This window comes from Stenella coeruleoalba (assembly GCF_951394435.1).
Source record: "Stenella coeruleoalba genome assembly, chromosome: 17".
NCBI lineage: Eukaryota > Metazoa > Chordata > Mammalia > Artiodactyla > Delphinidae > Stenella > Stenella coeruleoalba.
The window spans coordinates 9,222,875-9,446,988 of NC_137163.1; the positions used below are offsets into that span (position 1 = coordinate 9,222,875).

The 224,114-nt window shown below is 43.5% G+C and overlaps 1 protein-coding gene across 2 annotated transcripts; it reads left to right on the top strand.

Annotated features, from left to right (window-relative positions):
- The first annotated feature begins 3,196 nt into the window (after positions 1-3,196).
- ADCY8 (adenylate cyclase 8) lies at positions 3,197-221,765 on the top strand. 2 transcript variants are annotated; one of them, XM_079901571.1, is made up of 18 exons: positions 3,197-4,699; positions 51,000-51,149; positions 78,067-78,197; positions 86,608-86,719; positions 95,314-95,441; positions 106,778-106,936; positions 111,342-111,612; positions 130,489-130,686; positions 145,085-145,185; positions 160,106-160,307; positions 162,369-162,458; positions 175,980-176,152; positions 184,009-184,087; positions 192,668-192,826; positions 202,777-202,923; positions 209,224-209,316; positions 218,274-218,388; positions 221,266-221,765. In XM_079901571.1, the coding sequence occupies exons 1-18, from the start codon at positions 3,743-3,745 to the stop codon at positions 221,751-221,753; spliced, it is 3,753 nt and encodes a 1,250-aa protein (XP_079757697.1). In that variant the 5' UTR covers positions 3,197-3,742; the 3' UTR covers positions 221,754-221,765. The 2 variants fall into 2 exon arrangements, with proteins under 2 accessions (XP_079757697.1, XP_079757698.1); XM_079901572.1 differs by lacking the exon at positions 130,489-130,686.
- Positions 221,766-224,114: the final 2,349 nt, after the last annotated feature.

The window sequence follows — 224,114 nt, forward strand, 5'->3', positions numbered from 1 at the left end:
GGGAACTGTGTACAAAAAGACATTGAGTTGGCAAAATACTGTCTCTGGAACGTAGTCAAGATCCAGCCATAATAAATATGCAAGGAATTGAGTGAACTTAATTCACTTAATTAAGGTCCATGAGAGGACCGTGAATGAGAGGTCCATTATAGCCTCAAAGCAGTGTGTTGACTTCGCTTGTTTTACGTGATAATCATTTGGTGGTTTGCAGATTCCCAAAAGCCTCTTGATATGTGTACTGAGCCAATGCTGTCATTCAAAAACAGAACTTGGGGGTGTCTGAACGGCACTGTGTCATCTCAACAAGAAGAATAACATTTGAATCTAATTGTGTCATCTATGCTCTTACTTTCAAACAACATGCCCTAACGGCCCTGCAGCAAAGGAACTTTCAGAGGAGTCAGTACACCAGATGCAATGTTTTCTCCCTGATATGTTAGTTTCAACCTCTGAGTTCAGGAAATTCTTTGAGCGTCTTTCTGTAGCATGCTATGCTCATTCATCAGCCTGAGTCATTTTATCTGATTGGGTCCGATCTCCCCCTCCTTGGCAAGCCTCCTTTTGCTGCTGAATAAATCATCCTGGGATATGTCCAGGAGGAAGATTTTCATAGGAAAGTTCCATCTGCATTCAACCCCTCATTTATTCAGGCTGAGCTCTCAGGCTCCCAAGGAGAAAGAATTGAGAAAAAAAAAAGAGGTGTGTCTTCCACTGCCAAGTTTACTAATATGCTCATTAGCACAGATGACTTGGGGCTATGCCTGCAGATCAGGACACAGCTCCCCACACACATCCTGGCATAGGGTCTGCAGGAACCCGCCTCCCTCTCCCACCCAGCCCTCTGCCCTATTTGGACTCCCTGCCTCAAGTCAAGATATTGATTACCCACCCTAGAGTTTCAGGAGAGCTGGCCAGGCAGAGTCCAAGGAATTTAGGAAGGGAGAAGCAAGTGGCATTTCTTTCTCAAGGATGTAATACCTGGGATTATTTCATTAAGGTCCAGATAACTGCAAAACCGAGTTTTGGGGGAAGCGCTTTGCCCTTAAGTTCCAGCCCCATGGAATAGTCCAGCTATTCCGGGATACCTTTACTTTGTTAACAAGTTAATTCATCTACAAACTGGGTTAAAGATAGAATCGACCTTCTTTCAATTCAAAATTGAGCACTTAATTTTGTTTCCTTTCTTGAGCGGTGTAGTTGTAGAGTGCAACTCTAAGGGATTAGGATTAAAGGAGTCTTTTCCAGGGTGTGTATGACATCCCAGAAATCTACTGTTAAGGGAGATCGGGGAAAATGTTGAGTCTTCTTTCTACTTTTGGGGGGATTCTATGTGCAAGGTAGTTGACCAGTTCTGGGTTTAAACTGAAACCCGTGTGTGTGGAAAAGAAAGACTTAAAAAGGAAATAATGCAATCTCGTGTTTCTGGGACACGGTGGACACAAATAACCCTGGAGATGGTGTGTGCCTCTGAGGAGGGAGATCGGGAAAGATATTCTTGCCCAGGGCAAGCAAAGGGAGGGGAGTTTCTCCTAGGGAAAGCAGGGGAAATCGTCCGCCCAGGGGGGCCTGAGGGAACAGCGTGGAGGTCTTTGGTGCTTTCAAGGGAAGCCATGGGGAGCCGCGAAAGCGCCCAGGGTCTGACGTCATTGGCCATCAGCTGACTGTGCTCAGGGCCAGGGCTCCACCGGCTGAAGCCGCAGTTCCACCGTGGCTCCGCCACATGCAGCCGGGCTCGGGACTAAGGCGCTTCCGGCGGACCCGGCGCCCGGAGCCCCCGCTCGGCCCGGCGCGGGCGCAGACACCACGTGCCCACCGTGTTGCGCCTGGATCTGCCCCGAGCTCCGCCAGGGGCTTTGTCCGCAACTGCTCGCCGGAGCTCGGCGGGCGGGAAACCGGGCTCGAGAGGGCGGCTGGAAATGCCTTCCCCACGCCCTCCGTTCTCGACCCCTACTGTAAGCGGGGAGAAACTTGGCCCTCCGAGGGCCCTCGCATTCTAATGCCTCGCGCTCTCCATCCCTCCGGATTGGTGTAGTAAAGAGACTCCCTCAGGAAGCTGCCGGCCTCTGCAATTGCGGCTTCTTGGGGGTATTTTGCTTTTAGCCCGAAAGTTGGCTTTGCCAAAAGACGCCCCAGTGGGGAGAGCGTAAAGGAAACCCTCTATGCCTTCGCGCTGGGCTCTCCGTGTCCGTGGGCAAAGCGGCTTACGAGTCCTGGCTCCGCACCTGCACAGGACCAAAGCCAGTGCCTAAAAAAGAACAGCGTTGGAACCGGCCAGCTCGGCCAGCTGGAGCGCTGCATCTCCACGCCGGGGGCTGGTCGGGGGCGCCCGCCCCGCCCGACCCCCCCAACCCCATCGTCCTCTCCCACGCGGGTCTGCCCGTGCCGCTGCCTTGAAGACCTGGGGCGTCCTGGCCAGATCTGGGCGCCAGGTCCACGCCACCACCGCCACTCCGCCCCCGCCCCGTTCCGGGGGCGTGGCTTGGCGTGGGGGCGGGTCTAAGTCTCCTCCGGTGTCCAACAGCTCAGACAGGTCTCCAAATTCTTGCCTGTCGCCCGGCGCCCGCAGCGCGCTTCAGAGCGCCAGGGTGGCACGCGGCGCTCCCCTGGATCCGGCGGCGACTCAGGCGACTTCCCCGCGGCCTCGGGCCTCCCTTCTCGCCCAAACCTCACACCCACCGCACCCACCAAGCTACGGTTCTTAGCCTCAGCGACCTGCACCAGTGGCTTCTCCTCGCCCTCGGAGCTGTTGGTTTTGGAGCCCTCCCCACTTTTTTCCTGCCCTCGCCTCCTGCACCTCTCAGCTCCGGGCCAAAGGGATTCCAACGAGCGAAGTGAAGGGGGTGAGAATCTTGTGCTGCGACCCCTCAGAAACACAGCTGGAAAGGCTGACTTCGTCTTGTAGCCGCGACTGGGACCCTGAGGCCCTCCCCCTTCCCCGAGGGATGCGTCGGGCCAGAGCCAGCGCTGCGCTGTCAGTCTTCGCTCAGGAAGTGGAGACAGCCAGAAATGAACGCGGGAGGGAGCCTCAGCACACCCGCACTTCCAAATTAACTGTTTGGTGACTTGTTAGCGCTGAGGCTACCACCTCGCCAATCCTCCCGCTGGGCACCCGCCACCTCACTGTCCCCCACTCCTCCCCCCTTCATTACCCCCGCCCCCAGCTCCGCCCCGGCTCCCCATCCCGGCGCAATGGAGTTCTCCGAAGGACTCTGTTCCAGCCAGAGCTGCTAACTTCGCACCCATCTGCGCTGCCGGTCACCCCCGACCAGCCCCCCCTGCAGCCGCCGAGTCGTGGGCGTCCCGAGCCCAGTGCCGCAGCCAGGACCCGCCCGGCGCGCAGCTGAAGCACGGAGCCCAGGCGCCTGGGCGCCTCTTGGAGAGCAAAGGCAACGCCAAGACGCTGAGTCGAGACCCAGCCAGGAAGCCAGAGGCCGGGAAGGGGGCTGCGTGGCTCAGAGCGCCGCGGCTTCTGCGGACAAATAGCCCCCGCTGCCACGCACCCAAGCTGCGCGGGCTGGCGGGAGGGCGACGCGCGAGGACGCAGGGGTCTGCGGCGGTCTTCCAGACGCCCTTTGGCCCGGGGCGCACTATGACCTGACGTGCGGGGACCTCCTGCCCAGGGCGGCTGGGGATAGAAGGGCTCGCCGCCAAGCTCCCACCAGGCCGCCTTTGGGTCTTTCGGGACCCCTTCCCGCCGCGGCCTCCCGCAGGTTCTGCGCCTCCCTCCCAGCGGCCCGGCGCCATGGAGCTCTCCGATGTGCGCTGCCTTAGCGGCAGCGAGGAGCTCTACACCATCCACCCGACGCCCCCGGCCGGCGACGGCGGGAGCGGCTCCCGGCCGCAGCGGCTGCTGTGGCAAACGGCGGTGCGGCACATCACCGAACAGCGCTTCGTTCACGGGCACCGGGGCAGCGGCGGCGGGAGCGGAAGCTCCAGCAAAGCCTCGGACCCTGTAGGCGGCGGCCCCAACCACCACGCGTCGCAGCTGGCCGGCGACTCGGCGCTTCCCCTCTACGCGCTGGGCCCCGGGGAGAGAGCGCACAGCCCCGGCTGCACCAAAGTCTTCCCGGAGCGCAGCGGCAGCGGCGGCGGCGGCGGCAGCGGGGGCGCGGGCGACCTGGGCTTCCTGCACCTCGACTGCGCCCCGAGCAACTCGGATTTCTTCCTCAAGGGGGGCTATAGCTACCGAGGGGTCATTTTCCCCACCCTACGCAACTCCTTCAAGTCCCGGGATCTGGAGCGCCTCTACCAGCGCTATTTCCTGGGCCAGAGGCGCAAATCGGAGGTGGTGATGAACGTGCTGGACGTGCTGACCAAACTCACCCTCTTGGTTCTCCACTTGAGCCTGGCCTCGGCCCCCATGGACCCGCTCAAGGGCATCCTGCTGGGCTTCTTCACGGGCATAGAGGTGGTGATCTGCGCCTTGGTGGTGGTCAGGAAGGACACCACCTCGCACACCTACCTGCAGTACAGCGGCGTGGTCACCTGGGTGGCCATGACCACCCAGATCTTAGCAGCAGGTCTGGGCTATGGGCTCCTGGGAGACGGCATTGGCTACGTGCTCTTCACACTCTTCGCCACCTACAGCATGCTGCCGCTGCCGCTCACCTGGGCCATCCTGGCTGGCCTGGGCACGTCGTTACTGCAGGTGGTCCTCCAAGGGGTCATCCCCAGGCTGGCGGTCATTTCCATCAACCAGGTAACTCCCGCCTGCCTTGCTCGTCCCCTGACTCCCCGGGGTTCTTTCGAAATCGCTTTTCTAAGAGGCAGGTTTGCCTCTCTCCCTTTGAGTCCCCTCCCCCAGCCCGACACAGTGCCTTGCACCTAGGAGGTCCTGGGTGTTCGTGGGATGCCATTGCTCTAGAGGAACTGAAACTAAATGATCTCTAAAGTTTCTATCATCTCTACTCTTCTACTCTGATTCTGTGAGTAATTCTTTGACATCAGCTAAGAAGTAGTCTTCCTTTTGCCCCTCATACATCCCCCAGGAGCTGCCCTCAGTCTCTGGAGCAAAACACAGAAAGGGAGGGGAGCATCCCGATTTAGAAGGCGACCCACTCCTTAGCAGCTTTACTCATGAGAGTTACAGCAGGGTGTCCTAAGGGACTCTGAGATTCTGAGTTAGGTTTCTCTGTGTCTTTGCGCCACAAATCCTCAGTTCTCGAAGGAATCAACATTTGTTAAACGCATACTAAATAGCTGGTGCTGGGTACCTTACTTAAGCTATCTCACTAAGTCCTTCAGACAAGCCTGTGACGCTCGTTTTTTTTCTTTATTGCCTTGGGGATCTAAGGTGCTATCTTCTCTTGCTACAGGATCCAACCCCAATGCTTTGAATAAATCAACCTCAGGACTTTTGGGGCTGGTGGAGAGGGGGAGCAAGCATGTCATTGGCAGAGAATGCAAGTTTTGCTTGATGGCAGGGGGTGTTTTGATGTAGATGGTTTGAAATATTCAGGTGGAACCTGACTCTTTAGGTCGCTTTCTCCTTTCTCCCCCTTTCTTCCTATCTTTCCCCATTAAAAATGGATGTGTTTCTGTGAACAAAGTTCTCATTGTCTGTGAATGAGGAGCTAGATGATGACTCTATTGTTTAAATTCCTTGAAATCAATTGATAATTAATGATCTGGCACTTTCTTGGCCAAATGTCTGGTAGGTAACAAGAGAGTGAATGGGGGTAACAGGAGAGTTTTATGGGAACTTCTCCATAAAAATGAGGGAAATGTATCAGCTGGAGTGTTTTCAAGTAAAAAGCTGATGAGAGGTGCTTGGACATCAGAGGCTCCTCTTGCAGTCTGGTTTGAATAGATGGTTCTTAGGATAAACAGGTACAACACCTATGAAAACTGCTCATGACTTTTAGGGCGCTGGTACCGTCAGAGTGCTTTACCCATCATTGACCTGCTGGACTCCTAGTTGATTTGGGATTCTCTCTCTTCTCGGATGGCTCTATATCCATTTGCTTAGGTTACTTATCTGGTTGGCTGCTCTTACGGTGCTTTTTGAAGTCTCCCTGGGTAGAGCAAAGAGCATATGAAGTACATGGCTATGATCATCAGGCATGAAATGGGGGGATGAGAGCCTCTGTAAGTAAGGTCTGACCCGTTCAATTTTTCTTATTAAAAACAATAATGAGGGATTTCCCTGGTGGTGTAGTGGTTAAGAATCTGCCTGCCAATGCAGGGGACACGAGTTCGATCCCTGGTCCAGGAAGATCCCACATGCTGCCGCAGAGCAAATAAGCCTGTGCGCCACAACTACTGAGTCTGCGCTCTAGAGCCTGCGAGCCACAACTTTGGAAGCCCACACACCTAGAGCCCGTGCTCCTCAAGGAGAGAAGCCACCGCAGTGAGAAGCCCGGGCATGGCAACAAAGAGTTAGCCCCCTGCTGGCCGCAACTAGAGAAAGCCCGCGCGCACAGCGAAGACCCAATGCAGCCAAAAATAAATAAATAAATTTATAAAAGAAAAAAAGGATTACAAAAAAACATAATGTTTTCTCAGAATCATCATGAACCTTTAATACCCATATATGATAAAGTCTCAATTTGGGATTATATAAAATTATATTTCAACTGTGTTTCTGAATCTTGTTTACACGTGGATTTGAACCCGAGTGTCCTCTGAATCTCTCCCTTTCTTCCAATTTCTCTCCTTCTGTTTTGCATTTTCTTTATTATGTACCTAGACGTCAGCTGACCTCTCCTTGCTCCTGTTCCCTTTTTTCCCTTTCTCATCTTTTCTGTCTCCTCCTTCTTCCTTCCCCTTCTCTTCTCTCACTATAAGTCGTTTTCATAATGCATCATAGCTATCTGACCATTTGCAGAAAATTCCATTTGTCATAACCCACTGCTTCTCATGCAGTAGCCTTCCTTGGTACACATTACTAAAAGACTTTGTCAAGTAACTTTGGAATAGTATTTAGAATAACATCCTAAGTAGCAAATTATGAATATTTTCAAAGTCCTAAGTATAGAGACACTTTTCTTGCCAAATGAATCCAGAAAGTAAATTTTGGCTCCATATTTGTTTTATGCTCCACTCAAATACTACCAGATGGGAGAAGATTAAAAATAACCCTCAAATGTCTTCCTACTCCCACCCCATCATAAACAATCCTTTAGCGTGAAAACCAGCGTCCTGGTGTATGTATACCAAGCTCATTCAACTTTCTGTTTGGGTAGCAAATGTAGATGAACAATCTTTTCATAAGGTGTCACCTTTTGCCAGACTCTGAAGGAACGAGCAGAGCGCTCTCCTCTGATTTTAGGTGCTGAAAGAACCTTTGTGGCTTTGGCCACAAAAGGTTTTCATTTGGCGCCCTCTAGAGGTTTAAGTGTCTTTCCTAGACCTTGTAGGTGGATAAAGTAGAGAATTAATCGCTTTAAAAAAAAAAGAATCTGTGATTTTTTTTTTTAATCAGTATTGTTTGGTTTTCCCTGTTTGGTGACATACAAGACATACTTAACACCTGCTAACGACCTCGGTTAGAAACTGGAATAAAATCCTAACTCCTTACCATGGCCTACTGGATCCTCTGTAAGTTGGTGCTACTTCTCTCGCTAATTATATTTCTGTCTCTTCTACTCCTCAGCCTCCAAATATACTCTCTATTTTCTTGTCTTTCAAATATCCCAAGCTCTTTCCCACTTCTTCACTTCTTAGGCTTTGTGACTGCTGCCTAGGACAATTTTTGCCAGGTCTTCACATGACTGACGCATTCTCAATATTCCAGACTCAGTTCAAATGCCACTCCCTAGTAGTGACATGTCTTATTTTCTCCAGAACACATATACCATCTGAAATTATCTGACTGGTCTATATTTATTGTGTTTTTTTCCCCCAGCCCCACACCCTCACAAGAATGTAAACACCGTGTAAGAGCAAAGACATTGTCTATGTGTTTATCCTTTTATCCTCAGCACCTAGAAAAATGCCAGGCATGTGGTAGGCACTTAATCACTGAATGAACAAGAGTACTCACTGCATAAACAATATTAGAAAATAGCCAAGTCCCCTGACATTGTGTTGGTGAAAGCTTTCTACACACACACACACGTAAATGTGTGTAAAGCAGTCTTTTACACGTAAACACCTTTGGAGAAATCAAAGCACAGTCAAAATTCTTTACATTTGTACAATATTCTACATGTAACCAAGAGCCTTTACATACACGATCACATAGTGATAACAAACTGATGTTATCATCCTTCACTTTTATTTCAGAGAAGAAATGACAGATTCTTAGAAACTTTAAAGGCACATACCAATGATGATGAGCCTGACAAGTGGTGAGGTCAGGATTCAAATCCTAGCTCAGAGCCAGTCATTCTTCAGAAACCTTTCAGAGGGTATCCTTCTAAAAACATAAGCATTTGAAATGACTCAAGAGCAGCGAGAGGTACCTGTTTCACTACTCAAGAGAGTAATACCCCGTATAGCCCACGAATTAACATTTAATGAAAAAGCCAAAGGGCAATCCTAAGGGGAAAGTGATTGAATTGCTGGGAACAGGCTCTGTGTAGCTAGCTCATCGTCTTGCTCAGTGGGATATAAATTTATCAACTGAAAGCCATAAACACTGGCGTATCTTCTTTCTCTACATTAATCTTGATTCCCATTAAGAGGATGGCTCATGTTTAACTTAACATTTTCAAGAAGCAGGAAGCTAGAATGAGGATACAGTAAACACACCTCGGCAGGCTGTTTCACTTCACTGAAAATGCCATTTTCAAAAGGAACAAATGAGCTGATAATTGCCTTCTCTAACCCAACCTTGAGAATCGGCTTCTCCTCTTTCCCTCTGGAAGAAAATTATATCTGTGGCTTGACAGGGTAACGACCAAGCTGCAGGTCTCTGCAGATGCCCTATATGAAGAGAGAACGCCCCGTATTCATTTATCTATCGCGTACTTTCCACTGTGGTTACGAGGTAGAACCTTAAAAGGGCCAACCAGGAGGTCCCTTGCTATCAGCAAAGAAATAGTTTCTGTTTTCTCCACTCAGTGAACAGTTAGACGAAAGTCGTGAACTTCCCACCCAAAGAGGTTCTTGTCCAGGGCAGATGTGATCCCCGTGTATTTTCTAGGTCTAAGTGGCACTGGAAATACTGAGGAACCCTGAGAAGGTTCAAAGCCCAATTCAAAGGATTCCTTTTCCTTTCCCCCTGAGAAAGTTCAGCTACAGGTAGCACTAGGGCTGTAGGTATTCCTTCCTTGGGGAGCCTCACTCATTTCAAGTTAAATCAGCTTCATTATGTGATTCAGGCTACAGACAGTAGTGCCTTTGTCCAGATTCTCTCTACGACACAGAATTTTCCACTTCTTAAACAAATTGTTTCTCTTGCCAGTTCAATTTACCCATCTAAAAATTCATTACTAAATGACATTATGTGTATAAAGAAAATATTAATGATAAGGTTGTATTTGGTAGGTTCTCTCACCAGGGAGATACATTCTAAGCTCTGTTGCTGTAGTTAGCATTTGATTCTGTCTTAACTGCTGGTGACAATAATACGAGCTACCTAACTTTTGAAATTCATCTCATTCTCATTCTTCAGCTCATTAGTGATAAGATGATGAAGATCATTTAGTTATTGGAAAACTGAGAGGCAGCAATATTTAACTACAAAGACTGCTGCATGATGCTTCCCTCTTGGGATTCTCAAATGTCACAGCTAGTGGCTAATTAGCCCTCTGTACCTCTTGGTGAGGCATAGAAGCAGAAGTGTCAGAATGGAGGTGATTTCTCCAAGGTAGCTCTACGAGCAAAGGCAGCCAGGTATACAAATCCAGGTGAGTTAGTGCTCAAGGTCATGCTGTCAGATTTGAATTTCTCAAGCAGCAGCCTTTTCTTCCTTGTCTTACACACATCCAAACGAAACAGAAAAGACTAGAGCCAGAAGAATGCTAATTAAATCATGATCTTTAAACTTGATTAATAACGAGGGATTTTTAGCTTGCCATTTGGCCTTTAAAAAATCCTTTTGGGGAAAATGCATCGTTTATACCAGGTAAGAGAGTGGTGTATGGTATGAGCAGGTGGGGGTCAGGAGAGAAGTAGGCTTTGCATGTGCTTTAACATGCGTTTCTGATCATTTAAAGGAAGGGTTAACTTCACAGTAAAGTCAAAGTGAGTATAATGGAATTACCAAATCTCTCTCCCCATGTGTAAATTTAAACATATGCGTGTATTATATGTCCTTTGTCTATGTCTGCTAACTCGAATCAAATAAAAGGAATCTTACGACTATTTAATGTACAGCAAATGACATGTAATTTAAATCATCTCAATTTGGTATTTGATATCAAGGTAGATACTTCAGGAAACACAAATGTCCATTAAATGGGTGTAACTGGGGTCCTGTTTAACGCGCCTCACTAGTTACGATGTGCATTTTTTAAAACGACAAATACCTCCATTTCTGTACATTTCCCTTTGGCAAATTCATATAGGCTTTAAAAAAAAATAATTGCAACATCCCAGCCTGTCAGAAAATGACTTTCCAAAGCAGATTTGTGTGTCAACATTCCCAAGGGGTTCCTCTGAATGCCCAGAAATGGAAATATTATTCTCTCTTACTTGTGAAAAATACCGAGAGACTGTCCTTTTTGGTTCTCTTTTCCTTCCTTCCTTTCCTTTCCCTTTTTTTTTTTTGTTTTTTTGTGATGGAGAGTAGGCTTTGCAAAGAATATTTTTAATGACATCTGAAATGACAAACTAAATCCCTTCAGCCCTGATCTGTAGACACCTTTGCCCTGGAGTTGCCAATAGGCTTGGCGTCTGTGTATTCAGAGGGAGTTGTAAAACGACGTGTGGTGTGGCCTTTGCAAGACTGCATAATGAATTTGTTTTTCTTCCTACCCGGTAATGTCACCTGACTGGTTTCAGCGGGTCGGAGCATAATTAGGTTGGAACTGGGAAGACTGGGAGGACTTTATTTCTGGAGCAGCTGTTGCTGTGTCATGCTAAGTAGGACAAATACATTAGTCACATTTACACCTCGATGACTGATGGCATTTTAAGAGCTCATCAAAAATAAGTGAAACCAAGCATTAAAAGGAAAGATTAAAAAAAAAAAAAGTTGATCCCAAATTCAGTGCTGCTGGCAACGTATAATCAAAGGACACTACTACAGTCACGCTGCTGTGACACTTCACTGTTGTCTAAATATTTCTTAGGATGCTAATTTATTCATTTCGCAAGTGTGTCTATTTGAGTTGATGCTACGTGTGTTTGTTTTCAGAACATAGGAGACACTTGCAACATTCATCTCAAACCTTTCCTCTCACCGACGAATGGGCACTATATTGATGCTCTGAGAGACCAGGAGGTCTAGAATATGCAGTTGGATGGCGTATCAGTTCCCTAGGCCTATTGCTTTGTAGCATGTTCTTTGCTTTCTGTGGAATGCAAGGTACCCAAAGCAGAATGTAGGCAAATTTCTGGGATATTTAGGTCTGACCCTCAGTTAGCAAGAGAATCAGTTCTGTAAATGATTTCTCCCGCAGCATTTTCTTGGGGCTGGAGTAGAAGAACGTTGGTCTACCCAGCCAGATAATCTTCCCTGTGCTTTCCCAGGAAACATAATTGGATTTATACACGCAAATTAGATCATGTGAGTTTGTTTATGAAGGACTATTTTAAGAAGTCAGGTCACTTAAGCAGTTACTTCAGAAGCCAGCTTTTCTCACTCCCAGATTTTTCACAGTCAGCTCTGCAGGGTACAGAAGAATGCAGGGTAGATTAATTAACCGTTGCTGTCCCAGACATTCCAGGGGAGGCCTGGCCATCTCCCAAGGGGAATAAAACCATTCTACCAGTGAATGCAACTGTGTGACCACCTTCTCAACCAATGAACTGGGATTATAGCTCCATGTGTTGTCAGATAAACCGCATTTCCTTGTTTCTTTGATATCTCTGCACTGGACTCTGACTGGGCACGTTTGTGATTTAGTATTTGAATTGCATTCTCAGCTAGATCACGTCTTTTAATCTGTGTAATACCTTTTGCACATTCATTAGTCACTGGGGTTTTCTTTCCCTTCCACTCCACTTCCTGACTTATATGCCTAACTCAGATGTTATGAATTGCAAAATACCTTTGAAACACAAAATTCTCCTAAATCAGAAAATGATAAAAATGGACATGGTGAAGACGTGAGCTAAGTATGAAATTAAATCGTATTAATGTTTGGGGTTTTTTTAATGAGTAAATTTTTAAAACTGTCATCTTTATATAAAGAGCATACCAGTATAAAATGTTCACATGTAACAAGAATTATTTTGTTGAGCTGTCTTATAAACTACATCCTTGTCCTGTGTCAGCTGGTTTTCCAGTTGACTGGAGTAAACCATTTCAGAATCTTTTCTCCTTTTTCCTGTGTGATTATGTGCTGAATACACATGATTGCTTATAAAATAGAGATGACTAAGGATTAGGGAATGCATCGTCAAAATATATGTATTCCTTTAACTCAGAACATGGGAATAAGAAATGCAGCAAAACAGAACAGGACCAAAAAAAGAAAAAGAAAAACCCTGCAAGGCCTAAGGCTAGAAGAGATATGGTTGGTGTCCTCAAATATTTGGGATACTGCCATGACAAAGAGAAACTATTTATTTTATGTGTCCTCTAAGACAGAATAATGATCAATGGGTGGTCGTTATACCATGAGAGATTTGGTTCACCTAAAGCTAAGGCTTTGTAACAGATGGACCTGCCCAGGGAGCTGCTTTTTGAAGTGATGAGCTCCCTGGCATGGGGATTTTTCAAGGGAAAGCTGTACAGAAATCTATCAGGGACGGCCTAAAGGAGAATTCCATACAGGGAGGTCTTTTCCTCAAGGTCCTATGGAAACCACCGGTTGCATCTCTAAGCCATCACAGCCACTTTGCAGGCAGGAAAAAAAAAAAAGGACAAGGAGCAAAGGGCAAGAAGCCAAGATGCCTAAAAGGCATTTGCCCGCTGAGTCGGCCACCCTTTCAGGAGCTCCTCTGGGACCCCTGCCCAGTGATGTCTGCCTCTATTTTGGGGAGCAGAATTCCGATCCAAGGCCCCTCCATCAGCAAGAAAGGATGGCAAAAGTAGACTTGATTTTCCTGCTTCTCAGAAAATCAGGATTGCATTAGGAAGAACGGGAGAATGAGGATTGAGTAGGAAGATTATTCAACAAATACTTGTTGACTGACTGTTGGGTTCTGGATTGAGACACGGCTGTGTACTCCACAGTCAGTGTTGTTGCTGTAATGAGGCTGGTACTTGAATGGATTTGGGGAGGGAGTTTGTGACTCTGATGCAGAGGTAGGAAGGTTTGTATTCTCAGATTCTCAGAACACGTCTGAAACACAGCATTCGGGGAATATTTTACACAAATGCAGGTCTTGGGCTCTTTTTACTACAAACCTCTAAAGCGTGAAAAATCGAAGCTGCAGTGGATTTCTTTTAAGAGTTGCGTGAAAGGAAAGGTCAGACTTTAGAAAAAATTGTAAATGGGTGTGGATCTTCCTAGGGAGAATGTAAAGGGACCCTGGGGAAGAGTCAGGAGGTCAGTTATGTAAGTATCACCTTATCACAGACTGAAGGCATCCCGAGCCTGGTAACCAGAAGACATGGCACAAGAGAGCATCTGCCTCATGTTGAGAAGGTCGGGCTTGTCTGCAGCTCCAGGCTCTCCTAGTTGCTCTGTGTTCACAGTAACCCCAGCTAAAAACTGAGCAGCTGCCTTGGAGCCCCAGGCAGCCCATTCCCACACAAGGTGGGCAGACAAAGAGCTTAAGCAAGGCTCAATTCCCTCTCCTTGGTACATTGCTACACTCTGCATTTTCAACTATCAGAGCAACGTCGTAACATGTCATGTGCCTACCAGGCTGTGAGCCCCTTGAGGTAAAGGATTGTGCCCTTCTCGTCGTTGTGTTCTTAGCGCCTAGCATAGTACCCGGCACGTGGGCAGTTCTAAATATCGTACTCATAAATGAATGGAATGAATGAATATTACGTGGCCCCCTCCTCCCCCTCCACCCCGCGCCAACACGCACGGTCAAACAGTCAGTGAAAAGCCAGTGAGAGAAAAGAAATCAGTTTCTCTGGTCAATACAGGCAAAAGCACACCAAATGTCATCCCAGGAAGTGCTTTGGGCAGAAAGCCCCAAGCTGAGTGTTGCTAGACCTGTGTTAAGGAAGTTATAGTAGATAACATGAAGAAAAATTCAAATCATTATCCAGATCATTTCCGTCAAAAAAGATAGAGAAGGAAAAAGGAAGTTAAAAAGTCATGGACCTAAATTATCCATACTTATTTGTCCATTCCTGAAACTTTTAAGTGGTCCGGTCCATCCATGCAAAATAGAGTTCAAGCGTTAATGAGGGTCTCAGCCCCTCGTTGGCTTCCTTATTGGTCCTTTAGCGCCCTGGCCCTGAATCCCAGCACCGGCACCTCACTCAGGCCGTCTTTGCTTTGTGGTGTACTACCCCAAATCATTTCTTTGGCCTGACCTCTCAGTGGCACCCCCTTCTGGTCACCTGTGGATGTTCACCCTCTGGCTTCATACTGGGGCAGTTGTGGGCAAGAGGTGCTCCCACCTTCCTACCTGCCTCCGGCACTCCTTGCCAGCCAGGCTGGTCTGCCTCACTCCTAGGAGAACCAGTTGTCCTTGCTGAGCGTAGTAACTGGACAATTGCTTAGTCTGCCATTTCCCACAGCTTAAAACCTACCACCTAGAGACCAGTTTGTACCCTAACTGGACCAGTTTATCTGTAGACCGCCTAAAGGCAAAAATAAAGCCTGATTTTCCATGTTGGAACCCAGTGCAAGTAACTAAAACAGTCTTCATGACACCCAAAAAGGTTACGAGTAAGTCGCCTGTTTTCAGTTCTGTGACGCATTATCCCCCTTAGTTCACTTTCCTGCTGCTGATTAGTTCAAGAAACAAAATCAAAATCAATCAGAGCCGGCTTATTTTCTTCTAAGTGCAGCCTCAAACGTCCCCCATTACTTAATGAGTCTTCCTAGCCTACTGGTGACGGTCAGCTCATTTGCGGGTGGGATCATGGGACCAGACAGTCAGTGCCCAATGAACAGAGGGCCCCCTTCCCTATTTATGAGAGAGATATAGCCTTCGTCTCTTACCAAGTGAATAATGACATCATGTGTAGCTCTTGGGGCCCTGCCCAAGCCATTTCAGCCAGAGAGGAACTGAACTGTGCCAATGGACAGTGAGAGATATTTTTGAAACTATGTAAGTACGTTTCCTTAAAAACATAGAAACTACAAATTGTCATCATGTTTTTGCCATGAATTTTTCCCAGTGACATTGGCCAGATGGCTTTGGCTTCTCCAGGCACAAGTATCTTGATACCTAAAAGGGTTTTGTGAGTAGGGGGAAAATGCAGAATTATGAAGTTTTTCCTAGTACCCAGACCTAGTTAGATATTCCTCCTTCTTTGACCGCATTACCCCTACCTGCCTGTCCATCCTGCCACAGGCCGTACTGCTGTTTGTCTCCACGTCTCTCTCTCTCACCAGCCAGGCTGTGAGTTTCACAAAGGCAGGGGTTGTACCTGAGTCACGGGTGTGTCTCTACAACTGAGTCTAGTGCTGGTTACATACACTCTTCCTTCTCAAGTGCTTTCAGGGCTTGCCCTTCAACTCTTAAATGTTGAGGCTTCTTAAATTCCCATCCCGTACATCTCCCCATCACCCTGGGCAATCACGTCCTCCTTTAGTTGACGACCATGCACCCATGTCCTACATCTGTATCTCCAACCCTGTTCTGTCTGCTGTGCTGAAGACCAGGGTATTTCGTGACCTGCTGGACACCTCCAGGCAGCTCAGTCTCAACAAGTCAAAAATCAACTCCCAGTCTCCCAGCATCTCTGTGAAATCCTGATGGTTTCATCTCCCATCGCTGGGATCTGTCCAAATCTCTCCATCCTACTCATTTCATTCTAGGGCAGCATGCCCTCCCCAACGATTTCTCAATTTTTTCATCCCTTGTGCTCCTCCAAGCCGTCCCCACCCCGCAAGGGTGAGCTTCTCTCAAATGCTAGTATTCTCACCACCTCACACCACCGGGTAAGTTCCACAGTGGAATCCCATCACCGGTTTTCCTGGGTACTTCATGCTGGCTTATGCCTGAATGTTTTTCTGGAACAATTCTTCTGGCTCCTTCCTTCCTTGTCTGCCAGCTCAGGTGTCACCAGCTCCAGGAAACCTCCCCTGTGCCCCTTCTTCAAGACACATGCCAGCTTAGGAACAAATGGTCTGGGTGTAATTGTCTGTCTGTTTGAGAATCTGAACTCAGATTAGGTGTTTAATGGAGGAGGGGCAGGCAGATGTTACCAGATTTGACAAAAAGACAAGCAGGTCCTCGAGCAAGATGTTTTCAGTGGGAGAGTGTCCGTGTTGAGCATTGCCCTGCCCCAGACCTACACATCTCACGGGAGGAGCATCAGCGTGTGGAGATCACAGTGCAGGATGTGGATTCAGACCACCTGGGCTAGATTTGCCATTTATTAATTTCAGGACACCCTCAAGGGCCTTAATCTTTCTGTACCTCACTTTCTTTAGCTGTAAAATGGGAAGAATCATAGCAAGCCAGAAGATCATTGAAGAGATGAAATAATACGCACAATTTAGTATGTAGAGTATTTAGTTCCGGGCCTGGTACAAAGAATCACACAATACCTTTTATGTTTTATTATAACTTAATTTTCAAAACAGTCCCCCTTTTTCCTGGAGTCCTCTGCCCTGAGTGGTCCTTTCCTGGGCTTCACTTGGCAAAACCCACAAACTTTAACGTGCTTTGGGATCACATGGAGGTCTTGGTGAAACCTTTGGATTTAGGGGGAACCCAAGATTCTGCATTTCCAACAAGTGCCCGGGTGCTGGATACTGCTAGCCTGCCAATGACAATTCGAGGAGAAAGGCTCTGGAATTCAGCACAGACCCCACCTTCTCTGCAGTGGGTTTTCTGACGCTTTACCAGGTGGGTTTAAGTCCCTTAGCTTGCCTCATGCCCTTTACATCTCTCTGTTATTCATTAACTTATTCTTTCATTCAGTCCTTCACGCATAAATATTTATGGAGTACCGCCGCGTGCTGGGTGCAAACAGTAAGGATACTGTGGTGAGGAAAAGAATCCAGAATCCTACTATTAAAGGGATTATAATCTAGAGTAAGAGACACCTATCGATCAAATAGTGACCTAAACACGTGAAAAATTTCAAACTGAGTTAAGTGCTTTTAAGTCAGGTGACCTGGTTTAGTGCCAGGCAGTGACCAGGTTGAGGCTAGTAAGACACCCAGGGTGCAAAGCGTAAGAGGCACTCACTTCAGGTGCCGACTCTGCACTTGTACAACCCTGACAGGAAGTGCTTTCTTAAACGGTACACCCTAGGAACCCAGCTGGCCTTACCCTTGTCCTGGTTTCTATTTAAAAGAAAAAAACCTGACTTGAACTGAGAGGAGGAAAGTATTCTTAATTAAGACCTGGAGGAGGAATAGGGGTTGGTAGGTGAGACTGGAATTATAGTTTCCTTATTTGTTTCTATTAGTAAACCATATACACTTTGAGGACAGGCGCTGTCCTTTTGTCTGTCCCTGGAACGGACATTGGCACATCATGGGAAAAGCTTGTAGCGGAGGCTTCTTGAGTCAGGGCCTGGAGAATCATCTTAGCATCAGTATTTCTGCTTCCCTTTTTATAGCTGAGGATGCTAAGCTCAAGAGTATTACATCATTTTCCTTTGGTCAGTCAGCTAATAAAGGATTTTAACCACATCTGTCTCATTTCAAAGCTGCCCCTCGATTTGATGTTTTTTTAAGGCCATTTTATCTCAGTGAACTCTGCTAGTTTCAGAGGCAATGAGTTAAAAGTAATAAAGGGAAAGAAAAATGAAATTTGTATTCCAAATCGTAGCACTGCGTATAACGATGTTATCGTTCTGTGGAGCCAGGGGGCTGGTACCTGGTATTGAAAGTAGCACCTAAGAGTCATCAAAAGATTGACCTCGGACTTTACATCCAAGACAGAGCAACTTTGTACAGACCACGCCACCTGTCTTGGCCTTGGAATGAATTCCTCGCAGCTCTAAAATTCTGTCACTAGGAAATGACTTTTGAGATGGCTCCGCACTCTACAGTTTGTATTCCTGTGAGTTACAGTGAATGTGTATGTGAAGAATTGTATGCTTTCCTGGTTTATTTTGCTCCCAAGATCAGATAATGACACAGCCCATATAGAAAATATAGCTGGCTGAGGTCTGTAACCCCTGAGAAGGAAGAGAAATCTGAGTAAGGGTATAGCAGACGCTGAGAGAATTACTTATTAGATGGTATTTAATTTCTCCTAGTGGTTTAGTTACATTGACACCGTGCATTGTAAAATTGTATGTGATTTTAGTCATTCAATTTGTTTCCAAGGGAATCGTAACTGAGATATTTAATTGACAGACAGTTGTTTCCTTTGAATATTTAATTAGTGATTTTGTGGAGCTTGTCAGAATTGCCCATCTAGCTTCTACAAAATGCGCATGTCAGCTGTGATCAACAAGCCGTTTTATGTCAGTGTTACCCGGGAGTGATGGAGCTGGGCATCCGTGCAGCCTGAACACCTACAACCTGGGGTCTGGCTTCTGTGGTTTCCTATTCTTTGTCTGCAGACCCCAGGAAACAGACCCCAGGACCTCGAGGAACTAACTTCATCCTGCTGTACGTTAGTCACATCACCTGTAACAAGATGAGGATGTAAGATACCTGCTGTCAAAACTTCACAGTTTATAGATATGAAAGGACTTGATGAATATGAACGATTGTTGAGATGATAAACAGGAGTAACCAAGCACTGGAAACCAGTAAAGCACTGGATAGCAGCAGCAGCAGCAGCAGTAGTAGTAATAGTAGTAGTATTTCTGTAACACAGATGGGCCTGATGTGGTTGGTTACACATTGCCAGGCTGCCTAGCTCTGAGATGGGGCTGGAACTGGCCAAACACAGGACAGCAGTCCACAGGCTGAGTGCCTGATGGCTTACATGTGGAATCTTTAAAAGAAAATGATACAGGGGCTTCCCTGGAGGTCCAGTGGTTAAGATTCCATGCTTCCACTGCAGGGGACGTGGGTTCAATCCCTGGTCGGGGAACTAAGATCCCACATGTCTCTGAGGTGCAGCCAAAAAGAAAGAAAAAAAAAAGGAAAATAAAATGATACAAATGAACTTATTTACAAAACAGAAACAGACTCACAGACTTAGAAAACAAATTTATGGTTACCAAAGGGGAAAGGTGGGGGGAGAGGAATAAATTGGGAGTTTGGGATTGACATATACACACGACTATATTTAATCAACGAGGACCTACTGTATAGCACAGGGAACTCTGCTCAATATTCTGTAATAACCTATAAGGGAAAAGAATCTGAAAAAGAATAGATAGGCGTATATGTATAACTGAATCACTTTGCTGTACACCTGAAACTAACATAACATCGTAAATCAACTATAGTCCAATATAAAATGAAAATTAAAACGAAAACAGTGGGTGAAATGGCAATTCTGCCCTGGCCGTTTCCAGCAATAATAGTCATTTCCCACTAGAAGCAAAAACTGCACCTCAGGATGAGCGCATGTCCACTCAGTTTCAAGCTACACATTACTTAAGTGTTTCATGTACAAAAGTATCAGTCATCAGGAATCACCCCTTTGCCATGTACTTAGAACATTCTTGCAGGGAAGCAAAACCATTTTTTCACTTAAATGCTGTTATGTCTCCACATAGATTACCACACTGATGTTTTTCCTCATGAAAAGTCCTTCCTAATTTTGTGGAAGGTGGAAACAAATTTTCACTTGATATTCTGCCCAAAATACCTTGGTTTGAGGTAATGTGGGTGTAAAAAAAGGCTGAAAAGATCATTTTAAAATCTAGTTGATAAACTTAATTTTTTTTCAGTCCTATCTCAGGCACGAGCACATAATTCAAACTGCAAACCTATCCCAATACTAAACAACCATTAAAGGGCAGCAAAATGAATCCATTGTCAATAAAATTAGCAGGGAAACTCATAGTGGGGTAAATATCAACTTCCCGCCAACAAAGAGGATAAACAGAAGAGGATTTAGAAGAGCAGCAGTGTTTTTTTCAAACTAGACTAAGCACTCAAATATAAAACTAATGAAAATGACACTGCAGGGTGGTAAGAGTGGAGGGAGACCCACTCTGCCTCTCTTTGTGCTGCATTACCATTCATCCTCTCTTACCGCTTTGCCGTTCTTCTGCCCAACCCGCCGAGGCACCCCCAAGGTTCCACTGAACACTGTTTGAGAACCACTTCTTTAAAAGACCCCCCCCCTTCCAGACACCTGAGGAGGAATTTTATTGGACTTGCTTTGCTACCACCTATTCCCTGTTGTCTTACTGGTTTACAACCTTCTAACCAGCAGTGTAGATATCTGATAGCATCTAGGCTCTGGGATCGGTCAGTGGAACAATTTCTAATTTCCAGGATGCTCCGTGTACAACACATTCTTTGTACTGAAGTGCTTTCTTCAAATACTCCAAAATGCTGTCCTTTCCCTATCAGGTACAGTAAAATTCGTGTGACAACCTGATTCTCCAGTAAGTTATAAGGTCCCTAAGAGCAGAGACTATGTCATATATGTTGAATAAATGAACAAATAAACCATAAAAAATAAATAAATACAAGACCCCCTTCCAAATCTTTGGGCTTTGAGACCTTAACTTAGATGTTCCAAAGGGAGAACCAGGTAGAAGAGCTGAGCACACTCACATTTGGCAACGCCTCGCCGGTGTGTGTTTTGTGTGGTTCACATGAATCCTGTCCACTCTGAATGGTGTATCTGTGCAGTAGAATTGCAACCCTCATTTCAAAATGAAGAAATTGAAGATCAGAGATGAATTTGGCTACAGTCGCTCCAATTGGGTGTAGCCAAGTGAGGATTTAAACTCAAGTCTGTTTGGTACCAAACATACATGAGTTCCTGCTGCCTCCCCCCCATGCCCCTGCACATGCCAGACCGACATTTAAGTAAATGTATATTCACATTTAATAATGCATGTTCCTTTCACTTATCAGCTGTCTACAATATGCTGAACTTGAGGAAGGCAAAGTCAAATAAATATTTCCTGCCCTCAAGGCATTTATATTACCAGAGGCAAGAAAGAAAATTTATCCATCAATGCCTGGGCCGCCTCCTATCGAGGCTCTAGGGAGAGCTGCAGTGGGTTTCATGCCGTGATGCTCTAAAGGTCTGAGACACAGTCTGCTCCTTTACCTGGCTTTCTGTGTGTGCCGCCCGCGCTCAAAGTAGAATTAACACTTAGACAAGAAACTGAGACTGAGAAAAGTCTAAAGTTCTGATGACTTCCTGGTTCCCCAGTCTTCTCCAAAACCAGATTAACGGATACACCAGAAGGAAACGGGAAAAGAATCATTACATAATTTATTAAAATATGCACACCAAGCCCTTATTTTAACCCACATACCTACTAGAAAAAATAAATCTCTTTCTTTCCTGCCTATGTTTTGAGAGTAATCTAGACCTAGTTGCCCACAGGATTCTGAGTTACCCTAAATTGCTTCATATGCGTTAAAACGTTAAGCCATTTGAGGACATGCCTGTTTACCTGGGGCAAGTTTCTGCGCACAGACTGTGCTGCAGACACTGCTGGGTGGCTGCCGACAGGCACTCTTCTTTCTTTCTTGCATATAGAACCAGCCTTGGGGAGGTAATGTGACCAGACGTGTGTGTGTGTGTGTGTGTGTGTGTATCTATCTCAGGGGTGTGTGTGTGTGAGTTCATATATATATATATCAGGTGTGTGTGAGTGTGTGTGTGTGCCTGTGTGCCTTCTTTGTAGCTTGGGGTAGCCAATAAGGTATAAGTGGTACTCATCACTGGAAGGTTTTGGATAGCTTTGAAAAGATGCCTGATTCTTCTGGGAAGTCTGCTTTTTTTACACCCACCCCACTCTAGTCATCTTTCTGCCTGGTAAGCAGATGTAATGGCACCTCCACCAGTCACCTCAGGCCATGAAAAGACCTTGAGGATGGAAGCCACACAGTGGGATGGTGGATCACAAAGAAATAAGGATTCTAATAAGAAGGAAGGAAGGAAAGAAAATGATAATTATGTGAGGTGATGGATATGTAAATTAGCTTGATGGTGGTAATCATTTCACAATGCATGTGTGCATCAAAATATCAAGTTGTAAATCTTAAATATATGCAGTTTTTATTTGTCAATTATACCTCAATAAAGCTGAATAAAAAACTTAAAAAAAGAAATAAGAATTTTAGGACACTGATAATACTATTGAGGTCACCGTACCAGCCCTGGACGGCTCATCCCTAGAAATTTTTTTATAACACAAAATAGACTCCAAGTTTGTTTAATCCACTATTATTTTACTTCTTCATTACCAACATCCAAATGAAAGTTCTAATCAATACTGGCTGCAAAACATATTCATGGTGTATTGACCGATAAATAAACATTGACTACTTCTTGAGATAACATTGCTACTCTTCTCTTGATGACCTGATCATCTAAGACAAACAGAGCCGTTTTCATTTTGTGATTTTTTTTTTTTGCTCCATATTTGAGGTTTGGGGAACATAAAGAAAGACCCAGATCAGATGTTGTGTCATCTGATATGTTATTTATAGCCCTGGAATAAATGCCAGGCAATAATTATGGCTGGAGAAGACTTGTAGGGTTATGTCCCAAGGGAAGAAACTGATGCCTTCCTATTTATAACTCTTTGAAATTGCACTGGGCTTTGTGAGATTAAAAGGCATCCCTGGAGGTGTTTAGCAGAAGCCAGATGCCCATTGTCAGGGATTTGGGGCAAAAGGTAAAGGGTTGAACTAAATGATTTTTAAGATCCCTTCTAATTCGAAGCTTATGACTCTGTGACTCTCGGTGTTATAAATAATTGGTTACATGTAGAATAATTGGACTCTAAAAAGAAGTCCAAGAAACCTCCTAAATCTCATAGAGGAAGGGGGGGACATTTACATCCTGCAGTTCCCCTAACTTTGTCCTCTTCCCGGATCTTGATCTCAGTGAATCCAGGGTTCTCTGGTCCATCCTTGGAGTTGCCCAAACCAGAAAGCCCAAGGCATGCCTGTCACTTCTCCATCTCTCAGTCCCCATGGCCAATCTATTGCAAGTTCCTGACAAGTTTCCCTCCTGAATATGCTCACATCCATCCACTTTATCTCTGCCCCTTTCACTTCAGTGCAGGAGACCCTGTTCCTCATCTGAATCACAGTCGCTGCCCTACACCCAATTTAGATCCTTTCCGATCTACTGTCCACAATGTCACCAGGGTGGAGTTTTTCTTATGGGGATGATTGCTGAGAACCCTTCAGTAGATATCAGTAGCTTCCCATTGCTCTTAAGGCAAAGGCAGAACTCCCTCTTGAGACCCACGTTTTAGATCTGGCCTCTGTCTTCCTCAGGTAATTCCATTCTTCATCTCATTCTCACTCCTGAAGTCATGATGACTTTGGTTCAGTTTCTTGAAAGACCCATGTCTCTTTTTGCCTCTGAGCTGTCTGAGTTTCTGTTCCTCCTTTTCCTGAGAAACTCTTCCCTCATTCTCTGCACAAGGAGCCTTTATCAGGGAGGCTTCCTCTGCCCTTTCTTAGGTCACAACTTAATCACATTTTACATGCCCCCATACTTTTCTTAGATAACACATACCACTGTGCCTGTGTGTGTGTGTGTGTGTGTGTGAGAGAGAGAGAGAGAGAGAGAGAGAGAGAGAGAGAGAGACAGAAAGACAGAGAGAGAGAGTATTTGTTCCATGTCTGTTTTTCCACCAGAGAGTAGGTATGATGTAATAGGGAATGGGTAAGATTTGCTAGCATACCTGAATACTCTCAGCCTCCCATGTTTGACGAATATTTATATAAGAATGAATAAATGAATGGGAATACCCAGGGCTGATGTTCAGGGCCAGATGGTAGTTCTGGCTTCTCTAGAGGATGTATTACAATAGATTTTAAGGTCCAAGATGGTGAACTAATTGTGGATTAGACCAGCGTTCAGATTTGTGCTTCTAGTGGGCTCTGGTCTCTTTCTTTCTGGTTCTAGTCCTGGGTTAGGCTAAAAATTGCAAATAAAATATTTTTGGTACTAGGAGATGAATAGGAATCATACCAAGGGAAGAGGACCTAATGAATTTGCCAAATTGTAACTCCAGTGATCCTACACAAAACCATCATGCAAGGGTGATGCTTTTCTTTTAAAAGTCCATGTTCTGGTAAAAAATACTCATGTCCTCCACAGTCTTTAAATAGATAGTATCATTAAAGAGGCAAACACCAATTTTACTAAACATAATTATTCTTATCTTATCGCTTTTTTCTTATGATGGATTTCAATAATGTTGAGTTATCAAATAAACATATAAGATCTGTTGACCTCATGAAGAGGAAGTTGACACAAATACTGGATCGGATGGCTAATTAGCTAGCTAGATACATAGATAAATAGGTAGGTAGATGAAAAGAAAACGTACATACTACTGGGGTTGATTTTTGAGTAATACAGGCATTTATTTGTCCTCCCAATTTTGGGAATGAGTCTGGGAAGAGTAATGAACATTATAAGTAGGATATAGATTACTACACTTAATCTGTACATTTTCCACTGAATATTTATACCAATTCTGCTGGAATACCCCAATGACAGAGAACTCATTCCATCCCAAGAAGGTCTTTGCATTGTGTGACAACCTACTTGTAGAAAATACTGTTTGTTGTTGACATGGTATAGGCAGCTACCGTATTTTTTGTGTTGCAAAGGGCCAGGACCACCTAAGATATCTCAGATCATTATTTTCATTAATCCCAACATTACCTTTATCTCCATCACCACCATCATCGTTCCTTTTCTCCTCCCTTTTCATCATCTCCACAAGAGCCCCTGACATTTCTGTCGTATTTTGAGCCAGAAGAAATTGTCATTAATTCTGACTGGGGACACAGGAAAATTTCACTGTGGTGGCAGGTGAACTAGGAATTCAAGGGTAAGATTTAGAGATACCAACAAAATGGCATGGTTATAAGGCGAGACCTCCACTGCTGGAAGATGAGATGCCCATATCCACGTCCTCCGCTACATTCTAGTTTTCAGGAAATGTACACTTCTGTATTTCCTCTCAAACAGAAGAAGGTGTTTTGGCAAAATGAGTGAGAAGAGATGCTCTGGAGCTAGAGTGCTTGGGTTTGAATCCTGACACCACCACTCATCAGCTTGTGACCTGGCAAGTTATTTAACCTCTTTAAGCCTCAGTTCCCTCATCTGTAAAATGGGGATAGTTATAGTATGTATCTTATAAGGGAGGTGTGTGCATTAACAGAGGTGATGTGGGTAAAGTCTTGGGACAGTGCTTAGGCCAAATGTGTTACCTGTTACTACGCGGTTTGCAGTGAAAGCCTAGTGAGGGCAGAGACCTTGATTCTTAATTCACCATCATATCTCCAGCAGCTAGAACAGCGCCTAGCACATAACTGATGCTCTGTAAGTAATTATTGAGTGACTGAACAGAGCAACTGGGGAGAGTGACATGGCCAAAATGAAACAGTTGGCAGAAGGCTCAGGCCAAAGCACTAGCGAATAGCCTGGTTAATGAAAATGTATGCCTCTGATATTTTTAACTGTTGTTTCCAAACCATTTGATGGAAGGCTGAAAGAATATATTTAATACAAACATCACTTCTCCAAGATGGTGTGTTTTACCAAAAGGAAAAAAAAAGAACTGCCTCTCTTCCTTTGAGTGTTCTCTGTGACCTTTAAAAAATAATAATAGCTAAAGGATTCAGTACTGGAACTCTCTTGAGTCACTATTTTGATTAAATATTGAAGGAGAACATGTATTTCAAAGCCCACTTCTTTCCCATGAACCAGCTACTTCAAATGATCCACTCACTCATACCAAAAAAGTACTTGGCATTTGTAATACAATTTATATTTTAAAGTTTTCTGATATTTAATGTAGCAGATGGTATAATATCTTGGTTATAGAGTTACTAGCAAGTTACTAGCCCTGCTGCTTATCAGGCTTGGAAACTTGGGCTTGAAAGGTTTCTTAATATCCAGACACGGGGCAGGCTACCATCCTGGGGTGTTCATCTCCTAGTGGGATTTTTTTTCTCTGACTTGGTATACTTATCTGTCACCATTTCTAAAATTCTGATGGGCAGAGGAAATTAACTGCTAATAGGCTGTGATTGCTAATTGGCTCCGATGCCTGCTCCCAGTGGAGAGTGAGGTCAGAATTGCTGGGGGTCAAAAGTGAGAGCAGTGCCCTCCGGCAGCTGCCTCCAGAAGTTTCCAGGAGATGGTGTGTCTCTTCTAGCACCTGCTGCTTCCTGGTTTCCCATCCCAAACCCTAAAGAGCAATTATGCAAACATATGTCCTGTACTTCAATTCAAAAGCCTAGGCGGGGACTCCCCTGGTGGCTCAGTGGTTGGGAATCCTCCTGCCAATGCAGGGGACACGAGTTCAAGCCCTGGTCCGGGAGGATCCCACATGCCGTGGAGCAATCAATTAAGCCTGTGCGCCACAACTACTGAGCCTGCACTCTAGACCTGCGAACCACAACTACTGAAGCTTGAGAGCCACAACTACTGAGCCCACCTGCCACAACTACTGAAGCCCGCGCACCCAGAGCCCGTGCTCCACAACAAGAGAAGCCACTGCAATGAGAAGCCCGCGAACTGCAACGAAGAGTGGCCCCCTCTCTCTGCAACTAGAGAAAGCTCACACACAGCAATGAAGACCCAACACAGCCAAAAATAAATAAATTAAATAAATTTATTTAAAAAAAAAAAGCCAAGGTGATTGTCTACAGAAGGACTTGGAGTGGGAGCAAGGAATTCCAGTCTGAATTCTTCCAGTCATCTAGCTTGGATTTCTACTGCACTTTATAATCACGGGCATTCCAAGTGTGAGGGGGTGCTCAGGACAACAAAGGTCCCTTCTAATCAAAGGAGGAGTCCTTTCTCCAATGTCCTGGATGGGTTGGGAGGATGACTCAGAGCTGAAGAAACTTTAGGAGAGCTCAGGAGGCCATTTTGTATTCTGTAGGTTCCAGCAGATGGACCAGTGGCTTTTCAGAGGATAACGCCTGGACCGAATGTGTCATCAACGCAGCCCCTCCTCTGCTGCAAACCTAGCATGCCTCCCCATTTCATGCTGGTCAAGCCGGTGTCCCTCAAGTGGTCCACACCACCCACTCTGACCGTCCACCTTCTGCCCTGGGTCCTACTACTCTCCCCCTTGCTCACCCTGCTCCAGCCTCAATCTCTCCTAGAAATTCTTTGAGTATACCCTCCTGGCCTTACCACTGGCTCTTCCTCTGCCTGGGATGTCCTTTGCCCAGAGATCCCTGTGATTCGCTCAACCTCCTCTTTCAAGTTTTGGCAGGAAAGCCACCTTCTTGGGATGAGAGCATCTACCCTGATGCTCTCATTTAAATTTGTAAAACTCTCTCCCACACGGCATCCCCACCCTCACCCCACATTCCTCTCCTTTTTACGATGCTCTATTTTAAAAACACATTTTTTATACCTTCTACCTCTCCAGATAATTTACTTAATTGTATTATTTACCTCTGCCAGTAAGGCAGGCGTACAGATTTTTTAAAAATGATGTCCATCTTTCACTAATGTATCCCCAGAGTCTAAAACTGTGCCTGGCACGTAGTAGGCCCTCAGGAAATATTTGTTGAACGATGAAGGAAGGGATAGATTTCCGTTATTAACTGTGTCTTCTTGTTTGCCCTTGTTCTCAGATGGACACAGGCTTCTTAATCTAGGTGTTAGGATTGAAAGCAAAGTCTTCAGGAAAGAGGCCGGACGGTTGAAATCTGCAGACTTGGATCTGCATTTCGGGCCCAGTCCCCACTACCTTGCCATGTACACGGACAAGCGTTTTCACCTCTCTGAGCCTCATGTCTCTCATCGAAAAATAGGTGTCTTAACCCCCATGCCGACCTATTGTGGTAAAGGAAAAAATATTTTTTATAAAGCACCACGCATCTCGGAGATCCTCAATAAATTTAACTATTATTTTTATAACGGTGACAGCTGGATAAAGCTATATGTTATGAATTATTTAAAGATCAAATAACCAAAATTATAGAGAAGGCAATAGGCATATATGAAATGAGTTTTTAAAGTCTCTGTAAAATGGATTAGCTTATATCTTGTCTGTCATCCTCTATTTTTTGCCTTTTGCATTTATCAAGGCAATTGCTGTGAATGTTTGTTGATAATGGAATATATACTCCACATTATTGCTTTGGATATCTGCATGGTTTGCTTACCTTTTGGGTGGGGGTAGGGTGTTCTGCTCCAATACAACTTAATCAGAGAAATCTTTATTTTTCTCCGTAGAGCTTTTCACCGATGCACAGGAAATGCTATGAACAATGTCCTTTGTTTATTGTCTGTGCCCCATAGGTTGATGAAGGGAGTTGGTCTATTTTGTTGACTGACGTATCCCCAGATCCTAGAGCTGTGCCTACACTTACTGAATTGAAGACACTACTCTTTATTAAGCAATTTCCCAGGAATATAGCTCGAAGGTTTATATAATTGGCCTGTGCCACACGTAGGATGACCATACGTCATAGTGTGCCCAGGACACTCCAGATTTGTGGCTACCCCCTTTCACTCTCAGAAATATCCCAGTTTGCAAAATAAATGATGTTGTCCTGGTAGCTATGGCATCCAAAAGAATTAAGCACGACAATAATCCTTCATTAAAAGAGCACATAGTCTAGATGAGAAAAGGAAAGAAGTTACTATTGATAGTAACAACCGACATGTAGTGACTGGTCATCATATATCAAGGGATCCATGTAATCACCTCTCTCAATCACAACAACCTATGAAGTATGTACAGTTATTATCCCCATTTAACGCATGAGGATGCCTGAAACTTAGAGAGATTAAGTAAAAGTCCCATCTCCCCACAGTTAGTAAAAGGCAGAGCTGGGATTCAAATCCCAGAAGCATATCTTTGCCCTACTTGGCTAGAGTAGCAGATACCACGGTGGGGCTTGTCCATACATGAGCTCTTTTTCTCTTGAGGCAATCCTGGAAATTAATTGTCCCACTTTTTAAAGCTGGCAAAATAGGCTTAGTTGTGTTCAGTGGCAGAATTAAGAGCCAGACATAGGATAAGCGTAGTTATGAAAAATAATTGCGAACAGGATGGTGTTAGGTATGAGTCAGCATGGGCTGAAGGCATTTGATGTTCTTGGCTTCCATAGTACTTTTACTATGTACTGTGTCACAAGGTATGTAACTCAGCCTTATAGACCAAAACACTTGGCACTCACTCATAACCACCATGGACTTAAATGTCAGAAGAACGTTTTATTTGATTCAAACATTAAATAAGTAAACTTGAAAAAGTAAGGGTAAACTAAACCCTTGGTAACAGACTAGCCAATGTCTATTCCCTACTGCAGAGGTTGACCCATGTTTGTCCTTCGATAGATTGCCATTTTTCAGCTGCTCTCTTCTCTATACTCATCTGAGAAAAGAAATGCTGGGAGACTGCTTTATCCCCCGACCCTGTAAAAATTGTATAGTTGAGAAACTTTATAAAGTTATTCCCTGTAAAGTTACCTTCTCTATGCATTGGACTCCTCAACTTGGATGTAATAAACCAGTTTTTTCATCTCTCCAAGTCTACGTGATACTCCTTTGTAACAAGAAACACACTTTTTTTGTAAAGTAAAGCAGACGATAATTTGACCTTCTTTGCAGGAGTCAGGATCAAGGTTTAGGTGACTTGAGAAAATACTCCAATTTTTGGTGCATACTGTACTCTATCAGAACAGCAGAGACATTTTAAGACAAAACAGGCTCTTAGTGAGGTACTAATTTTAGCTCAGTAACTAATGATGAATCAAAATGTTTCTTCAAACCCAATTACCCAATAAAAATTTCCATAGTAACCAGCACATTACACAACACATCCTTCATGCTCACACCAAAAACTTCCTTAGGAACTGCTGCTACCACCTCCTTGACTCCGCCATCTGCTGTGTAGCGGGAAGGAGGAGGAGATGGTGGGGGAAGCTGGCGAGGAAAAGGTAGTTCTGATCTGTGCAAATCGTAGGGAAGAGAGAGTCTCGGGGCAGAGGTATACTGGATAGAAGAACCATCTTCTGTGGAACTCTGTACTGGTTTTCACCGTGATCTAGAAGTGGCTCAACCCAAGAGCGCCAGGCTGAAGCAAGATGAGAGCTTCAACAAGAAGCCCTCTCCCCTTTCCCTCCCCCTACCCCACATACTGTAGGGTCACCCTCTCTGCTTTTCCTCTGCCTGGAATAATTGTTGCCTGCCTCTTTTATTGGCCAACTCTTCCTCATTCTTCAGGTTTCATTTAAATATTCCATCCTCAGAGAGGTTTTCCCTGAACTACTTGATCTAAGTTAAGGTCCTCACAGAATGTCCCACAAGGAAGGGACCTTGGTTGTCTTATTTGCCATGGGAATCTAAAACAGACATGGAGGCAACCTAGATGTCCATCAACGGAGGAATGGATGGAGAAGATGTAGTACGCATATATGATGGAATGTTACTCAGCCATAGAAAAGAGTGAAATGATGCCATTTACAGCAACGTGGATGGACCTAGAGATTTTCATGCTGGGTAAAGTGCGTCAGATAGAGAGGGACAGATATCACGTGATGTCACTTATATGTGGAATCTAATTTAAAAAAACGATACAGATGAACTTGTTTATAGGACGGAAACAGACTCACAAGTCTCGAAATCAAGCTTGTGGTTACCGGAGGGGAAACACGGGGGGAAATGACAGATTGGAATTTTGAGACTGGCATATGCACACTACTATATATAGAGTGGATAACTAATAAGGACCTACTATATAGCACAGGGAACTCTACTCAATATTCTGTGGTGGCCTATATGGGGAAAGAATCTGAAAAAAGAATGGATGTGTGTGTGTGTGTGTGTGTGTGTGTGTGTGCGCGTGTGCGTGTGCGTGTGTGTGTGTGGTTCACTTTGCTGTACACCTGAGGCTAATAGCATTGTGAATCAACTATACTCCAAAAAATTTTTTAATAAACTAAAATAAAACAGTGCCTAGGTCATTCTTTTGAGGCTCAATATATATTTATAAAATGAATGAAGAAAGAAGTGAAGTATCTAAGAGACTGTCATCATCATCCTCCATCTAATGGATGGTACAAATTATATTCATTAATTAAATCATTCATTCAACAAATCTTGGAGGCTGACAACATCAGTGAGGGTTGAGAATGCATCTTGGTTATTGCAGTTTGGGTCTTCTGAGAAGCAGACTCTGAGAGGGAAGTTAGTGTGTCGGAAGTTTCTTAGGGGATGCTTTGGGGATCAGCAGCCTTGGTAGGGAAGAGGAGGAAGTAAAACTAGACAAAGGGACACACTGAGCTGTGATGCAGTTTCAACAGCAACCTCGGTAATCCCGTGGGGAGTTCTGAAGCTGGGATGATGTTTCTGAGCTGGAGTTATGAGCGTTTATACCTCCATGTGGATTAGTCTTGGAGAATGACCTTGGGTGAGGAGTCCCTCTCAGCTGAGTTGATCCTCAAAGGATGATAACAGCCAAGGGCTGTCTGCCAGCAGTAATCCTAGGAGAATGCATCCCTGATTCCTGAAGGGAGACCTAATGGCTCATCCCAAGATACACCACAACTCACCCCTGGGCCACTAGGATCCACGTGTGCACACAAGTTCTGAGAGTTGTTTTTCTATGACCCTGGTGAGCCTCTCTTCTTTGGACGAGTTTAGAAGAGGACAGTAAATGAGATAAACTACAGTCCCCTTTGCTGAAGCTGGTCTTGGGGCCCCAACTGATATATATGGTCTCCCTCCTCTTCTCTTTGTTCCAGATTCCCCTCACCCCCAGCTAGCATCTCTGCTGGTTTTGGTGGTTTACCTGATGGCACGATGCAGATTCTAAGCCCTCAGGCATTTGGGCCTCTGATCATGCCTTTCCTAGGCCAGGGTATAACCCCTGCCTGAATGGTGACTCTTCTTGTCTCCGGCCCCTTGGCATAAGGAGCCCAACATGCCACATTTTTACAGTTCAGTGGGACTATTACTGTGTCGCTTGGTGGAAGTAGTCAACCTGTGGAAAGCTGGAACTCTGAACCTATAGAATCCAGGGTTTCAGGCTCCCCGAGTGGGTCACTGGGAGTGATGGCAAGTAGGGCCACTCCTGCTTCCCCCCGCTTGTTTCCCAGACTCATGCATCCCACCTACCAGGGCGTAACATCATACCTTTGATTTGTAGTGTCCCCTGCATCCTGGAGGGTGGTGTCCCATCTTTAGACAGTATTGATTTCAAAATGACACCAAGGTGCTCCCTTATTCTATCCTGGCCTCAGCTTCTAGGAGTGGGACAAGTGATGCAACCACTGGATCCTGCAGTCTTGTGCCCATTCCCACACCCTCTCTGCCACAGAGGACTTCCCCAGGTCTGACACGACACTACTGGAGACACCTATAGTATTCTCCCCAAGCCAGACTCCCTCGCCCCACACACACATTTATCTCCAAAGCTAGAGCAAAGCTACCCCAGGCTCATACCGTCACCTCCATTTTCAGATTTTTGAAACTAACCCTGGAAGAAGAAGCAATCTTAAAGTTAGCTAAAGCAGGCTCTCAGCTCTCCCGTGCCCTGGGTGTCAGGAACGGAGAATGTGGCAAAGGTGGAAATTTCATCAGTGACCTGCCAGTGACCCGACCAGGAGGGTCCATCCAGCAGGGGAGCAATTCACATGAGTCTCAGAGGCCCCGACTGGCCCTTTGCCTCCTTCCAGCCACATCCATAAGGCACTTTAGATGCAATGCTTGACAGGCCCTCGATGGAGAGGGAAGAGAATTGAATCACTGTCCGCTTTGGTCTTCAAAACATATCTGATTTGCCTGCCTGTGAATATTTATAGACTTCATTTCCAACACAGCGTTGCCAAATGCCTGTGCCTTTTGCATCAAGAGCCTTTTCCGAAAGGACACCTGATTCTTTCCTGACAGCCAGCAGCAGATGGGTCATTAGTTCCTTTTCTCATTCAAAAAACATTTATTATTCACCTGCCAGTGTTTCCTATACTGCGAGGGGTTGTGGCCATGAGACTGTGGCTTTTGCAATGTCTGCTTTCTTTTGTTGACTTCTTTATTTTCTGTTATACGTGTCATAATGCAACACTTATGCTACTTAGGGGAAACCTACACTACTTTGGCATCACAACTTATACTGAGGTTAGGTTTTAAAAGCTAACAACTTAGTCAAAAGTCAGGTTGTAAAATAAATCTCTTAAATGCCAAAAAAAAAGTCAGCAAATGGTTGTATCATATCTCAATAACCCAACACAGCCAAGTTTTCCCCCGGAATGGTTGAGCTCCAGATGAAGTATTTGGCTTGTGTTTAGAGATCATGATGTGTGACGAAGATGTAACTTTAAACCTAGTGGCACATCCAGTTCGATGGGGATGGGCACCCTGCTGGAGGCCACAGGCTGAAGCAGGCTGTAAATCCTCAACTTCTCACTCCACGTGCCCATGAACCGACAGCATTGCTCAAACCATTTAGAGTGCTTTACCTCCCCTTCCTGCCCCTTCTTTATTTCTCTTCCCTTCTCTTCCCTTCCCCCACCTCTCTCCCTGTCTCCATCTTTCTCTTTCTTCCTCTTTCTCACCCCCAACTTGTTATTGCAATACACATAAACTAAATGCACAAATGAGAAAACTCCACTGTGCTATAATTTGTCACGCTGTCGAACTCAGGGTCAAATAGAGAAGCTTCCTCCGATACTCTGGGCACATTTGACAAAACTCTGAACCTGGACCTGGCTCTTGGTTTTCTTTGCAAAGGAACAGTCAAGTTGACCTATGTGGTAAAGCCTCTAGAAGAAGCACCTCTTCCTAAAACAAAATCCATTAATACTGATGTTAATAAGAATTCCTTGATGATGCTGTCTCTAGCTGGAATGTTTAAGGAAGTGTTTTGTGAGTCCTAAAATAAAGAGGGCCAAATATTCTGCAGGTAAGGATTGGACACAGTGACATGGAATGGATTTTGGCATCAGACATACTCCCAGTTCCACTGTCAAATATTGATTCTGGGGGCAAGTTAGAGGAGCTAAGATTCTGTTTTCTTTTTCATATAAAATGATGAAAGTCCTGCTTTGCAGGATGCGGATGAGGATTTGATGACATAGTGGTGCTAGTATGGAAAACATTCAGCATATAGTAAACGCCTTACTCTCTTGGTCCTCTCCCTGCTTTTGCTTCCACGTCTCTCCCCTCCAACCTTACCACCTGCTTTCCAGCTTTTCTGGGCATTTTTCAGTTCCCCAAAGGTTCCCTGCTTTTTCTTACCACTAGGCTTTTCCACATAACTACTTCTTCAAAACCCTTTCCCCATTCTTTCCTTGTCTAACTTCCAGTCATTCTTCAAGGTTTGGCTTAAATGTCACCTCCTCCAGGGAGTATTCCCAGACCCCCTACCCTCTATTAGACTCTACTGTGATGCACTGTCTTTACTGCACAGTGTCGTCAGTGCTCAAAAGCGTAGGTTCTGAGGACTGACTGGCTGGATTCCAAGAGAGTATCCTGTCAACAAACACTTACTGAGTGACAGCTATGTTTTAGGTACAGGATACAGCCATGGGTGACAGTAGCCACGGCCTTCAAGGAACACAGGGACAAGTCCCAGGAACTGACAGGATGTGCAAGGCAGTATACAGCCAGAGTCTGCTGGCGGGTGACATGAATGAGGGACTGCCTGAAAGATAGGGGACTTTCACGGCAGAGTCCCAAAGAGAAGATGCTGCCACTGCATCTTGAAGGATGCCAGGGAGGTAGGGGTGTGTGTGTGTGTGTGTGTTGGGAGAGGGGAGGGGGCAGGGAGACATTGTAGGAAATGGGAACCAATTATGCAATGACCTGGAGATGTAAGAGGCTTGGTTCATGTATCATTCAGGTCTCAGCAGGAAACAGATAAAGTCTCCTAGGGGTAAGTGAAGTGAGCTCAAGCAAAGGTTTGGGACAGGATTGAGGGAACGAGAAGGCTTGATGAGGCACAGAGGAAGCTGTTTCCACCCGCAGGGGCCTGATGGAGCAAGGAGAGGGATGGTATTACCAGAACCTGGCAAGAGCTGTCATGTTATAGAGGAACAACAGCCATGGCCCAGACTGCTGCGGGATGAGGGATTGCCCCAGTCTCTCGCTCTTCCCATCTTCCTGTCTCCTTCTTGAACTAGCCATGGCAGAACCCAAATGGAAGTTGAAGACATTGAGACCCGATGCAGTTCCAGAGACATCAGGCTTTCGGAGCACTGAGCGGGGCACAGAAGGGCAGCTCTTTAGGGGCAAGAAGAGAGTAACCAGCAAAGTTGATCCAGATAACCCCAAAGTATCCTATGTGACTAGAAGCCAGGGAGCACGTACAGGGGAAATAGTTAGAAGAGCAAGACAGAGAGAGAGAACCAAATCCCAAAGGCTCTTCCTTAGTCTCTGCCCACTGCCTTATTCTGGAGACAGCCTGTGTGAAGACCTCAGTAGTGGCTGCCGCGTTGGGGCGTTTACTGTGTATCGGGTGAATGCTAAGTGCTTTATATGTAGCAGTTATATCTCCTTTAATCCTTGTAACCACCCATGAAGGATCATCACCTATTGACCGCTAAGTTATAATAACTTCGATAGTGACTTTTGTGTGTTGTTTTATTTTATTCTTGCAATAACCCTAGGTCATAGGGATTTCTTCCTTTTGCATGTGAAGAAATAGTTCACTAGAATATAAGCTTCAGGAGGAGGAGACTTGTCCTGTATCCCTGGAGCCAGGTATAGTGCCTGGCACATGTATAATAGGCCATCAATAATCCTTTCTATTAAAAACCAAAATAGACTGAGAGGCTTTCATAGGTAGAGTGCTGGGGTTAAATTCAGACTCCCAAATTCTAAAATCCTAAACCACAGAACCTTCCTAGAATACTTAAGGGGGAACCACCGCGGACATACACTTTCCTTCTTCCCTTGCGTGTCCGTGAGACTCTGCTTTAGGCGGTCCAGTGGTTAGGACTCTGCGCTTCCACTGCAGGGGGCACGGGTTCTGCTGGGGGCGTAGCTTCAGTCCCTGGTCGGGGAACTAAGATCCCACAGGCCGCACGGCACAGCCTAAAAAAAAAAAGTCCTGAGAATCTGCTTTCGCTGAGGCCTCCCCTAAGGGAAGGCAGCAAGCTGAAGAGCTCACATCCCTACCGTCTCTCCATCCGCAAGCTCGCTCATTCATTCAACAGATAGATCCCGAAGGCCTGCAGTATTACTGGTCTGTCTGTTTGATGAGGGCAGGACCTGTGTTTGTTTGGTCCACCTCCACATAGGCTAGCATGCTGCCTGACCTGTTGGAGGCACTCAGTAAATAACTGTTGACGCCAAGGATGAATGAGGAACAGGATAAGTGTAGGTGCTGTGCAAGGCCCTGGGGAGGTAGAGCTGACAGTGGATGAGATCTGTCACCAACATATAAGGGCAATGATAGATGACCATATGAGATACAGTCCAAGAGAGAAGGAAGAAAAAGGGGGGTTGCTTCTACATGGGGAGGGGACCAAGCTGAGTCTTGAGCTCCATGAGTGGAGTAGATGATTGCCAGACAGATGGCGAGGAAGCTTTGGAAAGGGCACACTAAGAAAACGTCCTCCTGGTTTTCCTGGGACCATCCAGCCTTTAAAAACAAAGTTCTCTGTTCCAGGCAAACCAGGACAGTTGGTTATCCTAGTACCACTTACTAGCACTGTGGCCTTGGGTAATTTCTTAGGCTCTCTGAGTCTCATTTTTCTTTTCTATGAAATGGAGCCAATAAGACCAAGAAGGGTTGCTATTGGATTGCTATAGAATAGCATATGTAAAGGCCAAAGCCAGGTACACAACTGGAGTGTACACACAACAGAAGCTCTCCTCACATCGCCTTGCAAAGAGGCAGGCGATTCTAAGTGGTAGAGTTCCCTCAGCCTGGAAAACAGCCTTGGAGCAATTATTGGCTACTTGGTTTGTCCTGCTCTCTGAATAAAGTGGAATAGACATTATAAATGTGTTAATATCTTAAGCCACTTTGCGTTAGCATAGTTTATCCTTAAATTTTGAGCTACCACCTGTTATACTTCTCATATTTTTTTAAAATTTAACTTCATCATCTTACCTCATCTATTTTTAAAGGGTTTAATCATTTATTTTTCCTCACCTCCAGTCCTTCCTATTTTTAGTCTTTAACATTTTTACTTTCTTCTTAATGTCAGAGTTTTTTTCAATCCATTTTTAAAAAATCTTACGCTCCTGTTCTCTTATTCTTTTCATTCTATTTTTCAAAATTCTCTCTTCTTGTTTTCTTCTGAAAAGACTGCCTTTTCCCCTCATTACTTTGTCATTTCTCAAGATATTATTCATTGAACCCAGGGTTTTTTATGTAGGTTTTCCATCATTGAGTTTTACTTATTATCATATGCCCTCTGAGTTCAGCATGCCTGCATCATTTTTGTTTCCTTAGATATGCACTTAAGTCTACTACTTTAATGCTCTGTTACTTTTGTAAACTTCATTACGTACTACCTATAATTTCTTCTTCTGATTCAGCATGTACTATTTATAAAGGGCAAGCAAGAAGCAAGGTCACAGGCTGACAGCTGTGGGAAGAGCCCACGACCCTGGCAGAGATGCTGGCGGTACCTTGGTTCCTCCAGTTGCCCCTACTGAGCCTACGGATCCTCCTTATCGCCCCCACCCCAGTCTTACCTGAGTCCCTGAAGAGTGAGTTTAACCTGGGTGATAAATCTTCCTCGTGCTGTATTACTAGACATCTTTCTCAAACACCACCCTCACCAGGTTGCTTACTGCTCAGACCCTCCGGAGTCACTCTTAGGACATAAAAGACAACAAAAGCAGTAATAACAGTCATAACCGTGACCACAGTCAATACATATTGAGCAATGATTGTCTTACAGGCCTTTTGCTAATTACTTTTGTCAATTACCCAACAGCACTTTTAGGAAGGTATTCCTATTTGACAGGTGAGGAAATTTGAGGGCCAGAAAAATTAACTAACTGGGCCAAGTTCACATAGCATATAACTGACATTATTGGGTTTAATGGCTCCCTGCCAGCATCACCCTACTACCTTCTCTATGGAGTAAACTATGAACATAACCATTCTTCGTAAATCTGCATAAAATACAAAAGGCGTTAATACTTCACGGTCCTCTGAGTTATTTCTCAACCTGGAGGAAGAAACTCTGTAATGCATCATTTATTCTAAAATAAAAAAATATATACTACACCAAAATATATATGTATTGGAAAAAAAGACGGCCTCATATTTAAATATATATCCAACATTTATTGGTTACCTGTTATCTGCTAGGCACATTCATATATATATTGTATCTATACATTATATAAATCTAGAGATCTAGATATGTAGAGAGATATACATACATGTAGTTCTATGAGGCAAAGCTTTATTCCCATTGTTCCGACGGGAAAGTTGAGGTTCAAAAAGGCACAAAGTGACTTGCTTAAGGTTGTATGCCTAGTAAGTGGAGGAGCCGAGGAATGCAGACCCAGGTCTCTGGTTACCAAGCTCCAGCACTAAGTAGGTGTGAAGGGCTTTGGTTGGTGTCTGCCCCACTCACTTTGTCAGGACCCCCAGTGCCCGAACGCCTCCTGGGGGTTGTGGAGAGTATCACAACCTCCCTATATAATTTTTCTAATTCTCCCCTGGGTTCGCGCTCCCCTCCTTCTGCAGTCCCTCCCTCTGCTCCATGTGCAGCCCTAAGGCCTAAGTCCAAACGCAGAGAGGCCTACACATGGGCACATTTCTGCAATTGTAAGAATGCCTTATGAAAACACACGGCAGCTTGCCAAGAGCACGGGCTTTGGTGTTAAAGAGCCTGGTGTCAGTCAGCCCAGGCTGTTTAGCTTTGGGCAAGTTACTCTCAGGGTCTTGGTTTTACTATTTGTAGACAGAGGTGCACAGCCCTCCCAAAGCTCCTTTCCCTTTACCAGGCTCAAGAACTGAGCCATCCAGGGGCCACATCCTGTAGTCTGTCATGCATGTGCTGAATCCACATTTACTGCTTGAGTGAACTTTCATTGCACTAGTACATCAGGGTACATCGGAGTACATCGGGGGTGAGGTTGGAGAGCACAGTAGTTCTCAGTTCAGGCTCTGGCTCCCATGACCAGGGTTCAAACCCAGCTCTACCACTCACTCCATTAGTTATCTTGAGCAAATGGTCAAACTTTGAGCTTCAGCCCCCTCCTCTAGACAATGCCCATCTTAGTAGTACCTACTTCATTGGGTTATTGTGAGGACTAAATGAATTAGCACATGCCAGGCCCTTAGAATGAGTCCTGGCATATATTAAGTGCTCAATAAATGCTAGCTGTCTCCTAGAGGATGACACCAGACCCTCTCCAGCTGGATTCATTCACCTAGAGATACGAGTGCTTTACCCACATCTTTCATATATTTCATATACCCATTACATGCTGGCAAAATATTCAACCTTCCTAATGCATTGTCCTGTGTTTATTTACTCAATATACCCTTGTCTCCTGACTGGGTTCCATTTCCTCTGCATCAAAGGTCTCCTTCAGGTCTTGGCCAGCTTCCGCTTGGATCCTGCAAAGTCATACTTCCTGTGTTCAAATCCTTGCCCTCCCACAGTGAGGGCTGTTTAACCTTAGACAAGTTACTTAACCTCTCTGAACCTCAGCTTCCTCGTATGGATATGATAATTTTTCCTGCCTCATTGAGATTATATGAGAACACCCATGGAAATCACTTAGTAAGATGCCCTGCACTTAACGTGAGCTTTAAAAAGTAAGTTATAATTGCTACTGTTTAGTCTCCCAATTTCAGTTTGAGCATCCTCCAAAATTTATGTTGGGTCCTAAAGAAAAATCAGGGTACAAATCCTTAAGAAAATAGTTTTCAACATTTTATATAAATTAAGCTTGATGGTATTACCTTTCAAATTCCTGGTTTCCATTAAAATACTGGAAAATACCCAAATGCAAAGTGATCGTATGGATTGCAACAGATCTTTTCTTTATTTTCTTACTAAATTTAAAAAATAAAACTATCTTCAGGGACAGGTCCAATAGTCACTTTCCCAGAGCTAGTCTTTCCATACACACAATAGCACTTGAGTGGATGCTTCCAGAGACCCAGAAATCAATGGAAGGAGAGTCTTTTCCTGCTCTTAATAAAGCAGGGCTCTTCTAGCCTTCAACAGCTTCGACTGTAGACTGTGGAGATGTTCCCTGTACAAAGCCAGCTGCAGAGTAAATGTGCACATCCCTGTGGCATATACTTTGAGTGCAGAGGGGAGGGGAGGTCCCCAGGGAGCCAGTCCTCTCTCCCACCTCCAGTCTGGCCGGTTGGCAATGAACAGCAGAGGCTCTTGATGCAATGACAGAAATGCAAATCCTGTGTCAAATAGGGGAGCTGACTGTGCGAGCCTTTCCCGCTCCAAATAGGGGAGCTGACTGTGCGAGCCTTTCCTGCTCTGAACTCCCTGGCTTTGGCCACAGTGTGGGCACTGTGGCCACTGTCCCGGGAAAGAAAGGGGCAGCCTGGCCCACGTAGAGAACCTTCCATCTCCAGGGCTTGGAGGAAGAGATGGGGGAAGGTGAGGAGGGACTCACCCTGCCCTGGATGACTTTGTGGAGGTCTTCCCACGCAGAGGGACAACTTCCCTCTTCCCAGTCATCACAAAACTACACCAAAGAGGTGGGTCACTGGAATTCACTCATGTGACTGTCAGGTTAATTAGATTTGACAAGTGTTTGTTGAGAATTACAATGCCAGGCCCTGTGCTAAGAGACGAGATACAATGGATGTGGTGTCTGCCCTGCGCCAGCTCAGAATTTAGTAATGTTAGCGAACACGAGTTCCTGTGGCCGGGGCACAGAGAGGCTGAACAATACCGAAGCGTCCGAGTTGGGAGCAGAGAAAGGTTTACTGCAGGGCCATGCGAGGAGATGGGTGGCTTCCGCCCCAGAAAAACCCCAAACTCCCTGAAGGGTTTCAGCAAAGCATTTCTGAGGTAGGGAGGGGCAATGTTGGGTGTTGCAGACTTCTTGGTGCAGGAATCCTTTGTCCACTTAGGTCAGGTCACAATGTTACTGTAAAACTCCAACCAAACAAACGTTATTTTCTGTTCTGCAACTTTTTATCTCTATATGAATGGAAAAGCGTTACACTCTTAAAGGTCAGAGCCTTGAGAATGGGCTGTCCTGTACATTTCAGGCTATAGGCAACATTCTTACCTCCAAGCAAAAGCAACAGAATACAAAGGTTAAAGTAAAAGAAACAGACCTAATATGGGGTCGGCTTTGTTCTTCCCTATTACAGTACAGGCCGATGCACACATATAAAGGAGGTCAAAAGGTGGTGTTATCTGTGATCTTCAGACCATTTTCATGAACGTGTGATTCCCTGTGGCAGCCCATGGACCCACTGCAGTAGATGACTCTGGCAGCTTTCTAGAAATAAAGATTCCCAGGCGGCCTCATCCCTGGGTATTTTTATTCAGAAGGTCTGAATAGGGCCCGGGGAAATCTGCATCTTTTTAACTCTCCCAGATGATTGGCCTGTGGAGTCAGAATGATTAATTTTCTGGAGGTCACACTCAACTCCTCTCTTTTATCATCTACACAAAATTTATCAGTGAATCTTGTCTTTACCTTTGAAATATATTCAGGGTCTGACCAGATCTCACCAGCTGCACAGTTGCCACCCAGGTCCAAGCCCACAATCTCTTTCCAACGGTATTTTCCTAAAAACCTTCTAGCTTTTCTCCCTGACTCCATCCTGGCACCCCCTAGCGTCTGTTCTCATAGCCGCCAGTGCATGACCCTTAAAACAGAAGGTGGGGCATGCCTCCCGGTACCCAGGATTCTCCCATGCCTTAAAAGCCAATATTCTTATCATGTGCAAGACCATACACAGTCTGACTGCTTGTTACCTTTCAGGGCTCATCTCCTAAAGGTGCCTGCATCCTCCAGTATCCCTCTCTGCTCCAGCCATGGTGGACTTTGAGTGGGCTTCTTGCTTCTCCTGCCTCAGAGCCTTTGCACTTTCTGTTCTCTCTGCCAGAACTGCTCTTCCCAAATATCCCATGACTCACTCCCTCACTTTCTTCAGGTCTTGTTCAAGTATCTTCTTATCAGAGGGTCCTTCTCTGAACTCCCTATAAAGGAGCAGCCCCATCCCTACTGTATCACTTTCTATCCTCCTTATGCTGCTATATTTGTCTTCTTAGTATTTATCACACACACCGCCACCATGTGTTAAATAGTCTTTCATTTATTTGTTTATTGCCTGTCTCCCACCACTGGAATGAGAGCTGAACTTTATCTCCTTTGCACGTTGCCAGTTCATAAAACCATACCTGACACATAGAACTTGCTCCATACATCATTTTGAACGGATAAATTATTTAGTAGTGAAGGGTTAGGAAGACTTGTTAATGGCAGTTTACAGATATGTAAGGGTAGAAAAATAAAGCATTGATCGACAAATGTTTCGTAAGCGTCTCACGTTCAGAATCTTAGCTCTGGGGCAGAGGTGGCTTACAGGTGGGGCTTACAGGGGTCTAGAGAGAGTTGTAGGTTGGAGGGATTATATAATAGAACCAATCTGAGGCAGTCATAACAATGTCCCCCCACCCCTTTCATGGAACCACTGATCTGCAGCTGCTATAATGGAATAGCATCTCCTTCATAAAATTTACTTTAAAAAAGCAATAATCACAATTTAGGTATTTTTAGGTATTTATTTGATACTAAAATGCAGCAGTAAAGATATTTGTGAAGTCAATTACTGACTAAGGATCAAGTTCCTACATGAGTGGCTGTTTTTGGACTCTCTTCTCCTCCAACGTCTCCACTTTGCCTCCCCTCAGCTTTTGTTCCCCTGGTTCCTGAGTCTTGAACTCTGCTCTGCTTCTGAGACTCTCAGTCACCTCCTTTGGAATTTGCAGATGCCCTTAGGAAGAAAGAGCTCCAGATGCTAGACTCACCTGTTTGGGTGTAATTCTTCTCGATCTTGACTCCTTATGTTTTGTTTTTTTGTTGATTTGTTTTGTTTTCTGCCTTGTTAGATCTTCACAAGTAAGTTTGTCTGAGTAACCTATTCCTCCTATTTCAATACACACACGCACGCACACGCACACGCACACTTATGCATGGACATATACATGCAAATATATGTATATATTTATTTCCTTTTATTTTAAGCATTAAGATCACACGGAAATTACAGACTAGTGTTTTAATACAGTTTTAAATATTACAGCTTACTTAACGTATCATAAAGGTTTGCTCACGTCATTAAATATTTTTAATGCAATTTTATATTCCCTTGTATACGCCTCAATTATTCAGCCATTTCCCCTGCTGTTAAAAATATGCAGTTTCTACTTATTTTTAAAAACTTTCATTAATAAAGCTTCAATGAACATCCCTTAACAGAAATTTCAGATCCTGTATTTGATTGTTTCCTTTAGATAGATAACTAGAAGTTGGGTCACTGGGTCAAAAGAAATGAGTAAATTTTGCAACATGTTGCCAGTTTGCTTTCCAGAAATACCTAGGAAAGTCCCTCCACATCAGCAATGTATCAGATTGATTTAAGTGTTTTAAAAAAAACTACTGGGACTTCCCTGGTGGTCCAGTGGTTAAGAATCCGCCTTCCAATGCAGGGAACGCACGTTCGATCCCTGTCCGGGGACTAAGATCCCACATGCAACGGAGCAACTAAGCCTGCGCGCCACAACTACTGAGCCTGCGCGCTCTAAAGTCCACGCACCACAACTAGAGAGCCCAACTAGATAGCAGCCCGCGCACTGCAACTACTGAGCCTGTGCACTCTCGAGCCCCTGCGCTACAACCAGAGAATCCCGCGCGCCACAACAAAGAGCCCACGCACTGCAACGAAGACCCAGCGCAGCCAAAAATAAAAATAAATAAATAAATACCTTCAAAGAAAAAACAACGCTACTTACCTTTAATTTGAGCCTCGGCTCAAGCTTTTCTGCTTAAATTAGAGCAATATTCCCTTTTATTTTCTTTTCCCTTTTTGGTAGTCTCATTTCCCACATTTAAGTCTTTATTCCATTGGCATTTATTTTGACATATACTATGAGGGGACTCTAAGCCATTTTTTCCAATAAATGACAAATCAGCCTGTTACTGACAATTATTTTTTCCACTGAATCGTTGAGCTGTCTGGATCATATACAAACTCGTTATGTTTTCTATTTTATTCCACTAATTCTTCAGTTGAGGTTTTCACTATTGCCACAGAGTTTTAATTATTGTCCCATGATGGTATACATTACCTTCTGGCTGTGCAAGGACCCTCTGTAATCGCTTTTGTAAGAATTTCTTTAGTATTCTAATTCATGTATTCTTTCAGATACACTTTTAAGTCATCTTCCAAGTTCCAAAGGAAAATTTCACTTGGGATTTTGATTGTTAATCATGTTAAAGCCATAAAGCAATTTGGGTAGTATTTACATAGTTAATAGCTAGCATCCCTTTACTAGAAATGCTTCCCTCCTTTATCCTTTATAAAGTCGTATGCTTTAGCTCCCACATATTTATTAGTGTTGTCAAGGATATTTTTGGTGTTTTACATTATTATTGCTATTTTAAGATCATTAGTCCATCATATCTTGTAAATAACGATGGAAGCATAGGAAAGCTATTAACCCATTCCTTTACTCATTCAGCAAATATCCAGCACTTATTAGGTGCTGAACAGTTAACAGGCACTGTGCTGAGCACTTAGCCACTGTGCTAGGTACTAGGTGTCAATCAAGGGCTAAAATAAATGTCATCCCTGCATTATTAGAAGTAATAATCCAATGTGACAGATTGGCACCAGACAACCAAGTGTGCAAATAAATATATAATTACAAGTTGTGATACGTGCACAGAGTGCCGGGATAAAGAATGGCAGGGAAATCCTACTTTGATATAGTGACCAGGGAGTACCTCTCTGAGGAAACTAATAAAGCCAAGAACAGAAGGATAAGAGGAATCAGCAAGGCAAGAAGTGCGAGGAAGAATGTCCCAGGCAGAAGGAACAGCTTTTGCAATGGACCAGAGAGAGGAAATACTTAGAGGAGGAATAGAAAGTAAACCCGATTGGTTGCAACAAAACAAGTAAGAGGAGAAATGGTATGAAATGAGTTTGAAGATCAAGCAGGCTTTATTGTCATGATGAGAAGTTTGCATTTTTCTCTTTTCTAACAGTACATTTATCAATCTATTTATTTAAAAATCTATGTATTGGAATAGGTACCACACTTACATGTAAAACTATAAACGGTAGAGATGATAAATTTAGGCTTCAGTTTCTGTCCCCAGAATTATCCAGTACCTTAAGGAAAGAGTCTATGCTTAGAAAAGGGATAGGAAGTATTAGTCCTTTATTTTTTTCCCCCACTTAATAGTATATATTGGAATGTTCTGTGTTAGTATACAGAAAATTCCCATGTTTGTATCTACATACATATTCAGTTGTATGGCTTTATAATTTAACCAGTCCTCTATTTATGGCCGTCTAGATTCTTTCCAATTGTGTGCTTTTACAAAGAATGCTGGGATAGCCTTTGATCTTTGCACCTGGAGCTCCACCAAAATGGAGTTACTGAGCTGATGAGTATGAATTGATGAGTGTCAATTTTGATATATATTGCCAAACTCATGCATTCACCAAATAGGTATAAGAGTGACTATTTCCCCTGCAGCCTAGCCAGAGTAATGTGTTATCAAATTGTTTATCTTTGACAATTTGACGGGTAAAAAGTGGAGTCATGTGCTGTCTCATATATTCACAAACAATGTATTACTTTAGTTTACTTGTTTTTGAACTTATTGTCATTAGGATCACACTTTTTTCAATATTGTTTTCTCTTCTTGTCTATTTTGATTCATACAATAATAGATTTATTGTCACCGCTGAGGAGTATTTAATTATTTCAATACATCCTAAAATATCCATTCTACTATTGGTGGACATTCAGATTATTTCCAGTTTCAAGCCCTTGTAGAAAATGCTGTTCTTAACATTCTTGGGCATGTCTCCTGGGCCATATTTGCAAAGATGGCTCTGGGTATGGAGGGGAAAGGTGCAGTTTAGCAATGTACAAATTAAACATTGTGCAGAGTCTAAGTAGCAGTGCCAATTCACATTGCCAACAGCATCCTTGCTGATTTGATAACACCCTACTATTTTTTTTTTTCTTTCTGGAGCCAACCAGGTAGATGTGGAATGGGTATGGATTTTAACTTAGAATTCCTAGATTGTTACGCTTATTTTCATATTGATAGTCTCTTGTCTTGGAAATACCTGCTTATTTTTTGCCCTGTATTCTATCGGATTGTTTTTATTTTTTATAGATTTATACAAGTTCTTCATATGAGCTGAAAATTAATTTTTGCTAGTTATAAATGTTGCAAATATCTCTTCTTATAGTTTTTTCCATTTTATTTATGTTGTCTTTCAATGAATAGAAATGCTTAATTTTAATTTTGTCACATGTATTCATCTATTTTTATGGTTTGTATTCTTTGCGTTTTATTTTAAAAATCCATTACAGTAGTAAAAGTATTCTCCTAGATTGTCTTCTAAGATTTCATATTTGTTCCTTTCATATTTAAGACTTTAATCCACCTGCAGTGTATTTCTATGTATTGGATTAGGCAGGGATTTACTTTTACTTTGTTTCCCAAGTGAATAACAAACTGTTCTAACACCCTTTGTTCACAGGTCCCTCTTTTCTCCTTATAACTACAAAGCACGATTATCAAATTTGTGTGTTTATGTTTCTGGGCTCTCTATTCACATCCACTGGTCAATTTGTGTATCCCCGTGTAAATACCATGAGGTCTTAATCACTGCAATGTTATAACAAGTCTGTTACCTGGTACTGCAAGTCTCCCATTTTGTTCTCCTTTAAGAATATCTTAGTATTCTTTTTTTTCTAAACATCTGTATTGGAGTATAATTGCTTTACATTGTTGTGTTAGTTTCTGCTGTATAATGAAGTGAATCAGTTATACGTATACATATATCCCCATAAGAATATCTTATGTATTCTTGACTCTTTGATCTTCTATACAAATTTTAGAATCATCTTGAATTCCACTGGGGGTAAAAATACCTACCAAGTTTTGAAATCTTTACTATAGCAATTCTTTCATCTTACAGCATAACATGGTGTACAACCCTCCATCTGGGTTTTATTTGATTATTTTAAATTCAATTTCATTATTTTCTCTGTTAAATTAATTTTCTATCTGTTTATCATGGTTGCATTAGAAATGCAATTAGCGTTTTAATTTGACTTTATATCCAACATCTTTGTTAAATTCTTATTAATCCTAGTAATTTTTCTGTAGAGACTTTCAGATATTCCACATAGATAATTATCTGCAAAAATGAAAGTGTATTTCTTCCTTTCCAAGTTTTATCACCTTTATTTTGTTTCTGTTTTTGTCTTACTGAGATCGCTGGAATTTGAGAATGATGTTGAATACATTTGGAGATAACTGTCATCCTGGCCTTTAAGCAAATGTTTTTAACCTTTTATCATTGAGTAAGTTGTTCATTTTAGGTGTTTTTGTCTTTGTTTCTGTAGATATTCTGCATAGTGATTAAGAAAGTTTACTCCTAATCGCCACATTTGATGAGATGAAACATGCTGTTTCATCTCAGTGGGATGATTATATGGTTTTTTTTAAAGCTGTAAATGTGGTGAATTGCATTAGTTGACTGGATAATGTTAGACTATCCTCAGATTCCTGGGATAAATTTAATGTAGTCAAACTGAATTATTTTTTCTATGTATTGATGGATTTGATTTAGTAATATTATGTGTAGGAATTTTCTTTCATGTTCATGAGTGAGATTTATCTGTTAATTACCTTTACGCACCAACTTTATTGGTTACGGTAGCAGGATGCTGCTAGCCTTATAACCTGAGTTGGAGAATATTCCCTATTTTCCTACTCTCTGGACGAGATTATGAAATATTTAAGTTATTTCTTCAACATGTGTTTGTAGAATGCTTTGATGAAGCCATCTGGGCCTGTTGCTTTCCTTGTGGAAAGATATTTAATTATGACTGCATTTATTTAATTTTTCTCTTGTCTTCTTGAGTCAGTTTTGATAAAGATATATTTTAAGAAATATGTAATTCCATTTATGATTTTCATTAGCATTGAACTTCATAATATATTTTTATTATCTATTAATTTCTGCCATATATTTAAATTCTAATTTTCTTTTCTTAATATTGCTTGTTTGAACCTTTTCCCTTTTTTTCTTTATTAAGCTTGTAAGAAATGCTACTGTTTTATTAGTCCTTTCAGAAAAAAGACTTTTGACTTTATTGAACCTCTGTATTTTATATTTGGTTTTTATTTCATTAATTTCGGCTCCTTTCTTAGTTTTTTCCTTTTACATACTTTGGATTTATCTGTTTTTTGGGTTTTGCTAAACCTTTAAGTTGAATGGCTAGCACATTCATTTTCAGCCTTTCTTTTTCTTTCTTTAAAAATTTTTATTAGAGTATAGTTGATTTACAATGTTTTGTTGGTTTCAGGTGTACAACAAACTGAATCAGTTATATATATACTTTTCTTTTTCTAATGAAGCATTTATTATTATATATTCCTTGGTGAGGACTACTAAGTTTTTTTCAGTAGTATTTTCATTATTCTTTAGCTATACATATTTTCCATTATGATATATTTTTAGATCCATGAGTTATTTAGAAGTATTTTAAATTTCTAAACACATGGTATTCTTTTAGTTATCTTTTAAATTGCTTTGTAACTTGATTTTATTGTAGTCATTGACTGTGGTTACATGATACTAGTTCTTTGAAATTTGCTGAGGCTAAGCTAACTTCAGGTCCTATCATAAAATCTTATTTTACAAATATTCAATATGTGCCTAAAAAAGAATTTGTACTATTAAACTTGCATACCATGTTCCATTTCAAGGTTGTTAATTGTTTGAGCTTTTCAAGTTGTTTCTATCTTTGTTGATTTTTTAAAAATCTTTATTAACTGCTGAAAATTGTGTTAAAATAGACCATTATAATTGTAGATTTATAAATAATTCCATAGATTTATATCTTACTTTGTATTGGGTGTTTTGAGGCCATATTGTTAAATGTGTCCACGTTCATACTTCTTATATCTTCCTGAGGAATTAAACCTTTTATACTTACATAGTGACCCTATTTATCTCTAATGATTTTCCTTAAATTCTCTTTAATATGTATTTACACAGCAAAACCAGCTTTATTTTGTTTTGATTTGCAAACTTTTTATATCATTATGTTTTAGCAATGCATTTCTTTTATCTAACTGAAAATCATTATCGTAACTGGAGAGTATGTCCTTATATATAACATTTTACTCTGACTGCTCTTCATATTGTCTTTGGTTTGTTGATATAGCTTCAAGCTTATTGACTCTTTTTTCTGTCATCTAAATTCTGCTGTTAATATCATTCAGTAAAATTTTAATTTCAGGTATTGTGTTTTTCAGTTCTAGAATTTCCATTTTGTGTGTGTGGTTTCTATTTCTCTGCTGATATTTCCTATCTTTGCACTAATTACTAGCATATTTACCCTTATATCATTGAGCAAAGTTGTAAGAGCTACTATGATTTTTGTTTGCTACTTCCAACACCCAGGTCAGATCAGAACAGGTCTATGTTGATCATCTTTTCCCTTGAGAAGGGGTCACATTTTTCTGTATATGCCCATGCCACGTAATTTCATGTTATGTTCAGGACATTGTGGATGTTATGTGGTTAAGACTCTGGATTCTCTTACATTCTTCTGGAAACTGTGACTTTTGTTTTGCTGTGCTGTATTTTAGAAAGTGGTTAACTTGGTTGGCATCAAATGACAATCTTTGTCTTTTGAAATGCAGTTCAAATCTCAGTTCAATTCTTTTATCATCACCTCAATCCTTTGCTGTTTGCCCTGTGCATATGTGGTTCAGGGAAGAGTTTATATAGGAATTTAAGGTTCCCCCTCATTGGTTCTCTTCCTTGGGGGCTTTTCCTCTCATTTTTCAGCAGCCATAGTTGTTCTGAACTCTGTTCTTTGCTTCTTCAGGCCACTGGGGTTTTCTGTTGGCGTTTTTCTCCCCTACCCTATACTGAGTGTTACCCGCCCGCAAGCTAAAGCCGTAAAAAGCAAGAAATCCACACTGTGCTGTTTCTTTCTTCCGAGTGTTGACTCCCTTCCAGAATCTGCCTGCTTTTCTTCACTAGAGAGAAGTTTGGAAGGGGGCAAATGTGAAAGTACAACGTTTAATTTAAGAGTCCGGCCAGGAGATTTTGGAGCCTAGGAGATGGGTAACGGCAATGGAGATGGAAAGCAGTAGACAAATATGACATCTTCTCTTCAATTAGGAACATCAAGACCTACATGCTACTCAAGAAGAACTGGGTACCAAAGTCAAAATACAGTAGTACCATTCAGCTAACGCTTTTCCTGTTTTTTATTCATCTCTTTCTCTTCTTCTCACCTGGTTCCCCAACCCCTTAAGAAGAGGAAGAGAGAAGAAGCTGCCCTATTTTACTTGAGGTTTCCAATCCGAGTTCAAATTCAGACGTGGAGAGAGAGAAGCTTTAAATTGGATAGAGTGGTTGAGGGAGGTCTGAGGAGATGAGTTGACCCCAAGACCTGAATGAAGGTTCTACTAACCTGCTACTTAACATTTGGATTACTACCTTAAGATTTAGATTGGAAATTTTTATTTATTTACTTTTTCTCTTTGCCTGCAAACAGCTCTTGTTTTAACCACCTGACCAGGCTATGTCTGTATTTCTGTTTTAGGTTGTGGCCCAGGCAGTGTTATTCATGTGTATGAACACGGCTGGAATCTTTATCAGTTACCTGTCAGACCGGGCCCAGCGCCAAGCCTTCCTGGAGACACGGAGGTGTGTGGAAGCCAGGCTGCGCCTAGAGACGGAAAACCAAAGACAGGTACCAACTGGAAGGGCCATATGCCCTGGTTGTCACCTAGCCAGTCTCTGAATTACGTGGAGCTTTTTTCTCCCCAGACACATCCTGACTTGCAAGTGTTCTTTCAGAGTTTCTGTCATGGGATTCCAGAGTCTAAAATATTGGGTTGGCCAAAAAGTTTGTTCGGGTTTTTCCATACGCTCTTTTGGAAATAGTTATGTTAGACTCACGGGTCAAAGTGAGTTAGCTTTATTCGCCACACTCAATTCATTGTTCCCCACAAGAAATAAAATGATTCTAGACATAAAGTGATTTTCTGACGCTTTTCACCGACATCTGTGTTTGTGGACAAGGCCACGGTTTCTGAAAACCATTAGCATTCTCATCTTTGACTCTCCTTTTTTCAAACTATAAATTGCTGTTTCAAATAAATTTTGTACTACAGAGTAATTCAAATTATAGGAAGCTCAGAGGAAAATCTTTTACATGTGTAGTTCCTAATACTTCATCCTGATTTTCAGAAGACATCATTGAACACAATAAATTTTATGGAACATGATACCAATCCCAGGATAGGGGATGCCGAAAAGAAAGCAAGTTGGTTCAAGGTGGAGACCATGAGTTTTAGTTGGAGGAGGTTAAGATAAAGGAGTTTCTTGGACATCCTGACTGGGTGGATGTTATAAGGTTTTACAAAATAGCTTTGGCCTCAAATGATATGTTTCCCCAAAATAAAATTAGCTTTCAAAAAATAAAGATTTGCTCCTATTAAAATTATTCATATATTTACAATTAATGCATATCTTTGCCTCTGAAAGTAATGTTCAAATAGGAATAACAGGAATGTGTTAAAATTGGTTATAGAATGAGCATATTTTATGTTCAACATGTCTATATGCTCATGGGAATCCTATGCTCAATAGATTTATTAGTTCTACCGTACCAGGCTCTTTTTTAAAGTTACGTCTATGGACATATGCTTGTTATTTTAAGCTTTATGCCGTAATGGTTTGAGACATTATAAAGAAATTAGCTTCAAAAAATGCAACATTTTTTTTTCATTTTAACCTGATCGAATCATCAGTAAAACGTGGATCTTTAAAATGAGCAAAGCCAGGTCTGTGTGATAATGAAGGAGGTGGACAGGTAGGGTGCAACCTGACAAAACTCAACTCCCACTGCCATATGTTATTGCCAGGGGCACAGAGAAAACTACTGAATTTCCAGAACCTACATGGGTTTCATAGGATTCAGAATTAGGACTTTTCTAAGTTGAAGCCTAAAGCAATTATGGAACCTCCTAATAGATTTATTGTAGCTGCCCTGAACATCACTATAAAATAATTTAGAAAAATAACTTTAAGAAAGAAATCGCCTTGTACAATAAACATCTCCCAGTATCTTCCAGGTTATATATACATATACATTGTGTTCTTCTGCAAAACAGAGCAGTTGCCACTGGCACGTCACTCTTTCCATGGGATCTATGCCAATTCAGACAGTGCTGCTGTATTAATAGTTCATCAGCTGTTCTTGATGCTCTGTCACAACCAGAACTGCAATTGTGGATAAGCTGTCTGCGAAGCTCAGTCTTTTATTTAATGTATATGAAATATTGGAGACGCTGAAAATGATTACCTTATCATACCCATAAGGCTTTTCTTCTTTTCCCATTCTCAAGTTCAGTGTCTCAGAGTCACTATGATGTAGTAATCTAACACAGTGAAGGGAGCTTCCTCCATCCTCTCTAATCTTTATTTTTTTTTAAGTTGATGGAAGGAAGAAGAAAGTAATACACAGAGGTGAGAACAAGTGACAACTCGAATGTGGTGAAAAGTTCGCTAGAATTCGTTCCGCAGCCATATTATCTCCTTGTTGGCCACCTAAACCACTGAACTGTCAGTCCTAGGTTCCTCGTCCATACTTGGGACAATATCTTTTATTTCAGCATTGTGTTTGCCTCAAATAAGGTGACATATATAAAGCAATACAAAACTATCCGTCAGCCTCATTGTTTTTATAGATGAAATACAAGAAGAGGCTCTTTTGGTGGAAGGTTCTTTGCTCTGAGGATTAAGTAGAATATACTGTTGGTTTGTTATAGCCCTGTGTGTACAGTTCTGATAAAGTATTTGTGGTCTATTGGCCACCCTCTTTCCCTCCCGGGCTAGTGTGTAAGCTAGCTGGCTCTGTATCATTCAGTGCTAAAATTACTTTCCATTGATACTGATCTCTGATTCAGGTTTCCATTATCCCTGAGAACTTCCTCAGTGGTAGATGGGCAGAGAAGGCACAGGCTTTCAAATGAGACTGCCCAGGATTTGAAATCTTTCCTTAGTTGCTTACTATCCTAGTGAACATGAGCAAGCTCTGAGTCTTAGCTGTTCCACCTGTAGCATGGGGATAATGATACCCTTCCTGAAGAGGCTCCTTAATGGTTAAACATATTGTGTGCAGAGCCCTTGCAGCTCAGTGGAGTTTTTACTAGGGTGATGGTGTACGATGATTTATATGAATCAACCAGCATAGCTCAATCCCAAGGGGACTCGTTTGAGCACATGTTACGGATTGGCTCGTCGCAGGTGAAACCCCGCTTGAAAGTTATTCACACAGAAGGAAATCAGGACGGTGGCTCTCCTCGGGTGTGCAGTGATCAGAACTCAGCATTAGGCTCTCGGTATTTTAAATGTCAGTCACACATCCAACCCCATTTACGTTTTCAGAGCTAATTATAATACTGCAACTGTTAGAAATTTTATATCATGTGAAGGAAAACATTGCAAGTGCCTAAGTGACAGCAGATCCTTTTTCCTTAGGAAATTATCACAAGGGAGACTAAACTGCATTTTGTTTTTGCACTTGCATACAGAACCAAGAGGTCTTATTCTACAGAAATGTTCAAGTTTTGTAGGATTTTTTTTCAAGAACTGGCTTTCTCTTGTGGTAGCATACAAAGGAAATATTTAAGTGACTTAATAGGTTCATCAATGAATTGATTCATTTATTGAGGATCTATTATGTGCCATGAGCTTTGCTGGACCCTGGGACTATAATGGTGACTAGCAATCAATTCCTGGTCTTACACAGTTTATGGACAGAGACGGACAACTATACAGACACCTATATGGTGTTTGGGTTCCACCTAAACAGAAGGTTGATAGAAGGTTAGCTAAAAGAAATGATGCCTGAGTTGACTTGTGAATAGGATTTAAAACTCAGTAGAGAAGCAGTAAAGAGTATGGCATGAAGGTCTCAAACAACACATATAAACATCTTGAAGGAAGAGAGAACACTGTCAGGGCACTTACAAGCACTCCCATGATCATTCATTTATTTATTCATCCACCCATTCATGGTGGAATTACAGAGATAAGTAACACTCAGTCTCTCCTCTGGATTGGATGAATAGAATTTTAATTATTGGAAGAGAAGGAAGAAAGAATTAGCAAAGGTACTGATGACAAGATATATATGATCTGATGAAGGCTGGCAACATTGGGAAGCAGGTTTCCTCTGATACCTCGCAGCAAAGTTGTGTGCTTTCTTGAGTACACTGCACTTTGCCACTCAGGGAAGATATCTACTTACTGAGTGTTAACCTGTGCAGTAGGCATTGTTCAATGTGCTCTGTATGTCAAAATGAACAAAATCTATTACAGATCTCTCTTACAGCATGCCACACTGGATCTGAATCACTGCATGCCTGTTTGTTAGGATAAACTGTCCCTTAAGAGTGACCTATGGTAGCAGTTTCTGAAAACCAGTGAGGAATAAATGGTTCTGAAATGACTGAGATTGTCAATATTTAATAATAATGTTTAATAATGGTTACTAATCATTTTTTCAAAGAAAAATTGCCAAGCAATAGCTAAAGGATAAGTGGCACATGAACCATGCTTCCTTTTGCTTGGTGGGTCCCACACCATGATGAGATACTTGAAGTCCTGAGAATCAGGCTTTTTCCTTGGATAACCTGAAGTTGCAGGCATTGTTCTTAAGGTCGAGAGCAAGCAGACAGGAGGAACCAGCAAATGCTAAAACTCTTTGCTCAAGGTCTCTTCTAAACTAGGTTTTTAACAAAGTTCCTTGAAGGTGACTCTCAACTTTACCATAACCCTGTTCCCTCCCATAACACCTGGCACAATACCAGGAAGAAACTACTGAATGGGCCCAAATGTTGACATTTTTAATTTAGATGATTGGCTTCAAGAAGTTGAGCACATGTTGGCTCTTTTATTCTGGGAGGCAAGGACTTGGTCTTTTTCTTTTTTTTTTTTTTTTAACAATTTTGTCATCAGTTGCAACTAGCACAGAGCATACTAAGCATCCCTTACCTGTCTGGTCTCTTGGTCTCCATCCCCAAAGCCTGGTCTGGTTCAGAACCAGTACACCGTAGGTGTCAAAAGCAAAACCTTCAATGTCTGGAAGATCTGGCTTCCAGTCCTACTTCCTGTGCTTCCTGGCTGTAGGGACTTAGGCAAACTACTCTCCTCTAAAGACCTTGATTTTGTGGGCGTAAGATGATCATAATGGTCCTACCTTCCTCCAAGGTTGTGGTGAGATTAAGGATGAACAGTTCTCAGCCCAAGGCGGAGGATGTGCTCAAGGCATATTAGAGAGGATGCTGTGATGACAATGACATTGATGTCACTCCTCTCTGCGGGAAAACCCTTCAATGGTAACATTCCCTCCAAGATAAAATTCAACCCCCCATGCATGACCCAACAGGTCCTCCAGGATCCACCCTTTTTACTCTCTCCTCACATCCCTTTCCGCCTCCTTGCCACACACATGAAACCAAATGACCAAATCAGCTCCCTGAACTGCTATTTCCCTGCTCTGTGTCATGTGGTTCTTGCAGCCTAGAAAGCCACGTCCCTCTCATTACTTTCAGAGTAATGTCTCTTGCCTGGATATACCGTTCCAGCACCCCTTCCTCAGTGAGGCTTGCTTGTTGAGTTGAAATGTTTTCCTTATACTTCCAACATGCCTTAAAGTTAACTGTATCATAGAACCTGTCATACTTTATAATGTTTACTAGTCTGCATTTCTCTTTGTCCATGGCCAGTAAGGACTACTTAAAGGCAGCTCTTCTACATGATTCATCTGATTCTCTGGTATTTATCCAGCACGATGGCTGAAATATAAGATCTTCTGATTAACATTTATTTAACTGAGTTATGTTGAATTCAAATTTTGGCTCCTTTCACCTCCACCTAAACCAGGGTCATGTTGTAATAATTCTTCTGTATAAAAGTAAAGAGACTTGGTACTTCTCTGGTGGTCTAGTGGTTAAGACTCCACACTTCCACTGCAGGGGGTTCCGGGTTGATCCCTGGTCAGGGAACTAAGATCCCACATGCCACATGGCATGGCCAAAAAAAAAAAAAAATAGTAAAGAGACTTGTGCCCACCGTGATCCCCATTAAAAATTTGGAGGAGGACTCATCTAATTCAGGAGAGCCTTGGACAGGCTGAGAACGTGTCTTATACAGACCTGTGAAAGGAATTTTCCATCTGGAAGCTACGTCTTACAACATCTCTCTTTGGGGAGTTAGATTCTAATTATTGTAGTTTTTGTAATCCCACCTCTCTTGCAAATGATCCAAATGGCCCATATTTGTTTTAAATATTAAAATGAATTAATAGTTTTTCTTTCATCTTTGAGAATTGCCGAAACCTCCTTATGGTAATCATGGCATTTTGAGGTGTCTCCGAAGCTCTGAGGGCCCCGGAATAAAGTTTCTGATGATGCCGTATGTTGCAACAGCAGGAAGATTATTATTAAATGCAGCAGATGTTTTAGCTGTGTTAAAGCAATTTTGTTTAACTTAAACATCTTTGTCAGACAATATTGGTGTAAGCTAATGGTTTGCACAATAGATTGGGTGAGAAAGTTGGGTTTCTTACAGAGTTTTGAGTTGGTTGTTTGAATGCATGTTGGTGCCCAATAGCATCTAGGGAAGTGTTTTTTCAGGCTCTAGATAACTGTTACCTAGTAAGGCAGAGCCTTGACATTCATTCATTCAAGGAAGAATCAAAGTTGACCTGGAATTTGCAGAACCTCAGAATGTTTGTTTTTTCTGCTCCAGTTAGATAGGTCTTTTCATTATGCGCCAGAAAACCCTTTTTGTGCTATTCTCCTCTTACATTTAAGACCACCCATGTGCCAGGAACAAGACCATCATGTTCATCCTTATCTGATATTAATATATTTCATATTAACTATTCTCTAGTTTATAGTGGAACATTCTCAGTTTCCTGAATATTCTTCTTATCTTATTACACTCGTGCCTTTGCTTATGCTTTTCCCCCACCTGGTATAAATTCCTTTCATCCCTAAACCTTATCCACTCTTCAAAACTCAGCTGAAAGTTCACCTCCTCCACCAAGACCCTCTCTCTTCCACCTAGCTGTGACCTCCTTGAGTGTTTCACTTGTATATTTCTTTGGGGAATTAATCTTCTACATTCTGCTATGCTCTTGCTGTATTTTTCCTTCTATGCTGTAAACTCTTTGAGGATTGGATACATGTTTCATTTGTGCTCTTCACAATAACTGTGGATCCAAGAGGGGGAAAACTCAAGCTAGGAAGAAAAGCAGAGACAATCAACATTTAATGGGTGCTATAACTGTGTTTGCTAAATGTCCGTTCACTCAAAAATAGATGTGAATAAATAGATTTGGGAAACACTCTCCTCCCATGATGTGATTGTTGGGTCCTTGTCCTCCAACCCAGGACTCTGATCTTTCCTTGACAATTAACAACGTTAACTTCCTCCATCTACCAGTCCAAGTTCACTTGTCTCTTATTCCTTTACATAGATGACTTCAGCCTAGGTAGAGTTCCGCCTAAGCAACATTTTAAAAGCTATATTTTGCCTGGAGGCATCTTCTCGATCATCTTACTCCTTGAAAGCTTCTCTGCCTCTGTGCGCCACTTCTTTCGTAGTTTCGTTTCTTTTCTTTCAGGTGTGTTGGGGAGAAAAAGTAAAGTGTTCTTCCAATCACCATCTTCAGCCAATATATAACACTCCACAACTGTACTGTCCAATAGAATTTCCTGTGATGACTGGAAATATTCTGTATCTTTGTTTTCCAAATACCATTAACCACATATAACTATTTAGCAGCACATGAAATATAGTCAGTGTGACTGAGGAGTTGGTTTTTTATTTTAATTCTTTTAAATTTAAAGAACCATTAACCAACCATTTTATCTCTTGTTTCTCTTTTGGGGATTTATCATGACTTCAACCATCACTTCTGGATGGTTCCATGTCAGTATCTCTAACACCATGTTATTTGCTGAGCTCCAGATGCCCAGCATCAACATCCTGCCGGACAGCTGCAGCTGCATCTCCCACAGGTACCACTGGCTCAGCCTGTCCTTGATTCTCTCATCCCCCCCAAAATGCATTTTCTTTCTAATAGCACTTCCTTGTACCTGATTCACCCACATCAACTGTGGTACCAGTTCCTGTTGATGCCATATCCCCTGTATTTACTCACTGTCCCTATGTTTCTTTTTCTAACACTATTTAAGTCCTCCCACAGAATAGCTTCCTAACTGGCGCTAACCGGTTTCTAACCAGTGTGAACTGCTCTAACCACCTGGAGTCACTCCACCCTAAAATGATTCTGGAAAAAGAAGCTGTATTTCGCTTCTTCCCATTTTCTTTCTGATCTGTGACATGGGGGACTCGACACATATGTGAGACCTCATGAGAATGTATGGAGCACGAGCTCCTGTTTTCTCTGCATCTATACTTGTCCCTCTCCATCTCACAGAGAGTAAGAGTCCCGTGTAATGTATTCGTGTCCAGGCCTTATGTGGGGTAAGAATGCGGATCCTCCTCTCTCCACCGGGAGCCTGCCCACGGAGGCTGCTTTCCTCCCCATAGGGAACCCACTGATTCAGTGAGCCCTACAGTGGCCCAGATGCTCCGTCTCTGGCTGAGGAGCTGTAGGTAGTACAAAAAGAAGGCCTAGGACCCACATTGTTCACTCACTTTGCAGCCACGGCCCCCATCTTTTTTTTTTTTTTTTTTTTTGCGGTACGCGGGCCTCTCACTGCTGTGGCCTCTCCCGTTGCGGAGCACAGGCTCCGGATGCACAGGCTCAGCGGCCATGGCTCACGGGCCCAGCCGCTCCGCGGCATGTGGGATCTTCCCGGACCGGGGCACGAATCCGCATCCCCTGCATCGGCGCCACCAGGGAAGCCCGGTCCCCATCTTTTTTGCTAGTAATAAAGTGTCTTGATTCCTGTCTGCCTCTTGTATCTGTTTCTCAGCAGGTTCATTTGAGAGGTGAGGGATGAAACTCACTCACATCTCAAAACCCCAACAGAGTGTAATGCCTGTCAGGATCATCTTCTTGTGCCCAATTTTGATTATAGAAGATTTCACACTAAAGCCCCCCACGGATTGCTACCGCCTGTAGACTCGAAACCAATCTCGTTTGCGCTGTATCACAACCCATCCACCACCTGGCTCCCGCCCGACTTTTCGATCGTGTCACTTGCTACCACTGTCCTTGTACTGTTACTCTCCATCCAACCCAGTAAGCATGCCGCGCACTTCTGTGCCTTTGATTTCTTGCCCTCCAGGTCCAGGCTGTATCCTTCTCTGCCTTTCTCTGTGCCTCAGGAAGCTAACCTTTATGGATGCAACAGCAGGCTCGCTACCTCTAACTGCTGGTCGGGTTTGGACAAGGAGAGGCACTGGCTGGAGACTTGAGGGTGGGAAGGCGAAGAGGCCATGGATTTATCTCCTCACTGTCTACCTGGCTGGATGGTGCACTAACAGTGCTTCCATCTCTCTACCAAAGGCCACAGTTTCTCTCAGGCAGCCATTTCCTAAGGCTACAGGTTTTTCCAGGCTGCAGGAGTGTTTGTAGCTCTACTCTTCCTAGTTTTGGGGTGCTTGAGCACCCATTGTTGGGTTCCTTAACTCCGTATTAAACTCTTTCATTACACGTTTTGAGGTACCAACTGCATCCCTCCACTGTTCCCTTTGCATGATATGCCCAGCTCCCTCCATCTGTATTTGTGAGACAGTTTAGCAGAGCAGAAAGACAAGGAATCAGAAAAACTCTGCTCCGTCCAATATAGTAGCCACCACCACGTGTGCATACTGAGCACCTGAAATGTGCCTAGTCTAAATTGAGATGTGCTGGGAGCATAAAATACACACCAGATTTTGAAGACAATACCAAGAAAAAAAAAGGAATGCAAATTATCTCATTGATAACTTTTTACATATTGGTTACATGCTGATTACACATGGAAATGATATATTTGGGGTATACAAGATTAAATAGAATATACCATTGACATGAATTTCAACTGTTTCTTTTTCCTTTTTTATGTGTGCACCGGCTCATATTCTATTTCTCCTGGACAGTGCCAGCTTAGATGCTCATCCCATGTCAATTTCCAACTTGCTCTTGTGACTTTGAACAACTTGTCGAATCCCTTTGTGCATGTTTCCTCATCTCTCAATTAGAAATGATAATGCATACCCGAACCCACAGGGGCATTCTGAGAGACAACTTATGTTATTTGCCTGAAAAAGCGTTATTTCAACTATAAAGAACTCCACAAATGTTAGGGCTATTTCTTTGAAAATCTCGCCAACACCCCAAACTGATGCTGAGACGTCCTCCCTTTAGAAAGCCTCCTCTGCGGTTTCCAGTCATGAACTACTTCTTTTTCCTTGGCACTTAGATATTTTTACTTAACACGGGTTCTTATCACGCTGCCTAGTGTTGCAGTTAGCACCGTGATCCCCTCTGTCAGTAAGATTTTGAACAGTGAGCAGACACACAGGGCTAATGGCCATTGAGCCTCCTGGCAGCTGACTTCACTCAAAGGATTTGTGTTTACCCCCTTGCAACTCTTGCAACCATCTGGCTGCCTAGTTCTTTGCAATCTTTCTAGCACATGATTTGCATCTTCTGGTGTGGCAGGAAGAGGGAAAGCTTTGCAGAAGAACAAACCTGGATGTGATCGCTAGTTACTCCACGTCTGGGTGACCTTGCGTGCACCACTGAAACTCTCTGAATGTTGGATCCTTTATCTGTCAAAAATGATAATCTCTCAAGGTTGCTGTGAGGAAATCAAGCAATATAGATGAGAGCTGGGCATTATAGTTGGTCCTTGAACTGTTGTACCACCTGGGCCACAGCCTGAGTTTTAAAACAGAACATGCTCCGATTCTAGTAACTATAGTTTTTCTTCTTGCTATTTGTGTTCTTATATCTGGCATCCCCGTGCAGTACTAATTTAAAATACTCTCCTTGATCCCAAGAGAGGCCATCATTATGCACTCATTTGCATGCTATTAACATTTACAGAGGCAGTTCAGATAGAAGAAATCAATCACCATCATTGCTCTCAACACCTTTGATCCAGCCGGGAGAAGCTGAAGAGCAGCTGAATAGCCATGTGGGGACCTTTTATCTCATAAATCCTTCCGGGGATTTTTGACTAAAGAAATTGGAATGGGAAACTTAATACAACCTAATAACTTTAATGCTGAAGGGAAGGTATGATTTGTAGCCTGGAGATAGTTGAAGGCACATTTCAAAAATGGTAGTAGAATAAACGAGGAGAAAATAAAATATGTATTTTTAAAAAATAATCCATGCTTAAAGTATTTTATTTCAGCTGGATGTGAGTATGGGTCCACTGAAGGGAATTCTATACTCTCTATTTTGCATAAGCCACACTCAAAATGGATTGACATTAAAGGGGGCAAATAATTTAAAAATACTTTTAGAGCAATCTGAGAGCCATTGTAGAATTTTCTTTGTTTCCCGTCTTTTGCAAATTTCATGCCCACACCTAATTTAAAAGCATTTTTTTAAGAAGGAAACTGAGAATTTCTTTAAAGATGATACAAATAGATGGAGAGATATACCATGTTCTTGGATTGGAAGAATCAACGTTGTGAAAATGACTCTACTACCCAAAGCAATCTACAGATTCAATGCAATCCCCATCAAACTACCACTGGCATTTTTCACAGAACTAGAACAAAAACTTTCACAATTTGTATGGAAACACAAAAGACTCCGAGTAGCCAAAGCAATCTTGAGAAAGAAAAACGGAGCTGGAGGAATCAGGCTCTCTGACTTCAGACTATACTACAAAGCTACAGTAATCAAGGCAGTATGGTACTGGCAAAAAAACAGAAATATAGATCAATGGAACAGGATAGAAAGCCCAGAGATAAATCCACGCACATATGGTCACCTTATCTTTGATAAAGGAGGCAAGAATATACAGTGGAGAAAAGACAGTCTCTTCAATAAGTGGTGCTGGGAAAACTGGAAAGCTACATGTAAAAGAATGAAATTAGAACACTCCCTAACACCATACACAAAAATAAACTCAAAATGGATTAAAGATCTAAATGTAAGGCTAGACACCATCAAACTCTTAGAGGAAAACGTAGGCAGAACACTATGACATAAATCACAGCAAGATCCTTTTTGACCCACCTCCTAGAGTAATGGAAATAAAAACAAAAATAAACAAATGGGACCTAATGAAACTTAAAAGCTTTTGCACAGCAAAGGAAACCATAAACAAGACGAAAAGACAACCCTCAGAACGGGAGAAAATATTTGCAAATGAAGCAACTGACAAAGGATTAATCTCCAAAACATACAAGCAACTCATGCAGCTCAATATCAAAAAAACAAACAACCCAATCCAAAAATGGGCAGAAGACCTAAACAGAGATTTCTCCAAAGAAGATATACGGATTGCCAACAAGCACATGAAAGAATGCTCAACATCAGTAGTCATTAGAGAAATGCAAATCAAAACTACAATGAGATATCATCTCACACCTGTCAGAATGGCCATCAACAAAAAATCTACAAACAATAAATGCTGGAGAGGGTGTGGAGAAAAGGGAACCCTCTTGCACTGTTGGTGGGAATGTAAATTGATACAGCCCCTATGGAGAACCGTGTGGAGGTTCCTTACAAAACTAAAAATAGAACTACCATACGACCCAGCAATCCCACTACTGGGCATATACCCTGAGAAAACCATAATTCAAAAAGAGTCATGTACCAAAATGTTCATTGCAGCTCTATGTACAATAGCCAGGACATGGAAGCAACCTAAGTGTCCATTAACAGATGAATGGATAGAGGAGACGTGGCACATATATATAATGGGATATTGCTCAGCCATAAAAAGGAATGAAACTGAGTTATTTGTAGTGAGGTGGATGGACCTAGAGACTGTCATATGGAGTGAAGTAAGTCAGAAAGAGAAAAACAAATACCGTATGCTAACACATATATATGGAATCTAAAAAAGAAGAAAAGAAAAGAAAATGGTCAGAAGAACCTAGGGGCAAGATGGGAAAAATATGCAGACCTACTAGAGAATGGACTTGAGGACACGGGGAGGGGGAAAGATAAGGTGGGACAAAGTGAGAGAGTGGCAGGGACATGTATACACTACCAAACGTAAAATAGATAGCTAGTGGGAAGCAGCCGCATAGTACAGGGAGATCAGCTTGGTGCTTTGTGACCACCTAGAGGGGTGGGATAGGGAGGGTGGGAGGGAGGGAGATGCAAGAGGGAAGAGATATGGGGACATATATATATATGTATAACTGATTCACTTTGTTATAAAGCAGAAACTGACACACCATTGTAAAGCAATTATACTCTAATAAAGATGTTAAAAAAAAAAGAAAGAAACTGAGTATTTCTGAAGCATTCAACTTTTCATAGAAACAAAAACTTGCTTTCTTTTCGCACTCACATTCTGTTGTTTGTACTGTATTTAATTACATTCTGTTTTAACAATTGCAACCACAGCTGACATAAACAAATTTGGAAGCACACCTACTGCTTCTAGGTAAAGATACAACATAATTGATGCTGCAGACATGGGAGGTGGACTAGACTAGCTATGGGTATTTAACATGTTGGGGACGTCCTTCAGTAAGATAAGTTATTGGATCAGTTAAGTAGAGGTTTACTGTCATGCAATGCCATTTTGTAAATTATCTATGAAAGTAAAAAAATCCAAATTGGCCTTTAAAAATATTGAAACTATACTTGGTTAGCAGTCGGAGTCTATAAAGTTGAGACTGGCTGAGAACTAGGCTCTCAAAGCAAGTAGAAATTTGGCGTGAAGTGAAATCATCATTTCAACCTCCATTCACTCAACAAGCATAGATCCTTCCTTCTTCAAAGCTTTTGTGTCTTCAGTATTTCCTCTCAGTGAACAGAATCAGTGGTCCACCAGCTCTCCAAGTCACACTAGCTCCTCGTCTCCATCTTCCCTGATATCCGGTCATGATCATGAGCAGTTGGATCGTCTTCTTGGCCATCACTCGTATTTTTCTCCACCTTTCTAACCCTACTTCTTGTTCCATTTCTCTCCCGGATTGCGGTAACAGCCCCTTCACTCCCTACATGTTGTTCTCCATGCCACAGCCAGAGTGATCCTTATAAAATCAAAATCTGCTCAGGTCACCTCCATGACTTCTATACTGGATTGAATAGCGCCTGCCCCCCAATTCACGTCCACTCGAACCTCAGAATATGACCTTATTTGGAAGGAGGGCCTTTGCAGATGTAATCAAGTTAGGATGAATTTATACTGGATTAGGAGGAAGCTTAATCCAGTATGACTGGTGTTCTTATAAGAAGAAGAGAGGACACACAGAAACACAGAGAGAAGAAACATACAGGGGAAAATACCATGTGAAAACAAAGGCAGAGATTGGCATGAGGCATCCCAGAGACTGCTGGTAACCACCGGAAGCAGGGAGAATGGACAGTTTCTTCTCTACGAGCCCCCACGAAGGAACCAACCTGCTTACACCTTGATTTCAGACTCCTGACCTCCAGAACTTTGAGGGAAGAAATTTCTGCTGTTTTAAGTCATCCAGTTTTGTGGTGACTTTTTACAGCACTCCTAGGGACTTAATACAAGTTCCCACTGCCTTTAGAATGAAATCCAATTCATTTCTTACCTCTCCACCTAAAACATTAGCTGGATAGAAGTAGCAATAACTAGCCCACATATCGCATTTACTACGTGCTAGATGTTAGACGATACACTTTACGTATATTACTTTATTTTATTTAATCCTCAGAGCAACCTTATGAGGTGGGTGGTATTCTAACCTCCATTTTATAGATGAGGAAACCAATAAACAGAGAGGTTATGTAATAGCTAGTAAGTTGCAGAGCTAGACCGTCTTGCTCCAGAGCCTGTATACCAACTGTTATGCCATGTGGGTTAATAAAGTCTCCTGGACATGCCACCCTGTTCACAATCTGTGCATCATCATATATCCCTCCCTCCTTTGGGAGGGCTCTTGCCCTCTCTTCCTCACTGGAGACTCTCCAACTAGTTTTGGTCTTAGCAGTAGGGAGAATGCATTGCCTCATGTTACTGAGTATCTAGGGGTAGGTGCACAGATGCCTCACCAGGACTATGGTGTAATCAATGGTAATAAACAGAGAGACTTGGGGAAATCAAATCCGTTTTCTTAAGTAGGGAAAAGTTATAGGGATTCTACCCAGAGAAGCGTCTAGTGGAGGTGCTAGCTTCCAATGAAACCTCCATGAAAGTTTCTCCTGCCAGTGATGGAGTCCAGGAGGCCCAAGAGTAGTGTAGGGTTTGGGGGCAGTTCCCTTTGCTTTTCTTACATGGGATTTTTATGCTCTCCTTTCTTCTCCCAGCTATTCCAAAGGCCCCAGCTTTGCACCTGCCTACTCACCGAGTGCAAGAAACTGATAACCACCGAAGATTATTTTACAAGGGGCACACGCCTCCCAAGCCAGCTTTAGACTCAGAGTTCCATTCCTAACGGGCTTCAGGCACAGCTTGATCCAGGGGCCGTTTAGTACACTTGGCTGATTTCCTTTCACTATTTAGGACTCAACTAAGTCAACAAAATCCAATCAGAATTCCACATTAACCACTTTTTTTCTCAGAGCCCTTTTCAGAGTTTTCATAATAGTAACAAATGTATTGCCAATAGCCAATCAAGTTAGTGCATTATGAAATATAGACCAAGCCCTGAGTTAGGTGCCAGAAATAAAAATAAGATTTTTTTAGATACAATTTTTCAGAACAAACTGGAGTTTGGTAAGTTTGGCACTTTGCAGCTTGACTTGTGTGGCGTGTCTTATATATATGTTGACACTGGGTTGCAAGCATCTTGATCCATGGAGGACTCATACCCACCCCCCCCCCATAATATCTGACTTGGTATTAGACATTCAGAAAGTAACATTGTATGAAATGAATGAAATAATGATTGAGTTAAGGAGCAGTTCCCATGAGGCCCCTTCCCCAAGTAGGAGGGTATTGTTGACAAACATTGAAGAATGCTCTCCCCTCCCCTGTAGTCAGTTGGGTGCTAGCTTCTGCAGAGGTTTATGCATCCCACAGGGGGTGTTCCTGTTGAACTCTCCATCCATCAACTCTTCCTTCTTCCTTCCCATTGTCCAGAAGAGTTTGTGGTTTAGCTCTATCGAAGCCACCTCTTTTGTCTATTAATCACCAGGATGTAAATATTTCATCTCTTTTCATCTCTCCAACAGCTCAAAGCATTTCATTTTTCACATCTGTTATCCTGGTATCTCTTTGGAACAGGCAAGAGACAGGTGGTGCCCTGGGCTGACTTCTATCATAATGTCATTAGTATTTTATTGCAGTCATTTTCGGTCTCTCTGTCAACTAGGCTGCATGTACGGAGAAGGAGAACGCCCCCCTTTTTTTAATTTTAAGACACTGTAATATCAAGCTGGAATGTCTCATCCTCAATAAAGCCCCTCTGTGGAGCAGGTAGAGCAAGATTTAATGCCTGCTTTTATACCTGAAAACTCAGATTCAGAGATATTTATTATTTATTTTTGGCTGCGTCGGGTCTTAGTTGCGGCATGCGGGCTTCCCTCTAGTTGTGGCGTGTGGGTTTTCTCTCTCTAGTTGTGGCACACGGGTTCCAGGGTACGAGGACTCCGTAGCTTGTGGCACAGGGTCTCTCTCGTTGAGGCGCCCAAGCTCAGTAGCTGCGGCACGTGGGCTTAGTTGCACCACGGCATGTGGGATGTTAGGTCTCCCACCAGGGATCGAACCCGCATCCCCTGCATTGGAAGGCAGATTATTTACCGCTGGACCACCAGGGAAGTCCTAGATTCAAAGATACTACGTAACTTGCCCAAGATCAGAAAATTAGTAAGCACATGTGGAAAAAAAAAAGACTCAAATCCAGTGCTTCCGATTGTGATTTCCAACATACATATCAATGTCTTTTTAGTGAAAATAGCACGATGCTTAGTCGTGTTACCTGTGTCTGAAAAACGTAGTGAACCTCATGGGAAAGAGCCTTTTAGCACTCTCTAAAAAGACTTTGAAATCCTCAAGCCTTAAGAAGTGCTGAGATTTTCAAGAGGGGCTGCTCAGCAGCAAATTTAGTGCCTAATGTCTTCTGGGCTCACAAATGTGTTCTTTATTCCTCCCATTTGACTAAATTCCTTTCAGGAGAGCTCAGCATCTTGCCCAAATGTCATATTGCCTTTGGTTTATCATTTCTTTCCCAAAGAAAACAAAAGTACCTTCCTTTTTATTTCATCGTGTTAGAGCTGTTGATGCATCAGACTAGACCCTCAACCAAAGGTTACCATGGGTGTGCTGAGCCTTGGTTAGGGTGAGACGGATGACAAAAGTGTGCATTGCTACATCACGGGCCACTCTGCATTCAAAGAGCTAATTGCTCTGTACTATAGAGTGTATTATATGCCAGGTTCTCTGCTAAGAGGTCATCTCGGGAGTGGAGAGGAGTATTTTATTGCTGACATTGTTTAAAACTGCTAATGAGTGGTGATAATAAAAGGCAGAACAACCTTAATCCTGTTATAATTGGGGTTTTTTGGCCACGCTGTGTGGCTTGTGGGATCTTGGTTCCCCAACCAGGGATTGAACTTGGGCCCTCAGCAGTGAAAGCAGGGAGTCCTAGCCACTGGACTGCCAGGGAATTGCCCTGTTATAATTATTTTAAATTCTCTACAGACAAGAGACCCCCTTCCTGCCTGCACCCGGTACAGACCACCCCTACTTCCTCCTCTCCACTCCCAGGGTTGAAAAAACATGTCTCACTGGGTCCTGACAATAATCTGATAAGGGAGCTACTGTTATCATCTTACAGATGAAGGAACTGAGGCTTGGAGAGGTTGAGTAACCTGTCTAGGATCACACAGCTAAGTGACAGGATCTGAGTCACAGTCTGTGAAGGAGACACGGCCTCGGTTGGCCCTGTGCACTGGCATCTCCGGGTACAGAGAAGGAATTCAGCAATGACTGAGCAGATGAAAGATTGAGCCAAGAGCGTTGTCTCAAGGTTCCCAATTTGATATATCAGGGAATTACTAAATGAAGGGACCTGAGAAACTCTCAGCTCCTTGAAGAGATTAAGAAAAAAGTCCCCCAAATCTGAATTTTGTGATTCATCCTTTAAATTGCACTCATGGACTATAGACTATGGAGCAGTGCAGGCCACAGTCTATGACTTGACCACTGGGATGAATTAAAATACATCTGATGACTACTGCTATTTAATAAGCACCTACTGTATACCAGGATCTATAAAAGAGGCTTTGTGATTTAATATAAAAAACAATTTCTGAAAGACATGTATTATTATTCCCATTTTGTAGATGAAGAAACTGAGGCACAAAGGAGTTGCTCATGTAAGTTATCATAGTTACAGAGAAGTCAGTTGTTGAACTCAGACAGGTTTCAACTCAAGCTTGCCTGATGCCAAAACCCGTTAGTCGTTGCATTTCTGAACAGAACCAGAGTCCCTGGGGTCTTAGACCACTAAGAAGTAGACATGAGTGTTACCCAGATTTTTTTTTAACCTCCTTGCTGAATCAGCCAAAAGTGCATGTACAGAGTATTCTTTGTATCCTTTAGGAGACAATTAAACAATAGCTTTTGCATGACTGTGCTCGCACTTGGCTTTCAGAAACAATAACAGTTCTGGGTGAACATTCCATATAAGCCCTTTAAGATAAAAGTTCAAATGGCAAAGTCAGAGTTCGATAAAATTTTTAACTTTTTAATTATTGAAAGTACGACTGGAGGTTTTTCACCATGTAGCACGATTACCGTTTCACATACAGTCAGCCTTCCATATCCATGGGTTCCACATCCACAGATGCAACCAACCACGGATGGAAAATATGTGCAAGAAAAAAATTCCAGAAAGTTCCAAAAAGCAAAACTTGAATTTTCCCCACACCGACAGCTGTTTACATAGCACTGACATTGTGTTAGGTGTTATAAGTAATCTAGAGATGATTTGAGGTATACAGGAGGATATTCATAGGTTATGTGCAAATACTACAGCATTTTATATAAGGCGCATGAGCATCCGTGGAGTTTGGTATCTGCGGGGGGTCCTGGAACCAATCCGCCTCGGATACCGAAGGACAATTGTATTCTGTCTATTCATTTTCCCCGTTATCTCCTGCGTAATGTCCCTCTATTCTAAAAGCTTTATGTTTTAGCGCCACTATCCAATTAGAGTTCTAAAACAATGGCTAAAATACAGCATGCTTGCCAGTGAGTTTAACAAACATTTGGCCTGTGGTTACAGTGTGCTAGACACTATCAAATTCTTTTACAAATATCAGCTCAGTTAAGCCTACACCAACCCTATGAAGTGATGCTAAGATTATCATCTCCAATCTACAGAGGGGAAACTGGAGTACAGAGAAGGTACATCACAGAGTCAGGAACGGGCGGAGTTAGGATTCAAACCCAGAGCCCAGCTCCAAGGCGATGCACGTAACTGCCTTTTCCCTGATTTACCTTTACTTCAGATTCCCTGCCCTCCATCCCTCCTGTGAGAGCTAGACCCTTGTTCAGATGCAGGCATCTTATCTATTATGCACCTCTTTCTTCTACAAACATACATTGGCTACCATATTGTACACATAGTTTTTTTGCCACCACGTACCCACTTTTCTGGGACTTCCTTCTCCTGTCTGCACCTAACCCACCCCTCTTATTGGTCACCCCATTAATGACCATGATGTTTATCCTGATCCTGCACCCTGACTAGATGTTGACCCAAGCAGAGCCCCTGTGCAGACATGTTGAGTCTTGAACCTAGCATGAATCTTCTCAAAATGGCCAAAGATATAAGGCATAAGGACCAGAGCTCCCAGTAGCTTAGACGTGAGAGAAGGATGAAGCTGACCTACAGGAGAAGCAGAGACCCAATTTTAGGGGCAAGAGTCATTATGGGTCCCTGGATCCTTTTGTTTCCAAAGTCTAGCCTTTGTTCTGCCCTTAGATTCCTTGAGACACCCAGTATAGTTACGATAATGCCTGATTTTTTTTTTAAGCTTTGTTGAGTAGGGTATCTGTCTTGTCACCAAAGGAATCAGATAATATGGCAACTCCTCACGAGGCTCTGGAGGTGGAGTAAACATCCTCCTGGCTCTCAGATACTTCACGGTTTAGGGAGGGTGACAGACACCCAAATAAGAATTGTAAAATCCCTTTAGCTGAGATCATCTGGATGGAAGGTTGCTTGGTTAATTGAAAAAGTACATTGAAATTGGGAATTATGAACAATTCAACTTAAATATTTTATTTGTAACTTAAATGTAAAATAATATGTTCATTATCTAGTCTCTTAAAATAATGCCAAGGCATTTTTTACGGAACTAGAACAAATCATCTTAAAATTTGTATGGAGACACAAAAGACCCCAAATAGCCAAAGCAGTCTTGAGGAAAGAAAATGGAACTGGAGGAATCAGACTCCCTGACTTCAGACTATACTACAGAGCTACAGTAATCAAGACAATATGGTACTGGCACAAAAACAGAAACATAGATCAATGGAACAAGATAGAAAGCCCAGAGATAAACCCACACACATATGGTCAACTAATGTATGACAAAGGAGGCGAAGATATACAACGGAGAAAAGACAGTCTCTTCAATAAGTGGTGCTGGGAAAACTGGACAGCTACATGTAAAAGAATGAAATTAGAACACTGCCTAACACCATACACAAAAATAAACTCAAAATGGATTCGAGACCTAAATGTAAGACCGGACACTATAAAACTGTTAGAGGAAAACGTAGGAAGAACACTCTTTGACATAAATCACAACAAGATCTTTTTTGATCCACCTCCTAGAGTAATGGAAATAAAAACAAAAATAAATGGGACCTAATGAAACTTGAAAGCTTTTGCACAGGAAACCATAAACAAGACGAAAAGACAACCCTCAGAATGGGAGAATCAACGGACAAAGGATTAATCTCCAAAATATATAAACAGCTCATGCAGCTCAATATTAAAGAAACAAACAACCCAATCCAAAAATGGGCAGAAGACCTAAATAGACATTTCTCCAAAGAAGACATACAGATGGCCAAGAAGCACATGAAAAGCTGCTCAACATCACTAATTATTAGAGAAATGCAAATCAAAACTACAATGAGGGCTTCCCTGGTGGCACAGTGGTTGGGGGTCCGCCTGCCGATGCAGGGGACACGGGTTCATGTCCCGGTCCGGGAGGATCCCGCATGCTGTGGGGTGGCTGGGCCTGTGGGCCGTGGCCGCTGGGCCTGCGTGTCCAGAGCCTGTGCTCCACAACGGGAGAGGCCACAGTGGTGGGGGGCCTGCGTACTACAAAACAAACAAAAAAAACTACCATGAGGTATCACCTCACACCAGTCAGAATGGGCATCATCAGAAAATCTACAAACAACAAATGCTGGAGAGGGTGTGGAGAAAAGGGAACCCTCTTGCACTGTTGGTGGGAATGTAAATTGATACAGCCACTATGGAGAACAGTATGGAGGTTCCTTAAAAAACTAAAAATAGAACTACCATATGATCCAGCAATCCCACTACTGGGCATATACCCAGAGAAAACCATAATTCAAAAAGACACATGCACCCCAATGTTCATTGCAGCACTATTTACAATAGCCAGGTCATGGAAGCAACCTAAATGCCCATTGACAGATGAATGGATAAAGAAGTTGTGGTACATATACACAATGGAATATTACTCAGCCATAGAAAGGAATGAAATTGAGTCATTTGTTGAGACGTGGATGGACCTAGAGACTGTCATACAGAGTGAAGTAAGTCAGAAAGAGAGAAACAAATCTCGTATATTAGCGCAGGTATGTGGCACCTAGAAAAATGGTACAGATGAACCAGTTTTCAGGGCAGAAGTTGAGACACAGATGTAGCGAACAAACGTATGTACACCAAGGGGGGAAAACTGCGGTGGGGTGGGGATGGTGGTGTGCTGAATTGGGCGATTGGGATTGACATGCATACACTGATGTGTATAAAATTGATGACTAATAAGAACCTGCAGTATAAACAAACAAACAAAAAACTAATAGTAAACTTTCTTTGGGTTATTTGTATGGAAATATGTTAATATAAATGTTTCAGACATTACATGAAATTTCTAAAAATCTTATATGTTCTGGTATAATGTTATAAGTCATAATTCTAGTTATTACTTTAAAATGTATATCTCAGAAATAACTAAATTTCCTTGTCAATTGCATTATTATGAACTTTCATCAAATCTTTAACCGTGGTCATTTTTAAGTCTTTTGTCATTTACAGACAGTTCTGGGTGTACTCTGATGCTTTTGCAAAAATGTTCCTATAAAAGGGTTTCATCTTCAAGGAATTCATGGAAAAGACTCTGACAAGTACAGGTTTCTGGTAACTGACTATACTGCTGAACTGAATGAATAAGCCTTTTCCGAACTCTAATGGAAAACTGATGAATTCATAAAAGTGCTAACAAAAGATCAAGGTGAAAAAAAATTAATTACACGGGACTGAGTGAACTGATGAGGATGATTACAATTTTTGTGACTTTCTGTTTGAATAAAAAAAAATCCCACAAGGACTCAGAGGCAAAAAATATACAAATCAATTTTCACTGCAGAGTAAAGGAGCTGTTACCGTGGAGGATTACTGGACTCAATGTCAATATTATGACGCAGTGTGAGTGTGTTTGGTAATTGTAATCATTGTTGCTTTTGTTGTGGTCGTCCATTTACAATGCTTGGTGTCCGTCTATTTATCTCTTGTAAAAATAAAATACAGGGTGTGTGTGTGAAAAATAATAATAATAATAAGGCCAAGGTATTTTCCTGAGCAGAGATCTACTGCTTCTTACAGAGACCACAGCTAATAGTGCATCAGCCAGGATTTCTAGTTCTTTAAAATGCAGCCAAATATTTAAATGTACTCACAAAATTATCAGAATGACTTCTGGCTTTTTATTATTTTTCCCACTAATTTATATGGCTGGCTTGCCGACATCTAGGTTGTTGGCAATGATCTAGCTACTCAGTATTACCAAGTCTTTCCAAAGCATTCGATTCCATTTTCATGTCAGTGGCACCTCTTATTCTTACTCAGTATTTTTATTTACCATTCATTACCTCTAGAACATTAGCTCTGCAAAGGTGAGTAGCATGTCTGGTTTTGTCTACTGCTGGTTCTCCATGTCCAGACTGCACCTGTCACGCAGCACCTGCTCCTTGACATGGTAAATCAGTGAATAAACGGATGAATTACAATCTGAGTTTTAAAGAAAAAAGAAATGGGCTTGAGTCCTCACTATGCACTTACCGAGTGCGTGGCTCCAGGCTGCCTCATTTCACTTAAATTCTTTAAATCTCAGCATCTCATATATAATATGCGATGAAAATAGTAACCTACTACAATTAATGGGAGGTTTTGATTAGATACTGGATGCAAAGCACTGGACACGCTACATAATGAGCGATCACTTTAAAGTGAGACATTATCTATAAACTCAGGATAAGTCTCTCATCAGTGCCTGGACCTTTACTGCAGTTAACACTGCTTGGCCTGCAGTAGAGAGAGATAAATGGGAGGTCTCTCGGTTTGCAAGAGCCTGAGAGTGGCGAGTTCTTCCCTAAGCCATTCAGGATAACTGCCCAGAAGCACTGCCTGCATCAGAGGACTGCCTCGCTCTCTTTCTCTTCTCCACGACAAGCATTTACATAAAGTGAAGATCCTGAACCCCTCACGGTTTTCACCTTGACTTCCCCCTAAGGGTGCACTGTAGCAATTGTTGCCCATGAAGCCATTTTGATGACGTGAATAGAGTAAGTTATAGGAGATGAGAGGAAAATCCAGGCAGGAGCCACCGATGCACTTGAAATCAACCCAGGGTCCCTTTTCATGCAAATGCAGAAAACCCAGGGAGAAAAAGATGTGCAGAATGTGAACACAAAGGCCACCCTGGGTCACAGTCTGGCTTCAGGAGAGATTCTTGTACTTCTGATCTCCAAAGCCAGAAAATGAGATATTATGCCTCAGCAAGAGTTGGGAATTGTATTAAGGGGCAAACTTTCCCATTTTCTTTCAGATTGTGTCTTCAGGGCATTTGAACGCTGTTTCTCAAGCAGTGAACAAATCCGAGGGAAGCAAAAGTGTGCTTTTCTAAGCAGACTCCAGGCAATTTCCCATTGCCTGCCAGAAAATGCTTTACAGAGGCAGGACCTGGGGCAGTTGCCAGCAGCAGGGCTAGCCGGAGGCTGGCAAGCCTGGGTGCTGGAGAATTTTGCTATTAAAATTTTATTCTGAAAGTCTCCCATAAAGCATCTGTGTCATACTTGAAGATTGAATGTGCATTGCCAAAGAATCTATTTAACAAATAATTATCCTGTACCAGGGACCGTGGTGGCCATTGGAGGCGTTGCAGTCATGAGCTAGACACAGTCTCCACCTTCTCTGGGTTCACTCATTTGTTTAGGAAATATTTATTTAGCACCTACTGTTCTGAGGCTTCAGGTGCTTCAAAGCTGTGATGAGCACCGACTCCCACCCCTCAGGGATTGCAGGGACAGGGTCACAGTTACCTGGGAAGTTGACAGCATAATGAACATGAAATGGACATGAGGCAGACGCCTCTCAGCCCCACGATGGGACAGCTTTCAAGAGAGGAAAAAGCCTCATCGTGTGAAGCTCTGTGGACCCTTCATTAATAAAGCCCTTCCCATGAGGGCAGGGTTGAGGAGAGCAGAGAGGAAGCGGGAGGGAATAAACTCCAGGCTCCTCACATATTTCATTTCATTGAATTTTCACGACAACCCTGTGAGGTAGATATTACAGTTATTTGCCAAATTAGGGAACTAAGTTACAGAGAGGTGATGTCTCTCGCCTAATGCTATGTTACTATTAAATGGATAGAGGCAGGACCCAAACTCCAGTCAGACTCAAAATCTGGGGCTTTTCTCATCTCACCACGAATCCCATCCAGGAAAAACGTGGTAGAGGACTGCATCCTGCCACTGCCACTTGGTAACTGTTCAGGTCATGCAGGTAATTTGACTTGACTCAGTCTGTCCGTTAAATAAAGATAATTATTTGTGCCCGCTTATTTTCAGGGTTTTGCAAGGAACAAATAAAAGAATAGATGCTGAAAATGCTTAGGGTCCATAAATATCTATGAAGATATGAGAAACTATGGTGGTTAAAATGTACCCATCTTACAGGGAGCGGTTTGGGGGAGGGATGGAGTGGGAGGTTGGGGTGAGCAGATATAAGTTATTGCATCAATATATAGAATGATAAAGAACAGGGTCCTGCTGTATAGCACAGGGAACTGTATTCACTCCTCTGGTAAATCATGATGGAAAAGAATATTTTAAAAGAGAATGTGTATATATATACATATATGTACACATATATATGTATATATGTATAACTGAATCACTTTGCTGTACAGCAAAAATTAACAGCATTGTCAATCAACTACACCTAAATTTAAAAATTAATAATAATAAAATACACCTGTCTTAAACTCCATTCCACCCTAGAGCAAATTATAGGAAAAAAAAAAAAAAGAAGCAGATTCTTGCCTCATTTCCACAGCACAAGATCGTTTTAGGATTTAGTTCATGTTGCTAGTTAAACAGTTATTTTGTTTTTATCTGCTGTGTTGATCACCATGGAAGAATATTATTCTGTCAAGTGTTAGGTCCCTAATTTGTGGAGGTGTGTGTCTCATTTCCTCTCCTCTCCATAAAGAGTTAATGTCTCTGAGCCTGGTTCCTCTCCTGTGTGCCCTGTTTCAGTGAATGGAGCACAGGCTCCCCATCAACCAAACTCAAAACCTAGTCATCACCACGGTTACGCCCTCTTTCTCTCCTGCCATCCCTATTGGTTGCCAGTCCTATAGATCTTATCCCCCCATCACCTCTCCCCTGGACCACTGCAGGAGCTCCCCCAGCTGGTCTCCCTGCCCCTACCCTTGGCCCCCTTCTCATAATTCATTCTCCAAACCACAGCCAAGGGTGAACCTTTTTTTTTTTTTCTTAATAAATTTATTTATTTGTTTATTTTTGGCTGCGCGCGGGCTTTCTCTAGTTGCAGCGAGCGGGGGCTACTCTTCGTCGCGGTGCACGGGGTTCTCATTGCGGTGGCTTCTCGTTGCTGAGCACGGGCTCTAGGCGCACGGGCTCTAGAGCGCAGGCTCAGTAGTTGTGGTGCACGAGCTTAGCTGCTCCGCGACATGTGGGATCTTCCTGCACCAGGAAGATCCCATGTCCCCTGCACTGGCTGGCGGATTGTTAACCACTGCGCCACCAGGGAAGTCCAAGGGTGATCTTTTAAAACATCAATCAGCTTATGTCACTCCCCTGCTTAGTATCACGCGGTGCCTTCCAGCTTTAGCTGGAATTAAATGCTAACATCTCAGGCAGGCCTGACACATTTATCTACACCTCCAACCTCATTGACTGTCACCACACCCCTCTATCACCACCCTCCAGGCACACCATTGCTCTCTGTTTGTCTCAGGACATTTGCACCTGCTGTTTCCTCTTCCTGGAGCTCCCTTCTCCTTGTACCACACAGGGCTGGCTCATTCCAAACTTTCATGTATCTGTTTACATATCAGTTGCTCAGAAAAGTCATTCCTAACCCCCTATTTGAATCCTGTTATGAGCCATGATACTTTCTGATCATGACCTGTCCTTGCTTGGCACTTGTCACATTTTGTAAGTATGTGTGGGGATGTTTGGGGGTGTGTATTTAATGTCTGTATTCCTTATTAGAATGTAAGCTCCACAGTAGTAGGGCTGTCATGCATTTGGTTCACCACTGTATACCCAACACTCAGCACAGTGCCTGGCAAATAACAAGTACTCCGTAGATATTTGTCATGTTCGTAGGATGGTACGAAATTAGCAATTCCTCGAGAAGTCAGCCAAGAGCCCCATCACTTCTACACGGTCCATCCACCCTTCTGAGACCCAGTGGTCCGCCCAACAAGACTGTCCCTCGTCAACTGAAGAAAAAATTCACAACCTGAAAGTTGAGAGTTATGTTTTATTCAGCAGACTTTGTGAGGACATCAAGCCCGGGACACAGCATCTCAGATAACGCTGAGAAAACTGTTCCAAAGAGGCAAGGTGGGTGGGAGGGAGCCGAGATATACAGGAGTTTTTGCAACAAAGGACCAGGTGGTTGGAACATCAAAGGATTACTGTTAATTAAAGAAAACCAGATATCTCAAGTTAAGCAGTTTAGCGCTTTTCTATGTATAGGAAGGTACAGGGGTCTGGGCTCATTGAAATCATGCTTTTGATATGCAGCTCAGCTCTCTGGGGCCAGCATCCTGTGTTTTCTCATGCTGAGTTTCCTCAGGGTGCACCTCTGTGGGGGGCTGCAGCAGCTGACGGCTAGATGGGCTTGGCAGTGGGCGGGCCGTTTGTCTCCATCCTGGGTTCCCTTTGGGCTCACCATCCAGGCGGCTGTAACGGAATGGCTTGATGGCTCTCGTTTACCCATACGGCAGGCAATACTTCAGTTCTCACCCTTACATCTGTGTGTCCCAGGAGCGGCTTGTGCTGTCTGTGCTCCCCCGGTTTGTCGTCCTGGAGATGATCAATGACATGACCAACGTGGAAGACGAGCACCTGCAGCATCAATTCCACCGGATCTACATCCACCGCTACGAGAATGTCAGGTGAGAAACGGGACACCTCGCCCAGGTCTCTGCGTGATCCCCATGCTCCTGGCTGCGCTCACCTCATGGCCATGACTTCTGTCTGCCCGAATGTCAGCGCCTTTCTTCAGTTGGCTGAGTAGTTCATTACCTAGTGATTATTCATCAGAGAGTTCTACGTTTCCAAATTGAGGCTCGAGAAGAGTATCTGCAGCTAAATTTGCTGGTTGACTAACCACCTGGCCCCCCTGCAGTAGGCTTGCCTGCCTTTACGTTTTGAGTAGGAAAGGCAAAAGCCTTTTACACTATGATGGGAAAAATAATTCCAGAATGTGATCTGGAGGCCTCAGGGGTGTTCTTTATATTCCGTGTAAGTGTCTTTAAAACAATACCAGAAAAAGGACTACAGCTTATTTTTCTTTTGCAAACGTATTTTTGGTCACTCATTCACCCATCCATCCCTTCTGCATCCACTGGCCCTTCCATCCATTCACACACCCAACCATCCATCCCTTCATCCATCCATCCATCAGTGCCCTCTCTTTGCCCAGCACTGTGCCAGACAATATACCTCTTCAGTGGGACAGACCTGTTTAGAATCCCAGTTCCACCTCTTCCTTGTGTATGACCTTGGGCAATTTACATACCTGACTCTCAGAATCCTTCTCTGTAAAATGGGCGCTTTAATAGCCACCTTACAGGGGTTTATGTAGATGATGTGAGTGAAGAGATATACGAAGCACAGGACTGGCATAAGCATAAAGTAGAGCATTCAGCATGTTGTAGATTGTTTCAGACATATTTCCTCGTTGCAAGCAGAAAAAGAATCCAGCCCCGGCTGATGTAAAAGAAATGTATTGGAGGGCTACATGGGGGCTCCCAGAGTCACTGGGGAAGGACGGAGAGGCGGGCTCAGGAAATGGGCCGGGAAGAAGAGGAAGGCACAGTCAAAATCACAGCAGGGCACTAGGCCAGTGAGGACGCTGCTTCCACTGTACCTGAAGAATCTGTTCCCGAGGAATCCGTTCCCTGTGCTACCAACCCTGTCCCAGACACAGCTGCCTCCTCTGCACACAGAATTCCTCCGCAGCCCCCAGGATCTGGACTGGCTGCCTTTGTCCTGCCGCACTCTCTGACCCCGCTGCCTCTTTGCATCTCAAGTTAAGCCTGAGGCAGATGTGTCTGACTGGCTGAGCCCAGTCATTCCCCAGACGTGACTAGGACGCAAATATCTGACATTTTCAGCTTGTACAGGAGAACTATATCTCCCTCCCACCAAACATCATAGGGTGGGAATTTCCCAAACATAGGGGAACATCTGTAGGTTGAACAGCTCTAAAAATGACCAGTGGTACCCCCTGAGTTCCTTTCCTCCTAACTTTGGTAGGAGGGAAGAACAACTTTTCCTTCTCACCGGCATCTCTGGGTGTTTTTCTGGTGTGCCAGGGCACTTATGTGAATGCATGTCTAGCAGAAGTCTTGATTCTAACGCAACCTTTTAGCACATATATCAGTGTAGGTCATTCGGGGTCTCATCCAAGAATTGAGCTACACTGGCTTAGATGCTTGAATTTGCAAAGAGCCCCTGTCAAACAGCAACTCTAATAAAAGATGCACTCCAGATCTAGGAACTTGTCCCACAGACAGTGGGAGCTCGTCAATACCAATTCTAGAACAACGGGCTCAAGCCAGTACTAGTCATTATAATACAGTGTGAGGTTCTATTATTAAGTAAACAAAGGACAGTAAGAGATCATAAAAAGAGGAAGACCCGGGGTGGGGATGGAGGTACGTAGAGAAACATTCCTAGAAGGGGTGATCCTTATTTGCCTTCTTTGAAATTGAGTCCGCCAAGTGAAAAAAAAAAAATCAAAGAAAGGAATCCTAGGCAGAGGAATCAGCACAAGTGGAGGCAGAACAGTGAGATAAAATTAAGAAAAATGCAAAATATATATCATATATTTGACATATATGACATATTATGAAATATGTATTGACATAGTATAATGATTCATATATAATTATAATGGTATGTAATTTAATGAAGTATAATGAAATAAGACATATTATAAAATATATATGACATATTACAAAAGTGTCTGTCACCACGGAGAAAGAGGAGGAAAAAAAAAAAAACGGCCCTTCATAAAGAAAAAAATAAACAAGCCTGCACACCCACATCAACCTACTTGGGAGCCTTAAGTTCATTAAAAGGCATGTCTGGAGTTCTTCCTGCACTTATCAGTTTTCAGTGCTTCCCTTAGTGAAGAACAACTAAAGTTACTTCTGCACCCTGCACCCTGCCCGTTTATCTTAAATCATTGAACAGAGATTTTGTGCTCCAGACTCTTTTCCAGAACTTCGCACCGCACTAAATTGAGATTGCGTTTGCTGCCCTGCATTCCCAGCGGTCTCAGCTCGCAGTGAAGGAGCCACTTCTAATGGGAGAAGAATATGCAGAGGTCCTGGCAGCTGGAGGGGCCCCTCCCAGCCGTTCACAGAGGCAGTGGTGGCGAGATGCCCACAGCCCCACTGGTCCTGGGAAGATGCACTCAACTCGGGGCGGTGGAGCCCCTCCTGCCCATTGCAAGGCTGCTGGGTGCTAAAATAGGACCAGAGATGAAAAATGCAGAAGAGGATGGGCCTTAGCCCGTGTCTAAGAGCAGAGTCGGGCCGGCTGCGACACCCTGTTCCCTAGCCCCCAGAGCACACCCACTGCAGGAAAGGGAGCATTTTTGAAATCATTTCCCATCCTGTCACTGTCTTTGAGGAAACCCACCTGGTTCATTCTTTTTTCTCTGTTGCTTTTTTGTTGGTATGGTTTTGTGACCTTTCCCTGAAAACAGTCTGCTATAAATGTCTAACTCAGTCCTGTTTCATACAGCTCGTTGCATCCTGTCCGGGTAAGGTGCAGTAAGAGGCGCCGCGCCTGGCGACATGAGTGGCCGAGAGTGGGCTGGGGCGAGTGGATCAGGGTTTTCATCCCAGAATGCTTTGCATGAGTCCCCTGTGAGACTTCGGTTGCGTCATTTCATCTTTCCGGATCTCCGTTTCCTAATCCAAAAACCAAGCTGCTTGAAATGGACAAAACATTTGGACTGTCAAGTCGATTTCAGCTACAAACATAGGAGCCTTCACCAGATTCATTCTGGAGCTCCACATGGCCACTCGGCTTTTTATGAGAAGCCATTTGGGCTTCCAATCCCATCTGCCCAATTCCGCTTCTCTTTCCTTATACCCCATGTAGTTAAGGCATTTCTTGCGCTAGTTAGGGGAATGCTCTAACAAATAACCTCTCAGTTTCAATGATGCAAACTCAATGTAATTCATCCACACAACTGCCCCTGGCTTATACTCCCTGCCAGTGGGTGATTCAGGGATAAAGCCCCCTGCATTTCATAGCTGTATCGCCCCCTTGGGCTGCAAAGTTGCTGGCATTCAGGTCTTGGAGAGAAAAGGGTAGAAAAGGCACACCTGCTTCTTTACCACCTCAGCCCAGAAACGGCATCTATCACTCTGCTCAGATTCCATTGATGGGACCTGATTCCACGGCTCCACCTCGATACAAGAGGGGCACAGAGCCCCTGCTAGTGGTCTTTGCTAGTGAGAGGCAGGCATGGATTTGGTGGACAGTTAGCTTCTCTACCAGAGCTCCCTGCCCCCGTTCCTTTTGCCTCCGAACCCCATGCCATGTACATTTGCACACATTTGCTGGCATAACTCAGTCTACTCACTTTCTTGAATGACTGTTTCTTCCCAGCCAGGCCTGTCAACATGTACAGTCATCACATTGAAGCCCAATCCGGCCTCTGTACCCTGACCCCAAATTAAATCTCGGAGACAGAGTTTTGGGTGAAGTAGAAAAGAATAGCTTTATTGCTTTGCCAGGCAAAGGGGGCCACAGCGGGCTCCTGCCCTCAAAACTGTGTGTTCTGACCAACCTGGTGGGGGTAGTGAGAAGTTTTATGGTAACGGCTCAAAGAGGGCGTGATCAGCTAGTGGACACTCTTCTGATTGGTTGGTGGGGAGGTAAGTGGGAGTCGGCATCATCAACCTTCCGGTTCCACCCGGTCTGGGGTCTGCCTGCTTGTGGGCAGCAGACAGTTAACTTCTCCCACCTGGTGGAGGTTTCAGTGTCTGCAAAAAGCTCAAAGATGTTGTTATGTGTATCCCTTGAGGGGGAACCAGGACCCAGCCCCAAGACTGCACTATTGTTTCTGGACTGTTCCTCCCTTGTCCCTGCATCCCCTCCCTTCCCTGATTAGCAGCAGTTTGAACCTGCTAGTTGGAACTCAGGGAAGGTCATGGAGGCTGAGTGAAGCCTATTTCCTGTAATCAAGAAATGGGGGACACAGAAAGGCTTCTGTGCCCAGGAGCCCCACAGGGTCCTGCTTGGTTTTAACATTGGCCTTGCAGACTACCGTTTCACATACAAGCAAAATGCAGTTGAGTGGAGCTAGAGAACTTGGCTTTGGAGGTCTGTTTGTGTGGCCATCTATTAAACACTCTCCGATTCCCAAAAATTTCCACAAGGAGTTACATACATCCACTTATTGAGGACTATGCCGTGATTTACAAGTGATCTCCTTTCAGTAATCCTGCAGAGTAGCTTTAATGATCTCTGCTTTGTTATAAAGCAAATGGAAGCTCAGAGTGGTTAAATAACCTGCCCAAGAACACAAGTTAGGAATAAAAGTCTACACAGGGCTCATGTTCCTAATGAGTCTAGTGAAGTCTCCTTGAGGACTCTGTTTTCAGAGTGACTAATAGGTAACATAGCTTATTTTTAGCCAAATAAACAACTTATGTAAGCAAATTAGATTTGACAATTAATATGGCCTCTTCGGTATAGTCATCTGGAAGATTACAAGTTTATACCTAGAGTCAAAAGAACTGACCGTGAGCCCAGCACCTGGGGGGAGCAGAATGAACAAGAGAGAACCAGGGCCCTGGTTTCTGCTTCTTGTCTTTTGCTCAACAAACTCTTATTGCATAACTATGACTTAAACCAGGGCTTCTCCATCCTTAAGGTGCACACAAGTCACCTAGGGCTCTTGTTAAATTCTTGTTAGATTCTGATCCAGTGGGTCTGGGGCAGGGCCTGAGATCTGCATTTCTAACCAGCTCCCAAGAGATGCCAGCAGTGGCCATAACCACACTCTGAGGAAGGAAGACTCAATTCTGAAGATTTCTGATGATTCAATTCAGGAAATATACCATGAGGCCCACCATGTGCTGGGGGATGAGATACGGAGGTAACTCTCTTCCTGTTCTTTAGCTCGTGGATGGAGCACACTTTGCACACATGATTGTGTTACCAAGTGATAAATGCCATGACAGAGGGGAGCACAGGAGGCTAGAATAGGGGTGACAGGCTATGCTTAGGGGAATCTCCATAAAAGTAGAATCTTAGCATATGAGTGGGGTCTTAAAGGACAAGTAGGACTTTAATAGGTAGCAACAGGAAAGGAACTCTGCCAGGGAGCAGGTATGTCATGTACAAACACCAGTGTATAAAGCACGGTGTGTTCAGAAGACCGCAAAAAAAAAAAAAATTCATGATTTTGGAACGCTGAACACATCTGAAACTTTTATGCCCTTTGCTCTCAGGGAATCCCATCTCTTCTTTCAATAGACTGCATGTTTCATAAGGGCTGTGGTGGTACTTTCTGTTCTCCACTGTATCTCCAGTATCTGATATACATAGTAGGCATTCCATTTATTAGCTGTTGAATGAATGAATTAATGAAGCTGTCCTGCCACAGACAGATAGATATTAATAGTTAGGGGCAAATGGATCCATAAAGTGAGTAGTTGGACTAGATGATCTCTGGACCCTTCCACTTCCCACCTGCCATGATGATGGCTTACTTCAGAGGTGGTATTACTGTAGTGATAAACAGTGTAGATTCCAGAACCAGCCTGCCTGGTTCAAATCCTAGATTTTCATGTCTGTGGGAGAGTTACTCAGGCTTCAATTTCCTTATCTGTAAATGGAGATGATCATCCTAGGTCCTACCTTATAGGTTGTTATGAGGAATGAACGAGTTCATACGTGTAGAACTCTGAGAGCATATCAAGTCCACAGTTAACACTCTGTAAGTATTGCTGCTACTATCGTTTCAGGTTTCTGTCAACAGGAATTCTTTTAGCCACAAGTCACAAATAATCCAGTTAATGGTCAGACTCTCTTCCTTCTCTGTTATCTCTTTCTCTCTTCCCAACCATTCAATCGTAGTGCACTTTTGTACAGTAACGATGGAGAGAGCTAATGCATTTACGGAGCACTTGCTATGCCAGGCACTGTGCCAAACACTTGCTGCCCACTAGTGAGGTAGGTACTACGATCATCTTCAGTAGATAAAGTATTGGAGAAGCTCATAGTATTCATAAGTGGGGACCTGGGGTTTGAACCCCAGTCTGTCTAGACTCAAATCCTATGCATGTGACCAGCTACTATGCCACCAGAAAGCTGTAGAGGACAGTGACAGTGTAGTGACCCTGCCAGAGGAAGCCTTATACATTAAAAATCTAAAGGTATCACTCCCACGCTTAAAACCCTTCACTAGCTTTCCATCATGTTTAGGGAAAAGTCTGTATTCATCAACCTGGCTAATCAAGCCCTTCCATATTGTTCCTCTGCTCACTTCTCTGACCTCATCTCTCTCTCTGTCTCTCTCTTCCTTCCTCCCTCCTTCTTTCTCTCTTTTTTTTCTCTCCCTCTTCCCTCTTCTCTTCCCACCCTCCTTGCTCAATACTACCCTTTGACTAGCTGTCCTTGAATGCTTGCAGAACCCTGGTCCATTTGCTTGTTCTTCCACCAGACCCTAGTATGTGCTGATCTCTCGCTAAGAGCAGCCATTCATTTACTCACTTTACCCATCAAGTCCCCGAGGTCCTTCAAGACTCAGCCTGGACTTTGCTTCACTAGAAAACTCCTGATCCCCCAATGGCTGGTCATCCCCAGTGTGTGTCTTTTTATCACAGTAGTCATTGCCTATGTTGTTTCTGTCTTTCTCTTTGTCAGCCCAGCTCCATTCCCCATACTCTGAGCATCTGAGGACATGCACTGAGGCTTCTTTATCATTTAATACAACTTCCTAGCACAGTGTGTAGCTGGTCACATAGTAGATACATAAATATTTGCTAAAATAATTAAGGCATTATCTAATGAATTAAAGCAATAGTTTTTAAACTGAGGTCTAAAAATTCTTAATGAGAATCTGAATGGGCTTCTGGGAAGGTACAGATCCCTTGAAATGAAGTGCAAAATTTTGAATACTTGTACGTTTTTTAGGAACGAGAATCCATAAAAATGGAGACAACTTTAAGAACCACTGAATACCAGGGGTGACCAAAGTAAGTCAATGCACATTCCACAGTGCCTTCCGGCTGATTCACCTAGTTCATTAAAACTAGTCACACCAATGGTAGGACACCATTATTTTATGTAACACTAAGAAAAATAATCAAGAAGTTTGACACACTGCAGAATGCCGTCAGTTTCAGAGATGATCAAACACGAGAATCAAGAAAATACGATACACTTTTTGGTGTTCCATCCTTCCTCTCAGAGGTGTCCCTGTGATTGCGTCAGTCCCTGAGATGGTGTGTTTAGGTGGGTGAAGCAGTTCAGCCACGTGCACGATCCCGACTCTGCCCCGGGCTACTAGTAAATGTTGAGCAAGTTTCCCTCCTCTCTGAGCCTCACTTTCCTCATCTTCACAATGGAATGAACAGTCCCTTCCCCACAGGGTAACTGGATGGATTAACAAGACAGTGTTCATTCAGTGCCTTGCATTTATAAGGCTTTCAAGGACTGCCCCTTCCCTTCCACCTAGCCATATGCATAGTATCAGACCTCACCTAACTTAGTAAATGTGCGTTTCAGTTAATTAATTATTCTGCCTAAGGTCTCCCAGGCTTGCTACCTATTCCCACAATTTTTGGAAAATGCCTAACTCTGTTTGCCTGCCGTTTTGGGTAGAGTATATGTGTGTCATTGGGCTGAAGATAACGAGGTTTCGCATTCTTCTGTCCCCGTGTCCATTTTGCTCTGTGCTCATGCAGTCTGCTTTGCGGTTCATTGTGAAAATGTAGAGATAATTCATAGTGCTTCATTTTGCTTTCCACGATAAATTGATCTATTCCTAGTGAAAAATTCCCTTTTGGGTTGTTTGCGTTGCCCACACTCCACAGCCCTGCAGAGGAAGAAGGGCTTTCCGTTGCCTATCTTGTCCTTCCTGAACCCCTGGGTGGACTCTCTGCTGAGATGTTTGTTAAACACTGAGGCATTCCTTGAGACTCCCGTGGCAAGGAGAGCTAACATCTCAGACCACACTTGGTTTGTTTGAATCGTGATGTGTCTCCCAGGATAGATTAAAATATTAATGTGCTTTTCTCCCCACCCGATCCCTTCCCTGTTGTCCAGTATTCTTTTTGCAGATGTCAAAGGATTTACCAACCTCTCCACGACCTTGTCTGCCCAGGAGCTGGTCAGGATGCTCAACGAGCTCTTTGCTAGATTTGATCGACTGGCCCACGTGAGTTGAATTTAATTGCCCCCTAGTCTTTGCAGGAGTGAGGGACTGCATGCGGAACGAGAGAAGAGAGGGACTCAGCCTTCATCAGTAATGTCATTACCATTCCGCATCCTGACCCCAGGCGTGGATCCCCGACCCTTGCGCTTGCTGGGGACCGATGTTAGTTACTTACAGGTCTCGGACGGGAGGTTTGTCAGATTTTCCTAGCTGAGAGACAGCTGGTTGAGTGACAATTAAACCAAAGTCCTTTTTAATCTGCTTTCCATTTCCCCCTGCCTGTGGCCAGGCACCATCCAGCTGCAGCCTCAGGGTTGCTTCATGCAGGAATGACTGCCTGAAGTTTCCCAGCCAACCGCGGCCATCTGGAATGAATGAGTCTCTTCTCAAGGACCAGTGAGCTACTGGCCCATCCCGCCACCATTTTGTTTGACCTAAGAGCTTTGTTTTTAGCCGACCAGACGCTACCTTTCTTTTTCTGCTGGCTTGGCCAGAGCTAAAATAGAGAAGAGGTTAAAGGGAATGAACGTTTGCCACCAAAACACAGATTCCTAGTCCTCAAGCCACTCACATGACAGAGGAATGTCACTGTCATGCTATACTTTAGGGTTTGGGGTTCAAACTGGCATGCCTTAACTTCCTACTTTGTAAAGGGTGTATACTAGTGTCCATTTCACAGGCTGTCCTGAGAGTTTAATGAGACCGCATCAGTGGGAGTTCATTGTTAGGTTATCAAAATGTCCTATTTTAAGGCTGCCTCACTCCCACAGAGATCCATTCACACTTGCATCTGAGCACCTAGTAGGTGTTGTGTTGGTAATACGGGAATAACTAAAGCACACTTTCCCCCTTAGAGCTAAGTCTAGTCATGGATACCTAAAAAAGTCATCAGTGTACAATGTGCTATATGCCGTGATGAAGGGAAGTCTAGAGTGCTATGGGAACACAGAAACAACATATAACCCTTGGATCAGAGAAGACTTCCGGGGGAAAGTGATTCTTAGACTGGGTCTTAAAAAGGAGAAAACAAATAGAATACCGTTCATCAATAAAAAGGAATAAATCACCAATACCTGTATCAACATCAGTGAATCTCAACTGCAATATGACAAGTGAAAGAAGCCGGACACAAAAGGCTAGACACTTTATGATTCCATTTGTAAGACATTCTAGAAAAGACAAAAATTATAGGGACAGGAAAGAGATAAGTCATTGTCAGGAGGGTTGAGGGGTGGAGGGAGTGGACTGATTGCACAGAAGCATAGGGTGAGGTGATTTGGGGAGTGATCCAGTTGCTCTATATGTGAGTGTGACTGTACACATTTACCAAAAAGGTAAATTTTATTGTATAAAAATTATATACCGGGGCTTCCCTGGTGGCACAGTGGTTGAGCGTCCGCCTGCCGATGCAGGGGACACGGGTTTGTGCCCCGGTCCGGGAAGATCCCACATGCCGCAGAGCGGCTGGGCCCGTGAGCCATGGCTGCTGAGCCTGCGCGTCCGGAGCCTGCGCTCCGCAATGGGAGGGGCCACAACAGTGAGAGGCCCGCGTACCGCAAAAAAAAAAAAAAAAAAATTATATACCAATTAGGTGTAAAATTGAGGTGAAGAAGGCAGGGAAGGTCATTGTATGCAGAGGGGAAAACAAAAATTAAGATACTATATGTGTAGAGAACCAGAAGAGATTTAGCACTGCTGAAAGGAGAATTCAAGGTAGGGAGTGGTAGAGGTGAGGCTAGAAAAATAAGCAAGGACCTGCCAAGGACCCTGCATTGTAATCTGTAGCTACTGGACAACTATTGAGTAGGAGACTGACGTGAGCAGAAGAAGAGGTGGAAACTGAGGTCTCCTCCTGTTGGAAGGGTTGGATTAACCTGAAGGACTAGGAATTTGAAGGTGGGGAAGAATGTGCACCATTTCTTTTTATTGTTGCCTCAAGGGCGGTTGGTGCCAGTTACACATAGTTATTCTACATTACTTCCTGGTTCTGAATATTTCTGCTCAGAGATACTAAGATGAACAAAAATGACCCTCCAAAGAGGAGTGAGAGACGTGATCAAGGTCCGTTTCTGGTGTCACAGTAATCCCCATCGACTCAGAGAAAGGGTCGTTATGTAAAATGTAATCCAAGTTGTTTAGCCAACACTTATTGTGTACCTACTAGGTGCCAGGAACCGTGCAGCGCTCTGGCGAGACAAAACCAGTCCCTGCCCTCAGCGTCTGCTAAGGGAGAAAGACAAGTCCGTAAAATTCGCAGGACAGTGTGGTGCAAGCAATAGGCACAGAAGTCCTGGTGGACGGAAGAAGGAGCAGTCGGTGCTTGGGGTGAGGAGGGCGGTAACGTAGCACCATGAAGAGAAGAGGCTATACGCAGCTGGGTGTGAGGGAGAGCGGGACCTTTCCCGGCATCAGATTAGACAATGAAGAGCCTTCCAGGCTGAGCCATGATGCAAAGGCAGGAAAGTGTGAAAATGTGGAAATGTGGCTGCTTATTTGGGGAGCTATAAGGAGCTCAAGATTGCTGGAGCACAAAGGGCATGGGAGACTGCAGTGAGAAGTGAGCTTGAAGAGGAAAGGGAAGCAGGTCTGGAGGGCACCATGCGACCTTTTAAGGAACGTAGACTTGGTCCTGTAGCCCGGGCTCTTTGCCCTGGTTACAGTGTACGTGGTGGGAGAAGAGGGAGTGAGATGGGGGTGCACAGCTCATCGAGCCCCAGTGGGCGCAAGAAGCTATAGTCCATCTTCTGGAGAATGAGTCTTACTGAAAGATTTAAAGAAAAAAATCAAATGAAACACATACCAGTGAGGGAGTAAAATTATTATTAATTTTGATCATATTTAACATTCGTAAACTGCCTGGTGTTCATTATGCACTAGACTGCGTATTTGCCCTGGATTGCCTAATTCAGTTCTTAAAACAAACCCACAAGAGAGGTTCTTTATTGTTCCCATTTTACAGAACAAGTGACTGAAACTCAAAGAAGTAAAATAATCTGCCCAGAACCCCTGGTAGGTGGTGCATCTGTGATTCAGACCATCTGAGACCAGGTGCTTACTCCTGACCACAGGCACTTTAGGGGATGGAGCTAGATGTCAGAGATGTATTGCCGTCCATGCCAGCCAGCTTGAAGGTTTAGATTTCTAGGCCTTCAACTATGGGCTGGACTTCAATTAACTGTACAGATCCCCTCTCTGAGTCTCAGTTTTCCTATCAGAATTATAATGAAGGATAAATGAAACAATACACAGAGACTGGCTCAAAATAAGTACTCAGCACCCATAAGTACTCCGTCACTCCCACTCTACCCCCTGCCCCATCCCTACCCACCCTAGTGCATCAGTCTGTCCTACTCTAGGGGGCTTCTATGGAAAAGCTTGAGAAACTCTGCCAGTGAAAACAATTCTACTCACCTTGGAATGAGAAAACCTACTTTAAAATGTTTTTGCCCCCAGCCTTAGGCAAATCACTTAACCAAGTGGGTCACAGACTTTGCTTCTGTGTAAAAGGGGATTGGACTTGCCTTTTGTGATATCTTTTAGCGTCAAAATTCTGTGGCTTTATGATGATCTCTCTCTGCCTTGCCATAATTATTTGCTTTAGATTTTCATTATGTCGTACATCTGACAGAACCCACTTCCCATGTAAATATCATCCATTGCACCTTCCCGTTTATCCACTGCATTACTATGATGCAGGCAAAAACTTCAAAGCCTTCTGTTAAAGATCCTCTTAGTGCGGTTGAATTCCTCAGTGCCCTTGTGGCTGCTCAAAGCAGAGTGTTTTTGACCCTTTCTAGTGCCCTTGGCAAACTCTAGTAACTTTTGATCTTTGATCTTGTTTTAAAAAAATAAAGTAGTCCTGGACTTCCCTGGTGGCACAGTGGTTAAGAATCCGCCTGCCAATGCAGGGGGCACGGGTTCAATCCCTGGTCCGGGAAGATCCCACATGCCGAGGAGCAAGTAAGCCCACGAGCCACAACTACTGAGCCCGCGAGCCACAACTACTGAAGCCTGCGTGTCTAGAGCCCGTGCTCCGCAACAAGAGAAGCCACTGCAATGAGAAGCCCGTGCACCACAACGAAGAGGAACCCCCGCTCACAGCAACTAGATAAAGCCCGCATACAGCAATGAAGACCCAAAAATAAATAAATTAAATAAATAAATTTATAAAAAAAATAAATAAGTAAATAAAGTAGTCCCTATCTACTCCTCTCCCTAACAAATTAGGAATGAAAAATATGTATGCTATTATCGTGGCTTTAAAATCAACATCATTACATCTTAAGCCTTGTTTCAGATTGCTGACAAAACGGGAAGCAACCTAAATTATTGTTACAAGGAACAATTCCAACACTATGGAAAACTAATCAATAGATTTTAAAGAATGAGATAGCTATTTCTGTACCGACATAGAAAGAATTTCAAGACATGTTGCATGGTAAAGCATGTCTCAGATCTATAAACATAGTATGATCCATTTATGGCTAAAGAGCATGAAAAATGGTGCATATATATAAACATAGAAATATATATATTAATGCATAACAGCCTCTAAAGAGGGGAAAGGAGACCAGGTTTGCAGGGTGTGGTGTGTCTGAGGGGGAGAGGCTACTAAAGGAGACTTACCTACAGTTTCATTTTTACTAGGACAATATATTCATGTGTTAATTTGTATAATTACAATTAGATACAGTACTATAAAAATTGTCATGATTTCTAATATAACTTTTTAAAGTGCATTCGTAGCACTAATGTTTTTGTTCTGAGAGTCTTTTTTCTTTTCATTTTTTTTCTGATTACTAAAGCAATACTTGTCCATTATGTAAAATTCAAACATCAAAGACAGAGACAATAGAGAAAGTATGTATCCCTGTAATCTTACCCCTCCTCAAAGGTATAACCATCTTTGATAATTTGGTGCCTATATGTCCTCGGCGTTATGTGCATACATGGTTTCATAAATTCTCTGGATTTTTTTCCAAGATTTTTAATCATATCAAAGCCATCAAGATGGGAGGAAAAGGATTATATTAAGACTTACCCGATAAAATTTACAAGACCCTCACCCTACTTTGTTTTTCTTTTTCAGTATCTTTTTTCAAAGCAACCTGGCTTTTTTAATGTGAGTGTTTCAAAGCAGTTTCTGGTAAAAAGAAGTTGCTTGGATATTACTGTCAAATCGTCTGACAGCTCACGGGAATTGATCAGAAAAATGTGTCTGCAAATTGACAGAACTTGACAGACGAGAAGACAGGCCTTTCATATTTATATTTATATATACATACATGATTGGTATATATACACATATGCATATATACATACCATTTATATGGGGCCCACAGTTTTTCAAGGAGGCTGCCAGCTTCACCTTTTGTTTAGAAGAAAAATGAACCCTGGGTTACAAACATCTTCACTTTCCAAAGGGTAATGAACTATTTTACAGATCTCCTTCCAAAACACATTTTTGTCAGGAGATCTACCATTCTGGACTCTGCCATAATTTCTGCAGTTTTGTAAAGAAAGGGCATGGAGTCCCAAAGTCAAACAGACATGCTGTGAATTCCACTTCTGTCTCTCACTTGCTGTGTGACCTTCACTTCCTTAAGCCATCCGTGAAGTGGCACATGACTCAGAATGTGGTCGTAAAGACTAAACAAGATCAATATAATGCCTTTAACACACAGCCCGGCACATAGTATGTGCTCAATAAATACAACTGCCTTTCCCTAAAGTTTTCCAAAATGTTTTCACCTCTGTTTGCATGGAAAAATCACTGATTTGGAGCTTCTGAATATCATATATAATCCATATCCATTACTTTTTAGCCAGCTGCTCTGTGGCCCAGGAAGTTTTCCATCTGTCTTACACTGAAATTTTCATATCTAAAAACATGGTCTGCCACGTTCAGGGTTATTGTGAGACTCAAAGGAGAAAAGATAAGGCACAGCATTAAATGTGGAGAAGACTCTTTTCAGGTTAGCTGTCACTGGCATTGCTAGTTGATGACCATGCTTACTTAGTTATGTATTAAGGGCAAGGGGACCATTTTCACATGCGTGACATATAGGGAATTGAAACCCACTTATCAGTGGCTTCAGTGACTTATCGAAGGTCAAACAGCTGGTAAATTTGACTAGAATGCGGAGGTCTGATTCTTAGACCAAAGTATTTCCTGCTCTACCCTTTCCCTCCCCCTCCCCATTGTCAACAGGGAGGCAGATCTCTGTGCTGACCAGGCTACCAAGAGCCCGAGTCACAGCACGCTCTGCCCCAGAGACCATCTGAAGGCAAAGTGTGGCTGACTGAAGTCACCAACCCCTACCTCCCAGCCTCAGTGTTCTCCGCTGCAGAGTCAGAGTAAGGGATTTGCTCCTTTGCAAACAAATGTTAGGAAGTTTTAACTTGTGGCCACATGTGAGATACATATATGTATATGTATATGCATATAAAAACTCGCTACATCGCTGTAGGATATACACAACATATATATATACAGTATATGTAGTATAAATATGTACAGCAATTGTGCGTGTGTGTATTTATATATATATATATATATACACACTTCAATGTATTGAGTTTTTATCATTCATTTCATTTAGTGCCAGGAACTTTCCTTTAGTCCAAGAATATGTCTTTTTACTTTTTTGGTGTTAAAAATGCCCTTTCTTTCATAAAGTGATGGGGATAGGTGGTAGTTTGGTTGTTATTTTTGTATGTTGATGGACTTTTCATACTTCCTTGGCAAAGCACAAAACTGAACTCTAGAGAAGCGCCTTGGACCTTCTGGGTTTTTGAAGCTTGTCCCGTGGACTCCACAAATCTGGAAACTGCCAGGACCTGTGGGTCAGGTCTCCCTAGTTCCATTCTGGCCATAACAGTCTAGAGCGTCTTAGAAGAAACAAGTGAAGGTCTTGAGCTTCCCTTTTTGCTCTCTTACAAAATTAGTTGCAATGAAGCAGCCAATAGATAGGAACCACACACTCCTAAAAATAACCGCGGGATAGCTGTGCCTGCTATCAGCGTTCTGAAGATCGCATCTGTGCCCATTTGGGAAGGTTGGCAAGGCCCTGGAGATCTCATCCAGACAGGGAAACACCAGAGCCAGTTCTGATTCTCTTTTCCCTGTCTGATATTTGTTTTTTATTGGGAAAGTGATTTCACTTGTTACCCAAACATGATGTCCCAACGCCTGATCAGATTAGGAAACCAGCATGGTGCTTCGTAACTTGGCAGTACCAGGGCATCCACTGTGCTGCTGGCATCTCAAGTAGGCCCCTTTCTGTCTGCAACTCCCCTCCTCATGCCCTTGGACTGTGGTTTCCCAAGGACAGCCCCTAACCCACAAAGCCATAGACCCACAGGCACCTAGGGCTTCAAATCTAGAAGACATCTGAGTCGTTCCATCCCAACCATCTACCCAAGGAGACCTGGAGAGAATCTGCCTGTGTCACAGATAGAAATGTGAAAGAACGAGGACAGGAGTCCAAGTCATCATCATAGAGATGGGTGACGTTAATTTAGCGCCCCATCTGCTGGACCCTATACTAAGCCTTCACATGCCTCATCTTCCTACATCTTTACAATCACACAATGAGGTCCTGTTCATATCCCCATTTTATAGATGAGGCAATGGAGGCTCAGAGGTTAAGTAATTTACCTAAAAACACACAGTGAGGATGGGGTGGGGGGTCTAGGATTTGATCTGCAACGAGACTCCTCAGCCAGTGCTTTTAGCCCCTATGCTCTACCGCCCCAAGTTCTCTTTGCTCTGTAACCTGCAAAATCCAGCCTATTCCCTTCCAATATGAAAGTATGCACCATTTCCTAGGTACTTGTTGCTCTTTGAAACTTTGTAAGGATCATGTCTTCAAGATTGTGAATCCACCAAACAAACAGGTGTGTCCTGCCTCTCACTGGTGAAGTGATCAGGATAAAAATTGTACCTACCTCCAGGTTCTTGCGAGGGTGCATTCTGTTTAATATATAATAGGGGTTGTTTTAATCATCTTTGTGTCAGGGACAATGCTTGCTTTATGATAGATGCACACCTGATGTTTTTATCGATGAGCAAGCGTGTGAATCAATAAATGAATACAAGTATGTACAAGACACAGTCAGCCCCTCTTCTTAAGGCGCCAGTACCATCGTTGGGAAAGGACCTTATGTAGAGTTGGAACAGTTGGCATCCCTAAGTGATTTATTTTTTAAGTGCTTATTGTTGAGCTGGCAACTGATTAAACTGTTAATCCAGAGACATGTCCCAAGAAGAGAGATGTCAGTGGAGCAGGACTTGAGTGTTCAGTGTTCCGCGGGGGATTAAGATCAGAAAGCTACCACAGGGCAGAGCTGGGATATGGCCCTCTATCTGTCAAACTCAAAATCCAGTGTTTTTCCATGACTCCGTTCCACCACTGAGCCCTTCCACTCCCCCCTCCAATTTCCTGGGAAGAAAATAGCGGCGCATTTCAAAGGTAGAAGCCCCTGATCCCAAGGTGCAGGGCTGCTGACCCGGCTCCCCTCTTTCCCAAGGCTTTCGGAAGCACTTACCCATCTGTTGACTCAGTCCTTCCCTCTCCCCCCCTTGTTCCTTCCAGGAGCATCACTGCCTTCGCATTAAAATCCTGGGAGACTGCTACTACTGCGTTTCGGGACTTCCTGAGCCCCGCCAGGACCACGCCCACTGCTGCGTTGAAATGGGCCTCAGCATGATCAAAACCATCAGGTAATTTGGGACCTTCTCCCTAAAACCCGAGCCTTTGATGTGCTTGATGGGAAAGACCAAAACCACCCCATCTATCCTTTGCGGTCGATCACGTGTACGTTGAAAGGTGGAGCTCTTTGACTTACTTCATGAAGACTGTATACCCATTAGTTCTCCCATAGGAACCGCTAGCTTCATTATGTTCTAGTTACACCTCCCTTTCAACCTTTTGGGCAACACATTTGTATGACGAATGTCCTTGTGGGGATACAGCAGTGAACATGGTGAGCATAGTACTTGCCCTCAGGGAGATTACAGTGCGGTGGGAAAGATACCTGCATAGATGATTCCAGTACGGTACAATACGCTCTGAGACGAATCAAACCAGGGTGCTTGGGGGCGATAGAGAAGTAACAGTTAGTGCAATCTGGGGTGCTGGAGAAGACTTTCCAGAGTACACATGTCTAAGCTGTTACCTGAAAAGTAAGACATTAGATCCTGGAGGTGGAGTGGAGCGCTTGGAAGATAGGTGGCCATGGGCAGGATTCGGGCTGTGCTGTAGTGGCAGCTGGTGGAGCCTGGGGTGGAAATGGTGGTGACAGGTAGACGGCACCCTGGGAGCATGCAGAACCTGCAGGGCCTTCTAAGCCATGCTAAGGGGGTGCATTTTATCCTAAGGCCAACAGGAATCACTGAAGGGCAACCTGGCCGTCTTCACAGGTGTGCGGCAAGTGCTTTTGGCTTCGGTGAGTGTAGCTGACAAATAGAGGCTGAATCAAAGGGGGATGAGCTATTGCGGTCAAGGACTTTGGAGCTAGGCTGTTCATGGCTTTGGGACAGAAGCTCAATATTGCCAAAGCTCCCCTCAAGGTTCCAGAATGTTTGCAGATCCTCCAAGCATCACATCTTCCCACAACCACAGCAAAGGGAGTAAAGAGTGGACACATGGGCAGAAATCTCCGTGGATTATGTCTTCATCTTATAAGGGAAGAAGAGCATTGTTGGAGACAGACCAGAAGACGCTCCTCGTGCACTCACACCTGGGTTGTGTGGTCTTTCAGGCATCCGTGTGGTGCTCGGGAATGTCGGTCCGGATTCAGGTTCAGCCAGGACAACAACCCCTGCTCCGCACCCGCCAAACACACACCCTCCACTGTAGGCTCAGCTTGCCTGCTGGTTCCCAAGAGCAATCCAGGAACAGGCAAGAGGAATCTAAGGAGTTGGAGGCTCCCCTTCTAGAACCCGGCCACAGCCAACACAGTGTGCCTGACCCTTCTACTTGCTGACGGATCCCTGACTTTATTCAGGTTTCAGGCAGAGTTCTGTGGACATTGGGAAATGCTGTGAAGTCCCCTAGTTAAGAAGAGGGCACAGAAGCCCTTTTCCTAAATATGATCCTGTTCTATTGACGTGACACTGGTCATTTCAATACTGCGCCTGAAATCACAGTCTGGGTGGGCAGATATGCCCCACGGGTGGGCCCTCAGGGTCCCACCTCTGGAACTTACCCACAACCAGGGCCTGATCAAGGCAGTGAGGTGCTTTGCCATGAGGTATAGGATGAAAATCCAACCATAACCATCCCTAAGACCAAGTAGGCAGGTGGAGAGAGGCTGGAAATGTCCACTCTGCTGTTGCCCCCTCTTTCACAGAGATGCAGATGTTTCCCCCAGTAGGGACCGTGGAAAAGTAGCCCACCACTCCCACCCAGAGTTTCCTTTTGATCAGCCTTTGGTAGATGGAAAAGGCTGCAGGGGCTTCTTGCTGTTAATTTGGACACTTCAGAGTCTTGCCCTGAAAACTAAGATGAATTGTGATATGTTGACTGGTTTCAAGGGAGGCAGTGGGACCGACACCCAGAAGCCCCAATGCCTTGTACCAACTCTACAGCTGATGAGGTGTGCAAACGCTATTCTGTCAGTAAATCGTCGTTCAACAAATAATTTGTTGAGTTCTACCATGTGTCAGACACTGTGTTAAGCCCTGGAAATACAGTGATGAACAGGTCACTCAGGGGTCCTTCCCTTGTCTGTAGGTGCCCATTAGAGATATTACTTGGAGGCTTGTCTATGAAATGAGGAAGTTGGACTAGACCTCTTCTGAAGCCTCTGAAAGTCTGTGATTTACCAACCATGTCAAAATCAAGTTTAAGCAGCAAAACTTTCCTTTCTTTTTTTCTTTCTTTCTCTAAATTTTTAAGATATAATTGACAAAGTTGTTTATATTTAAAGTGCACAATGTGGTAATTTGATATACTTACACTTTTTTTTTTTTTTTTTTTTTTGGCGGTACGCGGGCCTCTCACTGTTGTGGCCTCTGCCGTTGCGGAGCACAGGCTCCGGACGCACAGGCTCAGTGGCCATGGCTCGCGGGCCCAGCCGCTCCGCGGCATGTGGGATCCTCCCGGACCGAGGCACGAACCCGTGTCCCCTGCATCGGCAGGCGGACTCTCAACCACTGTGCCACCAGGGAAGCCCCTATACTTACACATTTTTAAATGATTATCACAATCAAGTTAATGAACACATCCATCACCTCACGTAGTTATCTTTTTTTTGATGAGAATGCTTAAGACCTACTCTTGGCAAATTTCAAGTATACGATAAGTATTATTAACTATAGTCACCATGTTTACATTAGAACCTCAGAACCTATTCATCTTAAAATGAAAGTTTGTACCCCATGACCAACAGTTCCCCTTTTCCCTACCCCAATCCTAGCCCCTGATGACCACCTTTCTACTGTTTCTATCAGTGCAACTTTTTTTTTAGATTCCACATATAAGTGGTACCATAGAGTATTTATCTTTCTCTGTCTGGCTTATTGCACTGAGCATAATGTTCTCCACATTCATCCATATTGCCGCCGATAGCAGGATTTCCTCTTTTTTAAGGCTGGATAATATTCCTGTGTGTGTGTGTGTGTGTAGAGAAAAAGAGAGGGAGAAAGAAAGAAAGGAAGGAAGGAAGGAAGGGAGAATATCTTTTTTATCCATTCATCCACAGACTTTCCATAAGAGTTCCCATCTTGAACTTAAGCAGAAGATATGCTGCAGAGATGGCATTGCAGAAGAAATAAACATTGATTATCAAAATGCTTTAAGGGGCTTCCTGGGCGCAGTGGTTGAGAGTCCGCCTGCCGATGCAGGGGACATGGGTTTGTGCCCCAGTCCGGGAAGATCCCACATGCCGCAGAGCGGCTGGGCCCGTGAGCCATGGCCACTGAGCCTGTGCGTCCGGAGCCTGTGCTCTGCAACGGCAGAGGCCACAACAGTGAGAGGCCCATTTAACGCAAAAAAACCCCACAAAAAACGGACAGACAGAACCCTAGGACAAAAACGAGGATTTTTGTTTTTGTCCTCTGTGCGGGAATCTCCCCACTTTGCCCCCCGCACCCCTGTTGCTGTGCTCTCCTCCGCGGCTCTGAAGCTCCCCCCCGCCACCACCCCTCCCTCCACCAATGAAGGGGCTTCCTAGTGTGTGGAAACTTTTCCTCCTTCACGGCTCCCTCCCAGAGGGGCAGTTCCAGTCCCTCTTCTTTTGTCTCTGTTTTTTCTTTTTTTCTTTTGCCCTACCCAGGGACGTGGGGAGTTTCTTGCCTTTTGGGAGGTCTGAGGTCTTCTGCCAGCGTTCAGTAGGTGTTCTGTAGGAGTTGTTCCAGGTGTAGATGTATTTCTGATGTATCTGTGGGGAGGAAGGTAATCTCCACATCTTATTCCTCCGCCATCTTGAAGGTCCCTCCACGTTGGTCCTTTTGACTGAGATCCAAAGATTGTTTCCCTATACACACACATATATGTATGTGGTGTGTATATGTGTGTACATATGTATACGTGTATGGTGTGTATGTGTGTTTGTGCGTGTGCTTGCATGCAGATGTGTAGATATGCATCAGTATGTGAGCACCTATGTGTCTATACTTGTGTGTGCGTGTGTATGTTTGTGCATATATAGGTGTGTGTGTCAAGGATTTGAAGCAGGCCTTGGTGATGCCTACAATTCTAAACTCAGTCAATGGAGTTGGTGCACAGATAGCTGGTGACCTTGGAAGACATACTGGGGCTTCATTCCTCAGGCAGTGGGAAGCCACTGACACTTGAAGTGGGGAAGTGTCATGTTCTGATCTGGGCTTGAGGAGGGTAACCATGGAGATGGATAACTTTGTCTCCAGTTTACTCTAGATGAGAGAAATCAGAGGCCAAGGGGAATGAAACTGGCTGGGAGATATTTTTGTAACAGTCCAGTAAAGAGAACTAAGGACCTGAAATAGAGCAGTAGCTGTGAAATAGGAAAAGGTTATAATCCTCCAAAGCTGAGACCCCAAGTACCCCAAGACACCATATGTGACATAGAAGTTTAAATTAAATCAAATGTTTATCATTATAGTAAACTTACCTTATCAATTAGTAATACTCTAAGTATTTTGGACAGGGTTCCACTTTATTAAAGATAGAGTTTGTTGCTGGATGTGATCACAGCAATGGTTCCTTGAAAGAGTGACTATAGCACCATGAGATGACTTAAAGGGAACGTACTGACCTTGACCTGCAGTCAGCAGACATAACCTGGTTCCTGCTTCTTCCCATTATTAGGTGTGTGGCTGGGGATGAATGTGACTTAACTTCTCAGAGCCTACATGGCCTCTTCTGTGAAATGGGAATCATAAGATCCCAAATTCAGAGTGTTCTTTTGAAAATTTAAGTAGATAGTATGCATGTTATCACCCTAGAAACATTTTTTAATAGGATCTTGCCATTAGGGCTGAGACTGGACACTGGAAAATTTGACTCAGTTAAGTTACAGAAAGCTATTCTAGTAAAATAATAATAACAATAACTAGGGTTTAATGAACACCTACTATATGCCATCAACTGAGATAAGGGTTTTACATACGTTAGCTCATTTAGTTCTTATAACAATCCTGGGAGTTAGGCAGGGGTGGAGAGCAAAATATTGAACAACTAGTATGGCTAAAGCATGGACTAATCAGAAGAGGCCAGGGAAGCCAATCAGAATGGATGTTAACCATAAACAACCAGTATAGCTATATGGGTACATCCTGACTAAGCTCTGGAATTAGGCTCCTACTTTACCAATGAGGAAACTGGAGCTTACGGAGTTTGGGTAATTGCCTGAAATCACACAGCTGGTCGGTGGCAGAATAAGGGCACCAATCCAGAACCATCTGACGCCAAAGCCATTGGTCTTAACAATTACGGCATCCTACCTCCTAGCTCCAGATTTCTCCAATTGTTTCTGATGCCTGAAATCTGCCATTGATACCCAAAGGATCAAAGTATAGCCTAGGAGGTCTCACATACATCCTTAATAAGTTAGCAGAACTGACACTGAGAGGGAAGAAAAGTCAGTAAACTTCTGACAGTAACAATATCATAAGCCTTAATCAAGCCTCTTAGTAAATTTATTCCATCAAAAAAAAAAAAAACTTGATTTTAGAAACATGATATTAGCTAGATGAATGGCAAAAAAAGTGATTGAATATAACTTTATTTCTAATAAAGCATTTAATAGCATCTCATGGATGTCTGTTCATAAAATTTAATTAATTAAAATAGGCTTGGATAATAATTCCATTATGTAGATTGAAAAGGGGCTCCAGGTGGCTCCTCTTCACGCGCCCTGGCTCTATTTTGGAAAGACTTGATAGCTGAGGAGACACTAGAGCTGGCGGTGGGCTGTGTTATATGCAGTATCTTTATTAATAATCTCCAAAGCTCCCTTGATGAATCTTAATGAAAATTACAGAGCCTGGTCTTTTCAGCACAGTTGCTAAAAAGGCATGGAATGACACCAGAATGTCAAGCAGGAACTGGCTCGTCCCTGATGGTTAAATGGAACAAAGGTCTTAATCCTTGTGACGGGGTTGCCCTGCCAAGCAACATGGCAGGACGAGGAATGAAAGGCATTCCTCGCTGGAGGCAAGAGTGCCCAAGCCCCCTGCATGCCTCGCGGCATCTGTTCCTCCTCCGCTCTCCCTCCTGTAGTTCTTTTTTGCTTTGTCTCCCTCTCTCCCTTGCTTCTCTCTCTCTCTGTGTCTTTCCTCCTCAAACCCCCTTTCTCACCTTGTTCTGAAAAGTCCCTGACAACAGCATCCGTAAGGCTGCACTTCTCTTTGAAATGCATCAGAGTTGCCTTTAACATGAACAAGTATTCTTTTTGCAAAATTATTGACCATGGTGAAGACTGAAACTATCTGGTAACAATAGCTGATAAAGCTAATGTTGATTGAATGCTCACCATGTGCCAGACACTATACGAAATAACCTTCCTGACTTACCTCACCTAATACTGACCACGGCCCTGAGAGGAAAATACTATGACTTTCCCCAATTTTCAGACGAGGAACTTGAAATTCTTGTAGGATAAGTAACTTCCGGCCAATGACACGCAGCCTAAGCAGCAGCGCAAAGACCCTGAGGCATGCTCATCTGACTCCCTAAATGTCTAAAGGCAGGGAAATGGTTAGATAAAGCTTTGCACATTACAAAATAGGGAAATGGGTCACCATTAAGTACCATGACTTACATTAATATTCAATGGCATAAGAAAATGCTTGTGAGTTTAAAGAAGTACGCATTGCAGAGTACGAACACACACACACACACACACACACACACACACACACACACACCCCATTTAGGGCAACCTTAGTTTTTTAAAAATCTACTTTTACAGAGAGAGAAAGACATAGAGCTCAGTGTGGGAAAGGGGTGGCTGGATTGCTTCTCTTGCTTTTCTCTCATGCAGTCCACACTGTTTTTGAACAGGAATCCTGCTCCAGGTTTTCCCATTACCTTTCCACCCCCAAAAGCAGGAGGGTGATGCTGAAGGGAGTGCAAGCAGCAGGAAGGTGTCCAAAGAACTCTCAGCTTGCAGTCTGGCATTGTGAGGGCCGATCAGGACCCATTACTTCCTGACCTTGAGCGAGTGACTTAACCTCTCTCCGCTCCCGCCTCCTTAGCTGTAAATGGGGGGAAACCATCCTAATGCAATCTCCATAAATATAGGAACTGATTTTCTGATTTGTCTATTTCGTTCCCTGCTTATATCTGCAGAGGACTTCAAGAGATGCTTGTTGAACAAATGAACAAACGAGATAAATGGACTGTATATGTGGCATAGGGTGAGAATGAAACGACATCTTTTATGAAGATAAAAGGCCAACACAGAAGAGATAATATTTACATCTTAACTCTCTTGGAGCCGCAGTTCCCTCATCTGTAAAATGGAAATTTATAATGCTGATAGATATCTCCCTATCAGAACTGTTGTGGGCACCAGAATGAAGTACTTTGTGAAACTGCAGCTTCCACGCTAGGATAAGACACGGTAGCTTTCCAACTTTTTAGAAGCAGATGGGTCCCATGGTTTGTAAGGCAGGCTGACTCTGAAGTCCAGGAAAGGCTATAGGATAGATCATGGTTGAAGACAAAGTCGGGCTCCATGGCCGCCATGCTGGCAGCTCCCACCCCAAAAGTGAGTGACCCCTGAGGTACCCTCAGTGAACTCTGGAATCTGCAGAAGGGAGCTTGCTATAGTCTGCTGACTTTTGGAATTAGCTGGCAGAGACTGTGTCATCCATCTATTGGGCAGAGCCAGACCAAACCCCAGTGGTTCATGTACCCCTAAGCATGGCTCCTTTTTCAACATAAACCATTCAGGGTAGAGGAAATGGACCACTACATTTAGGCTCACACAACTGGGGTGAAATTCCAACTATTCCACCTCTATATGTGTGACCTAAAGAAAGGAACTTCTTGGAACTCAGTTTCCTAATTTGGAAAATGGTACTGGTAATGGTACCCAAGGTTATTGTAAAGATAAGACTTGACACTTGCACAGAACACCCTGCACAGTGACCGTAGTTGACCTCCGTAACTAACTCCCTTGTTTTTCCATTTTTCCCAGAATGTCCAAGGGCACTGTCATCTAGGGAGCTGAGGACCAATCACTCAGTTCTTACTACACTGTAAATTAGTTCATCCTTTTTGAACCAATACATGTCTAGGAACTGCCCAGTTGGTATATGAAATGGGTTGGTTGAAGCTATTTAGATGTAAATAGAGCAAATGCAGGCACAATTTTAGCAGGAAAGGGTAGTGTGATCAATTCATAATTTTTTTTTGGTCTGATTCAACCTGTATATAGTTGTATAATTATAAATTGCTAATTTTGTTAATTACTAACAAAAATTAGTAGTAGCCACTATTTTTGAGTGTTCAAACTGCACCAGGTTAAGTGCTTTATATACATGATTTTATAAACCATCCTAACAACTCTGCAAAAATCTACTTCTCTTTCCCATTGCACCTAAGAAAACTGGGACTCAGAGACTAATGCAACTAGCGTGAGTCCCAGGTAGTAAGTCGAGATACCTAACTTCACATCCAGGCCTGCTTTAATGCAGACTCCATGCCCCTTGGTGGTGTTGAGAGTCACTTGCTTTGAGAAGCCCATATCATTCCCATTTTACAGAGGGGAATTTACTTCCTTTGCTCCAGTTTCCACAGCCAACAAGGGGTAGAAGCAACATTAGAACTCCAGTCTCTGCTCCCAAAGCTGAGGAGTTGGATGTACTTCACCCACAGTACCAGTCTGCTACTCTGCTGAAGTTTGTCTCTCTATTCATCCATTTATTTAACGGTGGAGAAAGTCTAATCTACAGATCAATGATGGCTGTCACTTCTCCAGCACCATCGATGGATTGGTTAATTGGCTAAGAAATGAACCATTTGAAGCACTTCAACTGAAAGAACATTTCTAAGGTTCTTCGTCTTTTATCATATACCAAACACTCATCTTTAATAGTTCAATTAAAGGAAATGACATCATCGCTCTTATGCTGGTAAACTGTTGCCTTATTGGTACCCAGCTTGATCTAGAGCTACAAAAAATAATAATAACTATTAAGTGGAGTCTTTATTGAAAATAAATCTTAGCTAGAAGCCCTCCGTGAAAACAGATGAGAGCAAAGCTGCTTTAATTGAAAGGGAAAGATGTAGAGGGTCTCCCCACTCCCCAACTGGCAGGGCCAAACACACCTCCGTGGTTCCCCTGGGACTCTTAGAAGCATCTTGGGACAACAAGGGGCTGAGGAGCAAGAAAGGTTTTGAGCTTTGTCCATGAATTCAACAAATACTTCTGAGCACTACGTGCGAAGCGCTGTGCTAAGTGTGGGCACGTGGAAATGAAAGATGGTACCCCTGCCCTCCAGAAGCTCAGAGTTTGTGGAGAAAAAGAGCGGGTGCAGATGTTTATAAGGCGAGTGATCTATAGGCCTTTCTTTTTCTTTACTTGCGACTGACGAGGCACAGCAAAGCAACGGTGGGGCTCTACTTCGGAAAAATTGAAAAGGGACCCGTAACTCAGAGCAGAATTCCCTCCATTTTAGCATCAAGAATGCTCAAAGGCCCCTTCCCCCCTCAAGAACAGATCTTGAAACACATGGAATGTGTTTGTAGTTCTATGCAACCTCTGGGTAGCCTTTCCAAAGAGGATGGCTGTCTGTAAATTATTCATTACTTCTCCGTCATTTCATTCTTCTCTTTTATTAAGTCAAATCCCAGACACAACAAAAAGAAAAACAGTGCAATGAAAAAGTTTGTCTTCTTATGATATTTGTTTTTTAGAAGAAAATTAAAAATCTAAATGTCTTTTCATTAAGATGTTCCAGTGCGTTCCCTGTACAATGCTAATTGCCTAATGGCATTAGCATGGTGTGCTGTTTAATAGACCCTCACAATTAGTTGGCAAAGCACTTTAACAGCCATTATCTCCTTTGGGGCTCACAAAGGCTCTGTGAGTGAAACAATCAGCTAGAGCTTTATTCTACAACCATTGAAACTCTGGATAAGATTAAGCTATTTGCCCAGAATCACACACCACATACAGTGTCTATGTTGCAAGGAGTATGAGGTTTGAAAAACAGCAGCTCCAGTTTAGTCTTAGAATCATGCTTACCAGCTGTGTGGCCACAAGAAATAGGTTAACTTTCCTGCAGTTCCTTCATATGTGACAAGCAACCCAGTAGTCCTTAGTACGTGCCAGAGACTATTCTCAACTCTCTACGTATCTTTATTCACTTAACCCTGACAATGCTATTATCGCTCCCATTTTATAGACAGAAGTTAAGTAACGTGCCTAAGGTCATGCAGCTAGTAAGTAGCAGAGCAAGATATAAACTCAGGTAGTCTGGCACTAGAGTCCATATTATACCCTCTACTATAGTGATGCTGGGCACACTTTAAAACTAAAATTGTTTGAATTTTTTTTTTTTTTTTTTTGCGGTACATGGGCCTCTTACTGCTGTGACCTCTCCCGTTGCGGAGCACAGGCTCCGGACGCGCAGGCTCAGCGGCCATGGCTCACGGGCCCAGCCGCTCCGCGGCATGTGGGATCCTCCCGGACAGGGGCACGAACCCGTGTCCCCTGCATCGGCAGGCGGACCCTCAACCACTGCGCCACCAGGGAAGCCCCTGTTTGAAATATTTTGAAAATGAAGAAGGAATGTGTGTGCCCAGAGGAAACTCCTGATGGTAGAAATCTTCCTGTTTTCTCAAGCTGCCTCCGCCCCCATGCTCACAGTCAGAGGTCAGTCTGACACAGACCCTGTAAGGTGGCTAAAGTCAACCCATATATCAAATTCTGGTAAAGATAAAACGCAAAAGCTATGGATGGAGGTTGTATCACTGTCTTCCTGCTTCCCAGCCATTGACCCAGCTCAGCCCTGGGATGTGAGCACACTCCAGAGACCACTGCTCTGAGGAGTCAGGAGGTCAGGAAGGAGCTTCAGACAAGGCAGTGATGGAGGGACAAGGCCACTTCTGTGTTCGTGATAGTCATGTAGAACATGATAGAACATGAGCTGGAAGGTGGTCAGGCTGAGGCAGGGACCCCAGACTGAAGCCTGATGGTGGCCTGCACTAGAGTGTTGGTATGAGGAAGGGAGAGAAGAAAATGGAATAAAAATTAAAATATTTAGGTTGGAAATGGAGTGTGCAATGAAGTGCAGAACCTATAATCTATCCCAGGTTTGTACAGTGGTGAGTAGAGAGAGAGATTGATGCCATTCCCTGAGACAGAAGTTATATAGGATGAGCAGGTTTGGGGAGAAGGGCGATAAGGGCCCTTACACGTTCAGATAAAAGACTAGTAGAGTTTGGAGGAGGAAGGGTATCTTTCTGTTATCAGGAAATCCAAGTAGGCTTCATGGAAGAGGTGGCATATGAATGGACAGGAGTTGAACTTATGGAGTAGGCAAGACCCAGGCTGCCACCCAGGCCAAGGGTGCCTACACTGGCCTTTTACATGTGTCTCTGCATTCACCTATGTCAACAGGTATGTGCGGTCAAGGACGAAGCATGATGTTGACATGCGGATTGGAATCCACTCGGGCTCAGTGCTATGTGGCGTGTTGGGTCTACGGAAGTGGCAGTTTGATGTCTGGTCTTGGGATGTGGATATTGCAAACAAACTTGAATCTGGAGGAATCCCTGGGTAAGCCAAAGCAAAACCCTCTTCTTGCTTAACACTTATCATTTGCTCACTTTGTGACAGTGGGTTTCCCATGTGCAGAATTCAGAAGTATATGTCCAAGAAGCAATTATTTTGGAAGTGACAGAACATTAAAACATCATGCAAATATTGGCCTCAAAACTTTAGTGACATTTGTCATAGGCAAGGAAGACGGTGAGATGACACTCAGGTGTTCAGGACCTAACCCTGCAAAGCGTTGGTTTTCGGATTTGATTTTACATTGGAACCAGAAGAGGAGCATTTTAAAAATCCTGGTGTTCCTAAAAAAAAAAAATCCTGGTTTTCCAGACCCCAGACCAGTTCATGTAAAGCAAAATCTGTGCAGAATCTATTTTAAGTTCTTAAAGCAGTTCTCATGGGCAGCCAGGGTTGAGACTTACAGACCTGCTATATGACCTTACCCTTCCTTTGAAAACTCAGACATATCTCTGAACTTTCCATGATTTGAAATTGTTTGGCTTTTTATTTTTCTGCTTTTTTAATGTCTGTTATTTCCCCTTCCTATCAATCGCTATTTGTAGGAAAAAAACTCAGCTTACTTTTCCTTTCAATGAGCGAGATAGCCCCCAATTCTAAACACATCTTGAGTAGTGCTAAATACCATGAATACATCGTATCGTTTGATCTCACCCCACGTAGTAAATCGTGACTTCCTTGTTTTAATGGGGAGACTGAGGCTCAAAGAAATTAAATCTGTCACATAAACGCAGCTATTAAGTGCCTCACTACCCATCACTGTCTTCCATTGTTAATTTATCAGTCCAGTTTGTTCATGATTGTCCTTTTATTATGAATCTCCAGTCCCTCTGTGTCCCCAGTGCCTAGCGTGCTGTATAGAACCTAGGAAGAAGGGAGGGAGGCGTCCGACGCCACGGCATAATGATCGATAGTCTGTAACCCGCAGGCATGCAGAACCCATACGTAGTTTGTTAAATCATCAGTAGCTACGCCCTACCCTCAGAGTTTCTGATCGCTGTGTCTGGGATGGGAACCGAGAATATGCCTCCCTAACAAGCTCCCAGGTGATGCTGACGCTGCTGGCCTTGGTACCTCATTTTGAGGATCACTGTTCTCAACCTTTAGTTAAATGAAACAATGTATATAAAGTCCTTTGCTCAGGAAATAGCTGTGGTTGTATTAATGACCCTATGATGTAGCTGTAGGGTCTTGGAAAGACTCTGAAAGTGAATGTTTTTGTCTCAATCCAGCACTGCCATCTACCGCTGATGGGACTTTGGTCTAGTTACTTACTCACTGCCTCTGAGCCAGTTTCACTGTCAGCAAAGTGAGGGGAAAAAAAACGCCTTATCACCTATAGTTGTTGGAAGAATGGAAATTATATGAGATGATCCATGGATCAAAGCACATAGAATACATTTGGCTACAAAGTAACATTTACACAAAATAAGTGTTGCCCAACTGTTAGATCTTATTTACTGTCATGACTGTTACTGGTATATCCTGGCATTTAAAATTATCAGAAAGTGTCAGAGTTACCTGACATTCAATATAGGAGAATATTGTCTGAGAACTGACTCATTTCCTTAGAGGGAAATGTAATCCCCAGACTCTCAGCTGCAAATGTATTACTCCAAAGCTCAAGGTAGTAGCAAGGATGAAAATGAACACCTAAAATCCACTTTCTATCAAAGCATTTAAATATTGATTAGAACTTCAGCAGAAGGATCAGGAATAAGTAACGGCAAGGATGCCTTTCACTATGGAAAACATAATATTGATGTTGGATATGCAAATATTAGTCCCCCAAGCATTGACAGCAGAATAATAAAATGTAGAATCTAGAGAAAATACCAAATGGGGCGGTATTTCACTTGATTATTTTAAAAGAAAATCAGCCATTAGACTTTACGAAACGCGACCAGGAGTTTCATTTTGCCTGGGAGAAAAAGACAGCTTTCAAGCACCCAGCTCTGAGCTTGATCTGAGAAAGACTGGGACATCTATTCGTTTCATGGAAGGTCACACATCTTTTCTATTCTCCTAGGTCAACGCTACTGAGTTCCTATGTATTGACAAAATTTATCATGAGAATATCTTGTAATTAGCACTTTTCTCAAGAGAGCTCAAAACATCTTTCACATGCTTTTATTTTTAATACAGGCGTACCTTGGAGATATTGCAGATTGGGTTCGAGACCACCACAGTAAAGCAAATATTGCAATAAAGCGAGTCACACGAATTTTTGGTTTCCCAGTATATATAAGTTATATTAACATTATACCATAGTCTATTACGTGTGCAATAACATTATGTCTAAAGAAATCAATATACATACCTCAATTAAAAAATACTTTATTGCTAGAAAATGCTAACCATCATCTGAGCCTTCAGCTAGTTGTAATCTTTTTGCAACAGTAACATCAAAAATCACTGATCACAGATCATCATAGCAAATATACTGAAAAAGTCTGAAATATTTTGAGAATTACCAAAATGTGACACAGGGACATGAAGTGAACAAACGCTCTTGGAAAGACAGACTCACTCAACTCAGGGTTGCCACAAACCTTCAATTTGGAAAAAATGAAGTATCTGTGCAGTACAAAAAAGGGAAGCACAATAAAACGAGGTATGCCTGTATCTTACCTCACGTTTGAAATCAATGTCTATATCCAAGGATGCTTATTTGGAAAACATGCAGAATGTGCCTTAAATTAACAGAAATGCATTGTTTGTAGTTTCTGTTTCTTTACATGTCCTTTGCAGTGGATTATTCTCTCTGTAAGCAAGAACTTAGCAGGATGGGTAAGGGGGGTAACAGGAGAAGTCGAGGCAGCACTGAAGAAAATGCATTTGGAAACATCACTTTAAAAAAATTGTTTCCTCGGATATATTGTTTCTGGAATCCAAAAGCCAAGCAAAGTTTTAAGTATCTACCTTATTCATTCATTCAAAAAAGCACTAAAGTCAGCCTAGGGAAATGAATTTGTGCTGAATCAGGGAGTAGGAAATTGTGTGGAAAACACAGTGTGAGCATTCTAGGCAGGAAGAGTGGCTTGTTCTGAGTTTAGTAGGTGTGAAGTAGCACCTTGAATTTGACGACATGCCAATTACTTGATTAGCTGGAGAGAGTGTCAGAACATGAGCCTTGAAGTCGCAGGGCCCAGAAAGTGGAGCTCTTAGAGACCTTGTTCAGAATTTAAAGTGTACCCTATAAGCCTTGAGGAGGCATGGAATAAACAACAGAAATAAGATAATGGCATTTTTTAAAATAATCCTAATAATTTAAGGGTTTGTTCTTGTAGCATGTGCAGTGTACCATGCACTGTTTTAACTACTTTACACGAATCAACTCTTACAACTCATGAAGACCCTAAAAAATGGGTACTATTATTTTTCCCATTGTTATGGGTGAGATAACAGACTCATAGAAAGCTTAAATAACTTGCACAAGATCTCTCAGCTAGCAAGTGGCAGAGCTAGGGTTTCAATGCAGGGAATCTGGCCAAAGCATCCACGCTTGTAACCACCAAGCTAGTCTACCCAGACCACAATGCACCACAATAAGTAGTCTGAGTTAGGCAGTTATGAGAACAGAAGAACTCTTGCCCAGAAGGATTTACCATGTGACATTCCCACAATTCACGTCTGTTCTTTAAGGCTCTTGATGTCATCTGTCGTTTTGCTAAAAAAGAAACGTGAATCTTGAACTATGATGGCTGATACGAGTCTCTTACCTTGTGAGTGAGCCTAGCCAGCTGCCAGCCTGCACGTATCCACAGCTGTGTTCTCTTCCGCTTTCCATATACACATTACAAGGGAAATGGCATCTTACAGTGGTTTTCCTAAAGGACCCTCCGTGTAGCCCTGTGGACTTATAAGACCTGTCTTTGTTCTTCAGAAGATTATAGACAAGTTGAAGAAATAAGGCACAAATAGGTGAAAATTGGAAAGGTAGGAAAAGTTCCAAAACAGTAAGCACTACGTTTGCATGGTGATAGGACAAGAATTGCCATTGAGTTCAGAAACATTTATGGAACTTGTTTTTCCAAAATAATCAACATGACTGAAAAAATCACTGATTCTTAAAAGTTGCTGGGATCAGGCTGACAGAAGAAAAACCAAAGGAAGTGCTTAAATGTGGCTCAATGGGGCTGTGATTTATCAAAGTCTACAGCGACCCTTGGGGTGAAGTTGTTGATAGATACCTGCTCATTGATTTATGCTTATACTTTTGTTTTCTTTTATTCTTTCTACTTTTTCAGGGGAACAGATACTGTCCTTGAGGACACGTCCTCACAGCACCCATGCACAGCCCTGATGTTGGGTTTGCACAGGACCGAAAACAGAGATGGCCTTTGCAAGCCACGTCAGGTGTATAACAACCTATGCTTTGTCCACACAGGAGGATTCATATTTCCAAAGCCACGCTGGACTGCCTCAACGGTGACTATAATGTGGAAGAGGGTCATGGTAAAGAGAGGAACGAATTCTTGAGGAAGCATAATATAGAGACCTATTTAATTAAGCAGCCTGAGGAGAGTCTGCTGTCTTTGCCTGAAGACATCGTCAAGGAATCTGTGAGCTCCTCAGACAGGAGAAACAGTGGGGCGACATTCACAGAAGGATCCTGGAGCCCCGAACTGCCCTTTGATAACATAGTGGGGAAACAGAACGTAAGTCCTGGCTTGCTTCTTCTGGTTTGCTGTGAATGCATGTGCACCTCCAACCCAGTTGCCTCAGAGAAGACCAATTCATCTTTAACCCTTTCTCTGCTGAGTGCCTTAATCGTAATTGATCAAATGTATCACCTCAGGACAGAATTAACCTACCTACGTCATTTCAGGAAATGCCAGAAATACCAGAGGGTTCCCACCACCCTCTCCTTTTTTTTTTTTTTTTTTTGACCTAGCTAAAAATAAATGTCATGTGAAGCTGAATTATAATTTTACCAAAATTAATTACTCATGTTGGAAAGGATAAACCTCATTTTATTAAACTAACAACAAAGGGGGAAGGGCAAGTCCATGCGAATGTAATTTTTTTAGGTAGTTGGCCGGCTAGGAGTACCGAGGTGCCCTCTGAAATTTAAAATCAGGAGGGCATTGTGGATTTGGAAATATAAAAGATGCAAGCGAGGTAAGGATGAGGGCATTCGAGAGTAGTAAGCAATTTCAAAGCCACCCACATAATGCTATTCTTATGTAGTGTGGATTTGCATCTTCCATGAGGGATAAAGCAACAAAGTCAGTACATCAGGTGTAAGTTATCAATCATCAAATTATTTTTAAAAGTATATCTTCAAATACCAGAATCACACTAAACCCAATGAGCTGCTCTGACACTGAGAGGCACAAGAGAACTGAAGTTGATCAAGGGAGAACCAAAGTGGATTCAGAGATGCTCCCCTCTCCAGAATGCTTGTTCAGAGCATGGACAAAATCACCTGCTCTAACAGGTTTTCCCTTTCCTTCCCTTAGGCCAGGCACATATAGTTGAACTCATGTAAGTTGTGTGACTTCATTGTGCTTTTTTAAAGAAACTAACCCAAGAAAAGCCACTATATAAGGCTTGTAAACAGCTTCTGACATTCTCCCGAGCCAAGGAAAAGCTGACAGTACTATGAAATAAATAGACCAAATTGATAGCGTCTGGGGCTTTATGAAGACATATATGTGTTCATTGTTCTAATCCACAGACCTGAACATTTCTCATTAACTTGTCGTTAAGAAAAATCTGTCTGCTTAAAGACATTTAAAATGGAAAAGGTTAAAATGCTGAAAGTCTTGCCTCTTTATTCTGCATTTGAAAGATTGATGGGGCGCTCTGAGGCCAGGTTAACCTTGGTTTCCTTCCAGCTCTGTGTGAAGGAGCTAAGGATCAATGCATAGACCCCATTCACTGGTCAAAGATGCAGGTTGAACCCTTGAACCTGCATGCCTTGCAAGAACCTTTAATATTCTTTTGTGAGTGTTTACTTTCCCCCCAAATTATTATGCCTACACAAGTCATCACTGATTTCAACGCCTACCTCTTTCCATCCCTGAATTGGTATGCATGGTACAATTTGCTAGTATAGAATATTACGGTCTTAAATACTTCCTGGAGTTGGTGCATGCCCAGCTGAAAGTACCCTCTGTTTCCTCTGCCTATTGTTAGCTTGAGCCTGAAGGCTGCTTATTTTAAAAAGATGCATGCCTCACCCTGAACACGTCAATAATTCTGCATAAAGTTTTCTCTCTTGGTTTTTTGTTTTTCTTTTTGGTCTTTCCTTTTGAAAAACTCTGTCCGTTTAAGCTGATTGTGGAAATGGGGATAATTCCTAATTGTTCTCATCTCAGTGTGTACCTATCCTTGCTACTAGGAATTGAGAACCCAGAAGAGAGGTAGAGGTGCTTGGTTTTAAGTCATGATTGATTGATCTGGTAGAATTATATAGGAATACTGGAAATATTTATCTGCTGATTTCCTAAAGATATTTACTGATGTCATCAAATAGTTTTTATAAAAGACGTCATTATTAGTCAAAGATTCTTATTCTTGGTGTTTAACCATACCATATATTTCTTATGATGCCTGAGTTTTGCCTGTCTTTGCCATCTTCCACATGAATAATCTCAATTTTGTTTTATGTCTTCATACTTAAGAGCCAATGAATGTATGCTGATATTCATAAATAACCGAGTGGCACTAATAACATTTTGGAAATTATTGAGTCAATTAAAATGGTCACAAGCATCAGAATTGCACTTATGCTTAGCTCTGGAAGTCAGTGATTCATATGTGCAATTCAGAGACATAATGTGTGCCTGGAAGAGATCAAAACTGGTCTGGCTGAGCCTGTGCTCTGCCAAAACAGCCAGTCAATACCACAGGAAGCCCAGACCATCTGGGTGTTTGCATAACACAGATAAAACATACTAATGCTTCACTGGGGATTTGCTAGCTAAATTGGCCAGATGTTTTAGTTTCTATTGATTCACAAAGTATGCTTTGAAATATTTTTAATGACATTGGTATGTCATGCCATAATCTGTGCTATATAGACAGCAGATGTTCAGATAGTTGCATTCTCATGTATTCATTCATTCAATAAAGATTAATTGAGCATCTGTTACATGCCAACTACTGCTAGTAATAAAAGAGGAGGGACAGAAGAAACACTTTGGAGATAAAGTCAGCCGGTAGTGTATATGCTTCATGAAGACAGGAATTGTATCTGTTTCCCTTATCATTATTTAGTCCATAATTAGAACAATACCTGGTAAGTAACAGGACTTGGTGGAGTTTGCTGAATGAATTAATTAAATGATAGATGTGGGTGGTACAGGAGAAGACCCAGTCAAGTTTGACTTCCAGGTTTTTTGCTTGCATGTGACTGATTAGATGGTAGAACTGCCCACTGAAATAAAAAATAGTGGAATGGAAGGAGATTGGGTGAGAAACACTAAGAATTTAGTTAAGGACGTGTTCAACTTGAAATGCCTAGGAGAGGTCCAGGGAGAGATATCCAAGAGGCTATTGAACACACACTTCTGAAGCTCAGGCATGAAAAAACTATGCAAGGGATGTGAGTCTGGAAGCATTTGAGTGCTAGATGAAGCCATGAGGATGAAAGAGAGAACTGCAAGGAATATGTAAAATAAAATGCTAAGAAGGTACAAGACAGACCTATAGGAACACCAGATGGAGGTGAAAGAGAGTCAGGATCCCGTGACAGAGACAGATAGGAAGCAAGGGGACCAGAAGAGGATTAGGCAGTGTGGTATCATGGAAGCCTACAGAACGGAGCATTTTGAGAAGAACAGGGTGATCAACACTGTCCAATGTAGCCAAGAGGTGCAGGAAGATGAAGACTGGAAACTGCCAGTGGGAATTGGATTGGAAAACGTCATTGGCAAGAGACAGATTTGACATAGTGGTGACGTCAGAAGCCAAATTGTCCCAGTTGATAAGCGAGAGCTCTGGATTTCCAAGAACCCCAACTCTATCCCAGTCCCCTCTCGGCTCCCCATTTCAGGAGTCTGTCAGCGGTTTGCAGGAGCAAAAAAGTCACTTAGAATTATTTCTGGCCCCTATCTGAGTCTTCCAGTCCCTGTCTATGCCTGAAGGTAATCTCTTGTTTTTGATGGTGTGCATCTTCCCAGCCCTTATAATCTGTGTCCAGTTAAGCTAAAATTGGTGGTTCAGCCCACTCTTGGACACCCTGAGCACTTATGCTTTGCATCCCTGACTCCTGACATGGGCCAGTGTTCTGCCCACTGATTTGGTATCCTGGATCCCTGAATCCTGGCTCAGATACCTGTCAGGCTTCCTATGCTCTGAGCCTCTGAATGGAATGAAATTAAGAAAACTAGAAGGCAAGAAGCTTATGGTCACAGGTGGACTATTGAAGTGTAAGGTTACCAAAGGAGAAGTAGGTAGTTGAAGTACACCAAAAGTGAACATTTTTGACATGGGGGAGGATGTCCAGAAATTTCAAGGCTAAGTTGTTGGAATGAGTCATCAAAATGGTCATTGAATCTCTCAGAATAAAGACAAAATTTGAGATGAAAATGAAGACTTAAGAAAAGGGTCCTCATATGAAAGATTGTATTTTCCCCTTCTGGTTGCATGCTACGACTAAAATCTGTTTGTAAGCTTGAGCTCTGGTTCATTCAATTATTTAACAGATGTTAGTATTCTAGATGCTGAGGATCGAGTAATGAGGGGACAGACTTGATTCCTGTCCTCCAAGAGTTACATTTTAAGGGAGTGGAGAATGCAGACAATTAACCAAAACACAAAAGTTCTGAGAAGGAAATATAGATGAACATATGACTAGGGGGCAGATAGAATTATTGCAGAGAGGGTCATCAAGAGACCTCTGAAAATGTGACTTGAGTGCCGAAAGGACCCTGCATTTGAATAATCAGGAAAAGAGCATTATAGATAGAGGAAACGGCTAGTGCAAAGGCCCTGGGGTGGGAAAAATTTGGTATGTTAGAGCAACAAGGCCCAAGTGGCTAGAGCATAGTGAGTAGGGAAAGAAGGAATACAAGAAGAAGTTAAAGGAGACAGACATTGATCTTGAAAACCTAGTCGACTTTGGATTTTATTCTAAGGGAAGTGATAGAGATATTTTAAGCTGGCCAGTGACATGATCGGATTTAGATGTTTAAGAGATCACTTTAGCTGCCTGTGGAGAATGGATTGTAGGGACCAAGAATGGACTCCTCAGACAAACAGCATCTTTACTTATGATTTACAAGAGGATACCAGAGGGTGAAGCTTTTGTGTTGCTATAAAGTGTATTGTGTAACGATATGAATCATTTTAACTTGATTTTTATGACAAGTGATAATGCCAAGAGAGGTGGAGCCACCCTTTTAGAAGCAAACCCCCTTTTAGAGCCCGGGTGCTGTCCCTCATATATTGAGAAATCATCACCATTGTCCCATCCATCCCTTTCACCTTGATCACAGCATCAGAACCCAGGCATTTTTCTATTACTCCTCCAGACCTTTTAAGAGAATCACCTGGGGGAAAGTACACATTTGGTACTTCCGTTTTCTATATTAGTTGTTTCTGCAGAGTAGAAGTCATTTGGTCATTACTGTTATCATGAAGTTCATATGTGTACTGCGAAGATTGAAAACACAAAAGAAATTTCTGTACAGGCAAACCTCAGAGATATCGCAGGTCTGGTTCCAGACCACCACCAGAAAGCAAATATCACAATAAAGCAAGTCACACTGAGGTTTTGGTTTCCCAGTGCATATAGGTTATATTAACACTACACTGTAGTCTATTAAGTGTGCAATAGCATTATATCTAAAAAAACAATGTACGCAAGTGTAATTAAAAAACACTTCATTGCTAAAAAACGCTAACCGTCATCTGAGCCTTCAGCAAGTCATAATAGTGACATCACAGATCACTGATCACAGGTCACCATAACAAATATAACTATTATGAAAAAGTTTGAAATATTGTGAGAATTACCAAAATCTGACACAGACACACCAAGTGAGCAAATACTGCTTTTAAAATGGCACCAATAGACTTGCTTGAAGGGTTGCCACAAACCTTCAATGTGTAAAGCTCGCAGTATCTGTGAAGCGCGATAAAACAAGGTATGCCTGTGTCCTGCACAGCAAGACAGAAAGCAAATGTGTTTCATTGCCAGGAATATAGATGAATATCCACAGCATCATTAACGCTAATAGAAGTAGAGAGCTTGGGACCAGGTACCGTGTTGGGAGCATTGCTCACTCATATTCTTTGCATTTCATTCTCACATCAACCTTACTGGGTAAGTGTGACGTGCCTGTTTTACAAGTGACAAAATTGTGATTGGAGAGATCAGTTAGTTTTTTGAAGGATATACAGTGAATGAACAACAGAATTGGAATTAGAACCCAGTTATGTCTGACTCCAGAAAACCACATAGTCTCCATCAGGCTGCATTGCCTCCCCTTTTGGTCCTGAAGATATGTGCTGCGTTTCTACCTACTACCTTGTTTCCTGGTCAGTTAGTATTAAAAGGTTGTGTGCGTGTGTGTGAGTGTGTGTATTCACCCTCTGAAGCTAGGTCGCTCTCTCAACAGGGATATTTAGAAATTTTCTGTGAAAGCTCCAGGAAAGGACCAGCTTCTCCTCCAGGTGGCGTTAGCATACCCCTAACGTCTCATACCCTGAGTGTCCTGATGTGATCATTGTTTGCATGGAAAGGGCTAAGCAGGGCAGTCGCTCAAGTCTACCTAGGAATAAAACAATCATTTGATTTAGTCACACTTAAGACTGCAGAATGTTGACACCAGAAGAAAAGGAAATGTGTAGGGAGTGGGGCTGGCCATGGTGGAAAGCAGGCTGTAAGAACAGATTTATGTTACTATGTTTTTATCAGTCCCAGCTGGGACTTTTCTTAGATCCTGTTTTCTGTATCCACTGGAAGAAAAAATTCTCATCTGATTGCCTTGCTGATCAAAACCATGTTGACCTGTTGCTGAGAGCCGTTTCCTCAGAGTAAACCAGTTAGTCCTGTAAGCTGTGAGTCTCATGATCTTGGGGCAAATCTCTGCAGGACCCAAAATTTACCCATATGATAGTGGGAAGGGCCAGAATGGAAACCCAAGAGAACTGAGTTATGGCCCTGATTTCTCCACTTACTATTGCAAGGCCTTAGGGAACCACGTCTCCCCTCCCAACCTCAGGGTTCCTATCCGTACAATGCCAGAACTGGACTGGATGATCCCATCACTTCCTTTCAGCTCCAACATTGCCCATTCAGTTTCTCAGCCTCAGACACATGCTGGGAGTCTGTTTCTACACTGGTGAGTTACCTACACTTCGGAATCCTGCCACCCAAAGCCCAGAGAACCAAATAATTCCCTGGAAAGTAATGGGGTTATCCAGTTTACAATTTTCCTAGTATGACAATTTAGCATAACTGTCATCCTAATGAACTGTCTTAAAGTATTAATACCAAATCGGAAGCAAGAGTTAAAGCGAAAAAAATTATTGAGGTAAAAATCTCACCTTACTAGGGGATGGAATTGGCCCTTTCTCTCAGCATTCTGGATAACCGCATTTTGCACCAAACCAAACATCATTATAAACATCATCACATTTTGCCATCTTTCAGAGTCCTGTTTTCAACATGATCATTATGTTCTCCTGTTGAGAAATATTGATCACTAGGGTTTGATTTCTTTCCTTCTGTTTCCGTCCCTAAAGGTGGGGTGCAAACTAAGTGGCTGACCCCTTCTTTTTGCATATAAAAGCCCAGAAGACAAAGAACACTCTTAGGGCTCCCCTGGTGGCGCAGTGGTTGAGAGTCTGCCCGCCGATGCAGGGGACATGGGTTCGTGCCCCGGTCCGGGAAGATCCCACATGCCACGGAGCGGCTGGGACCGTGAGCCATGGCCGCTGAGCCTGCGCGTCCGGAGCCTGTGCTCTGCAACGGGAGAGGCCACGACAGTGAGAGGCCCACGTACCGCAAAAAAAAAAAAAAAGAACACTCTTAATTCAAACTCATTTTACTTTTATCATTTGACTTGGGCAAGTCAGTCCCCCCAAGATGTTCATTTGTTTCCTCATTCATTCAGCCACTGATTATTCAACTACTTAATGAACTACAATTTCCCAAGCATTGTGCTGGGTGCCAAGGTTGGGAAGATGCAGAAGGAGGTGCAAAACTGTCGAGGAGCTCACAGGCCAGTGGTATTACTAACAGGGCAACAGGCTAAGTGGACATCGCTGTCTTTCTAGCAGGACTGAATATTGATCCCAGGTAATCAGGGAAGACCTTCCCAAGGAAATGACTGTCAAGCTGAGATCTATAGACAAGCAGGAGTGAGGCCAACAGTGAGGGGACACAACCCCAGAAGGAGGGAAGCAGTAAGGCCACCATCTCAGCCTGGGTTTCTGCTCCTCAAGACCAAACCACATGCCTCTCTTTCCCCTCAGAGAACTCTGACCTGAAATTTCTACCCCGAAAAATGCCTGAAATACTGGCTCTTGGTCTTGAAGAGGAAGCTGTGTTTTCAGAGTTTGCTGCTTCAGTGATAAGCTGCTGAGTATCTAATTGCCGTGTTCAGTCTTGATAGACAGGAAACCACAGGCAGATTTTTCTCCATAGGTAATTTCTTTTGAACCATTTTAACATCAGATGAAGTTCTGATGTGGATTGGGTGGGACATCTGTAGGCTTTTGGGGTAGAGACCATGAAGGACTCTGGACATTTCCCTGAAGCCCATCTGCACTCTCACGGTAACGTGGCTTTTACAGACCACAGAACTCCCCAGCCTGCTTTTAGCCCTGACTCTGAAGGTAGCAGCTGAGTGCAGCCAGGAAGAGTCATTAGAGGGACCTGGTTTTTCACTCTCTTCAGAAAGGCAAATGGATTTGAAGCCTTCCAGAGAGCGTTGAGTGGATTAAGCAGGCAATTTGATCCATTAAATTTGACACATCATCCCCCCTTTCTCTGAAGTTCCAGAGGTAGACTGAGGTGGAAAAGATAAAGGTAGAGAGAAGTTTGTGGCTCACGCGGAACTGCAGCTCTGGAAGCGAGCGTTTAAGTTGGCACAAGACACAGCCTGTGGTTACCGCATAGCCAACAACTGGCTGAAACTTTGCTAAACTAGTTGGACTCTTCTTTTACCAGGGATTGACTAGTTGTTTGGGGAGCCGTAAACATCTGAGGAACTGGAACCAATGAATGCAACAGTATTTTAAATATGTGAAGATAAGTGTATAATATTCTAAATGTGTGAAGATGATAGGAAGAGAAGAGCAAAAATCTGGATTTTTTTCTGACTTATTTCCTCGCTTTGAAAAAATAGAACTGGGATTTAAGTTTTATTAAACTTAATGCCACTTTTGCTATGCGTGGGCTGAGAGGTGTCCTTGTAAAAGTTCTTCATTGAGCTATGTCAGGATTTTCCCATCTTTTCTCCACCAAGAAGACCTTTCATTTCTCTGCCGGTGCAATTCATATGCATTAAGGTTTTTCTTTCCAAAGAAAATTGCATTTGTATTCCCCTTTTTTAATATTAGTTGGCACGTGTGCCATGACCCACCGTTGCTGCTGCTCTGCACAAGGAAACGAATGGTACCGCTGTACGGTGATTCGGTTCCAGCCCAGAGCAGAGACACCTGATATTTCTGTTGGCATGACCAGCCTCATCTTGGCTCTTAGTGTATGTACTTATTTTTGCTTTGCCTAGGGTCTAAAAGGAGTTACAGTCCCAATCCCTTGGGTATTGATGGAACTTGAAAGCCCCTCACATCTCAAGGATCTCCAAACTGCTACCGTGAATTCCAGGTTATGAACCACTAGATTCCACTGTGTCTTTCCCACTTTATAGCTTTTATATCACCTTTAGTCCCTTAAAGGATCTCTTCACACCTTGAGATGATAAGGGCTCTGTACACGTCTTACGTGGTAGCCCCCACTCAGGAGTCCATGTCTTCAGAGTACTTAGATACAGGACTGTTCTTAAGTGATAAACTTAGAAACAAATATTTAGGAATAATGATAGCCAAGAAGAGCTACACTACTTAGATGAATCCAGTAGAAAAGTGTGTGGTAGAAAAGTTAGGATAAGAGGAAGTAGAGGCCACTGAGCAGTTTCTTCTTTTCCCAGTTTTGTCCTACCACTGTTACCCACCAGGGTTCTTGGCCTCCTTAATCAATAGAAATTGATCAGAGGCCAGACAAGAAATTCAGGCAAGGCTTTACTGGGGCCCCTGCTGCAGCAGCGGGGAGCGGGAACAAGTAACAGCTTCCCTTGCTCGCTCACTCCCGGGGGTGGGGGGATGGGGGCCCGTGAGCTCGTTCCTTATATGGGGTGAGGGTAGGGGTGTGTCCAGGGGTCGGGCCGGGGGATAGCTTGGGTGGTTTGCCCACTCCTTAGGTGGTGTTGTGCGCAGGGGGCGTGGGCAGTACCCCGCTTTTGCTCCCAACCCCCTATTTTTGCTCCCTGCTCTTCAGAAGTGGCATGGGCTTTTTTTGGGTCTTTTTGTATCTTTTGTCCAGAACTTGCCTCAACTGTGGCAGGCGTGCAGTTATTTTTAGTCCCATATAGTTTCTTTGTATTTTGTTGCTGGAGGAGAGGTTTGTCCAGGTGCAAGCATTGCAGCACTGCAGCAAAGGGTCCGAAGTCCCAGCCGATCTCACCATCCCTGGGGAAAGGTTAAGAGAGGCTGCATTCTTGAAGGTCAGTAAGGTGAGCTCCATTGAAGCCAAATCCGGGAAAGCATCAATCACTAAACTTTTAGTTAGTAAATTGTATAGTAAGACCTATAGCCTTAAAGTACCAAATGCGAGCAATTTATCAGCAACTCTTGATGTAATACGTATGTCGTAGTCCTAAACGAAAAGAGTTACTTCAGAACCTAAAAAAAGATAAAAGTTCGGTAACTCTTCTATTTCAGTTTTCTCCACATTTCTGTTAAGTAAACAAAGACACACATATAAACATGCACACACGTGCGCGTGCACACCCCCCCCACCCTCACACATACAGTCATTTTCCCCGTGGCATTGACATTTCTGAAAAATCTACGTCTTTTCTTAAATTAATTTTTATTGGAATAGAGTTGCTGTACAATGTTGTGTTTCTACTGTATAGCAAAATGAATCAGTTATACATATACATACGTCCCCTCCTTTTTGGATTTCCTTTGAAAAATCTACATCTTTGGTATTCACAAGGAAGCTGAGTCACTGAAGTCCTGATATATGTTCATTGATTTATTTCCTGAGCTGAAATTATCTGATTGCCAAGACAATCCATTGCCCGCTCAGGGGGGTCACTTGGTCAAGTGGGTTAGTCACCACCTCTCCAGAAACAGCCTGTGACATTTTGGCCCAGTCATTTCAGTGCTGTGAGTACTTTGATTCTCACCTGTCCCGTGGCCCCGTAAACAAGTGACTGATGTGTCAGCCTCTCCAGCCTGCCCCTCTGCCTAGGCCCACCCCGTCCCTCTCACCCACTCCCCCCAACCCTGAGATGAGATCAGTGCTGGCGTTTACACATCTGTTCCACACATTACTATGGATGTGATATTTTAAAAGCTAAAATTCAATTTTGGCAACTTGCCTCAAACCATGCAACTTCAAAGAGGCCACATCTAACTGGATGTGCCAACTTCTGTTTCAGCCAGTTCTGCAGCAGTTTAGCGACGATTTTTTTATTAAAAATGGCTCTAGCGTGTAATGACTAAAGTACAATCACGTTCCCAAACTGAGATGAGCATCTTTCTGAGGAATTCAAAGGATAAAGTCAGAGTTAAGGGATCCTGAATTAGCTGATAGAGGACTGGTCAAACAGAGCCAGACAAGCTTCTGGAAGGACAGAATCAGTGTCAGACACCACTTGTCCTGGGCTAACCTGGCTCTGAGGTCCTTGGACCAGACCTTGGGGACAGAATCTGGAATGCTAGAAATTCCCTCTGTGGGCTCTGAGTCCCCTTATTTTGAGAGCTCGGCCCAGTCACCTGGAATTGTGGCTAGCCCGGAAGTTCAGCCACAACTGACCATTTGCCCACCCCTCATCCAAAGAGAACCGAGCCAGTGTGTCTGCGTCCAAAGCCAGTAGCCACTAGTAGGATGAACTGAAGCAAAGAGCAAGGCATTTAACGTCAGGGAAAGTACACTGGGAAAGGAGCCGAGCGCATCTGGGACCTAAACCCCCAAATAAATAAACTGCTTTCATGATCCACCTTATCAATATTAGTCAAAAGGTCAAGAGTAAAGTTGTGGGATTCAGATCAATAGCAAACCAATAAATGCTTATTGTGGGATCTGCCAGAACTCGGGGTACCTCCCCTGTCATTGTTTTGTTCTCTTAATCATAAACAGTTTGAAATTTCAGACCACACGGTGACAAAGGCCAATCAAAGGAGTTTATACATCCTTTATTCCCTATCCAATGCAGCACCCAGACTATATTTGCAAACTGCCAGTGCTGACTCAAAGCAGGAAGCGGTGATTATCCAAATAGCCTGGGCCCCAGACATATTGTTTGCTCACAGTTGAGCATCGGGAACCAGGCTACAGAGGGGTGCTGGAATCCTGCAGCAGGCTGGCTGGAAATGTCTGGACCATTATTTCAGCAAACAGTGTGGACATTCTGACCCTTGTTATTTCATTTCCTGGAGCAGAAGCTATGAGCTTATTGTGAAAATTATTTAAACCTCTTCCTGTAGTTGTATTCCCTAGACCTCCTCCCACAGTGAGATCTCAAAAAATATTCTGTTGCTTTGTTTGGAAGATAGATTATGATGGTATAAATATCTAAAAAAGAAAAGAGAAAGTAAGTAGTATCCCTAAACTAAAAAACCCATCAGGCATATCATTTGAATGTGGTATCTCGTTTTCTCTCAGTACAGACAGGAACAGTTGTGACCATCTTGGCTAACACCTCTTGCTTATGAAGAATGGCCTAATGCACTAGCACCTCCATATTTATAAGAAGGAAACATTGTGTGTGATGGGTCCTGGGGAGCCCTGTGTGGATACTTTCCCGGGGCCCACCCCCAACTCGGTGTTTGCCCAAAGACCCCTTAAAACCTTTTACCAGAAAAACATTACATGCACATCCCAGGAAATCTCTGCTCCCCCATCCCTAGATTTGAGGGAAAAAAATAATTGGGCCACTTTCAAACACAGCAAGCATCCTTTCTGAGACCCTGAATGCCAGTCATTGTGGACTAGATCACCTCAAACCTTTCCCAAGTGAGCTTTCATAAAAAGAGCACAAAAATAATTTTTTAAAAAAAGGAGGAGCCTTCTCTTCTGGGGGTTGGTTGGGGGTTTAATAAACAGTAGAGAAAATAGAGCTCTAATGTGTGCACTTGGGGGCCCTTATTCAGGCTTAGCTTTTGTTCCTGGCGATTTTTCTCAAGTCGGCCTATAGTTGTAGGACACAGGAAGTGGGTTAGGGACTGAAAGATAAAAATCCCTGCCTTTTCCACAACCCAAACCCTGCAGGCGACAAGTTTGAAATGGAGCCACAGGGGCCTCCAAAGGAGGCACGGGCAGATGGTGCCGTAGAGACGATGGAAGGATGCTCCGGGGTGAGTTGAGGAAGCCGATGACTCTACCTGCTTCTGACTGCAGACTCCAGCCTGAGACTGGAAGCAGGCAGAGTCTTGGGAGAGGATAAGCCATCTCGGCCTGAAAGATGGAGGCTGTTATGAGGCTCTGGGCATCTTCTCTGGGTCTTTCCCAAGCAGCAACAAGCTGGCCTACAATGCAGGATCTCAGTCACAACTACCTACAGCTAAATCTCAAAACTGCATGTCCATCTCCCAGAGAAGCTAAAAGATGAGGCCCTTTCACTGATGGCTTTAACCTTACGCTTTATGCTGGTTCGTGGGAAACACTCAAGTGGATGTTAACGCAGGCGCTGGTCCCGGAAAAGGCTGTAAGTTAGTGCTTTCCCATCTGTGACCTCTGGTACCCTAGCAGTCAGCACCAAGAGGTAGTAGTAGGGAGGCATTTTCTGGATTCCAGAAACCTGAGTAAAACCTCCTGTTGACACAGACCATAGGCTGCCTGTCCAGGCTCTCGCTCTCGGCTGGAATTCTCTTTTGGAGTTTGTGGTAATGCCTTTTATCCCCTGCTGGTCCAAAACTAGGCATTGGATTGAATAATAGGAAAACAAACTACTCTTATGTAATACATTCAATTTGGTAAGCAGAGTCTTCCTAAATTTGAAGTCCATTTGGGGGAGAACAGGAAAAACGTAACAGGACTTTTGGTAGCAAGAGATGGAAAACAATGCCCGAGGAAGAGTCTTCCATAGCCATTGAACTTTTCATTCATGCATTCATTCATTTATTCATTCCAAAAGTACTTGTTAAGAACCTACCAAATTTGCCAGATGCTGGAGATTAAGTTATGGGTAAAACACATTGCCTGACCCTCCAGGAGATCAGAGCCTAGAGGAACAGACAAATACACCAGAAGGCAGTTACAAGACATCACAGTAACTGCTGTACTAAGGATACGTGCAGACTCAGAATAGGCTTCCTGGAGAAAGAGATGTCTGAATTGGTTTTTAAAGAAGCAGTAGGGCATGCAGCCTAGCTGCCACATGTTCAAATGCATAAAACGTAATAGACTAACTGTTTAATAGGTCATACTGTGGTAGGTGCCTTGGCTCCAACACAAGGTCAGATGTCGTTTGCACTGGGTCTGGTTCTGTACAGTAGTATACTCAGGGTATGGACAAACTGGAAAGGATTGTGCCATATGTGGAAACCATGTCACCTGTGAAGTGATTGGGAAAATTGAAGGCATTAGCCCGTGGAAGAAAACTCTGGAGGGGGGTAAATAGATCTTATTCAGAGATCAGAAACAGATCCACTGCGTGAGAGTTGTGAACAAAATCAGGGAAGAACTTTAGAGTATTGTTTCCCAAGTGGTATTCCAGGGAATGTGTAGAGGAGATCCGAGCAAAAACTGTTCTATGGTTATAAAAGTTTGGAAGGTGCAGAGTTTAAAAGTCTTACTTATGTAGAACTTATCAGTGCTTTTACTTCAGTAATGTGTCCGTGAGACTCCAATAGGAGGATATAAGAATTTTTTCGTTCAACAAACGGGTACTGAGTGCTTACGTAGTGCCAGGCCCTGGCATAAGCACTCCAAACAAAAAGAGACAAAATCGCTTCTCTCTCAGAGAGTAGTGAGAACGGATGGCAGTAAACAAACAGTGGATCCACATTTCCTAAATCCACTGGTCCACAGAACCATTTTGTAAAGAAACATCCCTTCCTTCTTGTGTTCCTTGGAACAAAATTTTTGGGAAAGAGTTAATTAAGGGGATCTAGTGATGAAAGAGAGTGATGATATCCCCAGATTCCGGCACTGAAACTATGCAAGCTGAGTTACAGTGTCTACAGGGATGCTTTAGAGGGTGTTTTGATATTGGAATATGTGATCCAAAAGAGCTAAAGTGTTTTTGACTCAACAAAACTGGATGTTTCTAGAGAGTACACTTTCAGCCTGAAATCTTACTAGGAATAATTTATTTGCTGACCCAAACTGATTAAGGAATACAAAGGGTATTGCTATCCATGAAGCAATAGGACCTGTTAAAAAAAAAAAAAAAAAAGTAGGTTGTTAGTGTGTACATAAATTAAAAAAAAAAAAAAAAAGATTCCCAAAGGAAAGTCTTCTGGTCATAAACCAAATGATGAGCTTAAGAGGATTTATGATTTCCCCCACCCCATTCAAATGCGGTTTACAAACGGATATGTGGATGGTAATTTTCACCAGAACCCCCAGGCTCACAGGCAAGACCTTCTGATCAGAAACTTGGGTTCAGAAGGGACTCTGGTTTTCATTTGGGCTTTGATCTGTGTTAAGCACCTGTGAGTAAGGAAGTAATTGAAATGCCTGAGGGGGGCATGGATCTCAGTTAGGATGAATCACCAGGCTGCAGTGTCTTTTTGTGAAGAGACTCAGACGTGAGAGTCCCCCTCAGCTGCAAACTTTGATTTTTCCCAACATTGCTGCTCTCATCTGACCTCCTAAATGTCTGAAAATGCCAGCTAAAGAAATGAATATACACATTGAGTATTGTATATTAAGTATTGTATTTAAATTGTTCATAAGATATATATGATACATATTTGAATATATGTTTCAATGTGTAATTGAATTGAATTATAATTACATTCATAATCATTGATATTCAATTATTCTCAGTCATTTCCCATTTCATCCATTCTCTTGCCAGTTGCTTAAGCTGTTTATGTGGAAGAACAATCTCAACATTTTGGGAGGTCAGTTTAAGACTGGAATCATATTTGAAAGCCTGTGCTACTTTTTAACATGACTCTGATCTCCCTCACACTAGTCCTGTAAGTCTTAAAGGGAGAAAACCATATTCTATTGAAAATGGCCTGTTGCATCATAGACTCTAAACAGGCAGATAAGATGTGTTACACGTTTGCCAAATACTGCTTACAAGTGAATCACTGTGGGGATATCAGCTTACGGATCTTTAGTGTTAGCATTATCTTACTGGAGGCCAGCACATGGTGAAGTCATCTCAGTGGCCATGACCAGTGGAGACGGAGTATCACAAATAATCTCAAATTAAGTATCCCCCAAAGCCATTCATACTTTTCAGGGGTGCACTGGGGGTAAATGAAAGCAGATGGTTTCTCTTCCTGATTCCAACCTGCTTGACTTACTGAGTTGATGCTGGTCTTCCCTTGAGCATGTATGTCCTGAAGGTGTGAGGTAGGCTGAGAGAGATTGCTTGTCAAACAGCAGGTATCATTGTCATATGTAATTGACAAATGATCAGAAAAGGAATGGCTGAGCATGGACTACCTGCATTAAAATACTAGGGATATAATTGCAAGGAGTAAAAGTAATTGCTTGGGCAAGAGAAGCATTCTTCATCTCAGCATCATTGACATTTTGATGCAAGGACTCCTTCCCAGCTCTTAATTGTAACCTGGTGGCAATGAGGAAAGAAAGAGAGGTGCTTCCAAGTTTATCTCTCACTTGAAGCAGCCCCACAGACAGTCAATAAGGGGCAGGGGAGCTCTGAAAGTAGGAAGTTTTACTGGTCTCTGCCTTACAAAAGTGGTCAATGGCACAGGCACTCAGGACGCAACATCTATTCCTGGTTTTCCAAAGGTCTCCCTACAGACTGCAGTCCCTGATAACATTTTCACCAGCCCCCATCAATATGAGAAAAATGGGGACATTCATTAAGTTAAATGCATTCAGTGTAAAGAACAGTCTTTGGTTTGAGCTTATGTAATTCTTGTTGTAAAAAAACGTGCCCTTTGTTTTATGAAATGGTGGTCATATAGAGGGTTGTAGCTGTGGCAATCACTGCAGCTACTGCTATAATTTATATAAAGCAGTCCAAAAATATTTTTGAAACTCCCCTTCTCTGTGAAATCCAGAGGTCTAAGAGCCATTGCAGGCATGAGGGACTGGTAGAGTGGAAGGCTCAATTAGGTTCAAAGAAGGAAAACTGTAGGAAAATAAAAATTACAAAGAGAGAGAGAAATTCCTAACTGTGGATCTATGTAGATAGTGAGCTGATTTCCTCTCCTTTCCTGTCAAATCCCAGCTCTGAGCATTTTCCAGGAGAGCATTTTCGCATCTCTAAGCCAGAATGTATGTCCAGACGAGGGCGGCTTGAGTGTCTTTTCCACCTCCTCTCCAAGGTAGAAGACTAAATTTTGTCGTTTTCCAAACTATGTGGAGAGAATTTCTGCCCAAGAAACCAATAGGAGATCCACAGAGGGTGGGCTCCAGTCTCTTTCACCTTCTGAGACGCTGTTCTAACATCATTTAATCCCAGGGCTCAAGCCTTCTGGCCCTACATGGACCCTGCTGTTCAGTTTGCTGGAACATTGGTCCCTGTTTCCCTCTCTCTGCTCCAGCTCTTCTCTTCACCTCTCATCCTGCCATACCTCCCCCTAGCGTCTATCTTCTTCTCTGTGGTAGCCTCCTTCATACTCAGAGCTGAAATTAACTTCAGTGCCCTAAGAGCATATATACGTTACTTTTGCGTGTTGGCACGTGCAACTCCATCCTTTATCCTGGGGCTGGAGAAGAAGGTTTCCATAAATTCTACCAGTGATGAAGCCCTGCTCAAGAATTCTTTAGAGACTTTGAATTTAGGTTACGTTGAATATCTCCATGAAGCTTAAAAGGAAGAGTCCAACAGGAGGGATACTTATGGAATGGGCTAGAAGTCTCCATGAGAGCAAAGCCCCCGACTCTGGCTCTGGGGTCAGAGGATCTGACCTGGCTGCAGAAAAGCTGATGGCTCGTGAGCGTGATTCTCTGAGGCTCTCAGGTACATGAAGGGTTCAGGCAGAAGGACCTCCAAGATGTTCTGTCAGCTCTCACAGGCTGCCATTTGATGATCACACCAACTTATCTCAGTCTAGCCTATGGTCTAACATTGGCCAAGGTGAGGGGCTGGCAGAGGGATGAAGATGCAGTGAGAGTGTACAGAAGCAGAGTTTTCTCTTCCCCTTTACAGATGTACAGCATCCTATACCTCTCCCCAAGGAAATCTTTTGAGGGAGGAGATGAGCATCATTGTCGTTATATCTCTCCAGCTCCAACTCCCATGTTTTTGGTTGTCTTAAAAGAAGACATATAAAGACGTAAAGAAGACATATAAAGATATAAAGAAGTTGTCTTAAATTGGAGCTGTGAGTGAGCATTGCATTTGGCTAGATCCAGCCAGTTGATCTTGTCACCTGCAGCTAGATTGCCAGGAGACAGAGTCCTCCCTGCCAAATCTGGTGTGTCTTCATCAGCCAGAGCTGTTTCTGCATCCATGTGACCACACCCAATGACCAACCACGGGGGCTGTGCCTTTCCCCAGCTCCTGCTGCTTAACCTGTGAGATGGTGAGAGGCTGAAACTGCTTTTGCATTTTTTTCCCTAAAGGAAATTAAACACATATATCTATGTGAAGATATAGATATATAATGGTCTGTGGGGGGAAAAACGTTCGTCTAGTGTAAAAATCTCACAATCGTTATCAAGTTTAAGGAGCAGATCCTGGCTCATTGGGCTGTCCGTGAGGAATGCTAAAAAAGGAAACGCAAGCCTTTGGCCCCCAAGCCTCTCCACCACCATTAAAGGAAAGACCACATGGAAATGTGGAGTCTACCTGGTTGGAGAGGATCATTTCCATGGACTTTTCAGATCTGTTTTCCCTTCTGCTATTTGTATTGGTTTTCTTTCTCTCATGCCAGGGGTGTGCCTGGTTAGAGAAAGGGTCTTTTAACACGTCCAAGCCGACACCTCTCCAAATACCTGAACCAAGGGCATTCAGTGCACCTACGCAGAGGAAAGAGAAATAGCCCTCTTGATATGCTATTTTTGCCAGGTTGTGTTTCTCTGAACCAAATGCTAACTTATCAACTTCTGTAGGTTTCACTGAATACAACTGCATGGACTGCTGTTACTGTTTGCAATGCAACCTAATCTGAACACATTGCATTTCTTTTTAATCCAAAGGGGACCAGCAGGTTTATTGTGTTTGCATGTGCTTTCCCCCTAGACTCTGGCTGCCCTAACAAGAAATTCAATAAATCTACTTCCAAACCATCTTGCACAAGCTTTGCATGTCCAGTCTGGGCCTGAGGAAATTAACAAGAGAATAGAACATACCATCGACTTGCGGAGTGGCGATAAATTGAGAAGAGAGCATATCAAGCCATTCTCACTGATGTTTAAAGACTCCAGCCTGGAGCACAAGGTAGACCTGGGTCTCCATAGTGGCTCTTTTTTCTGGAATAAATTGTCGTAAATGTTCATGGGACTGGAGAGAGCCCAGGGGCTGTGGTTTTGGTTGGTGTGTTTGTTGTTTCTTTGGTTGGTTTGGTACTGTCTTTTTCTCTTTGAAAATCATGAGTAGACTGAAGGCCATGTAAGGAGATGCTGGTTAGATAAAGAGAGCCTCAGCTTTGCTTTTTAAGGAAAAGATGACGGAAAGAACAAAGGAGTACCTTCCACTTTGAGATTATTAACCCAAATGTCATTGGCACCCACGTGCCTTTGATTGTAGGTGAATCTGCCACACTTGTAGCATAATATATGAGGGCACCTGATAACCTAATGCAAGCATTAATGATAAACACTGTCTTTCTTAGATTGGAGACACCTGTTTTCCCATTTTCCCAGTCGTCCACTGCTCAGACCCCCTGATGTAAGGCACAGTAGGTGGGTTGTGGATTCAGAGTTGGGTTCGAATTCCACCTCTGCCACTTCCTTGCTAGGTGACCGTCAGTAAGTGAAGGATTGTGTGAGCACGAAGTCCTCTCTGTACAATGAGGATGATAGACGTGCCTCCCTCTTAGGTTATGACAAAAGGCTCCAGGCAATGCGTTGATCAGATCAGCTGTTCAAAAGTAGCCCGCATTACCATACTGCTGATGACTTTTTTCCATGCCCCTTCTCCCAGCCCAGCTCCAAACTGCAGAGTGTAGTAGGGAGGTGGTGCTGTCCCTGCTTAACTGGGCTGCTCTTTTGCACGGATGGAGGCTGACAGACCTTCTTTGACTGAGCACAGGAGGTGCTTGGCATCTGCAGGAGCTTCCGGCAAGAACAGCAGGGAATTTGCAAGCAAATTTCAGGAGTTTGATTCTATATTGTGCAAAGCTCCAGCGAACAATTTTTTGTGAGTCTAATCAGCTGCCTGGGAGATTCTGCTTTCCTAGGCTTGGAGAATTCACACTTCTGTGCACATGCATTATTCCCAGCGAATCTCTTTGATAAACTCCCTGAAGGTTGCAAACTCCAAAGTACTATCTTCACCTGTGATTGACCATTTGAAATGTATCATGTCTATGTACTAACGAAACAAAAGGAAAAGAAACATTTTGCCTGTTCAACAGTCCCCCTCAAATAGCAGGTGGACTTTTCTTGTTAGTAATATAACTAAGGGCTTATCGTCCAAATTAAATGCATTTCTTTCCTGCTTGCTACATAGAAGGAGCTAGGAAGAGCAGGGCGGTCTTGCAAAGAATCTTCTCAATGAGCCTGTGTAAATACCTGTGTCCAGAGCTATACAAAACCCTTTTTATTCATTCTTGCTAAGGAGGTACTTGCTTCACTAATGACCTGACCCTTGCAGACTAGAGATAATTTCTAATGTGTTTTATTCAGTAGTGTCTGGCCCGCACCTGCAGGCACCTGGTGTCGGAGGGGGGATGGATCTAGGGGAAGCACAGTGTATCTGAGGTTGATTTCTGTGACCAGCTTCTAGGAGAAGCAGAGGGCAGCATCCTGGATGGACCTGCAGGGATGTGGCCACTAGTCCAGCTTTGCATCACCTAGCGTGTGCTCTGCGTCGTGTAGGTGACGGGAGTGAAGGCAAGTGGGCACATCAGCTAATGTTCACTCCCCTCGTGTCACAGAGATGGCCCTCGTGACTCTTGCTCTGAGACCCTCTCCAGGGGCTGCGTTACTGCTGAGCAGAGGATATATCAAAAGTCATAGTCAGTGGGTATTTACCAAATACCAGGCACTATTCTAAGCTGTTTGCGCATATTGGCTAACAGTGACAGTATGAAGTAGATGTTATTAGGAGGCTCGTTTTATATTTGCTGAAATGGAGACATGGAGAGATGATTAGGTAGCCACCCAAACTCGAACTGTCAGTAGAAGGGCTGCGATCTGAGCCCATTGTGACCCCAAAGCCAGTGCCCTTGTCTGTTCACGACACTGCCCCTCCCAGGAGCCCTGGGGACTTGCTCTCCCAGGCCCTTGCCCGAAGAAGACAATCCTATGCTAGCTTCATCCTCTTCTCCTTGAACTTTGGATGAGGTGGGAGGCACAGGGCAGGGGTTTGGGAGAGAGATCAAGTAAGAAAGGGTCCTAGAAACCTTACCAAAGTAACAGGGTCTTCAAATCCGTAGGACTCCAGAGTTAGCGAACAGCATCAGTGTGAATCTGCTCTGTGCCTGGTGTTTCTGTATATCCGTCTACTGCGTCCTCAGGGAAACAGTACTATCTTGCTTCCAGAAGAGAAAACTGAGCCTCCTAGAGGTTAAGGAGAGGTCATAGCTCTCAGAACCTGGATGCCTATTTCATAGACTCTGAGGTACCATCAACTGTGAGGTGCTCGATTTTTCTATGCAGCACTAAGAAAAACCACCCAATGAGCTGTGCTTACAAGGTAAAAATGAACAGAAAAAAACCCACCCAGCAGACAGAGTCAGTGAGGAAATTCACATGCCTCTATCTGGGTATTGGTTAGATTAAAAAAAAAAAAAAAAGAACTCTCCAAGAAGTTGAATCCAAAATGAAATCCCTGAGTTCACACACTCAATGTGATCTTAAAAAAAAAAAAAGTCAGGCAGAGAATTTAAAATGGTTCTGGATTCATACTGCCCCCTGGTGACCAGCAGGAGCAATCACAAACCTCCCTGGAAGTCCTCATGTTTCAAGACTCCTTTGGTAGTTAACATACTTTCTGATTTCAGAGATGCTAAAAGGTGGGGTTAAAATTGTGCATCTTAGACTTGTTGAAATATTTACAGTATTTGTGACTCCAGTCTTTCCTCTTCCCACTGCCCTACCCTGCTTCTTGGGAGCAAGTTTGGACCATAAAAGTATGTTTTCTGAAAGGAAAAATGGAAATGGAAAGAATGATTTTACCTTGGAAATTCTGTAGGGAAGAAATTTTTGAAAATTTCTTTTCAAACAGAAAAGAAATTCTGTTTAAACAATATACAGATATAGGAACACGGGAAACTGTTCTCCTCTCCACCTTTATTCGTGAATTGGAGAACACAAAAAACTCTTTTGAAATGTCATCCAGACACTTCCTGGTTATATTAGTTTATAAAAATTAGCATATCTAGCAAGTGTTATGAGAAATGGGACTTTTATATGTCTCCTGGTGTTGCATAAATACTTGTTGAATGAATGAAGACTCAGGTTAAGGAGAATCCTTGAGGAGATCACCTCGCAGCTGGTCTCAGGATATTTTTTGTGAATTCTAAGAACCAAAAGACATGGGTTGGGTTTTTGTTTGTTTGTTTTAACATCTTTATTGGAGTATAATTGCTTTACAATAGTGTATTAGTTTCTGCTTTATAACAAAGTGAATCAGTTATACATATACATATGTTCCCATATCTCTTCCCTCTTGCGTCTCCCTCCCTCCCCACCCGCCCTATCCCACCCCTTTAGGTGGTCACAAAGCACTGAGCTGGTCTCCCTGTGCTATGCGGCTGCTTCCCACCAGCTATTTATTTTACGTTTGGTAGTGTATATATGTCCATGCCACTCTGTCACTTTGTCACAGCTTACCCTTTCCCCTCCCCATGTCCTCAAGTCAATGCTCTAGTAGGTCTGTGTCTTTATTCCCATCTTACCCCTAGGTTCTTCATGACCCTTTTATTTTTTCCTTAGATTCCATATATATATGTTAGCATACGGTATTTGTTTTTCTCTTTCTGACTTACTTCACTCTGTGTGACAGACTCTAGGTCCATCCACCTCACTACAAATAACTCAATTTCGTTTCTTTTTATGGCTGAGTGATATTCCATTGTATATATGTACCACATCTTCTTTATCCATTCATCCGATGATGGACACTTAGGTTGCTTCCATGTCCTGGCTATTGTAAATAGAACTGCAATGAGCATTTTGATCTGACTCTTGGCAGTGGAGTTTCAGGAGAGACGATTGTCAGGTTCGCTCACTCCCTGCCGTGTCATTTCATGGTGGTTCACCCACATACACACAGAGAAATCCTTAGAGTTAAGCTTCAGGAAAGTGTGCTCGTGCCTCATTTGTCTCAGCCAAGTTTGAGCAGCACATTTTCCTTCTGTGTTCCAGGGTGTTCGCATCTGTGAAATGAGATAGTTGGACAGCTCCTAATAGCTTTCAGCAGTCAGTGCTATGAGGCTGTGAATTCCCTCAGGTCATGAGGAACACATGTGCTAGTTTGCCTGGTTTACATCCATTTTCTGAGTGTAATTATAAACAGCACCTCCGTTCACTCAAAAATCACGTGGGTGACAAGTCATGTGACCCAAGGCTTAGACCTTGGCCAGGTTAGAATTAGTGGTTCTCAACATCTTCACTTCCCTGCAACCCCATGAGGTCTCTGGGAAGACCCCAGGATGGGGGAGGGGCCCTAATCCCGTCCTCAAAGGTCTCCTCCAGTTCCTCCCAGATTTCACAGAAGAATCCTCTGCCCTTCTTTAGTTTCCAGCTAAAATTTCCTGAGGGAGCTGACAGATCTCAGGGGCAAACAAAGATTAGAACTATGGTAAAGAGATGTAGGAAACATGACCTGTCTGTCAAATACTATCAATCATATTGGAATTTTTTCTTTTATTATATATAATTCTTTTTCTCCCTAAAAAAAAATGAATTCATTTTCACTAGCAAAAGCTTATACAAAGCATGTAAGGCAAGAAGAAAATGACATCTCTTGTCATCTTACAACACTGGATAACCATCGTTAGCATTTTGGCATCTGTCATGAGTCTTTCATGAGTATGATTCTTTATACTTATCTATGCAATTTTTCTATTAAAACAGGACCATTTTGTACATCGTGCCTTGTAACATAGTGTTAAGCATTTTTGCTTGGGCTTTTCCCCACATTATTAAATGTTTAGTTACAAAATAATTTTTGTAACTGCATACTAATCCAGTGCATGTTTTAACCATTTGGGGCTTTTTTTTTTCCTCTCGGTTTTTCACTATTTTATAAATTGCATTGCAATGACCATTGTCATAGTTAAATCATACATCCATGTTTAATTATTCTCTCAGGATAAAATCGTAAGAATGGGTATGAGAATGCACATTTTAAAATACTTGACGTGCGTTCTGAAATCATGCTCAAAAATTATGCCTATACTTTTTAAAACTTGCCAACTTGATAAGATACAAGCAGCATCTTCCTGCCATTAAAAAAATATATATTATTGCGGTTGAATGTCTTTCTGTATGTCTTTTATGTTTTGGTCTTTATATTTCTTCTTTTGTGATTTGCACACTTGTCTTAATTGTGCAATCTGTCCATTTATCTTAATTGTGTAACTTAAACTTTTGTCTTAATTGTCATCTTTTATTGTGCTGCTCACCTCTGTCTTATGGATTTGTGTGTATTCTTTATATAGTGAAGAACTTAAGCCCAGAACACTTAACAAGAAGGTGATATTTCTCAGGCTCTGGCCCGTATTTCTCTTCTAGGACAAGACTCTGAATAAAGCTTAGTATGGGGGAAGGCAATTAGTTATAATTATTTATTAATGTTTCCAGGCCAGAGAAACCAACCCAAAACTTTCAGTGCCTTAAGAGAGCTTAATAACATGAAAACACTTATTTGGAGTGACCTCACTCAGCTTGGTGCTACAAAAACAGCGTGACCATCTCAGAATGAGGCAACTTCCTCATCTTGACTGAAGATTAAGATGTTTAATAAAAGTTTCAAAATTGATTGAAAATTCCTATTTTGATGTGGGTATTCTAGTGGGATACGTGTTAAAATCAAACCATATCAATGATGATTAGATTTCCTTCCTTCTTTCAATGCTGATATCTTTCTGTTAAATTCTGAATTTTTTTCTTTGAGAAATCAGGCCTCCTTCGTCAATATTACAAATTTAGCAATAAAAAGCCTCTTTGTCCTAGGATAATAGTCTTCAAACTTGAGGATCACCTGGGGCTCTTGTTTAAAATGCAGGTGACTGCCCATCACCCTGCCCCCAAGAATCTGATTTTGCAAGGGGACCTGTATTTTGAGAAAACCCTTCTGGGCGTCCGTTGTCCTGAGTTGTCAGCCGCCTTTCTCTGTCCTTGGCGGCACGTTAGGACTTGGGCTAGTCACTTGCTTCGTGCCTTCAGAGACCAGGTCACACCAGAAGTTACCGAGTCCATACTCAAGGCCAACATGGCCTCAGACAGGCCTAGGAGGAATGTCTCCATGAGCCTCCCAGTGCTCCCAGGAGGTCAGGCTCGGGGGTCAAAGAGACCTTGGTTCAAATCCCACTTTGGAAATAGATGTGGGTGCAATGGATTAATTTACCGATCGTTATTGGATACTGACACGTTGGTAGCTTTCCGTCACTCAGATGGACACCCCAGCACACATGAAAAAGCTTCATTTATTTCACACGTGTTTGGTCTTTGCTAAAAGACAGAGGGAAGAACATATACTTGATTACTGAGTAGACATGACTTGAACCCAATTCCTGCTAGATACTGGCTGGGTGTTGCAGGACAAGGTGTTTGATCTCAGTGAGATGACAGTGATCATACTACCTGCCCCTCATTGGATTGTTCTGAAAATTAGATGACATAATACTCATATAATAGGTGTTTGAATAAATGCAATAGGTATTGTTTTCCCTTTCCTCCTGATGAATTCTGTGCCAATCCAATTCTGGGTGAGGCTACACCCTCACTTAAAATAAATCTTACACTTCTAGAGCTTCTTTAGAGAAACTACTTTGTTAAAAAGGGTTGGGGGGAGAGCAGTGTTAATGTGTTAGTATCCCAGGGTACCAGGGTCGTGACTTTCATAAATACAGATTTATATAAGTACCTAAAGGTGTGTCCTAAGCAAGTACACACCTATAGGCCATTGATAATGCTTGCTATGAACCAAGTTCGGTGCTGAAAATTTTCAAAACATTCATTTAATATTACTTTTGTTCCATCGGTAACCACATAAAAACAAGGATGTGTCACACAAGGAAACCTTGAGATAATCCTTTGGCTAAGAACAAGTGGTTCTTATCTCTGTTCAGAACTTCACTCAGTTTTCTCTACCTTTAATAAAGAAAATCAAAGCTAAGTGGAGGCTTAAGAGATTTCAGGAAAAATGTATCACAGACTTTGAAATGTTTCTTCTTCCCATAAACTCCTATTGGAGTTCCAGTGAGTAGACTAAAATAATTAAGGAGGAATTTTGGCAAAGCAAAGAAGGCTAGGCAAATGAATGAATAATCTGATGGATTAAGATGTTGGATTCTGGAATTAGATAATGAGAAAAATGCTTTTGTCTATTTTCGGAGACGTTCAAAATTTGTTGAAACACACCATTTCTTATTTAGATGCAGAGGAGAGGAACATGGAACACTGAACCAAGTGGTCTTTGGTGTTCTCTCTCATTTAACTGAATTAGACACTTCCTGCTCATTTTCATGATCTTATTTTTAAAAATTCTTTTGAAGGAATTATTCTGTTATAGGATCAGGTTACTCTTGAGTTTTACTTCTCTAATAAGGCTCAGAATAATAAGAATATTTAGGCCACCTCCTTCAGTAAGAAGGACAGATTTCAAAGAGACTTAGGGGAAAAAAAAAAAAATCCATCCCTATTCAAACAGTAGCTAAGTGAGACTCCTTTACATTCTTGATATTACCTTGTAAAATTCCTGCTATTTCTACACCCTCTAGGTAGTCAAATGATATCAAGGGCCATTTCACTTGTATCTTTTTTATCAGACCAATTAGCTAGCTCCAGTCCCACAAAAGCAGCATTTTCAGAGTCAGGAGTACGAATTTCACCTATAATAATGTAGCGTAGGATGATAGAATTATGATGATTTCAACCTAAAGGTCATCAGCTCAGTCCTTAAAGTAATCCTAGTGTTTCATGTGTGGATATCACCATCACCTATAACCAGGGGCTTCTAGGCAAGGAATAAAGGAAGAGTTATCACTCTCACTGTTGGGGGACTGGGCCAGTCAAGAAAGGAAGAGTCTTCTCTCCCAAGGATGGGAGATTTGGAGGAGGGTGAGCTGGGAGAATGGTGGGTTGGAAACTTTATGAAGTTCTGCTTGGGAAGTCTCCTATGACAATCCATCCCCCTACCAAGGAAGACCATATATTGTCATTATCAAAAATATTTATGTAACATATTATCATTGAGTCTTCTGTCATCTCTGGGATGGCATCCTTCCAGCCTCATTCTTCTGAAGCTGTCCATCTTAAATACATGCTAGCATGACCTTGTGAGTTTACTAACTATGAGGAAATCTACTTTGTTCAAAGGTCAAGTTACTTGGGAAGACATATACCAGTGAGACATTCCTCAGATACACCTGTCACTCGTAGAGTTGTTCTTGAAGATGATTTGGTTAGATGCTAGACACCAGGATAGGGAATATATTCTATTTCAAAATATGAAATTATTGAAAATTAGTTCCTAGCTTTTTTATTGCAATTGCTTTTCACCCAAATGGTCTCATTTAAGGGAGCTCTAGCCAGTGCCATCCTCCATAATGCATGAATTCAACAGAGCAGACGTTACATTCCTTCATTCACTCATGCAAAATGAGCAGATTGTCCCAGTTGAGGTTCTTCTTTAACAAACATATTAATTTATATTAATGAGAGGTGTGCTAGAAAATTATCATTTTTCAAATTAGATTTATCCAAAGGTGGAATGGGCTCTCAAGTGAGGGGCTGATTTCCCCCATCACACGCAGGCAGGAGTTAATGGCTCATTTCTGAGAGGTTTTACTGAGTGAAATCAGCATTACTAAGAGCTGGACCAAGGTGACAAATAAAATTCATTCCACCTATAAAATTTTTCAATCCACATACACACTTGAAACAAAGACCAGACGAATCATTGTAGTTTGGACAATTAACTAGATTATTGCTATGGTTAGAAGCATCCTCTACATCTGGTAGGGATGTGAGAATTCAGTCAGTACCTTTTAGCTCATGGTCGAAGAAGAGGATCTAGCAGAGCGGGGTGATTTCCCTCCAGCCCACCTAGGAAGATTTTCCGGGCATGTCTCAGGCAAAGAAAGATAGCAAATTAGAAGCTCTGTTCATCACCTCTGCAAGCTAGCTTCCCTGGTCACACCTCTGGGGATGAACAATCTAGAATGGGCTTTACCTTGTGTGATCACACTTGGGGTTCCAGGCTTCCTTTTGACAGATCTAGGAACCCACAGATCCTCCTGGCTCTGAGTTCATTTATGAATATGCCTTTCAAGAGCGTGCAGGGCCGACATCCCCAGACATGAACAAAATGGAACACAAGTCCTTCCTGTTCCCCTTCCTTAGCAGGGAACCCAAGTCTCAACCTGATCAAATCAAGTAGGAATATTCATTTTAAAAACAATTTTTCAATTATTCGAAGACGGTGGTCCCTCTTATTCTGTTGCATTTAATGAAATCCACTGTATCTTCTCTTTTCTTCCCTGTTACTTGTTCACTCCTCTAGGCCTTAAGGAAAGGGTTCTTTACATTGCATTGCTTTGTGCTGAGGAGCTATTCATTAGTCATGAAAATGCAGCGGTGCCAATTTACTAAACTAATTCATGGGCTGTTTATGAGGTCCGTTCTTTGCCCAGATCATGTTTCACCTTCATTCTAATGAAGATTTACATAGACTCAAACTTTTAACCCATTTTCTTTCTTTGTATTGTAAACCACATCACTGAAATACAACAAGACACATGATCGTGCACCTTGTGAAGATGATTTTACCTTGAAAATAGCAAAGTTGCAGCAGTTAGTGCAGCCGGTGAGGACTTGCACTCTCTGGATTCCGTCCTTACAATCTGTGAGGTCCTAACTGAGTTACTCAGTGATCCTAATCTTCAGATTCATTATCTGCAAAATGGCGATATGATCAATGGGATCTTCTTTAAAGTGCTGTCATGATAATTGAATGAGACCATCCGCATAAAGCGTGTAGCCTATTGCTCACCTTGCACTAGATATTACTCATTATTACTCAATTTGTTACACTAGATTTTGACCATTTCCTGAATCAACCAAAGCCTTACAGATTGAAAAGTAATAATATTTTTCAATTCAGTTCCTCTGTATCAGCAGGGCCTTGATTCCAGGACCCCCCTACCCCTCGTAGATACCAAAATCCACAGACACTCAAATCCCTTATATACAATGACATAGTATTTGCATATAATCTACACACATCCTCTCCTATACTTCAAATAGTCTCTAATTTACTTGTAATACCTAGTACAATATAAATGCTATGTTAATAGTTGCAAATGCAGTGTAAGTACTTTGCAGATAGTTGGCGGTGACTGGAAAGTTCAAGTTTTGATTTGGGGAACTTCCTGGAGTTTTTTTTCACGAATATTTTTGATTTGTGGTTGGCTGAATCTGATGTGGAACCCCTGGATACAGAGGGCTGACTATAATCAAAATTCTGATCTAAGCTCTCAAAGGAAGCATTTGTAATTTGTTCCAAGTGGCATGGTCTTTTTAATTGGTATTAATCCCATTTATAGTTGGCTCAGTTACTGTCTTCAGGCATTTCCTGCCCAAAGACACTGATCTAGGAGCCAGGAGATGTGGCTTATCGTCTGAACTTTGCCACCAACCACCTGATTGACTTTGATCAGCTCTTTCCCCTATCTGATTCTCAAGTTCCTCATTTGTAACATATACAGTTGCCAAGTCCTCTTACAGACCAGGGACTCAATGAATTATAAGGGCCCAGTGGTCATTTCCAAGGACAGCTTTCCTAAAGGTCGCTGGAGAAGGGAGAATTCCACCCATTGATGGAGGATCTTTTAGGAAGAAAGGGAAAGAATAAGGGCAAAGTCTTTTCCTAAAACAAAAGACTGCACACGAGATTATAATTCCCCTTTGAAGAATCTTTTCTAACTTGATGGACCAATCAGTCAGCAATGCTTTGGGGGACCCTACTGAGTACAAGGTATAATTTTGTACAGAGAAATAGAAGATAGCATTCTAGAAAGCAACACTGTGGTTGAAAAGTAGGCTTCAAAAAGGTAACAAGTATAGCAAAAAAATATGTATAATTAATTGATTATAGTAAACACTTATGTAAGGTTACCATCTGCTATAAGCATTGCTCTAAGCACTTTGCATATATTAACTCATTTCATCCTCCCAGCAACCCATACGAGATAGTTTTTATTATTATCCCCTTTTTCTGGATGAGGCAACTGTGGCACAGAAAACCTAGTAAATTTGTCCAAGGTACATAGCTAGGAAGTGTTGAAGCTGGTATTCACATCCGGGTAGTCCAGCTCTAGATGAGTCCATGCTCACCACTAAGGTAGAAAAGAATATGTGGCACCACGTGAGGACAGAGCAGAGACCAGATAAAGAGTCTGCCTATGGCAGGAAGGAGAATACGTGTAACTTAGTGTAGCTGTGAACCAGAGTGATCAGATCTTCGTAAGTCAAGAGGAAGTGAAATGAATTATCACTCAATCTCATCCTGAGCCAGTTAGGAACGTTCTTTCCATAGTTCTGTCTCCTTACATTTCCAAAGTACACTCCATTATGAAACCCAGTATTTTATATTTGATTGGTTTCATCTTCACAAATATTCCTTTCTGTGACTGTGCTAGGCACTGGAGTTCAAACCTGAAAATAGGAGAATTTATTATTAAATTCTAGCGTAATAAAATACAGTAAAATGAAAGAGCACTGCAAAACCTGTGCATTGTATTCATTCCCCCGATTGATAGTTAAGAAAAGTGAGGTTAAAAGGAATTGGCTTTGCTCACAGTGAAACACTGACAGAGTGGAAGATCTGGGGGTACAGCAGATACTTTGTCACCAACCAGCTTGACTTCTGAAGGAAATGAACAACATGAAACCAGATGCAACTTTAGTCTGGACAAATGATGATTATGTGACTTTTTTTTTTTTTTTTCTTGCTGTACGCGGACCTCTCACTGTTGTGGCCTCTCCCGTTGTGGAGCACAGGCTCCGGACGCGCAGGCTCAGCGGCCATGGCTCACGGGCCCAGCCGCCCCACGGCATGTGGGATCTTCCCGGGCTGGGGCACGAACCAGCGTCCCCTGCATCGGCAGGCGGACTCTCAACCACTGCGCCACCAGGGGAGCCCGACATTTTTTTTTTTTTAAGTCATCAGTTAAAACATTCAGGAAAGGAGTCAGGACTCAGGCTTGGGATCGATAGGGAAAAAAACCTCCCCACAGTGAGAATGAGCCCAAAATGGGAAGGAATCCTTTTGCAAAGGAATGAGCTCTTAGGCGCTAGGAGGATTCAAGTTGAGGGTGTTTGAAACCCTAGGATGCCCTGCCGCAGTTCGGAGAAGAGAACCCCACTGCCACCAGCAAAGCAGAAAAGGTCACATCTATGATAATCAGCAGGCATTTGAGCAGCCCTCAGGGATGTTACGGAAAGGATAGGCAACGGTCCATCATGACTCCAAGATGCTGTGATGATGGAAGTGGTGAGGATGATAAAGATGAAGATGATGAAAAGCAGCAAGAGAGAGATTCGGTACATGAAAAATTATTATTGTTGTTCTTAAAATCTTATTATTGGGCTTCCCTGGTGGCGCAGTGGTTGAGAGTCCGCCTGCCGATGCAGGGGACACGGGTTCGTGCCCCGGTCCGGGAAGATCCCACATGCCGCGGAGCGGCTGGGCCCGTGAGCCATGGCCGCTGAGCCTGCGCTTCCGGAGCCTGTGCTCCGCAACGGGAGAGGCCACAACGGTGAGAGGCCCGCGTATCGCAAAAAAAAAAAAAAAAAATCTCATTATTAAATCTAAATAACCAAGCTGGTTTGAAAGCAGACAGCCAACAAAGAATAATTAGATCTTGTGCAATCGGTTGTTCGAAGGAATTCAGACATTTATCTTTCTTTGAATTAACTGCTTTGTGGCTCCTTCATTTATCTTCAGGCTGGTATGTGTGGGTCTCTCTGGTGGTGCCCTGTTCTTAGGTAGGGCTCTTTGAAAACTATCAGTAACATGGATTTTCTGTAGCTTTATCAGGAGTGAAGATGGTGGCTACAGTGATTGTTCAGGGGCTTGTTCCCCTCTAGATATGGAGCAGGTTGTCAGCAAACAGGCTGAAGCCTCCACACCAGGGAGCAGAAAAAGCATTGCCCTATGACAGCAATGAATGTGCAGTTTCTGAGCAGCATTGTGCTTCCCCCATGGATCTCACCAGCTACCTGTCATTGCCACTGTCCAAATCACAGCCATGACATCGATCAGTGAGTTCAGTCTAAAACCCAGACCACGCCAAGAAATAGGCAAGAGAATAACAATCATGTAACCATTGACTATGACTCCCATATCAACAAGTTGGACTAATTTTGTTTCACTGACCTGACCAAATCTTCTCTTGGTATTAGGGACATAGACCCGGAGATGCTGGGATAGCTCTGTTTACTGGCTTCCTTTATAAAATAACCGTGAAATTCAAATCAGGGATCATATAGTTCCAAAGCCATGCTTCGCTTTCTGTTCTCACCCCCCAAAATGCTCTGTGCTGTGTGATCTATGGCAAGTTACTAGACCTCTCTGGCATTAAAGTAAAAAGAAGGACTTGGTTTAGGTTAATTTTAAGATCTTTTTCAGCTTTAAAAGTCCTTTCTTCTTCTGAAGGAATTGAATTATGTCTCAGTGACTGGAAGATGGTTCAGGAAACTAGGCAGGACTAAGGCAAGTATACGCACATTCAGTGCTGACCTTCCAGAAGCTTCTAAGGCTGGACAACAAAATTACTGAGTTCTCTGGATAATCAAAACAAAGTTAGCAGCATTCCCCGGGGCCACCTCGAGCAGACAACAGAAGGGCAGTCAAGCACATTGGTCGATCAGTTTGGGTTTCTCTTGTGCAAAATGAAACAGCTGCCCTTGCTGGAAATTTCTTTGGCTGTTTTCTATTCTAAGATTCCATGAATTTATTTTTTCAGTAGTTTTTATGAGAAGAGAGGCAGACTCTCTGGTCAAAAATTTCCCTGTGTCCACAAGAGCAAGATCCTTAAATGACTTAACGTTTACTCATGAAGAACGTCAATGTGAATTTGATTTGCTGTGTATATGGTTGTGTGCTCTTCTGTTTTGTTAAAATGATGTTATTTGGGAGGAAGGAGGAGAACTGGCTTATAAGTTTATGCAAAGTCCCTCTCACGTTCCCCTCTACTGTGAAGGGAATCGTATTCACCCCTGGGCTCTCACTGGAAGGTTGGTGGGAGGGATGGAGAAAGTGCTCCGTGAAGGTTATATTAAGATATGGATGCCTCTTAATTTTAAAAATATACACATTTAAATGCCTTGTCTCTTCTTGATGTTTATCCCCAACTCCAAACACTAGTAAAACTTCACTCTTCCAAGTGCCCAACTCTACTGCGAAGTAATTCATTCTCCTTTTTTTTTTTTCATTACAGTATTCTCAAATGAGGGACGAAGTATTCAAATCAAACCTGGTCTGTGCGTTTATCGTTCTTCTATTTATCACGGCAATACAAAGTTTGCTTCCTTCTTCAAGGTAAATATGAAGGGACTAAGTTATCAGATGAAATGTCTTTGTGAGTTGATGGGCCCTCACCTGGAGCTAGCCGCTGACCTTTTCAAGGGATCAGAATTTACCATAACGGGATCCAGGATTCATAGCAAAATATTTGACAGTATCAGAGTCTGTTCTGGTTGTCTTATGCTGCATAGTAATCTCATTACTCTACCAAGACAAGGGCTTTTTCCCAATCTTAATAAAAACAACCACCAAAATCAACGTAGGCCTCCCTTTTATTTGACATTGCACCCATGAATGCAGAAAGTAAGTATAAGTCCCTCCATCCCCATTAACTTGTCCCTTTGTTAATTACCTCTTTGTTGTTCATAGATACAGGATCATAGCTTCCAGGGTCAGCAGAATTGGCACTCTAATAATACTACAAACAAATATATGTGGCCAGTCCCTGATCCAAATTCTTTATATATAGTACACACCTAAATCTCATGGCAACCCTATGAGGTAGGTCATTATCCTCACTTGAAAGAGGAGAGAACTGAGGCCCAGAGTAATGAAATAAGTTGCTCAAGGTCTCACAGCTGAAAAATGTTACAGCCTGGATTCAAAATCAGGAAGTCTAGCTCCACAGCCTGGACTCTTAAGACTCAATTAGACACAGACTTTTATTATACAGGTTATAGGTGCCAGCGCCAGCATTTGAATCTAGTTCTGGATTAGTCCAATGACCATGTTTTTTCCTCTCTCCTGCACTGTAAGGTAACCCTTGCCTCTTTTCTCGGATATATTCCCTTCTCCCTAAACTAACCAGGAATTTCCCCCTTTCGTGTGGTTAAAAAATAACGTCAACAAATATTAGTTAAATGTCTAATACAGGCAAAGCAACTTGCTAGCCCTCGAGGATGGTATAATTTTTCCAGAGGAAGTCTGCATCTTCTAAGATATAATTTAGTGGGAGAGAGAGAGACGTTAATAATGGCTTCCAGTTACTGAGCATTTATTATATGCCAGGAAAGTGCTAAATCCTTTGCACAGATTGTCTCAATAAAGCCTCAAAAATAACCAGTAAGTAAGGCAGCATTCTAATCCCCATCTATATAGTGACTGAGCTGGGATTTGAACACAGAGACAGTCTGTGCTTTTAATTACTTAACTGCTTTGTGCCAAAATCAGTGATTCATTCTGCCTAGGTGGTTTAAAGAAAGTTGGCACAAGGGGTGATGCTTTGAGCTGAGTAGGATGAGGGAGAAAGAGTGGAAGAGTGTCCGCAGCTTAGGAAACAGTGCAGGCAAAAGCACAGAGATGTGAACAACCTCGTGTTTGTAGCACGGTGAGTAAATGGAAGACTTAAGGGTCAAGCATTTGTGCAAGGATGTGGTGGGTGCCATGGCTGAAAAGGGAGATAACCTGCAGGAGGGCAGCGTCCACATGCTCTGGTAAGGAATTTAGAATTGAATCTGGGAGCAGGAAGGAGACCCTGAAGGTTTTTGAGGAAGGTTGTAACATGATTCTGTGAAGGAAAGACGTTCAGGTTAACTAACAGTCAGGGAATGGCAATGCTTGACCTTTTCCAGATTGGCAGGGGTGTAAGGGGAAAAGGGATTCAGGGAAGATGGTGGTAGAAGTAGTCCATTTCTGAATTTCTCAGAATTCCCACATATCTGAGCAACTGCATAAAACCAAAAACCTCAAGGACCATATTTACAACAAAAATAGGTGATGTGGTAAACCCATACATTTAAAAATGGGAATGACAATCTCCCAAGAGCCCCAAGATGGGGTGTGATATCAACATCCGTGTGGGAGGAATTGGAAAGAAACAAGTAGGCATCTGTCATATCTGGGAGGAAAAGAGCCCCAGTATCGCCAACAGATACTCACTGGGAAGGGCCATGGGCCAAACTGCAAAAGCAGTTGAAAGTGGGAGGGGGTTTGCCCAATCCAACGTCAGGTGAGCGCAAAGGTCTGCAGTTAAGGTCCAAAGAGCTAGAATTGTCAGACACTATGAACTCCCAAAACTGACCAGTCAAATCTCCCTCCCAGGATAGGGCCCTGGAAGGAACTGTATGAATAGGATCAAAATTACTCACAATAGGGCTTCCCTGGTGGCGCAGTGGTTGAGAGTCCGCCTGCCGATGCAGGGGATGTGGGTTCGTGCCCCGGTCTGGGAAGATCCCATATGCCGCAGAGCAGCTGGGCCCGTGAGCCACGGCCGCTGAGCCTGCTCGTCCGGAGCCTGTGCTCCGCAACGGGAGAGGCCACAACAGTGAGAGGCCCGCGTACCACAAAAAAAAAAAAAGATTACTCACGATAGGGTTATAATGAAGAAGGGAGGGTCCAAGTAAAAGTGGAAAGGGAATCTAGCCATCATGTTTTGAATACTATGTGAAAACAACTAAAGAAGTCTCTGTGGAGTTAAAAAATAAACTATCCCAAACAACACCTCTTTATAAATGTTCAACAAAGTTAATTTTACACAAAAATTAGCAACAAAATGTATTGATGACAATCCCATAGTAAGCTATTATAAGAAAAACAAGAATTAAAAGTAGATTAATATCCTGATAGGCAATGAAAGCACTCCAAAAAGACATGCCTACAACATATAACAAAACATTAACCTACTATTTCAAAAAGAACTGAAACGCTTAATGTGACTTAAGACATCAAATGACAGCCTAAATCAGAATTAGAAAAAACTTAGCGATTTGGGAAGAGTGTTCAAAAAGGAAATAAAAATAAAAGAAAGATACATTTCAGAAATGAAGACTTAATACGAGGGAACATAGGGCACATGAACATAGCACATAATGCCTTAAGAGAAATAGAAGGTGGAAAGGAAGAATATTTTAAAGTCGAAAAGGAGATTTAAAGGATTGACAAAGCCCCATGCCCCACACCTGCTCCCCACACCAACAACCCAGTATATTATTTGCAGGCTGTGGCTGAAAGAATTGCAAGGCCCAGATTCTTTCTCAGTATTTAGGGGAGTTCGGTTCAAACACAAGGAAACAAGAAGAATCTGGAGTCACTGCTACATACAGGTACTGCAAACACCAAGCATAGCCCAACCTCTAGCCAGATTAATATATTTATAAATCCTCACAGTAAAGGTGTATTCACCTCAGTTTCTATTACCTGATACAATATAACCAGGTTTCAACAGAAAATTACAAGTCGTGTCAAAAGGGAAGAAGAGACAAAGCAATCATCAGAACTAGACTACTCAAGTTATGACACAGCTGTTGAAATTATCAGAAAGAGAATTTGAAATAACTATTATTACCATATCAAGCATCCCAACGGGAAAAGTAGACACCATGCAAGAAAAGATGGGCAATATATTCCAACCCAATAGTTGGAAACTCTAAGGAAAAGTCAAAAAGAAATGCTAGAACTCAAAAACACCATAATAGAAATAACGAATGCCTTTGATGGGCACATCAGTAGATTCAACAACGCCAAGGAAAGAATCAGTGAGTTTGCATATAGGTCAATAGAAACTTCCCAAATTGAAATGCAAAAAGAAAAATGAAATTAAAAAAAATTAAAAATCACAGCATTCAAGAACTCTGGGACAATTCCCAAAGGTGTAACTTACGCGTAATTGGAATACCAGAAGGAGATAAAAGGAGAGCTGAGCAGAAAACATCTTTGAAGTAATAATGGCTGAAGACTTTCTAAAATTAATGACAGACACCAAAGCACAGAACCAGGAACCTCAGGGAACACTAGGCAGGATAAATACAATAAATAAATAACCAAACAAATAAATAACACACTTAAGTATGTCATATTCAAATTGCAGAAAACCAAAGACAAAGTCTTAATGGAAGACACAGTGCAGGGCCGTGTGGGGAGGGGGTTACTACTTACCTATAGAGGAAGAGGAAGAATTACACGGTGCTTCTCATCAGAAACTGTGCAAGCAAGAAGAGAACGGAGCTGGAGCCACCAACCTAGAAGTCAAAAGCAAAAGAAAAATGAAGACTTTATCAGACAAATAAAAATGGCATTTCCAGATGACCTTCCCTGCAAGAAATGTTAAAAAAAAATTGTTCTTCAAACAGAAGGAAAATGATGTAGATCAGGAACTTGCTCTACGCAGAGAAAGGAAGAGTATCAGAGAAGGAATAACGAAGTTAAATAAAATGGTTTTTTCATATTCTTAATTGATCTAAAAGATAACTGTTTAAAGTAACAATAACGATGTATTTAGTGGTTATACATATGGATGAGTGAAATGAACGACAGCAGTGTCAATAAGGCATGTGAGGGAGGAATTGGGGATGCTTTGTTTTCAGGTACCCCCGTTACGCATGAAGTGCTACAGTATAATTTGAAGGTAGACCTAGATTAATTTCAAAAGCGTATTGTAAACTCTAGGGCAAACACTAAAAAAATTTTAAAACAAATAAAATTGATATGCTAAGAAAGGAAACAAAATGGAATCATATGAAATGCTCAGTTAAAATCAGAGAGCATGGGCTTCCCTGGTGGCACAGTGGTTGAGAGTCCGCCTGCCGATGCAGGGGACACGGGTTCGTGCCCCGGTCCGGGAAGATCCCATATGCCGCGGAGCGGCTGGGCCCGTGAGCCATGGCCGCTGAGCCTGCGCGTCCGGAGCCTGTGCTCCGCAACAGGAGGGGGCACAACAGTGAGAGGCCCGCGTACCGCAAAAAAAAAAAAAAAAAAAAAAAGTCAGAGAGCATGCAAAAGGAAGGAGGATATTATTTGGGGAGTGAGGAGGAAAAGGATCATTGCATAGACGAAGCCCAGGAGATGTTTTTAGGGCAGTGAAACTATTCAGGATGACATTGTAATGGTCATGATACTATGACCATGCATTTGTAAAATCCCATAGAACTTTACAGCACAGAGAATGAAAACCTTAATGTATACAAATGTTTTAAAATTGTTTACGAGTTCAGGGAAACCCATGATGAAATCAGACTGCGATAAAAGAACATAACTGTATTAAAAGTGTGAAACAACCTCACCAAAGCGGGTGGGGAGAAAAGGTGGTTCCTAAGTAGCTTTGGAGATGCGTGGACTCTTGAGGACTAAACGCAGAAAGAACTGTGCAGTAGCGCCGTGCGTTAGCTGATAAAGGTGTTTCTCATGGAGCTATGTGTGAACAACCTGAACCACAGTATATGTGCGCTATAATTTCAACAGTTAAGTAAATGGATGGAAGACTGCGGGAGTCAAGTTTCTCACTGTTGACGGAGAAGGTTACAGATAAGCAAGGAGAAAACGCTAGAATGATCCCTATGATAAAGGATTACAGTTGGAGACATTAGTATGAATTTGTTTAGCTCACTGTAGTTATAGTTAGATATAGGCTGTCTGTATAAACACAGATATGTTTATCGATACAGATTAGAATACACATATGTGTGTCCTTGCTCTGTCAGCAGAGGACGCCCAGGAGCAATGACGCCTCAGTAGTAACACCACATCAAGCAATGAGCACAGCCCTGATCTTGATTTCTAATATCCATATCCAATATAAGGAACCAGGGCTCCTTGGGGAGCTGGCTGATTCTAAGTCTGGGCTAGTAAGTATACAGGAGGAGCCTGGAACATCATTTAGGGCCAGAAAAGAAGGAAATATTAAAACATACACACACATGGAAGTATGTCAAAGGGACACAGGGAAAGCTCCCTGGAAGCAGAGCTGGAACAACTTGAGCAAGAAAATAAATAAAGTAGTATTGGATTATAACCCAAAATATAAAATAAATATCCGTAGGTTCACTGACGTAAATAAATGGTTGAATGAATAAATAAAAGGTGAAGACCAGACAAATTTCCCATGGGGAAAAATCCAAGGAATTTATGTAGATGCTCTGTGCTCAGTGAGGTGGAACTGAAGCCCCCCTCCTCAAGTATGGCTATGCTGAAGGTGACTTCCACAGCGTGGATGGCGGGGTATACGGAGAATCCCGGTACACACTGCCTCAGCCAGCTGATAATGGTTCACGTCAACAGTGATGTCATGTTGATGAGCTGTGATGAGAATGGCATGAGCTCTGTGGTCTTCCTCCCCAAAATCCATAACCTCATCACGAGGAGACATCAGACACATCCCAACTGAAAGACGTTCTACAGCATATCTAACCAGTACTCCTCAAAACGGTCAAGGTCATTTAAAACAAAGGAAGTCAGAAAGAGAAAAACAAATACCCTATGCTAACACATATATATGGAATCTAAAAAAAAATGGTTCTGAAGAACCTAGGGGCAGGACAGGAATAAAGATGCAGACTTAGAGAATTGACTTGAGGACACGAGGAGAGGGAAGGGTAAGCTGGGATGAAGTGAGAGTGGCATGGACATATATACACTACCAAATGTAAAATAGATAGCTAGTGGGAAGCCGCATAGCCCAGGGAGAGCAGCTTCGTGCTTTGTGACCACCTAGAGGGGTGGGATAGGGAGGGTGGGAGGGAGACTCAAGAGGGAGGGGATATGGGGATATATGTATATGTATAGCTGATTCACTTTGTTATACAGCAGAAACAAACACACCATTGTAAAGCAATTATACTCCAATAAAGATGTTAAAAAATAAAGTAAAACAAAGGAAGTCTGAGAAACTTTCACAGCAAGAAGAGCTTAAGACATGAGAACTAGAAGGAAGATGGTATCCTGGATTGGAGATATAAATATGGGAAATCCTAGAAAGAATTTCCAACGCAGTCTAAGTATATGTGAGCATAACTAGGGGCCAGATTGTGGTCCGGAAGTAACATATCACAGTTGGTTTTTTTGTTTTTTTAATTTTGGAGATATGTTTGATTCTACGGCTGGGACAGGAAATGTGCAAGATAGGCCTGGAACCTCTTGTCCTACTAGAATGCGAAGAAGCCATCATGCTTCTTAGTTACCTCTAAAGGACTCAGAAACTGCATTGAAGAAGCTTCCATTGTCCAAAGATGGAATAATTTTAGCCCCAGTGTGGATCATTGTTAAAACAGTCGATCAAAAACCAGCAAATATTTTAAACTTTATGAGTTTATAATGACATTTTTAAGGGTTGATAACCTTTGGTGGATGATAGGGAACTGATCTGTTGTATTGCAAACTAGTGAAAAAAGGGAAAGAAACAATTTTTTTTCCTGTCTTTCCTGCATGAACTGCAAGATCAGGTGAGTGGAAACATCATAAAATCATTCAAGCTAATACAATTTAAAGAAATTATAGAATTAAAATATCACCATTTTCCAACTCTCAATGAATTAATGGATCTAGGAGTTAACAGCACAAAAAGGAAAGACAAATGTATCTTCTGATGGAAGAACACAAGTCTGTAGTCTTATCAAAGGGGCCAAACCTGTGTGACCAGGAATCCAGTTCCCAATTTGCAGGACTCACAGGGGACAGAAGATATTGCATGAGTATACAGAACCAAAATCCAGGGTAAACAACAAGGTCCTACTATATAGCACAGGGAACTACCATCAATACCCTGTGATAAACCAAAATGGAAAAGAATATGAAAAGGTATATATATATATACTTTTGTGTATATATATATATATACAGCAGAAATTAACACAACATTGTAAATCAACTATACTTCAAGAAAATAAATTAAAAGAAAAAAAAGTAAAATCCAGACAGTGGGAAAGACTACAGGTCAAGGGCACATACTCTTCAATAAATAAATTGTGAGGAATGAGATAAAGAGAGAACCTGTAGATTTTTTCTAAAGACTTAGAAGACAAATCAAACTTAGCAAAAAAATAGGCAAGACTAAACTGTAGTGTCTAAAAAGGATGATAAAACTATAAAGAAATGGAAAGTGGTTAACGGGATGGGAGAGAGGATTATGCCTGGAACAGGGGACGTGGATGGACCTTCGGAATGCCCCACAAAGTTCTGTTTCGTGAACTGAGTGTCCTTTATTAAGGCAGACACTTTAAAATAACTAATTAAGTGATACTTATGTGGTTTTCTGTATTTATGGTTCATTTTACAATTTTTTAAAAAAAGTTTTAAATGAGAGAGAGAAGGAAGGACCAGGTACCTCTCCCAAATGGGGCTGGGGAAACCTTGCCTATTGTGAGCCAGATCTGTTCTAGATGCTGGGGTTATGTCACTGAACAAAAAATACAAAAAACAAGACAAAGACAAAACAAAACAAAAACAACAAGAACAAAAAAAAACCCTTCCCTTCTGAGCCTTATAATCTAGTGGAAGGAGACAAAGAAATAATTAAAATATATGCATGTGTCTAGATGTATATATATGCTATAAATATAGCTACTTATATGCTATGTATGTAGATATGTCTATGGTATGCATGTAGATATGTCTATGCTATGCATGTAGATTTGTAAATGCTATGGCAATGAATAAATCAGGACAGGGTACCAGGGAATGCCACAGGAGAATGGGTTTCCTGACCACCCAAGAGCCATGTGCGGACTAGGGTACTGGGAAAAAGGATGGTCTCAGGGTGGTAAGCTGTGGGTGTTTGTAGGGTCTTTTGCCAGATCTACCGAAACTTCCTTGACTCCCCGCTTCACTCCTGCCAGTGAGGGTGAGGATGTGGTCATATCTGGTGCACGCTTCCCTCTGGACTCTGGGAGCACAGGGCGTTGACATTCCCAACAAACATCCTGTGAGCACTTGCTATGTGCCTGTCTGTGCTGGACCCTGGGGCCACACAGTCACAGTCCCTGGCATCATACAGCTTACAGCCTACTTGGGGGAAAGAAATGAGTTGAACAACTATAATATAGTGCTACCACTGAGGATGGGGAAAGGGTGGCATGGGCTGTGTAGGAGTGCGGTGAGGTGGAGGGATCAGGGCAGCCTTCCCAGGGGAGGTGACACTGACACCTCAGCCGCGTCCTGAAGGATTCTCCCGGTTATGCGAGAGGACTGAGAAGGAGGGGAGTGGGAAGGGCTGGAAACTGGGTGTTTTGGAGGTGAGGGGTTTGTTAGCCTTGTGGAGGATTTGTGACTGGCTGGCAGAGAAGACTTCATTGAAGCCTTTTAATCCAGGAAGTGACATGATTGGATTTGTGTTTAGAAGGGTCTCACTGGATGATGATAGGAGGGGATCAGGTCTGGACCTGGGAAGACCATCTGGGAGGGGATTGCAAAACTCCAGGCAACAAATAATAGGGACAAGATAGTGGCAGTGGAGTGAACCAGAGAGGACGAATGGGCTCGGTATTTAGGATGGAGGGTTGACAGTTCCCAGGACTGACCAGGTGCGGGGGATGAGACAGGAGGAGGAACCCAGGATGGACCTGAGGATCTGGACTTGAGAAGGGGTCCCAGCCCCCTTCCCAGAAGGGGTGACCAAGGAAGATGAGCCGCCTTGATGCCCAATTCCTGGGTTTGGGGGAAGAGATCTGGAACCTCGCCTGGCAGCTGGCTTGATGGAGTCCCTCTGACTGTGGGGTACAAGCTGAAGCCAGGAGCTAAAATACCAGCCAGCACCCCAACCTCACTTGCTCAGTGAAGAGAAAAAACTGATAGTGAAGACAGCGTCAAAGCTGAGCTCTGACCACACAGCCCACGTGTAGCGGGAACTGAGCAGCCTGTGGGCCCCAGACACAGCCCAAGCTTTCTTCACTGTGAGCTCATTTCCCCTCCAACTCACTTTGTTTCTGATTGATTCTCTGCGACTGAACAGATGGTAGGTGACTTTCACTCGCGTTTCTTCCGTCATGGACTTTGTAGTAGACGAGGCAATCTCTGCTCATATGACCACAGCTAATTCCCAGCCCCCAAAGCAAAAATTAATGGACCCTGGCAAAGAAAGACAGTGCTTGCCTAGCGCTTTCCTTTAATTTCCACATGCGTGCAGCTGTTCCTCTCCCAGAAGGGGAAACTGAGGAAAGGCCAGACAATACCTTTTGTAATTATAGAACAGTGTATCTAAGTCTGCATGCATGGTAATGACAGAGGGATGGAGGGAGGGAAGAGGTAGGAGGGAAAGGGAAAAAGAGAGAGGGAGCAAGCAAGAGAGGGCAGATAGAGAGGAAAGAAAGAGGCCCTGGATATTAATAGATCTACTTACTATGCATCTTACTGGCTATGTGTCTGTACTTGACCTCTCTGAAGCCTCAGTTTTCTCATCTGTAAAATGGGAATAACAATGCCAACTTCCCAGGGCTGCTGTAAGAATTAAATGAACCATACCTATTTTGATAAATCCTGGTTCCCCTTCCCTTCTTGAGTCACCATATTTTCACCTAATGAAGAGGCTACAAATACTGACTTCTCAGGGTTGCTACAGGATCAAATGCACTATTGGACTCGCAGGCTCTTTGCAGATTCTCGAGGATAGTCCAGGGTCATCTTTCAGTCTGCATTTCTGTTTCCGAATGCACCACAAGCTGCTAGAGGCTACTCGCTCATCCCCCCAGATCCCTGCCTCCCCAGCAAACCTCCAGTCATGGTACCAACCCAGATCCTGCTTTAAAGACACACTGCAGAGGGTAAATTAGAACTTAACATCTAGAAATGATTTGGATAGAGTTGTTCGCAGATCCCTTGCCATTCTTTTTCAGATTTGATTTCAGAAATGAAAGGTTCCCTTGCCTCTTACGTACACCAACAATGCAAAAGCAAATTCAGAATCCCTGGTTGCCTGAGTAGCTCTATAATTAGATAAAAATTACAGTCCAATGTTATAATGTTTATGTGTGCAGAAATAAATGAACGCTGAAGAGCTGCTGCAGAGATTTCCAGAGGAATTTTATACATAGCGCCAGTACCTTGCTTAGAAAGTGTCTTGCAGTTCATACTCTTCCCAGACATCTTTAAGATGCCTTTAAGTTTCCTGATTTTCACCATGAATAGAGAAAGAAAATGAATGTTTCCTTGAGTTCTTATTATGTGCTAAGCATTACATTGCTTTATTACTTTAACCTCAGAGCCTCCTTTAAGAGGTGGACTTAAAAATCCCAGGTTTGCAGACTAAAATAAGATGCACCCAAAACTTTAAAAACTAAGACGCTCAGAAGAATGGTACCTTGCGCAAGGTGTGTTACTGGTTATATCTCAGAGCTACAGGTTCACATCCACAGGGCTTGGCTCTTGCCTGCCTTTCACTTCCTGCCCATCAGGACTTCCTGGGGCAACCTGAGCTTCCTTGCTTAAAGGAAGAGGTGGCCTGGTCAAGGGGAAGAGATGACCAAGCCTCTTCCCACAGGGAAGGTCAAGGAGGAAGAGACGACAAGCATCTGAACTTCCCATAAACACTGACCTTTAACAGCGACACTGCCCTCCAGTGAGAACCAGGTCCACTGAACACTCCAGATGCACTCCAAGCAGGAGGGTTGGCCCTTCTTCCTACTGGAAAAGGACGCAGCAGAAGGGCAGGCAGAGGGGCTGGGAGTGCGGATGGCAACACAGCCTAAGAAGGCTGGTGAGAAGAGAAACAGTCTTCTCTCCCCACAAAAAGGAAAAGTCAGTGAGTATTTATTGAGCACTTTCTATGTACTTAGCCTTATGCCAGGTGTCTTGGAAGAATCCAAAGAAAGACCGAGCCTTGAAGGATGACCAGGATGTTCCCCACCCCCCAGCCCCCGGAGAGTGAGAAAATACAGAGGTAGGAGTAGCACAGCATGTAGGGCATGTGCTTGAGGATTTGCCCATGGCGTACAAGAGGTGGAGAAAGAGAAAAGGCAGCAGTGAGAACCAGGGGCACCCTTCTAGGCCGGTGCGCCATGTGAAGGTCTGTAGGTTACCTGGATGGCGGCCGTGACCATGAGAGAGTTTGAGTCTCCTGCTGGGCGGCTTTCAGACTCAACCTTGGCCTGATTTGCTTCTTCCTTCGCTTTGGAACAAGATATTTGTGTTCTCAATGGCTGCTTCACAGTGTTGAGACACATCTCAGCCTTGGAATTGGCCCCTTCTCTCCTGGGAGTGCCTGACAAAGCAATCCACCTGCATTCTCTGTCATTTGCTTCCCCTGGGTGCCCAGGAATAATGGTGTGTTGTCAGGGAGTGTTTTTCCAGCTTGTGTGGGGAGAAGTTACCCATCTGCGTAGGGCCCTCTGGGAACCCACTGCTACACAGACCTTCTGTTCTTATCTAAAACACCTGCAGAGATTTCCTATCAAGGTGATCCATAAAATCAAAACTGTGCAAGCAGTGACAACAACAACAAAAACCCTCCAACAATGATAGCTGGGCTGTAGGAGAAGTCACTTTCCAGCCTCCGTGATGCTTGACCACGCAGAGGAAATTGACAGTCTTGGTTACTCCGTCCTTCAAATGTCTTACACTCCAGCTCTCATGATGCCGTGCACTCCTGCTCTCCTGTGTACTGACTACATTTCCTAAATTCCCTTTGATGCCATCTCTTCTTCTGGCCCGTTGGCTTCTCCCGTAGCTTCACCTTTGGTCCTCTTATTCTTACTCTGCACACTCTCTTTGGGCAGTTTTCTCCAATCTCAGATTTTTCAACCACCACCTACATGCTCTGAACCCAGAGTGCTAGAACCATCCCTCTAGCTGCCTAGACGTCTAGACGTCTCCAGCTGGAGGATCCACAAGCACCCAAAATTCAACTGGCTCAAAATCAAATGTACCACCCTTCACCTCTGTAGACTAGCTTTTCTTCCTGCACATAACCCAGGTAAGATGGTGAAAACATTCGTGTTGCTCATAATGACTTACCTCTCCCAAAAGCCCCCCTACACACACATATAAAACACTTATTAAGATCCCCTCCATAGGGACTTCCCTGGTGGCACAGTGGTTAAGAATCCATCTACCAATGCAGGGGACACGGGTTCGAGCCCTGGTCCCGGAAGATCCCACATGCCGCAGAGGAACGAAGCCCGTGCACCACAACTACTGAGCCTGCGCTCTAGAGCCCACGAGCCACAACTACTGAAACTCGCACGCCTAGAGCCTGTGCTCTGCAACAAGAGAAGCCACCTCAATGAGAAGCCCGTGCGCTGCAATGAAGAGCAGCCCCTGCTCACCACAACTTGAGAAAAACTTTGCGCAGCAACGAAGACCCAACGCGGCCAAAAATAAATAAATAAATAAATAAAGATTACCTCCACATAGTTCCTTGAACGTCCCAATTATCAGTGCTGTTACCCTATGTCCCTTCCTCGTTAATTCAGGCCTCAACTATTTAAACCTTCTAAATACTTTCTCTAAATACCACCACAGTTGTCTTTCACACTCACAGATATGATCATGTCCTTCCCTGATTAGACATCTTAAATATCAGTACATTGCCTACAGGCAGAGCTCTCTCTCACAGCATTTATTGGACCACTTGTTCTCCAGTCCCAAAGCCTCACCACCTGGCTCACTGAAAAACTCTAAACACACTGGTCACTCCCATTCCTCTGTTACTTTGTTCACATTCCCCAGTCTTTCCTCCCAAAACTCCTTCTCTTCAACCTCCAAGACCTAACCCCAATGTCACCTCTTCTGTGAAGGCTTCCTTGATTTCCTTTCTTATTTTCTAAAAGATGTTTGTTTATAACCTTTTCTATATCATAACATAATATGTAATAGTTCATCATTTGTATATCCATATTCCCCTCTAGATTATGATCTCCTAGAAGATGGGCAAGATGTGTCTCTCATCCTGGTACCCCCTGATGCCTACCTAGGAAGAAAGCTTGTTGAACGAATAAATGTCACAATGAAACCACAGAAGCAAAAAAGATTACTGCAAATATGGGACATACATTACTCACCAAAATGATTAGAATAGCAGAGTGGACTTTAAATCCTAGCTCTAACACTTACCAACTCAGTAACCCCTGGGAAGTTACTCCTCTCTGAGCCTTAAATCTTCATGTGAAAAAAGAGATCAAAAGACCTCTTAGGTTTGTTCTGAGGAATGGAAATGAGGTATTGTATATAAAGTGCTTAGCACAGTGTCTAGCACGTAATCAGAGCTCAATACAGTACTTACGCTAGTATTATTAATAATAAGAAAATTCCGGCAAGAGGATAAGGAGAGGTAGCATTAGAAGAAGGTGGGTTCAACTTCATTCACTAAATGTACATTTATTGAGCTCCAGTCAACACATTAAAGCCAAATGAAGGAGCTTCACTTTTTAGAGGAAGGAACGGATATAAAATCTCCCACCGTGTCCATTAAGGCACCATTGAACATGCAGCAGTTTGCTGGCTAAAATAGAGGTAGAGAAATGACAGGTGCCAGCCAAGGACACAAGTGGCTGGACAGAGAACAGAGAGCAAGGGATAAATTCCCAGGGAGAATCCTGGTGATAAGTTGGTTGATAAGGAGAGGAAGCAGATGCCTCCAGAGATGGGGTTTTAGATCACCGCCTGACACCCAACAGAGGTGCCCACTAGGCAGGAGCTACCACAGGACCAAGCTTTGAAGCCTGAGATGCAGAGTTGGTTGTGATGTTGAAGCCTTGGGCTACTTGTATGAGCTCTACATACCCATGTCCCACACAGCACATAGTATATTCTTTGCAAACCGTGATGTTCACTAAGGAAACTGAGCAACGTGCAGAGGTACCAAGTGCAGTTCTTGGCATCAGAGCGGCCAAGAGGGAAAATGCTTCCTAAAACCCACCTTGAAGGGGAAAGTGCGTGTGGGTCTCTCCCACAGCCAGAGTACTGAGATAGAATTCCAGTGGTGTGTTGCCTTGGCAGCAGGCCTAGTGAGAAAGAGGAATGAGACGAGAAGTGGGAAAAAATGGGCAGAAGCAATAGATCAAGCCAGATGTTTGATGCTCATTGCAAAGTTTCTCAATAGAATATTCTAGGGATGGATTTAATTGGTTTAAAAAGTCTTCTGTTAATAGCCCTTTTCTTGAACAAACAGAGCTTTAGAGGAATTACGGGGTGCAAGGAGCGGGAAAGGGCGATCATGAATGTGATTGCCAGAGTTGCTCATCGAGAGGGGATCACACGATTAATGCCACGTGACCCAACGTTCTGTGTTTCCCTGCAGGGTGATGCCAATGGCCATCCAGTTTTCCATCCTGATTATGCTGCACTCGGCTTTGGTCCTCATCACCACAGCGGAGGATTATAAGTGTTTGCCCCTGGTCCTCCGGAAAACTTGCTGTTGGATTAACGAGACCTATTTGGCCAGGAATGTCATCATCTTTGCGTCCATCTTGATTAATTTCCTGGGCGCCATCCTAAATATCGTAAGCATTCCAAGCCCTTTGGTATCTAGTGTATAGTCAGGAATTAAGAGTTTATGGAACCTGCAGCTTCTTACCTTGCCTTCCTTGGTACTAGTTTTCTTCATGTGCCTGGTCCAGCCCCAAGCTCAGGGTTAGAGAAGGAAGATGTGGCTAAACGGTCAGAACTGTGCATTTTCCTGGTGGAAAACTGTCTTTTTCCCAGTGGCGGAGGTTATTTGCTCTAAAGGAGCTCCAAACAGCCTTAAGTTTCTGTACTTTCAGTGGCCAGTGAATCATAATCGTAAATAAGAGTTACTGCTTATTAAGTTCCCACCTGCTATGTGCCATGCACTGAAGGAGGAGCTGTATGTGTTTTTCATGTTTAATCCTCACATAAACCCCGTGAGGTAAGTCTCATTATCCCCACTTTATGGCTGAGGAAACTGAGGCTCAGAGACATGAAATAACTTGCTACTAAGGTCTGTCTGACTCCATGACTCACGCTCGTTCTCATATGCCAAATTGTATCTCTGGGAGTGGGAGTGGGGGAATGGGAATAAATAGCTGTCATTTATTTATTGAGCACCTACTGTGTGCCACAGGTAGGTATCATTGTTCCCATGTAACGGATGAGGAAACTGCATTTCAGGAAGGTTGAGCATCTTCCCTATGACGTTCTAAGAGTTCATATTGGATGTGACACATTGAACTCGGATGAATCTCCAACTGCCGTATTTATCATTGTTTTAATTTGGTGATCCACGCTTTAATGATTTCATTTTCTCTCTAGAATGGTAACATAGTCGCTCTAGGCATTATCTGTGTCTATCCAAATAGTCCGTGTTGTCCATGATTTAGGGATCTAGATTTTAGGAGAGATTTATCTGATCCCGGGTTTTGAACATTGAGGGAGGCTAGCTGAGGCATCGTCTTGTGGCTGAAACCATCATTGTGCCCTTTGGGCCTAAGGGAGGGTCTCCAAGCATTCAGGGACCCAAACTGTGAAGCCCACAATTGTCAGCCCCTGTGTTGGAGGTTTATACTGCCTGAAATCCATTGTCCAAATTGGCCCAATAATTACTTAGAGTATATGTCGCTCAAGCTCTGCGGTTGGCCTTGTAGAAAAGGAGTCTATGAAGAAAGAGGGAAATCCCCAAAGAAAAGGGAACCCATAATCTAATTACATTCATCATCTAATGAACAGTTTATAGATTATGGCAATTGAAAATGGAAGTACTTAGGATCATTGATCACAGACTGCCAAGTCGTAGCCAGGATCTCAAGTCTTGATGAATCAGATGTTTCTGGGGTGCAGGATTTGGAAATAAGCCCAATGACTGTAGGTCAGGGTTACCTCTGGGGCCAACCGTGCCACAGTGGAGTGGAAGGTCAGAGGCTTTGGAGTCAGATAGACCTGCGTTCAAATCTCAGCTCCACCACTTACCAGCTTGGCAACCCTGGACAAGTTACTTTGCTTCTCGGAGTTTCATATTTTTCAGTTGTAAAATGGGGATAAAAGTGGTAGCTACGTCACAAGGTGGCTGTGAGGCCTTTTTGTACAAAGTCTCTGGCACAGCACGGGCGCTCGGCCACCGGTAGCTATGCTTTTCTGAGCGCCACAGAATCTCCTACAGCAATTTCTGGCCTAGGAAATGCCCACCTCCCCGACGCTAAGCGTCTTTCTGGAAAGCGTGCCCCCTTGGATCCCTCGAATCTGCCCAGCTGTTGACGTGGAGACAGACCGTGAGTGTTCCCCAGACCTTTTCTCCTGCCACCTGGCTCTCTCTTCAAAGCCCCACTTCAGTGACCCTCTGGGAGGGGGTCAACAGAGCAGTCTTACCCAGGTTTCGTGACTGGCTTGCAAATGTTTTTTCTGAGCCAGTACTTTCTTTAAAATGAAAGGAAAAATCCCAGCTGGCACTGAATTCTGAAATCAAGCCCCTCTAGGGCCTGGCTTGCTCCAGGCATTTGCCGAAACCCAAGAGCAGTAGCAGAGGACTCCGTCTCCAGCTTACACTGACTTTGTTGTTCCTGTGTTTTTTTTTTTGTTTGTTTCTTGTTCTTTTTTTTCTTAATCCGCAGCTGTGGTGTGATTTTGACAAGTCGATACCCTTGAAGAACCTGACTTTCAATTCCTCAGCTGTGTTTACAGATATCTGCTCCTACCCAGAGGTATTTATTCACGAGCTCCCCTTGGCGAGACTGGGGCTTAGGTATCTCCACGGCTCCAGAAGAACAGGACTGGCTGAGGGCCTTAGACATGCTAGCACTCCAGAGGCCCGTCTTCCCTCTGCTGCCTCTCCTGTATCTTCTGCTTCTCCCTCTGCCTCTTTCCTGCTCGCTCCTCTGCCTCTCCTTCCCGTTTCTCTCTTCCTTATTCTCCCTCCTCCTTTTCTTTCTTCTGCACTTTCCCCTCCATCCACGTTCCTCTTTCCCTTTTCCTTCTCTTCCCTTCTCATTTCCTGTAACTCGTCTTAAAGCCCTAGAGCAGAATGTGGTGTTACCTCCAACATAGGGCCGGGCCCAGAGTTATCGCTCAACGTTCGCGGCACTGGAAAGGGAAGGATGGAAGGAAGAAAGAAAGGAAGGAGGGAAGGAGGGAAAAAGGAAGGAAGCAAGACGAAATAGAAGGAAGGAAGGAAGTGCAGAAAACAACAGCTAAACATAAATCAAAGTGGTATAGAAAATGCCCAGAGCATCACAGACTCAGGAGGTATCCCAACAGGACACTCACCGTCATATTGTAAGTCTGACCCTCTCTTGGCTACACAGCTGCTAGTCTGGCCCTGGGCCTTGGGGTCAGTTTAAGGGGTCAGGCAAAGGACAGTCTTTGGCTCTGTTAAGCCATGACCCAAATCTTCGCATATTGGGATATAAGTTCTGGGTCAGGAGGGAAGACAGTTGGGACGTCCCAGTAGGCCCCAGCCAACCCTATACCTTGAAGACCTTGGGTAGGTTTTTATTCTCTGAGACCCCCTCCAATGTGTGGTGGAGGAAAGGCTCTCTGTTATCTCACCTTGGCCCCAGAATTGGTCTGAGAAATGTTCTGAAAAGGACAGAAAGCCTCACCTCTGACCCCAGATATAGAGCATCTACTTGATATGCATAACATCGTAAAATCTTCAGGATATGTGGAGGATGCTATGACCATCTCCATGTTGTAGGTAATGAAACTCAGGCTCAGAAAGTAGCTTGCTCAGTGCTACTCATGCCTGGCTTCCATTCTTTCTCATTTCTCTTCATTCTTCCTCCCTTTCTGTCCTTCCCTTATTAATTCAGTTATATAAGATTTAGTAACTGCAATTCGAACCATATCTGGCTTATTCTTGATCTCATACTTATGAATCCAGGCTCCGTCCCTAGGGAAGAACCAGGCTGTTCCTAAGGAAGCCCTGAGCAGGATGGGACTGGCTCTGGTTTCAGGGCTGTGTGGGGCAGACCATGCGCTCTGGGACTCTCCCACCAAGTACTGAGTGAGCTCCGGTTTTGTAGACTCTGTGGGACACCAGCTCCCTGAGAACTTCTCAGTGTGGAGGGCATGAGGAGTGTCCCAAGAGGCAGTAAGTTAGGCAAGAATCAGACATTTAGAGTTAGGCAAACGCTGGATTTCACTCCCAGTTGAGCCCCTTTACTTGGTAGCAGTAGAATCTTGAATCAGTTCATCCTCTCTCTGAACCTCAGCTTCCTCATCTGTAAAGTGGGAAAAATAATACCTTCTTCACACAGTGACTGTGGAATTAAAGAATATCATGTTCTCGCAGTGCCTGCCTAGATGAGGTGGCAAACGTTGAGTTTCTAACGTGTGGTCTGACGTGAAGTTGGTGTTTGTGAAGTACTAATCTGGACCTCTGAATCAACACTTGATGTATACCCTTGGCCCCAAACTTGAACTCCCACACTCAGGACCACAGCACGCATGGATTTCCCCGTCCTGAGAAAGGGGTGGGGAAGCTTCTGGATCACAGAGCTTCATCTCTGTGCCTCCGCAAAATAAGGATGAAAGTAATACCTTCTTGATCGGTTGTTGTGAGGATTGAGTGAATTCATCCATGTAAAGTGTTTAGAGCAACACCTACCACAAAGTATCTGCTGATTAAATGTCAGCTGTGACTTACTTACTAAGTAAAAAGGCTTAGAGCTTGCACCATCAATATATATTTATCTATAAGTTACATACCTATACCGCTGTACTAACATACCATGTACATTATGAAACATACTCATAAAATAGAAATGTTAAAAAGTGAGATAAAACAAATGAGTCCAAGTTTTAATATTTTCCTCCCACAGACAAAGGATCATCTTGCCCAGGGGTCAGCAAACTATGGCCACAGGCCAATTTCCACCTGCCACCTGTTTTGTAAATAAAGTTTGATTGGGGCACAGACACACTCGTGTGTTAGCGATGTCTACAGCTGCTTGTATAATAATACAACGGTAGAGTTGAGTAGTTACAACAGAGGTGGTGTGGCCCACTAAGCCAAAAATGTTTGCTGTCTGGCCTGTTGACAAAGTCTGCCAACTCCCAACATCCCGTCAGGTGCAGAAATCCCACTGGCCTAAAATGTGGGCATCTGGACTCTCTCCATCACCAGCTACTACAGCAACCTGGTTTGACCCACCATTTGCCATCCTGACATATATGGCCGTGCTTCTCTCCCTAAGGATTTGTCTACCAAACTAGAAGGAATCAAACATTCAAACCTTCTAAAAGGCTTAATCTGCACAACCACCTCCCATCACTCACAAGTGTGTGTCCGCAAGCAAATCACTTCCTCTCTCTGAGCCTTGGTTTCCTCATCTGTATACCGGACCTTTCCACCTCACCCGTGAGAAACGATTCTCAGGCCGGAAGCAGTTGATTAAGCTGGATGATGTGACATAAACATGAGAGGCTGTCATCATATATGGTATAAAGTATAGTTTATTTCTGAACTGGAGCTTGCCAATTACTAAAAAAGAGTGAAGATACAGGAAACGACCGTGAAGAAAGCCGTGTCCCAACTACGATTTGAGAGGTAGTCTAAGAGGGGAGCGAAGAGACAAAGGTTTGTAAAGTGAATGACAGGCACGGGCACAAACCATTCCCATCATCTCAAACACCAGAATGCGGTTCTCGGGAGGCTCAATGGGAAGATCTTCATTTTACAATCGAGCCCCTTTAGTCTATGCTCTGGCACATTTGAATGACTAGTCAACTGTACTTGCAAGAGCAATCAGTATGCTATGGTTTTAAAGGGTCCCTGAGAACCAATTTTCCCTAGAAGTCTAATCATCTGCGTCTTTGTATCCTGGCACTTTCTGCCATTTCTCCCCCATGAATTCAGGTCCTAGCCAGCTGCAAGCCTCTCTTTTCCAAGTAGACCCAATCCCTTCGGATTACTTCCTGCCAGCTCACATATCCGTAAGGCGTCATCTTAGTACCCTCACTCCATCCTTTCTATAATTTATTTATCTAACTAGAACATTTTTTCCAACCTTTCAAATTTATAAATTGCTTTAAGGAGAAAAGACAATATTGTATAATTTTCAACATTACCTTAAGGGCCCAGCACGGGACAGAGCCCACAGTCTATTTAATAGTTTTCCTTTAAAAAAGATGTATTTCCAGTGGAGTAGCCGAGACAAGATTTGCCTTGCCACCTGAAACAGCTTAAAAATAAATAAATAAATACGTGAAACAATAGTTTTCAAGACACTGGGCATCAGGTATTGAAGGACAGCAATCCCTGAAAAACAAGAAGCAAATTAAGTGAGTCCTGTGATTGCCAGAGCTGTATCTCGTTCTTTTTTTTTTTTTTTAAATTTTGTGGCCACACCATGTGGCATGTGGGATCTTAGTTCCCTGACCAGGGATCGAACCCACACCCCTGCCGTGGAAGTGCTGAGTCTTAACCACTGGACAACCAGGAAAGTCCCATGTATCTTGCTTTAAGAGATCTTGTTTTCAGACTGGCTCAGGTTGGAAGAACACACATGGAACCCTGTGCAACTCCCGGATTTGAGGAGACAGAGCCGAGGATCTGGGGGGACCAAGGTGGCTAGAGTTTGTAGGACTCACTACCAGAGAGAAGAGAGTTGCAGAGACAGAGAAAAGCTCAGAGGTCTGCAGAGGGTCCGATCAGTGCATGCATGTGAGGAAGCTAAGCAATGCTTGGGAAAGAACCATCTGAAAGGATTAGTGCCCAGTGCTCACACAGGGCTGGGAATAGTGTCTTTTCCCACCAACCAGACTGAAAAACATCGTAATTCGTGGGGCAATACGTAGAGCAATCGGATGAGTCCTGCTGCAGGAGCATGCAATAATTATCCCTAGATTCTATGCTGCTCTAGTTCTTCCTAAAAAATCTTAAAAGACTGAAAGTCTAAGAAGACTTTTCTTCTTTCTCTTTAAGGTCAGCCTGTTTGTGTGTGTGTGCGTGTGTGTGTGTATTACAAAAATGAAAATAAATCCAATCAGATAATGAAATAAACATATAGGGCAATCAGTCTTTAAGTAGGGTTAAATTACTGTAAAAGAAATGAGTCCTACATAGTTTTCCCTTCAAGTCAAGCGTTTTGTTGCTTAATAAACTTCTTGTTTAAAGAAATAACGAGAAATATCTTATATTAGAAAATGTGAAGTTATATTTCTATATTGGAAAAGAATGTTCATATCAGTCTTCTTTGTAATAGCCAAAAACTGGAAACAACCCAAATGTCTATAAACAGATGAAAGGGTATAAAAAACTGTAGACTATCCCTCCAGTGAACTACTGCTCATCAGTAGTGAGAAATGATCTATGGTTATATGTGCAATAACATGGCTGAATCCTAAGATCATTATGCTGAAGGAAATAAGCCAAAAAAACAAAAGTGTGCATTTTCATGGTCCCACTGATCTAAAACTCTAGAAAATGCAAATTGATACGTAATAGCAGAAAGAAATCAGTGGTTTCCTGGCTTGGGATGTGGGAGGGAGGAATTATAAAGGGGTACAATGAAACTCATGCAAGTGTTCATTTTCTTGACTGTGATGGTTTCACCGACTTACGCAAATACTGAAACTCATCAAATTGTGTACGTTAGATATATGCAGTTCATCGTAGGTCAATCATAACTCAATAAAGCCATTTAAAACGTTAAGTACAAAAGAGGAATCAGAAAGACAGATAGAGAAAGACAAGAGGGAAGCAGAATTACAGAGAGTCTGTTAGAAACCTGTAGTCAGAACATTTTGGCTTAAATGGCAGCTCTGATGCTTATAACTGTGGTCTTGAGCAACTTACTGAAGCTCTTGGAGCCTCATTTCCACCCTGGGGGTAACAACTGTGCCTGCCTCACAGGGTTGTCAGGAGACTTAGGTTGATAGAACATATGTATACACTTACTATAGTTCCTGGTACAAAATAAATGCTCATTAAACATCAGTCATCTTGATGATGATGATGATGATGAAGATGAGGGAAGAAAGGGGGATTTAAAAGAGGAAGATAAAAGGGAGAAAAAGCAAAAAGGAGCAAAAAAGCAGGAAGAGAAACAATGAAAAGAGAAGAGAGAATCAATGATAATAAAGCAAATAAGCAGAGTTTTTTTAATTCCAAAAGTGACTGTACAAATTGGTGCTCCCCTAAACTCTTGCCTTCATTTCTCCGGTTAACTCCTCAGGTAGGAATCAGAACCTTAAGTGATTCTGAAGGAAAATTTATTCATTGTGGTCTAAAATCCCCAGCAAGTAAGTATTCAGGATAAAATTAGATTTTCCCAAGCTTCCACAGTGGCAGTCCCACCAAATAATTCAAACACAGGATAAGTGTCAAAGAGCTCCACTGTCATTTCAGAACTTTTCATAGTTGAACAGAGGGATCTTATATAAGCTCATTTTGCTTCTACACTGAGCCAGTTTTAGGTTATGGCTAAATACACAGAGGAGGTCATTTTGTTTTTTCCCAAATAATTAATTTTTGGAATTGCCTTTCCCCACAAAGTGCCAAAAGCCGTAATAACACAGCATGATCCAAAAAGCCATTCCCATCTCACTGAAGCTTAGATTCCAAGGCTCTAAGGACATTAATTGTGCCTGGGAAACAGAATAGGCTTGAATGACAGAGGCTGTGTGGTGACATAGAGTGAGCAAGCCCTCTTCTTTTGCCATTTACTAGCTGTGTAGCCTTGGGCAAGTCACCTAACCTCTCTGAGCCTCAGTTTCCTCATCTGTATAATGGGATTATTAACAATACTACCTATCTTATAAGATTGGTTGGGTGACAAATAGAGATAATATACATAAAACATTCACTGAATGTTAGCTTCTTCTCTCCCTCTCTTTCTTGAAGACTTTGGTAACTAAGAGTGAATAGTGCCTGCCCAAGAAGAGATCTGAATTTAAGGAAGAAGATAGGGATGTAACAATTTTTTTTTAAATACGCAAGACTTTATGCTCTAAACATGAGATTATCTACGTAATCATGTGTACACCATGTGACTAAAAATCCGAACAGGCCACAGTTTCATAGCAATACCAACCTCCTATCAATTATTTACAAAATGGTGACCACCATGAGTTGGATCATTCTCAGGGAGCCAGACCCTTCCAGACCCTCCCTTGTTGCCCAGGCCAAGGGAGTGGCCTTGGAGAGCAGGCACATACTCAGACAATGCCACCATCGTCCTCTTTGCTGATTGTTCTTAGCTGAAAGCGTATGCTTCCTAGGTACGTTCAACAATGTCAAGTCGTTATCCTCTGGGAACAAATTTAATTTTTGAAAGTCACCAAGATGAGTGATCTGGCTGGACATCACTGTTTAGGAATCAAATACAGAGAGATGCATTTTTGGTGTTTTTCAAAAATGGACTCTGAAGATAATTCACAGAGATCTGAGCTCAGTCATCAAAGATGCGTGGTCAGGATAAGCACATAGTCCCCCAAGGTGACTACGCTGAATTGACCAATAACAATCATCAGGAGAAGCATCATTCTTATATTAAAAAAAAATTAGGTAGTGATGTCTTTCCATAAGAAATAGCTATTTGCCTGCTCATTGATTCAGTTTTGCCTCATAGTTATACTGAGTCCTCATTTGTGGACATCATTAACATAGCTGTGTCCTTCTGTGCATTATTATGAGGTAAAAAGAGTGACTGGAGCTGCAGTCCCTTCTAGGAAGTAACCAGAAGAGTACACCCTCAACCCAAGTCAGACACAGACATCAGCACATCTGCTCGTGGAATTTAAATGCAGTTTCAGCAGATCTAAGTTAGTAACTCTAAGGTGCTAGAGAACATTCATCATTCTTCCTCTAGTGTTGGGGAGGAAAGGGGAGGCCAACCATGGAAACCAGGATCTAGAACAAGCCAAAACAGAGTAAGATTGTACCAGAGCACCACACACACGCACAATTCCCTTTCCCCTGCCTAATACAACCAGGAAACAGCTTGGAGGGTCAGGTCATTTATCTCCACTCAGCACCCGGGGTGGCCCCAGGTTCATGCCAGCCTCACTCCTGGGCCACGAGAGGGGTCAGAGCTCAGGGAGAGGCAGAGAAGCCCTGTCGTTGGCCCATGTGCCCTTCACTGTTCTGCTTGTACCCAGACTTGCAGTTGCAAAGAGTTAGATTTTGTGTGAATCAGGAAGTTGGAATCTTTTCTTTGAATGACAGTGACTCCCCCAAATTATCTGCTCTCTTTCCTTCTTGTTCCGTGAGTTCATGATGCCACGGGATTTTGGCAGCAACCCAATGGGTACAGACACTCCAGTATATAGTACGCGTGTGGGCGGTTGCTCAAGCCCTTCGTTGAGTTATTGTGTAAAATGCTTCTTCCTCCTTCTCCTCCAAGAGGAAAATGTGCACATAGAGCTAAGGTAATTTACGATGCATTAAGACAATGTCCTGGCATTAGGATGGTGCCTTCCAGCCTGGAACAACTCTTGCTGCCCGGCAGGTCCTCAATCAACCGAATGTAGAAAACCGAATGCGTGGTTGAGTTTGTTAAATGCTCACTTCAAGGAAACAGGCTATTGCTCCCCTTAGCACTTTGTCAAGACGTGGGACTCCAATTTTCTTCAGCACAGACTTAGAAGAAATTCTTAATTTGTAATTTCCCAACTCAATATATCATCTGAGAGAAGAAAACCTTGAGTATTAAGAAGCAGAGAAGTGTTACAGTACTTCGTCCGTCTTCTGTAAAATGGGCATAAGAATAGCACCTGTCCTTGGGTCTTTTTAAGAATTAAAAGAACACATGCCCAACAAAATGCTTAGTTATTGTCATTGCATCTGTCTTCCACTAACTTACCCCGAAGCATAGGCATCCTCACTGCCAGTTGATCCCCCATCTTACCTAGAGTTCATCTAATATAAGAACCTCTAACCACGTAACATCTTCACTGAAGATGTTAGTCCATCTTCTTCTACCTACATTTCAACCTAGTTACCAAAATGCCTGTGACCTCTTTTTCTTATTGAGGTACAGTTGATTTACAATATTATATTAGTTTCAGGTATACAACATAGTGATTCAAAATCTAATCCAATTAACATTATTATAAAATATTGGCTATATTCTCTGTGCTGTACAATATACCCTTGTAGCTTATTTAGTTTATATATAGTAGTTTGTATCTCTTAATCCCCTACCCCTATCTTTTTTTAAATTACTTTTTGTTGGAGTACAGTTTCTTTACAATATTGTGTTAGCTTCTACTGCACAGCAAAATAAATCAGCCATACGTGTACATATATCCCCTCCCTTTAGGATTTCCCTTGCATTTAGGACACCACAGAGCATGAAGTAGAGGTCCCTGTGCTATACAGTTATGTTCCCGTCAGTTCTCTATTTATACATAGTATCTTTCTCCTAATTTGGGCACCTTTTTTTCCCTAACTAGGGCACCAAAGTGCTGATACCCATTACAGCATCCAATCTTTTTATTTTTCTGCTCAAAAAAAAAAGTGTCAATATTGGGTGTCTTCTTGCCTCAGAATATACATAGCTTATCTGTTCCTTTTCTTAAAAGATTGCTGGAAACTTTGCCCAGTGTCTAACATTTCTCATATAAATCCTGGCATTATTATTTTTCATCATTAAAAGATCTAGGAAGAAGCAGAGAACCCCATTACTACATGGGATACAGAGTCCTTGGGAATACATTTGAATATATTTGATACGGCGTGTTACAATCAGATCAAAGGACATTACAGAGAGCCGTAGTTCAGTTGAATGCTGTGTCACATCTGTGTACATATTTTGCATTGTTGTAATTATAGTATATATAAAATTCTGTGTCCTTCTTTCCAGTTGTAAATTATTTTGAAAATATTTTCTCTCTTACCGTTTAAATGCTCTTCTCAAAACCTTCGTCTGTGGGGATTTTTTTCTTTGGACTGTATGTTTTTTCACTACTATCTCCTAATTCCCCTCCTCACGCCCCCAACAGTCCCTAATCGATGTCCTTACTTCTCTTCTTCCACAGCCCCTCAAACATGATAGTCTCTAAATTTTAGTCTCTCTTCTGTCTTTATTCTTTTTTTGTTTTTTTTGCGGTACGCGGGCCTCTCACTGTTGTGGCCTCTCCCGTTGCGGAGCACAGGCTCCGGACGCGCAGGCTCAGCGGCCATGGCTCACGGGCCCAGCCGCTCCGTGGCAGGTGGGATCCTCCCGGACCGGGGCACGAACCCGTGTCCCCTGCATCGGCAGGCGGACTCTCAACCGCTGCGCCACCAGGGAAGCCCTGTCTTTATTCTTTATATTCTTCTTGGGTGGTGTCTTCCGCACCTGGGAGCTCAGCTGAACAATGTGTTTCTCGAGACCCCAAATGTCTTCTGAACCGCAACCTCGTGTTTGTAGATGTTCACAAGAGTCCTTACTGAATCATCCCTTTGGTGCCTGAAGCTTGAGGGGCCTAAAACTGAACCTGTTCCCTTTCCCCCATCCTTTTTCTGTTGTTTTTTTCTTAGTAGGTTAATCCAAGCTGGGACTCTTAGCACCACTTCTGACTCTTCTCTTCTCCTCACCTCCAAATCACCTTTTATCTCTTAGGTCTAGGCCAAGACCTCTAAGTCTACTGGGTAGATCTCCTACCTTGTCCTTAAATCTTCAGCTTTTCTCCTTTTTTTTTTTTTTTTTCCTTTGGTGCGCGGGCCTCTCACTGTTGTGGCCTCTCCCGTTGCGGAGCACAGGCTCCGGACGCGCAGGCTTAGCGACCATGGCTCACGGGCCTAGCCGCTCCGCGGCATGTGGGATCTTCCCGGACCGGGGCACGAACCCGTGTCCCCTGCATCGGCAGGCGGACTCTCAACCACTGCGCCACCAGGGAAGCCCAGCTTTTCTCCTTTAATTACAATCCATCTTGTACTCTTCCCTTCCACAACCTATTTCTAAAGCACTGAGCTAATGAATCTTCTACAAACATGAAACCCATTCATGTCTCCTTGTGGAATAAAGTACACTTCTCAGTGAAACATGCAAGAGTTGTTGCAATGTGGCTTTGCCTCCTATTCCTGCCTTATCACACCTATGAACCCCTATACCTAGGGTCCATTCACGGGACACTCTAGGAGCTGTGGACCTTCTAAGTTCCTGGGGTAACTTAAAAGAACACAGAAACTATTTGTTGTTTAACAGAAACTTGGGAATTGCATTGAATCCAGCACCCTCCCAAGTTATAGGAAGCATGGGATTGATGGGTCCAGACCCAGCTGAAAGAGAAGGGTTTTCACAAAGCCTTCACAAAGTCATAACACTTCTGTTCTTCTCCCATTTCCTGGTCCCACCCACACTATTCATTCAAGGCACAAAAGAAACAGATGAGAAGCTCCTAATGGTATTTTTCTAGAGGCCGCATTCCTTTGATGTCTTGTGGTTTACAGCATCACCGGAAGGTTCAGCTTTATACTTCAAAGTAGAAAGTTGCCTAAACCATGCAAGGCAGTGAGTGGGGTGGTTCCTTTCAATGGATTGGCAAGAGCACACTAACACAATTGGTTGAGGCCACAAAAAGAGAAAGATCCGTTCAACCATTGTGCAAATGTGTGACTATATTTAGCTGTTACACTTTCAGAAGTCTTGGTAGAGAAAGGAGGGCGACACATTTGAAACCTGCCTGCCTGTGTTACTAGATCTACTTAGGATCAATTTTATGATTCTCTAATGTACCCAAGGAATTCATTCTCCTGTAGCTTTGTTCCTTTCTACCTTTCAGTTCCCTCCATTCTGTCCTCCCAGAATGTTCTTCCCGTTCCATTTTCTGTCATGTAAAATCCAGTCCATCCTTGAGATCCTTTTCAAACTCAGCTCTCCTATAAAGCCTTCTCCAAACTTGCTTCCTCCAGACAGAATGTACTCCTTCTGCCTGTGTATTCCCATCACATTGGATCACGTTCCTGAAAGATCATTTTCCACAGGATGCTACCATTGGCATTTTTGTCTATTTCACATTTTAGACCATGAGTTCCTTTAGACCTGGGCCATCTCTTTGAATTCCCAGTGCCTAGCACCATGCCGTGATTATGACATGCATGCAATAAATGCTGGTTACATTTTTTAAATTTCACTGTTGTGCCCTCATAAGTTTTTGCTCAAGAGCACAATCATTTCAATGACTTTTGACCTAATAAGTGATTCATAATTTGCATCGACAAAGCCATGCATGACCATTTGTTTTGATGCAGGTAACAACGAAACAGGACCCCTCAGATCTATTCCTCTTTCCTCCATTTGTTTAAATGGAAGATCTTGGGAGTTTCTCTGGATGGAGAAAATAAACTCTGAGCAATGAACTTATTATTGCCTGCTCACCTCACTCACAGCTTCCTTCACAGAGGCATCAAGATGAGTTAACCTAAAAATCTTGCCAAGGGACGATCTTAAAGGAGAGTTGAAGAAAGCTTATCATCCTATTGGAGACAAGGACATAATTGGATTTATTAGGAAAGGAAGAGACAAAAGTAAAGGACTCCCCAAACACTGGGCCCCTTAAGGGCAGGGCAGTGCCTTATTCATTTCTGAGTCCACCCCGTGCACCACAAAGGCACTGGTCCTTTGCCCTCAGGGGGGAACTTATTCAGGGTGTTGGCCATAGTTGTTGATATCACTGTTTGTTGAAAGTAGACCTGAGTGAGTCAGCTTGACTTAAAAAGTCAGCAATCATGCCTTCAGTAGCTGCTCTGGGATGTCCAGAAATTCTTCTGCCTCTGCCCATACAGAAATTGTCTCTTAGTGTAATAGGAGAGGGAAGACAACCAGTTGTTGGAAAGAACCATGCATAACAAGGCTGGAATGGGTTTTAGAAATTATTATGCCCACTAGAGTTATGTTTACATGCACAGGTTGTACCCAGATATCCTAGGTGCCACTTTCTAGTTATGAGAACTTGAACAATTTACTTAAGCTGTATGAGGCTCAGTTTCTTCACTTGTAAAATGGAAATTATGATTCCCATCTTGACCAGTTACTTTGAAAATTAGAAGAGAAGACAGTGTGTATAAAAATCGAAGTACCGCCACCAAGTGGGCCTTTGATAATGCAAGTCTTATTCTTTTTTCCTACTGGATACTCAGAATCCAAACCTACCGTCCAGAATGATACATGGGATACTTCTATAAGGGAAATGGGTTGAGACACTTCCTACAGAAGGCTGAAATCTAGCTGGGCAGATTGACACCTGGGGGCCACTCCAATATTATAGTCCTTGAGTGGTTCCCAACTGGCCTATTGAGCAGCTACTTCTAATAAGGAGTGGCAGGACTTCCCCCGTGGTCCAGTAGTTGACTCTGCACTTCCACCACACAGGGGACTGGTTTGATCCCTGGTCGGGCAAGTTCCACATGCCGTGCAGGGTGGCCCCCCCCAAAAAAATATGGAGTGGCAGATATTATGCTGGGCTGTGAAGGATGCTATGGGCCGTATCCAGAAGCACCTGGAGACATGCATGAAGGCTTCTCAGAGGAGAGGACACCTGAGCTAATGCTTGTGAGAGAAGTAAGGCTTAGTCACATGGATGAAACTTGAGACACAGGGCACTGGAGATGCAAAGCACTGAGGCACGGGAGAGCAGGGAAAGATGTATGGGGGAGAGCCGATAGTGAGGCTGGAACATATGTTGGGATTTGAAAAGTGAAAGGAAATCTGATATATGATGGTCTTGAGAGTTTTGCCATGCAGGAAGGAGAATATAATTTGTGGGAATGGAGAACAATGAAAAGACTTCAAGTTAAGGAGTGACATGATCAGATCTGTGTTGTGGAAATACTGGGTGGAGAATAATAGTGTGTATTCAGTAGGGATTGGGAGCTAGAAGCTGCCAGAGCTGCCAGAAAACTGTTGCAAACTGTAGGTGAGAGCTGAAACAGAAACAGTGTAGAAGGAGCAAAGTGGATGGACGTGCCATCTATTAAGGAAGTAGAATCTACAGACTTAGGATGACCTGGCTGTGGAATGTGGGGGAAAAGAAAGGCAACAAAGATGAGAGACCAAGGTTTCTGGCTTGAGGAATGGTGCAAATGGCTCCCCCAAGAATAGGGAACAGAGGTTTGGGCGGTGGTAAGGAAGTGATGAGTTCAACCTGGGACCTGTTGAATTTGAGGATGGCCTGAGATCTCCAAATGGAGATGCTCAGCAAACATCTGTATAAAGAGACCCACTGGAATCCATGACTAGGAGAGTGAGCCTCCCACACTCCTGTTGAATCTGACCACCTACCTTCTCTGTTTTCAGTACTTCGTCTTCACGGGGGTGTTGGCCATGGTGACCTGTGCGGTTTTCCTCCGACTTAACTCTGTCCTGAAGCTGGCTGTGCTGCTGATTATGATTGCCATCTATGCCCTGCTGACCGAGACCATCTATGCAGGACTCTTTCTGCGCTATGACAACCTGAATCACAGTGGAGAGTAAGTGCCCATCACTGTGTTCAAAAAGTGCTCAACTTTGGGTGGGAAATGGAACCATTGGGAAAACGATTGAGGTAGAGTTATCAAAATTTGGGGACTTAAGGAGTATCAACATGTTTCTTGTTGTGTACACTCTCTGGATTACCAGTTTAGGCAAAATTCCTAGTTTTCCATTTTATCCTGTATATTCATTACAGATTAATTAATGAATTAAAGTTTGGACTAAACCATAGCTCAGGTCTCCCCAGATCTAATAGTTGATGACTCCTTCAACTTTAATAGCTCTAAGATTTGTAGGGTCTGATTATAACTTTGCTGTAGCACTATTAGTAATAGCAGACATTGTGCATTGAGCATTTACTATACTCCTTGCATTTTGTTATTTTTGAAATATAGAAAAATACCAAAAAATAACTTAGCCTAGATTCCTTAGAGAACAGAGCCTGAGGCAAGCATGAAGTGCTAATGCAAACCCAGGGCAGCAAAACTGAGGTAAAAGAGACGTGAAGAAGAAAAGGATAGGAAGCAAATACAAGCAAATGCCATGTTGTGCTGACCCCGTGAATTGCGAAGCTGGTGCCTTGGGAGTTGCATTCATTTGGCCAGTTGAAGTGTCTCTGGGTAGGTGATGAGGTAGGGAAGTGTCACAAACAGAGGAGGGGAGAAGAATCTACTGGCTGCTGCCCTCCTCTTTCTCCCATTAGTCTCAGTTCATCTCTGGATGTACTTGCTGGTGACATCACCTGGCCATTTCCACAGCCCTTGGGGAAACCAGATCCCACAACTGCCTTATGGAGCTTCATGGGAGCCAGAAGTGATGGAAAGAACCAGAGACTGAACATGTTGCTGATTGGCCTTGGGGGTGGGAAGCACGTTGGTCTCACTGAGACCAGAGCAAGTGGCCAACAGGCTGAGAGAAAGATGAGGTCAAGTTAGTTCAAGAAGGGACTTCCCTGGAGGTCCAGTGGTTAAGACTCTGTGCTTTCACTGCAGGGGGTGCGGGTACCATCTCTGGTCAGGGAACTAAGATCCCGCATGCCACGCGGTGCAACCAGAAGTATTTTTAAATTAAAAAATGAAAATGCAAATGAAAACAAAAGCTAAGATAGTTCAAGAAGCCTCAGAAAATGTGCCTGACGCTAATAATGTGAACATCTATGAACCAACCCCTGGAAATAAACAATGCGAGCAATTAGTCATGTTTCTTTCTGCATTTTTAAAAGGAGAACGTTATTTCAGATATTGTTGAAGTTCCCTTTCCCAGCATTGTTCTTTTATCCTCCTCCCAAGAGTCAACTTCTAAGGCACTTAATATATATGCTTCCCATCCATGTGTTTTATATATATTTAGTTTTGTCTGTATTATAAATTATTTATAAAATTCTTGTGTTGCCATGCAATATAGTATTTTTTAGGTCCATCCAGCTTCATATCTACAGATCTGATTCATTTTCTTTTTGAATTTTATTTTATTTTTTATACAGCAAGTTCTGATTAGTCATCCATTTTATACACATAAGGGTATACATGTCAATCCCAATCTCCCAATTCATCCCACCACCACCACCCACCCGCCACTTTCCCCCAAAATGTGTTTATCCTTTGACCTATTAAAAGGTTATCAGTACTTCAGTGATCATCATTGAAAATGTCTCCTGGGGTTTAGATCTAAAAGCACACTAGCTGGAGTATAGGGTATCTGCATTTTCCGCATTTTAAAATATTGCCAAATGGCTCTCCAACAAGATTGGAACAATTTCTCTCTTACAGGCAGCGGTCCTTGTAATTCTTATTGAATTCCTGAGTGAGAATTTTATCTCATTATTTTCAATAGTAGTTCCTTGATCATGAGTAAATTTGTGCATCTTTTTTGTTGTTGTTTATTGACCATTTTCGGTAAACTTCCAGGTCATGTCTTTTGCCTGGTTTTTTATTAGGTGGTTTGCGTTTTTCTTACTAGATTTGTAAAGGTTCTTTATAAATTCTAGGTACTAATTTGTGTCTGTTACACATCTGCATCTTCCACTTTATATCCGCTACCCTATTTAACCCTCACGGCAACCATCTGAGGAACACAGGCTCAGAGAGGTTCAACAATTACCCAGCTGCACATGGCCAGTAGGTAACAGATCCGGATTCAAACTCAGGTCTTTCTGGCTCCAAAGTCCATGTTTGTAAATAATGCATACATCTCTCTTAAATCAAGATGAAGAATCTCTCACCATACGCCCAGGGTTCAAAGAAAGTCAAAACAGTTTCAAATTAGGTAAAATAGTTGGTGCCGAGAGATGTCCCATGGCCAAGCAGAAGCCAACACAAAAGACGGCCGAGAGCTGTATGAACCAAATAGGCCACGTTGGTAGTAGAAATAAAAATTAAACCATCTAAAATCTATTCATTCAGAGGAAAACGCAGCATTAATGGAACCAGCCAGGGCTTTGGCTTCAGATCCAGACTCTGTTGCATTGGAAAGTCTCTTCCCAGCTCTGGACCTCACTTTACCCATCAGTGAAGTGGCGTAACTACACTCTGGTACGGGACTGCGTGAGGCTATGATGTGCCTGGCACATAGTATGTGATCAGTATCTGTTCATTCCTGTCCCCTCCTTCATTTTTAGGAGAAAGGTTTAGTTCTGAATTCTGTTTTGAGGTCTTAAGGAAAAACTGGTAGTTAAAGTGTTAAGTAGGGTTGTAAGAGTGAAGCAGAATCCCAAATTCATTGCTGCTGACATTCAAGCGCTTTTCTAAGCCTCTTCCTGATTCAAGGTCAATTATCGGTTAGTCTTGTATTCACTCACACTCTGCTATCAACAGAATTAAATGAATAAGGAACGGAAGAGTTCGTTCAGCCTTCCCTCGCAGCTGCGTTATAAGTCAACGGGTCAGAAGTCAAACTGCGCATCCGTTTGGCAGCCTCAGTCTGCTCATGCTGTTGGAATTTAACCAACCCTGTAGGAGTTCACGTTGGTTCAGGGCATTTCTGCTGGCTGTTCCTGAGGGTCAGGTGCCTGGGAAAGTACAGAGAACCTTGCACAGGGCAGCCCGGCTGCATCCACACTGAGATGACCCCAAATACTCAGACTCTCTATCGTTCCATGAGGCCCCTCCCTGACAACCCCCTGTCTCCACGGATGACACTGAGCCCAAAACAGGGGAGGCGCCCAGTGTCTTATCAGTGTCCCTAAAGATTCATCCTCCTCAGCATCCCTTCCAGGGACGACGACGTCATGACATTTGTGAGTACAAGTTTAGGAGCTAAACCACCTGTGTTCAAATGCCATCTCCACCATCAACCAACTGTGTGATCTTGAGCGAATTAATTAAAAGTGACGACGTCTCTAAGCCCTGCTTTTCTCATCTGTAAAGTGAGGATGATAATAGTTCCTATGTTGCAGGAATATATGAGACATCTAATGTGATCATGGAAACTTAGCACAAGGTCTGGCATAGCATAAGCACTTGATGAATACTAATGATTATTAGGACCCTTATATACCACAAATACTGCTGTTCTAGAAATATCCCTACTACCAGCTCTGGACTGCTGTACGCTACCTGATCCCCCAGCCTGCACTCCCAATCCACCCTCCTCAAAGCCGTCAAAGCCATGTGGTCAACACATTATCCTTCTTAAAATCCTTAAGCGTCTCCCTATTACCTCTAAGGAACAAAAAGTTCAACCTGCTTGTCAAGAACGTCCAAGCTCTCGCTGGAGTCCCCTCGACTCCTCCAACCTTATCTCCTGCAGCTCCACAGGTCACCATTTATAGCCCGTAATCTAGCCACAGGAAACCACGTGCCGGTTACCAGATTCTGCACACACCTCCCCCGCCAACCCATCATACTCAAGGCCCTCCCCGCTCAGGGAAGCCCACTCTGATCATTCCTCATTTTCTAATCTGTGCACATAATTTTTTATCATTTTTTGCACTTATCTCTGTCTGTTCCAATCTTTAATTGCCATGTCTTCCTCTTCCATTAGAATAGGAGTTTTGAGGGCAAGGGCCATTACTCATGTTCATATTTTTGGCACTTAGTGGAGTATCTGGCAGCAGGTGTCCAAATAAATGTTTGTTGAATGAAATATGAGATGAATGAGTGACTGATGGAAATATTATTTCATTTAGAATCATATTACACCATTAGTTCACAGTAAGCTAAGTGTCATCTATCTACAACCCTGTGATTTTTGCTCACCATTACCCGTAAACCTCGTGTTCCCCATCCTGTAAGCACAATTTGCTTTCGGACTTAAGTGTCGTACCTTTGTTGTGGGCTTTTTAGGCCCTGCAGATTCACAGATGAATAAGACACTTAAGGAGCTTAGAGGCAAGTATTTATAAGTAAGTGCATGTAGGAGGGCATGATAGCTACAGAAAAAGCCTCGTTGAGATCTGGATTGAGAGCCAGCCTTCAGCATTCACTAGATCTGTGAGTTGGAGTGTATCGTTTAACATCTGAGTCTCAGTTTCTGCTTTACTAGAATAGCGATAATAATATTTTAAGTGTTGCTATGACAATTAAAGTAGGCAATGTATGCAAAGTGTTATTAGAGGTATGACAAAATCAGCGCTAAGCAAATGCAGTCATTAGTATGGCAACAGAATAAAAGATACATTCAAACTGGCTGGTTTATTTTGGGTTTCAGGAGGGGAAATGGGAGCTAATTGCTACATTAAAATTTGACTTCAGGTGCTCAGTCGCTAATGTTCCGAACTTGGTGCCTGAGATGTGAATTCTCATCCTGGCTGGGACACAAATCAGCTGTGTGGCCTTAAGCAAGTGCCTTCTTCTCTCTGGGCCTCAGTTTTCAACCAATAAATTAAAAGGCTTGCCAGGACTATTATATTATGTATGGTACACATAATATGGAATTGGATGAATCCATTAAATTCACATTGTAAAGTATTTAATTACACGGAATTCTTTTCATAATACCTACTAAGTGCAAAAGTAGGTTACAAAACAGTACGCACCATACAGTTCTAAATTTGTAAACATAAATATATTTTTGCATAAAGGAAAAGGAAATGACACTGAGGTGATCCCAAAATATTAACCATTGTTTTCTCTGGGTGGTAGGCTGAAGGATAATTTTTATTTTTTTATTTGTGAATTTGTATTAGCTTCCAAATTCACTACAACTAGAATGAGTACTTCTATAATGATTAACACTCAAATTAAATAGGAATTTTTGTAAGACATCAGATAAGATGATCTCTAAAGATTGTGGTATCCTTGACAATCACATTATTCTACATGTGTTTTCACTTAGTATGTCCTTTTCTATGAGCATAGGGAGAGGATAGTATTAATTTAGCAATTTTGTTAATACAAATAAATTAGTTCAAAATGTCCTGGGTTTTATGTCTCTGCCACCCAATAGCTAGAGGATATTGTACAGATTTCAGCCATTTGGCTCTCTTTGGAATTTCTTCAAATAGTCATAGAAGCTACAAAAAAAGAAAAAGAAAAGATCTCTTCTAAATTCAAATCCCAGCTCTTTCTGGGTGTTCCTTGGTCAGGGTGACTTACTGCGCATATTTTGTAGTCTCTACTCAGGTCATATTTTTTTCCATCTGAAATACATCCTGAAGACTCAAAGACCATTCATAATTTTCCTTTACTTCTCTTCCGAATTTGATCTAGCCATCTCTCTATTTTTAGTCAACCACTGCTTTCAAAATGATTCAAGAGGTGTTTATGTTTTCTCTTGAAAGTGTGTTTTAAGTGATGAATTGCTAAGCTTTAAAAAGTCTTCTGCATCACAAAGAAAAGGATATCAGAAGTGCCAGTCAGAGCAGGAGTTTATTCACGAGGAGCTAAACACAGGACATCGCCCATTCAGACTAAGCTGTTTGAACGAGTGATTTTGTAAAATGCCGCCACCAGGGCCAAGATGATGTGCTGGGAGCTTTAGGGGGTAAAGAGAGGGAGACATGGGCCACACCCCATGCCAAACACGTTACCAAGATTTGGTCAATTAATTCTCACAATTAGGGAGGTAAACGCAGTTAGAGTCTTTCACAGGGCCACGAACCGAGGCTCAGAGACATTAAGTGGCTTGTCCAAGGTCAAACCCCTGGTCAGCAGCAGACCTGAGATGGGAAGCTGGGTCTGCATGACTCCAAAACTCATGACTTTTTATTATTTTTTCAGGAGTCCACAAACTTCAGGGGCCAGAGAATTAATTGACATGAAGGAAAGGGTGGTACTGGAATGTGCCTATTCCCCGAAACAAGCACTATGGTGACTGGGGCTGAACGAATGAATGAGTGAGTCCTAGCGCCTAAAATTCTGGATTGACAATATATGGCTCACAGTCCAGCACTCTTCACTTCAGCGCTGGTGGCGGACAGCTCTAATAGATCTGAGTCTGCGTGTGGCCTCACTTGATATGTGATATTTACTTATCCCCCTACACTAGAGGCTTGTTAACCAGCTAGCTAAGCAAGATATATATATGTCTCATACCTATAGAATGCATCCCACCTTTTCCTCCCAAAGTCTTATCAACCTTTCATATTCAGCTCTTGAGTCTTCCCTGAATATCCAGCCTGGGTTACCTTCTCTTCCCATATATTCCCATGGTAACAAGAGTGTATCCTTACTAGGCAGTGTATCATGTTATGAAATTATCTGTCTGTTTGGTTCTTTCCTTTGCTGAACTGTTTTGAGGGCAAAGACAATGTGCCTTCTTCAGTTCTGTATCCTAGCATGTGCCTGGTACACAGTAGATGCTCAATAATTATATGCCTCACTGGAGCTACAGAAAAGAAATATAATAGTGAGTTTTATCTTTTATTAGCATCTTATCTCCAAGGAAAAGCAGATGGAGCTAGGAATTCACAAATCTGAATCTTGTTTCAGCCCAGAGTTCCTTGGTCCCCTGGGTCCCCATGTGCACAATACGTCCCCAAGAGAAAGCACGTTTCCATTCCTAAGTCCCTGTTCTACCTGGAGAGTTGGACTGGGGCTGGCCCTGTGTAAGCTGGGAGGGTCTTTTAGCATAAAGCTAGGTGAGAAGCTGGCCTTGGCAGCTGGGATCATGCTCCCATTTCCCTAAGCCCCATGCTACTCATGCTGGTGTCCAGTGAGAGTAGAAAAGGGAAAGCTGGAGATTGCCTGGGTGCAGCCATATTAGTGCCCTTTCTACTCTCTCTGAGCACTGCGTCTCATCCGTGAGGGCCCCACTGTGTCCTTAACCACATCAGAGTTAAGTTACCTCTGAGTGAGTTCTGAGCATATATATGCTTGTGGTTGGGAAGCTATAAAACAAAAGAGTAATGTGATCTGGCTTTAGTGATAAAAAATATTCTAGCAGCCACGTAGAAGAGAGATCAAAGAGGGTAACAACAGTGCCCAAAATTGAAATAGGAATTTATATAAAAACCTAAGTGTGGTTCTTATAGCACTTAGAACAGGGGCTGCCACATAGCAAGTACCTTGCCTGCCTCTTAAGTAGGATAACATCTAAAGAAAAAGAGAGGATGTTTGTCTTCACATGGGTTTTTGTGACAAGAAAGTATCAGAGCTCTTTGAAATCTAGAAAAAGTGTTTTGCAAATAGAAGACATCGTTATTAATGTAAGTTCATTGTCTAGATGCTGAATTCTAGAGTCTCCCAGCAGGTATGATCTGTGTGACCTCATGCCCTTGGGGATCAACTGAGTTCTGAATTAGCCTGTATGACAGCCTTATAGAGAAGCCCCTATCATATAGTGGGAGCTCAAGAAACAACTGCTTCTCTCTTTTTATCCCACTCCAGTCTGAACCTCAGTTTCCTAACGGGCCTCCTTGAAGTCCCTCCATGGTTGTCAATAACCATGCCACCATTTGCATTTCTTCTTCCAACAGAGATTTCCTGGGGACCAAGGAGGCGTCACTGCTGCTGATGGCCATGTTCCTCCTCGCTGTCTTCTACCATGGACAGCAGGTAACCTGACATTTTCCTCTAACTGCCTTTGATTACCTGGCATTTCCCATTGCCATAAAGTTCACCTGAGAGGCAGCCACTCATCTCTGCAATAAATGACTTCTAGTTGCTTGCAGCAAGTGGTGATTCTTTTTTTTTTCTTCTTCTTCTTTTTTTGTTTTTTTCCTTTGGCCTCACTGCGTGGCTTGCAGGATCTTAGTGTCCTGACCAGGGGTTGAACCCGGGCCCCAGCAGTGAAGGCGCCAAGTCCTAAGCACTGAACCTCCAGGGAATTCCCAGCAAGTGATTCTTAAAGAATCAATTCCTAGCACGCACCAATTAATAAAAAACTAAGATGGAGATAATTTGGAGAGCAATATGGTTTTCATTCCCTTTAGGTATTTCTCTTTCAATAAAACTATTGTTAAAAAAAAAAAAGAGCTTTTTCAATTTCTGCCTGAGGCAAACTGGGACCCCTCCCAGTTCTATTACTATAGGAGTTGTGTAAACTAGGTAAACATTCAGGTTTGGGGTTTTTTTGTTTTAATTTTTATTTTATACTGAAGTATAGTTGATTAACAATGCTGTGTTAGTTTCAGGTGTACAGCAAAGTGATTCAGTTACACATATACCTGTATCTATTCTCTTTCAAATTCTTTTCCCATTTAGGTTATTCCAGAGGACTGAGCAGAGTTCCCTGTGCTATACTGTAGGTCCTTGTTGGTTATCTGTTTAAATATAGTAGTGTGTACATGTCCATCCCAAACTCCCAATCAGGTTTGAGGATAATCCAGGCCAAGGTTCCAATCCTGCCCTGCCTCCCAGAAATGTGTGACCTTGGGCAAGTAACTTATCTCCCTGAGCCCCTGTTTCCTTCTCTCTAAAATAAGATGGTAATGCCTGACTAGGGCTGTTTTGAAGCATCATTTGAGATGATTGCATGCAGCATTTTGAGCACTGCCTTACAGAAATAGAGGAAGCGCTTCATCACTGATTTGTCCTGAGTAGATAAAGTGCCTACCGTATCGATGCCACGTCCCCATCTGCCAGGATCTAGGGCGGGCACCATGGATAGCACTGTGCAAAATCCCATCCCCGGCCCCAAGGGCTCCTATCTCCTGGAGGAGAGCGGACCCTAAACAATGCAATGGGGGATGTGCACTGTGTGGACCAGACTTGTTCAAGGACTTCAAGAGTCAAAGAAGCAGGAAATTATTCTGCACGGGAGCATCCTAACAGGCTTCACCCAAGAGGTGTCACCTGCTCTCCACGTCCGGTACGATTTCTCCATGCAGACTCAGACCATGAATTCGGTAACATTCCTCACCTGGGGAGATTCTCACTTCCTGGTAGAGCCAGGCCCTGTCTGCTTCACTGCTGCGCTGTGGATCCCAGTCTCTCTCTCTTTGTGTGTGCTTCGAAAAAGTAACCAGGAAAGGAAAAAAACAAAACAGGAAGACTCTCAGCCAGAGCAGAAATAGAAACATACCACTGAGAAATCACCATGGAGACAGGGAGGTAACGCATCCTGAGAAGCCAGGGATGAAACAGCTAAAAACCTGGAAGCTAGAGACACATACATAAGTTATTTGTAATAAAGCGAGACGGTCAAATGTAGTCAAGGGGAAAAGAGAGTCAATAACACTTGGCAATCGAAGAAAAGGGGGTAAGAGTTAATATGTATCAAGCTCCTACTGTGTGCCTGGCACTCCGCCTGTGTTACCTCATTGGATCCTCTCAACAGCCCTAATGGTCGTTATTATGGATCCTGTTTTACAGATGAAGAGAGTCAGGCGACTCAGCTAGTAAGTGAGAGAACTAGAATTCAAACCCAGATCTGTCTCCAAAGCCCACCTTTCCAGTTTCTAGATTGGGGAAAGACAGAAAGAATTGTCTGCGTATCTTCACAATGCCAAGGGCATTCAATCCTGCAATATGACCTTACCTTGCTTTTCAGTTTTAGCTGAATTTATGGTGAAACAATAAGCCAAATGTCAAAGTCTGGCCATTTGCAGAATTCCTATATTTAGGTCTTTCTGGTTTTCTATGAGAGCTGGGGTCATGTCCTCCACATCTTAATGGCTTCTAGTTACAGGAGAGGACTCCTTAGTCTGACATGCAAATGACAGCCCATCTGAGGGCCGTGAAGACAGAGTCAGAGAAGGCAATCCTATAGAAAAACACGCGTACACTCCATCACACAGTTTTTAAACTGACAAGTGAGAAATTCTCAGAGATGGCTAAGAGAGAGCAAGTTCAGAGTAGGGGTCTTCGTTCCATAATAAGAAGGATGTTTCTATCTTCTCTGGCACCTTAAGGAATTACTTCGTCCCCTCTCAGTACTCCCTTCCGCAAAACCTTTCTAACATTCTGATTCCGTTTATTCTACTCTCCATTTGTCCTGGGAAAGCAGATAACCTCCTCACATGAAGATGGGTATAAAGTAAGAATGTATAAGTGAATAGTGAGGGCCTGAGTGCTCAGGCGATATCTGATTTCTTTTTTCTTTTTAACTTTCAAAAGGTTTTGAAATTATGTAACTATATCCCATAACTGTAGCAGTTACAGATGTAAGCCTGGGAGTGGGGTAGGTAATATTCAAACGCCAACTCCGCCACTCAGGAAATATGTGACCTTCAGTAATTGACTTAATTTTCTGTCTCAGTTTTCTCGCCTATAAAATGGATATGATAATAACAGGTTTTATAAGTTTGTTATATACTATTACATGAGAATATGATTATAATATACCTCTCCCAGTGATTTGCATGTAGAATAAGTGCTCAAAAGTTGTGAGCTATTAATATTTTACTCTGAAAGCAAGAGTCTGAGACAAACAGGGAATTCCCTGGAGGTCCAGTGGTTAGGACTCTGTGCTTTCACCGCTGAGGGCCCGGGTTCAATTCCTGGTTGGAGAACTAAAATCCCACAAGCCGTGCAGCACAGCCAAACAAACAAACAAAGACAACAACAACACAACAAAGAAGAGAACACAGCAAACAGAGAAAGTATTATTATCCATTTGGTCCCAAGGCAGGAGCAGAGACTCAAGTCACTTGAGGTCACAAAGACAATAAGGAGGACCAGACAGAAACAGGAATCCAAATGCTTGAACTCCTAGGTCCATTCACTTTCCGCCGTGTTCCGCTGCCTGTCTGCTAGAGGATGCTTTCCGCAGGAGTGCGTCACCTCGAGTGTCATTTCATAACATCCATCAGAGTCCTGTTCATCCGGATCAAGTCCGTCTGCTCCTGGGTTTGCTACCAGCGTCCACCGTTTTCCCTTGTGACTCAGAGGCCCTCTCTTTTTATTAAAGGCTGAATAACCCCCATTGATGCCTGGTACGCAGCAGCCTCCCAGTGGGAGCGTGTGTAACTTTACATCTCCAGAGTGACAGAGGCGGTTATGTAACTGCATAACTGGGAAGGCTCATCCTGCACATATGTGGAGCGATATGCCAAACACCTGCTCCTCTGAGGCAGGTGAACATCCGGAACGTTGGACAGAAGAGAGCAGACAGGTGCCTCCTACCTCGTGCCTGATTCACGTGCAGCCCTGAGATTTGGGCTTTGCCTCAGCATCTCCCTTTAGAACAGAGGAAGTCACACCTGCGCACGGAGACAAGATTAATGAGGTCAGGTCTCCAGTCACTTCCTTCTAGGTCTGATAAAGACAGGCACTGGAATTGTGCAGCTTAGAAAGAAAGACCCAAGCCTTGGAACGAAATTCTTAAGTTTGCATCCCAGCAGTGCTGCTGGGAGAACAGGTGACCTTGAGATGCTCAACAGCCCAGACCTGCCATTTCTTTACCTGCAAAATGAAAAGTCTAATAGTTATCTATTGAGAGTTGGAGAACAGCTGAATGAGGTCATAGACGTAGATTATAGGGCTTCAGAGCCACAGCATGGAGCCAGAATGCCCTGAGTTCAAATCCCAGCCTCTATTTGTGAGTCCTTGGGCACCTGACTTCACCTTACCATGCCTCCATTTCCTCAGCTGTGAAATGGGTATAATAAAGTACCTACCTCGTTGAACTGTTGTGTGATTAAATGACCGTCAATACTTACGGAGTGCTCAGAACAGTGCCTGGTCCAAGGCAAGAACCCGGCCAGTGTTAGTTATCTTTCTGTGACAAGAGCCTGGCACAAAACATATGAACAATGTGTATTAGTTCCCTTGGCACTCTTTTCATGTAGCCGGTTCCTAAATGGTTTGGTAAAAATTAGGAGAGTGCACTTCCAAATCAATTGGCATTTCTTGAGCAAATGCTGAAGAATGGTCACTTTTAAAAACTCAGTGCTTTGCTTTGCTTTGCTTTTCTCTTCATGTCTGCTCTGACCACACTGTTGAAATGATCTCTTTCTTTTTTGTGCTCTCCTATCACTACTCAGCTGACAAAGAGACTGTTCTGCTTATCTCCATATGCCCAGCCCCTAGCACATAGTAGGTACTCAGTAAACTGAAACGGAATACTTTCCTTCCATGGACGTCTAAAAAATATGTGACGCGTGCCTTCACGAGACTGGCTTTGTGAAGAGATAGGACTGTACTTGGACTAAAATATCTCTTTATGATCATGCCTTAGATGCAGTGACCTGCAGTCAAAATGTAAAGTATGTTCTTGTCTCGCAACTGGAAAATTCTTGCTTAAGTCAACTTCTGAACTCCAGATTTCCCTACTCATAGCTCTGATTTAAATTTAGCCGGATGAGAGTATTTCAACAGGAAAGAAATTTTAAAAATGATCTCTTGCTTTAACCAACACTGCATTTTTTAAGGGTGGAAATGAAACATTTCATTTGGAAAAAATTGTGGATAAAATCCTGTCCTGCAACTTGACAAATCAAAACTCGATGCTCTTAAGTCTGGAGGGAAAAAAAAATTGAAAGCATAGTTTCAATCAGATTTCATCCACAGACACCTTAAAGTCATAGTAATACTCGATAAATCTACATTTTAGACATTTCCGAATTCTTTTGTATACATCATGCCTTTTGGTCCATACGATAGACCGTATGATAATCCATGTCTCGCATTAAACGAGATGAAGGCAATTATCCTCATTTTTTAGAAGGGGAACCAAAATACAAGAAGTTGAATGAATTTCCCACAGTCACACAGCAACATGGTAGAACAGGACTAGCATTCTTTTATACAACCTGCAGCCACCGCTTACGTTTTTAAAAATTTATTCTTATGCAAAATTTCAAACATATACGAAAGTACGTAAAATAGTATAATGAACTCACAGCTTCGACAGTCACCAGCTCATGTGCAGTCTTTTTTCATCTACATCCCTATTTATTTTGCTCACTGCTCCTTCCCAATTATTTTGCGGCAAATTCCAAATGTCCTATCGTTTCATCTGTAAATAATTCAATATGCATCTAAAAGAGAATTTCAGCCTAATCACAATACTATTAACACACTTTAAAAAATAAAACAGTAATTCTTTCGTATGTTCAAGACTTCAGGCAATGTTTCAATTTCCTAATTAGTTTATTTTTTTTTAATTTTGTTTCAGTTGGGATCCAACTTAAGTCCATATATCGCCATTGATTGATATGTCTCTCATTTCTTTTTACTCTAAAGAACCACCCTCCATTTTTTTTTTTTTTTGCAATATTTTGTGAGAGCCACTGACCTCTAGAATGTCTCTCAGTCTAGAGTTTGTTGATTGCACCCTTTATAGGGGTATTTAACACATCCCTCTGTCCTTTGTTTTTCCTATATTGGTAGTTATATCTAGAAACTTGGTGAGATTCAAGTTCAATTTTTTTCTGCAAAAAGATTTAATTGGTTAATTTTGTGAACTACTATTAAGAGGCATAGAATGTCTGCTTATCTCTCTTTTGTGATATTAGCAGCTCTTGACAATAATAACCTACATTCATTTATATTCTAGGTAGTGATATTCCAATTCTATCAATATTTCATAATTTGCTAGCTGGAATACAGTTTTAAAGAGAACCTTCTCGGGCTCCCCTGGTGGCGCAGTGGTTGGGAGTCCGCCTGCCGATGCAGGGGACACGGGTTCGTGCCCCGGTCCGGGAAGATCCCACATGCCGCGGAGCGGCTGGGCCCGTGAACCATGGCCGCAGAGCCTACGTGTCCGGAGCCTGTGCTCCGCAACGGGAGAGGCCACAACAGTGAGAGGCCCGCGTACCGCAAAAAATGAGAACCTTCTCCTCGCCAACTAGTTGTTACCTTCAAATACAGCTCATAAAGCAAAGGCAGGGTAAATGCTTAATTCACCTATAAATTTTTTCCAAGTTTCCCAATAAGCTAGTTCCTGAGCATCATCGAGATGCGATCGATGAGGTTCTATGTTTTAAGTGCCACTATGAACTTTTGCATTTTAACGTATGTCTTTCATTTCGATCCATTGCAATTATTATTCTTATTAAAGTTCAACTTGCCATGTATTTGACAGTGGGGTGGTCTACGCCTTTCAACATAACCCCAGTCTCTGTTGACTACTTGCTTTCTGGTACCAAAAAATGTTCCAAGCTTGTACATTTTCCTCCCTAAATTTCAGCCTTTTCTGCAAAGAGTACAAGGTCCCTTTTGTAGGAATTGATATTTTGAAACCACAATCTGGACACTGGGATGATTCATTGCTACTAGGTTTTCGTTGTTTCTAGACCTTGATTTCAGTAGGCAGAGCCAGGAGATACATATAGATCATAAGTTCATAGTGATACCTTCCAGTTTTCATAGGACGCTAGGCTTTGGACTTAACCTCATCAATCTTATATCCGCATCTCCTTTTTCCCTTCCCCAAAATTCGAGTTCTCAGTGACACCAACACAGTTATTCACTTGCTTTATCCTATAATTCAGATACCATAATCTAACAATAATACTACAAACACCACCACCTACAAGGTGATTGTTATAAACGCTTTTAAGATTCTTGTTGCACTCTTTCTAGCCTCAGAGTATTTCTCCCTACGAATGTACCATCAAATTATTGTGTTAAAAGGCATTTGGAATAGTTCCTCTCTGTGTGGTTGTGCCTGTAGCTTCATTTGTTTGTTTGTTTGTTTTCACAGAGCTTTTAAAAAATCCATTTAGTTTTATAATTAAGTAAAATATTTGCATGATTCAAAAGTCACGTTTATAAAACAAGATACCATTTTAAAAGTTTAAATTCTATCCCAATTTCCCCTCCCTAGGCTTCCCTTCCTCATCTCATCGGTAATGATTTCTTACGGGTTTTTTACACCTCAATGTTTTAATAAATAAATTAAGAAATATATATATATGGAGAGAGAGATGTAGATATGTCCTTTCCTTAGATCAATAATGGCAAACTCTGCATGCATTTTTCCGCTTCAGAGGCAGCCCATCAAAGTACATACAGAGAAATATTCTTTGTTTCTTTTTATAGCTGTATATAATAGTTTATTCAACCAACAAAATGAACACTTGGATTGTTTCCAGCTTTTGCTATTACAAATTCTGCTGAATGAATAACCTTGCACCTCTGTTTTCTCATACTTTTGCCATCCACTGAGATTTGCACGTAAGAGAAAGAAAAGAGCTAGCTGAATTTCCTTAAGCCCTTGAATTCAGGGCATCTAACCATGTGTTTAATGGTGCAGAATACTGTTCATTTTAATAGTTAAAGTCTTTGAAATAATGACATTTCCCAAAGCTGTGGTAAGTATAGTTTGTGAAATTCTTTAGAAAGGAAGCTCTCCACTTTCCAATGAAAAGGGATGCTAGGACAAGAGGGAACTAATGGTTATTAAATACCTACTATGAGTCCCATGCTCTACCTATAACTTCCTAAATAATTCCTATTCCAAGCTTGCCTGGTCATGAGTGTTCATCCCAATTTTAGAGATGAGGGAACAGAGATGTAGGTACCAGGCCAGGTTACAGTGCTTGAATGTGGGACCAGGACTCTCGGCCATGTTGGTCTCACAACTAAATCCACTATCCTTCCATTATTAGCTCATACATTTCTTCCTTGTTGCCTCGACTGAGCTCAGACTCTAGAATTGGACTCTGGGGTTAAACTCAAATCCTGGCTTCCCCACTAATAAGTGTGTGACTTTGGTCAAGTGACTTCACCAGTTTGCTTCAGTTTTCTCACCTGTAAAATAAGGATCTATAATAATACCTTCCTATGAGGTTTGTTGTACGGATGAAAGGAGTTAATACGTGTATATTCCATAGAATAGTGCCTGGTACCATCCAAAAAGCACCATCTAAGTGTTAGCTGTCTTTATTATTGTAACTTATTTGTTGAGTCAACAAATAGTGACGGAACACCTTCCCTGTGCCAGGCACACTGCTACACGGTAAGGACGTGATGCTCAGCTGGTGAGAGGACCCCTGACCTCATAGCACTTACAGTACAGTGGAGGCCACAAACAATTACAAAATCATAGGTGCCGTAATCCTAGGAAGGGGAGGTACACGGCCCTATGAAATCTATCACATTCTGATCTCTTCATGTCAGGCAAAAGGCCTCCCGGAACGTTCAGCTCAGGCTCTATTTCGTCTGTCAGGGGTTCTGGAGAAGCCTTGTCCGCCTCCCACGTGTGTGTGCCTGAAAGCTTTCCTTCCCCTTCTGTCCCCTGAACCGCAGCTGGAGTACACAGCCCGCCTGGACTTCCTCTGGCGAGTTCAGGCCAAAGAGGAGATCAACGAGATGAAGGAGCTGAGGGAACACAATGAGAACATGCTCCGGAACATCCTGCCCAGTCACGTGGCCCGCCACTTCCTGGAGAAGGACCGCGACAATGAGGTGAGCCCAGGCTGGCCTGGCCCTGGAGGAAGGGTTGCCGCGGGAGGGCTGCGACTGGACACACTGGTCACTCATCCCAAGCTTGGGGAGGACTTCCCTGTCCTCCTGTGAGCCCGTGAGCGTGGAGGCCAGGCCAAGCACGTGGCGCCAGGCCACCCAAACTGTCCAGCACGGTGAGATGCACACACGGCCTCCCCAGCGTCCGGTACCTCACGTGTAGGATGGATGCAGTAAGATCTCCAGGGCAAGACTGAACTGGCATTTTAAAGTTTTATGCGTGTGTGTGTGTGTGTGTGTGTGTGTGTGTGTGTATAAAACAATTCCAGTTCGGGGTTATATAACCAAAAGGATTGAAAGTAGGGTCGCAAGGAGATATTTGCACATTCATAGTCATAGCAACACTATTTAAAACAGCCAAAAGTTGAAAGTGCCCAAGGGACAAATGGATAAGCAAAATGTGGTCTATACATAGAGTGGAATGTTATTCAGTCTTTAAAAAGAAGTAGAGACTTCCCTGGTGGCGCAGTGGTTAAGAATCCGCCTGCCAATGCAGGGGGACATGGGTTCGAGCCCTGGTCCGGGAAGATCCCACATGCCGTGGAGCAACTAAGCCTGTGTGCCACAACTACTGAGTCTGCGCTCTAGACCCCATGAGCCACAACTACTGAGCCCACGAGCCACAACTACTGAAGCCCGTGCGCCTAGAGCCCATGCTTCGCGACAAGAGAAGCCACTGCGATGAGAAGCCCGCGCACTGCAACGAAGAGTAGCCCCCGCTCGCCACAACTAGAGGAAGCCCGCATGCAGCAAAAAAGACCCAATGCAGCCAAAAAAATAAATAATTAATTAATTTTTAAAAAAGAAAGAAGTAAATTCTGACACATGCTACAACATGGATGAAGATTCCGGACACTAAAATAAGTGAGATATGGCTTAGCCTTTGACCACAAAAGGGCAGCTTTCTCTGAGCAAAGCAAACTAAACCTTCCAGGAATCTGAGTCACAACAAACATTCAAAAAATATTTATGAGGCACAGACTGTGGTATAGGCACCATGCCAGCCCCCTAAAAGGCTCTGGGACTCTCGTGGTGAATTAAATACACAAAGACTTGCCGTCATGTAGCTTATATTCAAGCGGGGGCAGACAGATAACAACCTAGTTCAGAAACACGTCGTGAGGGCACCTCACATTATGACGGGTGCTCTGATGGGTGAACAAAGACCACCTGCTGGTAGCAACTGGCCAGGGCAGGTGTGGTCGGGGGAGCCGCTCAGAGAAGGCCACGTCTGATCTGTGGCTGAATGATAGGAAGGACCAAGTCATACCAAGAGAGTGGGGAAGAGGCAGGACCGTCCAGGAAAGAGAGGACAGCACAAGCAGAGGCACCGGGCGAGGATGGGCTTGGGGTGAACAGGAAGGCCAGGGTAAGAAACTGTACCGGTTTCCCAAGGCTGTTACAGCAAATACCACAAACTGCATGGTGAAAAGCAGCAGAAGTGCATTCTCTCACAGTTCTGGAGGACAGAAGTCTGAAATCAAGGTGCCAACAGCAAGCTCCCTCTGAAGTCTCTAGGGAAGAATCCTTGCTCCTCTTCCAGCTTCTGGTGGCCCCCAGGTGCTCCTTGGCTTGTGGCCCCATCACTCTAATCTCTGCGTTGGTCACATGGCCTTCTCCCTCCTTATAAGGACATGTGTCCTCTCGTCTTATGAGGGCACTAATCATTAGATGTAGGGCTCTCTCTATGATAACATTTGCAAAGACCCTGTTTCCAAATAAGGGCACATTCTGAGGTTCTGGGTGGACATGAATTTGAGGGGTACACTATTCGACCCATTCCAAGGATGAAGAGTAGTGAGTGATATGAGGAAAGCCTGGGCCAGGGCCTGGCAGTCAGGTCTTATGGACTATAGCAGGGTTGGGGGCACCCTTTTAAGTGCTACGGGAACCTTTGGAAAATTCAAGTGTTCCCTAATCTGACTGGTTGCTGATAGAGTATGGATAAAAGGGTCACAAGACCAGAAGCCAGTTAGCAGACCCTAAAAGAGCCCAGGAAAGGGCCTGCTGAGGAGGCCTAGGATTTGGCAGTAAAATGGAGAGAAGTGGATGAATTCCAGGTACCTTTGCAAGTTGGAGTCAATAGGGCTCCATAATGGAGTGGATGTGGGAGATGAGAAATGGAAAAAAAAAAAAAAATCAAACCATGGGCTTCCCTGGTGGCGCAGTGGTTGAGAGTCCGCCTGCCGATGCAGGGGACACGGGTTCGTGCCCCTGTCCGGGAGGATCCCACATGCCGCGGAGCGGCTGGGCCCGTGAGACATGGCCGCTGGGCCTGCGCGTCCGGAGCCTGTGCTCCGCAACGGGAGAGGCCACAACAGTGAGAGGCCTGCGTACCGCAAAAAAAAAAAAAAAAAACAAACCATTTGGCTCACACTTTAACCACCTAGAAAAAGGTAACTCAAGAGGGAAGTGAAAGATGCCTTTAAATGCCTGAACAGTTATCCCAGGAGAGGGACTGTCCTTACGCAATGAGACTCCAGAGGGTGAACGGACAGTCCACAGGGGATATCTCTGTGCTCTGCGTCATGAGGAACCTTGCGATGATGGAGACCCGCAAGGGCGGGGCCCACATCAGCCTTGGTCACCGCTGGTCCTCGCGGCACAGTTTACCTCCCCTGTGGTCCTGCACGTTAAAGGTTTGTGGAAGAACTGGAATGGTGAGTTCCCTTGCTGAAACTTTCAAGTGGTGAGAGGAGAGCCCTTGCCCAGGATGCTACAAAGGCCAAGTCGGTTGTCTGGGAGACTGCACTAGGACCACCCTTCCAATATGGATTTTCAAACTAAGCTAAACAGGGGATGCAAAACCCACAGGACAAAGGTCACAAACTGGCCGCCTCTCAGACAATCTGATCAGCAAGCCAGCAGCTGGTTGATTGGTTGGCTTGCATGTTTGTTTTAATTGGTAGATCTGTTGCCTTTAGGCGTGGAATGGGCTCTCCAATGTATCCATCTTATCCTGACACTTATGTTACCTGCTGGTCCCCTGAAGACATTTGGGTTTGTGACCTTTGCCTTAGGGTAGAACTGGCGGAGACCTACAGCATTCATCTCCCATCCAAGCATCTGCAGGAAGACCAGTGGGAGAGGAGCCAAGGGCATGAGTCATGTGCTGCTTGAACGATCAGCTCTTGATGAACTCAGGCCCTTGAGAGTCTCTTGGATGTAGATGAGGGCACCAAACACCCTCAGCAGATGGAGTTCTCTGGAGCTGGGTTCAGGCCTGGTTTCCTTAAGGCCCCCTAAGGTCAGGGGATTTGTTACAAGAGCTTCTTAACAAAGCCAGGAAAGCAGAGAGAGTGTCGCTGTACATCAACCATGACCAGCAGACGGGGCAGATGAAACACTGGAGCCCTCAGAGGGAAGCCCCGAAAAGGCACGAGAGGAAAGCTCCTTTCAATCAAGACACCAAAACAAAGAGATATTTGGAACCAGTGGGGAAGAGCAAGAATGCACTGGCTTCATCCTGAAAGGAAGGAAACCAACCAGAGACGCCAAGACCCCAAGTCATCAGCTGTTATTCGGGCCCAGCCCCCTGGAGCAAAATAAGTGTCAGGTTCAGCCTTAATCCCATGTATAAGACATTTTCAGTAGAAAGTCTTGTCAGGCTTATTTGTGGCTTTGTAAATATTTAAACGGTTCATACTCGGCTAGGCTTAAACAGAGAAAAATTTCACATTGCCTGGAGAATGTACACATTATGATGTAATACCATTTTCTGAACACCTACTGTGTGCCAGGTACTAAGACAGGCAATGGATGAAAATGATCTTTCATTCTATTCACAACCATAAGAGGAGCATTCTGTCATCCCCACGTTAAGGATGAAGAAACTGGGGTTCAGAGAGGTCCGTGATGTTCCTCTATTTAAGCTATGGCTCTGATCCAGTCCCTCAGATTTCTTCCATCTGTGCCACGTTACCCCATTACTGTGCTGCTACCCATGCTGCCCCTGGGAGTCTGTCCCGATGAGGGAGTTTGTGCGTGTGTGTATGATGGTTATGGGAGGTGTCTGTGTGGCAGGACTTGTACTGTGTAGGTGTTCAGAAGCATTGAGATGTGTGTAAATAGGAATGTATGAGTGGAAAACTTCAGTGTTTGTATGTGTCTGTGTCTGTGTGTGTGTGTAGGACACACAGGCAGAGTAGTGTAAGATGTGAAGGGGTGACAGGCAGAGGCAGGACAGCTGTAGCCTGCAAGAACTCCCAATTTTGTGCTCTGTTTCCATAAGAGGCATTTTTATCTTCTCCTCTTGCTACAAACCTGAACTGTGATACAAACCTCTGAATATCTGATTAGGGGCCATTTGTGAGTTTGGGTTCCAGCTTTCATGGGGCAACAGCAGTGCCCGTGGATGCAGGCAATAAGGAGATAAGAATGATTATCCCTATTTCATCGATGAAGAAGCTGAGGTTCAGAGAAGTAAAAGAACTTGCCCAAGGTCACAAAGCTAGTGCGTAGTGAGCTGGAATTCAAGTCCAGGTATGTGTAACTTCAAAGCCGAATTTTGGTTTTTTTTCCCTCCATCTTGCTGTTAGGGCGTGAGTGGCAGAGAAGGGGGAGCAGTGACAAGAGGTGGCTCAAAGCATCCAAGCACAGGGCAGTGGACAGAGCCTCGCCCTCCGGAGCATCCTGTCTGAGTCTGTTCCAGGGCCAACCTCTGTGTCACCCACACAGAGGTCCTGGCAGCTTCTGTGGTACCACTGGACTTTTGGCTTAGAATAGCACTCACCACCCCAGGCAGGGACTTTCTTGCTGATAAGGCCAGCTGGGCTGGGTCATCCGTGTCAGGCAGGCTCTCGCTGAGTCCCAGGAAACCTGCTCACTCATCCTGGCTTATTAGACCTGCTGAAAGGACACTGACAAGGGCAGCTGTCTCAGGTGCTGGACAGTCCGCACAGCACAAATTCCATCTCTGCCACTAACCAGCTGTGTGACTTGGGGCGGCTTACCCAACCTCTCTGAGTCCATTTTGTCATCCAGCTGATGAGGAAATGATACCAACCTTGCTGAGTTGGTGTGAGAATTCAGCTGGGTAGGAGCACGGGAAGTGTCCAATGCAGCCGGCTGTGAGGGGGGCTCAGTAGAGAAAAGTCATTCGGTGCACCTGAGAGTCTGGTGCCTTGCATTCTGTCCTGGCTCTTCCTCTCACTATTTTGTGACCGTGAACAAGTGGTGAACCTCTCCGGACCTCATTTTCCTCATCTCCAAAGTAACAGTACTTCCCAACTGTATGTTACAACCTTTACATGTGTTATTGTGCGTAAAGGGCTCAAGTGGGGTTTGGCACATTTGACGAGCATCCCGGTTGTTGCTATTATTATTTCTGACAATTATGAGCCGTCATTACTTTTTCTACTTTTTCCCACTCCCAGCCCCACCTCTCACGCACTCATTCAGTCATTCGTCCAGCTAGGATTTCTTGAGGGCCAACCATGTGCCAGGAGTTAATTCTAGATCCTGGGGTTCAAACGGTGAACAAAGAAGACAAAGTCCTTTCTGTTATGAGGCACATGTTTTCCTGGGAAAACAGACGCATAAATATGTAACATAGAGCCTGGTAGTGCTAAGTTCTGCGAGGGTAGAAGAAGCTAAATAAGGGAACAGCATGTGTGAAGAGGGGGCATTTGCACTGGGGGGTCATGGAAGGCCTCTCTGAGGACATGACGTTTGAGTGGGGACCTGAGGATGCAATGAGGACAACAGTCTCAGAGATGGTTCCTCCCCTGCAGAGAGGTGGCTTAACTCAGTATAAGACACACAGGGCTTGGAATCAGCCAGGCTTGGGCCGGTGAAGGACTGGACTCTGCTTCCCTGTGCAAAGAGGAGACCAAAGTCTTCACCTTGGCTTCCGAGTGGGGGGCGGAGGGGGAAGCGTTCATACACTCAGAATCCTCTGCGAAGCCCAAACCTGTACATCCAGCCAGAGGCGGATGACGATAAAACAATAATAGCCTTCTATACTCATCAATCCCTCCCCAGTTTACAGTGTTTTTATCTTCTTTGAACCAAAAATAGAAAGAAACAGATGGCACACTCAGAGTGGTTGATTGGAGCAAGTCCATTGATGGGCACATCTTTAAAGGTGTGGGCAGGTGGCTGGAGCTCTCCCATGTGCCCCTCCAAGTCCCCCCACCCCCTTCCCCCTGCTGGCTTGGAGGGGGCGAGGCCGACCTGCATGGGCCACGTCAACGACCTTGCAAGCCCTCTGACACCCAGCTGGGGGTCATCAACGGGGGACACTGGGTAGAAGATCCGAGGGAGGGGGAAGGAGAATGAGGTCGTCTAATGTGCCTGGTGCCCTTATAAGAAGAGGAAATTAGGACACAGACACACATCCAAGAGACACCATATGAAGGTACAGGGAGAAGAAGGCCACGTGCAAGCCACGGGGAGCCCCCTCCGGAGGAACCAACCCTGCCAACACCTTGATCTTCGACTTCCAAGACCCCAGAGCTGTGAGAAAATAAACTGGTGATATTTAAGCCACCCAGTCTGTGACACTTCGTCACGGCAGCTTGAGCAAACTAATGCAATAGGACACTGAGTAAACAGAGGGTTTTTTCCCACCATATCACAGCCATTTGGAGGATGCGGTTCTGTAGGTTTGCTTATGCAGGTTCTTGCACCCATACAGCAGACAGTCAGACTCCTCCTGCAGTATCACTCCATTGTTCAAGGCCAAGGTGAATGGCCCAGCCTCAGAAAGCCATGTACCATTGCTCTGCTCCTTGGCTACAATCCGCAGCGCCCCGCAACCCAACCCAATCCAGCTGGTCACCAGCCACCTCTGCTCTTTTGTGGGTTTTTTGTTTGTTTTTTTGGTTTTTGGCGGTACGCGGGCCTCTCACTGCTGTGGCCTCTCCCGCTGCGGAGCACAGGCTCCGGATGCGCAGGCTCAGCGGCCATGGCTCACGGGCCCGGCCGCTCCGCGGCATGTGGGATCCTCCCGGACCGGGGCACGAATCCGCGTCCCCTGCATGGGCAGGCGGACTCTCAACCACTGCGCCACCAGGGAAGCCCCCACCTCTGCTCTTTTGAACAAGGACTAATGAAAGCATCTGTTCAGATCCATCTACACTTAAGCTCAAGTCAACTGATCGTGAATCAGGGACACCATCTTTCACCCAGGTGTGCAGAGTGAGGAAGACCCTGGACGTCTTTAGCTCCCTCTCTTCCGCCACCAACAGCATGATCCCAATGCCGTAACTCCTCCCTGTTCATCTTCCTTATCTGTGGAGTGGGTATAATCATCGTACCTACTTCACAGGGTAATTGCAAGGGCTAAAGCCTTGAATTCATGTGAAAGTGCTTCGTAAGCTTTAATGTTTCCTACACAGGCTAAGGAGTCGTTAACTCAACAAAACGTTGAATGTTTACCTCGTACCAGACCCTGTATAGGGCACGCATTACATTGCAGGCAGCCAAGCATACTAATTGGATGATTTGAAAGAACTAAGATATAAATGGCATGGAGTCTTTGCCCTTGCAGACTCCACACATAAAGGAAGAGATGGACATTTGAAAGCCAATAATGCAGGTGGTGAGGGCTCCGTGTAGAGTTACCCAGGTGCTGCCACAGCCCGAGTCAGCCTCCTGCCCCCATCGGTGAGTCTGGGAAGGTCTGTAGGAAGACAGGGTACCTAGGTGGCTAGTGAAGGCAGAAAACAAGAGTTAGCCTGGTTGGGGATGCTATTGCAAGGAAGGAAGGACGTATCCCATCCAGGGACAGATGGTAAAAAATGAAAGCATTGAAGCGTGTGCGTCCTCGTTTCGCTTCTTCCGGAAGCATACCTTCAGACAAAGATTCGAGTGCAAGTAATTTGCTTGGAAGTGGTCCCAGGAAGCCCACCCAGGTAGACAGGAGAGTAAGAAGGAAGGTCGGGAAAGGAAAGTAACCGTTAATGAGGCATTATCAGACTAGTTACCTCTGTGGGAGACTGGAGCTGAATCCCAGTGGAGAATTCGGACAATGGTGTAGAAAGCATCCCTCAGAGTTATCTGGCCCAAGGCGTGAAGTTGCTGAGGACTCTACACCTGTTCCCATCAGTCATTTGTTAAGAGCAGCTCCTGAGGGGGGCATTGATTTCCCGGAGCTTTCAGCCTGCAGCTCACGTGGGCAGAGTGCCCTCCAGTGGCCACAGAAAAACTCCATGCAAAGAAACGCAAGGGCTGGCTGACCGCCGGACCTTGGAAGAGAGAAAGCAGACCGGGCACGTACAGCATCCGCTACAGTGGGCACAAAAAGCACAAATGCTTCGGTGTTGCTGGGACACAAGGTCCCACACAGGGAACTGCAGGCAATGAAGCTGAAGAGACAGGAGGAGGGGAGTGCAGGAATATGTGAATATATGTCGTGGTCATGTGTCCCGAGGGCAGTGGGAGGGCTTTAAGAACAGGAGAGCCATGGTCAATATTGTATCATTGAAATATCACTCTGGCTGCCATATGGAAGATGACTTTGGATGAGATAAGACCAGTCCCGAACCCAGGACTAGGCTCTCACATTAATAGTCAAGGAGGAAAACAGGAAGGGCCTGATAGAAAGAAATGATGGGAGGGTTAGAAAAAAATATTTAGGCGACACAAAGAAACCCAGGCAGCCTTGGTCATTTGTTGAATCTGAATATAATGGGGAAGAAAGAGTCAAGGTTGACTCTGAGGGTTTCTAACTTTGACGACCTGTCAATGCTAGTGCCACCAACTGAGTCAGAGAATGAAGTATCAGGAACAGTTCTAGGTGGAGAGGAGATGCATTCAGGTGCAGCATTTATGATCTGAGGAGTGCAAGGGCAGCCCAGCATGAGACACAGGAGCTTGAAGCCCAAGGACAACCGACTTGGAAATAGGATTTGAGAGACTCACACATGAAAGGCTGAGAGTGAACGAGATAGCCCAGGGAAGGATGTCAACTTTGAACCACGCAGTGAGTCAAGGACAGAACCGTAGCAATCACCAACATTTAAGACAGTAGATAAGCAAAAAATAAATCCTTGAAGGGGCCAGGCACAAGGAAAACAGATGCGGTATAACTAGAAAGTCAGGAGACTTATGAACTTGGCTGTGATCACCACACCAATCTGCAAGAGCGTCCAGGAAGACTTGGACAGGGCTTCGTGTAGAGGTTTTCCCATTTTGTCTGGCAGTCTGACCTGCTCCAGTTTCCTTTCGTTTCAGCCTGAGATGTGAATGGACATGGAGAAAAGTAGGAACAGGCAGTGGAGAAAACTAGTTTGAGAAGTATGGATGAGAATGAAGAGAGATAGGCTGGTAGTCAAGTGTCTGCAGGCTCCAGGGCACCTTGTACTTTTTCTTATAGGAGACACTTACAGGAAGTGGAGGAGGAGAGGAGAAAGAAAGAAGAAAGAAAAGGATCCACTGTAGGAGGACGTTGCTGAAGAAGTTAGAGGGGGATCGAGAGATGAGGAAGAAGCATTGATCTTCATCAGGAGAAGGGAAAATGCATTGTCTGGAGTTGAAGCAGAGGAGATGAAAATACAGTGAACTACCTGATTGTATGAGTTTGGAACGTGAGAGCCTCAGAGACAAGATCATCTTCTGAGGGGAATCAAGCGGACAGTGAAGTTAAGGAGAGTGGTGTGTGTTGGGACTAGCCACTGGGGAGAACAGAAAAGGAAGCTGACCGAGGACAAAAGGATGGGCAGGTGGAACTCTGAGCCCAACTGAGGCCGGAGACCATGAATTTTCAATGGTTGCAGCCCACATGGTGACGACGCTAAGGTGTCGATGAGATGATGTCAGAGCCCCCATTCTCTGTCCTCTCTGTGGGTACCTGTGCATGCCTTCAGGGGCAGGTACACATGGGGAGCGTCACTGCAGACCCTCACCTCTGATGACTGTTTCTGACTCCCTCTGTGTGTCTCTCTGTCCAGGAGCTGTATTCTCAATCCTATGATGCCGTTGGGGTGATGTTTGCCTCCATCCCAGGGTTTGCAGACTTCTACTCTCAGACTGAAATGAACAACCAAGGAGTGGAATGCCTACGCCTGCTGAATGAGATCATTGCCGACTTCGATGAGGTAAACAGAAGCCTGAGAAATTTACAATCACAAATAAGCATCATGTTGTCGTAGCATTGTGTTGTTCATTGTAACCGATTTCTGCACTTAAAGAATTCCAGACTGCATTGTAAACACAAACAGGTATCATCTAATTTCGTTAACACAATTATCACACAAGATAAACCCTGTCGTTGCTCCTGGAGGATCAGGAATGTGAGCTTCAAAGAGGTTAGAAACTTAAGCCAATGTCACATAACTAGCAAATGGCAAAACCAGGACTTGATCGGAGGCCAGTGCTGTGCAGGCACCGGCATCACAGAGACTGGGCACTGATGGGGACATTTCTCCATCTGCTCAAATTACGATAAAACCATCAATTAGCATTTGGTCAGAGACCTAATCAAAATATAAACATACCCCAGATGGTACTTTCTTCTTCCAGTTTCCAGGAACAAGGGGGATACTCATGCTGAACTTTATTTACATCAATAGACTTAGCAGGAGTGGGTCTCTTCCCCTCTTCACACCCCAGCTTGAAGTAGGACACCTGTGTCCATCCACATGCCTAAACCTGAGATGGGAGGTTAGTGAGTGATTGAGAAAATGCCAGGGAAGAAGCCAAGCAAAAAGGTAGGTTCAGCTAACGTCTAGCATCCTCAGCCTGATTTCCCAGGGAGCGCAGGAATATAAGTGGTACCACAGAGTGGTTGCCACTGAGTCAAGCCTTTTGTACACCTGTATTGGTCAGCCATTGGCCATGGGCTGCCCTGGTGGGTAGGTGTGATCTCCCAGGCATCGCCAGCCAGGGGGCTTCCAGGGCTCTTCCCGAAGAATGGGTACAGCAATACATTGTCAGCAGCCAGCCCTGACGGCACCCTGGAGGATGACCCCATAAAGGAGAGCTGAGTTGGGTACCAACGGCATCTACTCCATCACCCTAGACAAAGTTCTCTCCCTTAATCCCCACCTTCCATCTAGACAGTCCTGTGGAGTCCCCTCACCACCTCACAGTCAAAGCTGCCCTTATCTTGCTTTAGGCCATATCGTTTCTCACCTGCATGACCACAGTCGTCTTACCATTCACCCTCCTGCATCCGACCATCACCAACCACCAAAAGCTGGAGTATTTTGTCACATTCCTTTGAAACCCAAAACCCATTGGTGTCTCCCTTTGCCAGTTCCTCAGAAGGCCACCGAGGCTTTGCACTTACTGCTCCTGTATCCTCTCCAGCCTTACCTCCCGCCATATGCCACCTGGTCCACCATCCAGCACCATCTCCCTACTTAGAAGCCATCACAAGCCCACCTGGCAGTTTCACATACTGCTCTTTCCGCCTAGAAATGATGCCACCTTCACCATACCCCGTCCTCTCTCCCTGGCTCCACAGCCAGCAGAAAACCTAGTACTCATTTAACAGTCCATTCAAACATCATCTCTCCTTGTGAGGCCTCTTCTAATCCCCCCCTCTACCCAGGTAAACGTTGTCACCCTTTTTTCAATGAAAAACTTACACTCTGAAAACTCCTCCTTCATAGAGCATGAAACCCTTCAGTTTACAAATCTGCCTCTTAGTTCTGGGGCAGAGACCCCTCTTACTAATCTCCACAGGTGTCTACCACATGTTGACTTTTTCCATATATAACATTTAGTTGTTGTTTATCCCTCACACCAAATCCACAGGGTAGGAATTATTAGCCTTCATTTTATAAATAAGCGAAGCTGAGATTCAGAGACACCAAGAGGGCCCACTGTCACACAGCACTAAGTGGCAAAGCCAAGTTTTGAACCCAGGTCCGCCATACTGTTTGGATTTTTAATCACCATGTGCGTTGATCTTCACTTAACTGGCATTTCATGGTGCTGGTTTTGGAGTCATAAACTCAACAATGGCCGTTTTAGTTGTCCTAGGAATGAGGATGGGAGTCAAGATAAATAAGACACAGTCACTTCTTGCCTTTCATGGATTCACAGTCCAGTGAGAGACAGAGTGACTACGAGTTCCCTTTACACAAGGAGTCAGTGGTAAGTACACGTGTATAGAGGGCCTTTCAATGTGGAGAATGGAGGGTGATTCTGTGGTAATGGTACTTTTATCCCATTCTCTGTGCTAAGCCATTAACTCGTGAAGATAAAAATTATACTCTTGGGCTTCCCTGGTGGCGCAGTGGTTGAGAGTCCACCTGCTGATGCAAGGGACACGGGTTCGTGTCCCGGTCCGGGAAGATCCCACATGCCGCGGAGTGGCTGGGCCCGTGAGCCATGGCCGCTGAGCCTGCGCGTCCAGAGCCTGTTCTCCGCAACAGGAGGGGCCACCACAGTGAGAGGCCCACGTACCGCAAAGAACAAAAAAAAATTATACTCTTATGTATTCTGTTAAGTCCCCAGGCCCTCCTACTGTGCCTAGAACATAAGAGATGCTTATAGCAGATGCTCACTAAAGTGACTAGTCAACTAATTAACTCATAGGAGACAGAAACCATCTGGCAAATAGTAAGGTGATGGTGGGCTAGTCCGATCCAAAACATACTTCCAAATTTTTTTTTTTTTGCGGTACGCGGGCCTCTCACTGCTGTGGCCTCCCCCCGTTGCGGAGCACAGGCTCCGGACGCGCAGGCTCAGTGGCCATGGCTCACGGGCCCAGCCGCTCCGCGGCACGTGGGATCTTCCCAGACCGGGGCACGAACCCGTGTCCCCTGCATCGGCAGGCGAACTCTCAACCACTGCGCCACAAGGGAAGCCCCCCCAAATTTTTTTTTTAAATAACTCTAGTAAAAAGCTCAATCTGACTGAAGGTTGAGACGTCAAGCTTTGTTTTATTTTAAAATCTATAGCACCGCATATCCCCAAAATTCTCACTTCCATGTTTTTAAACTGAAATAAATAAATGTGAAGTAAGTCTGTATCTTGGTGGCCCAAACTGTATCGATAGATACCCTGGAGTCTTCCCAATAAAGCGATGGGGGGGAGCGCCCCTAGTGGTAGAGATGGGTGTTTGCAGAGGGAAGTAGGAGAGGCTTAGAGAAGGAATTGGTCCAGGAAGCTGAGCTCTAGACCAGGAGGAGGAAAAAGGAGAGATGGGAAGAGCTGAAAGAGGAGAGAGAGGAGAAGCAGGGACGAGAAGGAGGAAGAAAAAGAAGAGGGGCAAAGGGGAGGAAGAAGAAGAGAGGAAGCAGAGGAGAAGGAAGAAAGAAGAGAATGTAATCAACAGGAAGGGGAAAAAAAAAGGCTTTCCCTGGCTTGCCAACCCCAAGCACTGTCAGCCTTTCTCACGTGGGTCCTTGGGTCACCCAGACCTGCCTTCTTTCTTTGGGTCAAAAGAGACCCTCTAGATTCTGCCCTCACTAAGCTCCAGCCAGACCCCCTTCAGTAACCATACTGCTCTTCTTGCTGATGCAATTGCCACAGGAACTTGGCTCCGAGGAAGGCTGAACATTGCCCGGAGCACATGCTCCAGGACTGGGTCTGCAACAGCCCAGCACCAGGGCTCCTCAACCCCCACCCCCGCCCCGGCCTCTTCGAAGGCTGAAGAGCCCTCTCACGTCTCGGGTCTCCACACGGACTAGAGGGTGAACAAGGGGCTGATTAGAAGCCCCACTATGACTCCAGAGGCTTTTAGCTAGAGAGTGGATAAAGTTGCCGTGTGGTTAGTCAATGAAATAGCGAAGCCTCTTGCTGCCTCCTGATCAACTTCTGAAGAGGAGGTAGCTTTGCCTGGACCTGAAGCTGGCCCTCACCCAAGTAGCTCCGAAGAGGAGAGGAAGGAAGAGTTTCCCCTTCCCCCAGGACCCTGGGGAAGTGCAGCTGTAAGCGGGCAGAGGGAGGCAGGTGGGCAGCCAAAGGCATGTCTGGATGCCCCTGCCAGCCCTTTCCGTGCTCCCCACCTCCTACTACACAAGCTCCACTGCTAGAAAAACCCCCCTCACTCTTCACAACTGAAATTGGAAATCACTCACGCAGGGAAGCGGTCCCAGGTGCTCCAGATTTTATCAAAATCATCCATCCTCTTTATTCCTACTCCCGGTATGTTTCCACCATAAACTTTACTAAAACTGAGCTAGGACACCTGTTAGTGTGATGATTTATCTAACATCGGACACCCCTGCCTGGGCTGTTGGTTCCGTGATGGCTAGGACCTCATGTGTCTTGTTCATCAGACATTGTAGAAGCTCAGCCAGTAGTTGCTGAATTAGCTTCCCACGGCTGCTGTAACAAATGACCACAAAGTTAGTGGCTGGAAATAACAGCAATTCATCCTCTTATAGATTCGAGGTCAGAATCCAGAATGGATCTCACAGGGCTAATCAAGGTGTCAGCAGGGCAGTGTTGCTTCCGGAAGCTCCAGGGGAGAATTCTTTCTTTGCCTTTTCCAGCTTCTAAAGGCCCCCATCCTGCTTGGCTTGTGGCACCTTTCTCTGTCTTTAAAGCCAGCAATCATATCACTCTGACTTCTGCTTGCTCCGTCACATCTTCTCTGCCTCCTGCCTTCCTCTTTCACTTACAAGAACCCTTGTGATTACCTTGAGCCCGTTACTGAGTCCAAGCTCATGCTGCTTGCCACACGACAGGCCAATAAATGGAGAGACGAGTTGCTGGGACAAGAAATAGCAACTTTATTCAGAAAGCCAGCAGACAGAGAAGGTGGTGGACTAGTGTCCTAAAGAACCATCTTGCCTGGGTTTGGGTGCTAGTTTCTTTTATAGAAGAAAGAGGGGGAAGTAAGGAGGCAAAGTAAAAAGAAAAGAAAGCAGTACGTTGTTACATATGTCCTGGTTCCCGCCAGACTCCGGAGGGCATGTGTTAATTTCCTCTTTCCTGCAGCCGTTCATAGGTGGGCCTGGTCAGGATGTTTCCTGTGAGCTTAAAGTAAGGTATTTTAGCTTAACCCTCAGGCATGAGAGGCAGTGTTCCTGGAGATGGGCCATTATGTATACTTTAAGCCTATAGGCAGCATCACTTTAGTGATTAACTTATAGCAAAAGCAATAGAATACAAAGGTTAAAGTAAAAGAAACGGATCTGATATGGAGTCATATTTGTTCTTCCCTATTACAAGCCCACACAGATAACCCAGGAAATTGCCCCATCACAAAATCATTCACTTAATCACATCTGCAATGTCCTTTTTACTACGTAGGGTAACATATCCATAGGTTCCAGGGACTAAGACATGGACTTTTGAGGTGGGGGGACAAGCAGAGAGAGCATTATTCTCTTAGCACAGTTGCTAAATAAGAGACCAAGGTTTCCCTTCCTTGGCATTAAAATCCAAACTGCAGGTGAGGATGGAGGAAATGGCAAGGATGGTACCCATTCTTCCATACAGGTATTCATCCATCCCTACTGTGTGCTAGGCTCTGTCTAGGTGCTGAGTAGTAAATACGACAGGCAAAAATACCTGCCTCCAGGAATTTTACATTTTAGTAGGAAAGATGACAATATATAAACACAGTCAGGGATAAGTGCTAAGGAGAGAAGACAAAGCAGGAAGAAGATGAGAATATGTATGTGGGGACAGGATATTGTGTTCGGTTTTGCATGGGGTGATCAGTAAGACCCCACTGGGATGACACTTGAGGAAAGACCTGGAAGAGGTGAGGGATGAGCCATGTAGTTGTCTGAAGGAAGAGCGTCCCAACAGGGGAACAGCAAATGCAAAGGTCCTGAGGCAGAAACAGGCTTGGCTTGTTAGGATGAGCAAGGAGGTCAGTGTGCCTGGAACAGGGTGAGCGAAGGGGACAGGGCATGGCAGGTCTTTCAGGGCATGGTGAAAACTCTGGCTTTGACCCTGAGTAGAACGGGAAGCCACAGAGCAGGGACATGGTCTGACTTCCATTTAAACAGGATTACTCTGGCTGCCATGCTGGGAGTGTGGAGGTAAAGACTGGGATTAGGTACGTTATTGCAATACAATAACCAGGTGTAAACTAATGGTGGCTTAGACCAGGGTACTGGCAGGAAATGCTAAGATTTTTACATGCATGCTGAGAGTAAAGCCAAAAGGATGTGTTGATGGATTTGGGAATATTGGCAATTTTTTCTTTAAACTAATAAGATAGCTTTGTTTATTTCAAAGATTCTTAGAAACAGATCTAAGAGTATCTGGTCACACCCACCTCGGCACTTGGCACTTAGCAGGTGCTCAATAGATATCTGTTGAGAGCCTGAATGTTTGATTCTCAGAGAGAAAAGTGGCTACCTCAAGGATGCCAAACCATTCCGAGGTGGTCCTCACTGTGAGCCAGGGGCCTGTTTCCAGGAGCCCCAGGCTGCCGGGAGCACAAATACCAGGACTGACACTGTTGCCTGAATCTGTTTCAGCTGCTTGGTGAAGACCGGTTTCAAGACATTGAAAAGATTAAGACCATTGGCAGCACCTACATGGCTGTGTCGGGCCTGTCACCTGAAAAACAGGTAAAGGAATGCTTTGGACTCAGCCACAGCCTATGGCAGGGACCTTACTCTGGTCAGGTTGCTGAAGGTGGTGGAGCTGATATCACCAGGAAATCTGAGGACAGGTAGGGAGAAAATCCGATGAAGTGGATATTCTAGGCGTGTGCGGTACCTGTGCTCCTGAGGTAAGCGGGGTCTGCTGGGTGTACTGATGCTTCCTTATGATGGAGAAGCCTCTAGTCTTCATTCTGAACCTCGCTGTTCACTAGATGAACAAAATCAGGACCAAGAAATACCCTGGTATGATTTAATTGTAGGTGTTACTAAACCCCTGATCCCAGCCTGTTTTATTCTTACTTTTGTTTTCTCCTCCAAAAGTAGTAATAATAATAGCTCTGCTTTTCTGAGAGGTGACTGTGCCAGACACTAGTGTTAAGTGGGAAACTAGCACCCACCTTCCAGGGCCCATGGCTGAATTACCTGAGATAGAGTCATGCTGGCCACACAAAGTCTTGCACCTGGTAGGTCCTCCATAAGTGCTCTATGGAAATGGGCATAAGCGGCCAGGGAGAGGAATCCTCATTCCTCCTCATTCTTCTTTGCTCACTTTACAACTAAAAACCTAGAACTATTCCAAGACTATCTGAGAAGAAACGCTTTATAGTCATTAGGTACATGTGCACATCACTCTGCCACAGGGGTCCAGAAACACATCCCCCAGGCCAAATCCAGCCCACCATCTGTTTCTTTGTTGGTTTGTTTTTTGTTGTTGTCAACATGCAGTTTTATTTTCTGAGGCAAATCACTTAACCTCTTTAAATTGAAACATTCTTATGAAATGCAAGCGTTGTCTAGTTGAACTCTATAGGTGTGCCAGTAACTCAGGACCCAAAGATGAATAAATCATATTTTGCCCTTATATTAGTCACAGCCTAGGGACTGGCAGAGATGTAAATTAACAGTTGCAGGCCAGTGTGCAGTCTAAGCTAAAAAATGCAAGCAAAGAGTTGGGAGAGCAAAGAAGTATAATAATATAGAGAGAGTGACCTAAGTGCTTCCAAATTACAAAAAGGATTGGTGATATTTTTGCCTCTAATAACAAATTTCATTGCAAATTGCTACACATTTCAAATCCTATACCAAGAAAATTTGAAGTATCTCTTTTCAGAAATGGTCCTCTCAAATAGACACACGAATATTCTAGGTATTACCATTATGCCATATCTTTACAGGCACAGCATGTATGTAATAGTACTATCTATTGAAGACTTGGTTAGTCCTGCTTAGTAAATGTTTAACAGTTAGGGAGAGCTAAATCATTATACAACAAGTTCATTAAAATGACTTTATTATTATGGTAAAGAATCTGAGCTTTGTCAAATATTTCCAGTGTTAAAAATATACAAATAGGTTTATATTTTACAATAAAATACTATCAAAAAGTAATGACAGTTAAATCAGTTCTTAAATGGTGGGCATGGTTAGAATTTGTAGAAAGGAAGTGAAATGTGATCAAAAAGGGAATTGTGGAGGACATTCAAGATGGTGGAAGAGTAAGACGTGGAGATCATCTTCCTCTCCACAAATACTCAAAAATACATTTACATATGGAACAACTACTGCAGAACACCTACTGAACGCTGGCAGAAGACCTCAGACTTCCCAAAAGGCAAGAAACTCCCCACGTACCTAGCCATGTGGCTGACAGGTTCTTGGTGCTCCGGCCGGGTGTCAGGCCTGAGCCTCTGAGGTGGGAGAGCTGAGTTCAGGACATTGGACCACCAGACACCTTCCGGCTCCACGTAACATCAATTGGCGAGAGCTCACCCAGAGATCTCTCTCTCAATGCTAAGACCCAGCTCCGCTCAACAAACAGCAAGCCACAGTGCTGGAGAACCCTATGCCAAACAACTAGCAAGACAGGAAGACAACCCCACCCATTAGCAGAGAGGCTTCCTAAAATCATAATAAGTTCACAGACACCCTAAAACACACCACTGGACGTGGTCCTGCCCACCAAAAAGACAAGATCCAGCCTCATCCACCAGAACACAGGCACCAGTCCCCTCCACCAGGAAGCCTACACAACCCACTGAACCAACCTTACCCACTGGGGTCGATAGCAAAAACAATGGGAACTATGAACCTGCAGCCTGTGAAAAGGAGACCCCAAACACAGTAAGTAAAGCAAAATGAGAAGACAGAGAAATACACAGCAGATGAAGGAGCAAGGTAAAAACCCACCAGACCAAACAAATGAAGAGGAAATAGTCAGTCTATCTGAAAAGGAATTCAGAGTAATGATAGTAAAGATGATCCAAAATCTTGGAAATAGAATGGGGAGAATACAAGAAACGTTTAACAAGGACCTAGAAGAACTAAAGAGCAAACAAACAATGATGAACAGCACAATAAATGAAATTTAAAATTCTCTAGAAGGAATCAATAGCAGAATAACTGAGGCAGAAGAACGGATAAGTGACCTGGAAGATAAAACAGTGGAAATAACTACAGCAGAGCAGAATAAAGAAAAAAGAGTGAAAAGAATTGAGGACAGTCTCAGAGACCTCTAGGACAACATTAAACACACCAACAGTCGAATTATACGGGTCCCAGAAGAAGAAGGGAAAAAGAAAAGGACTGAGAAAATATTTGAAGAGATTATAGTTGAAAACTTCCCTAATATGGGAAAGGAAATAGTCAAGTCCAGGAAGTGCAGTGAGTCCCATACAGGATAAATCCAAGAAGAAACACGCCATGACACATATTAATCAAACTATGAAAAATTAAATACAAAGAAAAAATATTAAAAGCAGCAAGGGAAAAGCAACAAATAACATACAAGGGAATCCCCATAAGATTAACAGCTGATCTTTCAGCAGAAGCTCAGCAAGCTAGAAGGGAGGGGCAGGACATATTTAAAGTGGTGAAAGGGAAAAACCTACAACCAAGATGACTCTATCCAGCAAGGATCTCATTCAGATTCGACAGAGAAATTAAATCCTTTACAGATAAGCAAAAGCTAAGAGAATTCAGCACCACCAAACCAGCTTTACAACAAATGCTAAAGGAACTTCTCTAGGCAGGAAACACAAGGGAAGGAAAAGACCTACAATAACAAACCCAAAACAATTAAGAAAATGGTAATAGGAACATACATATCGATAATTACCTTAAATGTAAATGGATTACGTGCTCCAACCCAAAGACATAGTCTGGATGAATGGATACAAAGACAAGACCTGGATATATGCTGTCTACAAGAGACCCACTTTAGACCTAGGGGCACAAACAGACTGAAAGTGAGGGGATGGAAAAAGATATTCCATGCAAATGGAAATCAAAAGAAAGCTGGCATAATAATTCTCATATCAGACAAAATAGACTTTAAAATAAAGACTATTACAAGAGACAAAGAAGGACACTACATAATGATCAAGGGATCAATCCAAGAAGATATAACAATTGTAAATATTTATGCACCCAACATAGGAGCACCTCAATACATAAGGCAAATGCTAACAGCCACAAAAGGGGAAATTGACAGTAACACGATAATAGTAGGAGACTTTAACACCCCACTTTCACCAGTGGACAGTTCAACCAAAATGAAAATAAATAAGGAAACACAAGTTTTAAATGACACATTAAACAAGATGGATTTAACTGATATTTATAAGACAGTCCTTCCAAAGACAACAGAATACACTTTCTTCTCAAGTGCTCATGGAACATTTTCCAGGATAGATCATATCTCCGGTCACAAATCAAGCCTTGGTAAATTTAAGAAAATTGAAATCGTATCAAGTATCTTTTCCAACCACAATGCTATGAGACTAGATATCAATTACAGGGAAAAAATCTGTAAAAAATACAAACACATGGAGGCTTAACAATACACTACTAGATAACCAAGAGATCACTGAAGAAATCAAATAGGAAATAAAAAAATACCTAGAAACAAATGACAACCCAAAACCTATGGGATGCAGCAAAAGCAGTTCTAAGAGGGAAGTTTATAGCAATACAATCCTACCTCAGAAAACGAGAAAAATCTCAAATAAACAACATAACCTTATACCTAAAGCAATCAGGAGAAGAAGAACAAGAAAACCCCAAAGTTAACAGAAGGAAAGAAATCATAGAGATCAGATCAGAAATAAATGAAAAAGAAATGAAGGAAACGATCACAAAGATCAATAAAACTAAAAGCTGGTTCTTTGAGAAGATAAACAAAATTGATAAACCATTAACCAGACTCATCAAGAAAAAAAGGGAGAAGACTCAAATCAACAGAAGTAGAAATGAAAAAGGAGAAGTAACAACTGAAACTGCAAAAATACAAAGGATCATGAGAGATTACTACAAGCAAATATATTCCAATAAAATGGACAACCTGGAAGAAAAGGACAAATTCTTAGAAAAACACAGCCTTCCGAGACCGAACCAGGAAGAAGTGGAAAATATCAACAGACCAATCACAAGCACTGAAATTGAGACTGTGATTAAAAATTTCCAACAAACAAAAGCCCAGGACCAGATGGCTTCACAGGCAAATTCTATCAAACATTTAGAGAAGAGCTAACACCTATCCTTCTCAAACTCTTCCAAAATATAGAAGAGGAAGGAACACTCCGAAACTCATTCTATGAGGCCACCATCACCCTGATACCCAAACCAGACAAAGATGTCACAAAAAAGATAACTACAGGCCAATATCACTGATGAACTTAGATGCAAAAATCTTCAAGAAAATACTAGCATACAGAATCCAACAGCACACTTAAAGGATCATAGACCATGATCAAGTGGGATTTATCCCAGGAATGCAAGGATTCTTCAATATACACAAATCAATCAATGTGATACACCATATTAACAAACTGAGGGGTAAAAACCATATGATAATCTCAGTAGATGCAGAAAAAGCTTTCAACAAAATTCAACACCTATTTATGATAAAAACTCTCCAGAAAGCAGGCATAGAGGGAACTTAACCTCAACAAAATAAAGGCCATATATGACAAACCCACAGCCAATATTGTTCTCAATGGTGAAAAACTGAAACCATTTCCACTAAGATCAGGAGCAAGACAAGGTTGCCCACTCTCACCACTATTATTCAACTTAGTTTTGGAAGTTTTAGCCACAGCAATCAGAGATGAAAAAGAAATGAAAGGAATCCAAATCAGAAGAGAAGAAGTAAAACTGTCACTGTTTGCAGATGACATGATACTATACATAGAGAATCCTAAAGGTGCTACCAGAAAACTACTAGAGCTAATCAATGAATTTGGTAAAGTAGCAGGATACAAAATTAATGCACAGAAATCTCTGGCATTCCTATACACTAGTGATGAAAAATCTAGAAGAGAAATTAAGGAAACCCTCCCATTTACCATTGCAACAAAAAGAATAAAATACCTAGGAATAAACCTACCTAAGGAGACAAAAGACCTGTATGCAAAAAACTATAAGACACTGATCAAAGAAGTTAAAGATGATACAAATAGATGGAGAGATATACCATGTTCTTGGATTGGAAGAATCAACATTGTGAAAATGACTATAGTATCCAAAGCAACCTACAGATTCAATGCAACCCCTACTGTACTACCAATGGCATTTTTCCCAGAACTAGAACAAAAAATTTCATAATTTGTATGGAAACACAAAAGACCCCGAATAACCAAAGCAATCTTGAGAAAGAAGAATGGAGCTGGAGGAATCAGGCTCCCTGACTTCAGACTATACTACAAAGCTACAGTCATCAAGACAGTATGGTACTGGAACAGAAACAGAAATATAGGTCAATGGAACAAGAGAGAAAGCCCAGAGATAAACCCACGCACATATTGTCACCTTATTTTTGATAAAGGAGGCAAGAATATACAATGGAGAAAAGGCAGCCTCTTCAATAAGTGGTGCTGGGAAAACTGGACAGCTACATGTAAAAGAATGAAATTAGAACACTCCCTAACACCATACACAAAAATAAACTCAAAATGGATTAAAGACCTAAATGGAAGGCCAAACACTATCAAACTCTTAGAGGAAAAAATAGGCAGAACACTCTATGACATAAATCACAGCAAGATCCTTTTTGACCCACCTCCTAGAGAAATGGAAACAAAAATAAACAAATGGACCTCATGAAACTTAAAAGCTTTTGCACAGCAAAGGAAACCATAAACAAGACGAAAAGACAACCCTCAGAATGGGAGAAAATATTTGCAAACGAAGCAACTGACAAAGGATTAATCTCCAAAATATACAAGCAGCTCATGCAGCTCAATATCAAAAAACAAACAGCCCAATCCCAAAATGCGTAGAAGACCTAAATAGACATTTCTCCAAAGAAGATATACAGATTGCCAACAAGCACATGAAAGAATGCTCAACACCACTACTCATTAGAGAAATGCAAATCAAAACTACAATGAGGTATCACCTCACACCGATCAGAATACCCATCATCAAAAAATCTAGGAACAATAAATGCTGGAGAGGGTGTGGAGAAAAGGGAACACTGTTGGTGGGAATGTAAATTGATACAGCCACTATGGAGAACAGTATGGAGGTTCCTTAAAAAACTAAAAATAGAACTACCATATGACTCAGCAATCCTGTTAGACCTGCGCGGTCTCCTAGGACTTTCGACTCGCCCAGGAAACAACAAGAGTCGGAAGTCGATGCAAAACGCAAGAGGTTTATTGAAGGCCGGTGCACCGGGGTTCCTCGGTCCTCACGCAGGAGGTCGAAGAAGGAACCCTGTCGGGCGCGAATATGTCAGTTTTATAGGTTCCCACTTCCCCGTATGTAAATTATAGATTTGGTTGAGTTCTCCTGCTGATTGGTCCCGGCTTAGGCTCGGACCAGAGAGGGAACTTGTCCCCAGCTGCCTGATTGGTCTTTGACAGACACCTTTTTTACATTTTGTTATCTCCCTCCTTCTCCCCAGCTGCCTGATTGGTCTTTGACAGACACCTTTTTTACATTTTGTTATCTCCCTCCTTCTCGGAAGGGGGCCGGACATCCTGGAAATTCACCCATTGTCTAAGAAGCCCCTATTTTCTGGAGAGTTCTTAATCATTAGCTGGAACAATGTCCCTCGAGTCCCACAATCCCACTACTGGGCATATTCCCTGAGAAAACCATAATTCAAAAAGAGTCATGTACCACAATGTTCACTGCAGCACTATTTACAATAGTCAGGACATGGAAGCAACCTAAATGCCCAGCGACAGAGGAATGGATAAAGAAGATGTGGCACATATATACAATGGAATATTACTCAGCCACAAAAAGAAACGAAATTGAGTTATTTGTAGTGAAGTGGGTGGACCTAGAGTCTGTCATACAGAGTGAAGTAAGTCAGAAAGAGAAAAACAAATACCCTATGCTAACACATATATATGGAACCTAAAAAAAAATGGTTCTGAAGAGCCTAGGAGCAGGATAGGAATAAAGACACAGACGCAGAGAATGGACTTAAGGACATAGGGAGGGGGAAGGGTAAGCTGGGATGAAGTGAGAGAGTGGCATGGACATATATACACTACCAAATGTAAAATAGATAGCTAGTGGGAAGCAGCCGCATAGCACAGGGAGATCAGCTCGGTGCTTTGGGACCACCTAGAGGGGTGGGATAGGGAGGGTGGGAGGGAGGGAGACGCAAGAGGGAGGGGATATGGGGATATATGTATATGTATAGCTGATTCACTTTGTTGTGCGGCAGAAACTAACAATAATGCAAAGCCATTATACTCCAATAAAGATGTTTAAAAGAACTTTTTTAATAAAATAAATTTTTTGAAAAAAGGAACTGTTAGGTACAGCTGGCAACAGTGTGGGTGAATATAGAAAACATGGATTTTGACTGGGCCAGTAGCTGTCAGGGAATATATAAGTGAATCTTTGAAACCTAGATATGATTCTTTCATATAAATAATTTAATGAAGTATAATTACATCAGAGTATATAGTGTAGTTATAATTTAAAATTATCCCCCCAAAACACAAATACACAAACATATATCAAATATTGTACTTCAAGGCCTCATTGACTTAGGAGCTTCTAATGAAAATTTTAAGTATTTTCTCCCCAGCATCACCACCTCCAAAAACAAATTTAAATGTAAATAATTAACATTGTATAGGTTTTAGATTGATGTGGTGGCGATGGTAGAACGTGTAAACACTGGATGCTAGCATTAGAAGTATTGATTAAAAAATAACTTCAGTTTGGAAATACTGATAGACCATCATCCCAACTGCTATATTGGTGATCTGATGCATCCACCATCTGTTTTCGTAAATAAAGTTTTATTGGAACACAGCCACACGCATTCACTTATATTTTGCCTATGGCTCCTTTCTGGCTAAAATGGCAGTGTTGGGTAGTCATGACAAAGACCACACGGCCCACAAAGCCTAAAATACTTGCTATCTGGCCCTTTACTGATGGCCAACCTCTGCTCTAGAGGGGCACGGAATTCTTTCACATACACAATCTCATTCAGTCCTCATGAGGTAGGCAGGGCAACTATGCTTATCCCCATTATATGGATGAGGAAACTGAGGTTCAGAGAGCAAATGTCTATGTGAAACATCTATTAAACAGACACTGTGAGTACTTCAAAGGAAATAGACATGGTTCCTAGATTGGAAACCTCACATATATGAACATAAGGGTGTGTACACACACACACACACACACACACAAGTGAACAGCATCAACTTGAACAGACAAGGGTAGGGGTGGGGAATGGAATCTGAGAGTCACACATATTACACTCTCTGAAACAAATTTCCTGGTACCCTGTGTTTCTGGACACTGACTTAGGTGTACAGAGCTCACACACCTGCTCACTTCCCTTGAAGGCATGTGTGGGTGAGGTAGGACACAGACCGGACCCCTGCTGCAGCAATGCTCCTGTTTGCCCCATCGAATGACCTCTTCTCTCATGTTTGCTACAGCAATGTGAAGATAAGTGGGAACATCTGTGTGCCCTGGCCGACTTCTCTCTCGCCCTGACAGAAAGCATACAGGAGATCAACAAGCATTCTTTCAACAATTTTGAGCTCCGGATTGGTGAGTAGCAGCCAGAAGTGTGGCGCCTCGGGGACCCACCGAGCTGTCTGGCCTTGCTCTGTCGAGCCCTCCCGTGCCCTGGGCATCAAGCCAGGGGAGCTTTTTCCCGCAAAATGCAGCAAATTTAGTGTGACCTGGCCAAGGACAGGCCTGTCTGGGCTTCCTCTCACTCAAGATGCTGGAAGCAGTGGAAGGATTTTGGCCTGTGTGCAGAAACACCAAGCGACTGATAGACGACAGCCACCTGTCCTCCAACTTGTCCAGAATCCCATCCACACAAGGCCCTGATTAGAGAGGTAGCTGTCTAATCAGTCGTTTCCTCCCGTCTTCTACGTCACCAGATACTGGAGGTCAATGCATTACTCTCCCGTTCTCCTGGATAACGCCCTGGGCCAAGAGCAGGATCCTGTTCCTGGGGATGTCACGTGCTGACTTGAGCCAGGGGCAGGCAGTTAGCTTTATAGCTCTTCACTCGGCCACACAGCTCATCCTCCTTCGGGCTTAGGTACTCCCTTGTACAAAATGACAACAGTCACGGCTATGTAATAATAGTCATCTACAATTTGGATAACTTGTTAATTTCTTCAGCATCTCTGCGGAGTCTGGAGGGGGCCTCCTAAGGCATAGTCTGAAAGCCCCTGCTCTAGTCCACATTCACATTTTACAGATGGGAAAACTCAGGCCCAGAGAAGGGGAGTAACTAGCCTACAATCACACAGCCAAATGGTCATCCTGGCAGCGACTCCAGGACTTCCTGACTGAGACCAGTGACATTCTGGCGGCCAGCGTGCGGCCTAAAACAAATGTTACGGCCGTCCTCATGTCTTAGGTATCCTCTGGCTGGCATGCCATTTTACTTTCTTGGTTCTCCGTTAGCAGCTTTCAAGTATAAAGGGTCAGGTAATACCCATGCCTGACTTGTCAGATCTAAGGAATGTCACATGCCTTTGTTCACTGGAATAAATAAGTGATATTTTTATATTTTGATCTATGGATGGGGTGCTCAGGGCTTGTTTCCAGATCTTCCAACAACCCTACATGTCCTTTCTGAAATCATTGAATACATGATTGAACTGGGAATAAAAAGCAGAACTGTAACCTTGAACAAAGGCTGTGTAATTTCAGGAGGTGTTGCTGGAATTAAGGCCAACCCTTGGTGTGATGCATTATTCTCCTGGTATAGTTCAGAGGTTAGAAAATCATGTTCCCGATGGGATTGGGCCTTTCACTTTGTGTTTTGGGTCTGCTGTAACCAGCTCTATGACTTTGGGCAAGTCGTTTAAACCCTCTGAGTGTCAGTTTCCTCATGTGTGAACTGGGAGTTATATTATTACCTCCCCTGCCTACCTCATAGTAGTAAGAAGAGATGTGAATGGGATAGTGGTTATGGAAGGGCTCTGCAAATTTTAGGGCAATGTCCATCCTTGTGATTCCCATGCATTCTGCAAGAACTGTTTCTCGAAGTTCACAGTCAGTTCTATCTTATACGTGTGTGTGTGTGTGTGTGTGTGTGTGTGTGTGTGTGTGTGTGTGTGTGTGTGTGTGTGTGTGTGTGTGTCTTGCTTTTCCCTCTGCCTGGAATGATCTAACCCAGATATCTGCATGGCTTATACTATCACTTTCTCTAGATCTCTGCTCAGAAAGGCCTTTCCTAACCACCCTACTCCAAAATACACCCTCCTCTATTTTTCTATCCCTTTAACCTGATTGGTTTTTCTTTATCACCTTTATCATTCACTGATACTATATTGCATTTTTTAAATTATTTTCTGTCTCTCCCCAGTAGAAGGTAAGCTCCATGAGGGCCGGGGCTATGTCTTTTTTCTTTCCCACCATAGCCCCAATACCTGGAACAGTGTCTGCTTTATAGTAGATGCCTAGTCAATGTTTGCAGAATGAATGAGAAATCCTTAGTCTAGTAAAAGGAGACATATATGCCCATGAATGTGTTTAGTGGAATACTGTCATTCCTTTAAAAAAGAGTCTGTATTTCCTAAAGAAGGAGGTCTTGAAATTGTGATCTACCAAATAACCTGTGGGATTGGGGGTAAATGACAGTCCAAGCAGAGAGAAAGCCAGGGACAGAGGCACAGAGGTGGAAACGCCAGCAGATTAGGGGAACTCGAGCAGTGCAGTATGGAGACGGTGCAAAGGTGAGGGAGAGGGTGGTGACAAAAATGAGGCTGGCAAGTTAGGCAAGAGCCAGCTCTGAGAAGCCCTAGATTGTGAACCTGAGGAGCCGGGGCTTTACCCCATAGGCAAAAGGAGCTGTGGCAGGTGTTGAAGTGGGTGGTAACTTGATCAGACGTGCATCAGAGAGTCCCTCTGGTTCCAGCAGCAGCGTGGAGTCTGGTCTGCAGGAGGAGAAGCAGGGATCCAGGGAGGCGTGTTAGGAGGCTGTGGCCACGGACCCAGGGAATGCTGCTGAGGACATAGACTAAGACAGGGAAGGAAAAGGTGCTGCCCAAGCTCTCAGGGCACTGTGACCACAGAGGCAAGCGGCGATCCCAGCATCCCGACATCAGTGCCCTGTCCATCCCGCAGGCTAAGACAAGTCAGCATCCACGTGAGAGTAATCATTATTGTCTCTCGAGCACTCACTGGTTGTCTGGTAATATACCAGTGGCTTTACCTATATCATCTCATGCCAGCGTCCTTTCATTATTTCCACTTGACAGATGAGAGAAGTGAGGTCCAAATCTGTTAAGTACCCAACCCAGATCACACGCCTAATAAGTGACCGAGGCTGGACCTGTACCCTGCAGTTTACCCGCAGAGATCACATCCTTCGTTTAAGGGTCACTGTCCCAGGCAGGGAGCGGCCCCTTCCTTGACGTCCCGCTTCTCTCATCTCTTGTTTCTCTGGTTCACCCACAGGCATCAGTCACGGCTCAGTGGTAGCTGGCGTTATCGGCGCTAAGAAACCACAGTATGACATTTGGGGCAAAACCGTGAACCTGGCAAGTCGAATGGACAGCACGGGAGTCAGCGGCAGAATCCAGGTCCCAGAGGAGACCTATGTCATCCTGAAGGACCAGGGCTTTGCCTTTGACTACCGAGGGGAGATCTATGTGAAGGGCATCAGTGAACAGGAAGGAAAAATCAAAACGTACTTTCTCCTGGGAAGAGTCCAACCCAACCCATTCATCCTGCCGCCGAGAAGGCTGCCCGGGCAGTACTCCTTGGCCGCGGTCGTCCTGGGCCTCGTCCAGTCCCTCAACAGGCAAAGGCAGAAGCAGCTGCTGAATGAGAACAACAACACGGGCATCATCAAGGGCCATTACAACCGGCGGACTTTGCTGACACCCAGTGGGCCTGAGCCGGGAGCCCCAGCCGAAGGCACCGACAAGTCCGAGTTGCCATAAACGTGTTTTCTTTGTGTTTCTTTTTTTGTATTTCTTTTATATATAAAATAAATATACTAATAAAAAGGTTTAATTTTTTTTAGAACAAGGATGGTTTCGTTGGTCTTTGGATGCACTAGATCGAAGACACGATTTGAGTTTCTCTCCCGTCACAGACATTTCTTGGTCATCTCTTCCATACAAGGTTTATCGGGAAGCAAAGATAAGTAAGACCTAGTCCTTGACCTTGGGAAAGAGGGACCTGTAAACAGAGACTCAATACAGTGGGCTCATCATTAAGCACTGCCGTTTACCGAGCGCTTGTCATGTACCTGGCACACAATAATATTAATGGATAAGGTTAATAGATAATATTCCTATAAACCAATACATAAATACTCGGCATTCAGAGAGGGGTAGATGCAATGAGAAACTGTGATGGGACAATTGCGATAAAGAACTGGAGGTCGAGGACGCTGCCTGAACTGGAGGCACCGTGTCTTTGAGGACATGTTGCAAAGGATTAGCCTTAAATGATGAGAAAGAACCCATGGAACCTGGGAGAAAAGTGACCCAAGCAGAAGGACTAACAAGTACAAACGCCCTGAGGTGGGACCACGGCCACTTGATCTGCTGCAGCCACAGTTAGAAAGTCAGCAGGTGGGTAAGTTGGTGCAGGCAGGTACGCTGTTTCCTGGGAAGACTGCATCCCAAGCTTTTCTCGTCTGACCGCAAAGCCTGCCAGGGAAGTTTCCTATGGATGAGAAAGCTCAGAACAATGAAAGGAATTGCCCAAGACCTTATAGGTAGTTTTAGAACTAGGCTCAGCGCTGTACTGGTCAATAAAAGTGCTGTAACAAATAACTCCCATTCTTAGTGGTTAAAACAAAATAAGAGATTTAGCTGTCGTTTACGTCTTATTGCATGTGGGGCAGAGGCCTTCCAGGCAATGATCTCGGGACCTAGTCTTCTTGCACTTGGGACTTGGATGCCTCTGCTTGATCCTCTCTATCCAGCCAGCTGAAGAGAAGAGAGGGAAAGGAAGGGGGATCACTCAGGAGGTCTTGGGTACCAGGCCTACATTGTTACTCTGTCACCAGCCAGAACGCAGTCATTGGCCTCACTTTACCGGAAGGGAAGTTAGGGGATGGATTCTTCCTGTGTTCACTACTGAGAGGAAAGCACTGTCTCTTCCATAAGAATCGACACCTGTCTAAGCCCATGTGTGCCAACACGAAGCTCTTCTGGTAAGTTCTGTGTTGGAAGGATGGACAAGATTTAAGTAACGGATGAAGTATGACATCCTAATCATTATCTAAATTCTTGACTCTTAACAACAGCTCATTTAAAAGAGACTTAGCTCCAGGTAATGAATCCACAGTAGATACGCTCTGGAGGAAATACCCACCCGAGGTATCTCAGGTGAGACCCCCGTGATAGAAGGGAGACTACCCTTTCCTGAGAAGCACAAAGTACAGAAAGGGAGTTGACTTTTTTTTTTTTTTTTTTTGCGGCACGCAGGCCTCTCACCGTTGTGGCCTCTCCCGTTGTGGAGCACAGGCTCTGGACGCACAGGCTCAGCGGCCATGGCTCACGGGCCCAGCCGCTCCGTGGCATGTGGGATCTTCCCGGACCTGGGCACGAACCCGCGTCCCCTGCATCGGCAGGCGGACTCTCAACCACTGCACCACCAGGGAAGCCCCTGGGGACTTGACTTTTGAGTGGCCATGTTTGCAATGCTTTTTGTTCTCATATCAAAGAAATACAGGAGGTCCCGGTGGAACGTGAAGAGGGTGTCAGGTGAAAGCCTCTGTAAACGAAGCCCTCAGCCAGTGTCAGGGGTAACTATTATCTTCGAAGACTCGGAGAAAGCCTCGAGGTTTACTCAGCCCAACCTGCTGAGGACATTTAAACAAGGTAAAGCTCAGGGCATGCCGAGAGCTGCAGCCACAGGATAGAGGGGGAAGCTGAGCTCAGGTGGGTCGGGGACTCGGCAAAGAGGCCAGCCTTGGTAGAGGCAGTCCGGCTGCAAAAGCACAGTATCCAACAGAGAAAACTTGATGTGCGGCGTCGGGCTTTGGTCTAATCCAGAGCATAGGGCCCTTCTGGAACCTGGGCCCAGTTCAGCAGAGGCTCCAGTAAGCAGACCAGCCCTGATGAGCTGGATCCTACCCCAGGGAGAGGGCTACCAGGGACAGAGGTTGTCCCTACACTCTGCGCTAGCACTCAGGATAAAGTCCCTGGACTAGAAGTAGAATGTGGTCCTAGGGTCCTGGGCTGGGCTGGGCACACCTCAAGGGAGGAAGCATCCGGCCAAACCCAGGTCCGTGGATGCTGCCAATGTAGGGGGAATGATGAGGCTGTTGCTGTGAAGCCTCACCC

Excerpts from the sequence above, each read along its gene's own strand:
- ADCY8 (XM_079901571.1), top strand. The coding sequence starts at position 3,743 with ATGGAGCTCTCCGATGTGCGCTGCCTTAGCGGCAGCGAGGAGCTCTAC. Across the intron at positions 160,308-162,368 it reads TGGGCGCCATCCTAAATATC|CTGTGGTGTGATTTTGACAA; the intron begins GTAAGCATTCCA and ends CTTAATCCGCAG. Across the intron at positions 202,924-209,223 it reads TCATTGCCGACTTCGATGAG|CTGCTTGGTGAAGACCGGTT; the intron begins GTAAACAGAAGC and ends AATCTGTTTCAG.